This window comes from Pyrgilauda ruficollis, unplaced genomic scaffold (assembly GCF_017590135.1).
Source record: "Pyrgilauda ruficollis isolate IOZ18807 unplaced genomic scaffold, ASM1759013v1 scaffold18, whole genome shotgun sequence".
NCBI classification, from domain to species: domain Eukaryota; kingdom Metazoa; phylum Chordata; class Aves; order Passeriformes; family Passeridae; genus Pyrgilauda; species Pyrgilauda ruficollis.
In genome coordinates this window covers 10,518,276-10,806,633 of record NW_024516984.1, presented here as the reverse complement: position 1 = coordinate 10,806,633, position 288,358 = coordinate 10,518,276, and the positions used below count along the sequence as shown (strand labels likewise).

At 37.7% G+C, this 288,358-nt stretch overlaps 2 protein-coding genes across 3 annotated transcripts in view; one reads left to right on the top strand and one right to left on the bottom strand.

The window, feature by feature from the left end:
- Positions 1 to 23,240, bottom strand: part of CPA6 (carboxypeptidase A6) — a 57,711-nt gene extending 34,471 nt beyond the window's left edge. Inside the window, exon 1 of the mRNA XM_041464396.1 lies at positions 23,137 to 23,240. Within this exon, the coding sequence (XP_041320330.1) occupies positions 23,137 to 23,240 (104 nt within the window). The remainder of the gene's footprint in view (positions 1 to 23,136) is intronic.
- A 65,517-nt stretch (positions 23,241 to 88,757) lies between these two features.
- Positions 88,758 to 260,421, top strand: PREX2 (phosphatidylinositol-3,4,5-trisphosphate dependent Rac exchange factor 2). 2 transcript variants are annotated; one of them, XM_041464435.1, is made up of 41 exons: positions 88,758 to 88,896; positions 88,986 to 89,189; positions 132,612 to 132,683; positions 132,759 to 132,881; positions 134,776 to 134,880; positions 137,574 to 137,675; positions 139,383 to 139,544; positions 146,666 to 146,799; positions 148,915 to 149,018; positions 155,972 to 156,121; positions 158,723 to 158,867; positions 160,520 to 160,620; positions 164,165 to 164,268; positions 165,618 to 165,667; positions 166,214 to 166,289; positions 167,022 to 167,094; positions 168,243 to 168,385; positions 168,537 to 168,629; positions 169,928 to 170,076; positions 174,568 to 174,653; positions 176,931 to 177,067; positions 179,421 to 179,538; positions 180,365 to 180,549; positions 181,425 to 181,586; positions 185,318 to 185,540; positions 185,886 to 186,093; positions 191,051 to 191,230; positions 193,966 to 194,060; positions 196,001 to 196,083; positions 196,422 to 196,512; positions 197,765 to 197,893; positions 202,798 to 202,839; positions 205,549 to 205,766; positions 208,406 to 208,508; positions 210,043 to 210,186; positions 214,187 to 214,301; positions 227,351 to 227,417; positions 229,391 to 229,581; positions 241,258 to 241,360; positions 252,126 to 252,193; positions 255,048 to 260,421. In XM_041464435.1, the coding sequence occupies exons 2-41, from the start codon at positions 89,049 to 89,051 to the stop codon at positions 255,091 to 255,093; spliced, it is 4,821 nt and encodes a 1,606-aa protein (XP_041320369.1). In that variant the 5' UTR covers positions 88,758 to 88,896; positions 88,986 to 89,048; the 3' UTR covers positions 255,094 to 260,421. The 2 variants fall into 2 exon arrangements, with proteins under 2 accessions (XP_041320369.1, XP_041320368.1); XM_041464434.1 differs by having other exon boundaries at positions 88,775 to 88,896; positions 88,991 to 89,189.
- Positions 260,422 to 288,358: the final 27,937 nt, after the last annotated feature.

Here is a 288,358-nt window from a genome sequence, read left to right as displayed (position 1 = left end):
AAAATTCACCTGGTATCTTGAGGCTACAGGAAAAGCAATATGCTTTAGAGCATGCATGCAAACCTAAATATTCTCATCTCCTTTGCAGAACACTCTTATTTGCACATATTTTCTTGTCTTTCAAGCAGCGGGTTGCCTTTAAAAGGTATTGGGATGTTTAAAGCCTCTGGAAAATGAGCAGATCCCAGGCAAGATTTTTCAGCAATTTCAGAGTTGGGACCAGGAGACCAATTACTCAGCACCTGCCACTCAAGTGTGACCCTGAGTACCTGTTCTCAGGGACAGTGGTGGCTCCCCAGATGCACAGTGATTGCTCTTTCCCAGCATCTCACTGGAGGCATCAGCATCCTGACTTACTTTCTATGAGGAAAAAACTGTATGTCAGAGCACACAGGCAGGTCTCTTTTTCCAAAGCATTTAAACACATTATTGCTTTATTTAACAAAGAAAGTGTTAAAGATTATTAATTCTAACATACATAAAAAGTACATAAAAAGTAGTCTTTTTAAACTGCCTGTTCTTTTTCCAACCTCACTTGTCCCATTAAAGTCCCTGTGGTTCAATTTTTTGTTAGGAAAGCCAGGTTTCTTTGTAGGCAGTTTCTCTTTAAACTGAGGTGTTAAAGACAGCTCAAATAAATCTATCAGCTCTTACCTGGACACCTTCCAAAGTATAGCAACCCTGAACTCATTACTCATGTCTCTAAGTTTTGGTCAGTACAGTGATGGAAAGTCAGCACAAAGCAAAAGGACAAATATTTTAAATCGATTTGGGTGCTTAACTAATAGGATTCAAAATTTCTTCCAAAGTTAAAATTATGCAAATAATTTTCCAAGAATACAAACAATTTGTTAGCATAATCTTACATATCACAAATGGTGTACAGAAAACTCTTTTGCTCTGCCAAGACAGAAAACAGAATAGTTCAGTTTTCTTCCAGCTTGTTCCATGTCCATGGAAAGGAAGCCTGGGAAGAAAAGAGTCTCACTGCTTTTCCCCACAAACACTCTCATAAAATCCTATGGTTCTGTTTTTTCAATTCATGTCACTGAAATAAATCCTCAGCTTCTTTAGACCATGGGGTTTAGGCTGGCCTTTGTAATTGAAGTCATTATCTTGGGCAGTAGCCTCCAGTTGTCCCTCACTACCTTTTCATAAGCAGATGTTTAATTTCTCCTTCCATTTAGCCTGAAAGGAAGATGCTTAGTGCTCTCATCAGGTCTGCAATTATATATCAGTCGAAAGAGATGACTGATGTTTGTCATGAAAATAACTGGAATAATTTATATTTAGTATCTGGAGAAAATAGTTTATGATTTATCTGTGTCATTCCCCATGAAGACAGTGATTTTGTTATATGTTTTATTACCTAGCAATTCCAGTTTTTATTCCTACTGAGTTGTGTCCAGCAATACATGTGCTAAAGCTGGCCTTGTCCTTAACATCACCATAAATGGATTTCTTTGAGAAATGCTGTCAACTGTAAAGTTCAGAATATAATTATTGTTATGATGCTGTCAGTTGAAATAGCTTGGCATTTCTGAGTCTCCTGCAAAAGGGAATGTGCAGTCAATAATGAAAGCAGGGGCGCTCTTTGTTTATGGGCTCTTTCAGGAAACATGGGTTTCCCATTTATATCCACATACTCATGTGCATAGATGCATAAAACCCCTAAGAAGTCATGAAAGTCATTAGATAAGTTTTCAGTTATAAATCCAATTGTAGAAGGCAGAGAGTAGAAGTAGAAATTGCTTTAGTCTTGCTGGTATCATCAGAGGTCTGACTACCTGAGTTTTTATCACATGGGAAACAGTCACTTACATGTATGCACACAAACACCCCTTGCACACACATGTACAGTGTGCAACAGAATTTTAGATTTCTGTTGGTACATCTGAAAAGAAAGAAGCATGCAAGAATAACTTTTGTTCTCTCTGACACTGCTGCATAATTACAGCAGTGCTGTGGTGTACCTGGAAAGTGCAGAACTCCACTCGAATGTCTTCACCCTTGCAAATGTTTTCAGGACAAGAATTGATTTCAGCCTCACTTGCTCTTGCCAATTAAGGAACTTAATTGACAGTTCTGATTGCCAATCAGCTTCAGCTACACTTTATGTGCTGCAAAATGGTCCAGTGGCAATCCAGTGTGGAATTCCCTGTGCTTTCTAAAAGGACTTACAAGGCAGGCCCAGTGCAAAGTAATTTAGGTTTCTGATTGAGTGCACTAGACATTTTACTGGCTCTAACTTTTCAGTATTTATTTGCTTTTCAGTGAGGCTGGTAAGAGTAATTGTGCCAATAAATCTGGAATGATTCATGGGATTGCAACAACCATAACACTGGCAGGAACAGAACATGAACAATGCACAGATTGAAGTTTTGAGTTTTGCAAATCTTTGTGGAACTATAATGAAGTAATGGTCTTCCCACTCTATTTACACTGGTATAATTTTACACAGGGCTCTACATTGAAAAGAACCTGTAGGCTATTCCTCAAGAGAGTCACTGAGATAAAACTCATACCCAATTATATAGTAACTGAATATCTGTTCTTACAAGTACAGGTGCCACTGGACTAAGTATATTTGAAAGATGTGAAAAAGTCTTTAACAGACTCATTAAAAAAATGGCCAAACCCTTCTTTTGTTTATTGTTAAGCTATTTAGAGCTTGGTTCAAATTGCAGTTGTTGCTGCACTGCATGAGAAATGGAATAGTAAGCCCTGGATTTGATTCTGCTTCCACTGGGTGTGTGCTGGTGACTTTGTTGAGCCCAGGCTGAGGCTTCCTCAGAGGAAGCAGATTCCTTCCATCTCAGAAAGCCCACCCTCTCTGTGAGGTGTACACAGTGAGGTGAAAGTATTGTGAGAACAATACTTTCACTACCTGGACTATTCTGTTCTATCTTGTATTTTCCCACTAATGTTTTTCTGCAACAACATTTTCCTTCTGGGCCAGGCAAGTGGTTTCCAAATATGTATTTTGATATATTGATGAATACTCTCTGTTGTCACCTGATGTTCCTTGTGTATCTGAAATATTCTAACATCTGATTGGAACCCTAACCATGATCTAGGGTAAAATCTAGACTGAAAACTAAAGTATCTAAAGCATCGTTTGCTGTAGGTGCAAAAGTAAGATGCAGGCAGTCCTGACTGCTGAGCTAGTTCTTTCCTTCTGCAAATAAGAATAGCTCCACTTGGGCTGACAGGCTTTCTTACTGCATTTTCAAACAGGCTTTTGTCCTCTGAAGCCTTTTAAAGCATTTTCCTATGGAGGTGTAAACTATCAGATTTATAGCCAAGTGATTCTTTTCCTCTATGAGACATTTTTTCTGATTCCCTGAACTGCAATGCCAGGATCAATTCAGGGATTACAATGGATAAGCAGCTGCTGTACAGGCTAGAAAACAAACAAAAGGGAATGGAGTTCTGGCTTCAAGGCCTGCTAGGCTGGCTCCTCCCAAAGTTGAAGAAGTGCCTGGCTGTGCCCAGGAATTTCTTTTATAAAAACTACTGAAGAATGAGTGGTCTAACTCTATTATGCCAGGAATGTTCACAGAGCAGTTGCCTCTTTGCTACCTATACAAACAGTCCTGATCCCAGTCAGGCGTTATGTGATAAAAAGTGCTTGTAGACCACTGATGGAGTAGAAGTTATCAGTCAAGGCTCAAATGAAGTGCTACTTCAAAAATAATGCTTACAAAGGAAAATTCCAGGGCAGATAAACAGAATCTGCTGCATCTGAGGACCCAAGAAAATCCCCGTTTCTTTGCAAAGCACTTGGGAATGTGACATTTGTTTCTGTCAGTCAGGTCCAACAGAATTAAAACCATGAAATGGCTCATAAATCTGCAACAGGCTACTCAAATTGTCTTCTGGACAAGAAAGAGCAGGAGAAAATAGGCAGTCATTGGAGAGGTGTACAAAGCAGAGGGACAGCAAATGGACAAGAGGAGTCCTGGGGGACAGAGAATGGGCAGTAATATTCATGTTACTGTGGTACTATCATCATAAGTGTTTCTCTTTCATTTGTTGATTACTGTAATAATTTGGAAATTATTCAAGTGGAACAGTGAACCTACAAAAAGATATTTCTGGTATTAAACACTAAGTCAGGATTAAAGATTTCTGCCATATATATATATATATATATACATATATATATACACATATATATATATATAAAGAGAAATTATTTATAACAGTGAAGACCTCAACAGGAAGTGCAAAATTCAAGACTGGCACCTGTGATGGCATTACAGCAGCAGCCAATCTAAAAGCTGGACAGCAATCTATAGCTAGGAAAAGAAATAATTCTCTGAGTTTGCCCTTGACTTGTCAAAGTATTTGCTGCATTTTAGTCCATCACAACCCTATGAAAACATTCCTCAGCACTGCTATGCTATATACTTGTCATACATGTATAGGATACTTGCATACTATACATCTTTTATGAAAGTCAAGCAGGAGCTCCAGCATCATTTATCCCTGTCATACTCACTGTCCCATCTACCCCAGTGGGCTTTGTCACAAGGTCTGTGTCAAATGTGTCTAAGGATGTGGGGTGGTGCTGCTGGTAGGAAGCCTAATTACCAGGGTCTTATTTTATTTCCCCACAGAGACTGAAAGAAGTGATGTAGAAACATGCTGGAGACAAGAGATACTGCTGAACACATACAGATGGCAGCTGCCAGCTGCTACTACCTCTGTCACTCAGTGAAAACCAGAAACTGCCATCTCCTGCCTCAAAAGAGAGCATGACTCTCTGTTCCCCACCTGCTCATTTCTTCTGACCTCAGACATCTATTGCCCTGAGAAACAACTGCATACCCAGCAGTGCATGATGCACAAGAGTTTCCTGAGAACTTGTTCTGGAGAGATGTAGTCCTACAGGGAGGGGCTGGTGGGAACTCTGCTCAGGGAACACAGGGAGCTCTGCTCAGCCTGGCTGAGACAAGAGTGGTCCAGGCCAGAGCTCCCTCCTGCTGCTTTGAGCTGGAATGCAGCTGATCTGACTCATTATATTTAGGCTTCTATATTTATTCTTTACTGTAGCTGAGTTTATTGATTAAATACATGCACGTTCAGACAATTTTACAGAACTCACAGCAGAAAATTTTTTATCCGTACAGCTGGCTATTTTTACTGGCAGTGCAGATCTACATGCTATGTTCACCCCTCTGTTCACCCCACCAGGGACAAAAAGCAATATTCTGTCACCTCAAAGTTAACAGAACCAGCCTATGAAGGAATCAATTTATAATAATGATTAATAACAAGTACTGTGGGCAATGGAGCTACAGACCAAAACTAATTTGTGGAAATTACTCAGCAAGTGATTATGACTAATGTGATTTGCCACTGGGCAATTCATGAACAAAAGTAAAATGTGTGGAATGAAACGTTCATTATCCATTATTCACTCAGTAGAGGCAATGGCATTCATATGGTAGCAGAGCCTGTGCAATTCGAGTAGAATTCAGGGCCAAGCATTATATGGACTCTTTTTTTTTTTTTTTTTTTCCCTTAAAAAGGGGGGGCAAATATCCCTCCTGAGGAGCTCCAGATGCTAGGTTTCAGATGTTCTTAGGGACTACACCTTCTGTAAAAATGAATTAACCTTACAGCTCAGGTATTGGTAGAAGAGCGACCATGTTTGACATCAAGAGGTTTCCATGTGGACTAAAAACCCTCAGTAGTCCTTCAAATTCTTATATGAATTTTGTGGGTAATGTTTTAGCTCAACTGTCACTGTCCAAGTTAATCACTGGGATACATTCTAAGATACTTCAAATACATCAAGACATATAGCCAGTTCCCAGATGATCCCTCAAGGATGTCTCAGTGTAGGTTTCTGTGAATGCACGTTCAGGAAAGTATTCCTTTGGTGTCTGGTGCTTTTCCCAAAAGGGATGGACCTTGCTGACCTCCATGGCATTAGCTTCAGCAAGGCAAAAGGCAGAACTCTCACCACTTCCTTCCCCACTGCCCTGGTGTTAGAGCAGACTGTAAATGACAAAATCTACTCAGGAAGAATCAGTAGTAAAGACAATAATTAAGAAGCTGGCAGATAAAACAAAATGAGTGAAATGACATACTGCTGTTCTTTCCAATGCCGGTTTATTTTCTTCTTGATTCTTTTCCCTTTGTCCAAATGAGAAGACAATAAGAAGGGGTATCTTTGTATTTGCTTTATTCTCTGCCTGAGACCAAAATACATTGCCCTTGCAATAGGATCATCAGGATCATTTTTTCAAGTTTCTTTCTGATAAAATCCTTTAGAAGGATAGGGTCATTTGATCTGAACTGAAAGGAGTTTTTCTTATAATTCTTTGGATTATGAGATGTACGCCAGAAGAAAAGGCTAAGTCACTCTGCCTTACAAGTGTACATTTAAAGGCAGAAGGAAATGGTTGGATTGAGCACAGAACACCACAAGTCTATAGTAAACCTCCCTCCACCAGACACAGCGAGGAGGAAGCCTGGGACAGGAGGGATTATGTTCCCTTTGCCTTATTACCACAGATGGTCTGTTCTGTGCAAGGAAATCCTGCAACAGGCATACAATCCGTTTGTGCAGAATCTATTCTGTGCTTGCACTGTCCTGGGAATTTATTCAAAATATTTTTGTTGTGCATGGATCACACCAGGGATAAACTGGGCTCCCCAACTCACTTTTGCACCACAGTTCCTGTTTGACTAATGGGGACTAATCCTGACATTCCTAGAGAGTGTAACTTTTGACCCTCTGAAATATACCTCATCTCTAATAGACTGACTTTCCAGGGTAGAGAAACATGTCTGAAACCCAAGTGCATGTATTCTTCTCAATTCAACAACAAAAGTGATATAAGTTTTATTTTTACTGACTTTTCTTGTTCTTATAATACTGACAGTGGTAGAGAATACTATCAGGACATATAACTCAGGCTGAAAACTGAATTTTGCACAATACTGAATAAAATAACAAAACTGTAATGTCTTAAAAGGATTCTGGTTCCATCTTTATTTCCCCCTTGAGGAACAGAATATGTGAGTAATGTAACAGGTTGGTATTAATTTACTGTTCAAAACAAAATAGATTCAAAGGAGATGTGTCTTTAAAGTAGTTCTGGTTTTCTGACTCAAAAATGAAAAAAATCAAAGTGCAGTCTTTGTAGTTATAGCAATTCATACATCTCTGTTGACACTCCTGCTCATATTTCTGTTATCAAAGTGCAGTCTAGCACTGCACTTTGTTATATGCACTATTTATAGCAATTATTATGCACTAGTTATTACTATTATTATGCACTAGTTATAGCAATTCATACATCTCTGTTGACACTCCTGCTCATATTTCTGTTGTTTGTCAGGCATGTTGTGTTAAGATGGCAACAGGACTGGGGTTTGTTTGCAGCTTATTTTGCACTACTGAGGGTTTTGGGGTTTTTTGGTGCACTGTCTTCCATTTTCTCCAGAGCATATAATCAACATTGTGCTTAAAGGCTCATATTTAAAAAACAGAACATAAATCCACTGTCCATTGAATTTCAACTCTGGAAGTCTGGGGATGAGAGAAGGACAGGGGAGAATTGACATGGAGACTTAAAAATGGGACAACTCCAAATGCATGGTTCTCCAGTGGGGCTGGCTGAGGACTTGCAGGCAGAACTGACTTCTGCTGTTATTGTAAGAACTGGGCATTTCTGAGGAGTGTCATTATTGATCCACTTCTTCATGAGGGAATAACTTGAGGTTATTTTGCAGGGTGGAAATGTGACAAATTAATGTTAAACATATCTATTATTTGTTATCCACTCGGGTGTCTCTTCCACCCCCTGCAGATGGGCGGTGAAGCAGCTGCAGATGGAAGAGCCCTAAGACCTGACACGCAGCCAAACCCAGCCTGTGTTCGTGAAACTGGGTGTCACTACACTCTCTCTTTTTTGAGTCATCCTTTCAACCTCCTCAACTTAGTTTCTCATCAGAATCAATCATTTTCTAATTAACTAGTCAGATTCTGCTGAAGTTTGCCAAAATTTTATTATCCTGCTCTCAGAGTTACAGTATGCAATTATTTATTCAAGTTTCTACTGCTCCCACTTTGATTTGAAGGAATCTCTTTCTGGGAGCCTAAGGGAGCTCTGTAATGAGAAACAGTAACAGGAAGGTGAGTAACCCCTTTGTTTCACAGGCTTTACAATATGAGGAGTAAGGAAAAAACCACATGTGCTCCCTCTTTATGTTCCAACATCCAGGGGGGAGAAATTAATGCAAAAACCAGCTCCCACATGTATTGCTCAGGTTTATGGTTAGGGGTTTTTTTTCCTAACTGGGAACAAAGCAAGTATCCCTTTTGAGGTGTTACAGTAACATTCACAGGTGAAGGTCAGGTCTTTAATAAACAGTGCAGAAACAAATATGAGACAATATTCTTTAGGAGAGTTGGGCATTACAGTGCAAAGTGTGGTAATCCATAGCATCATGGCACTGCCTCTGTTGAACATTGAAATTTTTCATGAAACATGTGCACAGGCTGAACCTCTTCACAATGGGGGTTACAAAGTACAGCATCTTGAACGGGGAACTAACCAAACACAGTATTAAGAAATGCAGATGTGATAAAGACAGCCTCAGCTTTCCTACTTAAAGCTAGTAAGGCGTCAACATCTTGACTGCTGGAGTATTCATAGCAGTATGTCTTCTCCTGAGCTAAGGTACCTAAGGTAGCTCAGTCCTCTTTCTTTAAAAAACACTAGCAAGAAAACTTCATCATAATTGAAAGATGGAAAGGTGTAAGAGCTCTTCTAACACCTTAGTTTTGTTTTATTTGGTATGCAGACAGAGACTTGATTTACTTGTATCTCAGATGTTGACTATTGGACTAGAAAATTATATGCACCTCCATTTGTTCCTGACTGAGAACACAATCATTTACGTAAGGTTTCAACAACAGAGGCAGAATTACATCACAGACTGCCTCATAGTTTGCTGGAGTTGAAGGCAGTGAGCAGCCCAAAGCTTTTGCACATGTTCCAAATGCTGTGGCACTCAACATAGTGATCAAGTTGTTACTTCCCTGATTCTGCTCAGGTTAGGTTGTTTTGGTGACTATTAATGAAGCTCATCCCTTTCCCACAGTACCTGAGGGCAGTGCATGTGCATGGTACAGTCCATTTTCCAGGACTATAGGCCTGGCTTACAGGTAGTCCCCATGCTCTGGGACAGTGGGCCAGACTGCTTGGAAATGCTGCCTCTGCCTTTGTAAGCTGTGCCAGCAAAGCAGCAGTGCTGCAGAGTGCTCCTGTGCTGCACTGCTGCAGTGGCACTGCTCATTTTCATTTATATCTGCAGGGAAAGGCCAGGGAAGAAAGATTTTGACTCCCTGTCCTAGACACTCTATCATCTGCCTCTAGAAAATTATTCTGCCAGAGATATTCTTAAACTGAAGGCTTTTTCATATTCCTCTGTGTGTTCACAACTTGATTTAACTCAGTGTTTTAAATAACAATTGAGCAGATAATGAAACAACTGTGTATACTAGCAAGAAGTGGAACAACAAAGAAAGCAAATTTACAAGTATGGCACTTGTTTCACTTTAAGGAAGTGTTGTTAAATTTGTCAGGCATGATGAATCTAATACCTATGCTATTCTATTGGTAAATCAGGAATTCAATGGGCAAAGATTTCTTTCCAGATAATAAAATAATTTGAAGTGACAAACGAAAGGCAAGTCAGTGAAGCCACTACACTCTTCAAAAAGGTTCAGAAAAAGAAGATGAAAATAATCAAACTCACCTTAAGCCTGTTGAATGCAGCCCTCAGGATCTGTGTTTCCCTCTCGCTCTCAGGAACAACTCGTATGACTTTATCACTGCCAATAACAGAAAATTGAAATGGCACTTTAAGGCTCCTTGTGGCAGTACAAAGGGACAGTAATTAGTAATTAGGTTCAGATAGCTATTCCTATTGTGCTCTTTTTCAGCACCTGCAAAATGTTGGGTTAGCTGGAGCTCTGCTTCTAAACTTGCTGCTGGATTATGTACTTCCATAGAAATTATTTGCTCTTTACAGATCAGTGTCAGCTTGACCTTCCATTTCTATGTTTTGTTCATTCCTTCTAGGTTAAACCATTCAGGCTGACATCTTCCATACTGAACATCTACCTCAGAATAAAAAAGATATGTTTTTTCCAAAATGATTGATCTGTTTCTGAGGATGATATTAAGTAAAATACATTATTTTTTCATGTTTAAACCTTTAATGGACTTTGAAAAGTTCATTGTTCTCATGCATTCAAGAGAGGAGTTGACTTGAGAAAAGAGGTGATCTTCATATTGGGGCATGTCTTTTGCTTTATCCATTAAAACTTGCACAAATTTTGTGAAGTAAATAGCTGCTCATACATGCTCAGAAGGTTCTAGATAATGGTGGCTGATTTTATTCACTTTCTTTAACAGAAACTGAAATAGAGTAAGTTTATTGCTGAAATTTGTTGCTGTAAGGAGCACAAGAACTGATTGCCAGAGAAGCTTTGGATGCCTCATCCCTGGAAGTATTTTAGGCCACGCTGGATGAGGCTCTGAACAACCTGCTCAGGTGAAAGCTGTCCCTGCCCACGGCAGGGGAGCTGGAACTAGATGACCTTTAAGGTTCCTTCCAACTCAAGCCATTCTATGATTTATGATCTCAATGGATAATTTTGCAAACAGGAAACAAGAAACTGAATGACCCTTCAATGACCATAATCTGTCATGACCTATGGGATGCTGGAGACCACAGAAAATAGAGGGGATGATCATATAACTAAAATATCAGCCATACACGAGAAGGATGAAATAACTTTAAGTTGCCAATGTGAATTCTGGCATTTTCCTACATTTTAAGTTTTTAATTTGTACTGTTGATAATCAGTACTTCTCTTCCAAGAGACCTTGGCAGTCATGCATACCTTTATTTCTACAGTTCCATCCACTAGCCAGAAGGCCTTTTAAACAATTTCTTTATCTACAGTTTCTATATTATCTGGGAATTTTAAACCTTAGAATTTCCCTTGACATTTAGAAGTTTGACCCTTAAATATCTTGTGAATTCTCCTCCTTTGCTGAAGGTTCTGAGTCTGGTGAGAAGGTATTTGGCCAACTAGAAACAGCACTGCTGAGTGTGCCCTTCCTGGCTCACTGTTCTAGGAAGGATCCCTGCTGCTGTTCTCAGGCACTAGGTCTTGCCTTTGATGAACTGCAGCTACAGCTCTGGTAGGACTCCCCTTTGCTGCAAGAATCTTTGATGCCTACATAGGTAAGCATTAAATACTGCCAGTTCAGAAGAAAGCACTGCTAATAAATTCTGAATTCTGAAGTGGCTTACCTGTTTCTGGAAATAATTTTTCCTTACTCTCTATTCTTTTCTAGTCTTTTCTCTACAGTTAACATTTGCTCCCCTTGGTTAGCCACTGATCCTTCTTTCTGTCTCAGCTCTGCAGTTTTGGTTCTCTTCCCTGCTGACAGGTCCCAAGCCTTCCAACTCCTACGTGGCATTAAAGTTTTTGGACCAGTTAGATTCCAGGCTACTTCTGCAATAAGACTGATGTACTCACAGGTGTAGACCTTAGTCCATTTGCCTTGCTTGCTGTTGACCTTACTGGACAAATGGCTCACGCCTAAGAAAAAAAGATTTCTGAAAGCTCTCTTTTTATAATTTGGCAGCCCAAAAAAATTAGGAGAAATTACTGTGCTTTCAAGCCAAGTTTAACCTCCTGTTTTGGAGCTTTCACAGAGAGAAATAAATCTCTTAAGAGTATTATAACTTCTGCATCTTTTAAAGGAAAATAGATGCTTTTAGTTTATCATACATACAACAGTAATATTATTTTCCATTACTCACTTCTTTCTAAGTACTAAATTGCTGTTAAGAAGAAAATAATGAAAAAGTAATAAAGAAGTAAAGATTGCCCAGGAAGTTGATGTAGCTAATAAAGATCCATCAGACATTTCTGGAAGGATTGGTACAACCAACATATAAAAACCAGATTTTAATGAAGTAAGTAGCTAAGCATGTGTTACACAGCTGTAATGGAATTTTGAAGGAGCGGATATCACTTAGGTATGGTCTTGAATTCATACTGTAAACTGTCTTTGATTAGCTCAGCAACTCTGTCGTTTCCAATGTGATGAAAAACCTGCCCTAGAGAGGAAAGCATTGGTGCTGTGACAGATTGATCACTTGACACATTGTTGGGAAATGCTTCAAGCTGTGGCTGGGTCTGCTGCTGGAGAACTCATATAGCAAGCAGTTTAGCATGGTAATTTCAGTATTTTATTAAAAGATGGATAAACCATTATGGCAAAGCCCTTTCAATTTTTGTGCATGCAAGATGTGGGAATACACTGGATTCCTGAGAACTATCTGCTAACACCCAATTCTGTAGGCTGGCTAGTCAGTGCATAATCATTATGCATTCTTCAACAAAGCACAGATAGGAAATCTAGCTTTACTTCAGATATCTACTGTCCTAAGGTAATTTTTTAGCTTTATAGTTTTTCTGGTTACATTTCACATTAAAGAAATCCAATTATTACCTTAAATGCTATACAATACCCACTGAATTTAGGGTAAAAATTCAGTAACATACCCACTATTTAAAAGCCAACAAAATCTATCAGATCATTTACTAATGTGGTTCCCCCAAATACTCAGGGCCATCCCCAGTGAGGTCTGCTGCCATCCTTTGTGTTGAGCTGTTGAGGAGAAAGAAACAAGTAATTATATATATATATATATATATATATACATACATATATATATATATATATATCTATCTCTAGGGAAAGTTTTGCTGCCTGCAGACATATGTCAGCAGTCTGCTGATTTATGCAGGTAAGGTTATTTTTCTAACCATGATGCCTCTAAATCTTTTTTTTTTAACCCTATTTAAAAAAAATTCTAAACAAACAGCAAGATGAGATATATTTTGTATAAATTAGTGTAGAAATTTATATCCACCATGACAAACTTTCAATTTACCCCTAGCAATTAGGCTAATGGAATTTAAAGCTAGGACTTAGTGAGATCTTTTGAATTTTGTGTAAACACAAAATTGTGTTGAAAGCCTTTGCCAAGAACACAACACAAGCTTTAGTAAATGAACTGACTGAATGAGTGTGGTGAGCAGAGTAGAAGCCAGACTGCTGATGTCCCCAGGGACAGCCTTATGTCTGAGTAAAATGGGTGACCAGCTGTTGGCCAGCACTGACATGCAATGACTTCTTTCTTTCCCTTCATCACCCCCTTATATTTTTCAGGAAGAGCATGAGAAATGACACAGCTGCTTTGGAAACGCGGAATATGCTACGTGGCCCCGGGAAGGGCGATACTTCCTGATGCCAATGGGGATTAAAACCTCTTGGTTTATTTCTTTGGCTTTTTCATTTACTTTTTTCCCATTTACTTCATAGTTTTACTCATCTATGAACAGACCAGATGGATCCAAAGAAACTATTCTGCAGCACATCTACGACTTTACTGATGGAATTAGCAGTTCTCTCTCAGGAAACTTTCCTGATGAAGTCACATGGCATGAACTGCATTTATGTAAATTCCTAATTTCCTTCAGGAAAATCCTTTTTATTGTTTTATTCTCCTGACTAATGTGAACCTTAATCAGATCTCTGCTCTCCCATGGAATTTAATAAAAGTATGTTTACAAAGGCTTTACAGGTATTTTAAACACAGTTTAAGTGATATGCTATAAATCAAATACCTATAGAAAAAATAGGAAAGAAAATAAATCCCAATTTACAGGCATCCATTCCTAATAGTAGAGGAGGGATTACAGTTCTTGAGAACAAGCTGCCATAGTTGCTGCACTTTAGAGGTTCATCAAGGCTGAATGACACATCTGAAAAGATCTACGGTATGAAAGCCTCTTGTCAACTCCCAATGTGCCATCCGATATCATTTGTGATTAAAGATCAATTGCTTCATTCCCTTTTCTCCACTAAATTCTGATAGTCAAAAGGTTAAGAAATAATAAAACATTAATGTTTTTCTCTCTCTTTATTACTGGGATGAAGAGTTTTAACTGTGATTCAATACTGCTGCAAAATCAAGATAGACAAATAAGGCTGGGCTTCTTCCTGAGACCTGGTGGGTACATCTGGGAAGGGAACTTTACAAAACTTCCTGAGCCCTTCATTATGGCTTTCTGTATTACAGCAGATGCTGATCCAAACAGAAGAGAACACCATTTGTATTGTCTAGATAGCAATGTCTATATTTTCTGCCTTTTGGCTATTAAGGCAGGAAAACTGAGACCACTCCTAGTATAAGAAAGAGCTAGCTAATTTATAATTTTGAATGAAAAATAGGTGCTTGGGTAATGTAGGCAGAAATGCTGAGGAGGCAAAGTATGTTATTGAGTTATATTTATCAGCATAGCACAGATGAGTTCTTGGGAAGCTCAACTTACATGCTAATTCCCAAGCATGGAATATCTGAGTTTCATAGATGTTTTTCAGGTGCAAAAAGGGTTTCTTTACCCAGCAAGAAACTTTACAGACTAAAGCAATGCTATATTACTAGCAGCCTTCCTCTGCACAGCTTCATTTCAGAGACATATGGTAGGGGAATGTTAGTATCTGTAAAAATTTCAGTTTTCATTCCAACTAAGTAACAAAGCTTTTCCAATAAAAGCTGGCCTCTCATGTCTCATAAACACTGGCTATAGGGCCACCTAGCTCAAACACAAGAAGTGGGAACCAATTGCTTCAGTGCATGTCTCTGTCTCAAAAAATAAAAATTAACTGTGTGTGGTAATGAAAGCTGTCTTGCTTTCATCAAGTATCATCCACACATGTGCAAAAGAAAAGAGAAAAAGGGCAGTGATTCGGGGCAGAAAAGAAAATAAGAAGTAACAAAACCAATAAACACTTAAACAAACAGACCAAATTAAGCAACCAGATGACAAGGAAATATTGTGCTAACTTTGCAGGATTAAGATCCAGGGGGGAGGCTGCAGTAATCTGCTTAAATGAAACAGCATGTATATTCATTCATATTAATTTCCTAAGAAACATACTGTAATAACATATTTGCATGAAACAGCTGATGATTGTTTAACTTGGATACAGTCCTTCCAAAGACGTATTATTTGAACTACTGCTACTTTTAAAGAAAGGATCATCATCATTCTGGTAACATGTTATTGAAAGGAGCTTCTGCTATAACCCCATCTACTTCTTTACTGCCATGGCTTATGACAATAAAGTGAGTTGCTCTGTGCTTTGTAAGGAAGAAAGGAGTAGATGATGGTGCATAGGCCTGACAGGACTAGAAAGTTTATCTGTCCATCTGGGTGCTCCTCTGCCCAAAGAGGAAAGCTTCCCCTTTTCATCCTGCAGAGGCATGTTGAACTTGTGTGGTGGGGCCAGACAAGCTTGATTTAATGTCCTGATTAGACTGTAGCAAACAATTGCTCCCCAACCAGTGTCCTGAACAGATCTGATTACATCAGCTGCGTACATTTTTTCCTGTTCTTCATCCTCCCTTTCACCACACTTCTACCTTGCTTTCGCTGCCTCCTCTCAAATAAACAACCCATCCCTAATTACTTTTCCCCAACTGGTCCCAGATTTGCTGCATTGGTACCCAAATCTGGCATTTCTAGGTAATCTCAGTTTCATGTGGTATCACTGATAGGGTTACCCAGGTATTGTTGCCCAAAAAACATCCCCACTACTCCCTTTCAATTACCTGTGAAATTCAACCTTTTCTCAAGTATTTCCTTTACCTTCTGCAAGACCCAGCTGTACTTGACAGTGCTCTGTGAATCTTTTGTCAGCTTTTCAGATTGTCATATTCAGCAATTTCTCATGTCATGTCCCATCATTTAGCCATGTCTTGATCACTTAGCTTAAGCTCAGGCCAGAATCCAATCCTTGGCCTGCACATTCCTGCAGCTGCCATCATTCTGAAGTCCACACAGAAGCTCACTGGCTTTTCTGAGCTTCAGAGTTGCTTCAGTTCACTCTAAGCCCTGTGTACATTTTGAGACAACTGCAGGACTATTTCCAAATTAAGTATCTCAGGACTCTGTGCAGCAGATTTGCTGTTGGCCTCAGTGAAAGAAAGAACACCAAATCTGTCAGAAGGTTGTTAACAGAATTTAGATACCAAGAGCAGAAGGGTGAAGGGGGAAAGGTTCAGTGGTAGAGGACTGCATTAAACTTTTTCTACCCAGACTTCCTTTGAGACCTTGAAGAAACAACCACAGGTCACTTCCAGTGAGGTTCAGTGCCAGCTTGGCAGAAAGCTCCTTACGCTGAGCGCCATATGATTTGTATCCACTCACGTGTAAAAACCACAGACTCTGTATTTGGTTAGAGACATTTGATGGTGGATTGGTTTGACTGCAGCAAGATTCTGCACCCGCTCTGTCGTGGTGGATGTGCTTGAAGCACAGGTACCTGCCAAAGCCTGGCACCCAGCCTGGCTCTGGGGCCAGGCACACCCCTGCCTGCAAAGCCCGATGGACAGGCTGGGCTGCAGAGCTGTGCTCAGCTGGCAGTGCAGGCATGGTTCAGCTCCCCACCCCTATAAACAGGGATGATCTCATCCTTGAAACTTGTGAGAGTATGGAGACACAAATAAACTCATGGCTTTTAAGCTTCCTGTTGGCCATGGTAAAGGGAGCAAGGCAGGGACCATAGGTGGAAAGCACCATATACTGCTTTCACAGAACAAAATTCTACAACTCTTCCTAGGTATTGAAACATTCTGCATTTACTCCATAGCCTTCAATGATGTTGAAAAAAACCTTTTCTTTTTCAAATAATATAATATTTTCCATGTCTCAGATTTTTACGGTGTATTGATATTTGTAGAATAACAGCAAAGTGTTCAAACAAGAGGTGCCCATGATCTCTTGCTTTGGAGACAGCTGTGGAATTTTAAAATATGCTCAAAGGTTGGAAATAACCCCCACTTTTGGTTGTTCAGGCAAGCTACATACCTGGGAAATATAAAGTATATTTTCAATGAAAGCCGTCTTCTACAGTTGTTAATGAAAATTTTAAACTGTGATATTCTGATAAAATTGCCTACGTTCAGTATGCACTACCATGAACAAAGCACATTCAAATTGGTATTTTTTAAAATGTGCTTATATTAAAAATCCCATATACCCAGAAGAAAGTAAAATAGCTATTTTTGTGATACTAATAAATAGCTTACTACATACCTGTGCAAGTTTTAAACCCTTCCTTTTGAATGTCTGAAGTTCATAGAAAATCCTTAATTTATAGAACATAAACTATCTGGACTCCACTTTTTATAAGTTATGGTTTGACTTGACCTTTACTTGCCACTGCAGTCAAATATCTGCACATTTCCAACTGTGTGAAAACCACCGAATGGGGCATGTAATTTATCTGCCTTGATGACTTCTTTTCAAGGATCAGATAATATTTCTATCTTTGAAAAACAGAGAAGAAGAAATCTTACTTTTATTTTCATAAGTCACGTTCTTCATTTAAATTTGTGTTTATTTCAAATTTATTTTTTTTCTCTCATCCAATTTAAACAGAATGTCTACAGGTGGCCCAGAAAAAAAAAAAAAAAAAAAAAAAAGGTTGGGTTTTTTTTTTTTTTTTTTGTTTGTTTTCGCAGCAAAGAGGAAGCTCTTATGACCAGCAGGTCTTTTCTAATTGTACGCTGTTCCTCTCATTACATATGATGTTTGTAATGCTCATTACATGTAATGCTGTTCCTCTCATACATATAATGCTTGCAATACATTCAATCCAAAATGATTTCCATCTTTGGAGAGATAATTTAATAGAGTAAGAGAAGAATTTTGGTTGATGAGATATCTGGAGATCATTTCATCAGATGTCCCTGTAGCTCTTCTCTGCACCTGTTCCTTGTTTTCTGCTTCTGAACATGGGCCAAAAGCACTGTGTAAGCTCTCTTACTCCTTTGAAAATTCTCATACAAACTCAACTTTATGGTCCTAACACACTGAAAATCACAGTCATCCTATGGCTGAACACTACATTGCTGGCTTTTTTCTCCTTGATCCAACCAAAGGATTTGCAGTAATAAGGAGAAATTCCTGTATGTATGATCTTAAACTTGAACTATTGCATTTCACCCTAGTTCTTTTAATCCAGCCATTAAGTCCATCAAGTCTTGAATCTTTCTTGAATAACTGGAAATAAAGAAAAACTCTGTCTTTTTGGTAGGTAATGATCATTTAAAGCATAGAGAAGGAGGGTTAAGGGCATGTAGCAATTCCTGCTGCTGAATAGGACCAAATTTGGAAGGATTAGGCAATCTCTTGAGTTCAATTTAAAACCTTGATCCTCAAGCCCTCACAACTGTACTAAGTCTTTCAGCAATAGGAGGAGGAAGCCTTAACTCATTACTGTACTTGGCCTGAAACACAAATAACTTGTAAGCATGTGTTTGTAAGTGTATAAAAAAAAGATCAGAGGAATTGCCTCATACATATTTTAAAAAGTAAATGTCAAGATGGTGAGCTTAGATTTAATTTAGGGCTTATCATTAGTGTTTTCTATGCATTTATTCATTTATGCAAGTTACAGCAAGAAAGATGAAAATATTTATGGAGTAAAAAATGTTATGGTGTGAAATACTGCTGCATGAGACATATTTAGCATGCTAAGTTTCCCCAAACTATTCTATCATAATTTCTTGCCTAGTCCGCTTCCACATAATGATTATATATTTTAATTCATGGAAAGTACACTTTTACTGTCACTGTTCAAATAAAGGACAATGCCTCTCCACAATTTTGCAAAAAAGACAAGATCTGTAGGTTTTAAAGCTGGGGAATATAGCAAATTTACTGAAAAAAGTGAGGAAAATCCTGTAAGGAAATTCTCTTTTTGCTGGTGTTACTGCAATAGGCTGGCATAATTCCATGGATTTCCATGGAGTCTTGCTAGGTTAAGAAAGAGAAAAAGCAGACTTTTTTTTTCTTTTCATTACAGGAAAAGTAGCTATTTCTGTGTGTCAGATAAGCATTATAGAGATCTGGGTGCTGAACTATTCATCAATTTAAGATGCTGTTTTGGAGAAGAAATTGTAAATCTGCAAGCACTAAGCCCAGAAACCTTTACACATGGTACTACCTGCTAAATACTGCCACAACTCTGAGTCTCACAGGGAGCTCTCTTATTTCCCCTCCCAGGAACATGAGCAAGGTGACAGTGCTGACTTGAGATTCAATATCTTGTGTCCAGGTAGAGGGTCTCTGAGGACAGCAATGAGGAGAGTCCCTCAGCCAAGGGACACCTTGCACACCTAGACTGAGGTCAAATGGTATTTGCAAATTTCTTTTCAAATAGGAGATCTTCCCAGGAGAAATGATACTGCAGGAAAGGAACAGATTAAATATAAATAAAGCAGAGATGTATGCTAGAGTCTTTGAATTAATGGTTGGTTTCCATGACCCCTGGTACCTTGTGTCATTTTTGTTTTCTACCATCTGCCTTGAATAAGGAGACCAGTGAGACAAACTGAGCAGTAGGTCTGCAAAGGTACAGCTGCACCTGGGAGTATTTCTCAGTTTGAGGCACAACCTGGATGTATCTTGGCTTCCAGCTGAATCCTGTGTGACTCTACTGCCCTGTGTTCAACCACCTTTGCCTGAGAAAGGATGCAAGGTGCACACTGCTGAGCAGTGTCTGGGTGTGCCCTGGAAGCAGCCTGCACTGTTGGGTAGCACATATTAACAAATGTACTTTCTTTTAGCACGGTCAGGTGTTGTACAGTAGCTTGTTTTGAAAAAATTTGAAGTGTTTTAGGATGCTTTGTTATGCAATGGGTTTTCTTTAAGTCAACTTTCAAAAAATCTTTTGGAATAAATCTGAAAATAAAACTGTTTAATTACATTTTCAGTGAACATGGGAACCAAATGTGTGAAGCAGAAGGAGAGAAAAGTAATTTCCATGAAAAATTTTTATTTCACTTTAAAGAATTATGCACTGAAAAGTGCTGTTACAATTCTACACCACATATACTTCAAATTGCAATGTATTTACTGACCCATCTTTCCTTACAGATATCAATCCAATTTCCTGTTAGGTATAAACACATTAAGTGTGCATGTGCCTGCAATAAGGAGTTTTATTTTACTAAGTATAACAGAATTTTAATGTTCACTTCTTTATGATTTTCAGATAAAGGTCAATTGTGGTTTTTTTTTTTTTTTTTTTTTTTTTTAAATATCAGAGTTCAAAACAACCCTTTGGGACTAGATGTAGTACTACAGCAAGAAAGCTGATGATGACTCACAGACTGTTCCCTCCTAAGGAGCACTTTTCCATGGTGATGAATTTATAGACAAGGTTTAGAAACCTTCCGTGGTGGGGCAATTTTAGCACACAAAAAAGAAAACACTTAACCAGCTGCTCCAAGCAGCTTTATGGATGCTATTTATAATCTTTTTGCTTATAGATACATTTAAGCTGTTTTCAGGCTCTGCAACTTTTTTTTTTCTTTTTTTTTTTGAGCCTTTCTGCTTGGAAAACAAAGGTTACATCCATTTGTTTCTTATACCATACAAGTTCCTTGATAATCTGCCCAAAGGGAGGAACCAGCCCCTCTGGAGAGCCCATGCTGCCAGTTTGGGTGTGTGCTCCCAGCCCTCCCTGGCACTGCTCACAGACCAGCAGCTCTTCAGATGATTGCTTGCAGCACTTCTATCAATATTTTGTCAAAAGCATAGATAAGATAGATAAGAATAAAGACAGAAAATATATGTGGAGCCACATCTAGGACCTGCATGTGAATATACAAGCCACCTTACACGTCAGTAAAATTAAAAGTACACTAATAGCCTGCAGGATCTGAATATGGGGAGGCATTTGTATATATCAGGAAACTGAAAAAAAAACAGCCAAAAAGACTTTGATGTGATCACCATAATGATCTTCTTCATTACTGATTTTAAAGGCTGGGAACATAAGCACAATGGGTATGTAGAAGTGATTTTGCTTTGATAATCTGCACCTTGAACACATTGAATTTTGTTCAGTTATTTTTCAGGGAAGTGACAAAGTGAAGGGGTTGTTGTTGGGGTTTTATTTCCCCATTATTTTAAAAGTGAAGTGGCTTTATATATTATCAGGGTCCTCTCAGATACACCCATGGTCAGCTGTGTTTAGGAGCTGGGGTGTAAAAGCCAATCAAACTCACTTTGAGACATGGGGCTCTCTTTATAAAGGCTGTGCAAGACTCCCAATGCCTTTGCATTTGTCTAGCTCATCAGGATATTACATTTCATCCTTCTAGCCATAGCCATATGGATATTTATGGCCATAGCCATAGATTTAGGTTCCAACCTGGCACAAGGTTTCTCAGGAGCCAATTAAGGACAACCTTAATCCCCAATCACAGTTCTTGCAGTCACTCAGCTACACATCTTGATAAAAAAATGTCAGGATGCTACATTTAAACATGTTTATACTCAATGGCAAGTTCGCAGTCTCACTTAACAGCAAGGCATGGATGGGAAGGAAGAGTATAACACATCCACATGTACAAACAAGATAGCTGTGCATAATTTGATGGATCTGAATCTTTGAACTTAGTCGTGATATATGCATATATGCACAATGCATGTATGCAACCTGACACTCCTTTGACCTGGATTTTCTAAAACAAATTCTTTACCTCTTGTTCTTCAAACCAGTCCTAAGTATCTTACACAAAAGATACTTACACTGTATTAGAGTATCTTACACAAAACTGACCTGCTATCCTATCACTGAAAAATGATACCTATAGCGCTGAAGAAAACAAAAGCACACCAAATGCAGAATACTATTTGAAAAACAAAACCAAACTGAAGGCTTGGAGAGGGATATAAATATTTTAGTGGCAATGAAATTATTTATTCTCTGAAGACAGCTCCTGTAACACAGCTGCACCAGCCATTAAGGCAATTATATTTTCCCATTTTTATAAGCTGCTTGAGAAATAATTTTTTTCCACTAGATTAAAGCTGTGTCAGTTCTCTACAGAATCACTTCTGACTTCAGGGATTCTGGAGAGACATGTTGAGTAAATCTGAAAGTGCAAGCTTGTGATTTACTTCTTTATTGTGGAAATAGTTATTTTTGTGGGACAACTTGGAATTATACAGAAACTTCTGTGCCTCTTAGTTTGCTAATACCTCACAGCATGCCACAGTAAGAATTCTCTAAGCAAAAAAAGTGGAAATTCTGCTTTTGGTTAAGGAAATAATGTTCAGTTTAACTGCACCTATTGAGCTTGTCACAATTTCAAACCAGTTGAAAAGGAGGCCAATTCCACAGGTCTTCCCTGAGCAGTGCTGCAACCCTCCCACACCTTCTACCAGGGTGCTGTGAATAGACAGAATGATTTTTGTGTTATGGCAGTCTGAAGACACATGGGAGACGGTGTTTGTGGGAATGCAAGAAAACATTGCCCTTTCAACCAACATGAGTTCATCAATAGACCAGGCATGAAACCAAACTGTGATCTGCTGAGAGGGAGCACTTTGTAAAAATGACGACCACGTGTGTCTTGGCAAAGCGCATCATTCTCAGAACCCAGGACATTCCTCTGAATGCCCTGGATGATTCGAGACCCTTGCAAGGGGTTCAGAGACCTTGGCATGGAGTCAAAAACACCTATGCCTTCGATTTTAACCCATGATAAAAATTACCAACTTTGTGTGAAGATTTACAAGCCACAGGAGTTTGAGTAGAATGATAGCTAATTTGTCACAGGGTGAAAAAGTAGAATTCTGGGGGTTTTAGAATGGGGGTTCAAGAGGCAAGATGGAGGAATCTGGGCATGTCCTGTCCTCCTTCTTCTTGTCCTCCATCTTCTGCTGTGATGGTGACACTTGATTGGTTTAGAGTAGAGACAGACTAACACAGGTGATAGGTACTGTAAATAAAGTACACATAGTTCTTAGTATAAAATGTTAACACCACCCCAAGGGTGGACAGTGTGCCGCAACCCGACCTGCTGGACAGATCTCAGCTGGTCAGGGAAAGAATTTAATGGATAAGGAAAAATAAACCACCTTGAAAAGCAGAACTGACAAATCTCGACTTCTTTGCTTGCGGGGCTGGGAGAAAAAAGACTTTCTACTACCTCGGGGTAATCACAGCAACAGATACCAGAGACGTTGTGAGCAGCCTAGGTCTTCTAGCAGGTGCTTGCATCCCGTGTGGTACAGGCACAGGTCTGTTCCACATCGTGCCAGGCCACCTGACCTGACACAGCCCACAGTGAGAGATGGGCATCTCAAGACTATTCAGACTGATAAAGACATGAAATCACCTTCTGGAAACCCTCTCTTCATCATCTATACAGTGAAATATTTCTGTAAGGACCAATGCAGTATAGAGCACAATGTAGTTCAGCTGTTTTACATTCTCTCTATATATACCATATATTCTACTTTATATTGTATTCCATTTTATATTCTATTATTTATATTTTATATTAATACTTTATATATATATTTAGGCTCTCTGTTTTCTTGCCTTTTTCCTCTTTTTTTCCTCCCAAACTTGCTGTTCTCTGATTCCACAGCTGTGACTGCTTTGAGCGGTTTATTTTGAGCTTTGCACTTTGCACACTAACCTAACCACTCTGCACATTCTGATGCTTCCTTGAACCAACTGAGAATGACTTTTATTCCTGTTTCTCATTAGCAGAAGATAAATGTATATTTTTAAAATAAGGGTGACAAATAAGGATTAACAGGCAATGAATAAATTAACAGGTCTTGGAGAGGTTATTTATGTAACTAAAGAGAGGTAAAATACTTCACCAAGGAATAAATGCTGTCTATAAATTATAGCTGTGTTGAGAGGCTGATATTTTACTTCAAGGCACTCTCTGTTTACGACTGGAAGGAGAAAGATTTATATTAAATATTTAAATAATAAACTATTCTTTAAAATACCTTTCAAAAGGATTTGGCATTCTTCTCTTCTTTTTTTTTTTTTTTTTTTTTTTTTTTTTTTTTTGTTGGTGTTAATACACTTTGTTTTATTCAAGTCAACGGAGTTGCACCTGCATGCATAAACTGATCATGAATTTTCTTATCTGCTGACATTTGTGCTCTGCAGATGTTGGGGCAAAATGTTCATTGCAGGATGTTTATTACCCAGAAATCCAAAGATCATTATTGGTATCTGTTTAAAATATACCTACCTTGCACAGGCATATGGACAAATAAATCTTTCTGCAGTACAATCCTCACAGCAACATTTTCAATCCTCCTGGCTTTCTTTTTCTTTTTTTTTTTTTTTGGTCTATTTAAAAATACCCTGAGTGTAGGGTGAGTTTGTGTAATACCCAACGAAGCTACCAATATCAAAGTTCTCCCCATTGTACCAGAAGGCTTGCTGAGTTGGAGCACTTTGCAATAAAATTCTACACCTGAAACACAGCTGCACAATGACAAAAATGTGGACAAGCAAGAAATGATGTGACATTCTGAAAACTTTCCCTTTCTGCATGGAGAGAAAAGTAAAACGTTTCTGGTCAGAACTAGATGATCCTTAATGTCCCTTCCAATGCAAACCACCCAATGGTAAATCCAACAGAAAGAGTCAGTAGCCCAAATTAGCATGGGGATAACTCAGGCAGCATGTGAAATCTCCTGTCTGGGCTTAATGGCAGAGTGAAGGGAGTTTACTGCATCACTTAAACACCCTTAATACAGTATATTTTAAGGATTCTTGTTTTGTTTTCATTGTTCTGTTTTATTTTGAAACTTCTTTTCCTCTGTAGCAGAAAGGGTTTCTAGACTTGGAATCAACCACACTAATGTGGTCTGCATGAAAAGAGTTATGGTCTTCTGACTTCTCATAAAAGAGGTGTAGCAAGATAAGTGATGGTTAGCAATTATTAGGTTATACTCTGAATGTTGGAATAATCCAGATTTGTAGTCCATTCCTAGCAGATTCATTTTTCTGTGCTTTACAGGTAATTACATATTTTATTTAGTCTGTTAATACAGGCATAAATTGCTTGTAGTGAGCACTATAATTAAGGCTGCTCAGGTTTGCTGGAGAAGAAACAAGGTCACTTTCAGATCTTAACATTCATATTTAGCTAATCTATTACAGTTAGCATTTTGATTTTGTGAAAATGGTGGAAGTTAAGCTAGTCTTGTCTAAATCTTTGCCAGCTGTACAGTAAAATAAATTACATGTTAAATCATCTCCTTTTAATAAGTTTTTAAAGAAGCAGCAAAGATGGTGTTAATACATCTTACTAATATTGTAATTAGACACAATGTAAATATAAAAAAATAGTAATGAAATATTTTTTTAGTAGTTGATTTCCAAACTTTTTAATACTACTCAACAGGACATGCATCCAAGCAGCAGATTAAAATATTCACACCAAAATGATATCAAGTAGAAGCTTGGGTAAGGCAGTTCCAGCCCAACAAGGAACCACTGAACAATGTTAAAGAAAAAGGAGAAAATCAGTGCATTTTTTGCTTGTTTTTGTAAACAGAAAACTCTGAGGTGGCATTTTAGCTTAAGGAGTACAGTCTTGAACAGTGAGAAACACATAGTACAAGTGAGTATTAAATGAACAACTGCATTACAGAGTTAGCAAAGTGTGCAGTGGTGCTGTATGAAGGGCTGCACTGCAGGAGCCTCAGGTATCTGCAGTAATCCCACTTGCCCTGACCAGAGACAGTTTCAGGCCTCCAGCAACTATTTTTGTCATGATGCCTAGAGCAAGACAATTCCCTTTGCCTTTACTTCATGCCTCAAGCACTTTAAATTCCTTAAATACCTCTTGATGTGCTTCCAGAAAACGTATGCAATATAAAATTGCTTTGAGATTGTCTGAATGCTAGTATGGGTCAAAAGGTGGTTATCTTTATCAAAAGCATCTTTATCAGAGCATTTCTATTTTGGAACAGTGTTCTCACCCAGAGTGAGCTGGACATTCCTGTGGTAGGTGACAGCCAGCTGAATACTTGGCTGGACAGTGTCACCTGCACAAGGAAGAGCAGTGTGCTGCTGAAACATTTTAAATTGTGCTCACTGATTCTGTTCACCTTTTTTCAGTAAACCAAAAATCCAGGGTGGTGTGGAGAATAACACAGTGTGGTGTGGAAGGGGATGTTTCCCCCTCTGCCCTTGAGCAAGGAGCTGTGACAGCTGTGCTCAGTTTACTACATGGGAAGCTGCCACGGACAGACAAGCAGGTGCCTCCTCTTAAATCTTCAGCCCAGTCTCAGAAACCTCTCCAGGGCTGCTGAGACTTGCCCTGCATTTCTTAAACCCACTCGTTGTAATATGACTCCATTTATAGTAATTTCATCAGTGAAAGCCTGGTATTAACCACTCTTGTTATTGGAGAATTTGTATTTCTTGTTATTGACGTCTTGGTTTCCATAAAGGAGGGGTTCAAAAGACACCTTTGCAAATGAATTAAAGCAAGAAATCGATACTGAGAGCTCCTGCTTTTCTGTTTTTGTGTTGGGTGTGGTGTAATTACTTCATTTTTAGGCAACACAAATCTGATTACAATGTGAAAGCATTCTTCTGAAAAAGGAGCCAATGGCTGAGTAAAACTTTTAAAAATGTACAAAGAAAGGAATCATGGATTGCTCTGGATGGAGCTGCACCCTGTTATACCCACAAATTACAAAAACAAGACATCACAAATACAGCAGTTCCATATTCTGTTCCAAGATGTCTCAGAGGTCTCAGTATCTTTATCAATGATAAGTGATGGAGATTAGGAAGAAACCTTTGCTGTAGACATGCTGTTTAACAGCTGCAGTATTTCAGACACCTTATTCTTTAGGTGCTAGTGGTGGGAGAGGGATAGAAGCCACATAAAGCTTTTAATTCAGATCAGAAGTGCACTTCTGAAGTGAACCTGAGAGTCCCTTCTCACACACATGTGGTTCTCACTGTGACACAGCCTCTGGTTTTGTGGCACACATTGGACCGGTCTGAGGGTGCCTGAACTTGATTGAACATAAACTGAGGGATGCTCTTGGGGTACATGCAATGCACCCCAAACACAGATCAGCTTTTAGTCTGTGGGATGAGATCAGCCCGACCAAAGTAAAACCCAGCCAGATCCATGGAATGTAGAGAAGGTCTGGTCCTCAGCACCAGGTGGTCCAGTCTGATCAGAATGTTTGCGCAGCACTACCTGCTCACACAGCACCTGGAAGGGTGGTTATTTTGACTCAAAATGCCAAGACTTATAAGGAGGCCTCTGCTTAGATTTAAATTTAACTAAAAGTACATTAAATTTACCAAAGATAGGGTAACTCCTGAAGGGCCATTTTTTCTGCAGAAGACCATGTGTTTGAGAGGGTGGATGTATATCCTCCGCCACTGCTTGTGGAAAACATTTTTCCCCACTCAAATCCTTGTCACTAACACATGAGCTACAAGTCTGTCTTCCGGAGAGAGAAATTTCACCCTCAAACGTTTGCCATGATTGACATAAATTCTAATTTGTCAATAACGTCTCACGAAATTTATTTATTCCCAGAGAAGTAGCAAAACAAAAAGCTAATCTATCTTCCAGAAAAAAATTATTAAAATATATTTCAAATATCTCGTCTGCCTTTTATTTTTTGCATCAGCAGAAGCATGAAAAATGCTTCACAGAAATTTCTATTCTGTCAAAGGCCAATTTCATCCAAAAACACACAGAGTAACTTTTGTTTTTACCAGCTCTACTTGACACATGTTTTCTGCCTACAAGGGCACTATGTTACACAAGCATTGATATCTGAATGCTATCAAAGTCAGTACACACTTAAATGTGTAAAATAATCTTTCTCAGCTCCACATTTGGCTCTTATGTGAAATATTACAGTTTTAAGCAAGTGTCAGTGATACCAAAGCATTCTTCTTCAAAACCTCTCTATAAAATATTTTAATGATTCATTTATACATGTACATATCTTTCTAAAGGTCTTTTGCAAACCCATAAATCCCCTGTTCTTACAGATTTTAGAATCTCATGCCATTAACCTAGCTTTTAAAATTAAGTGATGTAAAAGTTTAACTACTAATTCTGATCTTTCTAGCTTCTTTTGTCTCTTCAGTATTCATGTTTAGCTATTTTAGAGTAACATATAAATGTCAGCCTTAAATTAAGAAACATTCTGTCTGAGCCAATAGTGATGCATTTTACTAAGTGATTTGATAGATTTTAGGGGCTCATTTTCCTGCTCTGAGGTTTGCATTTCACATTTATTTTGAAGGTCAATTGCCAAGAGAATGAACTGTGTAACGAAGAAACTATCAGATAAAGTTAACAGATGCCTAATTCCCTGGGTAGATGAGTATTTTGGGTGCTATTTGCCTACAGGAAGCCTGTTAATCTGCTAGAGTTTGATACAGCTGCCACAGCAGTAAGTGGCATCCTGGTGCACGGTTGTCAATGTTGTCTCTGTTGCCACTGTTGTAAATGACCAGACTATCACACATGACCAGATAAATACAGTATAATACAGAAATACACCAGATCCATGGCTGGTTTAGGGAGCAGAGCAGGGTGGCTGCTAGCTTGCAATTTGCTATCACTTTGGATGTGAAAGTGAAGAGATTCCTGATTCTGTAATTCTCCTTAATGCTCACACTTAATGAGTGACACCTAAAACTCACCTTTGGGAATCTTCTGAAGAGCAGAGTAGCTGCTGAATTCCCTTGTCACATTACTATTCACAGTGGAAAACAGGGAAGAAGCAGAACTCTTTTATTTTTGTTCCCTGATACCAATATCATAAGTGAAACTATTTTATTAAATTTCGAATTAGTTCAACAGCATACTTGGTAATACCACACTACAATGGCTTTTTCTATTAGATAACGAAAGATTGATAATCCATTCTGTGGCCCACTGCTGGTCTGAGGTTTGATGACAGTAACAATTTATAAATAAACACTAGATTGGAAGAGAAGTGGGAACACCATTATCACAGGAACAGGGAGTGCAACGAAGACGGAGGCAGTGAGAGGAAAGGCTGCTTAGAAGACATTTGTATGAAAACACTCAGCACAACACACTGGTGCAGTCAGTGGCACCTGTGACAAGTAGCACATGCAGTCAGTGAGGGGTGACATCCGTGAGCCTCTGTTTTCCCAGTCACTGCTGACTTTGATAGTTCATTTTGTGCAGATTCTAAGAGAAGTTTAAGAAATTATGGATACCAGAAACAAAAACATTAGTCTATTCACCTGCTGGCTTTGAGTATATAGATTCACAATGGAAACTTATTTTCCATAATATTTCTGATATTTTTTGTTACATCGTCTTTGCAGAAAAAAAAAAAGGTAATTCTTAAGATTGGCATGAATATAACTGACTCCATAGTTTCGGAAGTATTTTATATATAGACTGAAGAGTCAGATGTAGGAGCAAGTGTACCAGGATGCTGTAACTGGAAATGAAGTAGACAAAGAGTGAACTATTTAAATTCCTCTACCTCCTATATCACCTAATTTGGAAACTACAGATTTCAAGCAATTTTATGTTTTATTAGGACTCAACATCCAGAAGATAATCAAGGCTCTTTTTTCCCTAACAGCAGATTCCATCTACCTCTAAAAGCAGTAAGGTCCTTCTCTGCAGAACACATTAAATCAAGATATACACAAATGGGCCCATTTGCAATCTGTGATGACATACCCAGTTGATTCTAGATTCATGTTCGTTATTGACAAATACAGTTTACAGCTGATTTCCTCCAGATTTTTGGTAATAGAGCCTTAGTTTAGAAAGCAATTGAGAAGTTTCTGACCAGTCAATGGACACATCAAGAGTCTTGTACAGATGGAAATCTTTTAATCGCTGTTTTTGAATGTCTTTGAGTGTAGAACAGTTGGTGATGCAGGATCACAATTCTTGTAGTACCGTATATTTGTTCCAGTCCTGATCAGAAATGCATGTTTAGAGGCTTAGAAGAGCAAGGCCATAAGCCCTAAGCACGAGGATTGAGTGTGAACTTTCCTGCATGGAGACCATCTGAAGGGAGAGAAGGGAGGGGAATAAACCTAAATATTAAATGTTAAAGCTGCTGCAACCAGGAACACATGGCAGTGCAGACATCCCATTGTCAGATAAAGCACGTGGCAAACTCAAAGGCCCAATTTAAAGCTGGCAATATCAAGTCTGTTTAGGCTGCCAAAGAACCAGATGTGTCATGCCTGGAAGACTCTCTTTCCTTCACTGACTTTGGTTAAGGGTCCTGTGATTGATATCCCAAAAGTACACTATAAAACATTTACAATTTAGGTATTGTGATCACCAACATACTTAAATTGGTTTTTTTTTTCTTTTTTTTTTTTTTTTAAACAAAAGGTTGAAGTTACTTGCCAATTTAAAACACAGAAAAAGTGGCCCCTAAATAGTTTATCTTACTATTTCTAGTGCTTTGGACTTAGCTGGGCTCAAAATCTGCTACCAATATGACTTAACTTATGGAGAAATGTTTGTAAAATGGAGTACAGAGTGTCTTATTTCCTTATTTCATTTAATGAACTCAGTTTACAGCTAAATAATACAAATATTTGTGTAGAAATGTGGAGTGAGGTTGGAAAATTCTCATCACAACATGAATTAAGATGAATTAACACGCATTATGGTTTCATTCACTTTGGAGAATTTAGTAACTTCTAGAGAAAACATTTTGTTTACTATCATCTGTTCAACACATGAATTTTCTTAGCCAATACTACCCAGAATTTCCTGAATTAAGGTCTGTGTTTTTCCCCAGAAATTCAGTAGGTAAATAACAAAATCAGAAAATCAAATGACAGTGTTATTTATTTTATCTAAAAGGACAACAAAGCTATAAGCTTGAAGGAAAAGTATGACTTTAAAAACATTCTTTAAGCAGAGAAATAAGGCAGTAGGGTTTGGGAATCCCTTATGCTACCAAGAAAAGACACAAAATCTACTTCTGGGGAGCTCTGCTAAATAGAAAAGCCAGAGCTGTTATTAGATGGTAAGGTTTTTACCACCACAGAGATAAAAACAGCTTAATGCTCTGAACTGAAACTTGTGAAAATTTCACCTATTTGCCCAGTAATCACCTCTTCCACAAATTAAGGAGCATTCATGTTTGTCTGGATTCTGATTTTGTTGTTGTAATTCCATCAAAACCTCCCTGCAGTACCTTGGCTGCTCTCCCAAAACTCCTGACTGGCACAGAAGTGACTCTGTGTTGTCAAAATTCAAGGTGTGGCTACAACTGAGTCATGGCTCGGAACAGTCACTGAACAGTCACTGAATGTGGCAGGATGATTTTGGCTCTTCCACTGGAAGATGGCAGGGTGGGGAAGGGGTTGCTAGGAAAGCCTCAGGGCACTGACAGCACACAGCAAGTTCCACTAGTGCCCCTCTCCATGCTGGAGATCTGTGGTAATAAGCAGATGTTTTATGCATTGTTAAAACAACTTGCAATTGATTTCTTGAGACATGCTATCACATTTGTTTATTACTTGATTGTTAAAAAGCATTGCCACACTGATTATTTGTTTAACATCAGTCTGGAACCTAATTTGCTAAACTACAACAAATGCAGAGATCTCCTTTAAATATTGTGCCTTTGTCACTGAGATACCAAACTTGCCCTTTGAGGTTTACGTCATTCATTTTGTTTAGAGAATTCACTGCTCTGCTCTCAGAATAAACCACTCCGTGCTGCAGAAGTTGGATTTATGAAACATGTTGTAAACATGTTCTGCCTAAGAGCAGGCAGGCAGCAAATGCCTAGGGCATTCTGTAATTGTCCTGGGAACACAGTTTCTAAATCATGTCAGATTTATTACTGTCATTTTCATCACATACCTGATACAGTAAATGTTTCTTAAGGTTTTATAGCTTTTATCTGAAAAAGACAGATTGTTTAGTCTACCTGACTGCATGACATCATTCTGTTCATACTTTCTGTATGAAAGACAGTTACCTTTGTGTGTGTTGCTTTGACTCACCAGGTTTGGAGGTATCATGGATAATTATGCACGTATTTTTGTGAAGGTATAAAAATATACTTGTAACTTTTAGTGAAAATGGACATTGCTATCACCTTCATCCAGGATGTGTTACACATGACGAGGGTAGATCATGTCTTCTGAGCTGTTGTTTATGACCTCTTGCTTACTACTCTTTTTTGATCTCTATTTCCAGCTCCCACACAGAGAAAACTACTAAACCCAAGGAAAGACACCAACAAAATCCAGAGAGATCCAGCAGAACAGGATACCAAGTTCAGAGGGTGTCAGTGGAGACTGGTGCTCAGGTATCAGTTATTTCTCAGCATGGCTCACGTCTACTCAACATATTACAAAACAGAGCTTTGTCTGTTGATACTTGATGAAAATTTCCTAAGTATGATTTAAGATCTCTCTTGATGAAATAACTCACAAAAATTAATGAAATGCTGAAGAGAGCTGCTAGCTCCTTAAACAAATCATCCCATCAGAATTTCTTCCCTTCTGTCCAACTGAAACCAAATCCCTAAATTGGAAACATTTGTAATAGCAAAAAATTGTTGAGCTTATTTTCACCTGATAAGATTGCTATTTATCAAACTGTCTGGGCCCACTGTCCAAAAGACCTGTTTCAGAACTGAAAGTGCTATTGCCTAATTACACTGCAGCCACAGAACAGCAAATATCAGGAATTATGTGCTGAGCCAGCAGGTAGTAAAATGCCTCAATCCCTACCCAGAATGGTTCTGCAGGATGTTTATGAGGAGAGATGAGGAGAATGAGGTACAAGAGAGGTGAGAACTGAGAGGCAGGTATCAGGAAAAGGAGCAGGTTTTTACACAGCAGGCTGCAATCTCAGCTCAGCACCTGCACAGGCAGCAAAAGGAAAGGTTCTTTGAAAAAGACAGCTGAGAAACTAAGTACACAGGGCTTCTGGGAGAGAACTGTTTGATGCCAAATGCTATTTCCATCAGGGAGCTGCTGCTTGCCAAGATACGTCCCCCAAGCAGTATTTTCACTAAAAAATCTCCTGCTGCTGCTGTAGCACCCAGTGTTTTTATGAGACAGAGCTTCTGTGTGCTTACTCCCATCTAAAGGTGAAATGCTGAGCTAGGGAAGGTTGGTTGGTCTATTTGATTTTGCTGAGTTTTTAGCAGGTAATTAGGATTTGTCTCAATTTGGCTGAAATGGTCTCAAAGAGTGAGATGAAATCTCAGATGAAAAAAATATGTGTTGTTTTATGTTATCTTGAATGCATGAATTATGAAACCTGTGATCAGTATTGAACTTCTGCTTTGCTCTACATTTTCTCCTAGAAAAGGACAGCTGCTTTGATGGGATTTATCAAAAATACAAACAGAAGGGTTTTTTTTTGAAATTAGCAGCAACAGTACATATCCATTAAACACTAAATACAGAATCCAGATGGAGAGTTGTGTTTATTTTTTATTTTATTTTTTTAAATCCAGCTAATATCACATTCTCTGCTTTTATATGCTTTCAATTTAAATTTTATTTTTTACACTGTACACTGGGATAAATTCACAGGGTGAATTCATTTCCATTTGCAATTATTGCAGTCTATAAAGCTGCAATGGGCAAAATATTTGCATTTTGAGCTACACTTGATACGCTATGTCAATTGATACCACACAAATGCAGAGCTTTAAAATCCCCTTAATTGTTGGCTTCATATTTCTGCAGCTTCTTTCTTATTATACTTTTTCTGTGACCATCTATCATTACATCAAGTTTCAAGGAAAATGGAGTTGGCATGCTCCATGGCTAAGAACAAGCTGCCAAACACTTCTATTATGCAAGAAGCAGCACAATACATGAGGTGGTACTTTGTGTTTATGGTGGAATTTTGGTTTTTTCTGTCTCAATTGAAAAACATATCTCTTTGTTGTGCTTCCATTTTTGCTTTTGTGAAATAGAGAGGAGTGACCTAAGCCACACATCAGGATAATGTGTGTCCAAAACAGCAGAGGCCTCTTTGGCTGCCAAGCTCAACCAAGAGGCAACATTTCCTTCAGTTAATCCTTAACACAACATAAGACAGCTCTTACTTCTCTCTTCATAAACTGTAATTTAAAACTCTCCCTCCCTAGTTTCACATGAGTAATGATTAATCTTAAAACAACAAAATCCCACACGCAACGGGGACACAAGTTTTGAATGCAGTGAAGTGTGTGATGTTCCTGTTTTATGAGCAAGACGTCACTGCTAAAAGCAAGCATCTGTGTGTTCCTCACAGACAACAGATTCCAGTCTTGTTCTGAGATTACTTCATTGTATGGCATCTGGTGTTTTACAGCCATGCATTTTAGAAATAAATACTCTCTCTGCAATTTTATAACTTTAGAAATATTACCTTAAATTCACCCATTTATTTAGTCTTGTAAGAAGCAAAGTTCTTTATACAACAACTAATTTAAAATTGCTCTTTTGTTTGCTTGAAATTTGTGCTATTTTGTTTTCTCCTGAAAAAAGTAATATTTTCCAGTGAGCCAGAGGGACTTTTTTGCTACATCCACCCTAATAGTTAATTTTTCCATTGGGTGCTGTAAAACTGGTCTTCCCAGTAAGATCCCTGCATTTCCCTTCTGCATAGTCTTTTTTGTTTGTTCAAACTATTTTATACTTCAGCAGAATTGTTATTTTGCATTTTTATTGGCCAGCTATTAGCTACTCCATTAAGACTGCATTTCATTAGCTCTAACAAGATAACTGAAACCTGGCAGGTGCATTACTTGTGGCACAAGTACATTTAAAATGTTCATCTCTTCCCTCAGCTAATGTCACTTCACAGTAAATACACCAGAATATTAGGAATCTCTTTCCTCAGTTTTCACAGACCTGTCTCCTTCAACCACACAGGAGAAGGCTTTTCCTCTCCTTCATGTTTTTTTCCTGATATAACTGCGCAGGCTGCAGTGGCGTGTCTTGCTGCAGGCTCTGTGACCAAATGCCTTCTTATTCAAAGACCACCCCGAGTGCAGTTGTCACACATAAAAGCTCACATGTATTTTTTCAGTAGAGATAATGGTCGCTGGATTAAAGGCAAACAATGCAGAAAGATCAGATTTCACAGAGGAAAGTGTTCATCTGTCATTCTCTGCTATTCTGTACCCTAAACTGTTTCATGGCACTGTCTCGCTGTCCGCAAATTGTTAGAACTGATCTCATGTGACAAAGTGAAATCTGTGGGTTTTGCCCTCACTCTTACAGTTTCGTTCAGCAGAAGCGAAAAATCAGGTTTGCCTGGTCCATGGAGCCCTTCACTTACCATTCCTCAGTGGACCTTTCATGGGATTTGGAGAGGCTGCCCCTCTTAAAAGAGAGAAATAAGGGCTTAACTCATCCTGAGCACTAGTCTGTACTGGCTCCTTAACATGGAGGACAATGACTTTACCCCACTTTTCCATAATCACCCACAGGCTTAAAAGAACCAATTTTTAATGGTTCTATACAGTTTTCTCATGTTTGTGGGTGATAGATGCTAATCATTACAAGTTGTCCTGCACCTTGGTCAGGCAGGGGCATCCTGTGCTGACTACCAGACTCTTGAGGTGCCTTTTTGTCCATGATTCATCATATAGTAAGAAAATCACTAGTTATCTTATGAAAAAGGGGTGATAGGTCCAATGAAAAGTGATGAACATAGGAAAAATAACACACTGGTGGGTAGCATGCCACCCACTGGCTAAGAACTAAGAATAGAGGGAGTGGATGCTAGCAGGGGCACTGGTGGTCCTGTTGTCTCCAGGTCTGACACCTCTTAACTTGCTTCTGGACTGCAAAAGCACCTGAACTCACTGGACACCTGCTTTCTAATTTGATAGTGATTTTTTTGGCACATAAGGCTAGATGTGGGAAACAACATATGCTGGAGACAGGAGAAAAGGGTGAAGACCCTGAGTGCTCCTTCACCCATTTTGAGCCTGAAATACCCATATTTCTGTCTCTGTGTTGGCCCAGAATCACCTGGCAAGAGTAGATCAGCAACTCTGTCATGTCTGTCTGACAGAGACTGATAAAAATCTTCACTGAGAGGGTTGTCAAGCATTGGAACAGGCTGATTGAATCACCAGTCTCAGCCATTCCTGGGGGTCTTTAAAAGACATATGGATGTGATGCTTAGGAACATGGTTCAGTAGTGGACTCTGCTGTGTCAGGTCACCAGCTGGACTCAGTGATCTTCAGAGTCTTTTATAAACTAAACAGTTCTATGGTTCTGTGATTCTATGACCAGATGATGTCCCTTTGCCTGGGGCCTCTGAGAGTTAAGATACACCAAATGTGCTCAGACACTGCACAGCCATGGCAAGCAGACAGAGCTCCTCCCAAGACCTGGTCTGGACACAGGAGCTCTCTGTTCCTGTATTTCCCACTCCTTGTAGCTGCTTCAGAGGGAGAACCACTCTCTCCAGGACAACTTAAGTGTTGAACAGAAAAAACCCTTCCAGTAGTAGATCAAAACCTGCATAATTAAATATTTCACTGCAGTTTATATCCTAGGCTAGGCCTCGGAAAATACATCAGGAATTATTTTTATGCTGCTGGATAGTGAATACAAAAGATTTTATCCTTTTACATTTATTTATCTTTTATAAAAGATTTATACACAAATGCTTTGATTTCCTCTAAAGCTTTTTTTTGGCCATATAAAAACATGACTACATGTTTGGCTTTCAAAACTAAGAGAACTGCTTCTGGTAAAATCAAAATAAAAAGAACCTCAGCTGAACAAACTGAAGGTGAAACGATTTGATTTTTCACACAGAAAAGCAAATTACTTAGATTTTATGTTCTATTAATGATCTCCATTTACATTTTTTTCCATTGTTGCTACCACAGGCAGATGGATCAGGGATCCAGCCTGCTGATAAGGGAGCAGGATAAGGACACGCTGTGCTGTCTTTGTGCTTCTGGGTATGTTTACACTGTGTGTTACTGGCAAGGACACAAGCTCATTCTGCAGAGAGATCCGAGTTACCAGCCCAGGCTTGGCATTGTGCTTGCACAGTGACTCCTGCTATTGGGTGTAAATTTTGGGCACAGTGTGTTTTTGGCTGCCTGGGCTGTACAGTTCAAGTATTATTTCCCTGAAAGGTGAAAAAGGTACAAGGTTTATTTCCCTGAAAATATGCAACTGTGCTGTGACAAAAAAGACAGAGCTATTAATAAAATGTACTTAATTAATGTCTTCCCTGCTTTCTTGCCATGTAATAGCTATTGTTTGCCTAACACCAACCTATTTAATGAATAGAGGCTATTTTTTCTGTAGCCACATCATGCCAGTCTTGTTCATTATGTAAAGAGGGACTTACAGCTTCTTCAGACATTAAGCATAATAAAATCCCTTTGCTTAAAAACCCCACAGGATGATGGTTAGTACCAAGGTTAAATTTTTCTTTGGTTTTGCAATTTCAGGGAAGTACTTATTTGAAAATAAGCATCATACTATTCTCTCTTTGAGTCTGAAATACTCATTTGCGATTGTTTCATTGACATAGGTCTGGAGAGGAATCTGGCAGTCAGGACTGATCAAGATGCCAAATTCTGCTGAGGAGAACCCACAGTGTGCTCCTTGGAATACACACCTGGAATGAACTGTTTTCAGACAACTTCTCCCAGTGCACAGGGAGACTAACAGACTTGAGGTGCACAGGCAGGTACCAAAACTCCAGCCACTCCTTCCCCTTCCCTGCGCTGCAGAGGCTCTGCAGCAGCCAAATCACAACCTGATAAGCTGTCAATTAGTCCCAGGGGGAAAAGCAATGAAGAAGTAGGGTTTTCCCCGCTCTGTGCTCCTGGAATTGTCTTGCTGTAGGCAGAGATGTGCCAGACCCTGAGCAGAGGCTGCACATGTGGATGAGCAGAAGCAGAACTGACTGCCGTGGCAGCACGTGCCCGCTAGTGTGGCCACAGCAGGGTTTGGCTGTATGACTGCACTGCAGCCTCAGAGTGCATCTGGTGGCAATCTTGGTAGGAGTACAGTGGAATAAATCAAAGGGTTTTTCATTAGGCCTGCTAAAGTAATTTAGAATTGTTTGGGTTGGAAGGAAACTTTAAAAGCCATCTACTTCAATGTCCCCAGAGGGACATCTTTCACTAGTTCAGGTTGCCCAGAGAGGTGGTAGATGATCCATCCCTGGAATCCTTCAAGATCAGGTTAGATGGAGTTCTGGGCAACCAGAGCTGTTCCTGTACGTTGTTCCAGTGTTTCAGTGTTCTCATTGTAGAAGATTTCTTTCATTTATCTCGTCTAAATCAACCCTGTTTTAGTTTAAAACCATTACTCATTGTCCTATTGCTACAGGCCCTGCTAAAAAGTTTGTCCCCATCTTTCTTATAAGCTCCCTCCAAGTACTGAGAGGTGGCACTGGGGTCTCCCTGGAGTCTTCTCTTCTCCAGGCTGAACAACCCCAGCTCTCACAGCCTTTCCTCACAGGAGAGGTGCTCCAGTCCTCTGGCCATTTTCGTGACCCTCCTCTGGACTTGTTCCAACAGGTCCATGTCCTTCTTATTTTGGGGCCCCCAGAGCTGGATGCACTGGAGCACTCCAGGTGGGGTCTCATGAGTCTGGAGTAGATGGGCAGAATCACCTCCCCTGACCTGCTGGCCATACTTCTGTTGGTGCAGCCCAGGATATGACTGGCTTTCTGGGCTGTGCATGTCCAGAGATTATTCTTCATCTCATCTAAAAAGACCTTATTTCTTTATCTCTGAGTCAACCATGAGGTGTTGCTAACTGCATCATGAGTATTCTGAAGATATTTGAAATACAGCATGATATAAGAAACAGTAATTTTTTCTTACAATAATTTTACCAAAATAACCCCCCTACAAACTCATTTTCAAGGTCCTGCTGTGGTAGACTCCCCTGTATCACAGCCTTACCTGACCTGCAGAACATAAAGGAAACAAAAACTGTTTTGATTTGGAAGGATACATCTGTTCTTTCCATGGCTGTATTTAAGCAACCTAGAACATCTCTTTGGAAAATGCTGTTCTGTGTATTGTTTTGTGTGGTAACTTTTTAAATAAATACACTTTAAGTCCCATTGTTCCTCAGAGGAAGAGGAGGCTTAGCAGAGCATTGTTCCCCACAGCATTCAGCCTGCACAGGCAGACACAGAAGCAAAGAGTTCATACTCCCTGTCCACTGCTGGATTCCAGTTCCCATCCCATCCTCCTAATCAGGCAAGTTGAAGGTACAAAATAATTTTTAAAAACTGAATTTATTGTCCCCATCCATTTGTTGGTCTGAGTATATTTCAGAGTACTTTGGCTTACCTACCCTCAAGTGACTTCCACAAAATGCACTTTTGGAGTTTTCTTTGCAATTATTTTCCTGAAAATCACTGTCTGTTTAAGGTCTGATTCTGATCTGATACACTGAGGTGCAAATTAGCAGCACCCTTGAAATTCATGCACGTTTTGCTGTAATACCAACATCAAATCAGAACCATGATTTTTTATCCATATGTAGAGTCATGTGAACAAAGCCTTTAAATCAGAATCAGAATCAGAATTAAATTAAAAAAAAAATAGAATTAGGCTTAATTGTCTCCAGAATTCTTCTGATTGTGGATTTGTTCTTGCAAATCTGAGACCAGGAAAAATGTGGGTGTTTTACCCACAGTAGAGTTTTCAGAGAGAGGTCTAATGTATAACTGTAATTATTGGTTCTCATTTTCCACCTAAACCTGCTCATGGTAAACAGGAAGGAGAGCATGGGTTTCACTTGTTTTTTGCATGAAAAACAATACTGACAACATAAATATGTAAGTTATGTGGGCAGGGGGCAGTAAAAATGCTGCTTCTTTTAAAGTATTTTCTATTTTTATTTTATATTGAGAAAAATTCTTTTAATCTTCTGCCTGAGAGCAAAACAAATCATATTGCCTGAGCAGTAAAAATACTGACTCTAGGTCACACTGCTATTTTCAGTTTTTAGTGCTATATCCATGCTCACAGCAGGTTTTGCTTGCAGAACTGAAGAGATGCCCAATATATGATCAATATAACTGCTTATTTCTTGACTTTTGCATGAACTTCATGCACACAGTGCCCTCTTAAATACTATGTTCTACCACAGAAGAGTGAGTACAGTTTCTGTTGTGCGTTCAGAAGTAAAATTAAGGAGGAAACATAAGTGAAGAGCCATTCTGCAAAACAGATGACAGAGTTTACCTCCAGGAGATAGTGAGAGATGATTGATGGTGTCCATTCACCTTCAGCTGGATACAACAATAAATGTTTCCTACAGCATTTTGACCATGTAAGGCTATTTCAGATGTGTGGATGACATTTTTACAGATACTAGAATTTCAGGAGATGAGACTTTGGGATCCTATTTATTGTGCAGTGTGGGATACAGTCTTATGCAGTGCATGAAGCTAAGGGTTCCCTATAAAATATCAGCAGTGTATTCAAGAAAAGCAGATTTTTAATCTCCCCTTTTCAAATTCACTCCTTTCAGAACTGTGAGTTTCCTTTTGGACTAAAAAGGTTCCAGTGTCTTTTATGTGAATTGCTCACATATTTTATATTCCTTTTTTCTTTAATAAAAAAAATCAAAAATCAAATAAAAAAAGTAATTTTTATAGTGTCTGTTCCTTGTTAAGTGCTTGCTAAGTCCTGTAAAAATGTTCAGATTTGAGAACTTCATTTTAAGGAGCCTGTGACTGTGAACTCACAGGAACAGCAAGCGAGTATAGTGTAGAAGTGGGAGCTTTGGAGTTCACTGCAACTATTACCAGAAGCTCTGGGAAAAGCTGTATTTCTTTTCCTTCTTAGTTTCATGAGACAGTGAAGCTGGTGTATTGAAAGTGGATGTTTCAGACTGAGTGTCTAGGCAGATTTTATATGTGAATTCCTTATTTTTAAAAATATCTTTTTCTAAGTACCTCTTAGATGCATCCCAGTTGTTTTTGGTTTTTTTCAGAACATAATTGTTGGATGCAACCCTGGACATAAATTTTCTTTAATAATAGACTACATTCCCATTTGTAACGTACACACTTCTAAAAATGAGGAAAGTGTAAGTGTTTACCGGAATTTCTTTTACACTTCCAAAAGAATCATTCTTACTGAAAGGCCATAGGTTGCATATAAGTTAGGAAACCTAGGACAGGTTCAAAGCTCCTAAGTATGGGCAAAAGCTTTGCTCATGTCTTGATATTTAATATCTTGCCTTACTTTCCATGCTTTTGTTTCCCCATCTTCTCCAGCTGCAGAGGTCAGAAGCCACAGCACCAGGCAATGGTGTCCCAGTTTGGATAAGTATGGGAACCAGGCTCACATGGTGACATGAACCTGTGTATCAGTTTAGACACAGCCATAATAAATTGGGAACCTCCTTGCCTGGCATGCACTTCAGCTAGGTAATGAGGATGTGTGTACTGTTCCAATTATTTTGAAAAAGAAATTAAAAGAGGGAAAGAAAGAGCAACTGAAACACTTCATATTTTTCACTTATAATGAAGAGAGCAGAAAAACTTTAAAAGGTAAATTTATCATGCTTGGATATAAAGGAGAAAAATAATAAAAAATTTATTTTTTCCTATAGGACTACTTAAATATTATTGTGATAATATACAGGGGGAATATCAGGTAATGAGAAAGTACGAAATTAGAGCTGAGGTGCTGGGACAAGAATAGATAAGTGATCCCAAAGCTGTTGTGGATTTCAATGATCTGTGCTGGTTTTAGGAATCAGCGGTGTTTGACTACAGAATTATTGGCTATTTTAAAAAAAGGATACTTAAATTATTTTTGCTGGAGAGCTCATGGCTTTTCACCTCTTAGGAGCTCCCTGACACCATCCAGAGAAGCACTAAGTTTGGTTTTCATCTGAATGAATATAATTACCTTCCCTCTCATGCTGTTGGTGTGCTTTCCAAATGCTTTTTTTGCCAGTTGTGTTCATGACATTTAACTTCTACTTGGGGGTGGGGAGGGAGAGCTGAGCAGCAGGGAGAAAGAACTTTTTTTAAATAGTAGAGCTTTCAGTCCCTGATTAAAACATTTGGAAAAAATCTGCAGTGGGAATAGCACAGGAGGAGTTCCTTTCCATTTCTCAATTCCCTCAGCAACTCATTTTTGTCACACTCCCATGTGTTTTTTCCATGAGACAGAACAATTGCCAGCCATTGTGTGTAAGGTACTGTGGGATCAGAGGTACTTAGTTATGGTATGCAGGGGTATTAATGGGCATTAAAATACCTGAAATTTGCTGAATGCTCTCAGATTTGATATCTGTCCTTATCTACATGAACAGTTGGTTTATGCGATTTTCTGGATGTCATGTCCCAGTAGCTACAGCACATTATATCTTGAATTACAGAACATTTCTTTACTGTTCTCTGTTTCCTTGCTATCCACCTCCACATGACTCCCAGGTTAGTTTATGTGGTTGTTACACGGTAAAAATGTACCACAGCCTTCATCTGACCAAGAGAAATTATAATTACCTGCAGTACTGCAACCCACTTGAAGAATAACATTTTGGAGGAGTTATCATCTTGGTCCAATATTTAGAAAGACTCAAATATTGCAACAAAAACCTTAGAGAAAAACTGGACAAGTTATTTCAGCCTTTGCCTGCACTTGGTCATTTGCAAGTGAGAGAAGAGGTGAGATGAGGAACACTTCTGAAAAGGCTTTGGAAGATCAAAAAGTGGGGGAGAAATCTGAGGCAACATGCTGAGCCACCATGTATGGGTGGAGGCAGATGAAGCAAAAAGATCATAGTAGTGATTTTTAAAGAACAAATGAGAGAGATATTTTCTATTCTAAGAAATCTTGACCTGCTAATGGGAAGCCATCTCCTTCTTCATACGATTCCCAAGAGTAGGAAGATTGTTGCACTTGGTAAAAAACCCTCACAAACCCCCATCTGCCCCAGTGCCTTCTTCTGTAAACTATCAAAAGGTTCCTACAAAATTCATTTTATGTCTCCCTCTTCCTGTAACTGGGAGAAACCGTGAATAACTGATCTCTGTCTACTAGGCCCATGTGACTCAAAGTTTATAGACATCTCTTAGAGCCTAAATTGTTTCTACTTGAGACCAAAGAGTTCTAGTTTATTTGGTTATTTCAGGAACTTAAACCATTCCCATCTATTTGGATATCCTTGTTGTTCCTGTGTGAACTTCTGGTAATTGCCTCCAGAAAAATCCCCTTGAATATTCCACATGTACTGTGTCCAAACCCTGATGTGTGTGTTTGTCTCCCATTTATCCACTTCCCCTGGAACCTTTGGACAGAACATACAAATGCAGGAAGGAAAAAAGTATATGTGAGTATAGTTTTGAATTTGCTGTAGGGTGGCTGATTAGCAGTGTCTCCTAGAGAGCTCCTCTTGAGTTCCTTCAGGCTGAACTCCTGCTTATTGTGTGAGGCAGAAGGCAAATACAATTGTCCCTCAGTCTTTCCAAGAGCTCTGAGTGCTTCTTCCTCTTTGCTGAGACTCCCCAAATACTTGCTGACTTCCCAAAGGCATCTAGATCACATTTACTTAAAGATGTGCCCATATGGCATAGCTGGCCTGCTTGACACAGTTTGGAGAAACATGCACTTCCAGTTAGTTCCTTGTCTTGGGTCTGAGTCCTCAACTAAAGAGTTACAATTACGTGTGCCTCCAAGTGCTGACCTAAGTTTATGAGAAACATTTCCATTCCTTTTTTTTTTTTTTTCTTTTTTCCTCTCATTCTTTTGCCCTAATTATACTAATGCCTTTTCCCTTTATGGTACAGCTTCTGACACAATAGAAATTACTAGGATTCGCAGATGGTTCTTGGCACAAAAATAAGTCAGTTTGTTGGGACACCCCTTTTCATGGTGAACATTAGCAAACCATTCACCTCCTAATTGGCTTTCTCAAAAAACCCTACCAAATTTTTTTCCCATTGAGTGACAGTCAGGTTCAGTAGTAATGGCAATACTTCCTCAACTGATTCTAATCAATGGCACAAGAGAAGAATTTAAATTATCCTGCTGAGGACACTGTGATGATGACAGATGGACAAGATATATTTGTAATTCTGGAGAAACCTCCATGCCATTTCAAATTAACTTTCCATCATCTTTTATTGACACAAATAATGCCAGGATAGTAGAAATGGAAAATATTAGTAGAGGGGGGAAAATATTAGTAGAGTAGGAAAAATATTAGCTTGTTTTTCCAGTTTGTGTTACACATGTGGTACACATTCTGGTTTCTGTTTCAAATATTGACCACATTTTCAGCAAGGCTTGTAAACGTATCTTGGCCCCCTACTACAATTGCCTGTTGACTAAGAGTTCTTATAATTAACTCTAGCTTTTTTTTTTTTGCCTTTTTTTTTTTTTTTTCAGGCTGTGATTTTCTTGTCCAACTTTTGGAAGCCGATGAGAATTCTCTTTTTTTTGGACTAGAGTCTACGCAAAAGCTTCTAAAACAGAGATCAACAAAGGAGAATTTAAATGGGTCTTTCAGATGTCACCTTGGGAGTATGAAATTATGGAACAAGAAAATTATTCTTAAAATTTTGAACAAAATTGTTGAGTTACATTAATGAGCAGAGGTACAATATTTGAATTTTTTATGCATGTTATTCTATTTGAACCAACTTGATTATAGTTAATGATGTCACTTAAACCTAGAGGATAGTAAAATGTGTATTTTGACATTTAGTCAAAAGTAGTAGATTACTTATGTGATAAATATTCAGAAAAATTTAAGCACCAGCCCTGACAATGTGTTATTCATCTCCATGTCATCTGGAAGCAAACTGAATGCTATCTTGAATTTAAATTCAAGACCATGGAGACCATGCCTGTGCTATGGGCTCCAGACAGAGAGAACAGAGCTGTTGCACAAAACTTACAGCGGGACCCTGGCTTTAAATAACAGTTCAGTTTTCTGTCCTGCTGCTTTTTGGCACTGTCAGGAGCATTCCTGACTGTGGTGGCCTGTTTGATTTCGCAGTGCAGACAGATACTGGAACGTGAGGAACTGAACAGAGATGGCAAAACAGCTGTCAAGTGTTTAACTATTTTCTATCACTAATAGTGACTCAGGGGTGAACGGCTTCATATCACATTACCAAATCCTTGAAGCTTAGGGAATGTTTTTTTAAACTTCATTTAGAAGGGGAATTCCTATGCCTGGCTTGGCTACTCCAATAAAATTTTGTATTGTATATTGACACATGCCACTGGCTTCTAATGCTAATATTTGAATGCCTTTTCATTTGCATCATAAACTTATTATGTTAAATACTTACTAAAAACAAAGTCTTTAAAGTGGGCAAAGAACATACACTTTGCAGGCAAGTTCACTATTTACTGCTACTTAGTTCAATCTTTCCCTTTCTAACACAAATTTGAACTGCCGTTGGAACAAAAAAGAAAAGTCTAGTTTGAAATGCACGTGAAAGTTTTAGTCTCCACTTGCTTACAGTAGAGTTCCCTTATTGCTTGAACTTCTTATACATTCTCTGAGTGCACACTGTTCAACTTTTTAGAAACAATTTTAGGCTCCCGTATAATTGTATCCTAAAGGAAATACAGATCTTCATTCATTTCAGAGCACGCTGGAACCTCAAAACCCTGTATTTCCCCCCTGTATAATCACCATTCCCTTTTCCACACGGACACAAACTTTTTTCCTTTTCCCCCAGCGTAGCATCCTTCCTTTGGCTAGCAGAGACTCGCAGCACCTTTTTCAAGAACTACACGCTACAACCGCCAGCAAACAAGCCCACGGCCAGCTCGGCGGCGGGAGGGGCGCCCGGACCCGCAGCCTCCGGCCAGCGGAGCGGAGGCAGCGCGGCCGCGGTGCTGCGCGGAGCGGACTTACCCGGCGTAGCGGCCGCGGTGGCCGCGGAGCGGTAGCGCAGCCTGGAGGCAGAGCAGACAAAGGGGCAGGAGACCGCGGAGCGGCATCGTGCGGGGCCGCGCAGTCACCGCCGGCACCGGCACCCCCGGCACCGGCACCCCCGGCACCGGCACCCCCGGCACCGGCACCGCCGCCGCGCCCGCCCCAGGTGCGGCTGGTGCCACGCACACAAAGCCGGGGCCGGAGCCGGGAGGAGCGGGGCGCTCGGAGGTGTCGCTGGTCGCCAGCGGCGAGGGCAGAGAGCCGGGGGAGGACGCCCGTCGGCCGCCGCCCCGCCGCGCCTGGGCACGGGGATGGGGATGGGGATGGGGACGGGACTGGGCGGGGAGGCGCCCGCCCGCCCGCCGGGGAGGGCCGGGGGTGCGGGGGGAGCCGGGCGCCGGCAAGGGCAGGGCGGTGGCGAGCAGCCCCGCGGGCACGGAGGCTCCGTCGGGGCCGGCGGGACGGGGATGCGGCGGGATGGGCTGCGGCTGCAGGTGCGGCCGGGCGGCCGGACAAGGGCCGCTTAACGCGCAGTCAGCGGCATCGGGGGATTATCGATGAGGTTTCCCCGGCTGGGCAAGGGCTGAGGTTGATGAGAGTGCAGGGACACACTTCCATGAAACAAAGAGTCCATTAGGAGCCATAAAGGTGGGAGAAGGTGGGATTTCAGTTTATTGCTGTGGTCAAAATCTTGTGTCTGAGTAGAGAGAATGGAAGAGACACTGATAAAAATAGAATTAATTAAAAGCCAAGCATGTTTTTAAAACTGGACTTTTGCTGTCTCTGCCACACTGGTGAGGATGAAAGATCCAAGTAAAGATAAGCCATTGGAGCACTGAGAATAACAAGGAATATGGGGAGAATTTTACTGCAAATAATTGTGGTTTTTAGAAAATACATGGAGTACCTATTAAAGAAAGTATGGGTAAAAATATAATACCAATATGGAATAAATTGATAGCCCCATTGATACCTTTATGTTGAATTTACTAAAAAGGAGCAAAAAGTGTTTCAAACACAACTGATTCTCAGCCTCTCTGACAGCAAAATGAACATGTGGGCTGTAGACAAATAAAACCAGCTGACATTTGAACGTGTGAGAACGACTCTAAATCCCTGTTAATGTTTCAGAAACACAGGGAGCCTTTTGAAAAAGGACTCTATTAAACCACACACACTTTGTACTCTCTGGCTGAAAGGCAAACAAGCATTTTCCTTTGTCTCTTTTTCATACTGGCAGCAAATCTGACAGTAGTTGTGTGATAGAGTCTGGAGGTGGAAAAGACTTTGTCCAAGGCAGGATTATTCTCTTCAGTCTAGTTGTTGGTGTTCTCTCTCTTGAGCTTCCCATCCCCCCACAACATGCCCCACTTAAAATCTCAAATTTATTTCTGGTGAGAATATGCAGAGGTGAATGTGTGTGTGTGCTTACATGCTGTACATCTCTTGTTGAAAACACTTTCCATTAACTACAGGCAAGCCCCCAAATCTGTTCTGTGAATCTTCAGTCTTATAATAAATGCAACTTCAACTTTACAAACATCTATTTAATAAAAAGCTCTGCTCTCTGTTCAGAACTGACTTCAAAGGTAGATTTGAGCAACTGACTTTTGGAGGGCATGAGTGTGATATTAAAGCAAAGCCACTGCTTTATTGCACATTTGTTTTTCTTACTGTGTATCTTTGCTACACCTGAAGTGCATCGGTAATACACTAATTTATTTAAATGTTTAAAAAATGTAGTTTGGCTATTATTCTAAAGTATTTGTTTTCCAGATGAAAACCTGACTCTGTTTGAGTTAGTGAGAATTTTACTTTTGGCATCTGATTGTAGAATAGTTTGGCTATTATTCTAAAAAACTTTGCTTTCAAGAGGAAAACTTGGCTCCATTTGTATTAGAGAGAATGTAATTATGGGCTTCTGTGGTTCTAGTTTCAGTCTTAAATCCTGCCTTCCTGCATCATTCCCTGAAAGTAAAATGCAAGCAGGTATGAGATGGAAAGGGAATTCAAGCACCAAAACCAAACCGTGAAGGGAAGTAACACAATGGGAGAGAAAGACTCAAAAATAGTTGTAGCTACCTTTGTTAATAAGTACTACTTCTGGCAGTTTAAAATACATTTAAAATATCATTTTAAAGTACAGCTTTAGAGCTGTGGAGAAGCTGGAGGTAGAAATAGCTCAAAAATATTGAAAAGGACTTTAAGGGAGGTAGGGATAGTGAGGTGGATACAGGTACATTGGTGTCTCTTTGATCCATCAGTTTAAATTGCACTGTGTTACAGGGCATACTGGAGGGAGGGCTGGAATTCTGTCATGCTGGCAACTAGGGAAAGATTAAAACACTGTAGTCAAGTTACACATGGTAAGTCTACTTTCCTGACAAAATGGGGCTATCAAACTTGCACCCAGCTAAGCAAAGGATTTGAGACAAAAAAAAAAAAAAAATCAGTTTCTTCTCCTTCCCTTCTTGAAAGAGAAATTTCCAACATCAAGGGCAGCTTGGTAGTGATAACAGCTTTGGATGGAACAGAGGAGAGCAGACTGAGATATGCATGGTTTCCCTCTTAATGAATCAAGTTGTGGGATTTATCACAGCGTCCTACACTTTACCAGGAACACAGGCTGCTGAAACAGAGGCAATTCTACACAGTGTGGAAACAAGAAAGCTTCATTTAAAGTGAGTGGGCAGGCAGCCTACATTGGGTAGGTTGGTACCTAGACTTTAGAACATGCCCCTTATTGGGAAGAACAGAAAAAGGGCATTAGCTTCTTAGAAGCATATTTTATACCTTTGAGTTGTCCCAGCTCTCAGCTTCATTAGAAGGTTGCATTGGCTTAAATAGACAAACCTTGCTGCATATTTGTTAGAGACATAACAGTTCAGAAAGAGGAGTTTAAAAGAGCTTTACATTTTCTAGTGTAAATCATACTCATTAATGAGAAACTAGACTAAGCATATTCATGCTGGCATTTTCTCTGTAATAACTCATTAAAAAATATTGAAGTTGATTGAGTGCAATGTCCTTTTCAAGATCTGGTCTCCATTTCTTTTAACTCCCACAGAGAACTTGTCAGACAAGGGACAGTGAAAGTGGCCCTGCTGATTATGTTCTAGGTTTGTGATTTAGAAGACTGAACATGATATAATCCATGCATGAGTGCCATGGCTGGTTAGCCTTAACCAACCACTCTGTGTAGCCTGGAGTGTTACAGTAGCAACAGAGAGCTGATAACCTGGGAATTTCCCACTCCTAGGGGCTGGTTATTCAGGTTGTGCTGGGCTTTGCACTATGAGAGACAGGCTGCTTGGTACCTGAGACAGTTTTGTTGCAATGAACTGGTGCTTGACATTACCTTGGAGGGTATTCAGATGTAATTTTTCTTACTAAAATGAAGTACAAGTATTTTTAGAAGGGATGGACTTGCAATGAAGAATCTTGACATTCAGTCTTCAACTTTCTTGGGGATGCTGCACGACCATAACTGAAAAATTTTATTTGAATTTGTGTCAATGGAACTGAACTTTAATAAAATGGTTAAATTAAGTGAAAGAATGGAACAATTGCACTTAGAGAATTTCTCTCTTCTGCTATTATTCTGTTATTCTGCAGGAGGACAGGAATACAGGTTAAATATTCTTTTTTGTTTTGTAGAGTCAAGGGATATTTAAATATGGGTTTGCTTTAGAAGCAGCTTAAGGAAAATAGATGTATAATAGACAATTCATCAACAGGTCAACCCTCCATAGAAGCCTTTAGGAACCATACTGATAAATAACATCAGAGCACAGTATTGCAAACCTGGTAAGTCCATTTCTTAGTAAAGTTTTAGTCTTGGAAAGACTGCTATACATTTTTTTTCATAGTTTTCTTTATATGTGTAGAATTCTTAGAGCTAACCATAAGAGAAAAAAATCTTTAAAGGCTCTGCAGCAGGCACCCTTGTGAGGAAAAACTTGTTTTGTCTTGAGATTCTGCCTTAAGACACATGTGGCAAGAAGGTTTCAAACTTTTTGGCCAAGTGTTCTGAAAAAAATAAGCATTGCTCATGACAAATAAGCAGTGTATATAACTGGATAAACAAATTCCAGTGTCTAGACTTTATCTCAGATGTCTCTACCCCTGCTAACACACATAAAGAAGCAATATAAAAATATTTCCTATATTGAACTTACAGGATTTTTATTTGAGTGAAAATACAGCCTTTTATTAGGCAAGAGATTCCACTATCTTTTCTGTTCTGATGAAAATTTCATGCTGGGGAAATATGAGAATGGCAATTTAAAAATTTCTTGTGCCTCCTACACAAATCATGTGTATTTACTTTCTGTACAAATGATTTGTGTGTAGTAACACATTGCACATTTCTCCACCCTTCTCTCAACTTCTGTACTTTACAGTAATGAAGACCTCAGCCTTCCTCTGACTTCATGTAACCAGTATTTTGGAGTGGTTTTGCAGGTGGGCATGCTAAGGTATAGGGAGACTGGATAATTTGTCCCAAGAGTAAGAGCAAGTCTTTAGCAACTCTAAGTCTAGCATATGGATTTCATGACTATAACCACTCAAACATATGGAATTTGTGAATTTGTGTTTGATTGTACTTCTAATTTAAAAGGCAAACATTTTAGTTCCCAGAGTCCCAAACTCGTCTTAGTGTACTTGGGCTTAAACACAATCTCACTTCTTTTGCTCCAAGGATAGGTGACGTATTCCCAAGGAAAGATTTTATGTCATAAAATCATAGAATCATAGAATCATTGAGGTTGCAAAAGACCATTGAGGTTGGAAAAAAATCAACAAGTCCAACCATCAACTGAGCACTTCCAACTCCATTGTAGGTTCAATATCTAGTTTTAAAATACAAATTATTTGCAATAATTGGAGACCCAGTAATTAGTTTTTACAATGCTGAGAAGAAAGAAAAATGATAACAATATTTATTTTGAAACACTGCTAGAAATCTTCCAAATCATCACTGCTCTAGAGCAGCTACAGCTCACAAGAGATGGCAGGTGCTCAATATTTATTTCTAACAATTGGCATTTGCCATATATACACGTGTGAAAATATTGAGAAGGAAAGGGTACTTCTGAAAGAGTACATTCAGTACAATGGTGTTTTGTGTGACTTCCCAGACAAGTCCTGGCTGCAGACATTCTGCAGTGAACTATTATTATATCTTCTGGGAGGAAAGGGAACATTACGTAGAGTATCGTACTGGAGGTAGGTGAAGCAGAAACTACGGAGTTGTTAATTTATCTGTCAGCTGCACTGGCATGAAAAGTATCTTTCCTCCTCCTCTCTTTCTCACCCTTAACATTGCCTCATAATTATCAGGTCATTTTGCCATCTGTGCCTGGAATGATATTTTGATTGTCCTCCTTCAAATTTGGATGCCTCAATAGCTTGAAACGATATAATTAGGTAGTATGTACTTCAGAGCTTTATGCAACTTGAATGCTGAAAAATGCTGAAAAGACTGGAAAATATGAATGGTGAAAAATACTAGCATTACAGAATTCTGTCAGTCCCAAAACATTAAAAAGCCAAGGAATAAAATCTAGGTCTGGTGAAATATGCCAGAAGAGGAAAACAAGGGGAACTTCAAAAGCATATTTAATGAAAACGTATTTGTGATTAACACCTCACTTGAGTTTTACAGCCACTGAGTTATTTTGACCAATATTATACCAACTTAACATGAGTTGACTTTACAAAATTTTGATTCAGGAAAGAACTTAATGAGGAGAGTTTCATAATTTTGTCATTTCATCATTTGATGGAAGTTGTGGGATCCATATATTTTCACTGAAAGGTCAGCTCTTGTAATGTTCTGTTGGGGGGAGTCCTTCCTTTAAATGTGATCCTTTAAACAAACTTGTTTCAACATTTTAAAGAGCAACCTGTAAAACTCTTTGTGAAGAGGAAATATGGAAAATAGTCTGTTTAAAGAAAGAAAAAATTGCTGAAGATGGCCATTAATGTTTTCAACCAGGGCACACCAAACATTGTTTTCACCTTATATCCATTTTGGTAATGCCATTTCACAGAGAATGACAGCACAGGAAGGACACACAATACAGTTAAAGAACATTTTAGATCACAGTTTAGCTTTCCCTCTTTGTCATTGGTAGGCAGAGTTATCTGAATGACATGTCTAAGCTAGTCCTTAAAGTAGATGATCTGAATGCAGAATCTCTTTTTCCTTTTAGAACAAGTACCTAGTGTTTTACAACTCAGGTTGTGAAGACTCATAGTCTTCACTCATTGCTCTCTTAAATGTGGTGATTTCAGGCATGACAGCAGTGGCTGAGACAAAGATATGCAATTTTGTTTTGCTTTATTTTTCCTTGGACTGATTAGAATTTCCTTCACAAGCTAATGATACACCCCACTCACCCCTGCCAGTGTCAAAATGTCCTCATGTCTTGATGGGCTGTTCCACTGTTGGAGAAAAAAAAAAACCCCAACCTGGAAGCAATATATTAGGAAGAAAAAAAGTGGTTTCAGCTGCTGTGTTACTGTCCAAAGAGGTTAGCACATGAAAACAGAGCAGGAGCAGACAAGCAGAAAATACCTTTACCCCTTAGGAGCCTGTTAAACTGTTTTTCTTCCCTGAGTCGTCAGTCAGCAGATGTCAACTTGTTAACCAAGTGATGACTTTCTCTGTTGTTTCTTAACACTATTAAAAGTGTTTCACATATCATCCTGAAATCTCTGTGTCACTGTAGAAGGGGGATAATCCTTTGTGGTAACATTTAGCTCAGGTATATGTGCAGCTAAAGTATAGTAGGTAAGTTCTCCAGGTAAAAAAACCTCAATTCAGATTCATTATCAGCTCAATTATTCTATTACTAATTATTAATTATCTTGCTAAACTCTAAATGTTTGTTTGTTTTTCCAGGCTAGATAGCGTCCTGCTTTCCTGCCCACAACTTCTGCCTGACATACCAGACAAGCAATAAACATTTTTGAATTTGGGCTCCATAGAGTGAAAATTTTCCTTATTCTAAGACACCAAAAAAGAGCTTTGGGATCTTTTCCCTGGAAATTAATTACAATTTTCTGCCCTCTATTAATGCAAAACTTAGTAGTGAAGATCCATATCAACTGTCAAGTATACTTTTTCTAAGTAACATCTTCATTAACATGGAAGTATTTTGGTGTAATACCATTGTGCATTCTGTCATGCTGTTATCACTGGATATAAACAAGTGACTGCATCTGAGAATATTGTTGTTTCAAAGAAAATATAAAATTAATCTGCATATACTTTGGTCAAATTTTGTCAAATTGGTTGATATATCTGATAGAATTAGACTCCCCATGTACCATGGAAACTGTTTCCATAGCAAAAATTCTCTTAGCTCAGAGACTGTTCTCCTGGATTAAATCCAAGGATTTAAATTGACAATCCAGAGCTTTCTGTAGCAGCTAGAAAGGTCAATACTATGAGGAAACTGCCATGCAGCTCTCTGAAGGTTGTACCATCCCACCACTGGAATATATCCTTCCCCTCAAGAGCAAGAGAAGTGCCACGATGTTTCCTTTCATTTCACACATCTTTGATGTCCCAAATGCCAACAGGTGTTTAAAGGCAGTGGCATATTCTGCCACTGTTCTCAGCGACCTGCCAGAAAGGCAGATAATTGATGTCAAAATAGAGTCTTCCTCTGTAATACCTCAAAAAACCCTATTACTCTTCCATAGAGAAACTACTTTTGGCCCATCTAGTGAGGGTAGAGAGAGTAAAAAGCATAAATCAACAAGGTCTTTCACAATAGACACACCATTACCTGTTTGAAAGCTGACTAAAAAAGAATCTGCAGTCTTGAATATTTGTGGATCAGTATATTAATAAAGCACAGGAAGCACATTGATTGGAATTTGTTAAGGGTCAAATGAAAAATATATGTTATTTCCTAAATACCTCTCTGATAAAAGAAAATAAAAACTGTATTGAATTGAATAACCTTTGAGAATAATTTATTTTATGGCCTGAAGACATAATTCAATGATTTCTATTTCCCAGGAAATAGGACAGTACTGCCTAAAACTTCGTCCTGGTTCAGTAGTGAAATAGGTGCAGTGATTAAAAAGAAAAAAGCAATATGTAACAAGAAAAAAAGACAATTATATACCAGTGGATACATATATTATACATTTCATAAATTCTGAGTTGTAAGAGGATTTAAAACTATCAGGAAGAAATCCATGACTGGCAAGCCTAAGAACAAAAGGATTTAAATACATTGAGTGCAATGTAAATCCTAGCTGTGGCAAAGAGGCGCTGTTTGATGGTTGAATTATTAATAATAATGCAGAATTAGTGTAAGTGTTCAATAGCAAAATCTGTTCTGTATTTGTAAGAAGCAACATTATAATCTAATACCGCAAGAGAATTGGGAATCATTTGAGCAGTGATCAAGGAGGACCATGATAATGTCTAATAAGGGATAAAGAAAATACTAATCATCATTGCCAAAGAAGATGTATCCTGAACTTTCATGATTTGAGGTAAATAATGGATCTCTGCAAAGTTTACGGAAAAGTCAAATATGGTTCCATATTAAGTATTACAAAGGCAGAGTAGCTGATCCAGGTCTGACAAGTCCTAGGGAAGACAGAGGAGTAGTTTACACAGGGTGCAATTAGAAAAAAAAAATCTGAGAATTGGAGTGGAAGTAAATAGAATGGATGTCGGTATGGATAGTGAAAAACAGTACATCAAAAGATTTAAATCAAGTATATTTGACACTTGTTCACAAGCATAAGCTACCTCGCTGGGAGCTGGGTTGATTGCCATGTAGGTCAGGTATATTCCAGCTTTTTAGAAGTACAATACACAATTTCATATTGCTCAATGTTCTGAACAGTTGAATCAAGAATATCAAGAATAGTTGTATGCAATATCACTAAAGTGTAAACTCACAGGTTAAGAGACTACCAGGTGGACAAAGGAAATTGGGGTTATTAGGAAATTGAAATTAATGGGAATCATATAAGCAAGGCTCCACAGATATATGTAATAAGTCTGATCTACTAAACTGAATCAGCGCAAAAAAGCACAGGAACAATCAATTAAAGATAATCATTTGGGTAGATAAAGTTCAATATGATATCTGTAAATGGATAATTTATAACATCTAGGACAAGTGTCCTCTATTTGCTAGGATCCATAATAAATGTGAAAGGAACCATCAGCTGAGGTGATTTAGTAGAAGATTGGGATTAGTCCTGCTCCCATTACCAGAGGCTGCTTGAGCTCCCAATCACAGAATCAGGAGCTGAAATCACCTACTCCCAACCACTCTGGCCATAAGCAGGGACACCTCCCACTACACCAAGTTCAAGGCCTTATCCAGCCTGCCTTTGAAGACCACCAGGATTTTGTTATCCAACAGCTTCCTGGGCAATCTGTTCTAGTGTAACCACACTCACAGTAAAAAATTGCTTCCTAATGTCTAACCTAAATTTCCTGTCTTTCAATTTACACTCATTGTTCCTTGTCCTATCATCACAGCTCCTGATGAAGAGTCCCTCTCTGGCTTCCTTGTAGGCTCCCTTCAGACACTGGAAGCTTGTGATGTAAAATATTTTTTTAAAAAAATCAATACATAAAGTATATAAAATATTAGTATGAAAGAAAAATTACTAGGTGACAAATGATGCCAAAATATTTTTTCCAACCATGTTGTTGGAAGGCAGTGACTAGAACCTGAGGCCAAGAATCTGAAGGATTTTGACTGGACCTTGCTGCTAGCCCATTGATGATCCTGCACAAATAACATCATCTTCCTCAGCCTAAGTTTCTCTGTTAGAAAAGAGATATGATCATAATCACCATTTTCAAAGGGCACTTAATGAATACTGAAAAGTGCCAGCTCATCTTACTGGCTCTGCATTATCTTAACACAGCTCTCTCTGTGTGATGGATGCAGCTGGGAACTGCTCTGATATATAATTCTGATAAAGAAACAGACCAACAGAACACTTGATGAATGTAAAAGTGAAATTCCACCAGCTTCTAAACACACCTGGAAGAACTTCACTAGGGTTATAAATTTGTAGAATCAGTTCCACCAATTTTTTAACCCTCTGTGAACTCCATTTAATTACTGAGCTTACACATGTGTGTTTGAACAGTCATTCTCTGAGAAACATTTTAGCTTTAAAAACTTAAAAATCTGTTCTGCTTTATTTCAGATTCCTCTCTATATCTCTCAATTTGATTTGATCACCTGATAAACAAATATCAGGCATTTGGTTTTTAAACTGATTTATTAAGAAGCCTGTTTTTGACCCACAGAAGCTATTTACTTCAATTGCCTGCCATCTAGTGTCAGAAATAAACGTTTGCACTTCCAACAGCCGATGCGAGCTCTGACAGCTTTAAATTGTACATTGCAAAAACTGTATAATATCCTGAGTAATTTTTTTGTCAGTGCTTAGCATGTTAGCATGATAAAAATCCATGTATGTTTATATATATATATATATATATATGCATATATGAATTAAAATATTTTCTCTATTTATTGACTCCGAAGCATGCACCAAACCCATGCTTCACTCTTTGAGATCTGTTTGGCATTGAAAGTAGGTGCATTGAAAGTTTGTGCCTGAGCAAAGCATAGTTTAAGAAAACCTCTATGGTCAATAAAGAAAATATGCATATTTTGGTGTATATTTTGGGGATTAATCTGAAATATATTAACCAGTGTTCAGTAAAAATAAACTTTGCTAGCTTCTTCACTGTCTTGGTGTGTCCTGAGAGATTCTGTTGTTGCAGCAGCCTGGGTGAAGGTTTTGAAAGGTTTCCACATCAGCTCCTAGCAGACTGGCTTCCTCAGTGAAGGACTGGCTTGCCAGAGAGAGAGGGAGGCAGGCAGGAAACTCCTGAGGCACTTCAGCGTGGCCAGTGTTTCCTTCAGTTTGAAGTGCATCCTGTTAGAATTTCCCACCCCTCAGTGTATTCGTTCACTCTAATTGTCCATTAGTTCTCAGGTCCTCTAGTTATCTATGACTACATCTCTTTTTCCTCACTCTTTGCAGTGAGTGAATCCTTTGCAGATTCCTTTCAGGTTCCTCTCTCTTTTATCCTAGCTGGCTTTTCCAATTGCCTCCTGAACTCTCAACCTCAGGTGATTACATTCCATTCAACATAGCAATTTCCAATGTCTCAGTGATAAATGGCAATTCAGCTGTCTTACTCCTTTTCTTGGAGAGGAGGGGGTTTGTTGTTCAGTTTAAGGCTCCATCCAAACCCATTAATATCTGTGCAAGGAAGTTATTAACTGGGAGTGTGTGGGGGAGTGTTCAACATGAGATTGTAATGGAAAACGATGTGGAGATAATAATATAGGAATGTTTTCCACTCTTTTCCTTCCCTAGACTTCTTTATTTTAACATTTGTTGATACAGTTGCCACTGTGATGGGTATTCCTCATGTCTGGGACCATTTGTGCAAGTAAAGCACTAAGTACAGTAAAGTAAGATGGAACACCGATGAATTGTATAAGGATTTATAATTTTAATTGTATAAAAGTTTACAGGTTATATTAAGAAAATTGTTGGGAAAAAAGTAATCCATGGAGCTGTCTGAATTATCCCTACTATATTTGTATGCAAAATTACTGTCTTGCTATCATCTTTTCAAACCCAGTGTTTTCAAAACCCCTTATTCCCACTGCCAGCCCTACAGGTTTGAGCCAGAGTGTGACTATTACCTGAAACAGTTGATTTAAATTACTGGTAATATGTCTATGCAGCACTAAAACTCTATGGTATGATCATTGCAGTTGCACCTGTTATAACATGTCCATATCTCTCAGTAAGGAAACTGATTAATGACATGTAGTTTAGCAGCAAAAAATTGATGTCCAGATAAGAGCACACAGAGAATACTCAACTAGATTATTTTCCCTTCTCTTAAGAGTATTGGATTTCAGGAGGTTCCTAATCTAACCTTCTGCTCAAAGGAGGCATATATACGATGTGAGACCAGGGCTTTATCCAGTTGTATCTTGAAAATCTCTAAGAACAGATTCTGTGCTTCCTCTCTGGGCAACCTCTTCCACTGTCACTGTCCCGACAGTGAGAAAGATAACTTGTGTGTGTGTGAACCTGTGTCCATCTATTTGTTGTTTCTTGTGTTCCCACCATGCACTGCTGTATTAGCCTGTCTGTCTTTTCAGTAATCTCCTCATAGTTACTGGCAGGGGATTATTCACTCTCCTGCAAATCTGTCCTCAAGGCTGAAGGTCCAGATTTCTCAGTCTCTTCTCATAGGAATGTTCCAGCCCTTCAGCATTGTGCTGGCCCTTTGCTGGATGTGTACTGGTTTAATTATTGCATTTTCTGTATCAGGGCCCTAAAACTGGACACAGTATTCAAGATAGCAAGTGCCAAGGGGAATAATGACTGCTCTCAATCTACTACTACATGCCTGTTAGCATAGTCCAGGATGCTCCTTCCTTGGGTACTTACTAAACTTTGGATTGACAATCCTTTCAAGTTTGTTGCCTGTTTCACTCTTATCTCAGTTCAGAGAGTCCGAGATAAAACATGAAATATTGAAGAATATATTTTAATTCTGGGGTGAGGTGATCTGGCATAGTGGTGAGACAAACTCCCATAAAGTTTCGACAGACTCTCATTGACACGGCATTATCACACTGACAAGCTCCTCTAACCCTAGATATTTGGAAAATAATATTTAATTTACTTCCCTTAAAATTTTATCTACCTTTGAACTTTGCAGGTTTATGTATACAAAGAGATATATATCTATATTAAGACTAGGTTGTAACACTTATGCCAGTCAGTAGGACTCCTGTGATGAGTAAGCACATGTCAGTGTGCTTTGGTGTCAAGGAGGCTTTGTGGGAAGGAAATTAGAGAATAATAGAGTCACGAATCTTCCCAACACTTGTGATGGAAGGACCATGTAACAAGCAAAGATCACCCACAAATTATTCCTTCCCCTTCAGCAAGAGGAAATTGGAAGAAGTTTGTGTCTAGACTGAGCCACAGAGTTTTTCCAGACTGCAGTTGGACAATGTATTTCACGTCCATCTCATTTCTCAAGCCTGTCTGGACTGACTAGGAGCAGCACTGAAGAAAAAACCATGATCACTGCTGAGTAATATTTCTAGCCTGTGACTTCTTAAACCACTCTTTGTTTTCCACTTCTCACAGGGATTTTCTTTGAACTGAGATGCAAAATGGATAAATGTTTGTGTTCAAACTAAACTTCAAAATCACAAAGTCCATTGAAAATGGAGGTAGGATGAGCTCTCCATTAGTACATTCCCTCAATCTGGCAGTGGGCAGACTGATACCTTTTGCATCTTCTGCCCAACTTGTGCACTTGAACTAAAACTCGCAGAGCCCATTAGTCATGTAAATAATCTCTGGCATTCAGAAACAGCATATGCCTCTTGATTCCATGGAAAAGGCATAGTGAGCTTCTGACAAGGCACCACAGAATCTCTGGCTATTTTCCAAGCATATACAGTTAAATCTATTTCCCTAAAATTAAAATTATGGCAAATGAGAGTACTTAGCACCTCAATTAGCCTGGGTATAAATAAGTCCCTGGTTAATTTTAAGAAGACTGGTTTCAGTTCTATATATGTATACATGCAATTTATTTGTGACATTCACATTTGAGCACAGGAGAAATAAGTTAGTAAAAAGTTTTTCTGGAACTGCAATAATTGTCACTGGCAACTATTTTTTATTCAAGAGTATTTAGAACTCCTGTGACACTTAAAGGGAAATCCTCAAAACCAAAAGAAACAAAATATCAAAATTGCTTTAGAGATCACATTGTCAGCTGCTGTTGGAACCTAAGAAAATGTGCTGAGGAGGGAGTAAAATCATGCTGCTTTTACATCTCACTCATATCTCTGAAACTAATTTTTTATCTTCTTAAAAAGCTTTGCCAAAGAATGGTTGCATTAATCCCAAATCTCTGGCTTATCTTTTTATGGGAAATATAATTTACTACAACTAAACAGGTCATTTGGGTTACTTGAGTAAGACTTCTACAGGAATTGTGGACCTTGAAATTCTAGTTTAAGAAATACCAGTGATATTTGGACAGGACTTACCAGACGCTTTGTAGATGGCGTAGCGTTTCTCAGAATCACTTTAGTCTGTATAATTGGTTGGGGTTTTTTTCTGAAGAAATGGCAATAACACTGAAGTTAAGGGGTTGTTGAGAAATGTAATAGCAGAGAAAGTAGAAATGATAGAGATTTTTCAGGGGTCACTAATGTGTTGACTTCTTTGTAATCTTATCTTTGATGGAAAGTGATGGAGCAGGTTTCAGCTTTGAACATGATGAAAAGTCACTTTGCTAAGCTGTTTAATCAGTTCGAGGGATCTTAAAAAGAGAACAAGGTGACCAACAGGCAGATGTTATCACATCCTGAAAGCTTGTCAGAAAGAAAAAAATTAGCAATCAATGTATTAAGAGATCTTAGGAATCCACTTATTGCCTGAATACTAGTAGGAACCCAAATGAGAAAAATTTGTCAAAGGTGTGCCATTTGCTTTGCATTCTGGTACAGCTGTGAAGAACACTGCAATGGTATTAGAGATTCTAAGCACCATGGAAATATTTTAAGGCAATCCCATGAATGCAGGTATTCTTGCAAGTACCTCTGCTATTATCATAAAATCACTCAGACCACATCTAAAAATTCTTACATTCCACAGAGAACTAATACATGAGGTATACCAGTGTACATTGCTTACTTTTCAATAATGGCTATTTTGATTCTCTGTCACATCAAATTCCTTCATGAGAAGTGTTTAAGGTACCTTAGGAGGTGAGTGCATGGTTTGGAGCTTAAGGATTTGCTAGCATGCCATTTAGGCTTGTATGGGTCAGCTCCTGTGGATGCTATGTGTGGGATCAGGAATGATTAACCAGATTACTGTAAATGTTTCCATCCAGTTTTGTCACTTATGCATCAGGAGTGCCTGTGTTTCAAAATCAGCATATTTGTTTTGTGTTCTTTAAGCTGCTTAATTTCTTTACCTATAGGCACTTGCAGTAGAAAAATACAATTTAATAATATTTAAAAAATACTGTAAGGTTTGGGAAATGTGTCTTGGGTATTTACCACAATGAAAACATTATGAATAATATATGCACCCAATCATAAAATGGCCACTGAGAGGTTTAAAGAGCACATTTCACTTTAGTAGGGTAAAACATTTTATTAAAAGGTTTTTATAGACCATACAGCTTCTTTACCATCGTGATATCAAACTGATAATTTCTAAATTATTTTCCTCCTCAAAACATATAGGAATTTCCATTCTATGACCATGAATAAGTCCAAGAATATAAATTTTACTGGTAGTATTTTGTTATACTACTTGAGTCAAAATATGGTAATGACTAAGCTATTGCAGCTTAACAGGAGGTTCATTGTGGCTGTGACAGAGTGGAACAGTACAAACCCGTAAGCTGCTACAAAGCAAAGGTAACTGGGAATGAGTTCTGCAACAAGGGATCCCATAACTGTGGGGTTAGGTCTGTGGGATGCAAATAGGCAGTGCTTTTCCTTCCTCCTTTCCTTTGTTCCCCACTAGACTTAAATGTATCTAGTTATATACCTCATATGCCCAGAACCAGACATCGGACCTTTTATTTTTTTTAATATGTTAATATTGTAAAAATAGGTGTTACCTGTTTCTCCAGGTCTTGTTGTGATATTTCTCTGCAGGTGTGTTGAGCTATCAGGCTGAAAAGGCAGCTGTTGTCAGGTAGGCCTGGCAAAATCACCAAGTCATAGAGGAAGTCACAGAGACATCATACACTGAGGTACATCCAATAAAAAACAACAACTTTCTTTACAAGTCTCTGCTGTAAGCAATTTGACACTGTTCTTCATTGAGAGTCAAATGCATAACTAAGGAATATTTTTGATCAGTCAAAAATAAAGTAAAAAAACAAACAAAAATATCCCACAAGTTCCTGTTATTCTTCTTACTGTACATAGTGCCACATAAAGGGTCTTTTACATCCTGTTAACTTCAGCCTCACAAAACATATAACCCTGGGCTTCCTGTGGGACTTTTCTAGATGAGGATGTAAGGTGACTCAAGTTGGTTTAAGTTTCTATGCCTCAGAAAACTTTTCTTTCAGCTTGGAAAGTATAGTCTTCACAGGATAATTTTAGGTTTTAGGCAATCCAACCCTTTGGATTTCTTACTGCAGTTTGCAAAGTTTTGATTACATTATGAGCTTACCTACTGATTGTCTTGCTAGGAATAGGTTCCCAAGCTGTCTTTAAAAATATGCTAATACATATGCAAATAACCATCATTATGACATAAAAATCAGTTAATCATACATTCCAGGCTGGATAGATAGCAACCAACAATTGCCATCTATGTGCTCTGTGTGAAATGTGGTGGTGATCTTGGTTCAACTGGCCTAAACCAAGGTCTGAGCAGAGCTGCCAGCACTGTGAACCTTTTCCACCAGGGAAACTTCTGTCTAAACTGGGTTTGAATGAAGCTCACTGCTGGAAGAGGTCACTGGAGGCCAGGGCTGATGGATCTTGATAAGATATTGCTGGGAGGTTGGTGTCAGTTCTGCTCAAGCTGAACACTTTTGTGATTTTACAAAAGAATACAGTCACACCAGGGCTGTCATTCACACACTTCTGTGTAGCTCTAACTTGACTAAAGATGAAGAGAGAGGAAAAAAATTAAAACAGATCTCTGACAGAGTGTCAATGCTCTTGTTTCATAACCATATGGCAACAAGGTGACTTGTCACAAGGGAGGCTTCTGGCAATGCAGCTGAATCATTGACCTTGTAGACCTAAGTGCCTGGAGTGTACAGTAAAAGGTGGGGTATGTATTGAAGCACAGTGATCTTTGTAACAAATATTTATTTGTTTTGGGTAAAGTCCTATTTTTAATTCACACTGTGTGCTGAGTCACTGGTATCTCTGGGTTGTGTAGGATCTAAACCCCCACAGAATATGTGAAAAATGTACATCATGCTGGTTTTTAATTTGAATTTCCTTATCTCACTAGGTTTTACTTGTGCACCCTGCTCAAAATGTTAAAAGAATATAAATATTTGTAATCACAATTTTTTCTTTTCTCAACTGAAGCTGAACTACAAAGCTAAATTTTTACATAGTCTTTTTGCCATCCTCTGCCCCTAATTTTGCCAAGATTTAGAAATGAATTATCAACACTAGGAAGAAACTTAAAGTATTAGCTGTCTTACAGTCAGCTACCTCAATCATTCTGTGATTTTGTGATACACATCTGTGGCAGCTCTTTCTTGCAGTAGTCCTTGTGGGATGCAGACCAGCATGACTGAATTCAGTTTGGATGAATACCTTGCAGCATGGCTGGGCAAATCTGGGGATGAAGGCTGCTTCACAGCTAAGCTGTAGCAGCAGGCAGGGAGACATGGGGCTCTCTTGGGCCAAGAGACAATGGAGGTGTTGGTCTGGGACTGGGGAGGCCTGGTTCCTGCCGCTTCTCTTCCCCGCTGGACTCCAAAGAAACAGAGAGAGACATGGATGTACTGGAGAGAGTACAGAGAAGGGCCACAAAGAGGATGAAGGGACTGCAGCATCTCTCCTGTGAGGACAGGCTAGGAGAGCTGGGACTGTTTAGCTTGGAGAAGAGAAGGCTCAGGGAAAAACTGTTCAAATATTAAAATACCTGAAGGGAAGTTGCAATGAGGACAGAACCCAGAAGCCAGCAGTGCCCAGTGCCACAGCCAGAGGCAATGGGCACAAACCGAAACACAAGGAACACTTTCTGAGCACCAGGAAACACCTTTTCACTGTGATGCGGACCAAGGGTTGGCAAGGCTGCCCAGGGAGGTTGTGGGTCTTCATCCTTGGACATATTCAAAAGCTTCCTGGACATGTCCTGGACATGACCTGATGCTGCTTGAGCAGGGAGGCTGGACATGATGCCCTCCAGGGGTCCTTCCAAACTCGACCATCCTGTGATTCTGTGAACCTGTCAGCAGATGACTTAGGCGGTTTACCTGGCTTTCAAAAGCCATCAGTATGATATAATAATTCAACAGTGCTGCTAAATAACCTTCCAGTTAACATTGCAGAGCAAACAGAACTACCTATTACATGAAACAGGATCAGCAATGCAGAGACCCTCAGTGAATATGTTCATCTCATTTCTCTTTTACGTTTCTTTTTCTTTTCACATTAAATAACTCAGTGACTGTTTTCCATATTTTGGTTGTCACTTTGCAAATTGCTTGGAGCTCTCATCTGTACAAAGCACTCAAGATTTTTGTCACAGCCTGCTTTTCCCAAAACTCCTGGGAACACCACATGCTATTCTGATTAGTATTCCACCACTTTTGTGAAATATCCCCTTTGAATACCTTTCACTTCCCAGATTATCTTTTATAGGTACTGATTTACTGGCACTCATGAAGTTATTTTTGCCCTGCCATATTTTCACCTCGGTGGGACTTAAGAGTTTCAAAAGGATGAAAAAGCCACATTCCAGATACAGTGCTTGGTTGGCACTCCCTCCTTCCCATCCTTGGCCACCTACTTCAAAAACCAAATTGCTAGAATTTCAGCAAAGTAAGATTACATTTTTTTTAAATGTAGGCAAACAAAATTCAACCAATTCTGACTACACAGCTGAAGTATTAAAAAAAAAAAAAAATGTTCCCATCTTTCTCTTGTCCCTCATTGCCAGATTTCAAGCTGACATGATACTTAGCCTGGAAACAAAATCTAAGGGCAAACTACTGGTACTTGGCACAACTATAAATAATTAAACTCAATATTTTAGGTGAAAAGTGGTAAACTTGATGATAAGTACTGTTAGTGTCATCTACCATAGGAACAAAGCAATGCACCACCAAAGAAAATTGAATAAGGCAAATCTTGTTTTCTGTTACTGCCATGGAAATCACTGGAATCCACAAGTCTCTAAGGCTCTTTATGGACCCTTTCTTCTCCTGAATCCTGTTTTTGCTCTGATTTTACTACTGCAAGAGAGATCAAACAAAACCACCAGTATTCTTGAGCCTGGGTCCTCTTGTATTAATAGAATAGTAGAGAACAGGCACAAACCAGAATATCACATCAATGCACGAATAAGAGTCTCAAAGGGAAATAGAAGAACACTTCCCTTTCTAAAGCTGACCTACTCAATTTGATTGGATGAACAGAGAGGGAAAACTTTCCTGTGCTCATTCTGTAATGTTCCCAGTTGGCTCTAAAAGGTGCCCAGATAAAAGAACTGAACACTCAAATAGACTTCTATTGAATTTAAAATTCCCTGAAGTGCATTTCTCTTCTATCCATTCTAAAATCTATAGCTATTTACTTCTAGCTGCTTTAGAAAGTGAGCTGCAGTATCTGATGCTGATAAAAGGTAAAAAAAAAAGTTATTGTAAATTAAAAATACTAAAATCTGGCAGCTTGTTCCATAAGGAATTGCATTGCATAGACATGCAAAATTTGTCATCCTATCCATCTGTTCCCCAACATGTATTTAAAAACGGGCGATACCACAAAAGCTAAATCCTGAATGAAGCAAGGGAAAAGCACTGCATATTCTGGTTCCTGGGAGTCAGAAGAAATGAGCACAGACTCAGCTGGGTAGCAGAAGGGCTGTGGTGGAGACTTTTCCATGCTGTTGGCATGGAGAAATCTATATCCTTGATCTGCCCCTACATGCCAGCAATTAATTCAGATTGTGAGCTGAATCTTCAGTTTCACTACAGGATTGAATTCAGAACTGTGTTTTTCCTCATTATGTCTGGAGGTGGTAACGCATTGTAACAGTTCATCTCCAATATTTTATTTCCTGTCAAAGACACCTTGATTTGAGTGATAACAGAGTTGACAACACAGAATAAAATCCTAGATTATCAGGATTTGATTATCCTGTCAAATGTCCATCTGCTTTTTGTGAAAGCATTCTGAAATGCACATTTTTTTTGGATACAGAGGAAATAAAGTAAAATTTACCCAGTTCTGAAGTCTTAATTTAAAATAGGTTGGAAACAACGGATATATTATGTTCCCTGATCAGTGGCAGAGCTTGTTTCATCACTCCGTAGTAAACCATGCTAATTGAAGGCTTCTGATCTTTTTCCTCTCAAAATTAGTTGAAATCAATTAATTGGGGAAGGAGGTGGAAGGGAATGTGGGTTTTTGGACTGGGTTGAATGAGGTTATTGACACAGACTTTTAGCTATACACTGTAGAGACCAAAGCACCCTTCCTGTGGCATGCCTTTGAATCAATTCAGTTTTGCCATCAAAAAAATGCAGCAGACTATCCCACATTCAGAGATAAATTATATACCCAGCTTTGAAAACTAAAAAAATATCCAGGAATTTGTGAATTTCAGGAGCAGAGAATTGCAGAGAAACTCATATTTTCACACAGAACAAACAGCACTGTTGATGCTCAAAGGATTTTTTTGAGAATACTTGCAGATCTGTCTTGCTCAATGTGCCAGCTGTATTGAAGTGTCTCTCTTTTCTGCAGCTTGCATAAAATGTTCCTTCTGGTAGTCAAAATCTGGGTGTTTTACCAGTCTTGACCTGAAAATATGTGTGTCAAAAATTTACATGAGTTCTAAACTATTTACATTACTTGTAAAGGCTTATTAAAAGTGTTGTAGACTTTGGCTTCATGTTAAAGCACTTGGCTTGATTCTGAAGCAGCTTAAGGCTTTCATTAATTAAAGTGTTTTTCAATTATATTTGCTACAAAAAGAAAATTATGCAGTTAAAACTATCAAATTCCAATCTATAAGTTATTTTCATATAAAAACCATAAATAGTTTTTTTTTAAAGCCATGGAGAGCTGTAATTTGAATGCAAAGTGTTTTGTTAATATATTTATTCCCTAATTAGATATCAGTTCTGTAAATGCTTATGCATATTTCTGGGTGTGAATTCCTGAGGATCCACTTCTGTGACCAAAGTCAGGCACGTGCAGAGGCTTTACAGGGCTTGGGAAAACAATCCCATGGCTATCTGAATATTCTTAGGCTGATTCTTTTTTTTGGGTTTCTACTCTGATGAATCCACGAGAGGGCAGTGCACAGCAAGAGTAACGCAGATGCATTTTACTGCAGCTTTCTGAAAAACAGCACCCAAATCGTCAGATTAAGGAGGTTAGTCCCCAGCATCATTCACTTTTGGTGTTTAAAAAAATAATTTGTATTGAATTCAGAAAAAAATTATTATATTTACTGCAAATTTAGGTGAACTTTGTCTTCTGATGTTGAAATCCATAGTTATATTTGTTTCCTATTTTCACAAGTACAAGTTCTGTATAATTATTGAAATTTGAATCAAACCGGATTTAGAAAGTAATCATGATACTAAAGGTGCTGTGGCCATAATGACATAAACCTCAAATAAATACAGTGAATTAAAACCTTTGAAAATTAGTGATAATAAATTATCAAAACAAACCCAACACCTGCTTCAAGACTTAAGATAGAATTAGGCAACTACTGATAAGTGCCTACAGTACCAGCAGTTTTGTACTTGGGTAACAGCATTTTTGACACAGATTGTCTCATACTATTAAAAAAACCCCCCATGAATAGAAAGATCATTGCAGTAACTGGAACAACTGAACTATTTAAATCTGATTATAATTTCTCATTTAGACCCAAAGGCTTGCTGTGCTATATTTCTGATTGCAGCATTTCATTAATTAGTGATTAGATCACCTGTGCTTGTGACAATAGTACACTGGCTGTGCAATGAGGTGGTGATGAAAAGGATGCACCTGATGTAGGATAAAAATTCAACATATCTTTCTGATTGAATTATTTTAACTCTGCATATTAATTGAAATTTTTTCTCTCCTAATAAAAGTTGATGTGCTGAATATTACTTAGCTAGTGAACTAATAAAACTAAGGATTTAAGCCAAAGTGGCAAGTGGTCACTTAAGCATTTCACAGATGCAGTAGGTATTTTTGTGTGATCCTGTCACATTTCTTTCCCATGGTAGAAGATGTCACACCTCATTTGTCACACGTTAGGCTTGAAGTCTACCTTCATTTAGAAGTAGAAGAATGTGGAAACATTTCTACAGATGCCTACCAGAGGTTCCTAAAATTAGTCTTTGCAACAACATCAGGCTAATCCCTGACCATCACTGACCATGGTGTGCCCTGTGCAGTGGCCAGGTTGACCTGAATGCCACAGTAGGCACGATGACTGCATGGCCTGACCCATGCAGAGCAAGCAGAAATGTGGCCTCGTTGTTTATATGTGCATTGTTTATTGCTCTGCATAGAGGTGAGCAGTGTTTATTTTCTGTGTCTACTTCTGGTGCACCACAATTTGAACATTAGTACAGAAAGCAGTGACTGTAGAGGCAGGATACCAAATTCACGCTCTCCAGGAATCAGATACAGGGAGCTCTGGGTGCAGGGCTTTAGCCTTATTTTCAGAGTTTGATTATGCTGTCTGAAGGTATAACTGATCCTTGAATTTGAGCTCTGCTCAGTCCTGAGAGCAGCAGTAATAAAAATTCTACATGCCACTGCTTGCAGATAAATATCTCTGTTTCTTTCACTTCCTGCAGGGATGTGGGTTTGTGTCCCACTGAGCTTGCTTGCATCCTCTTCCACTCCAGGACCCAGCCAACTGCATGTAAATAAACACCAAATAAATACACAAATAAACTCCAAAGCACACACAGACAGGTACAGACACACCTACTCACACTCACTCATATTCCCTTGCTCTGCTTTGTCTTGCACATAGAAGGGAAGAAGGATGGGTGCTCAGACAGGGGGCTGTGAGCACGTGAAGTGTGCTGCATGCAAGCCACTGCTTCTTCATGGCTGGGATGAACAGAGGTGAATGCAGGTAGAACTGAGTGGTAGAAATAAGGAGCATGTTCTCCTTGAGAAAGGAGCAAATGAAGAGATTAAAAATTAGCAAAAAGTCACAGGAACTGTAAGCATTTAGTGCAACTGAACAAGTATGTGGGGGTAAAATTAGCTGGGTGCTTGTGCAATTAGATTAACTTAATGCTAATTTCTGCATGAGGTATTTAATGGCACATAGTTACGGGAAAGAAGAAGTGATGGTGGAAGTAGAATTTTTGGTAGTTGTATGTGAGCTTCATAAGGAGCCCTGTGCTCTCTCTGCAATAGGACAGCAGTTGTGAGAGTGGGAGCTTTCAGGATGGGTATGTAAATCTTCTGGGGCGAAATGTCAACGCCTTTCAGTGTCCCTCTGTGAAAAATACAGCGTTAGTTCCAGGGGAAACAGGCTGAAGGGTGTGTGTAGTGATCCTGACCAGAAGACCATATTATATCATCAGTGATCCACAGAAGCCAGCCTGACCCGGGCTGCACATGCAGATTGCCTTCAGGCTGGTGCTGTGCTGCCTTCGTCCCGTGGCTTCAGGACAGACTCAGCCCACTCCCTGTGAAAAAAGAGCCTCAGGCAACTCCCACCACGTACCAGAGATTACACCACCTGTGTGGCCTTGCCTTTATCTAAAGGCACAGCGAGAAGTTCTCATGTGAACATCCTTTCTGTTTGATAGTAGAAATGATGAATGGAGTTGTTTTCTTCCAATAAAATCCCATAATAGCCCAGGTTACCAAAATTCTGTGGATATTGTCTACAGGATGCACTACATGTGCATCAGGGAATAATTCAGTGCTGAACATTCAGAGTTGCCAGCAGCAAACAGGACATAAAATTACCTTTATTTTCCTCTCATTATAGTGTTATCTCTAATAAGTAGAATTTTAAATGATACCTTACAGAGTCCAAGTGCTTTCTTACTGGGATCGTAACAGACCAGCAACTCTTTGCTCAAAACAAGGTGTGAGAAAGGCAGTACATTACCTGTGTTTTCTGAATTATATCCTTGACCTCCCTAAAATGAGTGCCAAAATTTATTGAGAAAGGCATGATTGGACTCTTTGACAACTCTTTGGAACTCTTATTACAGAATGATTGCTCCACAATGCTAAGTTCATTTTTTTCCTTTTTTTTCCCCCCCCCCCAAATAGGTGATAAATCTGAAGGCATTAATGTTACAGCTTGTAGACATCATGAGCAGGGAAGGAAGTGTTTAGCTCCAGCTTGCCCTTTTAGTCGTGAGAGGACTGCATAGGGCTTGAGGTCACCATAAAACCATATAAATCCTGTGAACTATTCCTGTAATTTATCCTTTGAAATGATCTCCTTTAGTAAGAACAAAATTCTCTGAAGTTTTTGACACAATTAATTGAAATTGTGAAAAAATAAATGACCATATAAAAAAAAAAAAAAAAAAAAAAGAATTTTTGCTTTGATTTTTGGACCAAAAAGATAACAGTAAGTTGTAGCTGAGAATTTGACTTCTATAACTTCTTTGAAGGTTTCTATATTAGTAATTCTTGGTAATTTAATATTTTCCTGATGTTCCAAGACTACACTTTTAATTCATTTTAATCTGTGTATGAATAATTGAGCAGTAGCTTTTATATAGTGTTAGTCCAGTAGAACTACGGAATGTTCCCAAGCCATTTACATGAAAGATGAACAGTTCTGCCAACAGAAGATGATTAATCAAAAGAAACTGTAAATTATGTATGACACTTACTTCTTTTCCTTTTTCCTCATTAGCTGTTCAAGTGATATTAAATAAGTTGCATTAAATATGGAGAAATAAGTTAATATAAGAAGTCCTTATGAAAATCAGATAAAAATAGAAGTGATAGGATATTGTATTGTTTGAGACATGTACTTTAATCTACAGGCTGTTGGTAGAAATCATTATCCTAATCATTATTGGCAATATAAGTAGAATGGATGGAACATCTTCCAAAAAAACCAAAAACTTTTCAAAGTCATTCCTATTTGAAATGAGTCAAGAAATTAGTATCTGGGGGTGAATGTGTTGAGGTGACAGTTTTATTTTTATTATGGTTTCTGTATATGGAAAAGATACATTGAGCAAGAGAAAAGAACAGAAAAATAACAAGAAGAAGCCAAGACCAATCCTGTGTTTGTACAGTTGGGAGCAAGAACTGGAAAGGAGTAAGACCAAAGCCTCACGATGCCATACTCTTAATAACTGTTTCATTCATGACTACCAAGGCTAAAATGAAGCAATGATTGAAAAAAAAGATAATACATTTGATTAGATTCACTACTGTGACTGGAAAAAGTGAAAAATCTCTACAGCAACTATGTGGGAAAAGCTGGTTTTGCTTTCTGAACAGAGCCTTTTCAACTACAGAGATACGTGTGTGTGCCTTTCTGGGCATCAGGATTTTTTGCTGTTGCTGTGTCTGAAAGGGAATAGTGTTGTAAAGCTGCATCACAAATCAATCTCTGCCTGTTCTATTGTGATTTGTGGTATAAATTTGAACTCCTTTCAGCTGAGCTAAGAGATGTTGCTCAAAGTAGCATGGAAGCCATCAATGGAAGCTCCATGTAAGGAGCTCCATGTAAGGAGCTCATGTGACACAGTATTATATAATTACAGGTGCGTGTAATGGCTATAAATGTAAATGGCTATATAGTTGCTGAGTGTAGTAGTGCTGCTAGGAGCCCAGTCTGGAGTTTTATGACTTAGTGGATAAGATCTAATTATTTTGTTGGTATAATGGGTAAATGATAGGTATGGGATGAATGAAATCTTGCCTCTTAATCATCGAATCATAGAATGGCTTGTGTTGGAAAAGATCTTTGGGATCATGTAGTTACAACTCCCTACCCTTCCAATGCCCAATCCAGTCTGTCCTCAAACACTTCCAGGGAATGGGCATCCATGGCTTCTCTGGGCAACCTGTTCCAGTGCCTCATCACCCTCACAGTGAACAACTTCTCTCTAATATCTAATCTAAACTTGCCCTCTTTAGCTTAGGACCATTCCCCTTGTCCTATCACTACATGCCCTCGTGAAAACTCCTTCTTTAGATCTCTTGTAGGCTTCCTTTGGGTACAGATGTGAAGGTAAAAGAGTCCTTGATTTGGCTATCAAAGAACTTTTCCATATACACTGTGTTCCCTGCATTCTCCTTTTACTGTTAATGGCTAGCAATCCAGTACATGGGAAAAAACACTACTTGGCCAGATATAAATCTTCATTGTTTCTTAATTTTCCAGGGGATAATTTCAGAATACTAAGAAAGAGTTCAAAGGGGAAAAAAAAACCAGCTTGGGATCCAACAGCCAGTAGAATGCCAGCCTTTTCCAAGAAATGTTGATTTTATTATTCTTGTAAACAATCTTAGGAGAGAGTAGATTAAATTAAAAGTGTATTACAATTAACTGTTCTTTATGTTCTTTCTCTTTTCTTGGTGCCTTTGAAATAATTAAAGGTACATGTTGAAAAGGATGATTAAAACTTATTAAATATAGTGAGCACCTACAATTAAAACCTAGTTTTTTAATAGGTTGTTTGGCTTTCTCTGTTTTCAGTAGTTTCTTTCCCTTGGGGTTTTCTCCTTTTTCCTCATGTGTTATTCTACCAAAAGATTACTGTTAGAAATCATACATTTATAAGACTTATATCACTAGTTTTTCTTATTTGAAATGTTAATCAGGAAGACCCAAACCTGACAAATGAAAAGCTTATAAGATGTAGGGTAATCAAAAGTACTGGGGAATGATACAATTTTCTCCTTTATTAATGATGGAAAATTGAATACTTGCCAGCCCTCTACTCCCAATTTTTTTAGACTTTTCACGTGAGAAATATTATCTTGACTTTTTTCCTAGGACTACCCTCCAGTTTTGATGCTGAGCATGTCATTAGATGGCAAGGAATGTCCCTTTGCCCAGACAGTGTCCTCTCCCAGCATCTTGCCCACCCCCAGCCTGCTTGCTTGTGGTCAGAGAGAGGAACAGAGAAAGCCTTGACCCTGTGCAAGTGCTGCTCAGCAATAGCTAAAACGTTGGTTTGTTAATTAGCTCCACTGCCAGCCTGATCCTGCACACCCTGTAGAATCTGAAAGCAGCCACTGCAGCTCCCATGTACTTTCATGCTTAATAAGGGCGCTATGGCCTAGTTATTTAAAAAGAAAATAAATTAGAGAAAAGGATGTGATCTCAGATTTAATTTTGCATTTATGCTGAAAACATGACTGCTGTATGTAAGGAAGAGTATGGACTTAAAAGCTTAATTCAATATCACAGATAAAAATCCATATTCTCTGGTGAATATGCAAATGACATTTCTGCAGTTTTAATTTCTTATCTGCATGTCTGTTCTTATTTGCTTTTCAACTCTTGCTGTTATTAATTTGCATCTGTACACAACTCAGAGATTGCTTTTTTTATTAAGAAAATAATTTCAAAAAAAGCTTATTGTTTTTTAGGTATTTAAAATATTTTAGTCATTAGTTTGGAAATATAACCAAAACAAACACATTTTTAAAATAGATGGTTCCTTTCCCAGACTTGACAGCACTGGAAGCCTACAAATACACTGCATGTGTCTGTTCCTCTACTGGGAAATCAAATGACGTTAAAATACATTTTTGAAGAGCTGTGATGATTGATATCTAAAATGTGGGTTAATTTCCTACACATGTAAATCAGTCTGGAAGCTATGAAAAATGTGATCAAAGAGCATCTGATACATAACTAATGACCAGAGAGGGGCACCATCACCACTTCACTTGTTTTAATACTTTAGAGGCTCTTAAATGTTGTTCTGTCCTAATTACAGTTGCTACAACAATATTGCAAGATTGGCAGTGGATCGACTACATTTAAGACATATTTTCCAGTGGCATATCAATGATCTCTTGTTCCTCCAGTTGTGTCCTACAAAATGACTCAACTTGTTCTGTGATTTACTCAAATGTTCCTCATGAACATTTTTGATAGTTCTCATGTATTTTTAGGTTTGTGAACGATGGTGGTGATCATTACAATTTCTGCTTCAAAGCTACTTTTTTATCACTCTCTAGTGCCATTAGAAGCCCTCAGCTTCTGACTTTTTTTCCAGTTTTTTTTTTTTTTTTTGCATTCATGGGAGTCATATTCAAATCTTTCAATATGCATGAAAATAATTGCACTATCAGAAGTGCTGCTTGCCAGTTAGCTGATAAATTACCAGGGCAAACAAATAAAAGAAAAGGATGTTTAGTAGCAGAACTGTACCCAGTTAGAGAGATAATTCTTCTGCTATTCATTGTAGGAAAATCACTGTGAGAGTGACTGAACACTGGCACAGGTTCTCCAAGGGGCTTGTGGTATCACCATCTTTGCAGATATTCAAAAGCCATCTGGGTATGGTCTTGGAAAACCAGCTTTAGGAGGCCCTGTGTGAGTGGGCATCTTGGATCAGATGACCTCTGGAGTTCTCTTCCCACTTCAGCCATTCTGTGATTCTGTGAAACAAAATATATTTGCCTCCACAATCAACCCAAATCCAAACCAAACAAACAGCTCCATCAAATTTAAAATTAACACATTCAGAAAAACTCTGTGAAAATATAGATAACACTTTTATAATGCTACTGTATAGACCAATTTATTTAATTTTGAATTACACAATACAATTTAATGTTGGAGTTGAATTTAACTTCTCCCCTAGAAATATCCAGGATATGTCAATGTGAACTACATAGGTAAAATTCATGGCCAAATCTCTGGAACCCTAAGATGGCTGCAAAAATTAATTTTACTAATGCCTAAAACCTCCCGAATTATTAATTCTAATAAATACTCTTCAGTAATTCTCACACAGGTTATATATTTTCATGTTTTGTCCTGAAGGCGATGACTGTAAACACTTAGATAAATGCTTAGATTTTAACTCAGGTGATGATAATAATGCATTCAAGGATAAACTTAATACTTCATGTATTTAGGAACGTATTTACACATATGGTGACGGGTGGATGAATGATATGTGAAGGGTCAGACATGGCTGGTCAGTGCCATGGCAATGGGACCATGCAAAGGTCAGGCTGAGCCATCAATTCATGGTTGAGCCTGGCTTTGGGCAGCCCATGGCCAGGCAGAGCAGGGCTGGGGGAAGAGACCAGTCCTCCTGCTGCACAGCTGGAGCAGGTGAGGGGAGCCCTGGGGGATGACCTGGGCTCCTGGCCCAATGGGCAGCATGGAGCAAGCCCTGAGGAGTCACAGCATGGTGGCTAAGGCTGGTAAGGGACCTGAGAAAATGTATGTCTCTGTAGTCACTCTTGACATGCCACCTCTACATGCCTTAATACTCTTAACCAGAGATTTCTGTCTGTGAGGTTTTAAAGACTGAAATGGCAAAGTGGGGTTTGTCGCCATTTTGAGTTGGTGCAATGGCAATCCCATGGAATCACAGAATGGCTGAGGTGGTAAGGGACTTCTGGATGGCCCTGAGTCCAGAGTGTCCTCCTGGACAGGAAAACCCAGAGCCAGCTGTCCAGGACCCTGTACAGGCATCTGAACCCTGGCAGAAGATTCTAGAAAGAAAATGGGATGGATTTTTGTCTTGCCTCAGGTATCCTGAGCTCACTGAAGGAACCAGCTGGGGTGTTTTCAAGCAGTTAGACAGCACTTTGTGTTTCAGGCATTTTCTTGTTTCAGTCACTCTTATGTAGTCTCTAATCGATTTCTATCAGATTACTGATTCCCTGCTGCATACAGGATGGACTTTTTTTTTTTATGTGAAATAAGTTAGATCTCACATATATTTTTGTTCTTTAGATCCTCAACACAGCTGTTCTTCTGCACATGCAACTCCAGGGGAAAGCACCAGACATTGCACTTTATTCTAAAGGCTGATGATTTCTTTAACGGTAAAGTTGCTTCATAAAATTTGCTTTCTTTGGTTGCTTTAGATTGGGGAATTGTTCAGTTAGGTGACATACTGTTTAATCACACAGCAGATGTCCTGTTTTTAGTTTTTCAGGTACAGTGCCAATACCTGAGCAGAGGTAGGACCTGTAGGTTTTGGCTTGCATAAGTGCAGCTGTTTTCAAGACTAAATTCTGGGTTAAAATCAGAACAGGTATATTTAGCATTTGGTAGTTTGTAGATGTCTTACAGGTTCTGCTTTCTTTTGTGGGAAGCTGAGAAAACAGGGAGGATGACAACAGTGAAGGAGCTATAATCTGTAGGAATAGCCCTGCCCCAGCTCTATGGAGCTAAATCCAGGACAGGCCACACACAACAGCTAATAGGGCAGCACTGGGGTGAAAGAAGACAGAGATAAGAAAACAACCTTTACCCCCTTGAGCAACAACCTGAGACTAAATTCCAGATGTAAGGATTCAAGACACAAACACTTCTGACTAGAGAGACTGGGATACCTGGGTAGTGTTTGATACTGGGGGCACTGCTGATGCCATAGATTTGTGGTGGGTTCATTACTGTTGGGATGCTGGGGCAGTTTGGGTGCAGATGAAGGGAAGTTTTGAGGATCTGTAAGAAACAGTGTGGTTTGAGACTCCTGTGTCTCTGGGGGCAGCTGCTGGATGTATGCATGCAGGGAGAAATGTCAAGGGCAGGCTTGTGCAGTGGTAGGCTATGGCTGTGCAGAGTCAAGGGCTATTATGAGCAGACTCCAGTAGGAGAATTAATTGCCATAAACATTTAATTACTGATTTGGGTATAGAGAAAGAAGACAAGTATTAAAAGACTTGGGTAAAACACCTTTCTTTCCCTTTTCTGAGGCCTAAGTTCACTCCAGATACCATTTATTCCACCTTCCTTGTCTTCACTCCTCTTATTGTCACTGAAGGTTGCTCCCAATCCCTTTTGTGAGGTGGTGGGTTGTTGTCATATTATTGCAAAAGTTCCATACTGTTGTCTCCTTATCACAAAAGTTTCATACCTTCTTGGTGTTTTCTCATGGGCAGCCCCTCAGAGCACTGACTCTTTCTTTCTCACAAGGTAGCCAACTAACTCCAGTTCCCTCTCAATTAGCCAACCCACTCTTTTATAGCATTCTTCTTCTCATTGGTCACAGCTGTGGCCTGTTAAAGTCAGGCCTGTTCCTAATCTTTGGTAATTGGCCCAGCTGCAACTCCTTAGGGGTGAGATTACTTTCTGCACTATCTTTATTTTCTTATATTCTATCTCCCCACAGTGGGTGGCAGAGATAGTTTGGATTAGTGTGTAGCAGTTTCCTTCTGCTGCTCTTTACTTCTTTTCTTTTGCTGCTGCCTCTTACATTTTTCCACTGCTCTGTGCTGGTGATATCCATGGGACTATGGCATATTGTTGGCTCATCTCAATGTTGTCCTTCAGAACCTCCAGGTGCTTCTTTGCAAAACTATTTTATATCTTGCTGGCGGCCACTGCTTGCTGATGCTTCCATGGTGCAGGACTTCACATTCTCTCTTGTGGGAACTTCATGGGTTCTTTTTTTGTTGAGGTGCCTCTGATTAGCAGCACAATGGTTTTTACATATCTTCTACTCCTCATGGTTTTATATCTTGTGAAAATTTGATGAGAATGCAGTCTATCCCACAATCCAGATTATCAATGAAGTGGATGAACAGTATTAGATCCAGTACCAGCTCCCATATATATCCCTATAAACTCGCCTCCACCCAGACTTTGTGCCATCAGAACCCCATGAGCCTGGCAGTCCAAAGAACCACAGAATAGGACTGATATGGGAAAGGACCTCTGGAGGTCATGTGTTCCACTCCCCTCAAGGAGGCTCAAGTAAGGCCACCAAGATCCAGTTGCCCAGGACCATGTTCAGATGACTCTTGAATATCTCTAAGGATGGATATCTCTCTGGGTGAGGTGCGCCAGTGCTAGGTCGAGCTCAAAGTGAAAAAGTGTTTTCTGATGTTCAGAAGCAGCCTCCTGTGTTTCAGTTTGTGCCCATTGCCTCTGGTCCTGGCACTGGGTGCCACTGGAAAAAAGTCAGCTCTCTCTGCATTAGAATAAAATTATCTAGGTTGAAAGAGACCTTTAAGGTCATAAAGTCCAACCACCAACCCAGCACTACCACTGTAACTCTTACACCACTAAACCATCACCCAGATTCAGACAGCTCTTGAACATATCCAGGAATGGTGGCTCCACCACCTCTGGGCAACCTATTCCAATGCCTGACTACCTGAAGAGTGAAAAAAAAATGAATTTCTTATATCTCATCTGTATCTCTGCTGTCCTAGGTTAAGGCTGTTTCCTCTGGTCCTCTCACTGCAGGCACAGTAGAAAGGACCAGCCCCTACCTCACCAAAACCTCGGGGCTTTGTCAAGAGTGATGAACCTGAATCTCCTCTTCTCGAGACTATACAAACCCAGGTCCCTCAGATGTTCCTCATAAGACATTTTCTAGTCCTTTCACAAGCCCCGCTGCCCTTTGCTGAACATGCTGTAACACCTTTACTACCTCTGAAGAGTGAAAAAAAAATGAATTTCTTATATCTCATCTGTATCTCTGCTGTCCTAGGTTAAGGCTGTTTCCTCTGGTCCTCTCACTGCAGGCACAGTAGAAAGGACCAGCCCCTACCTCACCAAAACCTCGGGGCTTTGTCAAGAGTGATGAACCTGAATCTCCTCTTCTCGAGACTATACAAACCCAGGTCCCTCAGATGTTCCTCATAAGACATTTTCTACTCCTTTCACAAGCCTTGCTGCCCTTTGCCGAACATGCTGTAACACCTTTACTACCTCCCTTCTAGTGTATGTGTATGGATAAGATCCAACCCTTTCCCAATCCAGAACCCTCTCTTCCCCAGGCAACAGAGCCCCAGTCTAGGCTAAACTGACCCAGATATATATAGTAATGATACCAGATCAAGTTCCTGTATTATGAAATGTGTCATGTTTTATCAAAGAATGACACAATAAAAAGGATATTTTCTACCAAAAGGAATGCATGCCTTGGGATTTGGAGTTGTACTCCAGAAGTAGCTCAATTTCTTCATTCAGGCAATATGATCATCCAAGGCTTAGTACTCTAAATCTTACTGCAATAATTCCTTTCATTTGCTTGATAAACCTCAGTTCACCAGTCCTTGCCGGAAGTCCAAATCCTGTATCTGGCATTATTTATGGAATTTATTCCATCAATTTAATTTATTTCACCAGGCATTTATTTGTGGAATGAAGTACCAGGGCTGTAACATCACAGGGAAGCCAAACTGCACTAGCAAGTGGTGTGCAAATCTGTGATAACTCACTGGGACAGCAGGTCTTACAGCTGTGTTATCTATTACCTCCTTTGTAATGTAAAAATAAAATCTTTTTTATTGCAGTAATTTGAAAACCAATGGAAAAGATAATCATTGAGGCAACATTATTACTGTAACTGAATAAGTTCTGTTGTCTGAGAAGGGAAAGCCTATCAGAGATTACAAATTACACAGATTAGCATAGGTGTTACTGTTTAGTCTCCTACGGTGAAATTCCTGCCAGTGTAGGATTGCTGCCCTTTACTGATAATTCTGGTTTACAACAGCAGCAAATTTTGTCTCTTTTCAGTAGGAGGTACTTTGTGGAAACACTGCCAGGTATTTTTGACATTATGTGTGCAAGGGAGTGTGAGTTATGAAGGCCCATGAAAACATAAAAGCTGCCAGAAAAAAAAAAAAAAGCAAAAAATAAAAAAAAAAAGCAAAAAAAAAGCTTCTATTGATTATGGGGTTAGTGGGTTAGTGGTAGTCAAGTGTGTAAATAGAGCTAATAGTGGTAGGTACCCAGAGGTGCATGTAGTGAAATGGCTTAATGGTGCTTGCACAACAAATTAGTGGCAAACTCCAGATTCAGTTATTGGGTTACTGTTTTTTGGCCATGTGTCTTCATCATGTGTAGTGAAACATGTTTTAAATTGTGATTTTGTATTGTTGACAGAACATGTTTGTGTGCTTTTTAGCTGCACAAATGTTTCTGCAGTTCCTTCCAGTGGTCATGGAGCACCTGTGCAGGAAACTCTCTAGAGTCCAAACAATGTCATAGCAGCTAAGTGGGAATTCTTACTGTGGAAAATAAAAATGCTACTTCCACAGGAAATTCCTAATCACCTATTCCCACAGCTGCCATAATGCACTTATTGCTACATGGCCTTTATATATGGCCATAAATGGTTGCTGATCCACACCTAACTTGTACTCAAATTACTGATTTTTCAGCACTCATAAATCAGTGTGCTGTCACTGGCAGACACATTTATATCCTGCATCTAGCAAGCTTTTGTCTTAGAGCAGCATTATAGTGCTGCTGAATATAAACTGTTCTATTAGGCGTAGAGTGATGCTTAACTTAGGTAATAATGAAGAAGAGACTAATATTGAGACACTGCTTGGCTTCTTCTCAGGTTTCATTGCTTCTTGGCAGAACAAAAGTGTTTCAAAATCAGCATAGTTGGCAAGTCGTGCATTCCATTCATAAGGAGAAGTTACTCAGTGGTGGATGTCGTACCAGGCTGAGTCTAAGAACAACAGTGCAGCAGGTTGAGGGAAGTAATTCTTCCCCTGTGTCCAGCACTTCAGAGACTGCTGCTGGAGCACAATACCCAGTTTTGGGCTCCTCAATACCAGACAGACATTGAAATGTTGGAATGAGTCTGGCAGAGGCCAGTAGGAAGCTCATAGGGTACAAGAAGTGGCTGAGAGAACCAGATAGGTTTGTTCAACCTGTAGAAGAACAGGCAGAGGTGGTGCTGCTCTCTGTGACTCTCTAAATTATGGAGAAATTAAGCCAGAATATTCTCAGAGTAATACAGTGGAAAGATGATGGGCAGCAGACACAAGTAAGAATATGGAAAATGTTGATGGTTCATGGGGAAAAAAACCCATAGGACAGGTCAAACTCTGGAATAGGTTTCCCAGAGTAGTAGATACTACAAACTCAACTGTATAGCTTTCTCTCATTATACTTGCTTTGAGCAGGATGTTTAATCTAGGAGTGCTACAGGTCCTTGTCATCTATATGATTTTTTGGATGTGTAACATTGTAACATTGTAATAATTCTTCACTTTCTTACAGACTCCACTATAGGGGTCAGGAAAAAGTATTTTACAACTACAGATAAACCCACACTGATTGGACAAATCCTGTCTGATTGACTTGTCTGGATTCAGAATTATTATCTGGTCCCACAGTGCAGGGAAAGGAGACATAGCCTCCAAATCTAGATTTACCTAGGCAAAGTATTTTTGAAACACTTGCATCAGTAGTTGTACATGTGAAATAAAGGAACTCTCTCACAGTCTCAAAGGGCTGCAGTCAGCTTGCCCCAAAATTGGGGAATAATGTTGCCTTGAACAGTTTCTACCTGAAGTGCAAGGACTTCTGCTTTGACAGTCCTTCTTCCATTACAAACAGCAATTAGCTAGTAGCAAAAATAGCAGTGTATTGTTTTAGTCACAACCTTACCACTTAACATCATAGGCCTTTTTCCTTACAGGAAAGGTAAGATAATAAACATGTACCAGGTCCCACTTGTATTGATTAATGCCTGAATGGTAGTCACTTGGATCATACCACAAAGATAAGGTTATTTTTTAAATTGATATATCAAAGTGGTTGTGTTATGGAAACCAAATCCTGGAAGTTAGAGGAGCTGAATGAATAAGATCGTCTTTTTTTAAAAAAAACCCTTCCACATCCTTGTTCAATCAGTGTTGCCTGAAAGAAATTTGTACTGCTTTTGTACTGCTAGAGTTGACATTTCATAGTTCACTTGGGACAAAATACGTGAATATATTAATAAAGTCATATATGTTATCATGATAGGTAAAAGTGAAAGGGAAGGTTAACAAAAGACTCAGAGCAAATGATCATATTTTATTAATAGTATTCTACAAACACTTAGTATTAATGTGTAATTATTGTACAGTTGACAAACTAAGTATATTTATGAAGGAATCTGTGTGGTTTTGTTTAGTTCATAGATTTTTTAGCAGTGATTTTTTATTTTCTTTTTAATATTTTCATTAATTTTTCTACCTTTCTGGGGAAGAATAGTACATTAAAACATGCAGTAAAATGTCTTTTTCTCATACAGTGCTAAAATAGATGGGCGATAGTTCAAGTAGGGTTATGCTTTTAGTCCATATTTCATCTGAGTCTTTAATGGTCAGTGAAGCTAATGGAGTTATGGTGATTTATGTCAGCTGATGATCTAACCCAGTATCGTGTTGTTTTGTGGTTGAAGCACATGGCTTGGTCTGCAGAGCCTTGTCTTGTTCCTTGTTTGGACAAATGAACAAAGAACATCCAAACATACAAATCATAGTTTGTCTGTGAACTATCTCACTATAAAATAATAAGTTGCCACTGTGGTAAACCTACCATTCAGATTTTTTGTTGTTGTTGTTAAATTCTGCTTTTAAAAACAGAAGGCTTTGGTTCTTCATATAAAAATCTAGCAAATGAATACTGGAACACTCTGCTGTACTTGGCCTTCTTCTCTGGGAATGTCCACTCTTACTCTGCTTTTCTGCTGATAAGCTCTAAGTTTTTAAAGCCTTCATTTTGGCAGAGGCTTCATCTTCTGACAGCAGCAATTCTACCTAGGGAAGAAAAAAACTAGATTTCTCTGTAGTAGTTATCATTCTTTCAGCTCTTTAATAATGAAAATGCATCAACCATAATAAAATCCAAATTAATTTTTCAGCTTAAAGATGTCTTTTCTTGATTGATAGGTTCTTGCTAGAGCCCTTAGTTTGGAATAGTTTCAAAATATTTCTTTCTCTGGTCTTGTACTCTGAAGGGTTGGAGATGCAAAATATCTGCTTTGGGTATCATCAGCATTAAATCTCTGGAGTGTAATAGCAGTTTGTTCTGTACTTTCAACTTTAACCAATGAACTCTGTATCTCAGCTGTTTTTTATTATCTGTGGAAGTTGCTGCATGGCAAAAGGAACTTGGAGAAAAGAGGAGCTTAACTGTCACGTACCTTATAGCACATCATAACCTGAACACTGTATTTACTCTGTGTTTGCCAGAGACAGAGAGACAGTGCAAGTATTGGTTACTTGAAAGAAAATGGAAATTTTGAGACCAATCAAATGCTTTTTTTTTGTGCTGGTATTGCCAGTGTGACTTGTTTTCTGCCTATGTGTGTGTCTGGACATCTGCTTTATGTTACCTCTCCTTGCCTGCTCCCCACTCTCTCTCTCCAACAAATATTTGGGAGCATAAAAATAATTTCTGACAATGTAAGAATTGAGATGAGCTGGTTTTTTGGGGGTTGAGCTTTAAGTTAATTGATGTTTGAGGATCCTGTATCACTCAATCCAGCAATTACAGCAAAATACAAATTTTAAAACGCAATTAGAAGCCTTGTTTAGTTTAAGATTAATTTAAGATTTTCAGCAAATACGGACAGTATCTTACAATGCACATGCCGTGACTAGAGAGATTACTGATCTCTTCAAAAAAAGATGAAAAAAAAATCCCTAAGTCATTGTCCAAGAGTAAGAATATTAAAATACTTGAGGGAAACCCCCCCTTTTTGAAAATCAGAACAAAGATTTTTGTTAAGTAAAATATTTAATGCATTAACCTTTGAATAACAATAGTAAGTCTTTGTGCTCTGAGGAACAGAAGTTCCTTACTAAGATGTGATAAAAATACCTCCATCAAAGGTATCAAAGGTATTTCAAGCTGAAAAGAGCCTTCAAGTGGGTCTAGACATAATGTACTTGCTAAAATATAATGGATGCCTGTGAATGTCAGATACAGATCTGTCTTATAGCTTGTACCAGCTGAAGAATGTAGTGTTCTTTCCACCTTCAAAGTCCTTCAAAATGGTTGCACACATCTATATAACAGTTCAACAACTAGTGTTGGAATGTTATTGATGATTTACTGCTTTGTGATTAAATATAAGCAAACAAATGTTCTAAGCTCTTTAGAGAACTTTCTGTTCATCGGCTAACATTATTTCTGAAAGCTAGTTTCTTCTTATTATAAGATTGTTTTTATTTTTACCCTAAAGTAAACTGAATGGAAATTTATTACACTTTTCTTTGTATCATACTTTGTTTATTTCTCTCTTAGCTGAAAGCCAAAGAAGTGTTACTGAGTTATTTTTCTGTCATTGTTTCCACATAAATCCCTGTTGCTCAATCTCTTTTTGGTTGCTCTGCAGAGATCCCATGTGCTGATCAAAAAATTTAATTGATCAGCTGTGGTTTCTTTCCCATGCAGAATCCATAGTGATATAAAGATGGACAGCAGCATAAAAGACCTTGTATTTCTTACCAAGATAGGTTTTTTTGGACATTATTTGTATAAATGGTATTCCTCTTATTTCAGCTTGCGCGGTTTGTAATGAATTTTATTTCAGCTTCCTGCCAGATTTAAAAAGGTTGCTAAAAAGCTAATGTGAAGAAGCTGTAATCATATGTCCTCAAATTGAGATGAAGTAATTGTCTGCAGCTGTTCTTTCTGCTCTTCTGCTTAGACATTACACAAGGTGAGGTTTTAGTTTAAATAGTTCCATCAGGGTACCTAAGTTTGGGTTGAACCTTGTGGAGACTGTTTTTATTTTTTAGTGGTTTCAGGTAAGGGAAATTTCTTCCTGAACTGATTAAGAGTTTCTTGTGCAAATCTTGCCATGCATTTACACATAGTCTTTTAATACCAATTTAAAGTCAAAAGATGCCTGAACTATTCTGCTCCCGTTTTGGGGTTCTGTGTGTGTGCTGGCTCATGCCAGATAACCTTCTGAAGAAAAACCATCTGCAGTGATCACTTGTCATTCTAGGACTTGGGTGGCTTTTCTGCAGGATTTTTAAGGGTACAATTTATCCCCACAGGGAAAATCAAATACATTCATTTAAGGAATTAAGCAAAATCACCCTTAAGCAAATCACTCTTTTTATTAAGAGCTATAATGTCTATACATAATTTTATCTTTATTTTTTGATAAATCAGGTTTGGATCACGCATCAGTTGTTCTTTCCATGCTAAGTAAAGGTGAATGTTAAGATTTTGTTTGCTATGTTTGCTGAGTCCCTTGTGCTGATGGGAATAAAATTATTAAAAGCCTTGTGGATAGAGACACACTATCATAAGAAGTTCCTGGAAAAGCTTTGTGGTGAAGTCTTGTGCAATCATACTTGGGAAAGCAATGTTGTAGCAGCTTGGGGTAAAAGAGTCTGGTTTTGGGAAGGAGATCAACTTGTATTCAGAATACCTGCAGAAAGCTTTTGGTTATATGGGCTCACTCGTTATATTGGTGATTATTTTACAGTGAAGATTATAACTTACTATGCTTGGGACCATTTAAATGTCTTTGTGGTTAAAGTACCTCCATCTTTCTTCCAAAATGCCATAAAGAAAGATTATAGAACTGATTATTTTGGTTCATTCTGTACATATAATCACTTCTCTTTAAAACCTATGGTTGAAAAGTTGGTTTGGTGTAAATTCTGTGGTGAATGAACAAACAGTTATGTGTCAAAAGTGAACTTTGCAGTTTATTTACTCTCCAACACTTCATGACATTTTACAGCTAGTCCCATATATTAACAATGGCACAGTATGGTACTAGACCCACCTGTAAAGAAACTGTTTTTATTCTGGTGAACTTTCTTAGTCTTTGTTTTTTTTTTTTTTTGCATAGGCTTCTTAGTAATTCTGAAGGAGTTTTTGTTTGTATTTTTTTTTTCTAGTATAAAAATTTGTTTCAGCTCTCTCTGAAAGGAAGACAATTTTAAGTTCCCAGCTGGACTTGAGGAATCCTTTACAGTGCTTTAATACAAGAAAATGTGTCCTGCAGAACACTTGACTACATTCTTGTGTGATACTGGAGCTGTCTTGCATCGATATCCATCATTCAGTGGCAACACAGAAACAAATCCATGGGGTTTTCCCACAGAGACCATAAGAGCCATGGCAGATCATTGGAGTTTAATTGCTTTCATCTGTCATGCATAAGATATTTAATAAGGAATCTTGGTCCAGATCATTGGATAGGACCACAAAGATGACTAAGGAAATGGAGGATCGCACATACATGGAGAGGCTGAGAGGGATGGGACCATTCAGCCTGGAAGGGAGAAGGTTCATGGGCAATCTTATCCTAGTTTCTAAATGCTTGATGGGAGGGAGTAACAAAGAGGGAGTCAGATTTTTCTCAGTAGTGCCAGCTGGCTGGGTGAGAAGCAATGGGTACACATTAAAAACCATGACATTCTGATTGAACACAAGACTTTTTATTTTATTTTTTTAGAATACTGGTCAAACACTAGCATATGTTTCCCATAGAAACTGTGGAGTTGCATCTGTGGAGTTACTCAAAACCTGGCTGGACAACCCATCCTGTTGCCCTGGGCACTCTGCTGCAGGAGGGCTGGACTAGATCTGAGGAGGTCACATCCATCCTCAGCTATGTGTATAGGTCACACGTGTTGTCATATTTTTTCCAACAGGATTCCAAGTAGAAATCCAACTTGAGCCTCAAATACCCTTGGACCAAAATAGTTCTTCTTGCATTCCAGAGTTATAACATTCCATGGGAACAGTATGATTTTTTCAGTTTCTCCAAATCCATGTCTTTCCACATAGGGAGCAAGGATCACTGTCCCCATGTGCTAGCATACTCAAGACCCAGTTTTACATAGCACTATCTGTCTAAAATACAGAAACAAGTTATGTACTAGTTAAGTTTCCTGGTACATCACAGTGTAAAATCAGCTGTTCAGTTGCTTAAAATATCTTGTTCGGGCTAAATTTTTTAAATCCTTTGTCTCTATATTCTACCTTTCTTCTATTACATCCTTTTTATACTCAGTTTTGGTGTAGTGAAGACTACAATTGGAGCAATTTAGCTTTTTCCTGAAACTAGGGGAAAAGAGTAATTTGCCCCATGTCTTTATTACTTCAAGTGGGTTGTCAGGAAAATTGGCTGAGCCTTTAGGCACGTATGTTTTCCATAGATTGTGTCTGGTACCTAGAGTGACTTTTCCTATCACTGCACATCTGCTGTGGGTTTTGCTGGGTTCAGTGGCTTTAGATGAGTTCATAAAAGTTACTTGTGTGTTGTCCCTAATGCTTTTGCTGGCCCAGATAGCTGGAGCTGCTTGCTTCAATGAAGGAGCACTGTGTGAGGGCAGCAGCAGGGTAAACTAGGACAAGAATTGCTTTGGCTCTAATGTCTCCTGGCAGTGAGATACAAACATGTAAAAGGAAGGGATTCTTTATTTTTACTTCTACAGATGATGGGAAAGAAAGATTAAGCTGCTGCTTCTGCTTCTTTTAGCTGTCACCTTGGTCTGTGCGTGTGCATGGGGATTGTGACAACCAATGGCACACAGCTGAAGGCAGGAGCACAGGGTCTGAAACCAAAAAATGTAGAAATGTTATCTCTGCTTTCCTAAAAGAAAGAGAGGGTGCTTTTTGATGGGAAATTTAACAAGTTTGAGGCATTGGCCTACGACTGAGGGTGCGGTGCCCCTGAAGAAGGGCACCCACATGCATTTAGGAGTGCAAAACAATAGCGTGTTCTGCTCCAGTGGCTTTGGATCTTTCTTCCTGATTATCACTTGAGAACTCCATCATGGGGTTTGGTGGGTGATTAGAAGAAGTCTTCTTGATGCTAATGCAAGCAATTGTGAAATCTCCTCCACAGGATCAGGGCAGATGCCACCGAGCCTCAGGACTTTGGGAACAGCGTCTCACTGATGAAGCCCAGCAGGAGGGTGAAAAACTTTTGAGCTAATCATCAGACATGTTATCTACTTTAAACAGGTTTTCTAAAGAAAGAGGCTTCAGTGAGCTGTGTTTGGCTTTTCAACACATCAGTCCATTAGAACCATGAGGTATTAAAAAATGTGAAATTTTGATTTTCATGAAAATCAGTATCTGGTCTTGAAATGGACCAGCCCCGTACTGAGGAAGGAGCTATGTTGAGGTCAGCAGACAAGTTCCAGGCTTATCTGCACATGCATAAATGGCTGAGCAGGATACATATGGCAGAGTTTGTCTGAGCAACTGCTGCTCCTTGCCTTGGCTTTATGCACAGGAGCTGTTTGTGTTTGGGAAGGGGAGGATGCAAGGAAGTAGGTCACATTCAAAGAAATAGGCTTTTTTTTTGTTTTTTTCTTTGCTCTTTGGGAAACACTTGTGGGAAGTGTATCCTCTGTTTCACAAGAAATGTCTGAGGCAGGCAGCTTGATGATGCCTAGTTATCAGAACACAAATGTCTTTGCTTTGTCTCTCCCACTAAAGGACTCCTCTCACTGCCTCAACTTGTTCTGCAGCTGAGAGTTTTACTCTCAGGTTTTCATTTTAGTCTGTCCCTTTAGGATGTTGAAGGCTTAGAAAGAGTTGATATGGAATATATAAGTATGAAGACCTGTATTTTCTTTCCAGTCACAAACTGAAGAGCTACTTGGAATACTTTAAAATGCCTACTGAATGATTTTTTTATCCTTTTAATGTGTCATGCAAATCTGATATGCAGATAGGAAAACTGTATAACCTGGAGAGTTTATAGCACTTTGTTTCAGTAAACCAACAAATCAGCCAACCTAAACCACCTCATTATCCTCAAAGAACTTCTCTGTAGCTGCTCAGCACATGCTCAGCTGTGTATGCTTGTTCGGGAGAATATCACAGCCCGTATTTATAATACACATTGTAATATACATCTCGTGGGAAGGTGTGGAAGGGGAAGTTGAAATGGCTCTTTGCTGATGATAAAATCAAAACAAAAACAACTGCCGATTCCCTCGCCAGCCAGCTTGCTGGGACATTTTTATAATTCTTTTACTCTGTTGTTGGAGGACTCCAATTAGCCTCAAACTGGAGATCGCAGCCTGTGTGTGAAACAGGCAGCTGCTGGCACGCAATGCTCCCTGAAGTTGTTTCCTTTCCTTTTTCCTGAGATTTAGCGAAGGGGGGGAAGGGGTTGGAGTCACATGGATACAAAGCTTTTGATTAATGTCCAAGTCTCTGCTGCTGCGGAGGCTTTCCAACCTCTCAGCTAGCAGGGCGAGCTGGGAACCAGTGACCGCTCGTTTCCTCCAGGCTGTGTCCCCTTCCTGACGGGAAAGGAGCGCTCTCTGGGGTGGCTCGTCGCCTGCGGACCTCGGGCCGCCGCGGAGCGGGGTGAGCGGGGCTGCGGCGCGGCCGGGGACCGGCCGGAGCCCGGCCCCGCTGTGTAACTTGGCGGGGTCTTTTGTTGTCCTTGTCCGCAGCGCAGCGCCGGGGCGCTCGGGGGAAGGCGCCGGGCTGGGAGCACCGATCCTCCTCGCCGCACCATGACAGAAGAAAGCAAGGGGGAAGGCAAGGGGGAAAGCGGGAAGGACTTGGAGAAGCAGCTTCGCTTACGCGTGTGCGTCCTCAACGAGCTGCTCAAGACGGAGCGGGACTACGTGGGCACGCTGGAGTTCCTGGTGTCGGTGAGCGGCGACGCTGGGGGCCCGGGCAGGCGGCGGGACGCCCGGCCGGGAAGGGGTTTACCCCGAGCTTTTGCGGAAAAGGGAGGGAGTGTAACAGGTTTTCAGATAGCACGACCCCTCTTCGGCTTTCCTCCCTCCCGCCCTCGCCCTCCCCAATCCCCCGGCCGCGCTTTGGCGCTGATGGTCTCGCGTCTCCGCGCGTGGGGGTGATGGGTTTGGGTTCCCCCAGACCTAACGGGTGAGGGGCTTGCGTTCATTTTAGTGTATTCCACTACTTGCGACAGTCCTGGAAACCCAGCGGTGCAGGGGGGAGGGAGCAGGACAGAGGGGGTGTTGGTGTGCAGCAGCAGCAGCAGCTGCTTGGCATTAAAGCCACATGTGGCATTCACTCCCGTCTTGTGATAGAGGGTCAGCTGGGAAGGCAGTGCGTTCTGCTGAGCTGTGGTGTGACAGCTTGAGCTTCCTTCTACATTTGACTGTCACTGTTGGTAGGATTGTTGGTGCCTGGTAATACCCTAGTCAGGAGTTCTCACTCTCTCAAAAGGCAGGAGTTCCCACTCTCTCAAAAAGCCAAAGGAACAAATTATTGCAGAACAGATGCGGCCAGTGTTTCATTTGTGTCTGATCTTGGTAACATCACTTTAGGGCTCTGATGTGATAAATATGTCCAAATCAGCTGCTTCAGATTGCAAAAGTATTCACGGTAGCCCCATCATACATTTCTCTCCTCCTGTCCCATTGAAGAGGGGAAATCCTTCCAACTGCAAACTTCCTGCTTTGCTGCCTTGAGAATTGTGGACTTTCTGCTTATTACCATGAAAGAGGAAATTCTTAAGTTGGCTGTGACAGGGAGAATAAAAGCACAGACATTGGAGTGAAATAAGATCTACAGAGTAGCTTATTTTCTCCATATGTTTATCCTCAGCAGCACCATGAAAAATGGTAAATGGTCCAATGTGTTGGGTTGGGTTTTTTTTAAGTTTAGGATGTATGTTTGAAAAAGAGGCTGTGCGATTATTTTACTTGCTTCCATTTAATGATCAGGTTTTACCTACTTTTAAAAAAAACTGTTCTAGGGCCATGTTCTTCCATATTTTTCCTTAATCCACAAATTTGGTGTACGCCAGAGTCTTGGATTTCAGCAAATTTGAGAGTTTGTAATATCTTTAATTTTGAATTCTAAGGTTTTAGACATAAGATATTTTGGTTCAAGCAGTAAGTGCTCAAATTCTCCCAAGGATCGGAATCTGTAAGTGTTTCAAGTTCTATCCAGACACTGAATTCAGTAATAAGCCTTTTTGCAGGTTGGATCAAGATGATCTAAATAAATCATTTGGAGAAAGGGAGAAGGGTTGGTGTTAAATACTTGGTTCTACATCAACTTTTCAGATTCATTAACGATTGTGGACAGGGTTCAAGTGACTGTTCAGAGACATAAATCCTTCACAGAGAAATGTCACCTGTTCTAATTGTACCTCAGTTTTGTCTGAGGAAACAACTTCTGAGCTTTCCTTTGGTCTGCCTGCTGGGACTGCTGTTGAGATCAGCTGTGGTGGTGGATTTATGAGGGCCACTGGACTAGGGCCAGTATGGAGACCATGACATTGATTTTACGTAAGCCATCAAAACCATCATTGCCTGAGGGGTTTATGTTCCAGTCCAAGTTAACAGTTGGGTTTCCAGGTCATCTCAGTGTCGTCAGTGGCGCTCGTTGTGGTGGAAACCACATTTCCTTTATGACTGAGATGCTGAAGCCAGTTATAATCTCCCTGAGAATTTGCTCAGAGTACCTGCAGTTTTCACTGTAGTTAATAGGAAATAGGGTGTTCACTTAGATAAATGAAAAAAAACCCTGTGCATGGCTAGAGAATGAAGAGGTTATAAGGAGGAAGTGACTTGCTGGTCTGTGTCAACATGGGAAATGCTTTGCTGGTTTCCCTACACTGGAAACATACCTACTGTATGCTAGATTTATTTAGGTTCTTTTGTTTATGTTGTAAATAAAGAGTATTGCTCAGAACAGATTTCTGGTTTGTTATTTAAAGTCTTTATTTCCCCTCCTACTCTGTGCTGGCTCATCCTCCACTTATCAGTGGAGTGTAGTGAGAAGTTGCTTGGTTTGTATGTTCTGTCAAAAGTCTGTAACACTGTAAGGTGCATAGCAGAAGATTTGATATACTTGTAACTTTATTAGATAGAAGTAGCTGAGTGGTCATTCCCATGTGAATTCATTCACCTTTTCTTTTTTGTTTTATGCTGTGTAGATGTAGTATATTATTTTACATCTGCATTCATCACAAAACAAATCTGAGTGAAAAGGTCTGGTTGTGTTAATATTATTCTTTTATATCTCCTGAATCTTCCAGTAATAAACTGCAGTAGTGTTGAGATTTCAGTGATACACAGCAATAACAATTTCGGGCCAATTGCAGTGAGATGTGTAAACATATGTGAGGTGGATAAACTTACATCACCCAGTAGTTGCAGCAGTGTTGGAGAGAAGAGGCATGCACAGAAAACTATGAATAAATGCTTATACTTTTCCTTCAGATGTTTCATTATAACATTTAGAGTGTCATTGCAATACCAGAGTTTTTGTTCCTTCTAGCATTCCTTAAAAGTAACATGTGATGGAAGAATTTACTTAAGACACTGAAACACCTTTTAAAATTACATCTGTAGACGAGGGTTTTTATTTTTACTAAGCTACAGTATTAAGTTTCTGTTATGAATAATTGGTACTTTATTGGCTAAATGAGCAATTGGACTTTTTCTGCTTCTGGGTGTTCTTGCTGGTGATCATACCACTTTCCTGTGGCAAAATCTTTGCTTTCTAATGAAAGAGAAGCTTTACTTCTCTTCCATTGGAAAACAATAGAGGAAAATCTTTATTTCTTATCAAAATGCACTTTCTGGAGGGGATGGAAAGCAACACTTGGTAAATATTTGCACCGTCTAAAATAATTCCATGTCATCCAACTGTGTGACTGAATAATTACTAATTACCTTGGGTATTTATGGTAAAGATGCTTTAAAAAAAATTGTAACATTATCAATATCCTTAATATAATTACCTTATCTCCTTCATTCTGTAGCAAATGACCAAAAGTCTGTATTTACTGTGATCTGTGTAAACATAAGGGAAATTTCCTTTGTTGCCCTTTAAGCACAATTAGCCTGGAGAAAAGGAGACTGAGGGAAAGCTTTATCACTCTTTACAAGTACCTGAAAGGAAGCTGTAGTGAGGTAAGAATCAGTCTTTTTTTCCCAGCTGACAAGTGCCAGGACAAGAGGAAATGGCCCCAGGCTACGCTAGGGGAGGTGTGGATTGGATATTAGGGAAAATTGATTCACTGGATGGGTGTTCAGGCATTGGAATAGGCTGCCCAGGGAAGTGGTGGAATCGCCATCTCTGGAGGTGTTCAGAAAACGTGCAGATGTGGCACCTGGAGACGTGGTTTAGTGGAGAACATGGCAGTGCTGGGTTACTGGTTGAACCTGATGATCTTGGGGGTCTTTTCCAACCTTAATGATTCTATTCTATGACTAGCTAACTACAGCAAAACTGCACAAACTTTTCTGAGATTCATTGGTCTGTGATTTTATGCTGGGGAACATACGATTTTTAAGGAGAATTAAAAAAAAAAAGTTTTGTTTTTTTTTTTGGTTTTTTTTTTTTTTTTTGTAATTTCCTGAATGTTTTCATGAGGGGTTTCATTTACTGTGTAATCAGGGTACTCACTTGAATCCTCAGCATAGCAGTAGTAAAGAGACCTCTAAAACTGTGGGTGGAAGTTGATGAGACATTAAAAAGACATACTATTAAAAAGTATTTAATAGTAAAGTGTTGCTAAATAGTGGCTAGTTTAATTTGTCACCTTATTACCTGATATAGGGCTTAGGTTTTATGTTTGTGATTTACACTAATTGACTGGTCGCTAAACATAAACCAGGCCATAAAGAATTTTAGTATGCATGTACATATATGCGTATACATATATAAAATGTAATGTATATTTTTTGGAAAGGAACTTTATTTTGGAATAGAAATTGGAAATGTAATCGATCTGCTACACTTGGTACTTCAGGGGATATCCATGGAAGTAGAGTTTAATTTCCTATGGCAGAGGTTGTTTCTCTGGCACAGTTTTGTGTTCTGACAAATTTGACGTTGATGGGAATAGAAGCAGATGTTGGTACTCCTGTAAGCCTTCCCCACGGCCTCAGCTGGGGTGGCTAGTTAGATCTTGAAGCAGCTGGGGGAAAAAAAACAAAGCTAGTTTATTATGTAGACTATAGTATGGCTTACAGAGTCTCTCAGTGAATATATATGTTTCTGCCAGTTCGCTCTCAAGTATCAGCTTGATTTTATTACATCCTACTGTACTGTCTTCTGCTTGCACTAAAGTGAAAAAATGGTTAGTTTTCTTTAAATGTGCCCTGTTAAGGGAAGCTGAATCCTTGTTTTTCAATTGGTATAAAGAGATATTGTTTATAAGGTTTATAGTGCAGCTTTTTCAGTGTATGTGACTCCTCAGCTTCTGTTTTCCCTTGCTGAATATTCCCTGTCTCTTGGCTCAGTACATATTTCTCTGATTATTGAGCAGACTAATTATTTGGAGAAGTGATTACAGTAATTGAGGCTTCAGGTAACCTTTATAGTCAAATTCAGTGTTACTAACCCTGGCTAGCAACAGAGGCTTTATGTACCACATGAAAACTCCTCGAATAGTTATGCTATATAAGAAAGCTAGATGTTGGACTTTCCACAAAAAAAGAACAACTTGTAAATGATCTTCTATGGCTGTGGTTTGATACAAAAACAGTGTGTCTGTGTGTGTTGTTTTTGCGTGCATGTGTGTATATATCATAGAATACCTTAAATTGGAAGGGTCCCATAAGGATCATCTAGTCCCACTCACTGAATATGTTACATGTATATCTCAATTACAGTGATGATTAGTGGCTTCATAGTGCTTTTCATAATTGCATTTATATTTTATAAGAGGGATTTAAATGAATGGAAGGGGAAGGGTTTTAGCTGGCTGCATTTTTTGATAAGGTTATGTGATTTCCTTTCTCTTCAGGAAAAGAAAAACAACATTCTATGGCTCCTTCATCATAAAAAGTCAAAAGGAAGTGCAAACACAATTACCATAGAAAGTCAATATCTTTTCCATTCACTTCCAATTTCTGTTTTTAACTTGCTGAAGTGTTAACAAAAATGTGAGTGTGGCATTCTATTTTTATTTGACTTTGCTTGTCTGTATCCATGGCAGCACCTGTGGTCCCTATCAGAGTAAGGGCAACTGCTTAAAAGCTGTTTATTTCTTTGTAACACCTGCCCCAAGGTTGAACACTCTACTTTATGGAGTGGATTAGCAAGAAGGATTTTTTTCATATGAGTGTCTTTACTAGGCAAGCGCAGAATTCATGCAATGTAGGACAATGGCAAAAAGCAGAGTTATTTCCAATGAATTTTCAAGTACATATCTTATCTTGTTTGGAATTGGAGGGATTTGTGCTAGACAATGACAAATGTTTGATACTTGTCAATGTATTTCCTCTTACAGCTCTCGGATGCACTTAGATTGTATTGTGAAAAACTCTTCTTTGGGAAGAAAGGTGGTTTGTTGAGCTGTTCAGTGAAAAGTTTAGAATTCTGAAAGGAGAAATCTTTGTTCCATAGGATTTAAGAAACTTATCTGTTCTTAAGACTTATTGTAGTGTAAGACTTAATCTTTTGTAGACTATAATATGCTTAGAAGTGTTGTACAACTTCATGATTTATCTGTATTTATAAATAATATTTGCAGTGTTCCAGTTGTTTCTTTGCTCTGCCTTACAGCTCAGTCCTAACTCTCCTGAGACATGTATTTCCCAAATTTGTAGTGTGAGTTGCTAATTTAGAAGAGGCTACTTGGAGGGCACCATCCATCAAAACATCCAGGTTTAAGTTATTCCGTGCAGCCTAATGCTGTTGAATAGTGTGTTGTTTGCAGTGATTTCAAATATTGATGGAGACATATTTTTAAACCCCCTTTTGTAGTAATTTTTGTCACCATTTTGTGAACACCAGGCTTTAAAACTAGGTATCCCAGGGTTGGTTTGTATTTATTTTGTAAGGTTAGCATGAAGAACAATTTTGTCAATTAGACAAAGTTAAAGTCATTGTAACACTATTACAACATGTGAGAAATTGAAAAGTTCGTTACATTGGAAACCAAAAGGAACTGTCCTTTGGCCAAATTAAATCCAAGCTGGCTGTAGTTGACCTGAGATACTGGCTGGAATGATTTGCTAATCTGTAGAAGTCTCTAACCATATATCTCTAAGTAAAATATATGTCCCTGTTTGGAAAGGAATTGGATTACCCATGAATGAAATATAGGTTTGAGCAAGGTAATGAATTTTATTTAAGACTTTACCTTTTTATACAAGTGTCTTGAAGAACTTCTTGTACTCACATACTCATGTATAACCTTTTTCATAAATGTTGTCTAACTGTTTTTGCTGTAGGACTCAACTGCCTGTGTATTGATTCAGTTTTCTGTTTGGGATTGAGCAGGATTATTGCTGTCATTGGTGACTGTGTGGATTGGTGTGGGATTGGCTCCTCAGGCGGAATGCGAGAACGAAGATAGTGGAGTCACCTCTTCTGGAGGTGTTCAAGAGGCATCTGAATCTGGTGCTGGGTGATGTGTTTTAGAGGTAGAGTCCTGTGCCTGGGATGGAATGACCCTGCTCACCTGCACAGGCTGGGGGCTAGAAAGCAGCTTTACAGAGGTTACTCTGGGAGTACTTCTGGGCAGGAACTGGAATATGAGTCAGCACTGCACCCTTGCAGTTCAGAAAAGAATAAGCATCCTGGGGCTGTTCTAGCAAGGATGTTGCCAGCATGTGAAGGGAGGTGATTCTTTACCCTCTGCTCTACATCTTTGAGGCTTCTAGAGTCAAATTTTTTGTCTCCCTAATGGAAGAAATAACTTTAACTACTAAATAATTTTGCACAAGTCTGGTGCTGGGGCTGACCAGCAAGGTGAGGAAGGGCCAGGAGCATATTGCTGCAAAGAGGCTGAGAGAGCAAGGTTTCTTTGGCCTTGAGAAGGCTTGGTGCAGTTTTTATTGTCTAGAACTCCCCGATGGATAGATGTGGGCAAGATGCAGCCACATTCCTCTCAGAGGTGCACAGTGAAAGAAGGAGAGGCCATGGAAGATGGGAGCTCTAGTGCGGTGTGAAGGGAAAAAATATAGCTTACAATAAAACTGGTCAAAAACAGGTATAAGTTGTTCAGAAGCTTTTAAAAAATTTTGCTTAATGGTCATCTAGGCAAGACTGGACTACCTGTTCTAGCTGACACTGCTCTGTTCAAGCAATTGGGCTAGGTGACCTCCTTTCCAACCTCCATGACTCATCAGTTTGCAATTTATTGCTATGACAGAAAAAAAGGCTGACTGCCTTGAAGTTTCAGCCAGTTTCAGGAGAACAGAATTTTCAGGGTTGCATCTCTACTTTATTTCCTTTATACTCTGAAATTGCAGTGCAAATTGCCAGGCTGTACTGTTCAGCAAGCAATTATTCAAAATTTAAGAGAAAACTCAAGTACCTGGTTTTTGGTTTTTAAAAAAAATTCAACTGTATTATTTTTGCTCAGGAAACAGATAATCTGGCACTTCTGTACTATTTTCTATTCAGAGATGTCTCAGTGGATTGCTTTCATTAATAAATGAAACCTGTGTAGTTCTACAAATGGGGAACTTAGACCTTGAGTTTTGGGTCCCTGTGGAAGTTTGTGCCAGAACCAGAAATACAATCTGATGTCTTGATTCCCAGTTCACCACTCTGACAGCAAAGCAACCCTTTCCCTTCATATATAATTGATGCTAAAAGAATGGTTGTCTACTTAAAATGTCTGAGAAGCTGCAAGGATAAGTGTTCAAAGCCAGCTTCATTTTGTGCAAGCTTGGTTGCTGCTGGGAGTGTCTTGTAGGCTGCTCACAGTTGAATTTATCCTGTTGTAGGGACAGAACTGAGGACTTAGGGGTTGACACTTATTTTACGTCCCATGAGACCTCCAGATTGTCCTTTGTGCTTTTGGCAATCTGGCTGTCAAGTCATCTGGCATCCCTGATGAGCTTTCAAGATCAAGGCTGAGGAAGAAGGGAAATATGTAGGAGAAACAGATAGAACTGAAGTGAGTCCTGGAAAAAACAGTAATACATTGTGGTAAGGTGGCTTTCTTTATTTGAGTGTAATTTGTATGATGCAGGCCCCTTGACAAATTGATGATATCTTGATGAGTGAAGCAGAATAAATAATCTAATCCTTGACCTTCCTAAGGAAGTTTTATATGAATTCTCATTTCAAAATGACATTTGTCTGTGGCTGCTGATACTTGTGCCTGAATTTTAAATACATTCTATGTATTGGCGTGTTTACTTTCTAAATATATTTTTGCCTATTATAATAACTAGAGCAAGTGACCAGTATCAATTAAGATGATGGTGAATTTACATTAAAATCATATTTCATAATTTGACCTCTGAAATATTTTTTTTATTTTCTAAGGCTATTTAAAAGGAGTCATTCCTAGAGTGAGGTTGAGTGTGTTCCTACCTGTTGACTTAACAATCCCAGTCTCTTTATGTCTAAATCAAATACGTTCTGACAGAGTGATTGATGTCTGGGATGCTATGAATTTGTGCAACAAGGCTGGAAAACCTCTTAATTTTATTGCTTAGTATGTGCTAAGTTGCACCATATCCTTAAATTCTTTGTGTAAGGTACCTGGGTTCCTAGAAGAAGTAGCATGCAACTGCATGCTTGGAGACAACGTCCTCTGACTCTGTAGTGTGAGTGTGGTCTTTGCTTTGAGAGTCACAGAGGCATTTGAGACTTAAACAGATGTAGCAGCACCTGAAACTCTGCAGCATATAAGCACCACTTTCATTAAAAAGATAGAGCCTGACAAAGTAGAGGGAAGAACAAGCAGCACACACCTGTAGAGTTAGTGTTGTGTCACTTGTAAAATGTTTGTGGCTGATTAGTTTGTATTTATCTTTTTGTTGTCTGGGAGGGAGAGAGTTATTTTGCGGAAGCCGTAGGAAGCAGGAAGGCAATAAATAAGTCCTGATTCAAAGAACGCCTTTGTAAAAGTGGCCACCCTACATTTATGATGAGAGCTGCTTCCTTCCTTCTAGTGTCTGTTGGTTTTTGTTCATGGAAGGTATGATAAAATGCTACTTAAAAATGAACTTGCAGAATATGATAAAGGCCTAAAATGAAGGCTGGGAGGAACCTGGGAATTGCTGTGACAGATTTAAGAAAAGGTCTATCCCACTGGCATGATTCTGGCCAGGACAGGGTTAATTTTTGCAGAGACAGGAGGGGGCATGGCTAGGACATGGAGATTATTCTGTACCATCCCAAATCATCAGTGGGAGAGGGGAAAAGGGAATCTCTTGGGTGTAACGGGATCCATTCTGCTCAGGGTAGCCTGGTAGAGGCAGTGGTCAGGTACTGCTGTTTCCATCTGAATCATTCACCTCTTTCTTGTGCCCTCTGCCATTAGTAATGTTGCTGTTACTGTTGATTTTTTTATCTCATTGCTGTTTCCATTAAATTGTTCTTATGTCAACCTGTGATCTTTACCTTTTAGGCCACAAATTTTCCGCTCCAGCCCACCACCCAAGGGGAGCGGGGAGCAGGGGCTGTGCGTCAGTGATGTATGGTTTCAGTGGGAGCACTAAACTGGGGAATACCATTGCTAAACTACAACACACAGCAGTTTTTTTTTTTTTTCTTTTTTTTAGTAATAAGTAGTAGCATTACTTAGGGAGTCTGTGCTTCATGACTGGGGGCTGTCTCTCCTGAAGAGTGGAGGTGTAGTACCTTGTTGCAAACTAAGTGATTTCTGAGTTTGATTACTTTATTTTTGTATTTGTGTATGTTTTTGGGCATCTGTAACTTCTGAATGTGTGTCCCATAAAAGAATTCCTTTAAGGCATCTTAAATATCCTGTCTAAAAAGTGTGTTAAGTACTTTTATCACTATTATTCTTGTTGGAAATCGAATTATTCTTTTTATGAAACCCCTTTCATATTTTCAATTGTCTTTCAGATTCATTTGTGATGAGTTCTTCTGGTGTCAGTATCCTTGATCTTCTGCCTAGTTCGTTCTAAGTCTTTTGCAGTTTTCAGAGGGCAAAAACTAACATCCCCAAATGTGTATAATAGATGTTTGAGGTACTGAATTATGACTTTTCTTGTCATAATTCAGTACCTCATACTTGTCATAATAACATCTTTCTTGGCTGAAAGGTGTTAGAATTCTGTTTATCCTTCTGCAATGTGTAGTTAGCATCTTACTTAGGCCCTTTTTTTACGTCTTTACTTACCTTTATATATCAAAACTGGTATTTTTAGAGATTGGGCAAGGTTCTTGAAGTATGACTTGCAGCTGCCATTTGCTTTTTCTTACAATTCTGTTTTGCTGTGTGAATGGGGAAAAGATCTAGAAAGAGGTCTCAGTGAAGGATTAAGTAACCCATCAGGAATAAATAGGAACAGTAAGAGTTATGAGATTACATTTCTGTGCTCTGGAAATAGGAAGTAGAAAATATAAAGGAAAAATACACTAGATAGGTTGAAAAGGAGGCGGAAAGGGTTACTAAAATTAGTTCTAAAAATGAAAACTTGCACAAAAATCCCCTTTCAAACATGGCAAGTACGTAATGAGGCTTCCTCATATTGTAGTATGTGTGTTACTAAGGCAGGCATTGCTGGCTTTTGCAGTGTCAAATTAGATGCTGCTCATGGTCCCAGAAGTTAACTGTGTTATTGGATGTTTGCTCGAGTGTGGAGCAGTGCAAGTGCAGTGTTTCTTAGATATCTTTGAATACAGTCAGCTTGAGGTGTGAAAATACCATTATCTTTGAATTTGATTATTGTGTGCTAATTTGCTTTTATGATAAAATATGAAATTTCAATAATTATCAAGAGATAACTGAGATTTTTCTTTATATATCAAAACTGGTATTTTTAGAGATTGGGCAAGATTCTTGAAGTATGACTTGCAGCTGCCATTTGCTTTTTCTTACAATTCTGTTTTGCTGTGTGAATGGGGAAAAGATCTAGAAAGAGGTCTCAGTGAAGGATTAAGGAATCAGGAATAAATAGGAACAGTAAGAGTTATGAGATTACATTTCTGTGCTCTGGAAATAGGAAGTAGAAAATATAAAGGAAAAATACACTAGATAGGTTGAAAAGGAGGCGGAAAGGGTTACTAAAATTAGTTCTAAAAATGAAAACTTGCACAAAAATCCCCTTTCAAACATGGCAAGTACGTAATGAGGCTTCCTCATATTGTAGTATGTGTGTTACTAAGGCAGGCATTGCTGGCTTTTGCAGTGTCAAATTAGATGCTGCTCATGGTCCCAGAAGTTAACTGTGTTATTGGATGTTTGCTCGAGTGTGGAGCAGTGCAAGTGCAGTGTTTCTTAGATATCTTTGAATACAGTCAGCTTGAGGTGTGAAAATACCATTATCTTTGAATTTGGTTATTGTGTGCTAATTTGCTTTTATGATAAAATATGAAATTTCAATAATTATCAAGAGATAACTGAGATTTTTTTTTTATTGGTGAGAGCAGCATGTGAGCTGTCTTTAGTTATTCTCTTTTATCAGTGAAAGAGACCTCCAGGTTTTCAGAAGGACGTGACTGATTGAACATTTCAAAAGTGCTAAGTTGCAGATTGCTCCATAATGTTGGAAATATTTTTGGCTGAGTTGAGATCTTTCTGTGGCTTAGAGTTACAGTGGAGACATATTAAGTACAAGGATTGTATCTGTTGTTTTCTCTAAGTGGAAAGGTTCGTTTTCTATTCAGATGTTGGTTCTGTAGTTCAGTTACACAGAACAACACATAAACATCATTAATAATAATACTGAAAATAATTAATGGAAATTACAGAATTATTGGTTGTGGACCGCATCTGAATATCTTGTAATATACCTGGAAGGATTCCTTATGTGGGTAGGGGCAGAAGAGTAAAGAGCTGATAGTAATAACTTTTCATTTACTTAAGGGTTCATTTATCTCTTTGACACTGCATGAGATCCTGTTTATTAAGAATAATGCCTGGAAGTTGGCAGTTATATTCTGTATGAGTGTGTTAATTTCTTCCCATATGCTATGAGGTTGTCCTCACAGGAAATAAAGGGACTTTTTCCCATGTTTAGTTGCACTGAACTGTTACGATAGTCAGACCGGACAGAAACAATGGGAAGGAAAGTTTCCTGTTTTCTGCAGATATTGAAGTGTCTTCGACCCTTACCAAGGAAGATTCTCATTCCCACTATGGCTGCACAGAGAACTGATTGTCATTACTGTGTGAAGATGCTGTCATCTCTCTTGAAACACAGTGCTTCACTCTTAAATGTTTTAACGCAATTTACCGTCCATTCTATCCATCTCAATTACATCTCAGTATTTGCACTTAGAAATAGCAAACTGACAGCAGGGAATGCTTCAAGTTGCCTCTTTGTAAACACTCAGATATATTATGCTGTGTTTAGAATAGTTTTAGATAGGTGATGAAATATAGCTTGGGCCTGTCTGATGTCCTCAAAAGGAAAGCAGAGCAGAATGCAAATTTAGTAGACTTGGAAGCTTTTCGTAATAGTAAGGATTTGAACTGCAAAAAGGAAACGTGCTTTGTTTTTTGTCTGCTGTGCCAGGACAAAATTAGGGAAGGCTGATAAATCAGCGTCTCGACAAATGCTCTGATGAAATTTTCATGTGAAGCTGAGGATGAATTATGCTGATACTGCTACAGTATAAGCTGTGGTTTTCCATAGGTAGGGAAAGACAACCCTCCAAAAGACTGGCCCTCCAAAAATACTGTGAAAATCTTTTTAGTTAATATTCAGCCTGTAAGTTCCAAAGAGATTGCATGTCTTTAAATTTCACATACTTGTGTCATAGAACATTCCCATGAGTTGTGAGAGATCACCATCAGCCATGATTAAAGATTATTTTAATTGGAATATATGAAGATAAATTTGAACAGGAGCTGTACTGCTGGTAGAATTACTTCATAACATCATTCAGTAAACCAACTTCTTCCAAGTTAAAAATGTTTTTTTTTAGAAAGTAAAATTGGACTTTATAGTTACAGTAGTTTATCATCTGTTATACTATCAATTTTTAAGTAATTAAGTTGACAAGTTAAAACTCAGTCTCATTAAGTTCTTAACTTTGATTTAGTAATGTGCTTTTCAACACACCATCCAGGAAAACATAGGTTTTCCAAATTAATTTGCAGAGTACTTCTTCACTGAGAAATATTTTTGATTCGTTCACACACTTTTTTGAGTCTGAGTCAAAATTTTTAGGTGAATTGGTTAACAAAGATTCTTTTGTTTCTCTGTCAAGTTGATTTGGTATACAAATGCCACTTTAAAATGGTTATCAATGCAGTATTACATAAAATACTCAGTTGTCCTGATATTTAAATAGATTTTATGTAGATTGCTGTACAGTATTTGCGAGCAAGTGATGCTGACAGTTGCTGTATCATGAAGGATAAAAAAATGAAGAAACAACTGAAGTTTATTTGGGCATCCTGTGAGAAATGTGTACTGGAAATGCACTGGATTAATTAGTTTTCATCTCTCTTACAGCAGCATCCAGCACAGAAAGTAACAATTTTTGCAGTTGTAGATTTTGCTAATAAAAAAGCTTGGTGTTTGGACCAAATGAGGTATTCTTACTACAGTAAGAAAAAATAAAATATTAAAATATGACCACCATGACAACCATTATGCATTTGCATACTGCATATTTTGTAATGAAAAATTCCTCATATTTACTTGCCAAGCACAATTTGGCTTTTGACTGCAAGAACTGTTAGATGTAAAACAGGGCTTTGGCAAAATGTTATTTTGTGTCTAAAATGTTTGTTCTTTGTATGCTGTTGTCTTTCTTAATGTACCATGGCAGTAAAGGCTGTAATGGCTATTCCAGTCCTTTTCCTGTTGTTTTCCAACCACCAGACAGCTCTGGGATAATACAATGCTCTGACTTTCCCATTTATTTCTAAAACTTTTAATTTCACTTTTTATTAAAAAATTAAAATTAAAAAACCCTTTTAATTAATTTTTAATAAGAGTAAATGTTTCTCATATTCTGACTAGTGATAACAAATAAAACATTTACTACAGTTATGCCACAGATTTCCAAAAGGAATTTACCAGTATATCACAGCAATTCTTGTTGCTGGCACTTTACTCTTCCATTTCTGCAAATTTATTTACTTGGTTTTGTCTTGCAGGAGATGGTGAATGGTTATTGATAGATAAGTGGACTTGAGATAGGTGCAACATTCATTGTCAGTGGGGCAGTGCACTATTGACACTACAGATGGGAAACAAATATTGGCATATTAAATATCCTTATTGTAGTATGAAGTCTTGTACAGTGAAAGATTTGAGATTTTTTTTCTGGTTAATGAGAAACGTACATGAACTGCAGATTTTCCACATGCAACCAAATTCTGCTTGTAAGGTTTGAGGAGAAAATGAAGCATCTTAAAATAATATTTTTGGCCTTTTGAAAGCTTCTGCTACTACAATAAATCTCAATATTTTAAGGGATTATTGTTTTCACAAATTCTCCCATTTAGGAAAAGTGGCTACATCAGGTGCTATCAAATACTGCCTTTCTATGTAAAGGCTTATCCCATCACTTTATAAATTAGTTTCTGCTTCAGCAGATTGTCATATACAGATCTATCTAGCCCTCTGTTCCTAGTGTATCTTTAATTCTGATTTACATGCATGCACCAAATATGACATGGATTTAAAGACATGATGAGTCATGAACAGACCTAAGATGGTTAACATAAATTACGAGGTAGCCTGATTCTGTGCCTGGGTTAAGAAAAGCACCTGAGGAACAAGACTGCTGGTTACATTTCAGATTCTCCTCAGATCTCCAGTGCTTCTGGTGCAGAGTGGAAACAGTTCAGCTGCCAGCGCTCTGCTACCCTCCCCTATTCACATGGGGACAGGAATTAGGCAAGGCACTTTGTTGCATGCACTTTGACTTCATACCTTTTTTACTGCTTTTAATAACTGCTACTCAGGACTTTGCCACCTGCCATTGGAGAATTAGATACTGCTGCTCCTGCCCAACAGAGGCTTTGATTTTTTTTTTTAATTAAAAAGTCTTTGTCTGGTTTTTCCCTTAATGAGAGAGAATGTCTTCAGTGATAAGTACTTTGATAAATGAAGAATGAAATTACATTTAGATTGTTCCAAATTTTCTGTAAGCAAACTTTTACAGAGCAGACTTCTAAACTTGTATGCTCATTCTTATGTATGTCCACTTAAATGGAAATTTTGGGAAAACAAACTTTCCTTAGATTTTAGGGTGAGGTAGGAAATGGGCTGCTGATGACATTCTAGTACCAGTTTTCAGGTTTGTTTTAGAGGCAAATAAACTGTGCTAAATATGAATAATAATATATTATGGCTGTGCAATATATATATAAGAAAGTGGTTGGGGGTCGGTCCTAACCTGAGGCATTTACTAGAGATGCCTGTGTCAGGAGTTGTTTATCTAGCTGGTAAATGGATGAAGACAAACGTGGGTTGGAGGCTTTGTGTCTTTCCTTTTTTTTGCTCAATTACTGAATTAAGTTAAATACCCTTCCTAAAAGCTGACTAATAGATTTGTCTCTTGTTTCTTTATTGGTGTTATCATAGAATGGTTTGGATTGGAAGGAGTATTAAAAATCATCTGTCTCCAACCTCCCTGCCATGAGCAGGGAACCTTTCACTAGATCAGGTTGCTCAAAGCCTCATTTAGTGTGCCTTCAACGAGTGGAATCCACAACCTCTCTGGGCAACCTGTTCCAGTGTGAAGTTTGTTAGATCTTCTCAAACCCAGTCTCCTACAGTGAGTAGTTCTTCACTCTCCCTGTTCCTGCTTTCGCCTTTTGCAGCTTGGGTAATGTGGCTGGGATATTTGCTGGTGAAGACAGGTAAAAACTGGCATTGAGGGCCTCAGCCTTCTCCACGTCCTGGTAACCAGATTACCAGTATCCTTCCTGAGTGGACCCACATTTTCCCTAGTCTTCTGTTGCTGATGTACCTAAGGAAGCTCATTTTGTTACCTTTGATGTCCTTGGTCAGATTTACTTCTGCCACTACTTTAACTTGCCTAACCATCTCCCTGGCTGTTTGGATAATTTCTCTGTATTCTTCTTGGGCTACCTTTCCCTGCTCCCACCCTTCTAAAGGTACCTGTTGTGTTTAAGTTTGTCCAAGGGCTACTTGTTCATCCATGCAGGCCTCCTGGCATTCTTTCCTGATTTTCTGTTACTTCAGAAGATTTCCATCGGATTTATCTATAAATTTTCCACTTTATATTTGCATTGAAAACTGTTCCTTATGCTGTGAAGAATTCCTTTATTCCTATTCAGTTTTTTTTTTACTTTCAGTCTCTTCTGTCTGCTTCTAGTATGAATAAAAGATGACAGCTTTTGTCACCTCTCTTTGGTAACCAAAAAATGAATTAATTAAGTGACCATGAATAAAATACTTGTTTCCAGAAGCGTACTTAATGTTTGTGTTTGTAAAGGCTTTTACTGGAGCTACTGTATATGCTCAAAAAAGCAAAAAGAAGTTAACATTATCCTGGAACTCTAGTGTCATAATGGAAGTGCTTTGTCTTAGTTTAAATAAATATTTACTTTGAATGTCCAAATTTACATTAGCTAAGAAGACTCAATGTGTATTGTAGATTGTGTATTCTGATAATAGTGCTGGATAACACATAATGGATAAGCATTAACAAAATGCCAGAGTTATTCTGAGATTTGACTGTTGTTTATGGTGTGCTCAGACTTCCATTATTTGGAACAACTGGAACTCAATCCATACTGTTCCTGTCAGAGGTGCCACTTGCTGTGAGGTGGGTATTCTGACAGCTGGCATCTGGAGTCATTGTTGAATCAAAGACGGAGGGAGCAGAGACAGACACTGAGGAATGCTACAAAAACTCCTAGCCCTGCCAATAACAAATTGCAAAATAGGAGACTTGAGTGTCTAGAATTTTATTTTCTTGCCCCAAGTGTTTAAAAAGTTATGGGTAACAAAATTTGAGTGTGTGCTTACGAAAGCTAGAGGCTTTCTATGGGTGTCCTGGATTTGGTTAGGGAAATAGCTGGAGGGGTAAATTTAATCGTCTCTTAGTGACATGTCTGAACCTCTAGCTGGTTCTTTCTAACATAGCTTGGCCTGCCATAGTGCAAGAAAACATGATGTAAAGGGCTGCTCCACCATTCAGTTGAGCAGTGGTATGAAAAAGTAGCCAGCAGCATTGGTGGGGGGGAAAGAGGAGCAGACTTTGAGGACCTGGAGGAGGTAATTGATTTTTGAAACAGATGAAGGAGAGATCTGGTGAATTTTAAGATATTGCAGGGAAAACACAACAATGTGATAGGAGAAAGCACAGTGCTTCAGGTGTTTACAATATTTAAAATATAAACTGGTGCCTTTCAGAGATGTGCTCTCTGTTAGTAAGAGGTACCTAGATAGTGTTTCATTGATTTAATTTATAGAAATCCCACTCATTTGATCTCATGGTGTAACATTTAAAGTTTTTAAGGCTAAAAGTGATTTTTAAAGTTCTATACTTTAATAACTTTATAATATTTTGAAAACATGATAATGCTGATTGTGTGCAGCACAGCGGCTGTTAACACTGTTCTGCATGTATTTAAGCACTTAGCACAAATGAAATGCTTATCTTTACTATTTTATGGCCAAGTCTGTAAAGCACAGTACATTTGCTTTTAACAAACAGATGCAATACAAGAGCAGAGTTTTCTGTGTGTTTTGGTCAGGAAACTGACCCCTTCACATTTTGTAGAATTTCATTAAACATGAGGGAGAGGCAAAGTGGAGGATGCAGTGGGGTTATTTTCCGAATGTCAGAGAGCAGGCTTTTACTCCTGTGTGTGAATCCAGTCAGCTCAACCGAGTGAAAAGCTCGGCAGTGCTCAGTGGAGGCTAATTAGAAGCCTCCACCATCACTGCCCACAGAATCTGTTTGCACTCAGTATTCTTGGCACCCTGCACACCGCTGCACTGATTTCACTCTTCATCTGCCACCTTGCTACAGCGGCTGTGCCTGTTCCAGTCCAGAGCCACCGGCTTGAGCAGGATTTTCCAAGCAGTTGCATCTCTGATAGCTTGCACCCTTTCAGTACCAAACCTTAAAATTGGATTGGGAAAGAATTTGACTCTTTTCGCATACAATGAGTATGTTCATAAATGCAGGATCAGGGGAAAAGGGTATAATAGCATAAATCAACAGAATTATGAGCTGGGAGTGGGTGATAGCAGTGGAAATGTTGAGCAAGTGAGAACAGGCAAAAAAAGCCAAATAATTGTAAGCAGAAATCAGTAGATAAAAACACTTGAGTGCACTCTGCATAAAAAACTTGCACTGAAATTCTGGGTTTCTAGGTCTTCTTGTTTGTTCCTGGTTATTTAGAAATAGTCATGAAATACTAGGAAAGTGAAATTCCTTGCTCTGGTAAACTCCAAGATTTACTTAATCTATTACTATTACCAGCTGGTCTTCTGAAGCACTAGAGACTTCTGCTTGAAAGTAAAGGCTGATGACTTATGCAGAGGTGAGTATCAATTTACATGTCAGAATGTATGTTTTTCAGCTTAAGCACAATTACTGGAGTTGTACGTCACTGCTCGTGTTAGTGCAGCTCTGTTGGACAGAGAAGAGCAGGGGAAGATCAGTCTTCATTGCAGTGCCAGGGACTGGTATCTGTTGAACCTCTGTTACTCCTCTTGGGTGATTTCATTGTCATCATATGTACAGCTTTTTTTTTTTTCACTTTAGAGTATCTCCCAGTGTTGTAGATAACGGTATAATTTGTGCAGCAGTGTTAGGGGATCAGGGACAACATGGCCAGTCCCTGTACTTTCAGTTAACCAATACACTAATCCTCACTCTGCTTCCTTCCATGGTTGTCCGTGCTTGACCAGCCCTGTTTTTTTGCAGCAGCCAGGGAATATGTTTTACTGATGATCTGTCACATGACCTGGAATGGGGATGATCACACTAGAAGTCCATTGCTTTTCCAGTGTATCATCACTCAGCTTTTGGCAAAGCACTTCACACTTCATCTGTACTTTTGCTGTGTAATGCATCTTTGACTATGAGACAAAGAGATGCCATGTGTGTTGGGTGGAGACAGATGAGGAGGGAAGCTGCTTCTGGAGTCCTACTGGTCCCCTGCTTGGGAAAGGTTCCTTGTATGAAGTAGAGATCAGTAACCTTCCTCCTGCTCAAAATCGGAAGCTTCCTTCACAGTTTAGGAGTGAACTGTTCAGGTCCTCATTTAGCTGTAGGTTACTTGAGATGCCCTATGGTATATTTTGTTTAATAAAATGGGATAATGGGATGCTTTTAAAAGTAGTGCAGCAAAAGAGAAATGTTCATTAATGAAAAATGTAAAAGCCCAGGGATTTAATTATATTTACAGTTTGAATGGAAACATACCTGGGTAAATTCTTTGGGTAGACAAAGAACAGTTCTGGAGTCAGAAAACATGGATATTATATAGAGAGGTTTCTGAAAACTGAAGTGATAAGCTCGAATTATGTGCTAAGCACCTTAGTATATTAATATTTTAAATGAAAGAAAACCATTAATATAGTATTCCACAGAAAAAAAGGCATTTTGCATTTCTACTGTTTTAAATACATACTTAAAACTGTTTTGAGGGGTGCATTATCGAAGTTAATCTAAGCACTATTTGAACATAGTTAAAGACTGTAGAAGACAACTAAACTAATACACATCTGAAACAGTCACTGTGATTGTTCTTTGAAATTTTTAATAGCATGTATTTCAAGTCTGACTCAGCTCTGAAGTTAATTAAATGAATTACTTAATAGCAGTAATAGTTAATATGTAAAATTTAGTGTGTTATGAACTTTTTTATAAGTAGGGCATGCATTACTATTTTTGAAGAAAATGTAAAATTTTATTTACCTAATAGATTTTGTATTGTTTTATATGTCCTGAAAACTCACTGGATGTAGTACTTTAATCAAAAACATATGGTAGTCCTTATGAGTGAATAGAAGAATGGGGATTTTGCTCCTAGAGGGCTAGAGTAATTGTATGGGATTTTGCTGTTAGACTAATTGTATGGTAATAAAGTCATGGGTTTGTTTTTTCTTCTTGATCAGTATGTCCTGACACAAACCCAAAGTCAAACCTTTAAGGCCAGTGGGCTGCAGAGCCTCTGGGGTCAGCAATAACTTAGGAAAAGTATGCAGGGAGGTCAGAGATCAGTTTAGGGGCCCTTTTATCAAGGGAATGAGCACGGGGGGCTCCCTCACCATTGGCTCACGAGTTGATTTAGAAACCAGGAGTGAAAGCAGCAGGATGGAAGGCGCAGCTGAGATGTCTCAAGCAGTGCACTGATGGCACTGAATGCCTTTCTGGGTCATGGTGGTTTCAGCAGGGAAGGGCTGGTTCCCCAGTCCCCCCAGCAAAGGAAGGGCGAAGGCCCCAGCTGGGGGCGAGGAGGAGCAGGGCATGTGGCTCACTCCGCTTCATTCACAAGCACAAGGATGGCAGAGGGCCCAGACTTTTCACAGAAGTCCTGCACAGCAGCTTTCAGTCTAAATTCATGCCGCTGATTAGATGCAAAGTTTCTTTTCATTCATAGCAGCCAATTCGTTCCAGCGAGCAGAGAAACATAACATAAAGTATAGAAAACACAGCCAGCGGTTGCCAATTTCTAGGCAGACTAAAACCTTTTTGCTGTAGCTGAAGTATGCTTATCATGTAGATTTCCCTCATCACGACTGGTTTTCAAGGCTAAACACAATGGCAGAGTGGGCTCTAGTAAGCATTTGGTATGCTTTGAAACTTTGCTGCCTAGCTAATTAATGTGATTTCAGTTTGGAGTATGGGCTGTGTGGCTGTTGTTTCTGTAAAGAAAAAATTATGCAAGGTTTAGAATAAAGCTGTAATGATCGGCGTGACTGTAATCAGCCTTTTGTCAAAGTTTTTTTAACGTTGAAAACTATCCATACCTGTTTTCACATGTAACATTTTTGTGTCCATCTCTAATTAGAACTGTGAAATTTTTAATTTGTGGGCAGGCTGTTTTCCCCCACTCCAAATTATGTTAATTACTGAAAATTTAATTGGAAGACAACTGTTTCCAGTAAGGGAAGAGCTCTGTGGGTAGTTGAAAATATTACAAAAGTCCTTCCCACTTACTAGCTGTTAATGCTCTAAAGATGGAAGTAGTCTGTATGGCTTAGAAAATGAATTTGCTTACTAGCTCTTTATATATGTGAGCAAATAATCCTCTTGTGTACTGTCATTGCCTTGCTGGTTTGAATAGGTTTTGTAGAGGTGGGAAAGTGAGCAGATTCTTTTCTCTGCTTTACTCAGATGTTTAAGTAACAGTCTCTCTTGAAATGCTGCTTTTCTCTAATATTGTGGCTTGTTGATGTATACAGTCAAATGCTGGGTTAATTTAGGTCTCAGTCACTTTGTAAAATAAAATTACAGCCACAAAAGATTCATTTTTGTCTTCTGAGCTTGACATCCCACTGGCTGGTAGGTAAAGGGTCCCAAAACTTCTTCCAAACTGCAGTCAGAAACATTCAAGGGATGACACAGTTATGGGTTCAGTGCATGAGAAAAAATTAAGTATTTCAAGGAATTAAAGATGATGAGTTAGAAGAAAAGATCTTAGTGATCTAAATTCATAGGATGAGCTAAGTACTGTCGTGCCCAATCGTTACTAGGTCTGACCAGAATAAAAGGGTGTTTGTTTATTATTGCTGTCTGAGGACATTCTTCTTCCCCTCTGTTGCACTAAGCTGTCTGCAGTTTCTTGTGATGCTTAAAAATGGAAACAAGCCTTCATAATTAAAATATTTGTGTAGCTGTTTGTTTAGTCCTTGAATATACTCAACTGTACTAAAGCACAATTGGGAGGCGGTATTTAAATTATTTGCAACCAATAGAAAAGATACTTAGGAAAAAGGACCCCCAAAAGTGTATGAAAACAGAGCAGTGCTTACGACAGTGCCCTGAGCGATGATGATTAGAATATTATTTTTTGTGGTTTTTCAAGTGGTAAGAAGTGTTCTCATTGTTAGTGGAACCTAATTAAAAATAATTATGCTTTGGCATTTTCCTTTCTGATACAATTTGGGCTGTAGTGGTTCTCCATTCTCTCCTTTAAAGTTCAGGAGGGTATTTTTGGAGTTTAGGAGGGGGTTTTTTTGTTAGGTTTGTTGTTTTTTTATTTTCCCCAGATGTGATGTATTAAAGTTGTCTCAAACATGTTAATATATTTGAAATGCAATGTGTTGCACCTCACCTGCCATAAGTCATGAATTGAAAGTCAGAGGTTTTTGGAACCATATGCATTAATTTATGAAGCTCAGTGTGATAGTAAAATTACTTGAATTTTTTATTCCCACAAAATCCAATGGCATTTACAGAATTTCACCATTGATTTTCATTTTCAAAAAATTAGGCTCTGTATATCCAGAATTGGTTAGGGATCTTTTTTCCATTTCTTCATGGCACTTGAAAAATTATTTATTTTCTTTGTTTCATTGCTATATGATTTGATAGATATAAATATAAAAGAAAAATTCTGATGCAACATTTTTTTTTCCTCTTGATGCTTTAAAAAGTTGTAATTTCTTGCAGTGCTACATGGATTACCTATAGGTTTGGGAACAAAGTTTTATATTTTCATCTTTTTGAAATTTTTCAACCTCTTAAACTCTTTTTCACTGTACCACCCAAGAATTTGAGAGAATATATTGCTTATTCTTGATAATGGCACGATTTCGTTAAAGGACTACTTTAATTCCCCAGACTTAGTTTCATTGCTTTTGAATGAAGCTTTGGGTTTTTTAAGATGGTCCAGAAAGTCTGAAGACTAGGTCTTTAAAATTCAGTGTGATTTAGAGATAAGACCTGTATGTGTCAGACATTGCCTACAGACAGACTTTCAGGTGTATGTGTCTTATCCAAAGAAAGCTGTTGTCAGATGTCTCCAGCATAGAATTCCTGTGCTCTACAGGTAATGAGGAATGCTGTCTGTTCCTGATCATCATGGTGCTTCACAAGCACCAGGCCTTAGAGGGCTGGGATACAGTTCTTGCTACAGTAAATGAAGGAAGTCCAAATTTATGCTTAATGTCTTTAATTTGGTCCACAGGCAGATTATTAGCATTTGTAAGTATGTATTTCCTCTCCTAATATTTCTGCAATTTCTCTTAATTTTTTTGTCTAAAAGCACTCCTAAATATATTTCTCAGTGGGTAAATTCCTCCACACAGTTCTTTGGGTGATTTGCTCACTGATAGAACCCGTTTCTAGGCACGCAATACATTTCTAACTCTGAAATATCTGGTTTGTATGTGCTTACTAATTACTAATTTACTGTAGGTATCGCAGATGATGGTGACCTTAGGATTTAAGGTATTTACATAATAGATATTGATAAAAATGCTCTTTGAACAAATGTGCTACAAATTCCCTTGGTTATGAGGCAGTAATAATTTATAATGGTTTTTCTTCTTTAGCTTGCAAGGGAGCGTAAAAATTATTTTTTATAAGGCAAGTAATGGCAACTTCTCTTACTGATATTATCAACAAGCAACAGTAAAGCAGTAATACACCTTCAACTCCTTCATTTGCTTAACAAAAAAAATTATATACAGATATATACATATATATATATATATATGCATATGTTTGTGTGTGTGTGTATATATATATATATATATATATATGTGTGTGTGTGTGTATTTATCTCTTGGCAGCACTTTCTTTCTGTGTCAGCCTGTGAGTTCTGCAAAGGAGAACTTTGTGAGATAATACCATCTAGGAAGAGATCCTATTATTATGAGAAGGAAGTAGGAAGTATTAGTACTTGAGAGTATGTTAATAAATGGTATAAAAAATCAAAGATAGGCACTGGCTCTGCTGGCCTTGAGAAAACAAAGCCACAGCTTCAGACATGAGAGATCATCTGTGCTGAGGGATCATCTATTGAAGGGATTGGTGTATGTGGGTCCCAAATCTTCTGTGAAGCAGATTGAGGGAATTCTCAAATACTGGCTCTTTATAGGACAGATGAGCATTGTAGTCATCGTTTGTCATTGCTCTTAGAAATACAGCTCTGTACTGGTTAAGAACGTCATAGAAAGCAAGTTCTTACTTTTGAAGAAATCTCATTTCATCCATACTGGCATTTTAAAAGTGAAATAAAAAAAAAAGTGAAGTGATTTTTAATCACTTTGAAAAGGGATTAAATCACTTTTAAAAGTGAAGTGATTGTTATATAGATTGTGTGTCTGAACTGATGACTGGCTCCCTGGATGTGATCATAGACCTGCTGTGAGTGGTGATTACTTAGTGATATCTTAATTTCTAAAGCAAAAGACTTCATATAAAATTCACTTCAAAACCTCACAGAAGTGGTTGTGAGAAATGTGTGATACTTCACCTATTGTATATTTCATGCAGTTTAAAGGAAAAAAAAATTGCAATTGGTAAGAAGTAGACTGGCAAGTTCTGCAGTTCAGACTTGCTACAAATTTTGTAAAAGAAAATGCATAGAAATAACTTAATCCTGATGATGCAAGAATTAACTGATTTCCAAAATGGGCTTTTTCCTGCACAGAATGCAGGAACACTGAAACATAAGTGTAAAAAGAAGGTTTTCAATTTGTGTGCTTCTGAAAAACTTGGACACTAATGCAAATTCAATTCTGCATGGGTTTTAAAACACTTTGCTAAAAATTATTCGTATAGGATGCTAAGAGTGCTTTCAAGTTTCTAGCCCCAGGTAAATTGTGGAAATTATGATGATTTCTTCCATTTACATACTAAGTGATAATAGTAACAGTTGTCATATGGTTTTTGCTTTTTCATCTTTCCTGCTGGAGGGGAAAACCTTGTGTAGTTGATGTTTCTTTCAGGAAGGCTATGTTTTTGGGGTTTTTTTCTCCCTTTTTTGTTTGTTTATTTTGTTTTGTTGTTTTGTTGGAATACTCTTTTTGCTTTGTTTTTTTAAGGCTTAACAAAATGAAAGAATGGGTTCCGCACTTGAGACGGAAGGTAGCAGAGACAGCAATGTGCCCTATTTCCTGCAAGAAAATCAGGAACTCTTCTTGTACAACCATTGACTATGCACTAACTTTTTTTTTTTGTTTGTTTGTTATGTTCTGCTTTTTTTAAAAAAAAATAGGAATTTATAAGATCATTACTTGCAGAGAACTGTGTGGAGCTAGGGAGCAGAAATGCCCCATGTAGCCATTGCACTGAAGTTTAACAATCTGTTACATCATCAATGTAATATCTGTGTGATTTTTTGAAATTCTATGGAGAAGGTGAATACATGGGATTTTTCCAGTTTATTTTGCTGCAGATCTGTGTCTGTGTTCTGTACAACCTGGAATTATTAGGCACCTAGGGCTTCATACCAGTGTATATTTACATTTATGTGGGTCTGTTGCAGGAATATGGGCCTTAATAAGTATTCCAGATGAACATAAGTCCACATAAGTGGATGTGATGATTTTGTGGCTTTAGTCCTCTCAGTTTTGGTTTTCCTTCATGGACAGTTAAGACTTTTAATTGAATCATTGCAGTCTCACTTTTATTTGCAAAGAAAGCCAGCTGATTTTACATATACAGTTGTGCTGTTTTCGCAGGTGTGTTGCAGCACTCCCTTTTCACTTCTAGCTTCTACAGATACAATATGTTGAAAAAGTTACTGAATGTTGTAAATAAGTTGTGGAAGCTCATTTTGTTATTACTAATGTGTTTCCATAGGTCTAGATGAGGGGCATAATGGCTGGTCTCCAGTTATTCTGAAGCTGATGGTTTTTGCCCTTGTATTGCCAATAAATCTAAAAAAGCAAACCCCAAACCAAACAAAAACCACTCCCCCCTCTTCCCCAGCAATCAAAAAAAAGGAGGGTCAAGCAGAAACCAGGAAAATCACCATCTAAGGTTTATCCCTGTGGGGCTTTGCACGTGCTTCTAAAAGCATGGCTCATTAACCTTGAATAATTTAAGGATATTTTTGTTTGATTTTTTTCTCCCTATGACTTGGTATTTTACTTTTAAGATGTAACCTGGATAATCTTTAAAGTTTAATCTAGAACTCTACATTGTTTTCAAACTGCAAACGTAATTGACTAATGCGTAAAAGGGGATAGAAATACTAATTCCCTGACACTGAATCACAAACATTGGGTGTGCTCTAGCGTGTCCTTGACATTGTTTCAGCCAGGATTGTTAGCTACCAGCCTCTTGCTTTTGAGGTCTCTGACCTAAAGCCTCTTTAAGAGGAGTGTTCTTGTTCTTTTAATATGGAAAAAAGGGGTTGGGTTCCTGCTTGCATCAGCACATCCTTATTGTTCTGGCTGCTTTCTCCAGGTCTTTCCTTTTTTTTTTTTCTTTTTAACCCTGTGAGTGAAATTGAATGAAATGTTTGTCAGGGTCTTGTTTTCATAGTGTGTAGAAGAAAGTGTTGGACCTTGAAAGCTTGTACAGTCTAATGTGTTTTGATTGGGGCGGGGGGGGGGAAGGTAGGAACATGCTAGTTAGATTAATATACTCTACTGACGGTTACTCTATTTCCAGAATACTACATTAAATTATGTGGAAAATGCAGTGCTTTGTGCATCCCAAATATTTAATTAACCAGCAATTTTATGGGCTTTGGAGACTCAAATCTGGTATCTTTAGCATACAGTACTATGGATAAGGAAAAAGAGTAAAATATTGATGCTGGATTTTGCTTTGCAAACTTGGCTGACAGTTCACATTTGAAGAATATATTTCAGTAAGAGATTCTATCCTTTCTAGAAGTGAATGACCAGTACACCAAATTAACAAAGCAGCTTGATCATGAAGTTCAAACCCATTAAGAACCCAGTCAGGTCCTTGGAACCATGTAAAGAAACTTCAAAAATTGTCATAGCCATCTAAACCAAATTCCAAAAAAGCATTACTGTTCAGTTCATTTGTGACAGTGTCAATATTCTAACAAAATCTAGCACTGACACTTTACTTTTTGTCTCCTATAGTGTGGTGTAACATCATACAGATAACGTACTTTAAATGGCTAGCATGACATTTATTGAAAATATCTGGCTGAATTCAGTTATTTTCACCCGAGGTTCATCTGATAGCATGAGATCTACAGGAGTAGGACAGAACCATGCAGATGGAATATCTGATTTGTTAGGAAGGCCAAACAAGGGCACAAACCTGTTCGATACAACTGCGACAGTACTAGAAAATCAAAAACCTGGAACAAAATATCCTCCTAATTATGCATCAGTTAAATCATAGCCTGACTAGTTTTACCTATAGAGGCTCCTCATTTGAAACAGTGCATTTTAATCCATATAATCTGACAATCTAGCATCCATGTAGGTTAGATTTAGCCAGTGAGAAAATATTCCACTTTGCAAATTTTGGTATTTTGGGTTTTGTAATAGAGGGTATAGTACTAATGTCCCATCCATAGCCCTTTTTTCCTGCCTCCTTGTACTATTTACTTCTTTGGAAGACTTATTTAAACTAATTGATGAAGTCTTAATATGTTGTATAAGTGAATTCTAAAATAAGTGCTTAATGGTTATTATTTCTTAAACGTAAATATCTGACTAGGTAGGAAGTCTGCTCTGGGCTTCTGAAGTCTTTGTTGTTGTTACCCAGGTATTTGTCTTTCTTGGAAGTTCCAGGTTACTTTAAAATTGCTAGAAGTCCTGTTGTTATTTTGTACTTAAAGAGTGTTGATTTTATTTAGCATGGTAGTGGATCTGATAACAGTCAATGTAGTTGACTCTTTATCAGCTCCTCTGAGTGTGCACACTGCTGACAGAGCCCTTTACAGTGGTCATCCTCTATGCATACACACAGTGAAAAGTCAGCTTTAGCAACATCTGATTTGATTTATTCATAAAGTGGTCAATAAACAGAATTGTTACAGGATAAACATTGAAAAGACCCTTATCAGTTTGCAAAGTCAATTTTTTGCCAAAAATCAGTGACCAGGCATGCAGTTCCTTGCTGAGAGCAGGACTTGCTTCATGGAAGTAAGGCAAAAGCAGACATGTAGGTCCTCCTGCCTATCAGAGTTGTTGCAGCCCTTGCTCCAAACAGACACAAACAGTGAAGCTGCGGATGTTTTCCTGTGGTCAGAAATTAATCCACTGGCGTTCATGGGGATTGAAAAGCACATACATAGTCTAAACATAGGAGCTGGAAGGATTGTGTCTACTTGGCTTGTCTCTAGTGCTCAGGAATCTCAAAAACTAGACACATCAGACCTTTGGGCAGATTTTACAGCCCTGGAAATTTTGAGACCGAATAACCTGAAGGAACTGCTGATAAGTTTTCTTCCGGAGATCGCAGGACCTTTCACATGAACATTGAACCCACTGGTTCAGTACTGCAGGTCAAGCTCATTCAGACTTCATTAATTTAGCAGAATTACAAAATTCTGCTGCCTAATCTAAAAAAGTTTTAAATAGCCCATAGCTCAGCGAGCTCACAGACTATGAATTATCATGATCAGCCTTATGTAATGACTTCCCACTGAATACAGAAGAGATTTTGGACCTTAGGAGGCCAAATCTGCCAGTCCTGTACTATATTGTATGATCCCATGGAAAAACAGTAGTCTGGTTTGTTCCTAAAAAGGAGGCTGTGGGACACAAGATGGCAACTTTAAGAGTTAGATCTGGATCATGGAATTCTCACTCTTTCAGACATAAGAGCAAAACTTTGCCTCAGTTCCTACTTTAACAAGGAAATGAACTGAACAGGGCAAATGCAATAAGCAATCAGGTCTTTTATTTTTCTCCTTTGCTGTGAGGGGAAGGAAGGCACACATTTCGTTCCAATGAATGCTGAACACTTCAGGAAGAAGAGAGATTTGTTTTATTATTTGTTCTCATATAATTCCCTGATATGGTAGTCTGGGGTGACCATGTAAGAATCTGATTGTGAAGGAGCAGGAGTCATGTCTATTGACAACTTTGCTTGTTTCTTTGTTTGAGAAATTTCCAGATCTTTGCATGCTGGTTAAATGAAGAAATGTCAAGTAGCTTTGGGATAGCTGCCAGACTGACAACACTGCATTGAGACTTGTGCAAGGTACATTCAGAAACCCTTCTGGCTTCACAGTATGCTGTAATCCAGAATTTCTCTGGCGGAATTTTTCATGTGCAGAAGAAATTTGACAAAAAGAGACACTGTGCAATTATAATATACTTATCCATTTGCTGAAAGGGAGCATGTTACGAAATCTTTTCAAATTCATGTTGGTTTGGAAAGTGAAAATAAAAATACAGATTATTGTAGGGTATTTAGAGAATGACTTAGTCCTGCTTCCTTGAACATAGTTTTTTGCACAAGTAGGTATTTGTATAAAACCATGCCATTCACTTTTACCCATTTACATATAGGCTATGTGACAGATGGGGTGTGTATTTCCAGTTGACTTCTCAGTCTGATCTTGTTGCTGATCTGATCCTTTTCATGCTTTAGCTTATGAAAAAGGCCCATGGCTAAGACCCCTTTCTGTTTGAAAGTGCACCAAAACTTGATAATACAACATGACCAGGAAATGGCTTTGGCAATTGAATGCTCGAAATACTTCTTGCACTGACCTCACAAAGTGTGTTGATCTATTGAGCTCCTAAGGCATAGCTCAGCCAAGAGCAGCTCTGTCTTCACTGGGGATTTGCCTTCGGTTTGGTCCACCTTTTCTGCACATAGAGACTTCTAAAAAATTTTAATTTTTTTATTATTTTCTGTCAGGCTTATTTATTTGAGCATGATCTGGTTGCTCTAAATGTTGCCTGCTTCTGTGCACTTAGTCTTGTCTAGAAGGACACAGTAGTGTTGGGGCCTCCACCCACCTTTGTTCCTTAGGTGAACTTTGATTTTTAAAAATAGACAGGAAATTGTGCTCTTTTCCTTTGGTTTATTTCTTTGAATGACAGTGAAAAAGAAGTGTCCTTGCTGTCTGAAAGGATAGTTGAAAAACAATATCTGGATGTCAGCCATCCTTTCGGAAAATGAGACGAGCTTTACGGTGCTTCCAGAAGGGATGCTGTGACCTGTGTTCCTCCTTAGGACTTCTTTCATCTGGAAGTTTCCACCCTCAGGTGGGACAGTTCTGTGCTCTAAGGCCTTGTCATAATGTTGTTAACACTGAGTGAAGGCATCTCTAGAAGGCTGTTCTGTTGCAGTGGTTTTTGTATTTCTGTTTTATATGGATACCTGTCCACTCAGGAATCGAAAGGGTTCAGTGCAATATTTGCATGTTGTCAAACTTCTGTTCACTCATATTAGTCCTGGATGCTGAGTTTCATTACACAGAGAGTAAAATGTGGTGTGTGCTTACTGTGCTTTGTAGATAATGGAAGAGACTGCAAGGGAGGAAAGGAAATGTTCCCTAATACAAAATTAGTTATTATCTTACGCTAATGTTTGAACTCATATTGTTCAGCTGATTTATCAAATACAAAAGGGAGCACAATTTTCTTTGATGACGATTGTATTTCAAAAGTTGTTGCTTTGAAGTGATCATCGAGAGAGGGCTTATAAAATCATGGGTAAGATTTAAGTTTTTCTATTGTTTTGTGTGATAGATATAACCCCACTATTCCAGACCCAGAACAGATTTTTAAAAGCAACACTTAAGTTACAGTAAAATATCAATTATGTAGTGAGCAGTATCTCATGTTAGTCATCAATGAGTTATTCTTGTCATAGAAATGATAGTGGCAATATTAGTGCTGACACTGTATCTTGGATTTGTGCTCTTCTGCACATTTGCTGATGGCAATTCTGGTGAAGTAGAGTATTAATGGAAAGGAAATTCCATAAAAATGATGCTAAAAATAGGATTAAAATATATCATAACATCCGACAAATGGTTGTCTTCTTGTAAACATTAAATCTTTTTGTTTGTTGGACCCACAGTGATTTTCTCTTTAAATGAAAATGTATCAAACTAACATCCTGTTACCTAAATGTTTGCACTGGCTTGGGTCGGTAAATGCCCAGTATGTTTAGGATACTTTTTGACATATGTTTTTGTTTCCCCTCTTTAGCCAAATGAGGGGATAGTTTTGCTCTTTCCCTCAGGTTTGAGGGAAGGTAGGGAGCTCTTTCTGCCCTGTAACACAAAATATAGGGGCTGGGTAAATGTTTGGAGCATAGGCAGTGAGGTTCCAGTGCTTTCGCCTGATTTGGAGGACATGAGTGGAAGGAACAGGAACATGGTATCCAAACAAAACAAGCCAAATTATAGTCAGCAAACAGGATGATAAACTTCCTGGAAGCTTTTAGTTTATTGCTTAAGTTGATGTAATGATAAGTTCAGTTTGTGCATTTTTTCAAGCTCTTCTTTTTAACAAGAGCAACAAATTCAAGAGTACATACTTCTGCTTCACCATTTAGTTGCTGGAATTTATTTTCTGACAAACATAGCTGTTTGTTTTAGTTGAATATTTTATTCTTTTAGTTAGTTGCAGTCTGTAGCAAACTTGAGAAGTCAAGACTAGAACTTAGTTCCATAATTCAGTCAAAGATATTTTAAGGATGTGGGCTGCTGCTGCTATGTAATTGGCCATACTATTTTAGGACAGAAGGTTAAGGTCAAATCTCTTGTGAATGATGGTTTTGTTTATCTATAGAGATAGCATCCATTGTGTAAATTATTGCACTGCAATCTTCACAGTAGAAGAGGCTAGAAAAATATTTTGAAATGTAACTCTATTTTTCCTAAAAAAAAAAAAAAACCTGTGGAAAGTTTCTAACTGTGGATTCGGCAACCTCACTCTTTTCTTATCCCAGTTTCTTTCACATGCTGGTGGAAAAAAATCAAAGTTTAGCAATTAGTAATTTTTAACAGGCAGTTTGGAAAAAATGAGATAAAGCCTGAAAGACCAAGCAAGCTGCTTTTCTTTCATTTTCTTCTGACAGAATTAGTTAGTGTAGTGTCTGCTTCATTTGTATGTGTGAAGTTACTCGTCTGGGCTTGCACTTCATAATTTAAAGTGAACCCATCTTCCTGCAATTTTTTCTTCCTTAATTTTTGATATAAATTTGAAAACTGAACGCCTGGAATAGTGTTAGTAGAGAGCATCTAGCCCTGACCTCACCGCTTGCTTGCTCCCTCTCATTCCTACATGCAGGATGTAAGTGAAGAAGGAAGATGAAGGTGTTTCTGTAAGGATGATGTAGAGACTGAAGAAGACTTTCAAACTTGATGTTGGGTCTCTTCTTAAAGCTACTCCATAGCTGTGGATCTGCTCCTGGAGCCATTTTACCTTCATTCCCAAGCCATCTCTACCAATACATTCAGGTAGTCCCACAGCCTGGATGAGTTGTGCCATCCATAAGCTGTGGCACCCATAACCTGCTCCTTAAAAGGGATAAGTCAGGCTTCCTAGTGGAGAAGCAGCACCTTGTAGTCCAGAAATGAGACTGTGATCAGAGTAGCTTTTATTATTGCCCAACAGATGAGCTTCTGCATGGCTCACTGTCTGCAAGTGCAGTGCCTTTGGCTGGCCCCTGTATGGCAAATTATAGTAGTCTATTATGGAAACAAGGAAAACCTGCAGAGGCGTCATTTCCTCATCCAGAGGAAGCATGGACTGCAGGATCCAGAACTATTGAAGATGCTGGAAAACAATATTTGATACTTATTTATGGTTTCTTGATTTCCTGGTCCCACTAACACCATTGTTCCCTTGTGTTGTTCTTAGAAAACTGGTATCTGGAGCTTTGAATGGTTTAGACAATTCTTTTTTTTTTTTTTTACTTTGGAGAATGGGAACTGAAAGGATGTTGCTCACAACAAATTAATGCGTGAAGTAAAAAATTCAAATAAAAAAATGTTCCATTTCCTTATGTAACCTTATGTAGAAAGACTTAGTGAGACTTGAGTCTGTGGAATCAACGTGGGTGTTTTGGTAAGCAGCAGTGTGTCCTGGTATGAGTAGTATTCAGTGCTGTCAAACTCTGGTTGAGTATTTACAGATGGCATCTGCCACCAGCATGCTCTGTTTGTGCTTGTCTGCAGTTATGGTGCAAGTGGTCTGGTGAGGAGGGTGGCTTGCATGATGCTGTGACTGCTGAATATTCTCCTTTTAATTTAAATAGTGGCACTTCAGACTGTCCCCATGGAATGACTGGGCATGACAGTCTCCTTGTACTATTTTCACAGCTTCAATATCTAAAAAAAAAAAAAATCCCCACTTCTCTCTGCTTCAACCAGAGGATTATGTAAAGCTTTTGATTAAAGCCTAAAAGAATGATGGAACTTATTTCAGGAAAAATGAATAATAAACTGTCATCTTAGGTCCCCAACATTCAAAGAAAAATTTCATTAAGAAGGCAAAGCAAATGATACTGCAATCAGGTTTTGTCTTCTGTTTCCCCTATAAAAATGAATGAAAAGGGCAAAACCAGCCATGCAGTCTGTGTTCCTGAGGAGCACATGCTTCCCAGACAGGGCAGTGTGTTGTGCAATTATGCTGGGAACTCATCAAAGCCAAAGACAGGCCATAAACCTACATGAGACAAAAAAAGGGCCTGTGCTTGAATAGCAAAAGGAGAAAAGAAAGGACCAGTGAGAGAAGTATAGCCTGTGAATGAGTGAGGGGTTTCTCCCTAGCATGCATGTAGAATCCTGGTCCATATTTCTTGAAATTAGGAATTTATTTGACAGTAAGACAGTCCAGCTAATGTGGACAAATTCAAATGTTCACCATCTATTCTGGATGTTAAGATGCTCCATTTAGTTTTCTAAAGTCATGTACTCAGTGATCATTGTATATTTCAAGATGTGGAACCTCTTTGATGGATGTAAATGGTGATTAGCATGTAAATATCCTGTGGTATAATTAATGTGCAGCAGATGGACAGATGTGTGGATATTTGCTTTATGTATAGCATGAAGTAAAAAGAGCTATTTTTCTTTATCATCTACTCTTTCTAATAGTTATCAAAACAGTAAAGAAATAAAATATGAACTGTTCTTTGAATTTGCACAGTTGAAGTATCCCCTGAATCAAATACAGTCTAAAAATATTATTAATCATTGCTTTTTCATGGAAATTGGTTCAAAACAATATTCATGAGACCAGCTCAGGGTAGAGAATAGAGACATATAACAATCTTTTGTTTGTATCAAGCTGTGTGTAAAATAATTAAAATTTTTATATTATTGTATTCTTTTTGGAATGGAGTTAAGACAACTAACATTGGCATCTAATTTTTCAGAAACTAATAGTTTTCTCCTCTACTTATTTTATTATTTGTATAATATATGAAAGTTCTGGTTCAAATTGAAAAACGTTAACTACTTATACTGCAGTGTTAATTAAATGATGGTTGCATGAATTGAGACGTCATTGCATGTGAGTCTGTGCACATGTGGACCTGTTTAAATGGCAAGCAATAGGAATTATCCAAGACATGTTTCGTTATGTAGGCAAGCGTTCTGATTGTTACTGATTGGGAAAGAACATAAATGGGATGTTTCAGCTTTTTTTCTGTGATCAGGAGGGCGCACTTTCTAGAAGTTCTGTGCTCACTATAGCTTCCCTGCAGGCTTTGCGAAGAATTGAAACTGGGGAAGAAAACTGCTGTTTCATATTCTTCCTTCCTTCGTGTTTTTCTTGGCACGTGTTTGCAAATGCAAATGGCAGCCAGAACTGGCAATGAGCAGTGTTTGAGAGTACATTTTATTTATACAACTCTGAAAATAAAAATTTAAGCTCTCTCAAGCATTCTAATTCCTAATTAGCATCTAGCCATATTAAACATTAAATAACTTCATAATTAAGGACTGTGCATTCCAATATTAGAAAAAAAGTGTTGTGTTGAAAATTGCGCCTGTAAAAAAGGGTTGGTGGGCTTTCATTATGATTGCGTGTCAGTATTTTCAAGTTTCCTCAGTTTATATGTAAAAATGTTTATTTGTTTTTTCGTAAGCTGCATTAATTCTGAAGGACCAGATAATTTGTTTTCATTGGTGCTGAGTCAACTTTCCTCCATTACTCATATACAATATGAATTAATACTTAAATTTAAATTCTGGAAGTGGAGATGTAATATGTTATTTCAGGTTTCCTTCTCATAATAAGTGATAAAGATCATGGCTTTCTTAATTCTGGTGGATATTTTTGAGTCAGAAAGGACTCACACTGGTCTTCAAACATGTTAGTGGACTTTAGCAGGATATAGGAGATGTACAGAGGATGACATTGTAATATTTTTGAAAGGTGAAACTATTATTTCTTAAATTGAACCAGAAAATCTAAATAACTCTTTTGGAGGGGTCATTTTTTGACAAATGTGTTTCTCGTCTTGTCCTCTCATGTATTTCTCATCTTTTACGCTTCCTGAAATTACTCGTGTGTTTAAAGAATTAAAATTTGTTATGTAGAATTGAAGAGTTGTCTCAGAAATATTCTAGAAATGTTGAATTCTTCATAATTGGTCTTCTCCTCTTAAAAAAAAAAATCAGGAATATCCTAATTTTCTGAGTAAAAAGTGCATAAAAATTCAAGATTTTTTTCCCCTAATTGAACAGAGAAAGATATTCTTGCATAAAAGAAGCAGAAACTGTAGTATGAAGTATAAAGGCTTCAAACATACGAATTCTTTTCTAATTATGATTGCAATATAATGGGAACATACTGTTACTTCCAGATGTACACTTGTTCTTAGGTTTCCTAGATTTTTGTTTTGGTTTGCTAGTAGTGCACACAGCTGAATTCACTGAGCTTTCCTAACAAGAACCTAGTGTTCTATAAATTCAGGAAACAGCTGACTTTTGTGAGAGGTAAGCTGTAGTGGTAGACGTCATTTCTTTTACATTTCAACTTGAGTGATACAAGACCAGTTATGTCTGGTTAGCAGTACATTATTCACTTCATGACACTTCCCCATTCCCACAGGGAATTCCACATAGTACATAGTATTTTTTTCATCAAAAAAATCTTCAAAATGTAATTAAGAGGAATCTTGGCATGCTGGAAGCATTTTGTTTATTGATATGGATGCCTCTTGTTTGGTCAGTTTGTTGCAATCCCAACAGACTGTTCAGAAATGCACGGGGGTCAGGTCAATCTCTTTTTTTTTGCCTTCCAGAACCTCTCTTGGTGATTGAAATGTAACCTGTTTGTATTTTTAGTGGGATAAAGGCTTGGTTAGCAGCAGCCCATGTTACATAAAACTGCCTTCTGCTTATCTTGCAGGTGGGGGTACATCACGTATGCCAGTATATGGCCTTTTACTAGAGCTCTGGTTAAGCTGTATTTTAATTAAGCAAAAATTTAGGTGGTCTTCTAGAAGTTTGCTGTATGTGGCATCAGATCACAGGAGCATGTATGAGCCAGCCAGACCTCCAGCCTTTGATTTGGTGAGATTTGGAATGATCTCAACTGCAAGTGTGCAAGTACCTCCATCATTACTCATCAACCAAACTTCTGTTGACAGCAAGAGCACAGCTAGTCCTCAGAAGAACAGGTTCCCAAAATGAGGGTAATAGATATCCTTATTTTAGTGGCAGGATTCTTGACATCTGGGAAGAAAAGGAATAGATGTCTTCTGAAGTGGGCCAGGAAAAGGTGGTACTAAATCTTTTTGAGAATGGCTTCAGTGCAAGGAAGAGGGTGGAGACATCGGACATCCTGCCTGGCTGTGTGGAACTGGACTTCAGCTATAAATCTCTTGCTTTCATCTGCAATGGAGCTGAAAGGAAGGAAGGGATCAAAAGTGAAAGCTCAGGTGATTTTAGAGGTGGGGAACATGAGTTTAGGGGGCACTTCCTCGTCAAAGAAGGGAACTGACTTAAAAATCTCACAGTGCATGAAAGAAAGAACAGTATGTCCAGTAAGGAGTTGAAAAATATCGTCATGACCTCCAAATGCAGAAAAGGTGATTGAAGGTTGAAGAAGGATGAGGAAAAGTTTTTTTTTTGCTCCACTCTTAGAAATTTTATGATATGATAGAGAGAAAAAAAAGATACATGATGGAGAATGGGTTGATGATCCCAAAATGTGTCAACATATTAATAATGTATGAGAATATTATGAAGATACATATTTTTTCAAAGCATTAATGTCTTTATCTGTGCGTGTACTTATGAATTCATGTTTACTTTAAGTCAGGGATGCTTTTTCAGACAGACTGATGCCTCTTAGGATCAGATGAATGGAGAAGTGGATTGTTGGGTAGGTTGTGAAAAGAAATTATTGCTAGAGCAGACAACATTGCAGATGTTGCCCATCTATTCCCTCTGTGCTTACAGGCACTGGAATATGATGCCAGCTTTGAAAGTAGCTCTAGGTACAGCAGGGAGAAAGAATGTATCTGACCTTGGCTGATGCTCTCGCTGCTGGTTGTGATTCATCCAGTCCTGCAGGCAAGATGGGAGAAACAGGTGGTGCCTCAGCTGGTGAATCACTGGAGAGAGAAGAAGAGTCTTTTGTTCAGTAGCAGAAGCCAGCCTGAGCAGCTACTGCCACTGCTGCTGGCACAGGTTAATGGGAAGGGGAGGGTAGGAACACAGTGTTTGCCACAGCTGCTACTGCTGCTGGAGTCTTCTCTATTGATTTTTGTGTTTTTCCTCCTTGTGGCGAAATCAAACAAAAGTGCTTCAACAAAACTGGCTTGGTGTTCTTCTGGGACTTGGAATCTGATGTGCATTAATTATAGTGTGCAAAACTGCTGTGCTAAATGCTACCTCAATGCCTGTGAACTGAGTTAGCCAGAACAGACTAGTCAGCTATGACAGAGAGCAGTTTTCTTCCCAAGTACAGATCTTCATGTTCTCTCTAGGATCATTTGGAATACTGTGAAAGGATCAAAATATTTTCCACCATCCAGATGCCTACAGTTACATTAAGAATGTAAAGAGAGAACATAGAATCTACAGGTATTTAATAGTTGTATTTCTAAATTTGTGAAGATGAGGTTATTATCATAGACACAGAAAGGTTGTATAAAAATATGAGCATTTCTTTATAGTGGCCCCCTTTACAGGATTTTGTCTTTGTGCAAAATAAAATTGTATTCAATTTTAATGTCCATAACAGCTAGCTAGCTTTATTCAGAAGGCTTTATGATAGGTTGGGCACTTCACTTCAACTGGTTTTCCTAAATTACCTTATAAAAAATTACCTTATTAAAAATACATATTTTTTGCAGTTCACCTTGGTTTTGTTTGTGGCAGTGTAGATTTAAGGGTAGAAACACTGTTAAAAGAATTCAGAGGGGAAAAAATAAGTAACTATTTATTTTTTTTTCGGATAAAACCCAATATTTATTTATAGGCTTAATCCCAAGTAGGATTATTACTTTCAGAAAGATAGTTACCTATCTTGTGTGATCCATGAGCTCTGACATAATTTCTGCACTTTTTATCTGTAAAGAAGGCAAAAACTCTTTGTGCCCTGGGAGTCTTCTGCAGGCAGACTTCTTTGTTTTCCCTGATTTCATTCCAGATGTCAGAGAAGTCATTTGTGCTGTTGGCAGCTCCTTGTGCTATCTGTAGCAGTGGTAGTTTTTTTTTGTTTTGTTATGTTTTGTTTTTTCAACAAAACACAGAGCAACTATCAAGAAAAAAATCCCACCAAACAACAAACAATGCAACTCTTATTTTGATAAGACCAGAAGTCAAAATCCCCATAACAGGAACCCAGTGTGTGTTCTCTGTAAAAAAATGCTGCCTCACAAAATGGCAGCTGATCAGCAGACAGGCAAAACCATTAGTTTTTATTTGTCATAATGAACAAATTCTTTTATAATTAGTTGAATTTGGATTTTCAGTGTTTTATGATTTAATTTTCATGCCCATTGCTTCCTGTATTGTGTTACTGCAATGCCAGGCAAAGGGTAAAATAATCAGACCAGGGAATAGTGCAGAAAGTATGTAACAGTTTGCAGGTAAGATGAACCAAGTGTGTAATTAGCTTTGTAGCTATTATTAGCATGGAATCATCTCCAAATTATTCTTTGCCACCTTTCTCAAAGTTGAGGGGAGTTACTCTTCTCTACACCACCATGGTACAGGGACCCTGAGTCACAGCCAAAAATAGGGCCATTTTTATGTTCCCAATAGGACCTGAATGGAGTCAGGGAACTTTAGCACTAAACTGTTATCTTATATATTTCCTATGTAGTTGCTCCCCTATTCCAAAGGACTTAGTTGGACCCCCATGTTTTCATCTTCAAGTTTGTGAGACTTACAAAGATCATAAAACTTCTTACCATGTGACTCTCCATATTTAGAATTTTGTTAGCATTTTAGGGTATTTCTTCTCCAAAGCAGATATGTGCTGATCATGCAGATGCCATTTTGTGTTGATGAAGTTTCTGGGAGGATGCTTTAGAAATTTAGGTTTGTAATTTGAGTGCCAAGCTTTGTGGAGCCAGGAGTTATGGCTCTCTGAGTGACTCAAGAATATTCCTAGAGTGACACAGTTTTCCATAAACAGTTCTAAAAACTGACAAACAAAAGTGGGTGTTGTTTTCTTAATGTGGGTAACAAACATCCTCATTTATGTTTGCTTTTCATCTGGTCTTTGAAATTGAAACTGCTCTTTATGGTACCCAGACAAGCTTCTGCTCTGAAAAGTTGTGTGGAGATGTCTTAAAAGAGAAATCGCCAATAGTCTGGCTGGCAGAGAGTGCCAGGAATTGCTGTTCCCTTTGCTACAGGGTTGAATCCCTATACTATAGCAAGGTGGATAGAATGCTGGTGGCACAAAGTGAAAATCTAGAGAATTATATTCTGTTTTAGATCATGTGTCTTTGCTGTTGAGAAAATTAAGAACTAAGGGAATCTCTGCTTGAAAAGCTTTGAGAAAGTTGAGGATCCCTGTCTATGTGACATTGCTCTGGGATCCTGGAGTGCACAGTCATTTGTTATTCTCTGTGTTCGATGTAGTGCTATGATTTTCTGACATGTATGTTTGATGAAATTGTATTAGGTTCAAACTGGTTTTTCACTTTGGTGATTTTTGTTGGTTTTTTTGCTTTTTTGTAAGTGTGGAAATCATGTACGACCATTGATTCCTTCAGTTGTTTGGTCAGTCCAGGAGCAGGATCTGTTTTATTGTTTCCTTGCCATTTGTAATTGCTTTGCTCTTTCATTTAATGTGGTGCTCAGTAATGAGTGTGGACTTGGAGTCTCATGCTTTAAGTACTGTAGTAAGTTTTAGAAGGAACTCAGTGCTATTTCAGAGAAGTTCCTGACTTCTTGATTTGGTTTTTTTATTTTTTGGTTTTTTATGTGTCCATTTCTTTAGTGAATTGTAAATTGGCTGAGGTGTCCATTCTACTTTTATATTTTCGGAGATGTGTTTTTTCTATGGTTGATTAAAGCTTACGTGGTATAATTTGAAAAGGTTATATAATTATTTCTTTCCATTAACTGACAGCTCCTGAGTAGTTTCTGTCCATCCTTATATATTTTCCTTTTAAAGTCTGTAATTTCTGTGCTGGGGTCCTCCTTACAGTTGTATCTGAAAATTGCCTGCTTTTTCTCTGCTTACTAATTTTTGCAGAAATGCTTATGGTTGTCCTCAGTTGATGCCTAAATAGTTCTGGAGATTTTATGAGCAATCAGCCCTCTCTGAGACCTGTGTGTTTATGTGAGTTCAGAGACATTAGTCTTTTCATAGTTGCAGTGCTGGATTGAGGTTATTTTAAATTTTAAAAAAAGGAATTACTTCTCCATCCTCTTGCCTGATGATGGCTGTCCATTCTCCCTGGCAAAGTACTAGTGCAGAGGGGTTATGTATGTGGAGTCTGTGGTGTCTCTGTGCTCCAGGAAGGGAGTTGATAAGGGGATTTATGTCCTGGAAACCTGGGTTTCATCAGTTCTTTGCATTATTCACTCCACAATGGGTGAACTCCACAAGGGATCAGTTTTGGAGGTAGACACATCCATCCCTACCTGTGCTCCCCTCAATTCTCTTAACACTACTCTTGTAGAAAATGTGAATTATTCAAATTATTTCACAATATGTGCAGTTTGTAGAACTTCAGGTAAGTGCCTGAAAAATTCAAATTCTCACATGCATTGCTTTTTGAGACACAGCACAATGATTTTTTTCAGGAAGCAAATGTGCACTGATAGGAAAAACAATGGAGTGCTGAGCAACCTGGTCTAGTGGAAAGTGTCCCTGCCCACAGCAGGGGGATTGGGACTAGGTGGTTTTTAAGGTCCCTTCCAACCCCTAGGCCATTCTATGATTCCATGATACTGTGAACAGGTGGCAAATCTCAGGGCAAAAACTGGCCTCATGACTACACTACCCCTGCAGAATGAGCACAGCAGAGTATTACAGGGGCTTCCAAGAAGCTGCAGGAAGGGACCGAAGTTGTCCCAGGCCTCCCTACCTTATTTAGTGATTTGTGTCTGGGCTCTGCAAAAGTTTGGATTTTCCTGGATTTATTTTCTGATAACCTCTGCAGATGTGATGTCTGGGACAGTGCTGCTTGGACAACTGTTTATTACAGCTGATATATTCTCTTCTTGACCTCATGACTCCCATCTAGTGTCTTGAATCACTTGGGAATAACTAATGCCTCAGCACTCAGTTCCTTCTTAGTTTCACTATCAGCCAACTTAATGTTCACCTTCCTTCAGAGTTACAGGAAATGAAGATCTTCTTAGATAACATAAGTGCAGATGAGCAGTATGTTTGGTCTATGGGGAAATAATGTGAACAGAGAGAAATTACAGATGGTAAAAATAGATGTGAGTTTCAGAGGTAGTTCTTATAATTCTTTTTTCCACTTTGATTCTAAAGCATATTTAATGGTTTTGCATGGTTTAGTGAAAACTTCCAAAATTTAACTAAGAGTCATGCAGGCTTTCACCCTTTGCGGGATTGGTTGTAGAGATAATGCACGCAGCAAATTTGCCATAACCACTGGGGCTCTTCTTAGCAAGGAATGATGTAAATGGCTGTCGTCCACCATCAGTTAACTGCTGCAAATGAGTTAATGGCATTTTTTTAGCACCAGTAAAACATTAAAAAGAAAGCACAAATAGTCAGGAAAAAGACGGGTTTAATGAACTAGAAAATCTACATCGTTGTACAGAGCGATAGGAAACATACAGTGTGCTGGCAGTATTCCAGACTTAATTCAGTTTATGTCCTGGATAACTAGATTTGACTCTTGAGTAATAAAAATGTGTAATGCCAGTTACATAGTCCTCTTCAGCAGAGAAAGGAGCATTGCTTGGGAATGAAAATGTTTAAGTCCCAACAGAGGGCAAAAAGGGCTGCTGTGACTGCTACACAGGGGTTATTTATTGCCTCTTTTATGGAATTTGCACCACGCCAGAATTTAGATGAGCTCATGTACAGTGTACAATGCACAGTGACTCGGAGCTAAATGGTTATGAAAGACGTGACATTTGTGCACTCATGGTGCCAGGTTTTAATGACGGAAGAATATGCATGTCTGTGTGAAGAATTATCAATGTAAGATTTTAGTCTACAGTTTGTAGATACTTTTTAGGACATACCAATATCTTTGTAATGAAATGAATTAATAAAAATTAATTCTGCTCTTTGTACATGAGATATTTGCTTACTGTACACGTCTTCTTTTTGTGTCCAGTTCTTGAATATAAAATAAAAGAAAACATACAATTTTGGTATTTCATTGATGGTATTACTAACTTCTCATTTGACCTCTGGGGATTAGGTTCTTGGGGAAGGAAGAAGGAAGAGTTTTCAGTAATCAAAACCAGGTGCAGCTGACTATTGTTTAAGCCAATTTACTTTACAATAAGTTTGATTATTAATATGTCTGAAATCTGACTTTTGGTTGCTATGGTAAAAGTTACATGACATAATAGTATCTTCTGATTAGTTTAATTTGGAAATTAGCATCTTATTTTGGCTTGCCTTGTGCTCAATTTGTAAAGTAATAGATGAGATTTTCAAAATTAATACATTTTTCTCTTGCTTGATTCTAATATGAGCGCAGGATGGAAGTGGTACTTCAGAGAATGTTCAGTTTCTCAGCTTCATTAATATTTTACTCTTTTTAACACTGTGTAGATAGGTCTTTCTATCATGTTAGAATAACTGAACTACTAAATGATTTATAAATAAAGAGCTTGTTTTAGATTCTTAATAATATTCTGATGTGGCTCTATATCCAGTTTGGGAAACAAATTAAAGCATAACATGCCAGAAGTTGTTCAAGTCTTCCTGAAATAACTTTTTCCTTATTTGTCTTGTTTCATGCAGGCTTTTCTTCACCGAATGATCCAATGTGCTGCAGCCAAAGTGGATAAAAATGTCACAGAAGAAACAGTTAAGGTTAGTCTCGTAATTGCATTTTTTCTTCTGTTTTGTATCTGATGTTTCACTTATGTATGTTTTATTCTTTTGCAGATGTTGTTTTCAAATATTGAAGATATTCTTGCAGTTCACAAAAACTTCCTGTCCCTTGTGGAGGATTGTTTACAGCCAGAACCTAATGCACAGCATGAAGTTGGAACCTGCTTTCTGAATTATGTATGCTGTCTTTTATTTCAGCCTTTTTTTCACGTGTTTCTTTAATTTCTTGCCTTTATTAATTACTATCATGATGATAAGTGTGCACAGTCATGAAGCCTAAATATGACTTGATTGTGTAATGAAAAGTATTTTGAAGTTCATCTCTTGGTCACTGTCACGTCCAAAAAGAAAAAAAAAAAAAAAGAGATGGGAGGACAGTGAAGAAAGAACATATTAAATGACACTAATGGTGTTTCATCATTTTTATATTCACCAGATCAGCTCAGGCTGACAAACTGAGTCCTGCAACTTGGGTGAAGCTGTTCCTTTGTGTTAGATGGAGGTACAAGGTTGCATGCAGCAAGAGTAGTACTATCTTTTTATTCCGGCTTTGTGCTATGCAAAAATGTGAATATTTAGTAAAGAATTGTATATACCGGATCAAATACCTCCATGGTTCTGGATTGTGAAGATATTTTATTTCTAACAACTGCAGTGCCTCTACAAACAAGTGTGTTTGTATGTCCTGTAGTAATTGGTTTCTAGGAGTATTATTTTTCCTGTTGGAGCAAAACAAGGATGTTACTGTTACAGAGCTTTGCAAAATGAAGACAAATTGGTTTGCTTTCAGTTGTAGACCTAACAAAAAGTCCAGGTTTCATTGTTATCTCTGCTTAGAGTTCCATTTGTTTAAGTCTTTAATTATTCATTGTGACAGGAGAAACCTATTAATGGTTAGTGGAAACAATTCACAGAAGTTGAGTAACATCAGTTTTTAACTTTGCAGAAAAATGGATCATATTTGAAAACAAATGTTAGCAGACAAATTGGATAATAATGTCAACAAATTAGCCACTCATTTTGCATTTTCTTCATGTATGTTTTTATCCTTTGTGTTTGTGGTAATTCTAGCTTGAAATATTTCAGTGAAACCCTAAGAAGAAGTTCATCAAAGACAAATGTAAGGTCTTTTATCTGGGGGAACATAATCAAGGAGTAAAGCACAGGCTGGGATCTACCTAGCTGGGGCTCGGCTCTGTGGAAAGGAACCTCAGTGTCCTGGTGGACCACCATCGCAGTATATCTCAATATGAGTGAACAGCGTGCTGCTGTGACAAAAAAAATAAAGCCAAGAGCATGCTGGGTTGCAACAGTTACCAGCAGAGCATCACCAGCAGAGATAAAGAAATCATTATCATTGGCTGCTCAGTGCTTGTTAGGCCACAGCTGGAATTCTGTGGTTGGTTGTGGTCCCCACTGTACGAAGGAGATGTGGACAGTCTGGACAGGTTTAAGAGAAGAGCCACAAGGATGATCATGGGAAGTGTTCCATGTGGCTGACTGAGAGAACTGACTTGAGAAAAGAAGGCTTAAATGAGACTTTATCACTATGTTCCAGAATTTAAAAGGTGGCTACAAAGATGGTGACTCCCATTTCACAGAATCACGTGGATAATAGGAGGGGTAATGAGTACAAGTTTCTCCCAGTGAAATTCCAGTTGGACACCAGAGAAAAATTTTTCACAGTGAGAACAATCAGCCATTGGAATAATCTCCCCAGGGAAGTGGTGGATTCATCAACACTGGACACATTTAAGATTCCACTGGACAGGATTCTGGGCCATCTTGTCTAGACCATGCTCTTGCCAAGAAAGGTTGGACCAGATGATCCTTGACATCCCTTTCAACCTTGTTTTCTATGAATCTGTGTTTGAAATTCCCAACTGGTGCTTCCAGACTGTTCATAATTTGAGGCTGGACCTCAAATAATAAATGTATGAAGAAGAGCTGACTTTCTAGAATGAAGGCCATATTAGCTATGCAGCTTTGCAAATGGTTCATTCCATGTTTTATTAATTAAAAAAAATCAAAATGACAAGTGAAAAAACAATGTCTCTTCTTGTTTCTGCAGAAAGAGAAATTCCGTATCTATGATGAGTACTGTAGTAACCACGAGAAGGCACAGAAAGTTCTTCTTGACCTGAACAAAATAAGAACAGTGCGGACATTTCTTTTGGTAAATAAACTTTGAACTGGTGCTCTATCTTCATATTTTTTTTAGATTTTTTTCCACCTCCACCATGTAACAAGTGCAAGCACACCTGCAAGTGGTTAGCAGACAATTTTAGGTGGGGGTGGTGTTTCCAGAGGAAGAGGGTGGTTAAATCATATTTTCACTGCTGTGCTTGGATCTGTGGATAATACAGAACTAGGCAGTGTGCCTTGAACGTACTGGCCAGGAGACAAGGGTGTGAATCTCTGTAAAGGAAAAAGAATAGGATGAAATAGATGAGGAGGGATAGGGAAAGGAATTATAGAAAGGAGCTGGAGAACTCAGTGCGACTTCTGAAGGGAGGTCCATATTCTGGTACTGTAGCCAGCGCTGTTGCAGACAGAAAAGTCTTTTGTTATGGATCACAGAGTAGCCATTCTAATCTTAGATGCTGACTTAATCCAAGGTGAAAGAAACAGCTCCACAAAGAGTCTTTCACTTTATAAGACAAGTAAGGAGTGGTTTGAAAATGTTAAGTGTGATAGTCCTTGTAGTTTTTCAACAGCAAAACCAATTTCCATGTAAATACTGAGTTTGCTAATAGGGGATTTTAGTTGTTAAAAGCAGGATTCAGTTTGGAATGATTTTTGTGTTTCCTCCATGGTGTCCTGTGGTAAAAAGGTCAGCTTTGAAATGAGTAGTCTACTATATTGGAACTGAAATACCTGAGCAAGTGTCCCTGGATATGCTATCAAATTTTGGAGTGATCAGATTTGATCATTGTGTTTTGGGACTGGAGAACAAATGACCAGCAAAGCATCACAGATGTGTTTGAGAAAAAAAGATTCTGCCAATGTTGAGAGTATCACAAGTCTTCAGTTAATTTTATTAATTATTTTTAGCATGCAGTAGGGTTCCACTACTGCTGTTGACAAAGTTCTTGGTGAAATCCTGTTGCATCACACTGATGCTTTGAAAGATACCAGATCTGACTCCCCAGCTGCACTTACTTACAGCCAAGTTAATGAGCAGTGTGGGAATTTCCTTATTGTGGGAGATGCTATGTGACATGAGGCACCATCTGCCTTTTTGCTAAGAACCTCTTACACAGAAATGGTTATTCACAGTTAAAAACTGTTTCAAAGTTGTCCTATTTTTCCTCAGTGGTTGGCACAGTATATTTCACTTTGTCCCAGACTGGGGAGCGTCACACACGTGGTTCTTGTATTGGGAGCAGCATGGCCAGACTCAAGAAGAAAGGGTGAATGCTGACTACAGAGGCAAAAAGCAAAATACTCTGGAGAAAGATGGCAAAGAGCTTGTTTTGTGACAAAGGAAGCCAAGTGTGCCATTGTGGCAGTTCACGATGTCAGTTTTAGGTGCTCCAGGGCATATGCAGAGGACTTTCTCATCTGGTTTGGGTTCCTCATAGATTTAGGGCATGATTTGAAGGCACAGTCAAAGCCTTCTGGGCACACCAAAGGGGTCAGGTCATTAGAGTTGTGATTATCTATAAATCACTGGGAGCAAAACCAGAACTTTTGAGGCTTTGAGTATAGAGGCAGTTGTTGTAATAACTACAGTCTGCATTGACATTATCTTACTTGGTCTTTATCAGTAAAGCTTTTATGTTTGGAAGTGAAATCCTTTAGGCTAAAGCATCCTTTAGGGTAAGACAGAAGCTGGTTAAGCATGACTACAAAGCAGAGACTCCAGAGTAGGTGTACAGATCCTTTAGCAGCACTGGTTGTAGGATAGGTGTGTTGGGTGGCCACCCAGTTGTGCAGCCTCTGTTCCATCAACAGTGTGTCTGCATCCAGATCTGTGGCCTGTGTCGACATCTCATCTGGCTTAAGCTGCTTTTGTTTAGTGTCCTCAGTTTAGACAACTTGTTCTTTGAAGCTGAGATTATCTCATGCCCTTGCATCACAATTCTTTCTGATCTCTCCATAAAATAATTGTCATCATTACTTTAGGTCTTTATGTACTTAGACTTTAATTCCAGCAATTTCAAATATTTGCTGTGATGTACTTTGTGTGTTTTCTTATCCCCAAAAGCCCTTATTCTTTTCTCTCTCTCAGCTGCTTTTACTGCATGCTTCCACCCAATCTTTAGGTTACTCTCTGCTTCCATAATCAGATGTCTTGTTGAAACTTTTTAATAGCCTTTGGCACACAACTTCAGGATATTTTATTCATTGCACATCAAATTTAAATATAGAATCATGAAAATAGAACATGGTTTTTTTGAGGTGTGTATTAGGATGGCCACGTTCAAACATTCAAACCATCTTTGATGCTACTTAATACTGCAAACACTTTTTAGAAACAGCAACGGCTGTAGTGGTCACCCTGAAATGTTTTTATTTTTGTTTGTTGAAGTCTGAAAGCATATTTTGAGCATTTTATTTACTATTTTTTAATTTCAAACTGTAAGAAAAAGTCCTCTTCATCAGACTGGATGAAGAAGGTACTAAGGCAAGAGGCCTGCATTCTGCCTTTTTGACTTCCTTGTCATGTGTGATAGCCTGTGCATGTGTTCAAGCCTTTAGTTTTGACACTATTGCAAACCTCCCTCCTTTTTTATATATATATACCTTTATTTACACAGTTTGTGCATACTTTAGCCAAACACTGCTATATACCTATGCCCTTGTCTTTATTTCTGAAATTTTCTTGGGATTTTTCAATAATTTGTGAACCTGTTCCCACTCCAGAACTGCATGCTCCTTGGAGGACGGAAGAACACAGATGTACCCCTGGAGGGATATCTAGTGACACCAATACAGAGAATATGCAAGTATCCCCTTCTTTTGAAGGTACTCACAAGATTTTTATTGAGGACTTTATACTTCCTGTATAAAACTGGTTGCTAAGCATGTTTCTGAACCCCAGGAACGATCTTTCTATGCAGTGAATTATCTTTTTATTAAGAGATTAGATCCAGCCTTGCTCCCATTAAAGCTGGTGGCCAGTTTTCTGACATCAGTATTAAAAGAACTGAGGAGCTTGGCTGGATTGAGATGATTAGCTCTGTTCTGCTTGTTCTGCTTGTTCTGCTTGTATTTGTAAGGTTGCCTCTCCATTGTTGGGCAGAAGTGAGCCACTTGGGAGAGTTTAATGAGACTAATTTCAGCTGGATTCAATCGTGCCCTTGCTTAAAATGCTTGGGATAACAGAGTTTATTGGTGGTGTACTTTGATGATACTAATTTACCATCAAAAAACTGAAAATGAAAAAAATGAATGGATTTTTTTCACAAGAAAAACTTGTAACAGTAAGGTGCTGTAAATGGTTGCATGTACAATTATATGTTTATTGTTATCATATTGTGACAGCTTAAATAAATGAAAAATGTTAATGTGGTGCTAAACATTAGATATTCAAACATCTGGATTTGTAATTTTCCCTGTTAGGAAATAAAACACAAGAAAGTAAGTATTTTAAGCAAATCATTGCCTAAGAAATTAAGATCTTGTATTGCTTATTGTCCCAAACTCTGAGATGAAGACCAGAGCAGATTCTACTCTAAAAGCTACCTGAAAAATGACTGTTGGACAGTATTTTTCACAATGCATGTGTGAGTGTTGATCTGCAAAGTTGCCAGTTGTGAGGCATATGACATAAAAAATCTAGTAAGAAACAGGTTAGAATAAAAAAGATTTTAAAACAGATTAAAAATATAATCATTACAGTGAGGTGTGAGTCATCCAAGATAGCTGTGGCTTTACAGTTCCCTTGGTCTATTTTGAAATTATTTTTCTGTTCTATTTTTGAAAGGCATACAGATAAAACAGGGAAAAATGACTAATGAATTACTCTAGAGCAATGAAATGAATATATTAAGAAAATTTAAATACAGGGTGTGGTGGCAGCAGGGTTAGGGCTTTGCTGAAGGCTGTTCTGTCAGCCCAGCTGTAAATGGGGAGTTGGGAGTTTGAGACGGGAAATCTCAAACAAATGCTGGTGACTGCACTTTTGTTTACCAGCATGGCTGCCAGTAGGTCTGAAATCAGTGAGTCCCCTAAGCTATTGTTCACTGCTTTGCTGCACTGCATGAGGTTAAACAATAGTGTGGAGCTTAAGGAATGTGTTTTCTGCCCTGAGTTGCAGGAAAGGCAGGTGTTAGTTTTGACATGAGCAAACTACTGGTTTTTTTTAAGCAGAATTGTTATCCTTGCTCTTGATCAGTTGTATCCTGCAGAATATAAAAAAACAAACCCAAACCCCAAAGCTCAACATGAAGAACCATTGTTGGAGAATAAAGTAGCTGAAATGAAAACTTCTTCCTAAATCATGATGATATTTATTGTTAATGATGAGTTGCTCTTGAGTAGTGTCCTACTAGTACCATTTCAGAAGGGTTGCTACTTTTCTGCTTAGTAAAAGAGAAGACTGGCTACTTTCTTTTTGTATGCTGGTTTGGTCCTGTAATGGACCTTTAGAGATCAAAGACTGCTTTCTTGCTTTCTTTCTTTTATTTTATTTTTTTCCTTTCCCCCCCACCTTTTTCTATGTCTAAATAGGAGTTACTGAAGCGGACTCCAAGGAAGCACAGTGACTATGCAGCCCTAATGGAAGCTCTCCAGGCCATGAAAGCTGTCTGTTCCAACATAAATGAGGCCAAGAGACAAATGGAAAAATTAGAATTTTTGGAGGAATGGCAGTCTCATGTTGAAGGATGGGAGGTACTGTCATTACTGTCATAAAATTTGTTGCTTTCTATGTTGAGGAGGGAGTAACAGTTTTCCACAAGTATGTGTTGCACTGTTTTTGTGATCCTGAGGTTCTGTCAAGTCCACAGTTCTGTGAAGTCACAGCTTTTGAGATCTACTCTGTAAATTAAGTTGTCTATGACTGAGCAGTGCTATATGAAATAGCAGACTTCAAGGAAGGATAGTTATTTAGCATTGGTATTAACATGTAGCTGTGCACACAGACACATTTATAAATCCTAATGTAACTGCTGATTTTATTTTACTGCTGTCTCTGCTGGCCTAGCAGCACTTTGTCTGGTTGAAAAATATTTTGTTTATCATTTATTATTGTTTAAACATTGAGCCTATGAGTTTTTGTCAGCTTGTTGGTAGTCTCTTAATATTGGGTGAGCTAAATTAATTTAAACATATTCAATGGAATCTGTGTGAAATTTGTAGAACTTTTTAATGGTTTGCAAATGGAAGAACTTCAGTGCTCCAACTGAGTTTCGTGAAGTAACCACAGATCTGGTTCTGAGTTACAATTTTAAGTAGTAACCAGAAGAGCCACCCTTTCCTTAAGAAAACAACAAGATGAAGTAGTTGTAGCACCAAAATCTTCCTTTTGAACTGTTCTGAGCACTATAATTAGTTCATACGGAAAGACAGGTGCAGATAAGAGTGTATCTTTAAATTCCCTTGGGTGTTTTGTATTGACATGTCTGAGCTGACTGCACTGGAGTGGAAGGCAACACAAATGAAGTTTCAATGAAAGAAATATAAAGCAAACAGTGGAACCATATTCAAAACTGACTTAAAAAAGCAAAAAGACATAGGCTTTTTACGAGGCAGATTTCGACATGGAAGTAGTCCTTTGCTTTTTTGAATACTTTGCTCAAATATGCTACTTCTCTTCCTGAGAAAGCTGCTTAAGAACTGGAGGAAGAGGTTTTATCTCTTTAAGCTTTGTGTATCGCTTGCAGACTGGGAGATGTAGCAAGAAAAATGTGTTTGTTGTATGTTATTCTGGTACTGAAGGACTTTGGTCTATATAGTGGAAATTTCCTCTGTGTATGGTGCATAGGAAAGGAAGGGTTAGGGATGCAGATGGGATACTGTAGCAAAGAAAACCTCAAGTCAGACCTGTCTGAGCTTTAACTGAGAGAGTTCTCCACGAAGTCTGACAAATAACAATTAGAACACTGAGTAGAATCGACAATTTTTAAGTAGATATTTGTAGTAGTAGGTAAAAAAGCAGAAATAAGAAGTAGTTTCTACATGGCTCTGTTCCCTCCCTACACCTTCTGATTTTATTGTACCTGCTGTTTCTTGAACTTTGCTGTGCCTAAGGATGTGCTCTGGTTCTGCAGTAGTGGATTTAGCTTTCCCCTGTCATCCAGAAGGATTCAGCAGAACCAGCCTTGTCTGAAAGGAGCAGAGATCTCAACAAAGATCCCCCCCCAAATACTACTCATGACACCACATAATTATTTCCTGTATGTCCCATGTGAAATCTCCTGATCAGTGGACTTTTGCAAAACCTTTGCCTTGTTGTTAATTGAGTAGTGTAGGAAGATTTGCTTCATTCTAAATGTAGATTAAGCGACTAATTGTACTTTAATAAAAATTCTTCATGTTTATTCAATGCATTGTGTGACTTGAAATGTTTCACTTCAGGTATTTTTTTCCTTGTGTAGAGGCATTTTCAAGAACTGCTTTTCCATTTCTGGCAAATCATCTCATGCTGGAGTTCAGTGCTGAAATGTTTTGGTACAGGATGGTCACTAAAATTCGCTGTGCATTATAAGAAGGAATTTTAGCAAGTAGAAAAGTGATATAATTGCTGGTCCATATTCAGACAAAACTTTCTGCACTTATTTGTAACCCTCTATCTGACATAAAATAATTCAAAACAAATGCCATTGTGTTGTTTGTAGGATTTTGAAAAAGAGAGGACTAATATAAAGTAAAATTCTAAATATTTGAATTGAGAGGAGGTATAGTTGCCATCACTTAACAGCTCCTTCTTTTGACTAGGTGAAAATGTGTTTCTTCTTGTTATTAGCTTGAGGTTGCTGTCATCAGCAGTAACTTGTGAAGCTAAGTGTATCTGAACATTTAAATGTTTATGTGATAACCTCATGATAGGAGCAATAGCAAGTTAAGTGCTAAATACTCTATGGCAAAAAATTTTGCTAAATAATCTTTATCATCTATCACGACTTTATTCCTTCTATTATTTTTAACTTTTCAATTAATTTTTTTACTGCACTACAGTGATTAAAATTCTTCTACTTGCTTCCAATGTCTGAGTCATAGATATTTGTCAAATCCTTCTTAATGAACACACTCAAGTATAAAGTTACAGCATTATTAAATCAATGCATTATTAGTCATATAAGTTGGTTAAGAAGTCACTGTTCTCAAACTTCTATCCCTGAACAGGGAATCCACTTTCCTGCATTAAGTTTCTTCTGAATTCTAGGTAAAACATCTGGTAGGAAATATGGTTGCTTTTGGAAATGTGCTAATGAGCAATGGTAACAATAAAGAGAGAATGGTAACAATATGGACATAAGCATTTGAAACAGACTTATTCTCCCTGTGCTCAGAATATATTCTCTACTCTGTAACAAAGTAATTTCCTACCAACCTTGGTGGGTTGTTTTTTTTTGTTTTTTGTTTTATTTTTATGTTAGATTTCAGTTTAGGGTTTCACCTGTGCTTGAACTCTGAAAGGGTGTTGTTGCCTTAAAATAGGATGTTTCCAGTAGAGTTATATGGTGTTTATTGTATTTTAGCTAATTGGGTTTGATATCATATGGCAACCACAGGGTGCACAATCTGGCAAAATTGCCTTGATCCTAAGATGTGCATATTTATTAGACATAGTATAAGGTTAGTCCTTGAAATGGTAAGAATTCCAGAGCATCTATATGAGCTAACAGTATTTTGAAGGATTCCCAACAACAACTACAAAAAAAAAAGTTCCTGAATGCAGTATTTGAGAGTGGATTTAATTAAATAAACATCTGGTTTTCTGCAATGCTGAAAATAAAGAAGCAAACTTGTTGGAGATTTCCTTCCAGAAGGAAATGCTTAGCGCATTGCTTGGCCCCAACTAGAAGGAAAGGGAAAAAAATAAAAACTATTTTTAGAATCTGATCAAAGCATGACTTGAATTCCTATACTTAAGTGTCATAAAATGAAGCTTGTGTTTATTATGATAAAAATACAGATTCATGGAAAAAATGGAACATCTGTTTCAAGAAAGATGATTTTGAATATAATGACTTTCTCACTTAATTTCCTAAGTGGTTTAATTTATTGGCCTGAATTCAGAACTTGTGTAGGTGGCTGTCTCAGATGGAGAATGGCTCAGCAGCTCCAGGAGTCTGTCAGTAAAATTTGCGTGGATGTTTCAGTGAGAGAAGAAAAAATAAAATTGTTGCATTTGTTGTAAGCTGGAAGCTGAACAACCCAATATGAGTCATAGGCCAACTTAGTGACAGTGGCATGGGGTATTCTGTTCCTTTCCATTCCAAATATTACTTGTTGATGTGATTCCATACCATCAAGTAATATCTTACCCAAGATATAATCTCTCCTTCCAGTGAGTTTTTTTTTTTTTTTTCATATGGTCATGGTAGCCCACATTTCAGATCTCTCACCTGAGCTGTTTCCTTAGTTGGAATCATAGGTGTCTGACTGACAGCCAAAGGTTCTCAGAAGCCATTTACACCTAAATAGCCAGCAGGCTCCAAGATTTGATGGGCTTTTAATTTCCATACCAGCTATCCTCAAAGGGCACAGAGTGTTTGGTTGGGGTGCTACCCACAGAAGAGGATTGCTGTACAGTCTTTAGTGACCCAGTAGGACAGATGGAGGCAAAAGTAGTCTAGATTCACAGTATAGGGTTGCAGGTTGTTTTTTCCCCCAACTGAATTATTTATGTGATTTGTTCCAAGATGATTAAAATAGGTTTATTTTTGCAATACATGGCATTTTGGAATTGACTGATTCAAAAAACACTGGTTTCACTGAAAATAGCCCATGATTTCTACTTGCAGCTACTTTAAATATACAGAAGCATGAATAGCATAGTAGTAGTGATTTTACATTTAGGTTGAGCAACTCTGTCATCTCCTTTTACAAGCATTGAGTTTAAATGTCCGTGAAAACTTTGAAATAGCAAGTTGCTTTTCAAGTTCAGGTTGCTCATATTGGAAATTCCTGTGGTAGTTTGAGTGTGAACGCTTAATGAAAACACATTTGTATCAGAAGGTTTTGTAAATACATGTTCCAAAAATATTGTAGGTAGTGTAGTTCAGTTTTAGCTGTGCAGCAGAAAGTCTCACCTGCTTCTGGGATGAGGGTGACCCCTCATATGTTACTGCAGCCTTGACCCTTCCCCCATGAGAGGGACAGCTTGGAGCTGGATAACTGAATTGTCCTACTGGGCTGGGTATCAGCTGTAGCTCGGTGCTCCTGGTGAGAACCCATGGGAGGGTTAAGGTGTAGCTCCATCCTTCAGGAAAACTTGTTATGGTTGTCAGCCATTTGAATTGCGTGGTAGGTATGGCAGTGCTTGTGTGTGTTCTCTGCTTCATCCTTCCTCAGGCATGTTTTTCATCTCTAAGGGATGTGGTGGAGAGCCATACTCAGCCCAGATGTAGAAACAGCAGTGCTTTCGTACAATGTGCCCTTCCATTTTTCTCCATTTCAGCTCCATGCCCACCTAAAGTCTAGAAACAGGCAAGTCCTAAGTATTACACAGGCAGGGGAGTGACAGGGGATTTTTTTGCACTTGCACTGTTATGTAGGACAACAAGATGTGACTTCTGATCCTGTTTTATTATTCCCTTGGACTTCAGCAAATAAAACAGCCCTAACAAAATTCACTGACTTGCAACCACACCAGCATGGGTTGTGTTCTTGTCAGAAGGTATCTGAGAAGTGACTTTAACACTGTTCAGTCTTTGGATGAAATGTCTCAGAGGGAAAAAAGTACCTCTAGAACCTTGTTTTCATCACCTAGCAGTACATTTTACAAAGGGAACAAAATCAGGAGGATAACAAAGGGTAGTAATGTAGGACAGACAACCATCACTACCATACTGTCACATTAAACTTGAATCATGAATGAGGTGATTTTAAATAAGTCAGGTAGCCTGAATTATATATACTTAAAATATGTATTAAATGTGTTGTTTTGTGACAAGATGCTGGCACAGCAGTAGATCTTGTCAGGACTGTTGGGAAAAGGTTGTGTTTTTCTATACTGAAAATGAAATTCTTCAATAAGAAAAGACAAATTTTTTCATAAAATCCTTTCTATGAAAAGAATTCCATCCTTTTTTAGAAAGCTGAAACTTCTTGTGCAATTCTGAAGCCTTAAGCTGATATTTTTTGGCTTCCTTACAAAAAACTACAATTTTTCTGCCAAGTTGAAGTTTTGTGTAAAAACAAACCAAGACTCTTTAGAAAGTATCCAACCTTTTAAAATGCAAATTGTTAGTAAGTACTATTCCAGCAAATTTGAAACACAGAATAAGATATTGTTTACCCTTTAATACACAAAACCAATGAAATGGAATGGAAAAAAGTGACCTGTTTTTCTGTAATTATAGTCAACAAGCATTACACACAGCCCTAATTTATGCCTAATTTATATCACTAAGTGTGCTTTTAAAATGTTTCAGTGTTTGATTTTGAATAAAACTGTAAAATTAGCATGCTGGTACTGATGCTGTCTTAGGAAGGGAAATATGCTGTAGTGGCTATAGGTGACATTCATTGTTGGCTTGTTTGATCCTGAATGGAAGCAGTAGTGGTTAGTTAATACAGATCCTGAAGTGGCTTTGCTTAGAGACCTGGATTGTGTTCCAGTGTGATGGTTGTGCAATCTCACTTATCTCTGTAAACAGACTGCATTCTCCTTAGGACAGTCTGAGCTATTGCTCAACAGTCACAGCTGTGACATACAAAGGATGGACAGTAGGATGAAGAACTGTGAGAGCAGAATATGTGATCGCTTCTTGGCTCTTAATTGAATCCATTTTTCTTTGGACTACTGTGGTTAGATCAAGAAGAGGAAGTAACTGCAGCTCTCACATGCCTAAACCATTCAGAACATGTGTAGATGACAGGAGAGTCCTGGCTTATTGCAGGTTTTCCAAGCTGGCTTTGACTCCCTCAAGTCAGGAAACTCTTCAAACCCGGGGTGTGTGCTTGATGCAGCCAGCACAATAGATAATAAAATTATCAATAGACTTGCATGTCTGAGTGGACATGGACGTGGACAGCAGCTCTGTCCCACAGGAGTGTGATTTTTCAGGCTAGCAAAATGCACCTCTGAATTCAAGGTAGGGCTTCCTTGAGAGGTAAATTTCTCTTTACAAGACGTAGAAGTGCCATGAATTTTTCATATATTTTTTTACAATATTTTCCTTTGTTAAAGTTGCTTCTCTTTCATTAAATTTTATGAAAATGCCTGATGGCCTTTTCACATGATTAATCTGTCTTGAAGCAAAAATGAGGCATGGGAAGTTTGATCCAAAACATCTAAACCTTACCAGAATTCCGATGTCTTTGGAGTAGGTTAGGAGGAAGTATACTAGACAGTCCTAGCTGTACATGCCACTCTTAGATTTGCCCAAGTTTTATATCTTGGTGGTTTTTAATTTTTGTTTCTGTGCTTAGCCTAATCTAGTGTAGAATTATCTACCTTTAGTGATGTTCAGGTCCCAGGTTGCTTCAGCTTCCAGTTACATCATGGCATAGATTATGTCTTGTAATGCCCCATTTTCAGACATTTCTGAATAAAGTTACTGAGGATAGGAGGTATTGGATAAAGTTGGCCTGATTTTCTGGTGAGGTCTTTGCACAAAAGTAATATAATTTGGAAACTTTTTGTGATTAAACTGTATCTATTCACAAAGCTAGTGCTAAACATCGTGACAGATTATTACATAATTACAATGCAATAAATTATCATGACTTCTTTCTAGAGAATTGTTATGCTTGTGAGTTTGTAAAAGAAACTTTTCCTTAGTTGATGCAAAGTACTTAAGTTCTTACTAAAAGAGTAATCTCTTTCCACTCAATTTTAGGGGTCCAACATCACAGACACGTGTACAGAAATGCTGCGAAGTGGACTACTACTGAAAATTTCAGCAGGAAATATCCAAGAGAGGATATTTTTTCTTTTTGATAATCTTCTGGTCTACTGCAAAAAAAAGCACAGGTAAGTTATTACTTTCAAAAAGAATGTGTTTTTCTCACAGTAGAGCTAATCATGAGTATGCTATTTCATAAGAACAACAGCATCAAAGTTGGCATTTTTAGAAGAAACTTATCAACGAAAGAGAATTATTTAATTCAAGCAATTGGAAAAAAATGATATGGGTGCAGAATCCTAGTGGTGAAGTGTGGAGAAAAAGAATCTGTCTTGTCAGCCTTTCACGGCAGGTTATATGTGGTGGCCTCACTCTCTTCTAGGAAGTGTAAACAGTCTGAATTTTTAGTTCAAACAGATGAGTGTTGTAGCTTGTGCAATAAAATTAGTCTACAGATTCAAGAGTTTCATGCCTTATATTTGTAATCAGGGAAAACATCTAGAAAGCTGCTGCTTGCTGCATTCCAAAGAGCAATTCCCTTAGTTCAGCAACAAGCTTCTGTAGATAATGTTGTGAGGAATAAGGGTTCTCCTATGTGCATATATCCCTCTTGATGCTCAAATTTGTCTCTTTAATCCAGAAGTTGTTTTAGAGTGGCCACTAAAGACATATTTAGATAGATAGGGTAGATATCTGGGAAGATATTGGTACATCTTCTTTTAAAAATTTCTGATATTTGTTGTAGTTTATTGTCCAGCAATTACAAGTAAGTTGCTGGTTGCATAGTATCTTTTCAGCTGTCCTCCACTAAGTTGCATATTTTTGTAGCCATATTCTCAATAAAATGCACTATTGGATGAAAATCTCAAAATGCATGAAAGGTTTTGGTCTGTGGTTTCTTTAGTTTCAAACAATCATGTCCTTGGCTGATACCATGGTGGCATCTGCAGATATAGGAGTAACTCAATTTAGAATATAATTTCAAAGTTTAAGATGATTAATTAAGATGATTTAATTTATTATTTCCAGCAAGATACTTTAAATATTGATTGGCAAGTATGTAAAGAGAGAAATTGTATTTTGGTAATTTTACAAAAATTGCCTTGCATTTATGGTATGAGATATTTTATTGTAATTTTTAACCATCCTTTTGTGGCAGAGTTGTGTAAACATGGCATGCCATATTTGGGTTTACAGTTTTAAAACTCAGTTGAGCTATTTGATTTACTCATTCTGGAAAGGGGAAACAGGTAGTACTGAAACTTTATGCTTTATGCTGGGTTTGCTTTCTTTGTATTTTTTAATGTGTTACTCAATTTTTGAATGATAAATTTATGGGGTAGTAGAATTATTCGTAAGAGAGTAGTGAAGTAGTTATTGAGAGGCAGGTAATTTTCTGGAAATTAGTCCCTCTTTGGAGTGGATGAAGGTCAAAATTCAGGAGATCCTTATTTCTTAGGAACTGACCTTTGTTTGAGATACAGTATTAATTATAATCATAGGCAAATATGGATAGACTAATCCCTGGCTTATCTGAGGTGTGAAAAGCTGTCTAGAACTGGGGTTCTCCAAAGGCATTGGCTTCACTGGGAACAGTTACAGCAATGCAAGGTGCTTTGGAACATATTGCAGTAAAACTGCCACGAACTTCAGCAATCTTTAATTGCAAACTTGGTTAACCCTTACGTTAGGAAGGAAAGATGTTGTCTTCATTCTTCCCTACATAAATCCCACTTATGATGCTAACATACGTAGGTCAGGATTTCTATCCAAAGATAGAAATCTTTGGACTCTCATTTCAGACAGAAATCTTTTGGATTCTCTCAATTAAATCTGCTCATTTAATTTTTTTCAGTCACACTATCCCCATGCTGAATTTCTAGACTAACAGGAAGACCACATCAGTTAGGAGGAAAGGCTCTCTTTTTTGTCTTGGATGGCATATAGATATAGACATGTAGACAACAGCATATAGATACTAAAGTGTTGGAGCAGAGCCTTTACAGAATGGGACTTCCCTGATGAGCTCTCATTCAGTCAGGAATTTGCAGCTGACTCTTACCAGCCATAACATCTTTGCATTTCCTTCAGCAGCGCCCCATTCAGCAGCGGTTTCCACAGTCCAGTTGCACAGGTACTAAGGTGTTGTGATCCTTACAGTGGTCTCCAAATGCTGCATGTACAGGTAGCAGTGTAGAAACATGGAAGAAGGGAGTGGATGACCTCATCTGCTCTTTTTTCAGGAGATTGAAGAACAGCAAAGCATCTACAGATGGCCACCGCTACCTTTTCCGGGGCAGAATAAACACGGAAGTGATGGAAGTGGAGAATGTAGATGATGGAACAGGTGAGTATATTTGTGTGGCTCATTTAAAGAGCCATCTTTTGAGGTGTTGAAATCAAATGCAGCTCCATGATTTCTTTGAGACTGGAGAATGGTCCTTGTATTTAGGAAGAAAGAGGAAGATGCTACTTTAAAAGCACTATCTATTAATATCAAAATTCTGCTTCTGTGACATATCCTTGCTTTCATCCATTGCTAGCTGGGCAGCCATAGACGACTATATTAGGCTTACATGAACAGAGTAATAAAATAAGGTGACATTTATTGCTCAACTGAAATTACATGTTTAACCTCACTTTATGGCATTCCAGCACTCTTAAAAGGACTTACCCTTAGGTGCATGGTATATTTATAACAGCAAGTGGAGAACCAGCCTCTATTGGGATGAAACAATGTAAATGCTTAAATTGTAACATAAGGAAGGTTTTTAAAAATGTCTTTAGGGATATAAGCCATAAGATTACTTGAAATTTTTTTGACATACAACAGTAAAGTGAAAACCCAAGGTATTCTTAGACATGTCAATTTTTGTTTTAGAAACTTGAGTTTAACCTTTGAGCTTAAAAATAATTACCTTTTCTTTTGCAATTAAAAAATATTTTGGGCTTTTTTAATGTAAAGCTAGAAAAAAAAGTGGTATGTGAAACTTGCAGTGGCATTGCAAATATGTAAGTCTGGAGGGAATTTCTGTGAATTATATATTGCTTTTCCTGATATTTTAAAATAGTGTTAGATTTGTCCTCTACTATGGATTCCAAGCATTTCTCAGTGTAATTTTGTTCTAAAATTGAGCATTAATAACAATAAATTTACTTCTAAGTAAGCTTCATAGGAATTGAGTATTTCTTTAAAATAATTATTTTTTTTTCTGTTCTCAAGTTTCTTGTGTTCAGAATAGTTTGCTCACTTCTTGTTTTACAGAGTAGACAGTAGAACTCACTGGGAGAAAAAATTGACTATTGTTCTTATTGCAACAAAATAGTTTATTGGAAGGCTCTTTCCTCCATCTCGTATTTTAAAGTCTTTCAACCTTTTTTAATGTGTTGTGTGTTTATTTTATTATTTCTTATTTTATAATTTTTTTTCCTTTGGATTTTGTTTTTTGATCAGTTTGCTTATGTCTTTTGTCATTCACATTCAATTTTATAAAGAATTTACATTAATAAATGCTCGGAATTCATGACTAAAGTGTCTAGAGCTGAAATTTTACCAGTGCCAGAATAATTACTGCAGTGCTGCAACGTGGGATGTCTGCTACTAATCCCAGGATTGTTTGGCTTTTCTGAGAGCATTATTTTTCAGTCTTTTCATTTGTGTTCAAGAAGACCAGAGCAGAGTGTTTTGTGCAGTACTGGTGCCTAACCCATTATATTTTATACTGTATTAATGTCTGAGAGTAGGACTGATAATTACTTTCTTTTCTGTGATGAGTTTTATCTTACCATTTGTACAATTTGTTATATATTCAGAATTCACATCTTGTTCCCCAAAGCTCTTACAATGCTTCTTGACTTGGTTCCATGAGCAATGTTGCCACTGAACCATTTAAGCTATTAATGAAAATGGTGAAAAATGCTGAACATAAGGTAGAGCACTGTGGTGTCACACTTGATTCATTGTCTTTGCTTACCAGACAGATTTTTGTAAGAACTCCTTGACATCTGTTTTGGGTTATGTCCTTCACCAGGCCCACTGATTTAGTTGGTGATTTCAAACTATCTATGTGTACAATGCAGTGAATTTCTTCAAGCCTCTTTGAGCTAAATATATTTTATTCAATATTCTTCACCCTGCCATTCCCCTTTTCCAGCCTGTATCACTGCCCAATGTTTAGCTTTATTTGTATAAAATCTCAGTGGTTTGTTTATGCAAAAAAGAGAGTTGATTATTTCAGTCTTTCCTGTCATGTACTGACTTCCTTTCATTTCTTTTTGTTCATCTTCCTAAATGTGCTTTAGAAATACAAGGCAGTTTCCCTGTTTGCATCATATCACTTTCTAAGACAGCATCTCTTTGCTTCTAAGTGTTAACATTACAGTGTCCAGAGGATTATACCCACCATCTTCTTCCTGATGAATATTCCAAGAATTCTGTAACTATTCATCTTTAACTGACTCCTCCCTACATGCTGTTCTGCATTTAGTGTTGGCTTTAGGAAATGTTTCTTTGATCCTCTGTCTGTCCTACCTTTCTTCATTTACTTGTTCTAGCTATTCAATCCTTGCTCTTTTTCACACTGTTCATTTTCCTTCCTGCCTGTTTGTTTTCTTCCTCAATGAATCTTCAATTATAATGTGGCTAAGTGCAAATAGTCTTCCTCTATGCAGACACCAGTTGTCTAATTTCCTTCAGCCCCAAGAAATTTTGCTACTGTCCCTATTTCCTATAGCTTTGTACCCAGTCCTGGTGGGTTCATGCTTCCTTCCCCCTTGCTCTCTGAGCCCTATCAGATCTAGTCACTTTTATATACACATTATTTCCAGGATCCATACTCCTTTCCACACTTATGTGACATCATTAACGGTTTAGTTAGTCTGATTTCTAACTTACAAGAGTTGGTGGATGCTCAGTCCCTGGAAGCATTTGAAGTCAGGTTGAGTGGAGCTCTGAGCAGCCTGATCTAGCTGAAAATGTTCCTGCTTATTGCAGGTTATTTCCTGGGGTCCTTCCAACCCAAATCATGCTATTATTTTTTTTTACCTACATTTTTTCCTTATCACCACATTTTCTGCTTTTCCCATTTCAGTTTATCCAATATCCTAAGATTTATTTTTCCTTGTAATTGCTGCTATTTCATCCCTCCTTTCTGTGGTTCTCTTTGGAATGTGGAAATTTCTGTGTTAATTCCCTGGCCTGTGACATATTTCTGCCTTTTTCTTGTCACCCTCTCCTTTTTTTTTATTTAACTCTACCTGCTCTTTTCCTTCCTTGTGAGACTTCTGTATTCCCTCTCTTCACACAGATATTTTTTCTTTCACTCAGTCATAATGTCCTTCTTTAACCTTTGTCTGTCCTGCTTTCTTTACTGTTCTCATTTGTTACACCCAGATGTCTTGTTTCTCATCGCTGTAGTCATCCATGTTTGAGCTGTAGCCCGGTACTGTTCTGCTGTTTTCTTTTCATCTCATTGCATTCCCAAGAGGAGTAATACGGTTGTCCCAGTGTCACTCCCATTAGCTTTGCATGTGCTTTTTTTTGTATTGTATTATTTTATTCTCTTTAATCTTTTATTACCTATCACTTTCTGTAATTCCTAATTTACAGTGGAAGCTTTGGGTGCAGAGTGCTTGTATTTAATCATATCTGTGCAAGACTCCTTGTCATGCACTCACTTCAGATGGATCTCTTTAAAGACATTGAAGACTATTCAGTCTAGATGATACTTCCACAGTTCCTTACTGCACATTTTGGGATCCCCTGCTCACTTTATATAAGGAAACATGGAGCTCCAGGGAGCAGGGCAACTGAGAGTGTTTGCTCCCAGCATTGATAGATGTAGGAACGTAATCTTTGTTGTTTGTGAGTAGAAGCATAGAAATAGCAAAACAGATCCCCAGTGTGGCTTATTATCATGCTAATGACATGCCTACAGAAATTAACAAAGCTTTTTCTGAAAAGCAATTTTTCTTTGATGAAATTAGGCCTTGGCTGAGTAGTACAGTTGGTGTCAGCTTTCTTTTTTTTTTTGTTTCAGCACCATGAAGCACTCTGTTTTTTCTTGATTGCACTGATTAAAGTGGAATGCATATTACTTATCAGGGCCAACTATATATGATCTTAAAATAATGTGGCTACACAAGTATTAGAAATGTGGTTTTATGGTAATCATATTCTTTTTTCTGTACCAGTTCCTAAAATTCACTTTTAAGAGAAAAATACATTTCTAAAGGCATTCATCAGCCATTAAATGAATGGTATTTAGTTTATGAAAAAAAACACTTGAGACTTAGGAAATACCAGATTTATGTTTGCTTCTAGTATAGTAGTTCTGTCCTCTCTAGTTTTGAACTGAGGCATGATATAGAAAAAATGTGACACGATAAAAGTAGCTGGAAACTGCATCAAAAAATACACATGGAGGGTGGCAGTTGATATTGTGCAGAAATTATTTCCTTGGCATTTCTGAGCATTGATGCTCCTAAGAACCTCTAAGAAATGTAAAAGTACTTCAGTACAGAGACTGCTGTTTATTTTTTTTAAGGGAAGAAGAAAATTCTTTTGTATATGGCTGCAACAAATTGCTTCTTATTCATCACTCAAAGATAGGAGTCTCGAATTTTGGACAATATATTGCAGTTCAAATTACAAGCTTTAATGTATTACCAAGTCACATTAGAAGATGATGTCATCTTTCATCACCTTTCCTAGGGAAGTTGTCCGTTTAATGATTTGTTGATCCTGCTCATTCAGACTTTGCATGGGGCAAACGGCAGGCTCGTGCTCTTCTTCCTTCTGTAACCATTATGTCAGGTTTTGAAATTCTTTGTTTAGCCTGGCTGCCAGCTGTGATTGCATTGATGTGAAGAGTGTGCAGATGTGCAGAGCATCTGGGCAGTCAGGACACACGCACCTCCTGGCTGGCCGGCAGCTCTTGACCAGATTTTGCCCCATAGCCAGGTCAGAGAAGGTAGGAGTTCATATGGGATGACAGTGTAATGCTGAACTGCTCTTGACTATGGATATTGGGTGTACTGGAAAGAAAAAATTGCTCATGGAAGCCTTGGAGAATTGTAGGAATTGCTTCCCTTCATGAGGAGTGTGAAGAGCAAGGGAGAAAGCAGACGTGTTGCAGTTGGAGGCAGTGGCTGAAGTCCAAGTGGGCATCACAGCAGCGTGTTACTATAGCAAAGCTGGACAACAGCTACATGGACAACAGTTCCATGTTTTCATCCACCTGAGCTCAGAGCTGTCTTGTATACATTAGGCAGTCATAATACCTAGCTTGGTGATTGGGCCTTTCCCAGAGTTCTGTGAGTTTGTGGTGGAGTGAGGTGAGTGTGTTCAAACAGCTAGAGTACTCCTGGCCCTTACAGTTACAAATCCTAAGATCCAAGGAAACTGCATATTTAAAAGTCATCTCTCTATTGAGAGATTCAAGTGTCTGGACACACCTTTTTTTTTTTTTTCTGAATTAAGCTACTAAGTTTACACCAAATTTTTGTCCAAAGTAGGGCAATCTGAATCCATTTGTGAGTCTGAGCCCTCATTTTTGATTTTGTTTTTGTCCACAGTTTTTAACAGCTATGGTTCAGTGAACCAGTAATCATTTCCCTACACAACATGTCTTGTGATGATAGACATATAGTAACAAAGACCACAAGAAAATTATGACCCTGTATTTTTAGATGTATTCACCTCCAACTTAATAAATAAACAAAGGAATCTTAACTTCCTCCAGTAGTGTTTCTGTCTGAGACTTATTCCTTGTCCATGACTTTTGGGTCTGATTTTCTAAGAGTACATGAATAATATGACGGGTAATTTTCAAGAAACAATGTTTTTAAAGAAACAAAGGATACTATGCGTAGGCTATGCAAATAAAAATACGATAAATAGCTGAGTGGCATAAACATGATGTTGGGAAAATAACTTCATTTTCCCCCTGTCATAGACTTGCTTGCACTTTTTTGACGTGCTTTGAGTACTAGAAAGTTTTGTTGGTTTAGAAATTAGCCCTCAGTCTCATGATTTTCTAGTAGTTCCTGACATTTCTCAGCCCAGTACACAAAGCTTGGCTGCTTTCCATCTAATTAAAATGCAAAGTTATTGAAAGGATACTAGCACGTCTGCTGAGATTTATGATAAATCTTAGCAAGCATTTCAGCAAGGGTTTCAGTTTCAGAAAATCTCATCTCATCATAAAAATAGGGCTGAAAAAGTATTTACTAAATGAAAAGCTGTGTAGTTATTGAACTAGTTCAGGGTTGGCCTTAGGACTTTTTTGCCACTTAATGAAAGTTTGTGGTGAGAAAATATTGACCTTTGATTTTTCTTAATGTTTTGTATTGTAGTTGCTTGCTCTACTTTTTTAGTCTGTGAGTTTGTTCTATGAAAAAAAGATCATTTCTTATCATAAGGCATTTATCCCTCACAATTTTTTCCCCAGGAAATGCATGTAATCCTAGTGAAGGATAGTTAGGGGATTAGTTTGGAATTTTTGAATGAGATGTATGGATGAGCATGGTAAAATCAATTGCTATTGAGGTAAATATAGAGTAATAAATAGTAAATAATTTGATTTCTATAGCATTGATATTTTTACATGTTACGTGTCAGGAGTTCTAGTTATCTAAGAACATCAGCAACCCCTACCTCTCGTAATGTGCCCATCAAACATGAGGCTGTTATGAACATATTTCAGGAATTTTGCATTTAGTTTTAGATCAGAAATATTTTTATTATATTCCAGTTTGTTTAAAATAGTTAATGTAGCTATTTGCTTATTCAGGTAACCCGTAAAGATTCACCAAATATCTGTGCTTTGATTACTTGTGACATTGAAATTGTATTTCCCCCCCTGTATATTTAGTCCTTTTTTACACTTAATAGTAAATCAAATCAGTCACCATAGCAACTCAGTATTTTAAGGGGGAAAAGAACATTGCTGCTTGTTTAAGGAATTATTTATTTCAGTTTAACACAAAAGTACTCCAAAGTATCATTATCTTTTCTTTTAATAGGACTCTGCCTGTTTTAGTGTCAACTTTATACCTTCTTCCATATGCTAGGCAAATCTCTGTTACACTTTACAAAGGACACTGTTTACTAAAATTAAAACTACTGTTTATTTAGTTATAACATAGTTCACAGTGGCACAGATAACTTTCAATTTATTTTTATTCTTCTGTATTTTCTGGGCTTTTATGTGTGGTGATAAGTTTTTAGTAATTGTGGCAACTATTGCTATTGCTTTTTTTAAGAGTTGGTGCTCTTTAAGCAATTTTATCTATTCCCAGCTGACTACCACAGCAGTGGCCACACTGTTATTAATGGCTGGAAGATCCACAACACAGCAAAGAATAAATGGTTTGTATGCATGGCAAAAACCCCTGAAGAGAAGCAAGAATGGCTGGAAGCTATTTTGAAAGAGCGAGAGAGAAGAAAAGGTAGGTCAATAAACTTCCTTGTGTTGCTCTGCCAGAAAGCCATGCTGTATTTTTATCTTGAGACATAAAGCAAAACCAGCTGGTAGGCAAACTTGTCATGTCAGGTTCAGCTGAAGATATAAGAATACCAGTCTGGGAAAAATGAATCAAACTAGTACTGGGAAGGGCATAATGTCGTGAATCATATATGCTGGTATTGAGAAATGGGGAGATGATTTAATCTGTGATTTTACAGCTTATCCTCAACCAGTATAAATTGTCATAAACTCATTGAGGCCTGTGTATTATCATGGTTTGTGGTATCTGAGGGTCTATCCTAAATGCCTTGTGGGATTTGTATGCACTGATTTCCTTTGTGACTGGCCATTGGAATCACTGAAATGAGGAGGCTTTTTGTGTTGGATCTTAATGTTGATGATCCAAACTGAAATGGTACACAACACATTAACAACTCCATCTTGGATGTATTGCCTCCTACCCAAGAAAGTAATCACCATTTCCAATCACCTTTGGAAAACTACTTCCTTTCTGAGTAACTGAATTAAGGTGGAAGAATACTTGGATGAAATATAATCCTGATCTCAAATGTGACCACAAATAACTTCACATGTTCAAGGTGAACCCAGCACCAAGTAGATGCAGGGAAAGATGATGCATCATCATTTTCTGGAGCTCATTTCATTTGAAAGCCCAAATATCCTAATTAGTAATGCTGTTTGGAGCCTTGATGTTGAAAGAAAATATGACCTTGTATTTAGATCTGTGATTCTTTTCCTGATTTTTGTAGATTTTCCATTGCCTAGTGCAGTAACTGTTGGTTTGTGCCTCTGTTGTAGATGGACACTAACAATATTTTCTTTGGTCTTTTAAACTTGGATGTTCTAGAATCTGTTGTAGGATCAGAGTTTCAAGTAGGGTGTCTCAGCACTGGCTTATCAGTAGTGTTATCAGGAATTCGTAGCAGAAAAACGAAAAAGATACTTTAGAGGTCTAAACTGTCAACACTTTTAAAATATGAAAAATGTTTAAAAAATTGAAAAGCAGTGTGGTAGACATAGTGCCAAATGCAAAAACCCCAGGTTTGTCTGCTTCTTTATAGGACCTTGCATGGAACTGACTAAAACATATTCAATAAATCTTACTTCTCTGTTAAGTTTCATGTCTTACTTAGGCTCTTGATGCTTTTCACAAGAAATACAAAGAGTAAGTAGTAGTATTTTATGTTGATGAATTATTACTATTTCATACTAATCAGCTGAGCAGCTGGTAATAGAAATGAGTTGGAGCTAAACTTTGGCAAGCTGGAGGTCTGAGGTAGCCATCCCAAAGCCAGTGCACGTCTTAGGATTTTAGCATCTTATGATTTGTGGAAGCTTTCAGGTCCTGATGTTCTCAGTGGGTTTGCCACCAAGGAGAAAACCATGAAACCAGGAGGAGATGAGACACACATATATTCAGATTTTAACACAGAATTGTCAAAAACCAAATGAGTTGGAAGACTCCGAGATTCAATGGACGTTTCAACCTCTACTTTTACTTGGAATCCATGTAGCAGAAGCTGAATAAAAAGGAGCTGAACCAAAAGGAGCCGAATGAATACTCTGAATTAAGTGATTTAGCAGAGTTTTCAGCTTTTGTAATAAAATTGTAAACTAGGACCACTTTGTGGATTGCTAGAGGAAATCAAAATGTATTGGAAACTTCCTGCAGAAATTTTCTGTCAATTTGGTGGCTTTCCTGTAAACCCCTGAGGCATTCAGCAAGTTAGAAATTTATTTCAAAGGTGGTCATCTTTGGTTGATGATGCTGTGATGACATTACTTGAAATGTCAATACAAATAACAGCATCAACATCCTATAAGCTCCAGAAGTAGTATATTAGTTAACTTTTCTTTTCCCTGGGGTACTCCAAGTTTTATTTGTTTGTGTGACATCACTTCTATTTGGTTTCTGGATGATGAGAGGCAATCCTTGTTCTGTTCCCAGTACCACTGTTAGCTTCTCATGACAGACACGTTTCTTCAGGCTGTATTTTCAGAACTAAAGAAGTACCAGACCCTTACTCAGATGGAATATCATAGAATGACTTGGTTTGAAGGGGGCCATAAAGATCTTCTAGTTCCAGCTCCCCTCTAAGCCTGAATGCTTTTGTGGAAAATGGGTGAACTATTTATTTGAAGCTAGCATATGTATGCCTGATAACTTGTTACTACTATTAACTGGAAATTTGAAAAAATATTCTTTTCAGTAAAGATCTTTTTATTATCACATGGTAAGTGCAAAACCAAAACCCCTTATTTTACACTTGTGAAGACATGACTACTCTCTTGAAAATGTTCATATACTGGTGTCAGTTATTACTACAAATAAATGGTGATGTAGATAGACTAACAAATTAACTTCTCTGTGAGAAAAATATCTTTTGGTTATGCTTTATGAAGATCAGATGTTCATGGTTTAACTTGATCATTAGAAAATAATGAAAACCAGTTCTTTAACTTTTTTTCTATGTAAAATATCAGTATTGCTTTTCCATTTCAGGGAAGATACTGAAATATAATGGCAATGTTGCTTCATAAAATGTTAATGTATTTTTGGCAGGTTTAAAATTGGGCATGGAACAGGACACTTGGGTGATGATCTCTGAGCAAGGAGAAAGATTGTACAAAATGATGTGCAAACAAGGGAATCTCATCAAAGACAGGAAGAGGAAATTAACCACTTTCCCCAAATGCTTTCTTGGAAGGTATTATATGCCTTTGGTAGAATGAAGTCTTACCATCTAAACCCACATTTTAAATCTTCTGTGGGATTCTGTAGAAACCACACTTAATTTGTAATGTCTGTTAGGACTATTTGCATCACAGAATTTAACCAGAATGTAAAATGGTCTGCCTGAAATTTATGAATGTGTTCTTGTTTTGCAAAGTAGTTCTATTAAAGAGATAAGACTGCAAAGGGCATGATGAAAATATGGAAATGCATCAAGTGAGTTAGTTTCTCTCAAGAAATAATTCCCAACTTTTTAAATGCATTTTCTTTCTGGAATGACTAGTTTGGAGTGTAAAAATATGAAAATATGGAAATGCATCAAGTGAATTAGTTTCTCTCAAGAAATAATTCCCAACTTTTTTAATGCACTTTGTCTCTGGAATGAGTAGTTTGGAGTGTAAAATTTTATTTATTCCACCTAAGTAATCTTTGTCTCTTAAAACAACTTCTGTCCTCCTCTTGCTTATAGGTCAGGAACAGAGTTAGTAAATAAGGTTTACAGGTTTAAATTATCAGGAGGATCTTTATAATGCCTTATTATGCCTATGGCTTGAGAAGACTGAAAGAGAAATAGATGCCCTAAAAATGCATGTATTAAAAAAATCATTTGGGAGACAGAAGGGTTATCACTTATTTCATTTGGCCATAAGATAAGTATGAAAACTTATGACCATAAGTGTGAAAAGCATTTTTGTAAAATAGAGTGTTTTGCACAAAAAGTTGTTGAGTAGATACCACTGGGTTCAAGAGGGGAAATAAAAGTTGGGAGATTCTCATGCACTGTCAGAAGTGGCACAGCTGAAGAGAAGTGAAATCAGGATTAAGATTAATGATTCAGTTATAGTAGGATCATTTTTCCTCAGGGAAGTTGTTGGATGCAGGTGAAGAACACACTCATGCTGAGGAGCCTCTTAAATCTACCATCAAGCGGCTTCTTTCCAGTGCTATCTTTGGAGTGAACTGTTTTGAAGAATGCTTTTGCTGGTCCCAGGGTCACCAGTTAAAATCCATGAATGTGAAGGTTGCACTGCCTCGTTGCACTTTTCTTTTGATTTGTAACAAGCACATCTAATGTCCTGTAGATCCACTGTAGATCCAATGTCTCTGAACTGCATCAGCTTTGCTTTGGTAGAAGCCAGGCATTTTCTGCACATTAATATATACTTGGTATATATGCTCTGGATGTCAATATGTTTGACATACCTTGGAAGTAACAAGCCTACTGTTCTGTCGTATTGTTGTTATGTTCTGCCCTCATGGCATACCTGCCCTGGGCAGGTGCAGTAGGAATGCTTGGGATTGCCCTGTATTGGTCTGTCTGATGAAATGCAGCTAATTGAGGATATCCCAGAAAACATGATAAATCTTTACTATGTGCTAGGTTAACTTCATGCACGGAAAACTTCTGAGCAGAAAAGACATCTCATGGAAACTATATATGTTTATGTCAAAATAATAGAAAAGCTGCAAAGAGTGAGTTTTTTTAAAGGTGATACAACTTTTTGAGGATCATTGGGCTAAAGGATCATTTACAAGACTAGTAAGAAACACTGGTAATTTGTGAGGTACATGCAGTAAATCTGGTGGTATGAGATACAAAGTTTGTTTTCTGTATATGTTTTTCAGTGAATTTGTGTCCTGGCTGTTGGAAATTGGAGAGATACACAAGTCTGAAGAAGGTGTTCATCTTGGCCAAGCTTTACTAGAGAATGGCATTATTCACCATGGTAAATAGAGTTAGTTTTAACTTACTTGTTTTCAAGATAATTGTTGTAACTAGAATGGACTTAATTTTGTTTGACTAAAAGATGGTCTTGTTAATACAAGACAGCTTGTGGAATCTGCATTATATTCTTCCAGGGGCCTCAAGGGGCCATTGTCCATGTCCATAGCAGATTTACTGGGAAAGGCTCCACTGATTTAATCAGATTTCCTCTGTGCTGTTGGGATCACAACACTGGGAAAAAGAACCTAGAGAAACATTGCTGTTCTTTTGTAAGCAAAAAGAAATTCTGGGGAAACACAGAATAGTACACTGCTTGTAAGGGTTCTAACCTTTATTAAGGCCAGGCATTTTAGAGAAGGTGTTCAACTAAGAATTTTGCATGACAGTGAGTCATAGCTGGATGTAAGTAAACTGGAGGAACTTCTGGTTTTGAAACTATGTTTTACAGAATCACATATTATAGGTGCAGTCACTCAAAACAAAGCTGTCAAGACAGTTACCATGCTATCATAGATCCAGGGTGTAAATTTAGATGGAATCTTTGATAATATACATTTTAATACTTCTGTACTCCAGCCAGCAACTAATTTAATACTTAATTTAAGTTCTTTGCAATGATTTTAGTGTCCTTGACTGGAAAGAAAGTGGGAGAAACATAGTGCCACTGAGCTGTGTTTTAAACATACGCAGAGTAGGAGGAAAAATATTAGGGTTATTAATCAGTAGTCATGTAGTCGTCATTTCTTTAATGTCAGTCTACGTGATTTTCCTCCACCATCATTCAAATGTCAGATGCTATTATGTTTACTACACACACTGAACTGTTTTCAATAGAATGATTCTGTTGCCAGAGATTCTTCTCCTGATCTTGTAATTTATATCCTAAATACACCCATAGATTTTCTCAATGCAAAGTTAAATGAATATTGTGTAACTTCATGAGATAAAAGGGTAATTATATTAGAGCACAGAAATGTGAGCCAGACATGCTACTTTGAATAGTGAATCCAGCTGTAGTTCACTGAAAATAGCATTCCTAAAATAAAGTTGAATGAACCATCTGTTTTCACAGAGGGAGCAAGGGAGGAAGAACATTTGGCTGTTATTTACATTGCAAATATTGTAGAGGCCTTTGTTGAGAGCTTGCATATTCAGTAGCTGGCCATTATTGTCACTGTGCTGGAGTTCATTCTAGCAATGACAGAGCCATGTTGTGATAGACATTGTTGTACTTCCTCATGTGTGAACTCTAGCAAGCAAGCAGAAAAAGTTACAGTTTTTTTCCTTTTTTTCCCCCTCCACTTTTATATAAGGGGAAAAATCTGTTTGTATGCTGCTATTTTAAATATACCTTGTGGAATTCTCTGATATCTGAAATGACTGATACCATTCAGTGGAGTGAGGTACTAAGTACACTTGCTGCAGCTGATTAGAGATGGAAACCTTTTTTCAATGGATTAAGGACCTTTGTAGTTACAAAAATAAACCGAATATCACATAGTTTTAAAATGAATAGGTATTTATGTGGCTGTGCAGTTTCTTGGACTGATGTAATGATCTGATTTTAAATTACCTTGGCAAAAAAATGAAAATAAAAGAGCAGTTTAAACCTTAGCGTAAGCCATATAAATACCTTTCCCAGCATAAATATGGGTACAGTGTTGGAAATGACACATAAAACAACTTGGCCTTCCTTATTTTAGTGGTAATGCAGCTTTTTGTGAGCCTAAGTTTTTGAAACCCAGCACGTCCCAGCTCTGTGGAGCTACTCCCTTAGTTCCTGGCGCACTATGGTAAGTTGGGACAGCGTGGTACTTGTGTTCCTCAGAGGGCATAGCCTGCTCTGTCTGTCACATGCATGCAAGAAAGGAGAGGTGCTTTGTCATCCTGGTTCCCTCCCAGCCCATCCCTGTATGAATGAGGAATAACTTGGCTTTAGGCAAAACTGTCTTGATGGTGTTTTTTTATTTTCGGACCTTGCTGGGCTTTTTTTACTTTTTATTTGTTAATCTATTGGATTACATTATTTTTCTTCAACAGTAGGAATATTTTTTAATTATAGAGCTAGAAGACACCTTTTTTCTTAGTTAAATGGTCACAATCCATTAAAATTTACGTAGTTACTTATGTTAGGCATTATATGTGGAAATTTTGTAGTCTGTATCTCATGTATTTAGAGGCAATGATAGAACTTAGGAATTATTTTGAATAACTATCAGTTCAAAACAATTGGAATAGTGTCCTGGGCTTTACTATTAGTAGATATATCAAATGCAGGTAGAGATATTATTTTGCTCTTGCACATGACACTGGTGAAAACAGTTAATATATGAAGTTGAGTTTTTATGTCTGTGTATCAGATGATGTGTGGAAATACTGAGGAGCTTGAAGGGGCATGAAAAACTACATAGATGAAAGGCATCTCACTATACAAAGTTTGTGATGCTTAACTAAATTTTTGGAAGAGAATTATGTATGATTGCATAATCATTTGCTATGGGAAGGCATGTACAGAATTACCTAACTCTCCCAGGTGTGTTACTCTGATAAATGAAGACATTACAGCACCTTCCTTTGTCAGTTGATGACATGGAAATTGACTTTCAAAATTAAAGCATACAACTGCAAGTAAAAGTGTAATTAAGAAAGTAGTTATCTTAGGATGGTGATAATGCCTAAGCCTGTCCTCCACCATCAAATGGATCAGCTGTTTTTCAGAAAGATTTGCAGTTTCCAGGAGAACCTTTGTATCCTATGTTATGACTTGTTTTGACAAAACACTGGAAGTTGTTTGATTTGTTGCTGGAATCTTGTGAAACTCTGGAAGTCCACCTTTTAAGATCCTTTTCCCCAAGTCCTTGAGGAAATAGATTATCAACATCTTCATAATAATTGCCAGTCTCTTGCACTTAGGATGTTTAGGTGACTGTATATAGATGGAGACATTCATCTCTTCTTTGTTCCCACTGTAAGACTGGTTAAATGTGTTGTGGAGTGTCTGTATATTTACTGAATCATCTGAGATTGGCCTCATCAAGAATGAGAACAGAAAATATGTCTCTTCTTACACTTTTCCCACTGTAAGACTGGTCAAATGTGTTGTGAAGTGTCTGTATATTTACTGAATCATCTTAGATTGGCCTCATCAAGAATGAGAACAGAAAATAATGTGGAAAATAATATGAATAGTTGCAAAATAAGTCTTATTTGGCTATTTGCTTGATAAGCTCTGCAAAAGCACTGAAGACTAAAAGGATTTGAGTGCCTAATTTTTCATGCTGTCCCCTGCCTGTCTTCCTTATTCTTTGCCCTGTGACTTCAAACTGTTTGTTTTCTTCTGTGCTAAAATGTTGTAAGAAATATTGTCACCAGTGGCTTAAAGGAGCTTAGGGCAGATGATCTAACCGAGCTTCCTGGCCTCCCTGTTTGAAATCTACCCATTGCTGTGCTTAGGGCTCTTACTAGAAGAAATGATCCTTCTCTCTCTCTCCTTGGTTTCTTCAGAAAGTCATCTAACAATGCCTTTATTTTTTCTTTTAATTTAGTTACAGATAAGCACCAATTCAAACCGGAACACATGCTGTACAGATTCCGATATGATGATGGAACATACTATCCCAGAAATGAGATGCAGGATGTGATCTCCAAGGTACAGAATAAAATAGTTGCTATTATGGGGAAGAACACATCAGAAACTGAGATTCTGCTTGAAAAGTAATGTAAAATTTGCTGGGAGAAACAACATCCCCTCACAGTTACCACTCTATATTTATGTGAATCAAATTCAGTTTTCCATTTGTAAGCTTTTGGTTAATTTGTACATATTTTAAATACAAAATGACAATTTGCTATTATGTAGTTATAGTTGCTATTCAGTGGTTTCATATGCAGAATGCATTGCTTGTGTAATTGCTGGGTAATCTTGAAGCTGAGGTTCAGTCTATTGTATTTTTTAGTCCCTTCTCATAGATATGAAGATATATGTAGGAAACTGCTTTCAAATTTCTCTAAAATCTCGGTGGCCTTTACTTGTGTCCTTTACTTATTGTGACAATAGTAAATCTATTGTCACATAGATGTTTAGACATAATAGGTTATACCACCTATCTGTGTTTCTGACAACAATGAAAAGAGTGATCAAAGTTTCCTTTAAACTCATTGGTATTCAAATTTGTCATGATTTGGAGTCAGTAGAAAGTGTCTGCATTTGGGTATTACACTGCAGTATAATTTAATTTTTGCTGCAGTATAATTTGATTTTTGCTCCACTTGTTAATATAAAGTGCACCTAAAGTAATCTACAATACTGAGCTCCCAGGCAGAGCAAAGTAGGATGGAATCTAATTTGACACAACTTTTAGTCATTATACCTGCATATTGTAAACATAATTGCTTTTTTATAGTTTCCTAAGTAATGCTAATGTGTTTTTCTTTTTTAGAATACAATTTTCTGATGGTAGTTTCTTAAACTACTGCAGATGTATAATTTATTTGATTTTAATAGAAAACATCTCTAATCTTTGAAGCTTTTTGCATTTTTAAAATTGATTAGTTATAATTCTAATTTGTAAGCAAAGTATTGATGCATATAATGAAATGCAGTGGTTTTTACTTTAATTCCACAGTTGTGTGTAGAATAGCAACCACTGTTCAGGACAGCCTTAATGCATGAAAACGTTGATTTATTTTTTGTGTGTTTTTATTTCTAAGTATTTCGAAACTTCAGAATTTCTTAATGCTCCCTTAAAGCTAACCTGTTTTGCATGTGTCTCAGTAAGCTTAGGTTGGATTGGAAATGTTTTCGTTCTCATAATTTATTCAGCAGTGTTGTTATCGGCAAACTTTGTTTTGGCACGTGAAAATACATAGAAATTTGAACATATCTTTTCACTGTGTGAAGGAAATCCATTGACAGCATTCAGACTTCCTTACTATGTCCCTGCCTCTTGTCTGTGATGTGAATGTGTGTTTAACTCACCACCTCTTTCTCTTTAACAGGGTGTGCGACTGTACTGTCGCCTTCACAGTCTCTTTACTCCAGTAATTAGGTGAGTCCAATTGGGAAATCCTGAGGGAGTCATTTGGAAGAAGTACATGATCTGAAGATACTGTGTTTGAATGTAGGAACCTAACCCATCCTTTCAAGATTGTTCTTTTGAGAGTAATCAGATAAGATTGAAATGCTGTCAGGACAAAAAGCATAACTGAACCACTAAATGGCTGCTAACTCTGTTCAATATAACCTTTTAAATGGACTTCTAGAGCCTCCTAGGTCCTGATGGATATGCTTTTATGCTTGCTGTATATACTAGTGCACTCCTTTACTAATACACCATTACCTCATTTGAATAGTCCCAGAACAACTCACCTGCTTTTATACTGCAGTGACAATATCACCCAAATAAGTTGTGATCAGCCTCCTCCTCTCTGTCTACAAGAAAGACTTAATTTGCTATTTTCTCCTCCTGAGAAAACTTCTCAATCATTATTAAGTGCTCAATTCATGCTTGCACTAACTTGCTTATAAACTACAAGTATTTTTCTTCTGAGCTTTTGCTTGATTTTGAAAAATTGTTTTGTGTTATTTTGAACAGGGATAAAGACTATCACTTGAGAACCTACAAATCTGTGGTTATGGCTAACAAATTCATAGATTGGTTGATTGCCCAGGCAAGTAGATACATTTGGATTTATGTATGTTTTGCATTTAAATTCTGATTTGAAAGCTAGTGGTATATCAAGAACAACATACAAACACTTTGTGTAGTGTAATCCTCTTAAACCAGTAAAGTAACAGAAATCAGCTGTCATCAGCTATGCTTTTCATCCCTCTTCTGCTTATCTTCCTGATCTGAAATTGAATTGAAATGTTTTGATGACACTTAGCTTTGTGATTCAGCATATACACTGTCCATGACTTAAAATGAAATGAAATGAGAAACTCTAAATTACTAACTAGATGAGCAAAAGTCAGTAGCAATTTGCTGCCATCAATTCTGTTTCATTTTAAATGAACGAGAGAAAAAAACACATGGTATCCTGTTCAATCTGTCAACATGCACTAGTTCCATAAAATAAAAGTTTAAAACTTTGATGCTTATAGGTTCTATTATGCTCAATTTTTAGGGAGAATGCAGCCTTACTGAAGTCTTTTCCTATTTATTTGTAATTATAGAGTGTTATAGCATATAAAGGTCCCTTCCAACTCAAACTGCTCTCTAATTCTATGGTAAACATGTATGTACTGGTGTGTATATATATGCTAGAAATGTATACATAAAGGTGGTGGTGGCAAATGTAATCTACAGTAATTGCCATCCCTGTGGGATTATGCCATTTTGCACAGTTTCCATTTTGCTGATATTTTAAAATAGATTTTAAAAATGTACTGTGTTTTAACAGGGGGATTGCCGGACAAGGGAGGAAGCTATGATATTTGGTGTAGCTCTTTGTGATAATGGGTTTATGCACCATGGTAAGTAAATACATTCTGTACAAGCTATGCTTACTTTCTGTTTAATGTTATCTGCACAGCTGGATGGAAATGCAGGAGCTGATAAAGATATTACAGAACAGATGGAAAGTTCTTCTGTTGTATCACTAAAGAGATTGATGCTACAGTCTTCAAGAAAAAAAAGTAGCTATTGTATACTCTGAAAATTATATCCAATTTTATAGCAATTGCTGAGGAATTAATCCACTAAAGGATTTAGTGGGCGCAGTTTTATTAGTCACTTTGTAAGAAATGTCTTCAGAAAGTAATGCATGTTGGCACTGATGAGACAATAAAAAATAATGTAACAAAGAAATGTGAGATTTTGGAGGGAATTAATAAGGTATGAAGGAGCATGACTTCAAAAAAGTGGTGACAACGGGAGAAAGCGGCTTGGAGAAAAATGAGAAAATCATAAAGATAGCAAAGAACAAAGAAGGGAGAGGAGACCAGAGGTATGTGCAGCACCAAAATTAAGGTGAACGAGGGCCCATTTAATACCATCAGAGGGAAGATTTCAGTGAAAGGATTGAAGCAGTAGGTCATTTACTGAAATGAAAAGAGGAAGAAATATTTTTTATCAGTTTGTTTAGACAAGGAGTTGAGAACATTCTCTCTGGTATTGTTTATTCTTTTTCCTTTGAGTTTTGAACACACAAGCTGCATCCATTGGCTGTTCTGCTTGCTTCCACATCCCCAGCAAACCTGTTTCTAATTCTAAACCCAGCATGCTTCACTATCTGGAGAATGCCAGAACTTGGTGGTGAGCATCTTCAGCAGCTGTCCAGAAGAACTTTTCAGAATAATGTTTTGAATTCCCTTTTAGGAAGAAACCTTGTGCTTAGTATTTTCAATAAAACTATTTCAGGCTAATACGTCTTTCTCAGCTTGGTGGAACCCAGATGTTGTAGTTGAAAAAATGAGCTTAGTGATACCTATCTCTTGGTAATGAATCCAAATAACAATTGTTGTTGATATTAAAAGATTTCCCTAGATTCACACACAGAAAAATATTTTGCTAGCATTCAATATGTGTATGCATGTTCAGTATTTAATGGCTCATGAAAGACATGATATTGAAAAGTTCAAAAGAAAATAAAGATTAATGTGTCTGGGTTTCTGTCATACAGTGTTAGAGAAAAGTGAATTTAAAGATGAACCACTGCTGTTCCGGTTTTATGCGGATGAAGAAATGGAAGGATCAAATATGAAGCACAGACTCATGAAACATGATCTGAAAGTAGTGGAAAATGTCATAGCCAAGTCATTACTGGTGAGTGAAACACTATCACTTTGTGCTTTGATGAATAAACAAATTGGTCATAATGACAATGTATTAGAACAATTTATTGTTACTGAATGAAGACAAACTTCAGTTTTTATTAATGCCTTTCTGAACAACATTTAAAATTTTTTTTTTACAGATCAAATCTAATGAAGGAACCTATGGTTTTGGTTTAGAAGATAAAAATAAGGTGCCAATTATTAAAGTGGTGGAGAAAGGATCCAATGCTGAGGTATGGAATATTATAAATTATCTTTCCTGTTTTATTTGCTTGACCACAGATGTATGTTTTGTACATCATGTAGGAAAGTCTATAGTAGTAGAAGGTGACAGTGAACACTTACCAAGAAAGCTGTGCCTATGAATCTTTTCCTTTTCCCCCTTCTTTTTTTTTTGGTTGATTGTGTTGTTGTTTTTGATTTGGTTTTTTGTTTGTTTTCTTTTTAGTTTTTGTTTCATTTAAAATACTGTTTTGACCATTATTTTGACACGTATTTTCTGCTCAGCTAAATTGTCATGTTGATTGATGATATAAAGGTTGTGATTTTATTTTTATGCATTTTATAATATTCCAGTGATGACATTAATCATAACTGAAATAAACATTATTGGTAGAATATGAAATGGGTATAGTGCTAGTCTGTGAGTTGCAGTTGACATATTTCATAGTAAAGGATATATCAAGCTTTTGATAAAATCTGGAATTTGAGACTCTGAATGAATAAATTACAGCCTTCCTGTTTGGTAGCATTGCTTTAGATTCTGTTTGGATTAATTAATATTCTACTGAGCAGCATGGGAGTCCCTGTATATATAAAGATAAAGTGTGATGCTCTTTCATGAGAGAACAACTTGGACTTAGATTTCAAGGCTTTCTAAATCACATGGTGGAGTACAAATTTAAATTATAAATAGACAGAATAAATGAATAATATAATTCAGCCACAGAGCTAAATGAGGTGATTTCTAGCAGTCAGGTTCTGCCATATTCTCAGGTGGCACTAGGGCTTTGCCCATACCCTGAGCCACTCTTTGTACTCCTGTAGTTCTGTTGCAATGGTACTTTTCCTGTTAGACCAAAGTTTAAAAACTCTTTGTTATGGAACTCAGCAAGTATTCACTTACTAAAATATTAATTGAGTCTTTATTTATGAAAAGAAACTTTAGTTCCTTTGGAAAATGGTGGATGAAAAATTAAGTACAGTCATAAAATAAATGGCTCAATCAAAGCTGTTGTGTTAATTGCTAAAAAATGAACTGGTATTGTGATACTGTCACAAACTCTTGATTAATACTAGGTCTTGTATTTAGCTCTCTTCAGAATGAGTGCTTACCCTTCACATGAATTTAACCAGTTTTACAAACATTTTGTGGTGTAAATCCCCTATGCATGGTATGTGAAGGAGTCATAAAGACTGTAAAGAAAATGTGAATGTCATTTTTTCTATTGGGGTTGCATGCCAGCAGAAGAAAACATAATGTTAGTGGTTATAAAAAGCAAACATGTACACAACTGTTGTTATTTCCTAGATGGCAGGCTTGGAAGTTGGGAAGAAAATCTTTGCCATTAATGGTGACCTGGTTTTTCTGCGACCCTTCAGTGAAGTGGATTGCTTCCTGAAAGCCTGTTTAAACAGCAGAAAGCCCCTGCGGGTTCTTGTGAGCACCAAACCTCGAGAGTAAGTTATCATTCTTTTGGGAAATTTTACAAACAACAATTGAAGTGGATTTTCAGACCAGTGGTACTTTGGAGAGCACTACTGTAAAGGGTTTTTCAATGCTGTATCTGATCTGAATTTGCAAAGTCAGTCAATTTGATTTGCCTTGATTTTGTTTTATCCTATTTGTGAGTCAGCAAAAGAATCACAAGTGCTTTAGATCTTCAGCTCTGCCAGTGTAAATACATGCAGGTAATTTAAATGAAATTTCATTGACTGTATGGTCAGTTTTGATCACTTATCTCTCGCTGTGTGTATTAAACAAATTCCTGTGTCTGGGGATTAGTTGCTGGTTTGTCATTGTCAGATTCTGTGGTCTCATGGGCCCCTTCAGCTTGTGTAAACAGCAGGAGGAAATAAACATCATCTTAAACATCATAAATCCTCATCTTTATCAAACAGATGCATTTCTTTACACAGGTTTGCCCATTCCTACCTAAACACAAGTTTTGTTATGTAAAAGGGCCTAACAGGTGGGTTCAGTAAATATGTAAATGAGCATAAGTGTATTAGTCAGGTTAATGCAGTTTTTGCTAGGTTATATATAATAAAGAAGAAGACTACTAAGAAAAACTTGTCAGAAGTAAATTTTTATTCAAAATTTGCGTCATAAAGAGGTGCCATTCTCTGTTACCACACAGCATACAGTGTGCCTTACTCAGAAATGGCTCTGGTTAAGTGGCAGATGGAAGATATATTTCTCCTCTTAGTAAGCAAAGGTGTCTTGAGAAGTCAAATGGCACCCAGAACAGGAAAAAGAGCTAAGAAAAATAAATAAGGCATAAAGATGCTTATCTGGACTGATACTGCAACACCTGTTCCCACCCCCAAACAAAAATAACAATTAAAAAATCCCCAGACCACCGAATTGTAGAAAACATAACAGGCATATCTTGGCCTTTCTTTAATGCAAATCTTGGTTTAATTTCTGACTCAACTTGTGGGTGAATTTTAAGGTTGAGAGAGATGGTCTAGTGAATGTGGAGTTCACAGAAGTCAAATTTGTTTCTCAGTGTTCACTGCTTTTTGTCAGCAGCTGCTGCTAGCACAACTGAAGTTCACAGAAGACAGTTCTCTCCTGAATTCTTAGCCTAAACTGCCAGTGATGGTCTTTCATAGTTATTTTCATGTTCTTAAAGCAGTTTCAGAATGCAATCAAATAGATGGTATCAATAGTTAATATATGAGTACATTTAAAAAGAAATAAATTTCAGTGAAGTTTAGATCTCACCTCTGATGATGATCATCTCCAAATGTACATTATATACAATGTATACTATTAAAAAAAAGTGCGAGAAATGATGCAATTCTCTTATTCAAAACTGCCTGTAAATCAAGTTTACTACAGTCCAAATGCATTTTAAAATCACTTTTCAGTATCAATTTGAATTTGTTTGCTTTTGCAATGGGAAATGGAGCTTGGGGCAAAGATCTCTGAAATAATAACAGAGCTGACTCTGGATGGAAAGGCTGTAAAGTTAAATCAGTGCACTGTTATGCATGACCTAACTAGATCTGATAAGGGCTAATGCAGCTGTGTTGCTTTTTGTAGACCCTGAGCTGATATCACGAGGATATGCTAGTTTACTTTGGGTGAGTTCAGGGCTTAATTTGAAGGAGTAGATGTGAATTTTGATTGTCAGAGTCATGGTTTTGTTGGTAGGTTTAATTACTCTTATTCTTAGACCAAGCAGGAGCGCAGCACAATGTGCTTACAAGTCATACCAACAGCAGTGGATGATTCTTACTTTACAAAACTCAGTAGCTACTTTCTGTAGCTGCTCAGAAAAACTGCAATGAAACATTATTTCGAGAAAACTCAGCAAGGAGAGGCACAGGCTGCTGGGGGTGCCTGATGCCTCTTTGCGAGGCTGAGGACTGCAAAGAGTTATTTTGCAGAAAGTGTGCTGTGTTTGAGGAGCTGTGCTGCAGGTGGAGCTACAGGAAGAAGTCAACTGGCTGTGCAGTGTGTGAGTGAACGAGCAAAAGAGAGATCAATTATTTTCAGCAATGCTACAGTCTCAGACTCCCCGGAGTCTTGAACCTCCATTGTGGTGAAGAACAGAAGGACTCGGAGCCCTGCAGGGTAATTAGGGTAATTAGTCAAAGGACTGTTAGCCAGGGGTCTGATAAAGATGAAGGCTGGAGGTGCATCACAGCACGTACCAGCAAGAAGGTTCCTCTTCCTCTGAATTTGACAAGTAGGACTGGTACCTTTTACAACAGGTCTGGGGCTCTGGACCTAGAAGGCCAAACAACTGATGAGGTGGGGCAAGATCCTTCTGGGATGGTGGGGCCTCCTGAAATGACACCACCTGCACCCTGCATCAAGACCTCCTCTGCTAACAGGAAAAGAAGGATAGTTGTGATAGGAGACTCCCTTCCAAGGGGAGTGGAGGGGCTGATATGCAGACCTGACCCAACTCACAGGGAAGTCCGCTGTCTCCTAGGGCTCGGATAAAGGATATTACTGGAAAACAATCCAGTCTAGTAAGGCCCTCTGATTACTCTCTGCTAATGATTGTTCAAACTGGCAGTGATGAAATAAAACAGGGAAGTCTGAAGGCAATCAAAAAAGACTACAGTGCCCTGAGACGATTGGTAGAGGGATCAGGTATGGTAGTTGATTTTGTTGATTTTTCCAGTAACAAGGAATAATATCAATAGGATTAGGCAGATCCATTAGGTCAATACATGGCTCCAAAGTTGGTGTCAGCAGAAAAATTTTGGGTTTGTTTGACTACAGGATGATCTACTCAACACCTTGTCTACTAACACCTGACGGGAGTCATTATTTCAGAGTGAAAATGTCTTTGCAGTTGTTGGTCACTATTTAAACATCACCTCCTAAGGGCACAGGAGCAGGCAGCTCCCAAACTGAGAAGTCAAGCAGGTGAGGCAGAAGGCCAGCTTGGTTGAACAGGAATATTCTCTGGAAATAAAGCTAAAAAGGAAAGTGTATGCCCAATGGAAGCAAGGCCAAGGGATCTGGGAAGAGTGCAGAGATGCTGCTCACTACTGCTGGGAGAGAATTCATGTGGCCAAAGGTCAACTGAAGTTGAAGCTGGCCAGAAATGTGGGGGACAATAAAGAGTTTTTCAAGTATATTAATGGCAATAGGTCATATAAAAATAATATTGACCTGTTACAGGATGGTCACCTCACAGAAGAGGACAGTGGCAATGCAGAGGTGTTTAATTTATTCTTCATCTCCATCTTTGACATGGGTGGTGGTCCAAAGGGGGTCTCAGTGCCCTGAGCTGGAGGACTATGACTGTGAGAATGAACTACACCTAGCCAACCCTGAAATTGTGAGAGATCTGGTGCTTCAGTTGGAACTCTACAAATCTATGGGGCCTGATGAGGGTTGTCCAAGAATCCTCAAAGGGCTAGCTGATGTCATTGTAAAGCCTCTCTTGATGATTTTTGAGTTGTCTTGGGAATCTGAAGAGGTCCTAGCTGACTGGAAGCTGGCAAACATCCCAATTTTCAAGAAGGAAAAGAAAGAGGACCTGAGAAACTACAGGCCTGTCAGTCTCACTGCTGTGTCTGGTAAAGTTATGGAGAAGATTATTCTGGGAGGTATTGAAAAACACCTGAGAGACAGCACAGGCATTGGTCACAGTCAGCATGGCTTCATGAGAGGAAAGTCCTGCTTATCAAACAAAATTGCCTTTTATGACAGGATACCTCACTGCAGTCTGCAATTTCCTTGGGAGCTGAAAAGGAGGGGTAAACACTGATCTTTTCTCTCTGGTGACCAGTGACAGGACCCGAGGGAAAGGCCTGTAATTCTGTCAGGGGAGTTCATGTTGGATATTATAAAAATGTTCTTCACCCAGAGGGTGTGTTGGGCACTGGATCAGCTCCCCAGAGAAGTGGTCACAGCCCCAGCCTGACAGAGTTCAAGAAGTGCTTGGACAGTGCTCTCAGGCACATGGTGTGACTCTTGGGGGTCTGTGCAAGGCCGGGAGTTGGGGGTCCCTTGTGGGTCCCTTCTAACTCAGCGCATTCTGTGATTCTGTTAAAATGTAATATGTATCTGAGTTCTGCAGTTTTCTGCCGCTTTTCTGATCAGACCTGCTGTGATCTCTGGTCCCCAGGTTCTGTCCTCTTGGCTGGGAGAGACTGCCCTTCCCAGGGCTTTCAGTGTTGCTGTGCTACGGCAGCTTACCTAAAGATCAGTCTGTTTGGGAGGAATTTTAAAGCAATGGTGGTGTTTTGATTTTAATCAGCATATTGATTTTCCCTGTGAAATAGATTGTTTGTGCTGTTTCAGCTTGCTCTTATTTCTGATGTTGGTGGTGCACAGTATTTGGAATATGAATACTGCAAAATCTGAAAACTGATTTGAATAAAAGTGTGGAGTTTTACAGCCTTGTAACCTACATGCTGGTGAATAACAAAACGCTACCTTTTGCTACATTCATGTTAAATCTTTGTTTGTGTCAGGACAGTGAAGATTCCTGACTCTGCAGATGGACTTGGATTCCAAATCCGGGGTTTTGGCCCATCTGTTGTCCATGCTGTTGGGAGAGGTAAGCCATAAGAGCTGTGGTAAATATTTGTTTAATATCTAAATGATTTGGTTGAGATGAGTCAAAATTCAGTCCAGTAATCCATCTTAAATTTTTGTTTTTCCCAAAGTAATAAATAATATTAAATAAACTCAATTATAATTGTTTTATGTACTTATACTCTGTAAGCTCGGATACATCTTCCAACTGGTTTTTTTAAGTGTAGTTATACCAATGTAGGAAAGTTAAGTTAAAGCTGTGCATTCTTTACAGAATAAGGAGTAGGTGAAGGATGCAATACAACTGCATGTTGGGAACCTGTGTGTTAATTTGTTCGGTGGCTGTGTGGTTCTGCAATGTTCTGAAAACATTTTACAAAGAAATGTGCTTTTTACAAATCTTTTCAAGAGTGTTAGTAGCTTTGTCTTAGTAATTGCAGATGGTTCACATAAATATTCTTTTGGGATGTGATTTTCAGATGCTTGCTGTCCTAACTCACTGTTTTTGAGCAGTGCACTTGTACTAAAATAAGTTGAAGCATTATTTCTTGCTGCCTCATGTTGCTTATGGTAGAGCAAACTAATGTATTTTCAGTTATTGTGGGACAGTTGTGTCTCGTTCCCCCCTCCTGCTTTTGTAACTGAGGCATGAAAAGTGAACTGATATGCAAAACTGATCTGCAAAAGCCAGATTTGAACAGAGTTTGATGACATTTTTTCTAGGCTGTGGTGCCAGAAATTAGATTTTCAAAAGAAGGACTAATAAACTACAGACTTAGTAGCTGATGTGTTAATTACTTCTGCACCTGGATCTCAATTCAACTGCCTATCATTATTCATTAGGCACATACTTTATTCTGATTAGCCTCAACAATATGCAAGTGCTTGCTTGTGTGATTTGCTAAACCTGGAAGATTTTAAGCGTGTGCTTAAATACTTTGCTGAATTGGGACCTTGGGGTTTTCTGAAGAGTGATTTGTTGTTTTTGTTGTTTGGTGGTTTTTTTTGAGATAGATATTAAATAAGATCTATTTATATGTTTATTTTTAAGTCATTTTGGGGGGAGGAGAGATTGTGATAGCTGGTAATTGTGTAATTTCCAATGACTTTCTTTTATATTAGATTTTAAACGCAGCTTTAATCTAATAGTGATAATTCCTAAAATGAGGGAAGCTCATGTATATTCTGCAAGTTATTTCCTAGTCAGATGTGCTCAACTGGCAAGTCATGAAGTCGAGACAAGCTTTCTATTTGTCAGCCCTGCAAATTCAGTCTAGCCTGTTCTTTCACAGCCCCTAGCTTCTGCAACCCAGTCTGGCAGTCTCTAGGCAGTAGATTTTTACTTCCTTGGCACCTCTGTGGCAGTATCAAGAGACATTTGGAGGCGAATGTTCAGGTAGCTGGAGCTAAGGTTGTACTCCAGCAGGCTGTTTTTCAGGAGTGAGTTTGAATCACACTGAAAAGACCTGGAGACAACTGCTCTTTTTGTAGTGCCTATTCAGTCACTAGATTTTCCCAATGTGGTTATTCAGTTGTGAAAATAAGTCACTGAACCAAATATTTTATGTAGCTTAAAGAGAATGTTTTGTTTTGGTGTCATGTTGTGTGTGTCCACCTGTCCCACCCTCTGTAATTTAATTTCAAATATTCTACTTAATTATCTTTGAGATTTTGATTAAAAGCTCTAAGGCCCTCTGCTATAATTATATAATTATAAATGTTGGTAAGGAAGATGAAAAAAGAGCAACATCTTTGGAAATGTCTTTGGAATTTATATATTTCACTTAACGATTAACATGCTACTCTAATATGCTCTTATACTTTATGTATTGCCAGAAAACTTCTGTTTTGTATGTAAAATTGAAACACCTGAATTAAACTTCTGTTTTGTATGTAAAATTGAAACACCTGAATTAAACAAAAGGCTCATAAGCTTGGGTCATAGAAAAGTAGGTTAAGTTGTAACTAGTGACTTTCAAGCTAGAGCCATTTTATCCTTTTAAAGTCCTTTTTTTTTGAGGTGAATTTTCCACATTTTCATATTGCTAGTCAATGTTTGTTGTTTTGTAAAGCAGCCTTTAGGAAATTGTCTGGTCTCTTTTATGGAAACATCTGCTGGCAAACTCCATTTTCTTGGCATCCAGCTGGTCTACAGAAGTACTCTGTGGTCAAGGGAAGTATGTAAGGATCAGTCAGACCAGGTTCTGATTTTTAAAAAAAAGAGGTTTTTTGGACTGTAAGCTTGAAAGGAGAAGTTTAGAAAAAGAAGTTTGCTAACAGTGTGGGTTTTTATGAATAGGAACAGTGGCAGCTGCAGCAGGTCTCCACCCTGGCCAGTGCATAATCAAAGTGAATGGAATTAATGTCAGCAAAGAGACTCATGCAAGTGTTATTGCTCATGTCACAGCCTGCAGGAAGTACAGGCGGCCAATGCAGGTATGTCTCATTTGGTGCCCTTGCACATTTTCTTCTAGATTTCTATTTTTGTCAAAGTAAACAGTGTGGTGTTAATCTCTATGCACAAGTCTACTGTGTTTGAGTGGGGTGAGAGGAAAGAAGTGGTGAATAAAACTGAAGGAAAGCCAATTGAAGTGTAAAAGCTGAAGATTGCTCAGTGGTGATGTTCAAAATCTGCTTAGTTGCTGCACTGAAATAAATATCATAGATAATTTTTAAATGGTGTTTTAAAAGGGCTATTTCAAGCATTTCTGCAGTCCTATGCAGAAAGAATTTTGAGGTATATTCTCATCTTGATGGAGAGGGAATCACACACCTTTCTGCCTGCTCAGCAGCAGGAGAATGAAATTCATAAAACTGATCTTCCAGAATTTTGTTACACTTCAGTACACAGAGAGCAGAGTGCATATATTCCACCCATAGAAGAATTCCCATTGCATTCCGGTCTTGAGAATAAGTATATATTAAAGGACTCAAAATTTCCTTTTTTTAAATGCATGCAAATTTTGTTATATTTGTTGTGTTATTTAAGGAGAAAATCTCAGGCTTCCAAGACACAAATTTAGGAAGAAAACCAAACCAAGCTGGATTCTATAATGTGATTTTCCAATTGTCTGCAATTTTTTCGTAAACTGTGAACCAATATTATTAATTAACTTCACAAATTCTTCAAGTACGTGTTTACTGAGGAGAAAAATCTAATTAAAACTAAGAGTTGAATCCTTCTCCCACACCTACCGCAGAGTTATAAGAATTATATAGTTATAACTGGGTCACATAAATACAGTTTTTGTGAAAATGTTCTTGGGATGTTTGTGTTTAAATGATAATACAGAATTGAAATAGTTACGTGGCATTTCGAGGTCAAACTGCCCTATTCTTTAAAGGAAGGTGCACTCTATTAAAGAGAAAATGTCCTGTTCACTGGTAGCAAAGCTGGCTAGAATAAAAGATACATTAAATTCATTATAGCAGTTTTGTTCTCGCTGTGTAAAACTGTAGACTTCCTGTGGATATTAGTGACATCCAAAGACAGTTGATTAATGTTGACTGGTGTGAATGCCTTGACATTAAAAAATTACTTTGGGTTTTTTAATCGACTTGTATAATAACTTGAATTTTTTTCCTATACATAGTATTTATTTCAGTTTTAAAAAGTAGCTGATCATAATTCAGCAAATCACAGGTAACTGAAGTTCCTTAGACAGGCAAGAAAATAAAAACTTCATTTAGGATGCAGTATTACCAAAAACTATGGGAAAATTGTCTAGACTGAAGTAAATGGTAGTATTCCCTCTGGTAAAAAGACAACTAAAATTTAATTTCCTATTCAGAAATTTGGTGGGGTATTTTGTTATTATTTGGAAAATGACTGGATTTCTCCTATTTTGTAAGTACAGTGCACACAGCCTATCACTTAATTACCCAGAATATTGCAGTCTCTCCTGTGGTTCCCAGTTGCATAATTGAAAGGGAATCTTTTTTTGTTTCTTGCATCTTTTACTTCTCAGGGTAAAAAGTCTTCCTAATCTCCTGCAGCATGAAGCTTCCGTTTAGATTCCTTTGGTCAATAACTGTGCAGTTCCTGTTGGACAATGTTTATCTTCCTTCTGTCTTGTCTGAATAAAGAAAATTGAGACCAGATTTTACTTCTTGGAATTACAATTCCTTTGCAGTGATACTAATCATGATGTGACAGACTTATGCTTAGTTGGTTCTCCTGTAATGATTTTGAAGGACATTGCTCCAAGTCATATTGCATTAGATTGGTTGTTAACTTTTGGAAAAGGGACTTCCAAGTTAAGTAGTGAGTATTTCCTATTAGAGATTGGCATTGCAATATATAATAATAAAATAAAATATAATAATGAAAACATTTATTACTACACTAGTAATATATTTGTAGTCAAGGCAAATATAAGTAATGAAGGCTGTAGTATAGGTTCCTTATGCCAGTGGCAGATGGTGATGGATTAGCTGGGCATTCTCTGTCTTGGTTGATACTCCATAACTTTTGCTACCAGGTTTGTGGATGCACAGCAGATTTAGCAAAGCAAAAATTGTTTTTTCACCATGATTTCTTGGAGAAAAGTATTTTTCAATCTGCAATTTGATTTGAGCTATCTTAAATTTTTTTTGGCAGAGACATAAAAATTATGGATGTCATGCTGTCACAGACTTCATACTGTCTCATGACAATATATGCTGTAATAAAAAATAACTTGCCAAAATTCTCTGGATTTTTTTTAACTTATGCCTTAAAAGTAGTGAAATAGTTGCTATCAGTTGCATTTGCAAAGCTTTTTCTACCTATTTTTTGTTGTTTTTCTAGCAAGATTCTATACAGTGGGTTTACAACAGCATTGAAAGTGCACAGGAAGATCTTCAGAAAGCAAACACCAAACCCTCTGGAGATGATGGAGGTGATGCCTTTGACTGCAAAGTGGAAGGTATGTGATGTTTGCTTGATCTTGTTGCTGAGAATGCTGTTATAATACAAGGAAAATTTAGGCAGTGGGTTTATTTGCAGAGAGAAAATTTTGAGCAGATCCTAAGATATGATTTACATAAGGATTTGTTTTCTTATGTATTTTAAGCATACAAATTTAACATGCTATTCTTTAAAAGCTACTATCTTTCTCATTTAAAGAAAATATTTCCACTAACACTTTGGGGAAAATCTGTTTATTTTCATTTGTAAGAAGCATAAACCTAGGCATTAGCTGATTTATTTTTACCACTAGTAATCATTTATGGCAAACTAGATACATTAGTCATTACTGCATGGGAAATAAAAAAAACTGCTATCTTTCAGATTATTTTCAGACAATTAACATTTAGATAAAACTGCATTCATCTGCAACTTGTAATTAAAGAGACAGTTAATATGTGAACTGTGTATTCATAAATGCAGTTATTGTAGTTTCATTTCTGAATGTTGACAGTTTTCATAGTGATATTCTTCTACTTTATTTAGAAATTCACAGTTTTCCCTTTTTTGAGTCCTTCCTAATGTCTCTGGATTATAAATGGAATTAGTTCCCTTAAATAACAGTTTGTAAAGAAAGAGTGCTGCCTGTTTTGCAGTCCAGTATTTTAACATCTACAAATCTACTGGTGTTCTGATTTTTATATTTTTCAGCCAGGTTTTTTAATAAATGTTTTTAAATAGAATGATCAGAACATACCCCTTTCTAGAATGTTTGCCTGTGTCGTTTATAGTTCTTTTAATGGCCAGGGCTTGTGAACTGATTTGTGTTACTTTACTTATTCTAGAGGTAATTGACAAATTTAACACTATGGCAATAATTGATGGGAAGAAAGATCATGTGAGTCTGACTGTTGACAATGTTCATCTGGAGTATGGAGTGGTTTATGAGTATGATAGCACAGCTGGAATAAAGTGCCATGTCTTAGAAAAAATGATTGAACCAAAGGGATTTTTCAGTTTGACTGCAAAGGTATGAAGCATTTTTTGTATGTTAATGCTTGTTGTGGTTAATACCAGTGGAGAAACTTGTGGGTTTTTCTACTCTTATGATTATATGTCTTTCACTTGATACCTTATAATTGGTCACCTTTATCTCTCTGATGTTTTCGGGAATAATTGTGCACTCAGGAGGCAAAAAGAGTTATGTTATCACTATAAATTGAGCCTTTAAATCTAAAAAAATGTTAAAAGAGCTTAGGAGTCTTCCATTCCTCCTGCCCCTCTCCCTTATTTCTTAATTATCAAATAAAACTTGAAAGAAATACCAAGATCTACTGAAATATCTATAAAGGCTATATACTCCCCTCATCTCCTCAACATGCCTTTTAATTAGTTTTCTCTCACCATTATAGCTTCAGTCTTTGCTGGGCAGTACAGCTTATACTGTGCCCTATTTCCTAGCCTTTTTATGCAGAATATACAAGAGGATAGCACTCAGTTTTCTTTTATGCTTTTTCAGTGTGTTAGTATTGTGCCAAACCGAAGGTTTTCTAGAAGTAATGAATGAATTAATTCAGCAGCTCTGCATAATATGTGCTGATCAAGTAAATACAGCAGATAATGTATTTCAGAGGAGCCATAGTGGTTGCATTAGTAGGAAATTAGTAGTAAATCCATTATCAGACAATGTCATGAGAAGCCAAGCAAAAATACTTATGGGTATAATTTAGCAGGGAATAGATTTGAGAAAACCCCTTTGCGTTCCAAGCTTCATTAATTGTTGTTGTGCACCATTTTCTGTAATGTTAGCAGGCTTTTCAGCTTTAGTTATAAGAGATGATCAATAAGGGGAAATTTTAGTCAACTTAATTTCATAATATACTTTTCTTGTTTTTATTATCTTAGATTCTTGAAGCACTGGCAAAAAGCGATGAACATTTTGTGCAGAATTGCAACAGCCTCAATTCCTTAAATGACGTGATCCCCACTGAACTTCAAAGTAAATTCAGTGTCATTTGCAGTGAGAAAATTGAGCATATCTACAGAAGAATCTCTAGCTATAAAAAGGTATGACCTGCATGTCCTAAGCTTGATTATATTTGTCTTTTAAGGAAGAAACAGGGGAATGTGGTACAGTTTGGATAGCTCTTCAGAGTCTCTACGGCAGTGACAAAATGTGGCTGAAAGTTTAGCTATTTTGAAGCATGAATGCCTAAATGGAGTGATTGCATCAATTGTTTTCAAGCCATTCTCTTTCTTATCCCTTTTTTAGACTTTGGGTAGTTTGTATTCTTTCTTGTTTGCTGTGTTCAGTCGTAGAGACAATCAACTGCATATTTCCGCAAAAGGGCCGTCATTCTTGTAAATGCCTTAAACCAATACTCTAGTGAATTTGCAGATGTTAACCAAAAATGTAGCAATAACAACAGAATTAGTTTTTTTTTCTTTCCAGTGCAAGTCAAATACCAAATTTTAACCCTTTTATTCAACTTTTAGACCCTAACACATCTGTTAATAGTAGCATCTCTGTAATTTATTAGCTTCACTTGGTTTAATAAAACATAATAGCATGGAAAAGTGGAGAAGGCACTGACTTTCATATGCTTGAGATCTTAATTAATGATATGTGTATAAATGAATAAATAGCCCAGACTCTGACCTCTAGTTGCTGTTGGTGCATTTCTCTATAGTTGTTTAACCAAGCAGGGAATAAATGAATTAACCATTTGCCATTTTGTTAATGCAAACTCATTTTCTCATCCAGACCCCTAGTTCCTCTCTCATGGAACCTAATTGTGGGGAGGTGAATTACTTTGAAGTAGGCTCAAAATGTCTGCAAAACGTGGGTCTGCCCTGTCTTACCTCATTTGGGGATCTGAGTTGTGATGTTTAGAAACTGGTCTGTTCTGAGGGTTTATACATAAAAATTTGAAAAGAAAAAAAAAAAAGGAAAAGGAAAGTGAATACAGAAGTTTCACACATTTGCAGAAGCTGCATTTAAAAGACTGGATAATGATTTTTCAGTTTTCAAAGGAAAGTAGGGAGAACTGTTAGGAATACCTGTAGCTCAGTAGTCAGTAGGACGAAGGCCAAAAAGCGGCTTGTCAGACTTCTCCAGGTACTCTCTAAAATGAAATGGAATAAACTGAGTTGTGCAAATGGAGACATCAAAAGAATCCTGATCTTGCTTCAGCAAAAATCTGACCTCTCCAGTGTTTGCCTGAATTACAAACCTCCATGTTTCCAATTTGGTTAAAATTCAAAATATCATTTAAAAAAAACCAAAGCTAATTAGTTTTCATATTAACTGTTACAGTTCAAGTAACATGCAGGTGATTTATATGTTTTCTGTAGCTGAAAAATTTGACTGTGATATATAGCCTCTATAGAGGAGGCCAAGACAGTAAATCAAATTTTGTTGTGCTTGCTGGATGTGAAACAAACAGCCTCTGGGAAGTTTTCATAGTTCTTACACTGTCTAGAAGCAGATATTCCTGATACAGACTGCACTTTAAATCTCATCTGCTCAAAAATCAGTAGTTTCACAGTTATAGCTTTTAATGACAATTAGTAATGCAGTGGATTTCAGGAATAGATGTGTCATTTTCTTGGCAAGGTAAAGGTAACCATAGTTACAGGAGACTTTCGGAGTGCCTGAGCCCAGCTTGGCTCCTGGTTTTACTGTGAAAGTTCGAATTCTATAAATAAAAATCTTGTGGATTTCTGCAGTTCCTACTATTATTATTGTCAGAACATTTTGCTCCTAATAGACCTCAATTCCAGTGCCATGAGTCCCAGATGTTTCTCAACACATATATGAAAAGAATTTTGGTCCTGACTTATGACCTGATTAAATCATAGCCAGCATTTGGTCTCTCTGGAGCAGGATGTGTGGGAGATTGAGATGTGAAATATGTACTGCTTGCAGAAACATTTTCATCATTGAATGTCCTTAGTAGCCTTCTTAACAATTTGTACATTCTTCAGCCTTTGAACAACTCCATAATTGGATTTCTTGTAACCCTCCAGATCTTGTTGTGATCTAAAGATTTAAATGTAATTATCCCAACAAGTGTTCGTCAGGCTGAAGTAATATGAACAAATTAAACAGAAATTCAAGTCCAAGTACAGAAACATCTTACTTTGCAGAAGGGATATGTCTTAATTCAGCTGAAGCATTAGTAAAAGTTGACTGATTTGAATTTTAACTGACACTTATTAGTGAAGAAACTTTGCAAGTTAACTGAAAATATTCTTATATGTGAGCTGGGGTTCATAGCTGAAGTAGGTCTGTGTAATACTTTGACTGGAGAGATATCGTGGTCAAAACACTGATTACATCTTTCCAGAAAAAAATCTTCCCTGACAACAAACTACACTGAAAATGACACATATTAACAAAAATCCTGCTTGTGACTGACAAATAAATCTCTGTTCCAGCTGAAGAGCTTGATCAGATGACTTGATTCTGACGTAGATGTAGTTGTTGAGTGTCCAGTTCCCTCCTCACCATTTTGGGTTGGCATCTTCTCATCTTAAAAACCAAATAACTCTAAGCCTATTTAAGACACTGCACAAAATTTAGGATGTTAGAGTCAAGGAGATGTGGCTAAGCACTGCGTTAGAATTAGACCATAAAAAACATTCTTCATTGCTGAACTGATATATAGGGGGAGAAGAGATGTTGGGCTAAGAAAATCTGCAAAATGGGGTTTTTGCAGTTTTTATGTACTAGTGCTCGTCAGCTTCTAATGTCACTCAAAAAGGAAGAATGGTTGAGGTTGGAATGTACCTCTGCAGGTCTTGTCCAGCCAACCCTGCTTAATCAGGGCCACCTAGAGATGATTGCCCAGGACCATCTTTGAGGAGGGAGATTTGACCTCTCTGAGCAACTTGTGCCCGTGCTCAATCACCCTCACAGTGCAAAAGTGTTTCCTGACATTCAGAGGAACCTCCTGTGTTTAAGTTTGAGCCCATTGCCTGTGGTACTGGCACTGTAAAGACCCTGGCTTTGTCCTCTTTGCCCCATTCCTTCAGGCATTCATATACATTGATGTGTTTTCCCCTGAGCTTTGTCTTCTCCAGGTTGGAGGGTCCCAGCTCTCTCAGCCTTTCCTCACAGGAGAGATGCTCCAGTTCCTGAATCATCTCAGAGGGCTCACCTCCACTGGGCTACCTCCAATATGCTAGTGTCTATTTCTGTGAAGCCCAGTGGACCCAGGACTCGAGGGGGGGCCTCACTGGTGCTGAGGAGAAGAACAGGATCACTTCCCTCCAACCCCTGCAATGCTTCTCCTAATGCAGGAGGATAAGATATAATTAAAGAGGACTTCCTCCTTCCCGATCAAGAAATCCAGAATTCATGCTTTCTGATTTTGTCTTCATTATAGCTTCAGACAAAAATTTCATGGATTTTTAGAAAATACTGGCTTGAAAACATCTGCAGATGTTTATAAATGTTATGAGCAGTACAGCAGTTTCAGACTTGCTCCCCAGAAAGACAATTAATTTTTATTATGTTTAATGGGAAATAAATTCTATCTCTCTGTTACAAAGGTATTTGTACATCTTAAAACATAATTTGCTTCAAAAAACAACCCCTTTAAAATGTAAAATGAAAAATATTTTTCTTTCCCTTTTAGAGAAAAATGGAAATTATGGAGTCAAGACACCTTAAGTCAAGGATGACTGAAATATTTTAAGCTTTTATTTTCTAGTTAGGTATACAAGAATTGTTAGCTATGTGCGGACACAAGAAGAGCTCATAATCAAAATTTGGTTTTCTTTCTTACTTCTAGTTTTCAAGAGTATTAAAAAACAGAGCTTGGCCTACCTTCAAACAAGCTAAGTCAAAGATTTCACCACTTCACAGCAGTGATTTCTGTCCAACCAATTGCCATATCAATGTGATGGAAGTGTCTTACCCTAAGACCTCAACTTCCCTTGGTAGTGCCTTTGGTGTACAGTTAGACAGCAGAAAACATTCTTCCCATGAGAAGGAGAATAAAAACTCTGATCAAGGTAAGTTAATTGAGCTTGAAAGAGCTACGTCCAGTGCTTCTGCTATAGAGACTTAAAAGGTAATCAGTTTAGGTTTATAGCCCAAATACTAAAATTGAGGACAAGTCTTTCTGAAATCACCCTTTTGATTTTTAGTTTTATTTTACAGCATAATAATGGGTAGTCAAAATTTCACAATAACTTTATCCTAAATAGCTTGACTTTGAAATGCAAATAAAAAGCAAAATTAAATAAGTACATGAATTTTAAACAGAAAAATATTTCAGTGTCTGTTAGTTATTTTACTAACTTCAAAATGTATGTTGAAAAAAAGATAATGATGAAATTCCTCTGAATTATTCCCAGGTAAACTGAATCCCATGATTTATGTCCAACATACCATTACTACTATGGCTGCCCCTTCAGGACAGTCTCTTGGCCAGCAAGAGGGCCATGGTCTGAGGTACCTCTTAAAAGAAGAAGACTTAGAAACACAAGATGTCTATCAAAAATTGTTATTCAAATTACAAGCTGCACTGAAAGAGGTGGAAACATGTGTCTGCCAAATAGATGAGTAAGTAAATGTTACCATTTGGACTTGCCTTTAATTTTTCCATAGAAGATAATGATAAATCTGGGCAATGCTTCTATGTAGCACAGGATTCAATGCTGACTTCTGACAGAATCAAAGTAAAGTAAGAAATTTAAGTGCAGGAAGTGTTGTATTTTGATCTTTTTCACAGCATGCCTGACTTTTTTCCCCACAGTTTGTAGGTTTTTTCCAGTTTGTAGATTTTCTTTATAACGTGGCAAAGTTAATTAATTTGAAGTGAGGAAAATATGAGGCATACCATGTCACCTACAATGTCACTAAGAATGGAAACAAAGGGGAATAAAAATGGCCTTTATTGAACTCTTCAGGTATTGCCACAGATGAATTTTTGGGTAAGACATTACTCACCTACAGGGAGAGCATTAATTTGTTAGAAATTTTTCAAAACCAAATTGACCTTAAGGAAGAGCTGTGGATTGAGGGAGAGCCACCCTTGAGTGATTAGGACATTTGGCTTGAATGTGGGAAACTCAGAGGCTCATCACAGTTAGTCCTAATTCAGGACAAGGATTTATAACTTGCTTTTTCTTTAGCAAAGTAAGTGAGTTGACTCCTGGGCTGTTTACTTGGGATAAGGATGAAGAAGTATAAGAAATATTTAAGTTTTGAAAGATTCCATATGTAATGCAAATGTCGGAAATTGATTTTGAAAACAAAACCAGCAAAATATTTTGAGCTTAAAATACAATCTGTCATGATCTCCAGTTTAGATAAGTGGTGTATCATTGTTTCTCATGTTATCTTGAAGACTGCGGTGTGATTTGTCTTTTCATGTGTACTGAAGATGGGATTTTTTTTTTTTTACTGTTCTCATAGTATTCTCATTGTAACAGTTATGTAAGTAATTGTAATTATTATAAGTAATTGTAATGTATCACATACTGCAATGGGAATGAAAGCAAGAGTTGACTCAGTATTTTTAAGAAAATGTTGTTTCCTGTGCCTTTACATAGTTCTGCTAATTATCATGCTGAAGATGAAGTAAATTAAATAAATTAATGATATTGTCAGTGCTTGGTTGCACTTAGAAATTACTATCTGTAAAGCCTGTGTTGTCTCTCCTCCTCATGGAAGTCAGAATATTATATATGGAATTTTAGTCAATACTTCAGGAAATTCAGTTGCCAGTATGCCACACCTTTCCTTTCCACTCCCTTGAGGTTGTGATGCAAAAGCACAGGAAATTCTGAGCCTTTCTTTTGTATAAATGTATATATAAATACACACACTCAGAGAAAAATTGTACACAGATACAAGGGTTCACTTTTTTCATTCCTGAATTTTCTGTAACTGACCTTGTAGCTGATCTTGTATAAGGTACACAGATGTATTTAGCAAATTTTACCTTTGGCTGATAGGAGGACTGAGACTTTGACTTTTCATGCTTTATTCCTCATGGACATTGAGTGGGCTGCCAGTGAGTAATTACTGTAGAGGAAAGCAGTTCTAAAGAGGAAACAGGATAGCCAAGAGACCTACTTAAAAGTGCTGAACAGGGAAGAGTGAGCAGTTCTGAGGTACATGGTATATTAGAATACAGTTACAGATGCTAATTAACTCTTGAGATTTAGGACTGAAGAAACAAAAGATAGAGTGACACAATAGATAATCCAACAGCCATGCTTTAATTAGAAATTTTCATACTTAAATAGCTGAGAGGAAATGCTTGATTTTGTGCTTTTTATAAAGACAATAGAATTTATTTTTTCTGTTGTGGCATAGTAACAATAAAATTGATGTCTTTTTTTATTGAGTTGATTATTATCCTAAACAATCCTCATTATTTTAATATTCCCAGGATGAATAATATGAACATGGTATCTATCACCATTTTTGATTTCTATTGATATTGTGTGACAGAAAAATTGGACTACTGAATGACTGTCTGGTATTCTTTATACTTACTGCTGGAAAACTTGCTCATGCATGTTACTAGAGGTCTCTGCTCTAGTACTGACCTCTGTGTTTCAGCTCACAAAATCTTGGGGCAGTATTATCTGCTCAACCTCTGCTGTCTGTTACTGAATTGAAAAATGAGTGTTTCATCTGAAAAGCAGGTCTGTGAGAGCCTGTGGATTATGGCAAGGGAGCATTTAAGAGAAGATTTTGTAGTCCTAATTATTGTCTGCATAGGAGTTAGGAGACGATTTGCTGATGAGTTTTAGTTGGATAAGTGATGTAGTACTGACAGAGAGAGAGAGAAATACACACAGAATATGTATCCCCTTTCCACAGCCTCTCCAGGCTCCACTGTGCTCACATTCAAATAGTTTAATGGTATCCCAATAGTACCCCATGTTGCTGCTAGGTGTTACACAGAAAAAAGTCCTTTTTCGAATTGTTTTCTATATGGTGACTCTGCTGGGGTCTTGGTTCTCATGCACTGTTGTTTTTTATGCTCTCCTACTATCCCAGCTCTTTTTTGGAAAGCTGTCTTTCAGGAGCATACAAGAGGCTTGAGCATTTTTTAAGCCTGTGTGGAGTGAGGAAAAGGCAGAGAAGGTTTTTTGTTACTGCCATTTTTAATTCTTTGACTAACCATAGCAGGTTTTGTTGGTCAGGGTTATGTTGACTTGGGTTGCACATAGGACTAATTTCCACTGATGAGGATTTTTTTTAAGATTTAAATTTCTTTGTTTCATTGAAATGTTCTTCATAGAGACTCTCTAGCTGTTAGTTACTATTCACGCATGCGTTTCTCCTTTGAGGGCTGGATATCTAAGGTAATTTTGTTTGGAGTAGGCCCATCTCTGAAGAAAATGTATTGTGCATGTGTTGTGTTTAAGAAGAAAAACAGGAGTATGTTAAAGCATGATTATTGGAGAGGGAATGTATCCAAATTTTTATTTTAAACTCCCTGGACTGAATTTTTAAGAGCACATCAGTGACTTCAGTAACTACTTTCTCCAGAACTTGGTAATCCAAAGTTCCATCTTTCGTTCGTGGTTCAGCAAAAAAAATTTCCTTAGAAAAAGAAATGGAAAAGCCCCCTTAGGAAAAGATCCAGCTACCTTAATCAGTCTTTTACTGAGCTCTTGGCAGCAGTGACTAAAAGTCACATAAAAGAAGGGGATATAATAGTCTGTCTGTGTCTTGACAAATAATTACTCCGGGGAAGATACTTTCAGGAGCTGAAATTGCAGTTCATTATACTTGTTTCTTAATCGTGATTATTTTCTTGCAACAACAAAATCCCCAAGAAGTTACTAAAATGAACTTTTATTTTTAAGTGGATGAGAGTGGGAACATAAGAACAAGCGAAAGTATAGATTTATCTTTGTTGATTATTTTCTTCCAAACAAAATTATTTTCTCCAACAAAATCCCCAAGAAGTTACTAGAATGAACTTTTATTTTTAAGTGTATGAGAGTGGGAACATAAGAACAAGCGAAAGTATAGATTTATCTTTGTCCTTATCTCATCTTTCAGCAGGCAGAACTAGATGGTCTTTTTGGAATGGATCTTTTGGTTTAAGAGCAGTGTTAAAAAGTTGTGCCATGAATTTGTCTAATCTTTTTTTGAACCCCTTAGATATTTCTTACTAAGAAAGTAAGTTTCACAGGTATAAAGAACTATTTTCCAAGGGTTTCTGCTTCCATAACAGATTTATTTTAGGACAAGTTCAAAAATGCATGTGCTGGAGCATGAGATTGACACTGAACACTGATGTAAAATATGGGTCCCATCTCTCTTCCCGTACTCACGGAATTATGCTTGCCAATGACTGGAAAGAACGGAATTGTGAATTCTTCCTGATATGAAGTGTTAAGGCATAATGTAGCCCAAAAGATATCAGTCTAGTGGAGGGGTGACTTTAAATTCTAGTGAAATTATACCTTTAGTATAATTTTTCTGTATTCTAGTTGCAGTTCAGATCAGTATCTTTAACTCTATGTGGGATAAAATCTGTCTATTCCCATCAGTAGCAAGAATTTAATGTAAGAAGATCTAACCTACTTTTGAGTCCTACCATGTACTTGGTAGAAAGTTTGCCAGTTGACCATTCTGACAGCTCCTTCAATAAAACCCTGCTACTATTTCTAAGCAATTCAAGGGGGAAAAAAGTTTAGCTCGGTGTCCTCTGATTTCAGGTAGTTAGCAAGTAGTTTCTGCAAGAAAAATGCTGCTTTTGAAATCCAAATATTAATTTGAAAGTGCAATTTTAATGGAGTGTTTGAGCAATAGGAATTAAAGGACAATTGCCCATTGTTGCTGTTCTGATCTTGAAAGTCAATTAGAGCATCTCAGTATGAATTAATCATCCAAGAATATGTATTTTTCACTGCCAGTATTTCTGCATGTTCTAAAAGTAGCAATCTGCACTGTTCTCTCTTCTTGGCTGGATGTCACTTTTGTGCTCATCACAGACACTTGTATATTAATCATCAGTTTTACTAGTGATGATGGCTTAGACACTTTGAATGTCACGAAGTACACAGAGATGTTAATAAAGATCATTAAAATGCCCTAGTAGAATGCTTTGTGGTGCACACTGGCATGTCTTGTACAGTAGTAATTGTGAAAATACATGCTTTTCACAGACATACAGTTACTTCCATTTGTTTTCTTGATTTGTGCTAGGAAGTGGAGGATTCATATTTAAAAATAGTTATGTTAATATGCAGTTTGACCCCAAGTGTCCAAGAATGTGCTGTATTTCTTCTCCAGCTGGAATCATTGGTTTCATACACTAATAAGTATTTGGTAAGGTTAATGGGTTTCACTGTTAGACTTTCTTAAAAACAGAATGTGTCACTTTCACTTCCTACCCTTGTTTCAAATACATATTGACTGAATTAAGATATTCCCTTCACATATTACAGAATAATAATTGGAGGATGGTGATGAGAAATGTTATCCTGTTGCTAGCTCACTTTTGAAAAACATGAATTTGCCTTTATTTTTGTGTGTTTCACAGCCTTCTTTCTTCAATAACATATTCTCCCAAATCAGAACGTAAAACACCTGAACCTTTAATACCAGCAGACAGTGATAATGAAAAGGGTGAAAGGAATGGGAAGAAAGTCTGTTTCAGTGTAACAGGTGATGAACAAGAGGATTCTGGTCATGATACCATCAGTAACAGGGATTCTTACAGGTAACTTTATTAATAATATTTTTGTTTTTCAACTGAATCAAATATGGAAGCTTGTAAAGTATGAAGTGGTTGTGAAGAATATTAGAATATGATTCTGACATTACTGATGGAGGAGTAACTAGCCTCAGAATGTGTAAAACAAAGTCTTACGAGTACAGATTAGTTATTATATCTTGGTTGCCCAAATCTGGATAGGCTATCACAACCAAAGATGTAAAACTTTACTTTAGATTACCTGTCTTACAAAAACTAGAAATAACTGGTTATTACGTCTCCAACAACAAACCAAATATCTACCATGGAAAGCAAGGTGATAGAGCCACCATTCTTCCTGGTCTAAAGAAAAATATACTGTTTATCAACATATATTTCTCACTTTGTTTCACTCTAAATACTGTAACATCAACTCACCTCTAGAATTTGATATGCATACTGTGAATGAGAATACGAATAATTTTGAAAAGGAAGGAGTAATTATAGCAAGTATAGCTCTTATATAGATGGTATTATCTTGCTTAGAGAAATTGACTAATGATATAAAAATGAAATTAAAATTTTAGCTGCAAGTAAAATGAGGGTTCATTATTTGTTCAGTATCATTATCATGCTCAGAAATTAGAATCTCTGTAGGTTTATCATTCTTATACAGAACTCTGTGTTGCTGAGATCTCTTTCCTAAGCTGTATTTGATTATTGCAGCCTGGTAGATACGAACTCTTCATCAGAGTGGAAAGAGAACAACACAGATGTAAACACAGAGATAGTTTGCACAGATTAAGTTCATTTTGTGCTTACCGTGGTGAACATACAGGCAAAGTTCTTGGTTCAGCAGAAGCGCATTTAAAGTGTCCTGCATGTTCATGGTGTGTCAAACTGACTGCTCATGAGCTGCTCCAGTGATGTGTGCTTGCTCCTGTTGAGAGGTTTCCCAGCTGACACAGGATTTGTATGTGGAGAAAGAAGGTGTGACCCAGGATATGAGCATCCCTTTGTTCAAAGCATTTTCTTTTTTCTGATTCCAGTCCCTTATAGTCCATTCTGGCTGTGTAGGAATAATAAAACCTAGGGTTCTGTATGCAGAATAATCATAAAATTTGTGCATTAAGGACAAGTGTTGGAGTGAGATTAGAATGTTTTTTTCTTTGCTTAAATAATTGTATTAGTCGATACTTGAAATCTCCAGCTCTCATAATGCCACAGTGGTTATTACTGGAACTGTTTGGCTAATGTCAGCCATTATAATGCTCTCATTTTGTGTAGGGTCTCCTTCTAAACCTTACAAAACAGCACAAAAATCATGCAGAATGATACAGCAAACGCATCTAATCTGTTTCTCATTTTCTTGTGTTTTATTTTCTCATGCTTTGCACAACCCAGTTTTAATTAACCTTCATCTCCCCTTTGGAGACTTTAATAAGTGAATAGAGTTAGTTAGAAAACATTTCTTAATATCCAGCCAGAAATTTTTAATACTCCTTGGGACTGTTCACCCACTATTAGGAACATGTTGTTACTGATGTCTTTTCATCTGCTTAATGGTTATGATTGTAATTACATCATATTGCTTCATTTAGAAGTTTAACTCATTCACTTACCTCGTTGACTACAGGTCCAAAACACGTACATTAGCCAGGAAATGTAAGTCACTCTCCCTAAATTAGTGAAAAGTCACTTCTGTATCTACACAAATAAAGAAAACAAATAAGGAGCACATGTATAACTGCAGTGTTATTTTTATAATGGATATGTTAATCTTGGTGAATGGGTACACCCAAATCATAAAACAAGACCCATATCATTATGTATAAACCTCCCGTAGGTGCACTTTTACATTATCTTACATTCACTTAGGTTTTTAAGACTCCCTCTGCTGGATAATTACTTAAGCATTTCCTGCATTGAAACTAAATCATTTTTATATGGCTACACAGCTCTGAAGACTTTGAATTCAAATATATCTTCATAGGATTTTTAGTACAAAAGTCTATATTTTACTCTGGTTTTGCTGCAGGAGTAGGTGTATCTCCTTGTATTTTCTGTACAGAACAAATTGTTTTTGAGAGAAAAGAGCAGAAAAAAATTGCAAATTTAAATCCCAAAATCTTCCTATTAGACCAATGTGGGTGAGATTTCATATGCATAGAAGTTTTGACTGAAGATGTTAATGTCTATGCATCTCTAAAAAAAGGAACAGCTGGAAGAGATGGGATCATGAACTGTTTTGGCTGACAAGGAAAACAGTTTGTAATTTCAGTTTTGGTGCTATTCAAACGAATCAAATCTCTTGTAAACCCACAGTGGGACTCTGTTATACAAGTTGTAAAGACTCAATGTTTGTATTAGCTATGGACCAGGAGAAAATGTGAAGTAACTAAAACATTTGAGTTTTTTGAGTTGAGCACAGATACAAAAACTACCACTCATGCAAGAAAAGTTGGTTGTTTTGCATTCAGAGCCTGTATTACTATTCTGCAAGTACTTGTTCACAGGTAAGGGGAAGGGAGATAATTGAAGCATCTATTTTGGGAATCCGGTCTTCTGAGTCTTACCAGGACTGCAAATTAAATGAAAGTCTAAGCACAGGGATCTTTATTGTGTATAAAGAATTTGACAGACCATCTCATCATTATATTTAGGAGGGGAAAAGGGAAAGAATTTCCATAAAAATTTTTTACAGAGCCTGTGTTAAAGGACATGGCTTTATTTATTTTTTTGTTTTGTGTTTTATTTTCAAGTGACTGCAACAGCAATAGGAACTCCATTGCCTCTTTCACCAGCATTTGTAGCAGTCAATGCAGTTCTTATTTTCACAGTGATGAAATGGATTCAGGTATGTTTAGAAAAGTCATCTATGAATCTGTCTTCTTTTCCTGTTATTCAATTTTATTAATTTCATTTACCTGGCAGTTTTATTGTTTTTATTTTAAAAATTGCATCCTCCTTAGTAATAGAAGTTCATAATTTTGCTTCTGCCTAGCTAGTGCTGCACTTGGGAATCCTTTTGTAAAAGAGAGCCAACATTCCATTATCTCTGTGCATAGAATGTATTAGAGCTCCTGGAGTCAGTGCTTTTCATGTCTTTAATGTCTTGACAGTGCATTGTGTTGCACAGAGTCAGGAGCATTTTAGGTGAGTGTGGAATGCTCTCCTAGCCAGTGTCAGCACCTAGGCAGCTGGATATGGCTTTGTGTGTTTATAGGAAGGAATGTGAGACCACATAGAAGCACATTCTTGTTTATGCCACAACAAATTGGATGTAAGTAATTGCAGCTGCTAATAGGAATGGGATGGAATTTAACTGCATGGAGAAGGAGGTCATATACTCAGGGACTAATAATAAAAAAAATATTTGCTCTAAGCTGGGAGTTGATCATTTGGGAATGATGTTGGAAAAGAAAAAAACTGGGCATATTATGAATATGACCCACCAGTGAGGCCTGGCCGTAACTTTTATTGTTCATTGTACCAGGAGATATCTTTTCAGTTGGAACAGGAAAGTATTAAGACATTATGCAAGGTATCTAAGATACCTTGTGAATTATGCAGAGTAATGTGAATAAGACAGAATTTCATTCCCATTTTCATTTGCAGAGTAAAGGATGAAGGACATAATGAATTCTTAATAAAAGAGGAGACCCAGGGTCCGTATCTTCAGCTTAAGATAAGAATGATCTGATGTACTCTTGTGCAGGATCAAGCTGAAGTACCAGCTGAGGTGCCTAAAAGAACATGTGTTTGTTAGCCAGGCACAGATGTGGTGCTTTAGATGACAAATACTGCTGCTCAGGGAAACTCACACTCTCTGCTGGCTTAATTGTCAGCTGGTTCCAAAGCTAACCTGGTTAACTCCAGATCAGGAGTTTTGGGCACTTTGCTCTCTTGCAGCTAAAATCATGTGAAGAGGTATAATGGTTGTAAGGACTAAAGGAGCTAAAAAAAATCAAGGACAGAAAAGCATCATTAAAGTGTTTCACTGACACAAGAAAAATGAGTCTAGATTAACCTTGAATAAATTTGGATCGTAAATGATCAAGTGGCTACTTCTTGTCTGTAACCAACATCAAGGAGTAAAACCAGTTTTAAACTCAGTTATTCAACATTTTTTGAAAGATTTGAAGGTATATTGCCTGTTGTCTGAAAGAGCAAGTGACAGAGCAATGACCTAAAAGAGTCCTTCTCCTCTGCACTTTCTTAGGAAATGATGTGGTATGTGCTGCTAAAAGCTTCATGTCAAATAATTTGGGTGCTGTATTTTTGCTGAATTACTAAAATCTTAGAACCATTCAGTTAATTCACAGTCCTAATGTTCTTACTATCTGTAGAGCCCTTATAAAAACTTCACACTGAATGCATTTCAGTGACTTTGTGGTCTGCTGTGTTGGATTCACAATACTTGGCTCTTTACTCTGGAGTTCTAGTTCCAGTATGTTCTCTAGAAGAGAAGAATGGCGAGTTCTGGTCACAGAACTGTTGAGGTTTCAAGGGATGATCTTTTAGGATGATCTGGTCTAGTCTCCCCCTCAAGCAGGCTCATCTAGAGCAGGTCTTCCAGAACCATGACCAGTTGGGTTTTGAATGTGGTCCTTTCTTTAAGAGCTATTTCTGTATTATCGAGTAACTAATAAGTGCAAAATATGTAGGGAGAACAGTCACTATAGTCCTGACAGTGTTAGCATCAGTCTGTGTGCAAAGCAGATTATCTAAGCTGCAAAGGTTTTGGAAAACATGTTGAAGCTTCTAAACAGTTTCTCGTTTTAAAATATTTTTCAGGTGATGAGCTTCCCATAAGTGTTCGAATCTCCCATGATAAACAGGACAAGCTCCATAGCTGCTTGGAGCATCTCTTTGGTCAAGTATGAGATTATTTTTCTTGGCTTTGATACTGATGTCTGTGCTTGAACTAAGATGTCTTTAGAAAATACTTCTTCTTTTTAATTTTGCTTCCCACTGTTTACTGAGATGGTATGTATTTACTCATTTTCCCTCAGTTTTCTGTAAATAGTCCAAAACTGCAAATTAAACAGGCCCTTAAATTTAGCCTGATGTTCTCCAGTTTGTTACTTTAAGTAGAGCCATTAGGTAAGAAAAAATCCAAAGTTGCTTGTCAATAGTCCACATTTCGTACACAAAGAATTTCTAATTGTTGCTGTAAAATAAATACATCTTTCTCACAGAACCTTGATCCCAACAGGTTGATTCAATCGTCAATCTTTTGAAAGGACCAGCTGTGATGAGGGCGTTTGAGCAGACAAAGTACTTTACACCAGGTCGAGGTCTCCAAGGTAACATTTATTTCTAGCTATGAGAATGAACAGGCAGCTTGAAGGGTCCATGGCCATGCCTGTCCACTCATTGAGCTGCTGTTAAAGGACTGATTTTGCTTAATCTTGGTATATTCTGCAATAACTGATTGTTGAAGTTCATTTTTAATAGATATTAATTCTAAGTTGAAAACTGACTCCTTATATTTTATTGCATAATGTAGGAAAAAAATTCAAATTCAACTGAATTTTAGACTCGGAACTGACTTGTATTGCTGAGTTTTTTGAAGCAAGAAGCAGTGTTGTTATCTATATTGCAAGTGTTTTTAATACATTTTTGTCGCAACTACTGAAGCCATTCCTGATCTGTTTTATTACTAATGCCATATTTTTATTATTTTTGTAGCTCTATTATGTTTGAAGTTGATTTACAAATAATTTGAGATTTATAGTCACAGCAATATTTATGCCAAATATATACTTATGTAAATATTACTGATTGCTTAAAAAGATATATCTTGTGTGTAAATTCAGACACTCTACTACCACTTGTATGATTGCTTAAGTCTATGTATGGTTGCTTAAGTCAAGGTATAAGTAAGCATCTGTTGGTGGTGGTAAGTCATGAAAAAATAGAAAGGATTTCTTTCACTGAGTTTAGACTGAGTTTAGAAAAAAAATAAAAGTTCAATGGGAAAATGAATGTTTCATTAATATCAGTAGTGAGGTGTATTGACCCTGCACATGTCTTTCAGTAAAAACTGGTTTTAGGTGGCCAGAGGGTGTTTTTTACCCCAGTTATGAGGTTTTACGAATTCATGAAAGAGCACATAACTTCCTTTTTTCTTTGTTTTTCTTTTTTTTTTTTTTTTTTTTTTTTGGGGTTTTTTTTTTTTTTTGGTGGTTTTCTTTTGTTAGATTGGGGTTTTGGTTTTTTTGGGGGTTTTTTTTAAAGTAAGTAATTTTGGTTTAAATTTAATTTTCTGATTGAAACAATTTTGCCTCTAAAAGTTTGAGGGTCCCACTTACTATGCACCTTGTTATGAACCTGCTTCAGAAAGAATCACGTTTGGGGATGCTGCTCACTCTCTCCTTAGACTTCAGCAGGGAGCTTAGATGACTGTTAGATCTGTCACCGTAGCTTTAACGTTAAGTTAAATAGGTTCAAGGCCAACTCCTTGAGCAGTGAAAGCATTTAGGAAAAAAAATAAAGTCTTACTGTGACTTTCTCAGGAGGCTTAAGCAGAAAAATACTATTTTTGTCCTTGCTTAGAGTTTCAACAAGAAATGGAACCAAAGCTCAGCTGTCCAAAGAGGCTACGACTCCACATCAAGCAAGACCCTTGGAACCTCCCCAGCAGCGTCCGGGGCCTTGCCCAGAATATCAGAAAATTTGTTGAAGGTTAGTAAGAGCAACCTGACCATAAATAAGCACTTCATTAACGATGCAGAGGGAAGGGAAGGGGAGAGGTACAGCTGCTTCCTGCTGCTTCTAGTCAAGATTGGTGGAACACAGTGTAGTCTATAGATAGGTTGTACTCTCAATAACAAGGTTAGTAGAGTTTATCTCAGCTGTCTTGTACTTACCCTGTTGGCTTTAGATGCTGAAGAGAAAATAGTTTTCTGACAAGTGAAAATAAAGGAACCATATATTGGATGTGGTATTTTTCTGCTTTTCAGTTGCTAGGTTTTTCAGTGTGCTAGGTTTTTCAATCCAGTCGGCTTGCCTGATTTGTCACAGAACTTCATGAGACTGATAGTTTAATTTCAATAAAAGCCTCATTTTAGTCTATTTTTTTCCCACTGTCTTAACTGGAGAGATAAAGTCTCTGCTGCTTTTGTCCTGTACCTTGGTCTTCTCTGTGTTTTTCTGGAGTTCTTATCTCTCCGTCTGCTATAAAGCCATAGTTTTCATTTAATCCATCCCAGCTGATGGATGGACTCCTCCTCTGCCTCCCTTCCACCACTGTATACAAGTTACAAGTACTCTGCTCCTCTTCACCACCAGTGAAGAGGAGGTTTTAGGCTTTCTCCCCTCTCTTCATAAGAAAGTAACTGGCCTTTTCCCTCCAGAATCTCTTGCCTTTAATTCCTGTTTTATTTCCTGTGCTGCTTGATAAAGAAACAGAAATAAAGAGTTAAGATTATTTTTATAAAAATGCCTATGCTAGGATTCTGTGTGGGAACAAAAACTTAAGACTAGCTTTAAATTATTTGTGTGTGTTTAGCTTCTTCTGTTTGTGGGCTAGTTGCTGCAGTGTCCCTTAAAGAAACTGTTAAATATCAGACCAATGGGAAAGAACTTTGTGATAAGTTTTATTATTATAAACTTTCAAAAACCAACCAGCCAAACCAAACAAACTCTTCCCTCTCTGACTTGGCATTTCTGATTTGAGATACATCATATTTTCAGACCCTGGGTTAGAAAATGATAAAAACAACCACAGAAACGTCTCTCTTTTGAAGTCAATCACAGTGGGTTGACTATCCAATACTAAGAATACTCCTTTTAGCTGAATGGTGGCTGTCACTGAATGAAAAATTGAGAAATAGTTTTGAATCCTTTTTGTTTTTCTAGAGGTCCTTCTTCAGCTTAAACCAAATTATTTGCAAGTATTAATCAGGGTTTCTTTCAAAGTCGAGGAGGAATGGAAATGTGTTGTGAACAGTCCTTGCTTGGCCCCTTTCAGAAGCTGAGCTTACCAGGCTATTTTCACAGAACTTGTTTGCCCATGAATAGAATTATTAGACCTAACCCATTTTAACAATGGTCATATACCCTCAATATTGAGCTGAGATTATTCATAATCTTGTGGGAGAGTTCATCAAAGTCCAAATTACTTGCTGCCTCTTTGTAATATAAAAGTTATTTTTTTACTGTACTCAGCTCAGTACTGAGAAACAACTAGCAGCTAGATTTTCTGAAATCGGATGAACAAGAAGTGGAGTTAATAATGTTTTTAAACAGCTCCATTTTCCCTTTGTATCTTGATTTCTTGATTTCTGCCTTCCTGTCTTGCCATCATACACTGTGTTCTCAGCTGGTCTGGATACCTAGGAGAACCACCAGTACTGCCCTGAGTTATTTATGGCTGAAAACCTAACACATGGCACAGAGAGTCATCTCCCCATTTCCTCTCTTACTCACTTGATTTAGAAAAAAAACCAAAAGGTGCCACCTAATATGACTGTTTAGATGGCTTATGAGAACAAGTTGAACAATGTCTTGGGATTTTAGAAGAGTCTTCCTGTTTGTTTTTGAGTAAAAGACAATATTTCAGTAATTGAGGAAAGCAGATACATTTTTCTCTTCCAAGAGGAAGTAGTCAAAGGAGACCACAACTTCACTCACTGTGGGCAAAAAAATTTTAATTAAAACTTCCAGTTGTTATAAACATACTTAACCATTATTGCTAAAGTAAGGATGAATACAATAAATTCATCTCCTTATTGAAAACTGACTAATTTTTCTTTTTATAAAAGTATCACAGGATATTTTTGTTTTTTGTTCATTGTTCTGTTGCATTGCAGAATCTGTTAGATTAGATTGATTAGTGCATTGTTGCAGGAGACATGGGAGCCTCACAAAGATGAAATGTTTTAAGTACTAAATACTAAGATTCCTTTTATTTACTTGGTTTAATAAATATGATGAAATGGGAAAACTCTGAATGCCTTGAGGATGAGTGCTCTGGTCTGTCAGTTTTCTGTTTATTAGTGTTAGAACTGGGAGAACTATTAAAAAAATCCATGAAAGTTTGCACAGATTGGGGAAAAAAAAAAAAAAAAGAAAACAGAAAAAAACCGACCAAACCTTCCTTAACAGTAAAATTAAAATATAGTTGGACATTGCTTTGTCTCATTTCATTTGCCTTATTATATCATTAGAGAAGGAAAAAATTTCAATGGTTACAGTAAAAGACCAGCCTAGAAAGCTAATCTAGTTGCTAGCATTGACGAGTTCTCTGAAGTGATATGCAGGTTCTAGGAGGATTGATCTGGTGCTAAGTAACTAAAGAAAAGTATGAAGTTATTTCTTGGATTGACTGGGCCTAATAAATTTTTAAACCAATAAAGCTAAAGAGAAGGTGTTGGCACAGGCAGATCTTTGAAGGTGAAGTACTTGATTTTCATGGAGAGGGCAGTAATCAGGGCAGGAATTGGACAGCCACCAAATACAGGAAGAATAATGTAGGCACTTGATTCTGAATCTGTGTGAGATATGTAACACAACAACTGGAAAGCACAGGAGGAAAAGGCTGGAGTAGAAACCAGGAAAATGAACAAGATGGATGGATAGAAAGGGACTCAACAACAGAAGGGTGTAAACAAAATAAAGAGAAGGAAACATTTTTGTAGTTGCTTTTTCCCACAGAAAAAATAGGTGAGATTTTTGATCAAAAGGAGAGGTGTTCTGGAGCAAGCCAGATTTCTAGTCAGCTAGTCATGTAACTACATGAGAAAGTGCAGTTGTTTTTCTAGCACTGTAATTTTAAGTTTAAACAGGAAATATGATGCAATTGAGAAAGTTCTCATCTACTTTAAATTAGGAGTGAGGTTTGATGGAGCCTTTCGGTTATTGAAGATATAAAAAATGTATTTCAATTTAAATAATAAACCATGCAGTGCAAAATCTGGCTTTTTGAAATATTTTAAGGTGTGAAAAACAAAATAAAACTAAAATCTAGCCTTTCCTGGCAAAGATCTGAATAGCAGAATAACGTGGGTTTTTTTTTTTAATAAAGTACAAAAGAATATTTAAAAAGAAAAGAAACTGAAGACATCTTGCATTACAAATCAGAATCTAAGAGGAACTGCTAGGGAGTTATTCTTTTCCATACAACATGTAGCAAGAAGGAGTGAGAGCTTTCATAGCATTTGGTATTTGTTGAAAAGCAAATTATTGACATCCAAGGTTCACTTCTAACCCCAGGTAAGTAGACAAATAATCTAAAAATACTGTTTTGCCTGTGGGAATATTTTGAAGCACAGAAGACTTATAGCAGTGATAAAAGAGAGTTGCAGTGTCCTGTGATTTCCCCATAAGCAGGAAATCGTTATTTATAGATACCTCAAATTCTTTTGAATTTAGAGATCCAACAAATCTTATCTAAAACAAGCTGCAAGTAATAGCCCAGATGCATCTAAGTTATTCAGATAAAAGCTGTATTTCCCTACACTCTCTTTTCAGTTACTAAGTTATAGTTGGACTCCAGGTTATTCATCTCTGTTAGGGGTTGTGTTTTCTTTTTCAAAAGACAGAAGGCTAAGGCAATCACCTAGAACCAGGACTTCTCAGGAATAATGAGTAATTTTTAATGTTTGTATTTGAGATACTGTGGTAGTAACAGTGTAGGGGGAAAGAAATTACAAAATTATATTATTGTACATATAGCCAGTTTCAGCCCTGCTTGTGCACTGAACAGGGCTTTGAACAGGACTGCAGAGAAACTTGTGTGAAGGAAGGTTTGGAAAGATGTGAAAGCATGTGAAGTACTGTTGTGTTCGTCCAAGTAGTACCTGTAGGACAACTGATGTGCTGCAAGTTTGGCACTCTCTAGGGTTATGGCAGATTTTAACCTTCCTGTATCTTGCAGCACTGGTTAACATATTTAAATTTGTGCTCTGGTGCATAAAGTGCACTTCCTTCAGCCTGCCTGCAGCCTTTGAAAAGCAGGCCCCTTCAAGGAAAACATAAAAGGTGGGGGGGGAAGTGTAAACCCACATTTTTGCCTGCGTAAATTAAGATTTTTTTTTTTTAATTTCTACTTTTTTACTTCATAGATTGTTAAGTGAAAAAACATTTTTGAAGCAAAATAAAATCCTGAAGGCTGGAAGTAAAGTGAAAATGCTGTGGTATTTTTCCTAAAGGCTTTGGTATACATTAAAATAGGGATAATTTGAGATTTTTTGGTATGAACAAAAGAGTACAAGAGAAGGAGAAGAAAGAATTAGGATAATGTGAGAATCAGTGAAAACTAGTCTTGTTTTTCAAAGTTTTGGGACTGGAATTCCTCAGTTATGGACTTGGTCTGGCCAGCTGCTACACATGTGCTCTGAGATAGCAGCTGCCTTTTCATGTGTCTTTCTCAGTGACAGTGATTTTAATTGTTATCAGTTTTTATCAAGCCATATGTACAACTAAGTGAAGTGGAGACTCATTACTGTTTTGTAGGTATCAATCAGCATTGCCTAGAAAGAAGCTGGAGTTAAGCTGGTATGAAATGAGAAACTGTAGATGCAATATTATGTTAATGAAAACACTTTTAACCATTACCTCAAAGTATTTTCTTATTTTTCTTTAAGAGGTGAAGGCACGAATACTCTTGGCACTTCTAGAATATACAGGTAATTTTGCTTGTTTTGGGAGGGAGGGAAGAGAATGTGGATGGTTTGAGATAATTTTTGCTTTTGAATAGAAAATACTGTGTTTACATTAAGGGGGAAAATCTCAGATATGATAAAACCTGATAACCAGCAACTTCATCCCACTGTTTAGAATAAGGATTCCTGAAGAACACAGTTTCAGATATTTTTAACAAACACTGCACATTCTTTTTTTTTTTTTTTTTTTCTTTGAATGCAAAATACCTTATCTGGTCATTTACTTTAGATCTTGGCAGATAAAGTAAGTACTGAACACTCAGCTTTTGCATAGTGTCTCAGCTGTCTTCTTTGGGCGTTTTCTTATTTGCTGTTTTTCTTTTCATTCCCATCTGTTTCCAGATTTATATTGCTATTTTAACCCGTGCCTTTCTTTTTATGTATTTTTAGAGAACATTTAAGCTCCTCCTTTCTCGAAGGACTCTGATTATTCTCTGTATTAATTCTACTATCATGCTGTAGAGCTTAAAATACACAAAATAGGGATGTATGTTTGCAAAATTAATGTCACTGGATTGGTATTTAAAAAATAATATCTATGTCACAAGTTTCCCTACAGTTTGTAGATGCCTACATGTTCAAGTAGGCAGTCCAATTTAACTGTAAAAGCTCATTATTTTGACCATCTTACAGCACTGAATGAATGCATGATTTAATTATTTTTGTTTTGACACACAAGAACAATTTTATAAAAGGGATTATAACCTTTCTTTGTTGTCAGATTTCTTCAAAATATTAGAAAAATTTTTAGTAATTCCTCAATTATCCTAAAATAAGAAGTCAGTTGAGAAAATGTCCTAGACTTGATTTTTTTAGTTTTCCCTATTTATGTTGTTTTATAAGTTGGTAAACTATCTAGTTTATTTAATATAAAAATATTTTTGTAAAAGGACCCCAAAGTGCTCTTGTATTCAGTATCTGCTGTTCAAGTAGCATTAAATGAGATTCAGAAATGTGTTTGAGACACAGGAGAGCTGCTTCAGGAGTAGGAAATACAGAGGAAGCCAGCAACTGTTAGAAAGAAAGAGATAAAATTCAGCAAAGTGAGGAAACAATGTGTGTTGGGCTCAAATCCTGAGCACTGTTGGAACTTTGGAAAGTTTTTTGACTGTGGAGAAGCCAGTGGGATTTTTGAAGCTGGTGATGAAAAGCTGGTGATTTTGAAAGATGAACATTCTCTCTGTTCTGGATTTGCACAATTTGAAAGAGACAGAGAGGTTGCTTTGAACAATCAAAAAAACAAAAAAAAAATCCCCAAAAAAACAAAAAACCCAACAGCACTTGAGAGAAACAGAGAGGTTGCTTGGAACAATCAAAAAAACTCAACAAAAAACCCAACAGCAACAAAAACCATTGAGTCATAGTGCATAAACAGTAGTGATTTGTCCATTTATGTAAAATATTCCCAAGGTTCTGAGAAACTGTCAAATAGAATAGAAATGATATCAAAAGAGTGTTCACTATTATCAATAGCTGAGGAAAAGACTGAAGAAGATCTCAGAGGAAACTAGACAGAATGAGGTTACTTTGAGAAATATTTGGAGTCCAAAAAGCACATTTCTTAAATTTGGTAGTAACTTTGTGACTACTGAATAATTTCTGCTGATTAACCAGTCATCAGAATTCTTGTCAGCTCCATAGAAAAGTTGGAAAAAGACCTAAGCCTCCTAGAGACAGAGCAATCTAGTAGCAAAGACAAATATTTCAGGCTTTGGAAAGACCTCTGTATCACCTGATCTCCCTCTCCTGCTCTGAGAAAGATTAAGTCTACCTGAACCATCGTGATTGATGTTTGCCTAACAGCTTATAATGATAAAATTACTTGAAGACCTTCAGAAAAGAGGATGAGAAAGAAGAGCTGAATATTTATCATCACAGTTTTGTTCTTTATTGGAAATATGTTTCCCTTTTTAATTCTTTTGACCTTTAGCTAATCTAATACCTATGCCCTTCAGAATAAATTGGTAGGTTAGCTAGTCCCTAATTCAAATCACCTGCTAATGTTCCATAGCTATCTACCTACAGACCTTTTCTGGACTTTGTTGGCACCATAAATCTCTGCTGTTTCCTGGATATGTGATGCTGCTCTGTACTTATTTTATACATTCACATTCATATAAATTTGATTTGGATAGATTGTGTTCTGGTAAGAATACTGTGCTTTCCAGCAGACAGCCTTCATCTGCCCTCCCCAGCTGGAAGCTGTGGAATAGGCCAGATGATGCAGTCATGTTAAGAGCTTCTGACTGTCCTTGCTTTCTGGTGGAAAGTAAACATTTGTAGGCCCAGCTTGCTCTCACATTGCAGCAAAGAGATCTGACTTGCCTCCGTTGTTCTCCATTGTACATGTTCTATGTACATTAAAAGTACATAGAATTTATGGCATGTACATTAAAATCTAGGAGAGAAACGTATATTGTTTATAAAGAAATACTTTAAATTCCAGATTTTAAATACACTCATGCAATTTTAGAATCATAACATAATATTTTAATGAGGAAAATGGCAAATTGGGTCGTGGAGTACTATTAACTAGAGATAACATTAGGCTGTAAACTTGTAAATTGCTTGACATAAAAATGATGTATTTTATAGATAAGGAATTCAAGCCTAGTTTCTTTGCTGTTAACTAATCTCCTGTTTAATTTTGCTTTTGGCTTTTACACCTCTCAGATAGCGAGATACAGCTGAGGCGAGACATGGTCTTCTGTCAGAGCCTGGTGGCCACAGTCTGTGCCTTTTCAGAGCAGCTGATGGTGGCCTTAAATCAGATGTTTGACAACAACAAAGAGTATGAAATGGAGACCCTGGAGGCCAGCAGAAGGTGGTTGGAACAGATAGCCAGTGCAGGTCTTCTCCTTCATTTCCAGTCCCTGCTCTCTCCAAACCTGGTAAGACTCCTCTTGTCTCATGCTTGGTCAGAGTCCCTTTTCCTTCCCTGAACCAGGGACATGGTTAAGTAGTCTCAGACGTAAATCTGATTTTCTATATCCTTTTTGCTAATCTTGGTACTTAGCTGCTATTTGGAAAAGTTACAATTCTGATATTACAGATTTGGGATCTGATACAGATAATTACAGTTTGGTTATGGTATGGGAAATAAGTTTTCCACAAAGACAGCATTCTGTTTGCTTTGAGTTAGCAGATAGTGAGATTACCCTTGACTCCCCACTGCTGTTGTAGCTGTTCCCTGGGATTGAATGTAGTGTAGGTGATAAGCAGAGCTTCATTTTGCAATTAGCAACAATACAAGGTAAATAAAATACCTGGTTTAGGTAATTTTATTACCCTTTTCCCTAAAAAACAATAGGTGTATAGTAGTTGAAGGAGTAAACGTGCTGGCCTGTTTTGCTCCTGTCATATGGAAAATCCTTGTAGCCTGTCAGAGTAATTGGAAATCAACTGTTTCTTCACAAGGCTTGGCAAACAGCCATGGCTTAAAAAACAATTAAAAATGGGACATGGCTTTGTACTCCCTTAATCCTCAGTTATCCAAAGTGCTTCTTTAGCTATTTAAGATGCTTCTCACACTAGACTGGTTCCTGCTAGCCAGAGGAGCTGTGAAACAGTCTGCTTAGCCTTTTCCATGACAGTTTGGTCTACCTCTGGAGTTGCTCCTTAAGAATCAAACTCCATATAAATAACAGATGATGTTCTTAGTATCAAAGATGTTCTTTCCTCTCCTTGTCTGTCTTGGCAGCAAATTGCTGACAAATTGACATAAGAAACCTTAGAAGCAGAAGAAACCAATACAAATAAAGGTATTTCCAAATCACAGTCATAAAGTCTCAGTCTATATATTGGAAAGCCAGTGTGACCAAGTACCTCACAGGCAGCTCTGGTACATGGGTTTGCATGGGTGTGTGCAGCTTTCAAACAGATATAATCAGGGCCTCAGAGAAACAGGGGAACTCTTAATCCACATGAGGAACATGTGAAGAAAGCACTGTCTGGGAAGCTTGGACTCATGTCTTCAGTCCTGGATGCTTTTTGACAATGTGAGGCACTAACAGGTGGTGCAATACTTAAGAGTTCAAGAGTAAATTCCACTGGTGTCTTGTGCTTTGTTGTTGTGTTAGCACAAAACAGCTGTAGTCTTTACAGCTCTGAATAATGATATTTTTTTTCACTGCAGATTGCGGTGATTTCCTTTCTAGTGAAAATGTGTGCTACTCAACTATTTTCACATAATCAGATATCTGCAATATGCATTGTCCAATTGAAAATAAAGTTCAGTCTTTTCTGCCTCACGATTCTTAACCAAGGGAATTGTATTTAAAGGCAGCTTTTTCAATACCTTCTCTGCACTATTTGGCTTACAAATTATCTGTGTTATTTTAAACAAGGGGTTATTTTAAACAAGGGTATTTGAAGGAAATTACACTCATTATGGCCAGAGTTCAGTAAAGAATGAGCAGTTGTGCAAGAGTTTCCCACGCTGCTCTATTCTACTATTCTGCTGACAAAATCACTCTGTCCATAGGCTTCATAAATTGAACCAGAAGACAAGGTATTTCTAGCAGATTTGCTTTTTCATAAGTACAAGGGGGAAAGCTATTTCACTATATAGATCAGGGAAAATAATGGGGTTTTTTTCTTCTGTTCTATCATGCTGTAAACTATAATTTATTGTCAATTTAGGGACAGCTATTTATTATTCTTTGCCATCCTACTGTTTCAGTTTTAGAGGGGGGGAAACACATTATTCAGATTTCCTTTTGGCTCTTGCTAATCTAAAGAGCCAGGGGAGGGCTGTATAAGGAATAGAATTACTTTAAGTGATTATTGATTTAAGCTGTAATTGGTCTGCATAGTTAACTCAAGATAAACATAATTGTAGATTACTATTTTCCTTTTTAAAGGTTCAGTTAAGTGTCTTGAGTAATCCTGGATCTCTTTAACTATCTCTTTAGCTCAGGGGTACACAGAGTGAACTATAGGTGCAAATCAAAATATTGGCACATCTATGTACTTGATTTGTGCCTAGAGTTTTGTAGGTGAAGTGCAAGTCATCCTGAGTCGTGAATTTTCTGAGCTTCTGGGTCAATTATTGGTGCTTAGAGTGGGCACAATAAACTCTTATATGTTGTTCGTAAGTGAAATCCTGAAGTTATGGAAATTTTAAAAGAAAATTGCTAAAAAAAATGTAGTTTTCACATTTCCCTTCTATTGCTTTACGAGATGGACCTGGTGGCAGGACAAGGTGCTAAAATCTGGTGTCTTACAGAATAATGACAGAATGACTTGATTAAAAGACATGAGAAATAATGGTGGCTGTAAATTACCTATTAATTTACTGTATGATGTGATAAATTAATTTTAATAATCCTGAACTAGTAATGAAAGGGAAAATGCCAATAGAAACAAAGTGATTTACCTCATCTAGGTGTTAAATAGGTAATACACTGCAGCAGTGAAATGTTGTGCAACAGTCTGTAGTTAATTTTATGTCTTGCTCTCTTATATTATTTCTGGTAGGGAAAACATCTGGCTGAGATGACCTTTCCAATTTTTATTTTGCCTTTTTTAGGCTGATGAACAAGCTATGCTAGAAGACACATTGGTTGCATTGTTTGACTTGGAAAAAGTTACTTTCTACTTCAGACAATCGGAGCCAGAACCACTAGTTGCAAGTGAGTAATTAATATTTGGGTTTTACTGGTTTTGTAACATTTTTTGTTCCTAGAACATCACCACTGACAGGGAATCTTAGACAACTTGGAATTATGGAGAATAAGTAGATGTATAGGTCTCCTGATATTCCTAGATGTACTGAAATACTGCTGTCATCGGTGACACTGCAGAATCATTTTCTGGCAACGTCAGTAACCCCGGGGGAAAAATTGTTTGCTTAGCTGAATTTTGGGAGTATGAACATTGGGAGTATATGACTGCATCAGGAAAGTCCCTGGAAGACCGAGCTGTTGTTGAAGAAACGTGTAAAAATAACTTGAAGGTCTTGGTAGGGAAATGCAACTGATATAAGACAAAGAAGCATAAACCACATTTCATTTTGTTGTGTGAAAAATAAATGGCTTTTTGAGGAGTTTCTTGAGAGGACAGGACAGGCACTATTAGGATCACTTTAAATTTGGCAAGAACCTTTCTCTGAGACCTGCTGCTGCAGATGATCAGGGTCCTAAACCCTTCCTCACAAAACTTGCCCAACTCAGCAGGAAAGGACTGTCTTTGCAGTCTGCTGTTCATACACTTTGCTCATTTTCAGCCATTCCTTTATTAATGTATGTTCAGCCAGTAAATATTGTCCTGCAGTGAACTTTTTTTAGTGAGCAAAAAGGCCTCATTTTTTTCCTGTCTCATAAGTCCCCTGGGAAGGGAGGAAAGCATGTCTGCTTCACATCAAGCCCTTCTGAAACAATTCCTTTGCTGGATTAAGACCACACTGGAGAGAACTTCTGCAGTAACCAAAACCAGAAGACACAAAGCTACTCCACAAAACTGCCTCTGCCTGGGAGAATTCAGTAGCACAGGGCTGAGAGTCAGGTAGGATTTAGCCTGTTTAAGACCACATTAATTTTGGTTTGATTCAAGTACGGCCCCTGCTCAGAGTGTTTTCAAAAGAAGCCCTGCTAAACCCAGTAACAACATGGAAATGCGGTTCCAGGAGGGCCTCCTAATGTGGAGTTAATGCTGTCGTGAACTGTTCGTCTTGCAGGGTCTTTCAACTGAGGTGTCTGTACTAATAAACAGGAATGCCATGTGCTCAAGGATTGCAATGAATTCTGTGTTTTCTTTTGGTTTAAATGCTGCCACCACAGTCACAGTGACTATGTTTACAGTAGCCCAAGAACTGGCAAAATTTTACTTTTTTCAGTTATGATTCTGCATAATCAATAAGAGAAAATAAGTATTTTCTTGTTACCATAAGTAGTGAAAATGTTGCTTGGAATCTTTAGCGTTTAGGTACAATGTGGTTTATGCTCACAGTAAAAAAACTCTAAGTAATAATAATAATGCAAGTCACTATGTTTGTTACTGTTTCCAACTTGGAGACTTATCTATGGAAACAATCTATAATGAAAAATACTGAATGTTGTGTCTGCAGTGATTTTTTTAATCTAACTGCATGAATTTTGTGTGCAGCAGTTTCTGGAAAAGAATGTGTCATTGCTTACAACCGAATTGTAAAACTGACTGTATTTTTAGATGTACCAATCACATACCAAGCAGAAGGAAGCCGGCAAACTCTGAAGGTTTACTTCTACCTTGATGGTTACCACTTTGAACAGCTTCCGCAAAGGCTGAAGAATGGAGGAGGATTTAAAATCCACCCAGTGCTTTTTTCACAAGGTAACTTGAGGTTAAATTCACCCTGCCCTGCTTTCTTCACATAATAGTTAACTCTCTTTAAACTCCACTTATTTACTCTGATTCGAGTCCTCTGTAGTCATAAGGGTACAATGCTTATATTTAGATGTTGTTTAATGTGAGCATTTTTTGAGGACTTTGAATTAAAATGTAAATTGAAGAAATTCTGATGTCTGTAATAAAAAATAGAGGCATGGTTATAAATTTCTAAGTTTATGCCAGTTACATGATTCCAACCACAAAGAGTGAATCTTCATTTATCAATATTGTTTTGTTCTTTTTAGCCATTAATGGACAATAGTCAGACCATGAAACTTGCCCTTAAAAGTGTTTTGCTTTTCAAATGCTTTCGTAATCTTTTCCCATTACTTCGTATTTGAGGACTAAGCTGTTATCCCCCTGAGAGTTCTGTCTCCTGAAAATGTTATGAAGAGTTAAATAGCATTCTCAGGCTTATGTAGTTATTGCTCTGCAAACATTACAAAGTGAGGAATGGTGGCACTGGCGCTCAGACTGTTCATAAATTCCAGGCAGCCTGCATTAGCTGCAGTGTCATTACAGTCATCAGGAGCGTGAAGTTTGCTCCACAGAAATGGTGAATGTGAGCTGCTGATTGCCTTGAGCCGCCTTTGATTTCACAGGGAGCTGAAAATACTCCACACCTTGTGAAAAGCTTCCAGGGTCTGTGTGGAATAGGCAGAAGTCAGGCATACAAATGAAGTTTTAGAGGGGAGCTTGGTCTCTGATGGACAAGGAAGATGTAAAAGAAAATAGTGCACAGAAACATAAATAAATAGCTGAGCTTTTAGTATAAAGTTAAAACACACAATTTTTAAAAAAAATGAGATCCCGGGAGTTAGATTTTTAAACAAAATAATGCAGACTTCAGTGGTTTTCTTTTGAATAGATTGATTAAAGTCATAGGGAGAAATGAGAACACTGAGCAGGAGGCAAATTTCAGTAGAGCAGACAAAAAAGCACTTCAGAGAGAACAGAAAATACCTTGGTTCAGCTGAATTCCTGGAAATACTGGTTTTTTTAGACTGGGGAGGGGATTCAGTGTGCTACGGGATTTATTTAGCAAAATTTTTTCCGCTCCTATTTCCAACAGGAGAAGAAAATTGATTCTTAGGATAAGCATCTCTGTAGTCGGCTAAAATAAAAGGATAAGGATCCATTCAAGTGTTTACATCTGCGTAATATTTTTCAGTAGAATGGAAAGTTTCTTCTTTCTTTATCATATCAAATTTATTTAATTTTCAACCATCATTCTCTAAAATAGTCCATTGGATTCCAAGAATAAGTAGTCCTGGATAAGTCTTTAAATCCTAGTGTAAAAATCATTATTTTGAGGGTTTTTTACCTCATTAATGAGTGGATTGGGATTCTGTTTTTCACTTCTTTCCTATGAGGTTTGGCTGACCTGCCATCAGACTAACTCAGTAGATTCCCATCTGTAACTGAAATTTATTACCTACTAATGTAGAAATCTTATTTAAGTTTCTTTGTGAAGTGAATTTTTTTTCCCCCAATCTAAACATAGGTAAGTTGTTTCCTGCCTAAAATACAGTGGTTGATGGTATTTTCAAATGGAACATTTAGAAAATCATGTTTTTGGGATACTTTGTCAAAGGCACAGGTCAGTGCACTTTGGACTGTTTCTCTCTGTGTTTCTCTGTTCTCACTGTCATAGCTCCATGCCTAAAATTGCAAGTCAATATATTTACATGATTAGCACTATAATATTTTTTGAAGTTTTTTTGTTGTTTACCCAGTCTGTATTATCTATCTCTCCATTTGTAAAAAACAGTTTTGTTCATCCACATACCCAAGTGTGTGCACATTCACAAGGATCCTGGTATGCAGGACTGAGGCTGGGGCTGTTGAGATACTGCTATTGGCATTTAGATTGCTCTATTTCCTACATTAGACTTAAGATCTCCACAGTAAATTTAAAGACATTATTTTAAATGAAAATCCTGTTTATTTAAAATTGTTACATAGTGTCTTAGTTATGTGTAGCTTTAAATTTATTTTTTTTTTAGTTCTTCACAGAGTGTTAGAATAATTCAGATTGGGAGGGACCTCAGGAGACCTCTGTTCCAACCTCCCACTCATAAGAGCAACAGCTGTGGCATGAAACCGGGGGGTTGGATGTCTAACAAGGAGGATTTTGCAAGCACTCAGGGACAGAAACTGTACAACCTCTTGGGAAGCCTGTTACTCTACTTGACTGCCCTAGTTGAAAAAGTTTCTTCTCTCTGTGGAATTTCCAGCTTGTACCGTTGTGAAGAGCCTGGCCCTTTATGTGGCCCTGCACTTGGGTGCAGTCCACTGCTTGTCCCTGTTTGGCATCAGCTGCAAACTTGTCTTACTTCCTCCATGTCAGTGATAAAGACACATTCAACAGAGACACCTGTGATGCTCTGCTTCTAGTGGGCCCCTGGGCAGGCCATGTCCCATTAGCTACTACCCATTGATTCCACCCATTCTTCCAGTTTGCTTTCCCAATTCTGTGCCTTCAGAACATAATATCCTATCTTGGATTGAAGAATACCATAGAAGACCTTTTTGTAAGGAAAGTTTCCTTGCAAAAGAACTTTCTAATAGTAGAAAGATTGAACCCTTGAGAGAGGGCAGAGATGAAGCACGCAGCATGGGAGTCCCTGCCTGCATCTGTGAGCGTGGCCCTGCAGAGGCAGAACTCTGTGCTCCTGCCAGTCCTCACAGATGACTGAGTTTCCCGGTTGGGTGATCTAATTGAATAAAACCAACTTCATGCCAGTAAAATAAGCAGTAAGGATTATCAATTCTGTTTGTGTTAACATGCTGTTATAAATGGAGTGCAGTGGATATTTTTGTTTGAGCTGTCTGGTGTGACTTAGAACCAAAGAAGAATCAAGTCTGACTGTTGAAACTTAATATTTTTTTGCACAGAAGTAGAATTACAAACTGTGAAAGCACAGAAGGGGAGTGCAATTTGCATGTTCTTTCACAATGAATGAATTATTTATTAACTGGTCATATTAAGCAATACAAGCAGAATTAATATTCTGTGTGCAGCTGAAGCTGTAAGGCAGCAGCATGTTTCCATGAAAACTCTGCTTATGGCTTGCATTTTCTGATGGGGTGATGAGTTCTTAGAATGTGTTTGGATTTCTAAAGTAGCAATGTAATGGTAAAGCCTTTAACGCTTCTCCACAAAAAAAACAATCGTGTTTCACCAAGAGTTGGAGTTTATGTTTTAATGTGGTTGACCTCTTAAAATGAAGATCTTAATATTTTCAGTCCAAATTTTCATGAGAATCCTTTCATTAAAGTTTCTGTTTAGCTCCTGAGTTCTTGTAGCAATATTCATCCTTGGTTTGGTGAAATGAATGCAGCAAAGTTGGACACAGACAAGTATTTGACTTCACTTATATTGAAAAGGAACTTCTAGGCCATTTTCAGAGATCCAGCAAAATTTGCGTTACTTGATCTAAAAGAAAGTTTTCACATTATCAGTGGGTACAGCTAGAGGAACCTCTAGTTAAGGAGCTTCACATTTCTGAGGTGCTCCACATCTCCCAAAATCGGGCTTCATGAGAAGTTATTAGGTCTCCCTCTGTGAAAGTTACATTGGTCCTTTATTTCCTCTACCCCAGCTCATGCTATTGTTTTCTTCTAGGATATATCAGAATTAAACCTCACATTTGCATTCAAAAGGCAGGAATACTTTAATTAGAGCAAAGGAACTCAAATTAGTGCTCTCCTTTATATTTTCCACAGGGCAAGAAATATAATTTTTCTTGTAAATGAAATTTTTAAGAGAGATCTGTATGAATTTGATGACATATGGAAACAGCTCAGCAATTCACAGTAGGGTCACAGCCTCAGGGTTAAAAAGTACTTCACTTGTGTGTGAACAAAACTATAAAGAAGGCAATTATTAAATATTTAATACTGATCTCTCTCTTTTCCACTCTCCTTTCTCTTCTCACAGCATTGGAGAGCATGGAAGGATACTATTACAGAGACAGTGTCTCAGTGGAAGAATTTCAAGCTCAGATTAATGCTGCCTCACTGGAAAAAGTCAAGCAGTATAACCAGAAGCTACGGTGGGTAAATAAACCAGCATTCCTGGAATTAGCTTACAGAGTTCTGTTTTTCAACTCAGTTTCTGTGACACAGCTTTAAAATGAAATGTGTTGTATGGTGGTTGGCTTTGGCTTCATGACCGAGTAAGATCCAAGATTCATGATTCTGACTTTTTTGGTTTCTGCACTGTTAAATTACTTTTACAAAAATTGCTTTCTCCTGAAAGTTTTAGCTGTAATTGCCTCCAGGTTGCTGTAATAATGCATATAGAAAAGGCAAGGCCTACTTGATCACAAGTGTAGTATCAGAATTGCCACACATTATGATGTGATTTTATAGATATCTGATTTTGATATGTAATTACTACAGAATACGACTTGAAAAATAATGTTCTTTTCTTGCTCTTTCTCCCCACATCCCACCATACTAGTGGGAATACAGACATATTTGGATACCTGCATCAGCAATGGCTATGGATTACAGAGTACATACTTGCCAGTATATGTAGAAATTATGCAGCTGCGTATTTTGGTACATATTTTATTAAGGAGTTGCACATAAAGACAGAATTTCTATTACACAAAATAATCTGTTAGCTATGAAGTAAGGAAAATGGGTACATAGATGACTCTTGTGTCTCACTGTGTCTGTGCAATACACCTGTTTGAATATTCTTACTTGCCATGAGCTGAAGAGTGCAAAGGACTGTGGTAAAACCACATCTGTTCACTTCTAAAATTCTTGAATTGGATGGAAATGTCATTTCACCAGGACGACTAGGCAGTTTATAAAAGCAGCAGAGAACAGGAGTTAAAAAAAGCTCAAGGACAATGAAGAAGGGGGGAAGATGATAAATGAGGATCTCTTTGCAATTCCTTTACCTGTTGGTTCTCTCTGGAAGGTTTTCTTCACGGATCTTGCAAAATTATTGATCTTATTTGTTATTAAAGCAGTGGGATTTCTAGATTCTGTTTTAATCTAAGTACTGGTATAGCAAAAGTTATTTTAAAGCAAATTACATTCAGTAAGTATGGTATATTTGATTTTTTTTTTTTCTGTGTGACATCTCTGTCTGCATTTGTATGTCAGTGACAAATGTATTCATTTAGTCTGTTTTCCATCTTCTTGTATTTGTACTTCCTATTTGGGAAAAAAAGTGCCTCCTGAGTGTTTATGTGACAAGGTTTATGTTATAAATCAGATTTACAGAGAACTTTGGTCATGCCAGTATTTGGCCTAGATGAAATCAGCTAGTTTTGGAAAGAGATTCTATCAGTTAAAGGAAAGACTTTTTGTGTTGGATTTTTTTCTATGAATAGGACCAATTTAACCTCCCATGAAAATCTTTAAAATAAATTTTTCCTGATTCTATGCTAGTTGTGTTCCTTGACCTTGCTTACCTCATGAGTTAGGTCCTCCATTCATGCTGTAGCCATAACGAGCTACATTCCTCTTTACAGTGTTGTCACTCACAGCTCTAAGGAGTTGCTAAGCTTCAAGGCCTAGTTTTATAAGAAGTTACCATGAAAAACTTACCATTAACAAAAATTACCATGGGTATCTCTGCCCAGTTCAGAAGAACAGGAAAAGAATTTATGTTTTTTTTTCAGCTCCCTAATGTCTGACTAGAACATTCAGTAATTGATTTGTTTGCTTTCTGGTGAACTCTACCCATTTCTTAAGTGCAGCACAAACAGCTTCAGGAAATAACTGACAAAATGTGAAGAGGAAAAACAGAAAAGCAGATGCTTCATTCTTGTTCTGCTCTTTGCTAGCCTGTGTAGGTGTTTGGCCAGGAGAATCTAATGAAGTAACTACAGCAGCAAAAGATATTAACATTTGGGTAATTGCTCTAAAGAAAAACAAAAAACTGAAACTAAATATTCCCTGGAAGAATACTCAAGTGCAATACTACTTCACCTGGAAGAAATCCTCCATGCAGCACCTCTTAATCATTAATAAAATAAGTCATCTGAGGTACAATCCATAAGCTATTCTTTCTCCATAGAAAAAGAATGTGCTGCTTGCTTGTTCAGTGACCATCTGATGATCATTTAATAATCTCTCCATCACTACAGCAGCCAAAAGCAAGTGAGAGCAATGGCAATGGAAAAGGTACTGGGAGAAGAGCATGGGAACTAGTGGGAAAGAATGAAATGTTTGGCAGTGACACTGCAGCCAAGGCATCCATTGATGAGAATTCAGGAAACAATTTCAATTTCTCTTATTCCTGATGCATTGAGTAAATAATGTTCCAATAATATTGTGAAATAAATGAGACCCCTGGGTTATGTGTGGTCCCAGCTGCAAACAGAGATGTTGGCCTAGCTTGGTATGCACCCAAGCAGGAGAGTAAATTAAAAAATGAGTAGCATCTTTGCTCAGCTACCTCTTAATTTCTTGTTGTAAAGCCTTCTTAAAGTTTTAGTACATAGAATATTTTTGGGTGATGGATTTCGTACTGATGTGTCCTTTAAATGGATTAATATACAGGTTATTTATTTGAATGAATCAAAAGATATATTAGGGAATTTTTAGTGGATTTCAGGAAGAATAGCCATTAAGTCAAGAAGCTGAACCTTTGCTTTTATTGCAGAGGTCATTCATAACTCTGGAACTCTGACCAGCTTTTCCAGAGTACCAGAACTCATGCAATAAATCCAGGTGCAAAATTGTCCTCCTTGACACTGATTTGAGAATCATAAGAGCTTCTGTCTTTCATGGTTCTTGCTTTGGGGCTTTTGCAAATACTACCTCAACTATGAAATAATCATTGATAAGATCATCATTTTTATGAGATTGCATGAAAGAATAAGAATTGCAGTAAGAATTTCATGCTTATGTGGAATGGAGGAAATGTCCCTTCATCTTTTGTAATGGAATTAACCCTAGCTATTGGAATATTACTAGTAAAATAAGGGAACTTCTGTTCTAAGACAAGCTCAAGTTGAGTTCTACAATTCCTGAGGCAGCATCCTCTATGCCAGCAGTGTGTAGGAAGTGCTTTATTGAAATAAAAAATGTTATTTAAAGAAAATCAACAAAACAACCAATACCTAGTTTATGAGATTTCAACCTGCTTAGAAATTTACAGCATCTAACCCACAATTATTCTTATCATGTTGGATTTTTTTTCAAATTGCTCTTACATTTACAGTTCACCAATCCTATTTCTGTGACACTTATAAGGAAAATAAAGTTATGTTCAAATTCTCTTTGAGAACTGAGCTGGTGCTAGTAGTTTCCAGCAATGTAAATTGAACCTGATGAAATTGTTTGGTAATCAGGAACATTCAGTACATCCAAGTGAAAGTAATTAGGTCAGCAGAGATTTTCAAAATTTTTATTACTATGTGTTTGATAGCTCAGCAGTTGTCTTCTAATTTAGCAGCAGACTAAAAAGAACCTGTGTATCTGACCACTGTGGAGGTCACTATTAAGTGGGACCTTTCTGTATTCTCTTTCCTCCTTCCACTTGTCCCCATCTTCCTCCTTTGGTACTCCTTGACTTTCAAACAGGCTTTTTTCATCCTGAATCAATCCTTTTGCTGTTACAGATACCAGACATTATTTTGCTTCAACAGTGCAGGACACAATGGTGTTCAAATCCATAACTACTACAAATGCTGGTAGGAATAACAAAATCTCACAAATACACTGTGTTTACTCGGACTGCTTGGCTGATTTAAATATTGTCTTGCAAGTCTTGAGTCATGTAATTGTAAAAACATGAGTGTAAACTTAAAGCAGTAATGCTTCAAAATTACAATTTAAGCATTATTTGTTTAAAGTACATTCTGTCCTTTGAAGGTCTATTTCCTGCAGTAAGGTTCAGTATGCTAGCTCTTACTGCATTGAGTAGAAATAAATCTTATTGTCTGTGCTGTGATGGTCAGATTGGTTGTGATGCAAGCCTGTTGGAAGCTGGGGCAGTCCCTGACAGACAGTTTAGCTGCATGGCCATAGCTCAGCCAGTCTTTGGACTGAACAATGACCTCCAAGTAAAACATTGAGTTGGATATGAGAACAGTTTTTATCCTTAGAGAAATAGGTTTTAGGGTTAGCTTCCTGCAAAAGGTAATCCATTTTTGAAAGTGGACTTTCAGTGTCAGAGTGAAAACTTCTGTAATGTTTATCCAAGTTATCATAGGTTTGGACTTGCTGGCCCAGGATGGGAATTTGAGTGTGCATTAGGGAAAAAAAAGCTTGCTCTTTCAGTCTTGCTATCACTGTATTTGACATTTTATCAGATGAACCTTTTTTTTTTTTTTTTTTTTGCTGGTGGTGATGTTTTTTTTAGGTTATTTGTAGTGTGAATTCTCATCCTGGGTAAAAGGTGTCCCTCCTGTGACATTCTGTTAAAATGCAGTTTTCTGCAGGTGCTTCTGGTTAGCTGCTTAATCAGAAAAAGTCCAAGCACATCTGTGCTATAGGAGGTTTTTTCCTGGATATGTCTGTGCACATAGGGGATGTATCACAAAGGCAGAGAGGATGTTCAGGGCACAGGTCATTCAGCAGGGTGCAGGGCTGTGGCTGTACCAAGCCTGCTTCCAGCTTCTGTGTCTCTGCAGTGTGCTTCGCTTTCATCGCTGACTGCAAGAGCAAACTGCGGTGGTCTGTAGGTGCTGAGAACTGCACATCAATACACGTGCTTGGATTCCAAAACTGTCTATGCAGATAATTTTTAGTTAATAAGAAATCAGAGAAATTAATGACTTCTAGATAGATGGATGTTTTTAATGCTTCTTCAGAAATGTATGTTCGCATTTAGATATTCAAACCTCTTAAAAATTTGTTTTCTGATGTTATGGTGGCTAGGATTGGGAACGTACAGGGGAAATGAGAAAAATAATAGACGAAGGCGAGGTCAGGAGAGTTCTGCTTTTCCATTAATTTTCTCTTATGCTCAGCATGGCACTTTCTTGTGACACCCCTGATTATATGATGACCCAGTTCTTTACTCCAAAGATAGGATCATGCTGTGGGAAAGACAGCTGAGGGCTGCTGTACATCCCCACCACTGGTGTGGGTGTTAATTACCGCTGTATAGTAATTAACTCGCCTGTGCATCAATAGAGAAAGAAAGTCTGGAAAAAATGTTCCTTCCTTCCTGCCTACCATTCTGTGTGATTTGGAACTATTCTTTGAAGTCAGCTGTGTCCAGGCTTGTTGGCAGCTACTTCTGTAGTCTGTTGTACAGCTATAATAGAAGAAAAATTAAAGCAAGTAGTAAAGGGGAAAAAAGTGGATTTTGTTTGTTCTTGGTTTTTTGTTGGGTTTTTCTCCCTATGTTGCTGCTTTCTTGGATATCATTTTGGGAGGTAAATGCAAGTCTGTTATGCTAAGGAAGCAATTATAATCAGTGAATCTAACGACAAATGATTTAGCTAACTACCCTCATTACATTGAACATCTGATTACACTGAATGTAATATTTGTCACTTTAAAGAGTTTCATTTACGATGTAACTTCAAACAATTTTTCTGTCTGAAGCCTCCTGTATTTATTTTATGTCATAAGTAATCCTCCACAGAGCAATGGCAAATTTAATTGAATTCTTTATTCAGGGATGTTACAATTCAGGACATTTTCGTGTTGTTGGGGTTTCTTGTTTCTTTTGATTTTCAGAAAGATAAGAAAAGGAAACCATTTCTGCCACTAGAATATCTGCAAACATGGAACAAAATCTGAGGAATGTATTTTTTTTATTTATACACACACATATACACGCACAACAGTCTCTCAAGCTGCAGGCTTCTTGGCAGGACGATGTTTTCTGTATCCTGTATAATTTAGTCAAGGCAGAAAATAGATGTGATGGCACTCATGGCTTCAGGCTGAACTAAAATTCTCTAATAGTTGCTTTGCTAAAAATGAGTTAAAATGACATAAAGGATGTATCCACTTAAAGGTAGTTCATTACTATGAAAGAAAGAACTTGTTTGTCTCTGAAACAAAATTATGAAGCCTCAAGGCAATACCTGCATTATCAAAAAGGCTAGATCGTATATCAATTCCTGTAGTAAATACATTAAAATCCACCTTAAGGCTGACAGACTCCTTGCCCCCACTGTTTCCAGTGGAAAGCTTTTCCAAAGCAAATGCTCAAGTGGTCAAGAATCTTATCTTGCTTGTCCTTGTGCTACTCTAGTCCTGTGGTGGGTCTTTCTTTCATGTCTGTTCAGCTCCGTGAGTGACACGTTAATGAGCAACTAACAGTTTCTGTCATTGCCAACAAATTTAGAAGAGTGATGTGAGGAGACTTACAGGTTTTAGAGAGTGATCCTGTGATAGTATTTTCTATTAGTTACAGTGAGATATTTCTAAATTACATAGAAAAACTGCTTCCTGGTATTCAAGACTACCTATTTGATACACAGCTTTGTGTTCAAAATAGCAGCAGTAAAGCTGGACTGCAACACTACATAGAAAAATTTATCATGTATTTCCTATGACTGTAAACATTGGAAATCTAATGACTCTTTGATTTTTAAGATGTGGTTCCAAATGTCCAGAAATTTGTGATGTAACTCTCTCTAAATGCAGAGTCTTTAATTGTAAATTAAGCATTCACTCTGAAGGATATAACAAAGAAATAATAGCTAAGTTTTTCTCCTGATGAACTTAGTGAGAAGTACTTTAGATAGAACAGAAATTAAGATTCGTTGCATCTAAGTGAAGCAAGACCAGAGAGAATAGAGAGATCCTGGGAAAAGTAAATGAAATTTGTCTAGCTAGTCTAAAAGATATTGCCAGATGGCTTGAATTTAGCTTTGGGATTTTTTTTTTCCTTTTTCCATGCTGTGCTCATTCTGTGAATGCAAATTAATTGTTTCTTTAGACTTTTGACAGAATAGGATCAGTATTTATTATCAGTAGTGTTCTGTAATTGAAAGTTATGAGTCTTGATAGATTATATGTACTGACTCTTTGCTCAGTGAGGTGGGCATCAGGTTCATTCTGCTTTCCTTAACTGCTGCAAGCACAGAGAATGTGTATCTGCAGTGGTCAGAGATGGAGCCTTTTCTTTCTCTCCTGGTCACTGATAGGAATCCAGCCCAAGCATGCAGTAGTCGAAACCCATGCCACATGGTGAATATTTGGCATGTTGTCTCTTTAAACAGTGTATTCCATTTCTGCAATATCCAGAGCTAAAAAGCTTTGTCTGAAAGAGAAATGTGGAAGCAATTACTTAGCATTATTTGGTTCAGTGTGGATTTGGCTGTTTTGACAGGGATGGGAGAAGCAGGAGGGCACCTGTAACTGCTTTGTGGTCAAAGAACTTACCTTTCTCATCAAAATAGAATGGTTTCAAGTGCCCTTGGATGTAGGTAGAGACATTGGAGACTAAATTCTGGAAAACAGGTGAAAAGTGGGCAGTGTTACATAGAGCAAACTGGACCTTATTTCCCATTTTTTTGTCATCCATAATTTTCTGTCTTCACATTTCTATGCTCACATTTATGTAATCCCCTGCTCTTGTGTTTACAAAGGTTTAAGAGTAGGTCTGTGAAAGGCCTGCTTCGATAGCAGGACTGTTGCTTTGCAAGCATCCTCCTCTGTTTCTACCTCCGATACTTGTGCTCATTCTAGTGCCAGTTGCTCAACATACCTTACTCATAGGCTGAAGATAGTTTAAATTGGTGGGAGACAAGTAGTTTAGCCAAATGATGCAGTCTTGTGAGAAAATGAGGAGCATTATGAAGATTCCTGCCCTTAGTTTAAGAGTCCAGTTTCTTGGGAATTTAGTTTTCAAGAGCTGAGAGTTTGTGTCCCTGCTATACTCCCAGTCTAGTCCACTAAAGCAGATGGTTGCTAAGGAAGTCCTTAAGTTTCATTTCTTGAAATTTTCTTAATACCCCACCCCACTTGTAAGTATTTAAATGCATTATTAAACCTGATTATTTTTTCTCTTCTCTGTGTATTTTTCTTGCCTCACCGTACAGTCACATCCCCCTCACCAAAGCCTGCATTGTTTCCCGCAGTTGAGGGAAATAATAGTTGTCCTGTTCCCAGCCAGGATAGGGTTAATTTCTGCAGTAGCCAGGAGGGACATGGCTAGCACCTGGAGATTGTTCTGTACCACCTTACATCGTTGCTAGGGGCAGGAAAAGGGAGTTTCTTCCAAGGAGAAGAGGTTCCTTCTGGTGGAGTAATTGTGGTGCTGGTCCTGAGCCATAGGGAGCATGGGGTGGCATAGCTGTGGTTGGATTGTGGGCTCCACAGAGACCACTTTTATGTGGGAATCACTCTCTCTTTTGTACTCTTTTGTCATTAATATTGTTGCTCTTACTGTTTGTTTTCTTGCGCCGTTGCTGTTTCTAGTAAATTGTTCCTATCTCAACCTGTGTTCTTTGCCTTTTGTGACTCCAGCTCTCCTCTCCAGCCCCCTGCCGGGAAGGGGGAATGAATAATGGTGCATGCCTTGGAGTGGTTTCAGAGGGAAGACTAAATTGGAGAATGCCAGTCCTAAACCATGACATCAGCAGGGACTGACAAAAGCTGGTTTGCCACTTTGTGATGGGAATCATATGCCAGGAATCATAGAATTATTTAGGTCTGGAAAAGACCTTTACGATTGAGGCCAACTGTTAACCTGGCACTGCCAAGTCCACCCCTAAACCATGTCCTTGAGTGCCATATCTACACAACTTTTGAATGCCTCCTGGGAGACTGACTCAACCATGTCCCTGGGCAATCTGTCCCAGCACTTGACAAGCCTTTCAGTGAACAAATTTTTTTTCCTAATAACCAATCTATTCCTCCCATGGCACAAATTGAGGCCATTTCCTCTTGTTCTATCACTTGCTGTGTGGGAGAAGAGGCCAACCCCCACCTCATTACAAGAAGAACAATAAGGTTTCCCCGAGCCTCCTTTTCTTCAGACTAAACAACCCCAGCTCCCTCAGTTGGTCCTTGTAAGACTTGTGCTCCAGGCTTTTCTCCATCTTCATTGCCCTTCTCTGGACACAGTCCAGCAGCTCAAGGTCTTCCTTGTAGTCACTGCCCCAAAACTGAACACAGGATCGGAGGTGTGGCCTCACCAGTGACGCTACGGGGGTGTTAAGACCTTACCAAGGGGTAGGGCTTACTGAGTTTCTTGCTCATTAAATACAAATTACATGTGATTAGAGCCACATGGTGCTAAAGTTTTCTGTTCTGCGCTTCAGTTTTCACAATAGTTGTGAGAGGTCAAAATATTACTGTATATGCTCTTTGACAATTTAAAATCATGGTACTGTCATGAAGCTTTTCAGTTGTTAAAATTAAAACTTTCTGTAACTACTAAGGATGCTGGTGATGCTGTACATAGGATTGTATTGCTGACAGATGCTAGGAAACATGGTTTAAAATTGCTGAGTCTTAACATGGGTTGAGAAGGTAATTGTACTTGGTAATTTATCTTTATACTTGGATATTGAGATTTGCCATTTGGTGGGAAGAATACATGAAATAATTTGCTATAACAGAAAATGGACACATTCACTACTGAAAAAATTGTATTTTTACATATATATTAAATGTATATAAATGTATTTACAAATTTATATGCATTAATATATATACACATATATATACAGTAAGCATGTTATGAACACTCTCAGCTGTGTAGTTAAAAACTAGATGGCAGAATATAGAATTGTTATTAAAGAAATACAAAAGTATGTGTGCATAAGGATGAAAAAATACAGAGATACTGTTTATCTGTGTCATAAATATGTGCTTTTTAATTTGACTGAAGAAAATAATTAGGGACTCCCACACTTCACTACTCCACACCTCTATTCTGATGTGTCCTTTCTCAGTTTGCTGACTCTGCTTTTCTAGATGGTCTTGACTATCTTGTGACTGAAGGACAAAAAATCTAGTAGAATTGAGATCCATTTCCATGCTTCTGTTGAGGACAGTAGGAACTAATTTATATGTTTGCCATGCGGGCTGTGGAAATAAAATCCTAAATTCTTCTGTGCTGTAACATCAAAGCAAAACCATTCTAGAGCAGAACCATCAACTTCGTGGTATTTAATGCCATAACCCAATTACCTCCCCCATTACCTCTCCCTTTCCAATTATTCTTTACTATCCTTGTATTTAAAAAAAAAAAAAGATTCGCAATACGTAGGATAACACTGTGGGCTTACTGGTACAAGAAATTGAGAATAAGACTAAACACTTGCATTTGCTTGAATTATCTTTCTGTTCCAAGTTACTCAGGAATGTGTGTCTCTGCAGGTCTGAAACCTTCTTAGGGTTCTGTTTGCAAAATTTCAGTTTTCAGGACTTTATACATGTCTTTGTGAGTTTTGGAGGGTACCCTGTAAAATGCTTCACTAAAAACATCAGTACTTCTGCATTTCCTTTGTACTCAGGTTCTGGGAAGACATCTTGGGAAAGCCTTTATCTTGTGAGAGATTTTACTTTTTGAACCCGAAGATGTTTGTTACCTTATCCTGGTGTTAGTTTTCCCTGAGATACTTGTCCCTGTTATTTGACATTGCTGCGTAGGGGATACCTTACAAAAGTCCAACACAGCAATAATCCTCAGTAGATTTATTGTGTATTGGATTATCTACCTTTTCTTTTTTTAAAGGAAGGCTTTTCTGCTGGATCTTAGAGAAATTGCAAGGCTTTAAAAGCTAAACTAACATCACATTTGGAGACAAAGAACTATGATTTCATTCTGGTTCATTTCAAATGGATTAGAAAATATTGTCCAAATTGGGCACCATGCCAAGATTGCCATTAACTTTTCCCATAAAATATGATTAAGGACCTTAACAAGCATTTAGTAATTAAGCGAAGTGCTTTGGAAATTTATATGCTGTCCACAGGTTGTCATGTTCTGTAAAATACTGAAGACAGTTTTTATGAAAAGCAATAAAAATAAAGCACTTGAGAAACATCTGGGAGTGTTATCTGATGGGGAAGGAATAGTTTCACTTGTAACAGGATATTTTTATATTTAAAATGAATGTTGTGTATAGTTGATTTTTTATTTGGGTTTTTTTAGGTTAGTGAATAATTGCCTGAATTAATGGAGTAATTCCTATAACCATATATTCCATTCCAGTGTCCATGTTATTTCATTTTATACCCCGAGTTAATTATTTTCCATGCACTCCATTAATTAGTGTACTGTTCTATATTTGGTTTCTGGTTTCATTTAAAGCAGATGAATTTGCTGGAATAACAGTCCAAAGAGATGGGATTGCTGAACAGTCTCTGAATGAAGCAGATTTTCCTATTCTATGGCAGTAAAAAGCAGTATAGGCTTTCAGACTGATAATGTTCAGGGGAGAACAGCATGAAGCTTTGTTTTGTCGTTCTGCTAACACAGAAAAAAGGTTGGTCTGCTGCTGCTGAGGTAGCTTTTATGTGCTGTGGCCACTCAAAGTGATTTATGAGTAATTTTCTCCACAAACCTCTTTTCCTTTCAATAGTGTCCAGCTTCCTTTGACACAGAGTGCATTGTGGATCATGCAACAGGTTTAATGGAAGAACAGAACTAGATTATCTTTGCTGTGCTTTCTGAGGGAATTAGTTCAAACCTGAAATTTGGGAGAACTTGTTTTTCAAAACTACAAATAATGTATGGATTGGACAAGTAAAGGATGGATTGGATGGATTGTATGGATTTTTTCATCAACTCAATTATTCCAGACTATTTAATAGTAACAGGTATTCAGATCTGCAGTCTGCACCCCAGCCCAGCAAGTGTACAACAATGTAACTTCTCTCCTAGATGAAATAATAAAATAAGAGGGGGAGCAATTTTTAGCCTTGTGTACTACATGAATCAGTGCTTTAATGACTGGAGGATCCAGATGATCCTCTTGTTTGAGAGCTAGGATGCAAGAAGATAATTTTTTTTTAATTTTTTTTTTTTTTCATTTTATAAAGCAACTGAAATTTGGCTGTCAATCTCCTTAGTTCCAGCCTGGGTTGTGGCTCACTTGTGACCTTTAGTCAGGTCTGTGCCTTGAGCACACACAGTGGAGATAGATCACAGTGATACCTTGAGGTTGTTACTGGAAAATCTCTTTTTTTCCCCTATGTGTTCCACAGTTCAGTTGGGTTTCTCATGTTCTGTTTCATTTAAATGTTGCCCAGTTTCTGCGTTAGTAGATGCTGCCTGGTTCTCACTGGTAGGCAGGGAGGTCTACCAAATATTTCTATTTTCAGCTGCCACAGGAGATTTTTGGAGCTTTACTACCAGCAGAATGAGTTTTGTGATCAAAGAAACATGGAATGGTTTGGGTTAGACAACCTTTGAAGATCATCTGGTCCAACTTGACTGCTGTGGCAGTGACAGACTTACTTAAGTGTTGCTACAGAGGCAGTAAAACCTGTGATCTTATCACAAAGATAAGTGTGATATTTACCTGTGAGATGCTTAATGATCACTCATCTGTGGTGAGCAATTAAGGTGCTTATAAGTTGGAAAGTTAAAACAAAAATTCCTCTAGGGTTCTTGAATTGAAGAAGACATGTATAATGCATATTTGTCCCCTGTAGGATTTCTGCTTTTTTGTTTCTTTTTATATTATGAACATGTAAATGTTTCCTCTGTCAGTACTGTGTTTCATGCTGGGGATTCTGCTTTTACGTTACTGCACTTATATACAGCAAATATAAAAAAAGCTTGTAGAATGAAAAGCTCAGGGACTGTTTCTGTGCCAGTTTTCCCAAAGTCACTCTTAAAATCCATACAGTTGCCACAGACCTTTTTTTCCATGGATAGCTTTGTTGAAAGCCACTTCCAGATCCTGTTTTTTTTTCTGATAACTGAATGTTAAAATTTTCCACTGTACTGTCAAAGGGCAGAGGGACAGGTTTTTTTGTCTCCAGAACAAAAAAAATGTTCTTTATTTTATTACTTTTTATTTAATTACTTTAAAAGAAGGACTGATAATGCATGTTGATTATTGTATTACTCCTTCACCCTCTTACCATAACCTGAAAAAAACCTCCAACCTTAGGATGGTGTCTAAGAATAGTCCCTTGTACAAATTTTGTTCAGGACTCGAAACAATTAGTTTTTGCCTTACTTGTCTGTTTGTTCTTTCAGGGCGTTCTACCTGGACAAGTCAAACTTGCCTCCAAATTCAACATCTAAAGCAGCTTACATAGATAAGGTAAATAAAAATGTTAAGTTCCTAATTAAACTCTGCATGTTACACACTGTGTTACTGAGACTTATTCCACCAAAAATTGAATTGTTTAAAGCTGGGGGAGAGGGTCAGGGGAAGGAGGAGCTCTCTTGCAGCTTTTTGTCCCACCTGTGTTTTTTGGGGTAGGTGGTACCATGTGGTTCTGTATTAAAAGGTGTGGCAGAAGAGTTTCTGTGTTTGAGAAGAGGAATCATTACCTTCCTTTTTCACTGTGCTTTCAGAGCAATGCTACTGCCCTAGGAGCACGTGGGGTATGATGGGGAAGGACAGGTGCAGGCAGAAATTCTCTTATGAAAGCTGGAAGTGCTTTTCCAAATACTCCTTCAGCATCCTGCTCAGAAGAATTTCTTCTGAATCTTCTTATTTAGGCTTTCTTCAAATGCTTTCATCTGTCTTTAAACCTCTGTGGCTGAGAGATCCCAGGGGCTATAAAAATTCATTTAATGCTCTCTTCTCTTGTTGAAGAGTTAATTCATGTATTGCACCCCAGTAGGGGGAATAAAGAAATTCCTGGGGTCTTGCCTATGAAAGTGATTTATCTACTATGGCTTGAGAAATAACAGTGCTCATCAGCTGAACCCTATGACAGACTAAAATTTTATGTCAGTATCAGCCCTGGTTTTAACAGACTGGTGGTTCCTGTTTCTTGGATCCATGCAGGATTGCACACGGGGGAAGAAGGACATTTGCCGCTCCTTCCCTCGGGAGTCAGCAGCTTGCCTAGCAGTCACAGGTGCAGCAGGGGATGTTTAGCTGTGAGGGAAGTGTTTGTTGCCCCTAAACCTGTTCCCTATCTATTTCAGCAAAAAATTCAAGGGCAAGAGAAAAGCATCTCATAATCCATATCTGACCTGGGGATGCTAGGTTAAGTTAATGCATTTATTTTGCAACTGGAGCAAGCCAAGAGTTGAATGCATGATCCAGTTTTGGCTGTACCTTTCACTCCATTGTCTATAGCATTAGTAGATGACACAAGCTAAAATCAATTTAGACAGATGCAAATTAATCCAGTAGGACCTAAACCAAGTTAAATCTGCTGGCACCTGGGTTAAAATATGCTATTTTTTATAGCTGATTTTCTTGACAACTGTGCTTTACAGTGAAGTAACTGTCATAGGGCCAAGTGAGGCTGCCATTTCTCTAACTAGTTAAAACTGTCTTTAGGGAATTTCATCTGTCTTTCAATAGGTTAATTCTTTGAGTAGCATGGGAATTTGTTGGAATCTTTAAGTGTTTCTGGAATAAAGAGAAGTGGGAATTTGGAATTAGATGGTCTGAAAATTTGTATTGTGAACATCTCATTTACACAAAGCACCATGAGATACAGGTTTTCGTTGCTAGATCACTTTTGAAGGCTTCTCTTCCGACACAAGCTTTTCACTTGAAAGCTGCCTTCTTTACTTCATTCTTAGTACAGTAATGCTGGGATTATTTTAAGTCTTACTACAAAGTTAACTGTTATTGCTTTGTAGTATGTTTTTGTCACATCTGTTAATTTTTATTTTTTGCTGTTGTTAGTCAGGATTAGGAACTAGACATTTGATAAATAAAGGACAGTGTTGTCATAAAGGCAAGCTGATTTTCTCAGCAAGTCAATTAACAAGTCTTGGTATCTTCCTGTATGTGCGTACAGTTGTATTTTACTTCCTTATGGCTTCCATTCTTTTCCCAGGCCATTAATGGATACAGTTCTCATGGGAAGTGAAAAACTCTTCCATAGGCAAGAACTAGGAAGGAAACAGTGATGGGGAGAACTGAAAAGCTTTAGAAAGTTGTCATGTATCAGAAGACTCCGTGTTTGGTATTTATTTCATGGAATTTGGCTTTCTCAGCCAGACCTGGTGTCCTACCTGCATCTCTGATGACCTACTCTGTTAGAGTATTTTGTGTGCTCTCAGGAGCAAATATTCAGCTGTCTCTCTGTTCCTCCCTTGCAGCTGATGAGGCCTCTCAACTGCCTGGATGAGCTGTACCGGCTCATAGGGTCGTTTATCCGCTCCAAGCGCACGGCCGCCTGCGCGTACACCGCGTGCAGCGCTTCCGGCGTAGGATTGCTCTCGGTGTCGTCTGAGCTCTGCAGCAGGCTGGGAGCTTGTCACATCATTATGTGCAACAGCGGAGTTCACCGGTAGGACAATTGGCTTTTCCCTCCTTTTTTTTGCAGTCGGTCACTCTGTCATTGCAGGTTGGAGACTGCTGCTCTTTTTAGAGATGGATCTTGCACTAAATATCTAATATCTTACATGGAACAGCAAGTGCACTTGAAAGATTTCTGGAAATTCTAGAACTGTGTTTGCAGTGATTGACAGAAATGGACAGTACAACTTTTTTGGGTTTGTGCCGTTGTAATGAGATTGTTCCCCATTCGATTCAGTAAAAGGCAGAAATCTTAATTGCTAAAGTAGGGAGAGGAATGTTACCTAGATGAATAATACATATGATATTGAGCTCTTAATACAGGCAAGAAATGCTGAAATTTTTATTTACTTTGTATGGTATGGGGAATAATAGTAGAGCTTGATTCAAGGAAACAAGATGATTGATTCAAGGAAATAAGACATGCATTTCTGCAGGTACACCTTATGATAACGAGAGGTTCAGCCTGAAGGATGGTTGATGTGTTTAATACAATACCAAAAAATAGGACCTATAGTCAACTGAACTTCATCATCAACCCTAAGAGATTTTTAATAGACAAATATATATATGACAATAGTATCACCACAGTGCTCTCTAGTACTTAATCATATTTTTCACAGGCAGCAATATATTTATGCTCCAGCTAGGCAGATTACAGTTTTTTGGGACAGTATACCAAAAAAGCAAAGACTAAAATTGGAGAGGGGAAAGAACCTCAACAAACAAAAGAATTAACATAATAAATAATCTGATACTAAAAATATGTTCTTTTCATAAGAATTCCAAACTGTAGATCAGGGGTAGCAGTGTGTTAAAAATGCTGCTTAGTTTCTGATCTGTGCAAGTCCTTGTTTTAGCAGACTTGGTTACCAATACCTTGTGTTAGAATGAGCAATACTTTCTCCTCATTTTAAGTAAAATCCTTTCTTCCAAAGAGTTTTGAGGAGGGGAGAAGAAAAGAGGCAATTGCAACATAAGCAAGGCAGATTATCAGGCATGAAAAAAAAAAGGAAGAGCTCCATATACAGCCAAAAAATTGAGTTGTATAAAGACAGTGTTTGCCATTTGAGAGTTGGCAACAGAGTATTTGTATTATTCTCTGTCAGTGATACAAGTGTACATAACATACTGTATACTGCACTTAATTTTAGGGAATAGCAGGAAAAAGCTTTGTTATGTAACACTAGTCACTATATCAGATGAAGATGCAAATGCCATGGAGCATGGGCTGTCATGACACTGTTGTTTCAGAAGACCATGAGGCTGTACAGCTTTTCTCTTTGTCTTGCTTTCAGTTTCCTGTCTTATTTGATCAGAAAAGGCATCTGGCATAATTCCGACGGGTTTTTTTAAGCTGAAAAAGACTGCCTCTGGGTTTGATCACCATTTCATGAATTTGTCAGTACATTTGTGCCAAAATTTCTGATAGTTTAAGACTAAAGTCAGAACTGCCCAAATAAACTATTACCCTGTGTGTGTGGGTCACAAATTATTCAGAATAATTTGGTGACTGAATAAGATAAGATGTGCTTAAATCTGAACATGAGCTGTTCTGAGATGAAAATTAATTCATCATCAAATTTCTGCTCAAAACTAGGGCTAATTCAAAGGTAAAAACTCCTAAAATGTCTATAGAAGTGCATTTTAAAACCACAAAAAATTAGAAAACCAACATATTGGTTCTAAAGACTATATTATGAGCATGGGAATGGGATTTAAAAGTGTTATGTGTGGGTTTCTGTCTAGATGTTAAAGGATTCATCATGATCTATTTACATAAAGTAAAGGTGCAAGATGCTTTTCTCTAAAGCATGACTAGTTCTACTTTACAGTGAGTCCATTTGAGTTTTGGTACGAGATATGCTACTTCATTTGTGCATGAATACTGCCTTTGTGGCTACCATCTGTTCAGAGAAAGAAACAACTCTTGGCATTATCAGAGATATTTCAAGATAGGCCCTCCAGGAAAAATGAATGGGCTAGTTGAGAATTTGTATAGGTACTCAGGGGTTTGTACCTGGAAATTCAGGAGAAAACTCATACATTTAGAGACAAGAACGGATTAATTCACTCTTCTAAGGGAAATAAATCCCTTTGAGTGGTTGAAGCTAAGATAGCTTTTTAATAACAGTTTCCTGAAATTACTGTTGCAGATGCAAACTGGATAGATGAAGAATTTTTTCCTTAGCATTTGGAGTCATATAAAGTCACTTCATGTACTGTTTTCTCTTTCTGGTCTCCCTAGGACATATCTCTACAGTCCAGTACTAAGTGGGCTTTGGTTTTTTGACATTCTGAAATTGCCTTTGCCCAGATAGAAACCTTACTTTGTTTCCAGCTGGTAGGTTAGCTCAGGGAATTTTGTGCCCAGCATTTCTAGTGCTAAATTCTGCAGTGTTTTTGTGGACCTACTCTCCTTGCTGGTCTCAGAGTGAAACAGTCTGCAAGAGTCTTGCAGCAGCACGAAATCCTGTGAGGAGGACACAAGTGGAAAGAGTAAGATGCTGGATGTGATCAAGTCCCGTAGACAGAGGATTTTGCTTTATGCGTGCAATCTTGAAGGCTAAATTCTTCTGTTTGTTGGAGGAGTATTTAATCAGAGCAGATAATGTTGCAAAATAGTGCTCCTTAGCTTGTTAGCTAGTTCCTTAGAGTTCAAGCTACTGATTTTCAGTTAGAGGGGATATTTATCTCTGGTTGTATTCAGCAGTGTATCTGGCTTTCAGTGCTCTTAGAAACTAAATACTGTAAAGTCCATGGTTGTGATCAGTTGCAGAACTTCACATTTTGTAGGCCCAGGCCAATGACTCATGACTGTTTTTTAACTTTAGGCCACAGATACTAAATGAGTTGAAAACTGATATTGTCTACAGATGCTACTAGATAAACAGATGGGGGAAAGATGTGACTTTTTCTTGCAGATTAAATTTTGAAAATCAGCTCATTTGTCAGTCTTGCCAGCTTAAAAATGAAGCTCAACTTGGAGCAAGGCTCTCCCATACTTTCTTTTCAAAACCCCTCATTTTAACTCAGTTTCTATGATTGGTCTTTAAGGGAGTGAATGTCTGAGAGTCTCTGGAAGAGTACAGGGTGCTCTACTCATCAGCATCTTTCTTTTGTTCATGGGGAGTGGGAGCTGAGCAAGACATTAATCTGTCAAAGTTTAAATACATTTAATATAATTTAAAATAGAATTTAAAATATATACATATATATACACACCTTCCTTCACTCAGTTTATTCATCTCTTAGTGAACTGATTGTGTTCTCTGAATTTAGGTGTCACGGGTTGACAAGGGGGCAGGGGGAGGTTCTGCCACTACTCCTACTAACCAGAAGCAAGTCCCAGATAGCTTGTGAGGGAGGCACTGGGTGACAGTCCAATGCAGAAGAGGCCAAGAACTATGAAACAGCAGCTTTGTCTGCTTTGACAGTGATTGCTGATCTCTGGATCAGCAGTGTCTTGGTTTCTGACTTCTCTGTGATCCATATTAAATTGCTTTTTACGCTGCACTAGGCTAAAACAGCTTGACAGAGTTCATACTTTCATCCCTATATCCAAGATAATGCTGGGGATTTTGAATTGCTGGTGATTGCTTTTCTTTGATTTTTATTATGACAATATGTTTACCAATTTACATTAAAGCCTGCAATCCTATATCTATTTCAGACAGCAGTTCTTTCCAAATACATTTTGAGCACCAGAAAACCAAGGATGGGGGAAAATAAGTCCCTTTAACCTTCACTGTCCTAAGTGATGTGTGAGTGCCACAAACCTTTCCTTGGATTATCATAAGCGAACATGGCTTATTGATCAACAAGAGGAACAGAGCTCTGAATTAGTTTAAGAAATCAATAGTTTACATTTTTATTTTACCTTTTTTATCTTTCATAATTGTATTTCTGCCTGCCAGCCAGCTGTCACCCTGTAAACAACGTTCTGCTTTCTTTGCTTGTGTTCGTTGTGTTTGAAGTTGCTATCAGTCTGTACAAATGCAGGTGATGAAAGGCACTTTTAAATTTTATTAAATCATGATTCTAGCTCCTGCTTGAGGGAGAAGAGCAAGACTGCACTGCACAGACATGTCCTAGCCTCTTTCTGTGCCAAAATGAAATTAGGTGCAGCAGCTGCAGAAGTCTGTTCAGGGACCATAGGCCTTACAGGCTCAAAGGAATAATTTAAAGCATCCAAATGAAACAAATCCCAAGTTTATTTAAATTTTTGCATTTCCTGGAGGATCAAGGGAAAAATCTTCTATAATCTTGATGAAACCCAGAAAAATCACAGTCTTATTTTCTTTTCTGAATTTTAATTTCCCCTGCAGAAATTCTCTCCTTAGTGTTACCATCCTTCAAGCAGTGGGGTTCTGGCTGGCAGACACTTGGCTGAAGAATGAGGCAGATTTTGCCAAGCGTTGATTATGCTGTCTCCTGTAGCTGGCAGTGGTCCTGCAATCCAGCTAAAATTGCTTCTCATCTTCCACATTGCAAAGCAGAGTAGCACCATAAGCTGTCCATCATGGCCAGCTGCCTTTCTGTGAATCAAATGAAACAAGGTGAAAAATAGGTACTCCGAATTTGTATTTTTGACATTCTATCATAAGAATTCTTCTTTTTAGATTCAGAAATTTTCCTCTAAGAATTTAATTCTGAGCTCAACAAGTGCATGCTACAAAGAAAATCCTTGGAGTTTTGCAGCTGTATTTAGGCTATAAACTCCCCAGTAAGAAAGCTTTCAGGGATCGATGGGACTACTTTGAGGAGACAGGTTAGCACAGACTGCAAAACTAATCCATACCCTTCTCCAGCCATCTGGTCTCAGCTGGGCTTTTATTTGTGCTACCTTCCCATTTAGACAAGATTCTCTTCTATTTTTAAATGGTAGTTCTGTTATGTCTGTCTACAATTAGTGTATTTTTATGATACCATACCCACTGCAGCATAAACAAACTTCTCTTTGTGTAAAATAATTATTTAGGATAATAGAGTATTATTTAGGATAGTAGAGCAGGATAATTTAGGATTTAGAATAATAAGGTATTACATTATGTGCTGGTTACTACCTAAAACCAACTAAATAATTTTGAAATAAGTGAGAATTGGTCTTAAAATAAAATAAGCAAGACATTTAGTACAAATAGTGCTATACTGTTCCTACAGCAGTAATTGTCTTATTTTGCTCTATATTTGTCTTTCATAGGCAATCTGGTACATTTTTGCTTTGTCACCTCTACTGTATCTAATACATACACTGGATGGATTATAGTCTTCCCGTTCTCTTGCATGTTTTAAATTCTGAGACGCTACTTCATTTAAAACGCAATCTGAAAAGGCAAAGAAGTGCATTAAATGCAGTGGGACAGAAAAGATGGATCTAAGTTGTTACTAGTATGGATTTCAAGGTGTGCTTTTTTTCTATTTGGTCTTCTTTTAGCATTGTGGATGTTTAGTAGCAGGGTTGACACACAATGCTATTACTGTGCTCTGTAGCATCATCCCTTCATGCTTCATCTCCTGCATGATTGCCTTATCTGCAGTTCAGGTCTTTGAAACTGGTGTTTTTCATGCAAAATCTTCTACTTTACAATCAAAATAAAATAGGACCGCTTGAACAATCTGAAATTTAAAAAGTAACCAGATCTGCTTTAATATTTGGCATAAAGAGAGGTAAGTGAATAGCCTGAATTATTACAACACAAGAAGTAAATTGCAATTTTTTACCAGATTTACTTGCCTCCTTAGAGAGGAAGAAGCCTTTAATGGAAAGACTTTCTGCACAGAATGAGAGATAATGGCCAAGGCTGAGGTTTCAGATGCCTTTAGATTGTGTTTGTTTATTTTTGCAAGTGTAATGGAAAATGAGTGAATAAAAGGCATAGAATAGCCCAAAATTTTGGAAATGCTGTTCTCTCATCAAGCAAAGAATATTTAATAGTGAAATTGCTTCCTTGCAACATTTCCAGCTGACTAGAGGTGCTAAGATCTTACAGGAAAAATGATTGTGAGAAGATGATCCCTGCAGTTTCTTAACACTGACAGATGATGTGCAGTGAAAAGAAGTGCCATTTTTTTTCTTTGTAATTTTTCTTTGAAAGTCTCTCTGTTTTAAAGAGGTAGATACTTACATTTATTTATGGAAATAGATTGGATGACGATAATCTTCAAATCTACAGAAAAAAAAATTAACATTACTTCCTTGGTGTTTCATCCATTCATTATTAAAAATTATTAATAATTGGTGTTATTTGAACCAAATAACCCTGATAAAAATATGTTTTTAACCCACAAAAAAATGCATTTACCAAGGGTAGATTTGATGTATAGATACTAATAGATACTTACTAATAGATACTAATAGATATTTGACTAATAGATTTTTACCTCCCAGGAATGAGTCTCTGGCTTGGTAAGTTCATGCCATCTGCTTCAGTAAGAAATCTATTGGTAGTTTGTGTCTGAAAATATCTGGTAGAGCTGGGTTTGATTATCCTGTCGTAGGATGGTGGAGGTGTACCTGATAAGGGATTTGGGATATCTTTATTCTGAGGTTTGCACAACTGTGTAACCACAGTGGTGACTTTTGTGAATGAAACCTCTGCATGCTGATGTTTAATGGATGAGAGGCAGAAAATCCCTTTAGCAAGGGCTGCACATGGCCATTCTGTGTGGTGATGGTGTGTGTTCCACAGACAGTTACTTTTTGAAGTGTTGTTTTTGATTCAGAGTGGAATTAATACACTTAATGTGCATAATAATGGTTTTCTATATGTTAGACTGGCCTTCAGTGGACAGGTTCCATCCAGCAGTGCTTTTATAGTGGCCTTTGCACACTGGCAACATCTCAGCTTCACAAAGATTCATAAAGGGACTAAAACTAAGTCCTGAACTCCAGCAGAGTTTACTGTAATTGTGAAATACAGTATTGTGGTTTAGGGGTATGAGTTTCATACTCATTTTCTCTCTAATACTTAATGGCTGGCCAGGTTGACCTCTGTTGAATGGCTGTTTAGGCCTGCCTATACTTTGTACACCCATTTTTTTATAGTCCTGAACAACATTTGTCTTCCTTTTTAGTTTTATTGTGTTTATTTTCTTCTTCAGATTGTTCATCAGAATCAATGCAGATTACCCAGCCATCAATATTAATTATAGACAAATTATTAATTATAGACAAATGCCCCAAAAAATGTTTACCCCAAATTGATTTACTTTAACACTTAAGTTTTTAATTACTTCATGCACTGATGTAAATAATATTCCTTCTATACATATTAATTTAAATGACAGCAGAAAAAAAAAGATTACTTGTAGTGTAGTTGATGTAAAAAGTGGTCAAACGTCGGAATGATTAGCTTATGATGTACAGGAAGAAAAGTAATTAATAATAATGGCATTAAATTACATGTTGAGTATGAGTAGAAGCTTTAGTGTTTAATTAGACCTAAGTATACATGCACCCTTTTCATATTTTTTTCCTATTCACATAGGAAAATAATATAACATAATTCATTTTGACATCTCTGACTGTGGTAAATACTAAACCAATTTGTTTTACCTCATCTTTTCTACTCAGGGCATTTTTCTAAGGGACATTTTGCTGCATTTTTGAATGTAGAATGGCTGAAAGCATAATTGAAACCTGAGAATGAATTGGATGATTTAGATCCTTTTTACTCTGTTAACCCAGATATGCACTTCGCTGCATGGTACCTCTGTAGGTAGTGAACACAAACTCAAAATTATTTTTCCTTTCGAGTGACATTAGACAGGCTGTTGTGAAATAACCAATTTCTCAGAAAATTTCAGTCTGTATTTGTATTTTACAACTCCATTTTTCAGGGTTGATGTGCATCTGTCCAGCCGATTTGCAGCCCTTTAGTGAAAATAACATCCAGTCAGAAACAAATGGACTATTGGTGATAGAAAATAATTTAGTCTTGCTTTTTTCAGGCAGGTTCAGAATGGTTTGATCCAGAAGTTGTTTTAAAGTATGTATTTAATCTTCACATCAATACTGTCATGACTGATGGGAGACTGGGGATAGCAGGCAGGAGCTGGGAGCAGCTGCAGCCCCTTCTGTTTCTTGGAAACCAAATGGAAGAAATGAGGAATTCTCAGCCCTGTTGTCCTGGGAAATCCAAATGTCTCTGCCTTGCTGTTGTAATCTGTCAAGGCAGGGAATTTGTCATTCTAACTGACATAAATTCTGAGATGATGAATTTGGGTCTTTTGTTTTTCTCACATTAAAAAAAAAAGGGGTAAGAGGAAAAGAGAGGGAGTCAGAACAGATTTGATCTGTTTACACTGTTAAATCTATGAATTTGAGCTTTATGCTTCCCATAACAGAATGTTAGGAGGGTTTTTCCCCAAATATTTTCCTTGTTTGGCTTGCTTGGCTGATTGCATCCAAATGACCAGATACTTTTCAGAGATCAGAACTGCTTCCAGATTGCTTTGTAAACTTTGATACCATCTGTTTATCAGCTCTCGAAATGCTGGAGAAAAGTGGATTATTACTGCACATATTTGCTGACAGTCCTTGATATTGAACTTTGCTCAGGCCACCAGAAGAACTTTACAAGATGGAGAATAACCAGATTTCATATTGTTTAATAAAATGTTAGAAGCTACATTGGTTTTTTGCATTTGCTTAATCTCTGCATGCTTGGCAGCTCTGTTGCTGAGGTACTTCCAGATATGACTTTTCCATTTTACCATCTAATGTTCTATGTGTGCATTTTTTCTTTCACAGCAGGTGTCTAGGGCAGTTTGAGTTGTAAAAAGGGATATGTACTAATTAAAAAAAACTTTGAAGAACTGGGGGAAAGCACCAGTATGTAGATAAATGAGTCACTTCAGCATAGTCTCATGGAAGGTTAATATGATCAGTTTTGTCAGAAGATGCCATCTCACTGATCTGGTGTTCAACTAAAATGACACTATTTGAGTGTTGCTGTTTTTTTAATTTAGAAAGTAGTAACCTTCTTTCTTAATCACAGGACAAAAGTCATAAACTATAGTTTATATTTAACTCTGCCATTCATCAGACCTTTTATGTGCCACAGGAGAAAGAAAAAACCTGATGATATTAAATTACACCTCTAATGAAACAGTATATTCAAATGTAATCATGTCTCTGATGCTATTTTAACAATTTTTAACATCTGTTAATGAATAAGATTTTTTTTAAAGAGAAAATGGATGTATCTAACCAGCATTACTCTAGGATTTCGTCTCAAACGTAAAATGTTCTGTTGTTCTATAATAATCATAACTGCTGTCGTCGTGAGTGTCTTTGCTACTAATTTCATAGGACATGTTAAAAAGGCTATCCTTAGAATGGCTATTCTTACTTGCTGTGAAGAGAGATCTTCAATTTTAGCATATGTGTTTCAGAACTGTACTGTAGTTGTTGCTTAACTCCATAGCAGCCTCTAAAAGAAATCTTTATTTTGCTGTTTTGCTCTCTCTCTGCTTTTCCCACTCTGGTTATGTCTTTATCTACACACTTGGCAGCCTTATTTCTGAATCACAGTTGGGATTGCCCAAATGTAGAGGCCTCGTAATGTCCATGATCATCAGCCATTTCATCAGGTTTGGATAGGGAGCAGCTTGGCAGCCTTTTTTCAATCACAAAATTGCACTTAATTCTTCAATATGACCTTCTTTTAGAAGGTTTTTTTGTTAGTTTTGATTCATGCATGCAGAATATAATTTTTTTATTCTTCCAGGAAGATGGGATTTCTGGGAAACTTGGCTGGGGAACGACTTGCTTGAGAGCTGTACTTTGAGCCCATTAATACATATTATACCTACTGAGAAACTTTTTGCCCTTTTTGTTTGGTTTAGATTATACCTGTCAATGTACATTTCAGATACTTCTGCTTTTTTTCCACTGTGAATAGAACAAAGCCTCCTTTGCAATCTGGTCTTGAAGGTTGGATGTTTAAATTTTGGTGCTGGCAAATATTATGAACATGTATTTTGTGCAATATTTCACTTTTCAAAGACAAGATGAAAACAGTGTTTAGAATTTCTAATCTAACATTTAGCTATCTTGCACCTTAATCAAACACATAACAGAAAAGATCAATACACTTTTGCCTCAAGTTAACTCTTGAGGCCAGTGTATACAAGAAACTGGGGAATGAAAATTATCTCATTACTAAGGAATATCACTTCGCTTATAAATCTTTTATGAAAGACCATTAATAAAGCTACAGATCAAATTTAGTATCCTCTATGCTCACTTCTGTGAAACTTCTTGCAGTCCAGAAATTAGCTTAAGCAGTTTTAAAATATGTCATTTTGGGTTTGGGTTTTTTTCAGTAAGAAAATAAGTACAGACACATTTTTTCCTCCTACAGATCTTCTGCTCAGCAAGATAAGTGTTTGATTGAAACATATTGTCTGTTCTGTGTGCATATTATAAACTATGCAGAACACTTTGGTCAGGATTTTGCCAAAAGGGTGCTGAAAATTATATATTAATAATGTGTCTTAGTTTTATTATTTGAACTTGAAAATTACAGCTTTTGTCAGGTTCTGCTGAGGTAGAATAATTTTGTGTACAACCCATCTTTCTGGTTCAAGAGATTTGATTACTGCAGTACTTTGGTCGTGAAGAGAAAAATCATTGAGCAGTTTACTGGTGCAGAGTAGAGCCACTCTCGCCTCTTGGGTTACAGCAACCCTCAAACATGTTCTTTCTAAAAGCACCTGCTTCTGCTCAGGTGTTTTGTCTTTATCCATGAGTTTTCTGCAACTGTGGTCTTGGTTGCATGAGAAACCAACCATTTTTTCATGTCCTCATAACAATGAAAATCAGATGGCACGTTCAAAATTACTTTCCCTACTACTTCTTTCCTGGTGTGCTGGCAGGTTGTCTGTCCTACTGCTCTGAAACTTTTCTGGTTGCTCTGATACAACAGTGACAGCCTTTCTGTTAGATGAAGAACCACAATCAGTTTTTGGCCTCAGGTGGTTTTTTGAGAAAGATTGGCAAAGCAGCACAGGACAGTTCATTTGAAGGAATGCAGTTTTCATGGTGGTTTTTTTTTTGGTGTTTTTTTTTTTTTTGTTGTTTTTTGTTTTTGTTTTTTTTTTTTTGAAAGGGGTAAATGTCTCTTAATTTTGCACTGCACTTATGTGCCAAGACAATAATCAAGTTAAATTAATTGTAAAAGATTGGGATCCTGGTACAAAGCCTTGGTCTGCTTTAAGAGTGGAGGGTGAGGTAGAACATGCAGAAACCACCTGAAAAGGGATTTATACAATTGCAAAAAATATTTTTCTTGGGTTGTTACTCTCCAAGTTGTGCACTTGCCAAGCCATTGTTTTTAGTGTGGGTTTTTGTGTGTTTGTTTTTTTTTTGTTTTTTTTTTTTTTTGTGTTTTCTGGGGAGTTGGGTTTTGTTTGTTTGGGTTTTTTTTCCTCAAGAACAAAACGAAACAAATACATTAGATTGTAAGTCAGCAAGAACATTTGTTACACTCCAAATCTTAGAAACATTATACTGTTCAGGCTAATGCCCGCATGGGTGAGGGAGGTACAGGAGGCACGTTTACCATGCAATCTTTTTGTATATTTTTTTTTAAAGGGGATTGATTTAAAAACAGATATTTTGAGGAGATCTCAGATAGCTGATCTCTTTTCCCCATTGCAGCTGCACTCTGAGCGTCACCCTGGAGCAGGCCATCACGCTGGCCCGGAGCCACGGGCTGCCCCCTCGCTACATCATGCAGGCCACCGACGTCATGCGCAAACAGGTGAGGTGCTGGCTGCGCGGGAGCGTAGGGACACGGCTGGTGGCAACTGGGAGTGGGGAGTGGGCTACAGCTGTGAAAAGCAGGTGAACAGCATTGAAAGGAATGAGACTGGAGTGCCCGGGTGCACTGACCAGTCACCAAAGGGAACAGGTGCAGTGCATGAACAATCAGGGGTGTAAAAGGTTGGGCTAAAGCACAAGAAGGGCAGATGCTTGCAGCCTGCTGATGTGATGTTATGTTATTCTGTATGGGCAGACACCTGAAGCCTTCTGATGCGGTACAATGTTACTCTGTATGGGTTGAAGCTTTCTCAAGTTGTATGTGGATACTCTGTGTGTTGTGGCTGTCTCAGCTGCCATGTATGCTGTGACAGGGGAGACCTGCGTGCTTATCAAACAGGAATGACTCAACCAAGCATTTTTTAGCCTCCATCCTAATGTTGCGCAGTGTCTATCTCAGTCCTCTTAGTTTCATGCTTTGTTGTTTGTGTTTTGGCCTTTTTTTTTTTTTAAATTTTCTTCCCTTATTGTTGAAGGTGGGTTTTTTTTTTACTTTTTAATACAGAAACAGGCCATCTTTAAGCAGATGTTTGCTTTCTCTTACGATTTTATGAAGTGATTTTTGCATAGTAACTGCCTTGGTGTCACCTTACATCAGAGTCTGTTGAGTAAGACAACTTTTATCTTAATATATATGATTGATAAAAACAACTTAAGATTATTAACTATTGCCAGTAAAAAGTGACTCATGCGCTGAATTAAGGGGAAGTGTAGAAGAAAAGGAGAGAAAAAAAATACCATTGTTTTTAGCTTTCCAGGCAAGATTCCTGAGGACAATGTCCTTATTACAAAACAGTGTTTTTCACTCTTTGGTTATCATAGGATATTAGGATTTAGAGGCTGTTGTGGATAGATAAACACCTCAACATGAACTCTTGGTGTGAAGGTATGCCAAAAATACTACATTAAAAAGTAATATAAACTGAAAATGGGGGGTACACTCTACTGTATTAACACAACATTTTCTAGAGTATCTTGTTATCAGAAAATACTTCCAAAAGGATGTATCTTGGAAGGAATTCAGGGGAGGAACATGAATGGTCCAGAGATTGTTAGACAAGACTTATAAACTGAAGATTAAAGAGCTCAACCTGTTCAGTTGATGAAAGAGAGGTTGAGGGGGGACTTAATCACTCTGCATGCATATGGAACATATATCCCAGCCTGTGGTAGCTTTCAACCTTACAAAAAAATCAGAAGCAAAATACAGGATGCACTCAGTCTTGAAGGGAAAAAACCCCATAATTAAATATTGTAACAATTAATCACAGATAAGACAAGGTTCATAATTTCTGGGTTCTAGATGGCACCTAATTTATTATGTTCATTAACTTTGCTACATATTTTATGCAGCAATCACAGTTATAAAGATTATTAAAAATCTGTACTTCTATCTTGCTATAGACAAAAATATGTTTATGCTAGGTGTGACCTTTGGTCTGTTAAAGGAATTTTGTGGATAGTTTCAAACAACAGATTTGCATCAGTTGTATGTAAGTCCTGTTGCTGAGCATGGGTACATCAGAGTATTTAGTCACTCCTTTTTGTATTGGGCTTTCACTTACTTTGGTACATAAATTAAATTTCTGTAGTGAATAATCATCCTCAAGGTTCTTGAAGGTACATCTGCTCAGGAATTACAGCTTTAACTTGACTTGAAAAGAAGACTACTGCTTTATATGTCTGCTCCTGAAGATTTAAACAAAAGGCAGATCTGCATATTTTGCAATCAAAAATATGGTTGTAGGGGTTTGCATAAATCTACTTGTAGGATGTATTCTGTCAAATTGTACATTTTCAAAATACAGATCTAGGCCATTTAAAAAATGCTGATTCATTTTTGCATCTTCTGCATTTATTTAATGAAAATGAGCTACAAAATGAAGAAACTGACATGGTTTTGTGCAGCTGTAGATGTACTTGCTCAAATACAGATATGAAAAAAGGCCTTTTGATGAGAATACATTCTTTGAAGTGAAACAGCAGGTGATCAATAGCTGTTAAAGATACCAATACCTCAATACCACACACAGATACTGTGAAAATTTGTGCTAGTATATCTAGACTTTTTTCACACATGCTTTCTCTTGCAGGAAACGACTATGGCATTTAATAGAGTAATAATCTTTTGTTGTAATTTTCAATCAGTCTTGGAGTTCTGTAATAGAAATATAACCCTCCATTAAATTCTAAATGTTTTGGAGTAATTTCAACAACACACTATGGTATTTTCTAGAAACCTGTTCAGATTTAATGTTTAAATTATCTGTAGGATTTAACTATCAGGATCATAATGCAGGCCATAAAACTTGGAAGAAAAAGGAATAAAAAGGCTTCTTGGGGCTTAATGCAGAGCATTTAAGAGCAATACATGTGCCTTTTCCACATAAATAAAAACAATTGTTATCCCATTTGCACAGAAAAATTTTGTGGCATAAAGATATTAGCCACAGGGTGGTGCAAGTCAAAGGACATCTATTCCATCTGTTACTCAGCAGCACTAACTCCTGTAACTACCAGGTTTCCACTAGAGGAAATTACTCAAAGCTGATGTGTTTTCCAACTTGGTGCACCAGTACTGAATAACCAGAGACACCTGATTGAATGGATAACCTCACGAATGATTTTATTTTTTAATTGAAGGAGGTCACGATCATGTTGAATGAGACTAATAATAGCTCCAACTGTACTGTTGGAACAATGTTCAAAGTAATTGTCTTGTCAGTTATATATAATAAGATAACAAGCACCTGGTCTGTGAGAACTAAAGGAAAGAGACAAACTTGTGAGAGTGGGTATGAACTTGGGTCTGTGGAATGGCTTTACTTAAGCAGTTTTGATTTATTTATGAAATAGAGAAAAAATTGCCAAAACATCCCAACTACCTTCTGGTAAATTTTTAAACTTATGTATATACTCATGTAAACAACTGCACACACAAAATACTATGCAAAGCATCCTGACAGCAGTGTGACTTCAGGATGCAGCAGAGTGAACAGGACAGAAGCCTAGGAAAGGAGCTGCAAAGAGGGCAGAGAGCTCTGAGAAAAAAAAGTAACTAAAAGACTGATGAACAGAAAAGGCCAGAAGAGAATTTATGTTGTCTTTCAAGTGACTAATCATGTTTTTGTGCCTTTTTAAAAGTATAATAACACTATATTTTGAGCCCACCGGGGAGGGACTATATTAGTCCTGTTGTTTGCAAATAGAGATGGACTGGTGGGATATGTGGTGGTTGGAGGCTGCTTGGGGCAGAATGATCATGAAATTATAGAATTCTCAATATTTGATGAAGTCAGGAGGAACAACAATGAGACTTTTATGTTGGACTTCTGGATGGCAGACTTTGGCCTATTTAGGAGACTTATTTAGAGAGTTCCTTGGGAAGAAGCCCTTAAAAACAAAGGAGTCCAGGAAAGGTGGGTGAGCTTCAAAACAGAGATCTTGAGGGCACAGGAACAGACTGTCCCTGTGTGCTGAAAAGTGAGTCAGTGAGGCAAATATCCAGTGTGGATGGGCAATAAGGTTTTGAAGGAACTCAGGAATAAAAAGAGGAAGTATCATCTTTGGAAGGAGGGTCAGGTCTCTCAGGAAGTATTTAAGTGGGTTGCTAGGGTATGTAGAAAAAAAATTAGAGAGGTCAAAGGTCAGTTCAAACTTAGCTTGGTAACTTTAACAATGAGACTTTTATGTTGGACTTCTGGATGGCAGACTTTGGCCTATTTAGGAGACTTGTTTAGAGAGTTCCTTGGGAAGAAGCCCTTAAAAACAAAGGAGTCCAGGAAAGGTGGGTGAGCTTCAAAATAGAGATCTTGAGGGCACAGGAACAGACTGTCCCTGTGTGCTGAAAAGTGAGTCAGTGAGGCAAATATCCAGTGTGGATGGGCAATAAGGTTTTGAAGGAACTCAGGAATAAAAAGAGGAAGTATCATCTTTGGAAGGAGGGTCAGGTCTCTCAGGAAGTATTTAAGTGGGTTGCTAGGGTATGTAGAAAAAAAATTAGAGAGGTCAAAGGTCAGTTCAAACTTAGCTTGGTAACTTTAGTAAAGGGTAATAAAAAATGTTTTTGCAAATATATTAACAGCAAAAGGAAGGGTGAGACAAACCCTTGTTCTCTACTGGATGTGGAAGGGAACTCAGTAACTGCAAATGAGAAGGCAAAAGTGCTTACTGCCTTCTTTGCTTCAGTCTTTAGTGGGAAGACCGCTAGTTCTCAGGACAAGCCTGTTGGTAGATGGTGTCAGGGAGCAGAATGGTCCCCCTTTTATCCAGGAGGAGGCAGTTAGAGAACTGCTGAGCTGCTTGGATATTCATAAAGCTTTGGAACCTGATGGGATCCATCCCACGGTGATGAGGGAGCTGGCAGATGAGTCTGTGAAGCTGCTCTCCCGGTTGCTAGGGTGTGTAGAAAAAAAAATTAGAGAGGTCAAAGCTCAGTTCAAACTTAGCTTGGTAACTTTAGTAAAGGGTAATAAAAGATGTTTTTGCAAATATATTAACAGCAAAAGGAAGGGTGAGACAAACCCTTGTTCTCTACTGGATGTGGAAGGGAACTCAGTAACTGCAAATGAGAAGGCAAAAGTGCTTAATGCCTTCTTTGCTTCAGTCTTTAGTGGGAAGACCGCTAGTTCTCAGGACAAGCCTGTTGGTAGATGGTGTCAGGGAGCAGAATGGTCCCCCTTTTATCCAGGAGGAGGCAGTTAGAGAACTGCTGAGCTGCTTGGATATTCATAAAGCTTTGGAACCTGATGGGATCCATCCCACGGTGATGAGGGAGCTGGCAGATGAGTCTGTGAAGCTGCTCTCCATCATTTACCAGCAGTCCTGGCTCACTGGTGAGGTTCCAGATGACTGGAAGCTGGCCACTGTGATGCCAATACACAAAAATGGTGGGAAGGAAGATCCTGGTAATTATAGGGCAGTTAGCCTGACCTCAGTACCTGGTAAGGTTATGGAGCAGTTTGTATCGAGTGTCATCACTCAGCACCTACAGGATGGCCAGGGTATCAGACCCAGAAAGCATGGATTTAGGAGGGGTAGGTCGTGTTTGACCAACCTGGTCTCCTTTTATGACCAGGTGACCCGCCTGGTGGATGCAGGAAAGGCTGTGGATGTTGTCTGTTTGGACCTCAGAAAGGCCCTTGCCACTGTTTCCCACAGCATACTCCTGGAAAAGCTGGCAGCCCACAGCTTGGGCAGGAGCACTCTTTGCTGGGTTAGGAACTGGCTGGATGGCCAGGCCCAGAGTGGTGGTGAACGGTGCTGCATCCAGCTGGGGCCAGTCACCAGTGGTGTCCTCAGGGGTCTGTGCTGGGGCCAGCTCTGTTCCATATTTTTATTGATGTCATTGATGAGGGCATTGAGTCTTTCATTGGTAAATTTGTAGGCAGCACTAAGCTGGGAGTGTGTGTCGATATGTTGGAAGGTAGCAGGGCTCTGCAGAGAGACTCGGAATGGTTGGATGGATGGGCAGAGTTCAATAAAATGATGTTTAATAAGTCCAACTTCTGAGTCCTGCATTTTGGCCACAATAATGTTATAGGCTGGGGATGGTGTGGCTGTACAGTACAGTGCCCACACAGCTGGGGGTTGACAGCTGAACATGAGCCAGCAGTGTGCCCTGGTGGCCAAGAAGGCCCATGGCATTCTGGCCTGCATCAGGAGCAGGGAGGTCATCCTTCCCCTGTACTTGGCACTGGTGAGGCCTCACCTTGCGTGCTGTGTCCAGTTCTGGCCCCTCAGTTTGGGAAGGACGTTGAGAGGCTTGAGCGCATCCAGAGAAGGGGAACAAGGCTGGGGAGGGGCTGGGAACACAAGTCCTGTGAGGAACGACTGAGGGAGCTGGGATTGTTTAGCCTGGAGAAAAGGGGAACTAGAGGTGACCTTATTGCTCTCTACAACTTTCTGAAATGTGGTTGTAGTCAGGTGGGGGTTGGTCTCTTCAGGCAGAACTGGCAGAACCAGAGGACACAGCCTTAAGCTGTGCCAAGGGAAATATAGGCTGGATATTAGGAAAAAGTTTTTTACAGAGAGTGATCAAATACTGGAAAGGTCTGCCCAGGGAGGTGGTGGAGTCTCTATCTCTGAATTTGTTTAAAAAAAGATTGGATGAGGCACTTGGTGCCATGGTTTAGTTGAGGAGTTGGGGCATGGGTTGGACTTGATGATCTTGAAGGTCTCTTACAACCTAGTGATTCTGTAAATAATTCTCTTAAGTGTTGTACTGATTTAGAGCTTTTTGAATGTTTTCTCTATGTGACTGCTTTTGCTACCCTTAAATTAGTGTGTAGCTTGAAAATAAACCTATAATTTTTAAACGTGGCAATGAGAATACTAGTTCATATAGAAGAGTCCAGATTGTTGGCGTCTCAGAACTGCCATCATCTTTCACCAGTGCTCTGGCAGTACTGGTGTGCAGAGGGTAGCAGTCTAGAGTCATGTAACCCAGCTCTCCCTTATGCCTTTTTGAGACAGTGTCAATTAGGAATAGAATTGGACATGTATAAATTAGCAGTATATTGAAATAGAAATGGTATAATGTTGCTCAGTGGTGACAAAAAGATGTCATGTAGCAAGCTGCTAGTAATTCCTGGGGGCTTTTCCTCAAAAGAAATAAGAATTTGGTGGTTTTAAGTAAGGTCTAATTTGTGTCCCAACTAAACAATAAATTACACAATTATATAAAGCTAGACTCCTTTTTAAATCAATGCATTTGATTTATTATGTGAGCAAGATACTAAAATTAGTTTGTCTAGTGAGTGATGCAAGTAAAAATAGGCTGGTTTTGTTCTCAGAGGTAGTCACAGCACTGACGTCCAGGATCAGCATGTGATTAATTTAGATAGTTTTTGCCAATGTATGTACATTCTGGCTCTCAGTACTGTTCATCATGTGCCAGTCTCAGCATGGTGAGGTTTCTTTATTATGATAAAATTTTAGAAAATGGCACTGAGAGAAGGCCAGAAGGTGCAGAAGGTGTGGACTCAACATGTCTTACTGTAACCAGCATCTATCCCTATGTCATTCCTGACAGATATTTGTTGTATCTGTTCTTAAGCCTCCAGTAGTGGGGACTCCTGCATGCTGCTTCTCATGTGGTTAACTCTTCTGGAGTTTTCTTAACCTTTCCATTATGATGCTTTACTTTGTGCCGCTTTTATGTGGCTTTTTTCTTCTATTTTTCCCCCTGCAATTCCCATGTTCTGTATACCAGTATACCATAAACTTAGCAACCAGATTTTCTTCCCTATTATAAGTAGACTTTTTCCAGAAATGGAGCATCTAGTATACTCTGGCCAACCTGTTACTGTGTTACCACCCTCATTATAAAATATTTCTTCCTTATGTCTATTCTGAATATACCTTTGTTTAGTTTAAAATCATTACCTGCTTTCCTATTGCTACAGCTCCTGCTAAAAAGTCTGTCCCAGATTTGATTATCTGATAAGCCATCACTTGTACAGATAGAAGAAATCAATTCATCTCGTCTGTCATTTTTCAGTTGAATTTTCTTAACTAATCATTCTTTCTATCCTCCACTGAACTATTTTCAATTCTTTTATTAAAGATGAGCAGTAAATCTGAAGAATTATAAATAATCTTGCAGGACTTTGTGATTGAGCAATAAAATAGTAGATGAAAATCAGCGTAGATTACTCTTAAGTGAAGGACACTAGGGAAAAAACAAACTCTAAGTTCACATTCAAAATAATTGACTGTGAGTTTGCCATTACATTTCATGTTCAAGTCCTCAGGATATGAGGAGAAAACATCAGCTCAATTTGCTGCAGTTAACAGTAAAGCAGAAGTTATAATGGTTTAGGAGGGATAGAGGACAAAGTAGAAATCATGATGTCATGACCCTGGATTTAGAACCATCTTATGTTCTTATCCCTTCCATAAATATATAGCATAATGGAAAAGATTCAGAGAAAGTCAGGAAAATACTGGCCAATTGCTGGGAAAGGTTTACAGACAGAAAGACAAAATTCTGTAGGACTGTTCAGCTTCATGAAGGGGGATGACAGACTTCTAAAGAACATGTGTCACAGGTAGGGACTGACCATTGTCCTCACCAGTGCAGAACTAAACAAATCAAATGAAACTTTGTCAGGTTTAAACCAAATTAAAACAACAGAAAGCTGGAGAGGGACTTTTTACAACTGCATGCAATAAAAGAGAAGGGGTAATGGCTTCAAAGTGACAGTGGGCTTAGATTGAGTCTTTATTTTATAATAAATTTTAGACATTAGATTTATAAAAAAGTCTTTACTGTGAGGGTGGTGAGGTACTGAAACATATTACCCAGAGTGAGTTTGCCATTACATTTCATGTTCAAGTCCTCAGGATATGAGGAGAAAACATCAGCTCAATTTGCTGCAGTTAACAGTAAAGCAGAAGTTATAATGGTTTAGGAGGGATAGAGGACAAAGTAGAAATCATGATGTCATGACCCTGGATTTAGAACCATCTTATGTTCTTATCCCTTCCATAAATATATAGCATAATGGAAAAGATTCAGAGAAAGTCAGGAAAATACTGGCCAATTGCTGGGAAAGGTTTACAGACAGAAAGACAAAATTCTGTAGGACTGTTCAGCTTCATGAAGGGGGATGACAGACTTCTAAAGAACATGTGTCACAGGTAGGGACTGACCATTGTCCTCACCAGTGCAGAACTAAACAAATCAAATGAAACTTTGTCAGGTTTAAACCAAATTAAAACAACAGAAAGCTGGAGAGGGACTTTTTACAACTGCATGCAATAAAAGAGAAGGGGTAATGGCTTCAAAGTGACAGTGGGCTTAGATTGAGTCTTTATTTTATAATAAATTTTAGACATTAGATTTATAAAAAAGTCTTTACTGTGAGGGTGGTGAGGTACTGAAACATATTACCCAGAGAAGCTGTAGATGCCCTATCCCTGAAAGTATATGGGGACAGGATGAATGGGACTTTGAGCATTCTGGTCTAGTACAAGGTGTCCTCACCTGTGGTGGGAGGTTGAGACTAGATGACCTCTTAAAATTTTAGCAACCCAACCATTCTCTGATTCTTGATGTAGCAAGTCAAGATTGTACCAAAGATGTAGATCTTTCACGAGGTTAGTGATGTGTATTTATTACTGAGTACAAGATGAGTTGGGAAAGAAGAGAATCACTAAAATTAATTAAACACACTTGTTGATGAAGAGAGGAAGTGTCGAATGACTAATGACTGGAGTCTAATTCTGGAGGAGTTTCTGGGGAAAAACATGTTTGTCATGGTCTATTATGTGCCTTTGCAATTGTTGGAGACAATCTTACTGAGACAGATGCAGCTGTAGTAAAATAATTTTATATTCTGCCTTAATTTTTATATGTATTCTAGTTATTTTTTCTATCTTTATCACCCTTTCTTTGCCTTAAAGAAATGTAAGGACACAGTATGTTTCTGTGGCACACGCTGATTTACATACAATCTGAGAGCCTGTCTGTGTGTAAACAGCTAGCCTTTTTCACATACTGTTTCAGCCCATGACAGTAAAACAAAACCATGTCAATTACCTGTGTACGTGATTTCAGTCAAATGAAAGGTCTAGTCTTACTCTATGACTGGAACCAATTATTATACCTATTTTACATCATGTGCACCTGGTACTGCAGCTCTGGTAGAAATACCAATTATTTTTGATGCTTCACATCAATTACACAGTAAGAATTCTGAGGTTATAAATTTTTATTATCTATTATTTTGTCCTGAATTTACATAGTTCAGGAGAAATAAATGGAGAGTCGGTGTATTTATTATTGATAGAACAAGGAGTTTCCATCTCCTTTAAAATTATAGAAAAACATAGTAAGCCTAACAGATATTTCTTTATTGTGACTACTTTACATCAATAAAACTGCAATTTAAGAGCTAGACCTCATCATTCAAAAAGAAATTTTACTAATTTTGTTGATATATGTAAGCTGGTATGTTTGCAGAAGAGGGTGTTTTTCACACAATAGTTCATGGTATATAAATATTGTGCATGTTTTATCCATTTCCTCCTTATTAGATGAGTCAGTGAGACAAAAGTACTTTCATTATTGATTTTATCAGTTGAGGTAGAGAGAGACCAACTTTTCTTTTTTCCCTGCTTTAAGTGGGGATTTTGGACTAATCAATCTCCGGAGGTTCCTGCCTGTTTGTTTTTGAGATTCTCTAATTAGAAAGGAAGATCAGGACCTGCATTTTTCTAATCCTTATTTAGTGCCTGACTTTAGGCCATTCTTTGTTAGTTTCATTTAGTATTTTCATAGAAAATTATCTGTATTATTTACTTGTGCAAAAGTTCATAGGAAACAAGTGACATGTCAGAAAAGAACTTTATCTATGACTTCTACACAGAATAGTGACAAAAATCAAACAAATTGAAATGAGATGTGTTTGGATTGTTTTAAACCTTAAATGTTTTTTTTTTTTTTTGTTTTTTTTTTTTTTTTATAATTATCTTTTAAATTAGCAAGACCTATATATGTGTATTTATTTGGTGACATGTGGCAAGATTTTTGTTTCTTTATTGCTTCAACTTATTCTCACCTTAGAAGATACTAGTTGTTTTGGGACATGAAGCCTATGTGTTAATTAATTATACTCAAGTTATGTTCATCTACAAAACTCAGAAAATTTCCTAATTTATTGTGGGATAAATGAAGTAAAATTGTTGTTCTTCTTCCACAGGGTGCGAGAGTACAAAACACAGCCAAGAATTTAGGAGTGAGGGATCGAACGCCACAGTCTGTGCCAAGGTAACTGATTCTGTGTCCTAGACCATGGTTTTGTCTACTTTGTGCCAAATTCAGTCCTAGCTGCTCAAAAGCTAACAGTAAAGATTGACTAGATTATGCTTTAGCTGGTAAGATTTGGCTCTTAATGAACATAAAATCAGTTGCACTCTTAGCCATACAATTTTACTTCAAGTGATTAGTTGCAGAAGTCTGGCCTATGTAACACTTCAAAACATGCCCATTTTTGAAAAATGAATCCTAGTTATGTTAACTTTGAAAACACTGGAGTAAATCCTTCATCACTTGTAATGTTTAGTAGTATATTTGGGTAAGTACTCTTAGTACTTATAGTACTAAGTATTTGGGTAAATACTCTTAACAAGATCAATAACCCCATTTTAATGAAATACTGTACTGCAGTAGCTCAGCAAAATCATGTTCTAGTTGCATTTGAGGATGATGTAGTCTTTCTTTGTCTCTTTCTGAAACATGCATTACAATGAAAAATAGGTTATTCTATATTTATCCAGCTTTTTAATGTTGTGATGGATTGCAGGTGCTGGAAATGTTTCTTTAAAAGCACAATACTTGCAAATAAAAACAACCAAACAATTCTTAATCTGATCTTAAAATGGTTTTAGTAGTGCAGAACTAATTTAAACTGGATTTTTGTGATTTAAGCATAATGTATTTGTTGACTAATGAGAATACATTGAATGAGCTAGACATATATGTAAAATACATAGCAGATCCACTGTGGTGTTTAAATTTCAGTAAGGAAAGAGGGAACTAGTAAAACTTGATAGAGATGACCATATGAATCTGATTAGCTTAGAGGCAGTCCAGGACCAAAGATCCCTGATCAGCTGTCTTGCCTTGTGGGAATCCATGGCAATAAAATAACATTTTGTTACATTAAAAGCAATTAAAACATTAGTGGGAGAAGACTTTTCATATTTTGAACAGTATAATTTGGGCTTTAAATGAACTCCTTAATGACATAATTCTGGGGAGAGACAAAGAATTCTTGCAACCCAAACTTTTCCCATCCCAACATGATAGAATGTTTATCTATGTGAAAAAGGAAAAATCTAAGTTCTCAAAAATTGAAACTTAGCAATACGATTTTTTAGCATTGCATCTGTGGAAAAAGACTGCCTCTTTCCAGCTGAAACTCCCACAATGTAGCACTGAAATGCTGAAGAAGAATGATGAGAACATAGAGTAGACACACGTACCTGGTACGCTTGCCAGTGAGCAGCAGTAACAATGTCAGGAATATCCCAGACCTCCGTGGTCAGGGCACAAGTCAAATTTGTCATCAGCAGGATGCTGTTGATGTATAGCTAAACAAAACTATGGCTTCTCATTTCTCTGCTTTGAAAACAGTTTTATATTTGGTTTCAATTAACATCACTTTACAGGGTTCTCTTGTTGTCTGCAACCACCGCTGTTTGTGTTTTCTCAGCTGATGTTTGTATCATCTCAAATAGTTGTTCCATACATATTGACCCAGAACAGGCTATTTCTGCTCTATAGCATCTTCAGCAACTTCAGATCCTTGGAGATTAATGCAGCCTTATCATTATTTTGCTTCACAGTTCCTTTATATCACATGCTCAGAAGACAATCTTAGTGATTACTGCCATAACCTGAAGAATACACTGATCTTAGTACTTGGAAATGAAGTTTTGTGCACTTTGCACCACAGAAATTAAATATTGCTAAAACATCATCAAGTATTAACCCCACTGCAATTACTCTAGATGAGATTCTGACTGTAATTTTATCTGTCTTCTGCCAGCTTTGAATATTACTGCTTTATTATGCCAGCAGAATCAAATAATTCAACACCTATTTTTCTCTGCATCCTTGTCTGTATAAAGATCAGACCTTATCCTCTCATCAGTATAAATATATTAGATATATGTTTATTGTCTTATATATAGCTCCTAACAGATGCTTTGGTGTCTGCACAATGTGACCTTAAATTATTGTGTTTCTGAATATATGCCATATGACTATGTGGAAGAGCCCAATGATCTTTAGAACACATTATGGTGGAGATTTCTCTTTGTTATTCCTCCAATGATACATTTTCCCAGAGGAATATGTGTAATCTCCAAATGAGATCATGTCTATGGCTGGTTCTAATTGCTGTGGTTTCAGGGGAGATAGTGTATGCTGGTCAGGAGTACAGAGCAAGGGCTGTGAGGTCAGAATGATCGCCTTTTATTTTCAATATTTCTGTTGTTAGGGTTTCAAACACCTGTTAATAACCAAGTCCTTTCAAAAGGGATTAATAGAAGTCCAAAAACCTTTATAAAAGCAGTGGCTATTTTGATCTGTACTGAGATAATAATTTGAACCAAATCTTACTGTTGTTGACGTCATCCATAAAGAAGCAGAGTGAGAGAGAATTTAAAATCTGCATGCTAATTTCACATGTCTGACACATGTCTTAGGTGCTTCAAACAGCAGCAGTTCTTCAGGGAAATATTTTTAGGGAGCTTTGACTGGGCCAAGACAAAACAGAATTGGAGGCAATTACATTCACCAAGCAGCTTTTCCAAATGAGAAATCCAGGGCAACAACTCCTAATAGGATTAATGAAGGCATCTTCAGTACAGAAATATAAACACATTTCAATACAGAAATTTTTCATCAAACTGCTTATAGATATGTGTTTTAATGATTCCCCTTTCAGTGTAAACAAAGATTTTATTAGTTTTACATTGATGGTATTGAACGAAATTCATACCTTTTGTTTTGCAGTGCAGAAAGATGTAGCTTTAGTTTGGGTTCCTTAAATTTACTCATTTTAATAATGACCGTTTTCAGAATAATAATTGCTTTGTTTGTTTGTCATTGTCAGATTATACAAACTGTGCCAGCCACCACCACCTGTTGGAGAAGAATGAGAAGATGTGCTCCAGAAAACAACCCAGTAATGGCCTTGATGATACTGGGATTATATGACAAAAATCCAACTGCACTATAGCACTATGTCCCTGCAGCTTTGATAAATAAGATGAAAAAAAATCTTTTACTCAGGACAAAGGAAAAAATACCATAAATATTACCTACTGGCATTGAAAGATGTCTTCCCAAAAGCATTTCTGAAGTCTGTGCACTCCAGCCTTACACTCATAGGACAGTATTCTTCCTTGGGAATTGAACACTGGAATCAGATTAATTTGATGTGTATTGTTCAGTCACATAATAGGTATAGCCAGCAGCTTGAGAAAAAAGTCTTGGTCAGAGGGGTTGTCTTCACTTGCACACTATGCACAATGTGATCTGTGGAAGCCTGGATAAACTAGGCTTGATAACGAGCATGCACTTCATCTGGGGCCCTTTGCACTTGAGAAAGCTTTTTTTTCCTGTCACCATCATAATTTCTTGGAATGTTAACTTCACTGTTTCAAGAGTATGATGTGAGGTTTAAAGATGGAACGTTCATTTCAGAATTGTGTTTAATGGCTGCAGGCAGCTGCTGTGGGTGTGTGTGTGTAATCAGTACACTCAGCCATGAAGGGCTCGTCACACTGCTTTGGGAGGAGGACCTACACGGCATTAGGAGTGCCTGATGGTGTGGCATATAAGCTAGAGTTCTGCTCTTTTGCAGCTGCCATTGTAATGAAGGAGAAGGAGGAGTCTGATCATCATCCACTGTTAGGCTGTGTTTCAGACTCCAGTAGATGTTTTACATTATTACATCTCTGCACTTCAGAGTTTTCCAGAGTTGTGTATTTTCTTCTATAACACTACACTAACAAATCTACATAAGGCAGAGATGAGTCAGTATTGTTAAACTGGAAATGACTGGTTGAAGTTCAAGCATAGTTTGGTGTTTTGATGTTTTATGCTACCATTTTCCACATTTTGTCAGAATTGTTTTGTGTAGCATCTCAGTTCTTTGGAGTGGTAATTGTTCAAGATTTATTTTGAAATTGTACTAACTATTTAGAGAGCCCAGGGAGGATTTATCTGCATTTGGCTGTTCTGTTGGCCAAAGAATTTTCATTTTCAAATGCCCCCAAATGAGGATTTATGTATGAGCACATTAAAACAAAAACTGTATTCTGAAATAGTTCTACTTGTAGCAGCAGCTATGTATTCCATTAGAGCAAGACACATACTGTCTGAATAAAATTTATTTTTTGTAAAACAGCGGCCTGTAGTTATGCTGTAGCAATCAAACCTCACAACATAATTTTTGCATATGATCTAAATATTTGTGAACCTATCAATGGACAATGAGATAAGTGAGAATTCAAAAGGAATTGTACTCTTGAAGAGAGTGGGGTTTTTTAGAGGATATTTAGGGAACTTGTTACTTCTCTCCAGAGGAGGAATTAGAGCTCCTACCTTTTTCAGTATTCTAAATGTTTATACACAGACCTTAACTTTGCTAAGAAAATAAATATTTTTATATATCCACAGATATACATGTCTGTGCATATATGTATGTTTCAACATGTATGTATTTATGTAGTCATATCAATAAAAAGAGAATGTTTGCCTTAAACTATGACAAAGGCATGCAGTAACACTCCAGTAGCAACTTCACCTTTGTGCTTTAAGGTTTACTTTCTTTCATAGTTACTGGAAGCTATTGAACCATGATCTTTTTGATTAAAATACTTAATACAAAAAAGCAAAATCAAAATTAAAAAAAAACCAAAAAACCAAAAAAATTACTTTTAAAGGCTTTTGTCTAGCATGACCTAATGCTTACACATAAGAAAGAGTTATGTTTTCTATAATTGCTGTTCTAGTCAGGATCTCATACTTTCAGATGTGTTTCATTCAGAGCAGCAGTATTGGCTATGGTAATTCCTGCTCCAGGCAAAAGCACCAGTGATTTCAGTTTCTGCTTGCTCAGACATCAGAATTACAGAGAAGCCATAAGCACCTCAAGCCAAGGGCGTGCTGCTGTCAGCCTGGCTCTGAGCTCACATCTTCCTGTGAGGTTTCCCCACATGAGGTTTGATTTACTATGAGGGAAGTCAGCTGTTGGCTGCATGGAGCTGCTGAGCCTGTATGCAATAAAATAACCTAGAGAACAAAATCTCTTGCATGTACATGCATTATTGTAAGCAGTAATTGCTTTTTTTTTTGTATAGCATTGAAAATGGTAGGAGTGTAAATGCTCTAAAATAGTCTCCCTGTATAATATGATAATTCCATATTTCATTTTGTTGTTGAAATCGTGGGATAATAGACATTTGTAAGGGACAAATAATTAAAAGCCAGTCACTGGACAAAATTTTTTAGCTGTTGTTTCATGAGTGTGCATCAGAAATCTTGACCTCTTACTTTGGTCATTTTATATCTAGCTTTTTGTCCTTTATTCTTTTTTTCCCCATCTAGAGACAGTTTCCAAAACCTATTAAGCATTATGAGCTTTATTAGTGACCCATACTGCAAAGTAAAGTGTCTATTTAGCCTGGTATCAAAGAAGCTGAGAAATTTAAGCCCTGGTTTTTTGGGATTACAGATGACACATAAAAATGTGATTCCACAGTAACACACAGAATCAATTAGGTTGGAAAAGATCTCTGGGATCCTTGACTCTAACCTACAGATCGAGTCCAGCCTATTTTCAGAGGAAATCGGGCATAAACGGCCCCCTTACTGTGTATTAAAAAGTGGGGACCTGATTTCTCAAAATGTTCTTCAATGGCTTGTATGAAACATTTTGTAGTATTCAGATTGCTTTTCTTGACCCTCTGCTTTGAGAGCACGCTGCACATTCTAACACCATTCTATTGACTTCTAATAACATTAAATGGACTTCCATTCTTAAAATATAAATTTACATATGCTCATTATTAAAGCTGTTTATCTTGTTTGGTATATGTATAGGACATATTTATTCCTTATACAAGATGCACTTGCAGAGTAAAAAAAATATCCATTCTCATCACAGTATGTTTATCCTCTTATAAATTTTTAAACTCACAGGTGACAAGAAAAGATGACCAAGAGTGATGATTTACAAGAATTGTATCACCTATAGCTTCTTAAATCTTTGCTTTGACAGAAATGGGTTACATAGCCTTTTTTTACAACAATGTGTTGTACTGGTTTAGGGAATGCATTCTGTATGTAATTTTTACTTTTTTCCCCAAGGAAAGTGTAATTCTTTTGGGAATAAATTCAAGGATCTAGAGTCATACATTACCAGATACTACCATGATTCAATGCTAGCCTGGGAAGGGAAGGTTACAGGCCCAGGAACAGCTGAGTTGCCATAGCATCCATGCTTGGAGAAAACGCAGATTTTAAGGAGAGCTGAGGATGCTTGGCCTATCTTGGTAACCATCATCATCTATTAATAATAGGATGTTAAACAGTCTTTAGTCTATGAAATGGCCATTGATCCACTCTAGTTCCCCAAATTAGTTATTTTTAATAGTCATTTTCCTTGTAGAATGTAAATGTAAATAAATATAAAAAATGTATATAGTCCAGTTTTTCAGTGTCAAACTTTGTGTTTAGAGATCCATTTTAAAGTAAATATTCCTGCTGTCAGGTGAAGCAACCAACCAAGTTCATGTCTACTGAGACAGCTGGAATCCTTAATGGCTTTTTGGGTAGAGTTCACTGGGTTTTAGCAAATGCATCAGGTTTTTTGGTTGGTTTGTATTTGTTTATTTTAATGGAGTCAGTAGTGGTCAGAACTCCTACTGGTTTAGAGCCAAGACAATTAAACTTCAGTCAACAAGGATCTACAGTAGTCATACCTAATTTCATTTGTTAGAGTCTTTTAATGGGAAAAAAATTAACCACTTTTATTGATCTGTTTTTAGCCAGAGCAATTCACAAGCAAACATGTTTTATTAATTGATTGTCAGATGTAGTGTGTGTGTGTATATATATATCTATATGTATGTATTTAAGACAATTGCCTGAATGTGGATATACACATCATGGTTAAGCATGATGCTCAAAAAAGGAAGGTGTCTTTCATTTCATCTAAATGAGAAAATCAGTAACTGTAGTATATATCTACATATTGTTCCATACTATTTACAGCTCCATCATGGATATGTCTTGCAGCATTTTACGCATATTTTGCGCCATTTGTGTTTAACAGTATGAAAAGATAATGCATTGCCTTATGTATTTTATCTCTGTACTTGATAAATGCAGGTAGTGCTTTTCTAATTGTACTCCAACAGTACTCTGGCATTGGTAAATTAGATGTGCAGTACACACCTGACTCAGGATATCTGGATTTTTCATCATTAGGTTTTGAAGTATAAAAAGATATTGAACTCATATTTTTGTATGCTGACAATTGTGTAGGGTTTTTTTATATACTGTATATATCAACCAAGTTTTCCTAAAGAAATTTTATTGTTATGAATGTTTCCCTTTTCCTGCTAGATGTGGGTATATGTTTTCTTGTTATGTATGTAAAAATGAATATACAGCATGCACAGTCATGCAGATGTTAACACCAGTGAGAAATTTCAGATTGTCCAGAGGCTAATCAAGTTGGTTTTTTTTTTAATGTTCTTCCCTAAAAAGATATATCTCCATACTAGAAATCTACTTTAGAAATAACTTATACTTCAGTTTGAAAGTCCAATAGAATGCTCAAAGTAGTTGGGACATTTCTGCAAGTTCTTAGATTTAAACTTCCATGGGAATATCCACAACATCTTCTGTGTGTGTATGTGTGTCCTATCTGCAGTACCATACACCAGATTCAAAAAACTAAGCAGCCTTATTAACTTCTTTACACTGTGTATATAGTGTATGTACTTGGTTATACTTGTGTTACACTTTAAAAAATGAACCTAATTTCTGCATTGACTATTGCACACATTTTTCAAATTAAGAATATATTTTGTAACATCTCATTAAGTACAAGGGACTATTTGAAATATTATGAGAAAGAGACTGCTTTGAAATATTATGTGTAAGTACAGCCATACACAGAATGTTTCAGTCAGCTTTTGTTTGAAAACAAACTAGCAGTTCTATGGGTAGTTGAGTTTGTTGGCAGTAACCTTTGGAATTAAAATCCTTGGAAGATGGATTTAAATTACTTTTTCCTTTATTTTGTAAAGTGCCTCTGTAGCATACTTTGAATCAGTTACTATATTGATTATGGGTAAAACTAACACTGTACTTTTAGATCTATGGTTTATTTTTTTAGTTACATAGTAAAGACTGGAATGGTAACAATGTATTACAAAATGTCAGCAATAAAACCATTCATAATACGGCCACTGCAAACCTCTTTATTTGTAAGCAAGAAGTTGGGAGGGAGGGGGTTGAGGGTCTTAAGCCTTTTCCGTGTGCCTGCCTAGGAATTCTGCTGCAGGAGAACAGCAATTAAATTTCTAGAAATAAATGTTTATAACAATAATATCTTCTGCAAACCCAGGTCCAACCTAGTCTCATTGCTGGTAATTGAAATATATCTTTATAACTATTGGAAAACTGAACCTGCATGAGCAGTAACCCATGGCTTTGGGCAGCTGTACTTTGTGAGGGCTGGAAGAGGCACAGGCATGGAAATTGCGTTTTGGCCCTCAGGAAGCTCAGGAATATTCACCATTTCTTCACTTCTTTGTCTGAGGACTTTCGGCTTACTGCTGTGCACAAGGGGTAATCTGACAAGCATAGTGTGGAGTGTTGTACTCCTTGTACTAAAAAAACACCAGTAAATGACACATCCTTTAGAGGGATCTTTTGGGATGCCAGGGGCTTGAGGAGTTGCACTTGCACTGTTTCTTTTGTAGAACTGAAAGCTGATGAACTATTAGACCTTGCAGAGCAGTTGTCTCTGTATTAAGTGAGTTCTGATTTCTACATTGTTGCAACCAATGGATGTTCAGGACTGAAAGGAACAGTGGAGACAGGACCAAAAGCAACTACAATTACTTAGAAAAATCCCTTTTGTTTTCCATCTTATGCAAGCAAGGAGGTGGATGTAAGTATTTCTGGATAACTAGACTTGCAAGATAGATTTTTTTTCTTCTATGTATTCACCTCTCTAATTTTGTGCAGGAAGGCAGCATGGCATGTTAAAGTGTTCAGCAGCAGAAGTGACCACAGGATTTCAAATACAGTCTGCTTTTCTACCATTACAAGTGAAGTTTCTTTTTTTTCAGTGCTCTGTGGTCTTGCTGCCATGAATACCTCAGAAATAAAGTCCAAAGAATTCTTTTCTTGATCAGTATATACACTGGAAGGAAATAGTGCTTTGAAAAAACTGCTGAGAAAGATAATCAATTACACCATGGTAGCACTTGGGTGTCCAGTAATTTTGCATCTTTCATGAGAAATTGTTGCTATCATCATGATTTGAAAGTCAAAAAGTCTGCAAAGGCACTTGATACACTTACATGTCATATGAGCATGGTGTGAGTTCATGATTCAAAAAAGGTAATATATCTTTGCCTCCCATCAAAATATGTGTCTGCTAAGCTTTGACAGTAAAGACACTTCCTTTTGAATGTTACTCATAAGCTCACTTTTAGTATGTATTTGATTGCTTTGGAAGCTTTTTTAATAGCTCATTATGTCATGCAGAAACAGGATAGATGAAGCTCATACTTGGCTTATACTAATGAAGTGGAATTGCTAACAGTTACTTCATTCTTGCTTGTAGAATCTTAATTGTCTGAAACTACTTTCCCAGATAGTACTTGATTCCCTGCCCCCCCCCCCCCCCCCCCCCACTTCCTTATTTCCATACTCATTTTGCTCTGTAGAGCTGCAAGGGTTCTGAGGACACTAAAATGCCCAAAACAGCCTCATCCCTGCACTCACCATGTATTCTGGGCAGCCCCTGTCAGCAGCTTCATATTCTGGGTGAACCTTGAAACCTGGGCTATGGGTAGCTTTGCCTGTAGTCCCACCTTCTGCTGTTTGTGATAGGACTTTCTGGATGGACACTGAACCTGGTTAAATATCTTGTCCTGTCTCATCATCCCTGAACTGTCAAGCAGAGCCTTTTGTTTTCCTGGTCCTTTCAGGGGGAGGCCACTGCACTGTGTTCACCCATAAGTCCCAGCTTGTCCTCCTTCAGGGAGTGGACCAGCTCTTGCTGCTTCCCAGGAGGAATATCCAGTGCTGGTACAGTTTTGTCCATGTGTAACATACTCCTGGCTTGTGTTGTCTTGAAGCAGACCTATGAGTTCGATTAAGGAGGTGGGAGGGGAAGGGGAAATGCCAATTTCCAGTCACAAGATAGATGGTAGGCTTCTTCCATTGATTTTCATCTTGGGACTAAGGGTAGCTTCCAAAAATGTCTATATCCCTAATTTGGCAAAAGGATTTGAAAATTGATCTCCAGAACGTAATCAGGATTGGAAAGGGGGGAAAAAGATACTGGGTACTTAGGAGGAGTGTAAGATAAGGCAAATGCTGAGCAGTATAAACACAGCAGTGAAATGTCCTGAAGATCTGGCTTTAGTTTTTCCAAGTATTTAACACAGTTGATGTTTTATAAACAACTGCATGCTTTATAGAAGACTCAATATAAATTGTTAGAATTTTACTTATATCTAGATTTTATTTTTAAGCTATAGGTTTTAGCTAGTTATTAATTATTTGGAGTTCTTTATCAGGGCAGGAGGGATTTTAGCATCTGGAATAAATAATTAGGATCTTTCCCTGTGAAGTATAACAGCCTCTAAAAGTAGGAGGAAATTGTACTGGATATATTCTGGGAGCATAATCAAATGAAAGGAACACCAATAGGTTTTGATTCTGCCTTCATTTAAATGAATAACCAAATTTTCATTGACTGCAGAGAATGAATCCATAATACCAGCACTATTATGCCAGACCCAGACTAGCTTGAATGGCTGTCAGCGTGTTTAGCTCACCTAATTAATGAAACTATTCATGTCTCAAGACAGAAAGCTTGACTGGAAATGAGAAGCAGACCACATGTAATCAATGAGGTTTTGTCATCAACCAGCCAAAGAGTAGGTCTAATCAAACCAATACAGGACATGACTGCAAGCAAATGAACATCAGCACTGTATTATCTACAGCCAGTGCATCATCACAAAACTTAATGACAAAGTATCACCCAGATTAAGAGGGAAATAATGTCTGGTGCTAATCAGTGCTACTTGCTCATATTGTAATACATTTCAAAATACATTTCAAAATTGAGTGGCAGCTGAATTCAAAGTCAAGACAAAGTGAAGCTTGATTGAATGCTTAGCAATATATTAGATGCTGTTCCAAAATAGGAAAATACATAAAGCTTTTATACATTTAAGAAGTTGAGTAGGTGTTTGGAATTTTGACAGCACACCCTGGAAAATTAGTAGCTTGGGAAACAGGGAAATAATTACAATCATGTGCCAATTTTAAAGGACATTTGTGGGCCTGATACAGACAGAACAGACAGGAAGCTTTCATTTCTGGACTACTTCCCATGACTTTGACAGAAGGCATTAATATTTGAAACTGTAGCATAGACTAAATTACATTATCTGGGTACTCACCACACAGCAGTCATGAGGAGAAAGAGAATTTAATTTAGTCTTAGGCCTTATATTTAAATAAACACAAATCCCCTACCTAATCATAATTCCTGTTTTTATATCTAATGTGAGAAACAATCAATGTCTCTCTACTTTCTTCAGTAACAAAACAAGACATTAAATGAGATTTTAAGAAATTTTCCTCCTTTTTTTTTTTTTTTTTTTTTTTTTTTTCATTTAATAAACTCATTTATTCAGCCAGGTGAGATGCCTTCCAGAGGAACAGTAAAACCTAATATTCCAGTCACGCTGATCATATGGGCTTATTGTGCCTTTAACACCTCTCTTGATGGCCAAAGTATGTTCGGAGCTCCCTGCATGAGCACTTTACTAAGTGGTGAGCAGTCAGGCAAGGAGAGCACTCTGAAGATGGAGGTGTGACTGAAATGCTTTCTGCTGAGACTGTGGTAAAAATGCATCCCACACACGTGAATGGTCTAAGTTCTATGATCTAAATGACCTTATACAAAAAAAACCCTCAGTTCAGTGCCATGAAAGTCTGAATATGAGTCTTCCTGATGGTCTTTCATATATCTGACTGCCAGAAGAACAGAAAACAGATATTCTGTACCAGCTAGAATACAAGTAGGACAACTGTCTGTATTGTGTTTTAGAATGAGAAGGGCAGAAAACCAGTGGAAATTCTACATTCTCCCTAGATATTCTCAACAATTATATTTGCCTTAGGCCACATTAGATCAAAAGAACTGGGGACATATCCCTCATGATAGTCGGGATTTCAGTAAATTTCAAAGCAGTTCAAAATTTTCTCCAAAGAAGTAGAAAATTTGATATAAAGTGAGGAATTCCTTCTACTGTTCTTCTACTGAGTTCTGTTTCCATGTTTCAAAATGCTAATAATCCCTGTGAACCTTCCTTACAACAGACTCAGTGGGGAGGACAAAGAATAAACCAGCATGGAAAATGGACTCTGCTCATGTTCAAAGGAAAGAAAATCACAGATGCTGAGGGCATTTCAAATGTGCTGAACCACAACCATTTTCTGTTTCATTCAGAATTGGTTTGAAGTGTGTCGTGGAGCAGGGCTGTCAGTGCAGTGTGGAAATACAAAGCTCTGACAGGTTTTTAAAACTGTGATACATGAAAGCAGGTCTGCTCTGAACACCATGGGGTGAAATGGAAGAAATCTGCTTCCCTTTCACCCTTCCTGTGAAATTTACTGTTTCCTCCCATACAGGACTGCTTAACTATGCTTCTGTGGGAAACGAGACTTTTTGTCAACCTAGATTTTAACAGTCTGTCTGCTGAAAAATAATTTGCTTCCTGCATCCTGCAGTGACAGCTATGTGGTGTTTCAGCTACTGCAGAATAGGATGCAGGTTTGGTAGGACAGACCAGAGGAGCTGTTGAGGTGGTTCTGTGTTGAGCTCCTGTTAGTCCAGTGCTGTATATCTGTATATATCCTGTATAGCTACAGCAGGAGAGATAAAAAATTGCTCCATTTCCAGAGCACAGCCAGGCCACTGGGGTGCAGTCTTGGGATAAGCACATTCACAGGAGTGTACGTTGTTTAGTCTGGACTATAAACTTCCAGTTGCCAGGCCAAAAACTCTTAAGATTTTTATATCCTCATTTGTATTAGATGTTATAAATGTATGCACTTGGGATCAGGCCTTCTTTGTTTCAGATTCCAGAAGCACTTAGATGAGAGTTAGACTGCAACCTATTTGCCTACCAGCCCACTAGGTGTACCTGGAGCAGAGCTACAGTCACTCAGGAGTTTGGTATTTTTTCAGTCAGAAGGGAGGCATCTGGAGATTTCAGAGAGACTCACAAGCCATTTTGAGCAACATTGACATTATGGTATAGGTACTGAAATTGTAGTTATCTAAAAGTAAAATCAGAAATTGTGTCATGTTTTCCAGAGGTGACTTGGGGCTGCGTTATCTGAGTATATACATATATATCCAATTGGTGTTCAGATATGGATCAAGACTTTGAACTTGGTTTCTGATGTGAATCCTGTCTTTTCCTCATTTAGGGGCTAAGTGTCCAGATATATCCATCACTCTGAGAACAAAGCTAATTCTCCTGTCCATTAGCAAACTCCAGTAATTTTACAGTGCACCTAAGTTCTTCCAGTTTATTGTAAGAAAAGTCTTAAATCCTTTTCTTGAGGCGTTTGTATTTGGTTACCTAATCATAAACACAAACACTTGTTAAAATTTCTGAAGCCTAATCCAAACTATTTCCATGATATTTAGCCATCAGAATGCTTTTTAAAATCCCACCAGGCTATCTGCATTTTTCTAAAGGAGTAGCTTTAAGAATCTCATCTAGATGACTAAAAAATGTAAGATAAATGAGGTAATATTCATAGTGTCATTAACTACCTTCAGAACAGAAGTGAAATACCAATTCTTCTAAACAAGCTTGATCTTTCACTTATTGATCTTTCACTTACATTTATTATGTATGCACATTTTTCATACTCACATGAAATTCCAGTATTTAACTCCATTCACTATGTATTTGTCTAATTTGGCTTGAGTCATTGTTGAGAGACCTTTCCCCTTAGCTGCCAATCGCAGCGTAAGGCAAGTTATATTTAAATGCTTACTGGCAAAATTGTCTGTTATTCAAAGATTCTGGTTTATATTCAGATCTTCCTCTTCTCTTTCTTTTAAAAATGTCCTTGAATATCTGAATGTCTCAGCTAAACATCTAATGACAGGCTCTCTGACCAGCTCCCACTCACTGTGAACTTTATTATTCATGCTGCATATGCACTACCAGACACATCAACTATCCAAAGAATTTAAAAATTGTGCATAATCTGGAAGATCAGAACTCAAACAGGTCAGTTATTTGTTGAAACATTAGAACAAATGCCCAACTAGTTTTCCTTGAGGATAATGAAATGCACCATAATAATCTGAAAGTATTTCTAGACAGTTGTCATATTTATGTTAGGTACCATATAATTCTTAGATCCATGGAAATATCACATATATTTTCCTTATCCTATTGCAGGGTTGTAACTAAGTTAGGAAAGGAGTATAGTTAATTACTTTAAAGGAATTAAGAAGCCTTTTCAGACCTAACATGCAATTAAGTATTTACTTAGGGTAAATCCCTAATTCATAGAATCTGTTCTGCTTCAACATCTGTAAAACATAAATAATACTTTTCATTTGACCTTTAAGGTTTTCTCTTTCCTCTACATAAAAGCATCCAAATGCAGCTTCCAAGCATCTCTATCCAAGTTTTTTACATGCCAATCAACAACTGAATTCCTGATATTTGCACCAGTAAACTTCTGTAGTCAACTGCCTGTCTGCCTCTTGCTGGCTTTGGGGCATACCCAAAACTATGCAAGTCTCAACTGCAATCTAGTAATCTATTTAACTTCTTTAAAAGCACAAAGTTGACATTCTCCTGTGTATTTCATTAGCAGGAGCTTTGTCAGAATACAAATGTCAGATCAGAGCTCACACACAATCTTGAGATTGAGGTAGTATAACCAGGTCATCCTCCAGAGAATTCAGCCCACATGTGTGTATTGATTTTACTATGAGTAAAGCACTATATACACTTCCATGAACACAGAAGAGGAAGATCTGTGTCCTTTGGACTTTCTGGAGAATCAATAACTTTTCAGAAGCACCAGCTGAGAGAGGGGCTGCAGTAATGAATCACTCAGTTTTTTTGGCAGAGGCTTCTAGGAACAGCTGAGCCCCAATTATTTTACCACATAACTACAGATTATTCCTATAATAAGGGCTTTCATGGACCAGACCTGCCAAGTCAGGCACTTGTCGATACTCTTCAGGCTACTAGGTTAGTATTTATTCTGAAGCTATCAAAGGAGAAGCTATGCAATTTGCTGAGTCTATAATTCTGCTGGTGATAATTAGCTCTGCTTTGCCCTAAATGTTCTAACAATTGGGTGAGGTGCAAAAAAAAAGAAAAAAAAATGTTCAGCAATATTTCTGTATTCTGTCTACATAGTAAGAGAAGTAAAGTTTTACATCAGTGTACTAATTATTTAGCATGGTCTCATTCTCTAAACATACAGAATCTTTTTTTTTTTTTCCTCAAGTACCTTGAAATTAAATGACTTAGGACTTGGCAAGGAAAATAAGAGCAGCTGAGGAAGAGGGGGAAGGACAGGTAAGTAAGGTATGATGAGTAAGGTCTTTAGACAGAGGCCATACTCAAATCTCAGATCCAATGGCAAAACCTCTTTTGGCTTCAGGTGCTTCTAAATGAGCCTCTGTTTGAATGAGAAGATGAGAGAAAGCTCTCAGTCTTACAAATGAAACTGCAAGAATTATCAGAATGGCAGTATAAAATATTTCCAAGTTCAGTTCCTGCATGTCATGGGGATTGGACCCTAAGCAAGTACACAGAGCATTGTATATTCAGGAAAAATTTGATTTGAATGGGGTTTGGATTGAATTCAGGGTGACTTTTTTCTCAATAAATTTCTTCAGATAATAGCTTTGTAGTCTTACTATGATTTGGGCTGAGAAAATTTTATGAACTGTAATTTTGTAACTCTGTGAACCCAGCCAAAACTTAGGTAGAAATTTCAACATGGTTGGATTACAAATGCAAAAGCAAGTGATGGAACAAAGAAATGTGAAGAACAGGAAGTTTTTTGTACTAAATAAAACTTCAATTCCAGTTCCAGTTATGTTTTCTTTCTGTTTTTTCCCCAGTAGGATTTGTATAACATCAAGTAACTTTACCTGCTGGAAACAAAATCCAACAACTCTTTTGTTTTCTGTGATAAACAAGATATTGAGGATCTCCTTTGAGACAAGGACTATTGACTACTGGAAAACTTGAATTACTAAATATCTGGGAATGAAATTATGAAGACTGGATATAGGACTTGCATTGTTCATTTGAAGTGCCTTCCTATATTTTTAGTGAAGCATTTAAAATATCAAGGGTCATCCCGTCTAGAAAAAACCATAAAGATACCTTTTCATTGTTGCACAGTATTTTCAAAATTCTCAGACATGTCTACTCCTACAGATTCTGCTCCCTGCATGAAGTTTCATGGCTCAAACATCAAGATTTAATTAAAATAAACAGATGAATAAAAATCTTCTTCTTACAGGTATTTTTTTTATTCAATGGTTGCAAAAGGAACTAATATGAATGGAAGCAGTTGAGCTGTCACATCTTGTTATCCCTAGAAGAATTTGCAGTGATCTATATTCAAGTAAGTTGTATTAGCTAAACTTCCTTGCTACCTATCTCAGAAAAAAACTCAGGGCTGGCATCTTAGAAGCTGTGAGCAGGTTGAAAAATCCTTGTAACTTGTCATTTGAGCAGACTTGCTAAGCATTTAAATAATGCTATAGGATGGAAACTGCATCAATTGTTTCAGTTTTTCAGACTCTATTCGGGAGTGACTCCTAGAGCTGAACACTGGCTAAAGAATACCAGAGCTTTGTTCTCTAGAAACAGCTACATGCACCTGAATTAGATTGGTGTAACTGCCTCTGGAAAGGAAAGAGCCTCAATAGATTAGGGAGTTTGCTATTCCAGTGATTCCAGAGGCAAACACACCACCCTTCTATGGATTTGCCTTTTCTGCAGTATAAGTGTTAGCAAAGCTATTTCTGCTTGGCTCTATTGAAGCAGCAGAGAAAGGGTTAGTTAGCTTGAGGAGTAGGTGTGCTTGGCTCTGACTCATTAATGTCTGAAGTAACTCCAGTTTTATTACACCTTGTTGAAATACTAGTCATGGCACTTATCCAGAATGTCAAGATGCTTGTTTTGGATGGAATTTATAACACAGAACTGAACCTGGATTTCAGCATGGTCCATGGCCTATTACTGGATGAGGGAGTACTTTGCATGGCTTTGCATATCTAAATGGAGAACTTGATCAAAAGCTGCTTATGCTTTGAGTGAAAAAGAGTAAGATTTAGGGCCCTGAATGCTTTTATTTCTGAAAACAGACCATATCAGCTGAGTTTGTGAGTCTGTACAGGGCTGTGTTTTAAAGACTCCAGAGTATTTTACCATAAGCTTTCATATTTAGGCCTGTAGCAAAAAAAGCTTCTTGAGGTAAGGCTTTTTGCAGCATGATGGCTATGAACATAAAACCAAGCTACAACTATATGTCTGCCAGGTTTTTCTGGTGAAATGAGTCACTGTCAACATCACATCTTGCATCTGTGTTCTGCTATGTATGAAGCCACAACACTTTGAATGCTCTCACTGTAAAGGCTTTTTTGCCAGACAGAAGGTAGGATTTTCTTTGGTACTCTAGCACTTTGTTAGCTTTGTCACATTGAGAAGGTGTTTTATATTTTGTATCTTAAAAAACCCTTCATTTTCTAGAAAATATACATAGTAATAGAAAAAAATAACGCTTATGCAGGTTTTTTTATGGGTGATACTCCTTTTTATGGGTGATACTCCTGGTGGAGCTCCTATATGAGCTCCATATACTCTAGAGATCTTACCAGATAGCAGCATATGCTCATTATGATCAAATTTTGAGGAGTACCGATAAAGAGAATTTCCACTGATTTCAACAATATCCCTACCAGCAGACAGTTCCATCTTGGTGAAAAACTGAACATGAAGGTATAAGGCATATTGTCTTACTGAGAGACCTCCAAATTCAATTGGTACAAGAAATAATGTAATTAAACAGTTTAAAGTGTAAAGAAGTGTAAAAGAAGAATAAACTCAAATAATAAAGTTTCCTATCAAGCAATCACAGAAATGTATCCTCTCCTCCAAAATCAGATTTTTCTAGACCAAGCCTCATGAGGTTGTTATTGTATTGATTTCTGTAAAGGACAGTTCTATAAAGAACAGCTCATTGTGGAAAATATTAGCCCTAAATTTTTTTTTCTATATATTACCAAACTGAGTCCAAAGCCTTTCATGAAGAAAGCTGCCACCAAATGTTGACATTCAAGGTCAACAATGGGACAGAATCAAAATAGGATGAAAGTTGTTTCTGCCAAACTTTAAAACAATTAAAGTACTTTTGTAATGTGTTTTGCTTTACTTGGGATTTTGTTTTAAAATATTTTTGCATTTTCAAACTTTGCCTGACTTCATATCATAGTTAGGTGATGGGAGTCAAGACATGTCTACAAACTGTAGAGAGAACAGCAGAGGAAGACAGGGCTGGAGCACATGACAGACAAGGTGAGGTTGAAGGATTGCCACTTACTCAGCCATGTGAGGAGGGGGTTGCAGAAGAAAAGCCAGATTCTTCAGATAAGTTTAGAGTTGAAACACAAGATGTGATGGGCACAAGATAAAATATGAGAAATGCAGTGTGATTAGTGTTACAGGAAAAACCATGCATCACCTTAACCCCTGCCACATTCTGCCTCAAACAGGCTGTAAAATCCTGGAGATTTTCAACACTCAGCTGGAAAACAACATGCAATTCGATCTAACTTTGAAGGCAGCATGGCTTTGGTGTCTCCTCTGACCTGTATTACTCTAGCTGCTGAATCAATTGCCACTAGATAAAGTCTTCAGCCATCCACATGTTCCTTCCAGTCACGCTGACCCCACACTGGTGGCGAGCTGATCAGTACAAGCTCTGGGCTGTGACTCCACAGGCCTCCTGCAGGTGCTAGATGTTGTGAGCCGCAGTCTCAAATATGTCTATCTCTGAAAACTCTTGCTAGGAGAGTTGCATCAGGAGTATTCAAGTGGCACTGCTCCTCTGGATTCAAACTTTGTGATGGGAAGCCTGCCTAGAATGGTGTCAAATGCTCAGTGGTTGGATACCTGGGTTTGAAAGACCAGCTGTTGCAGAAAGTTTCCTGTCTACATAGCAATGGCTATGCAATGGTGGAGACTCAGAAAGACAGATAGAATTCAAATGGAATGGATCCCTGAGCAGGAGGAGGAAGAGGGGAAGGAGCAGGCTAAAGTCAATTATGCACTTCAGCTGTCAGCTGTGGATACCTCTGGCTGTGCTGCTTCCCTGATGCTTCACAGGTGCCACAAGAGCAGCATCTGTGCAGGTGTGGAGGGATGCAAGGTAAGAGGTGTGCCAGCCACACTGCAGCTGCTTGGCAGAGTGGGTGAAGTCAGGCTGCTCAACAAAGATCTAGTCTTTAACTTGACCTTCCCATAAGTAGTTGGGCTCTCTGCCCTTTTGTGGATCTCAGAGATAATGGAGATACATATTTATGGTTCTTTCCATGCCAAGAACGTGAATACATGCCACTTATCCAATTATTACTATTGACTTCAAATGTGTGGTGAATGTCAGCAATTTCATTCCTGTCAGATGAAAGGAAAAAAAAAAGATTGAATATAATAGTTTCTGGATAAAACAGATGACAAATAAAGTAGAAAGGTGAATGCCATTTATGCCATTTTGAAACCAGTACCACATTTTCAGACCTTCTCAAATATTCCTGACATCTACATGGGAGCTGAGAGATTTCATTTTCTGTAGTAAATATACTTAGAAAAAGCATAACAAAGAGTAAAAGTAGAAGGAACAGGGCATTCCAGACTACTAACTATAGTCAACAACCATCAAATAGTTCCCTACAGTAGTTACTTGAACAATGAATATACAATGAATAGACTTTTTGACTAAGAAGTCAGAATATCATTACTATAATAAAAATTTCAATCCAAGAGCACACAAAAAAAAGAGCTGTAAGAAATCTTCTTAATTTTAGGCCTTCATGAGAGATGGAGAACACAATCCCAAACCAGAGCTTTAAAAGAAGATAACTTATGCATATAAATATAAAAAGTATTTGAGAACTTAGTTTTCTTTGCTGACAATAAAAATAGTTAACCTCAAGGGAATCCAGAGATGGAAATCTGGCTAATATATAGCCTCCTCATGAGGACTGGAAGACACTGCTTCCTCCCTTTTTGGAAGGGTCTTTGTACTCTATTATTAATTTTTCAATAGGTGACTGAGATACTGATGATAAAGTATACATGTTTTCATCCAAACAGTGTAGCAACCAGTGACAGCACAATGATTCAATGAAACTTACAGAGCCAGGAATAAGCATTGTTTTCTTAACTGTCTCAATATTCTAAAGAAAAATGTACTTTTCAAAAAAAAAGTTGGTTTACTCTAAGTACACTTTTCTGTTGAATCTCTTTTTCAACCAGCACCCAACCAGTTTCTTTTTTGTTTGCTTGTTTGTTGGACTTTTTAATGTGCAGTCTCTCACACTGCAAATCATAAGGAATATATTTCATATGTTACAGATATGGCTTAGTTTGCCTTTGGACCACAGAGTGGATTAAAGGATGTCTCAAAACCCTTTTTAGCCCAAATTTTCAAAGTTGTTATGACATTCTAGCATGAACCTGAGCTTGCCTTGACCCACAGCCTGATAAGGAAATACAGTCAATGTTAATATTGTATCATTTGGGGGTTTGCACACCTGCTGGCATCAATAGAAAAGAAAAGCTTGTTATTTACTTTGAATGTTCAAAGTTCTGTCTTGAAACTGACAGTATCCGGTCGTGTAGAACAAACATAAAGTTACTTCCAAAGCAACCATTACCACAAAAACGTTTTTTTTTAAGACTTGAGCATACTAATTTTGTTTTGTTTTAGTTTGTGTCAAAGTTATGCAAAATAGAAGTTAAGCGTGAAGATACAGTTTGTCTGCTACGTAAGAGTGGCATTATTGAAATCAATTAAACCATTTCTGTCTGCTCCAAAATGTTATTTCATCTTAAGCACTTTGTAACACAACTGTGTGTGCATTGCAGGAGTAAAAATTACTGTCTGCCATGCCTTTTGGGAAGATTCTTGCTGTCTTACCAATCAGGACTTTGCATAAATTGTGTAGTATATAAGATCAAAATACAGCCAAATGTAGAGTGGGGGAGGGGGGGGATATGGAAGGTTTACCTCGTGTGAAGGTTATAATTGAAAACAAAAGGAACTGGAAAGTTCCTACTCACATTCTGTTGTAAATATTAATAATAGTTGGCCTAGCCAGTGAAATACGGAGAATCTTCAAATTAACTGTGCTTTGGTGTTATTTTTTCAAGGCACTTACAATCAGACATGGAATCTTGTACTTTTTTATCCCCTCTTTTTTATTCCTCAGGTATCATAAATACAGCCATATATATAGACACACATGTACACACACATAAATGGATGTGTGTATGCACATATTTAAATATGTTCTTTTATTTTGCATTTGCCTTGGCTTTTTTACTTTTCCATGTGTCCTGTTTGTCTCTGTGGCCTGGTCTCACATTTCCTGAGATGCAGATCACTCAGCTCCTCACCACTCTGTGCTCACGAAGCTACAAGTTCTGTGAAGTTAAGCACATACATAAATACTTCCAAGGAACAAGGACTTGGCTGTCTCCAGGCACCTAAATGTAAACATCTGGATTTTCTATTTAATTTTGCAATTTCTATGACTTCTATTACAACAAGGCTAGCATAACTGCCTATGTGATCCTACTGACTCCCCTATTAGGTACTGGAAATACTATGCATTACATGTAATATGGATTGCCACCGAATTGTGGTAGGCAATTTCTGTCTCTGTGCCTTTGTATTTTGCCTTGTATCTAGGAGTTTCTAACCATTCTGAATTATGCAGTGAATCTTTTACTGACCAAAAAGTTTGTTCAATTTGTCATCACTTTTTAATTACTGAGTTTTCCTTCTCATTTGTAAATATGTTTAGGATGTTTTATACATTACATGATGTCAGTTTTTTTTTCAAAGTATCACTTGCTCTCCAGATGCAGAACTTGTTTGGCTTTGCTATTTAACACCCCCAACCAAAGAAAAATCTAATTGCTACTAAAAGCATTAGCTCTGATGAAATGTCATATATGTACATTTATATGTCTTTTAATAATATGTTTTCCTTGCATAAAGAACACTTGCCTTAAAAGATTCTAAAGATTTTAAAATTAACATGTACATTAGAGGAAATGCATACATGACCAATGAAACTGAAGGTAATAAGTAGTTACAAATTTTGTCCATGATATCTGTTGAAACCAAAGGAGAACTGAAACTATTTAGTAGATATTGTGCTAGAATTTTTAATCCCAACTGAAAGAAAAAGCTTTCTAAAATTTTTAAAAAAATTTTTAAAAATTGTTTTTTCACCTTTCCAGTTCTGATATTTATCAGTAATCTTCTACCAAATTTCATAAGCTAGTTATTGTTTTGCTATTAGATTTATATTGTCTTCTCTAACATATTCCTCAAATTCCTACCTTTATTCACCTTAGATAGCATCTTTGTCCACAGGAATTCTTGATATATGTGTGAGTAGTAATAATATTACTTAGACAAAACACTTCTAAGGAAGGAAGTTGAATTTGGTCTGGAGTTGAAATCCACTCTTCACCTCACAAAGACTTTGTGCAGCAATCTAGTACCTTCTAGGTCATTCAGCATTAAATCACATCAGATTAATTCTCAAACTGCAAATCACTAGTTCAATCTTCTGAAGCCCCTTTAAGGATTTTGGATGAGCAGCCAAACCTGGTGCAGCCTGATCTAAATTAGTTTGTATGAGCTGATGAGATCACAAAACAACAGGAACTATTGTTCATTTCTGCCACCACGTAAAAAATACAACGATCATACGAAGGAAAGCCATAAGGACTTGCTAATTACATTAAATAATTAAATATGAACATTTGCATGATACCATCTCAATAGTTAAAAGTAACAACATAAAGTACTCATTTATAGTAGAAAACTATGACAATAGCTGTTCACTGTGAATCTGAAAGTTATTGCTGACTGCCAGACAGAGGAAAGAAAAGAGGAAGACATAGGGCAGAGAAAGTTTTGGTTTTTTTTCTGTGGCAGTTACACCTGTGAAAGCCATACCCTTTCCTACCTCCTGGCTAGCTTCTGCCACGCTTAGTGGAATGAACATCTAAATGCCCTCATGCATAGACAAGAAGAGTTATTGTTAAAGGTGCTGATTGAAAACTCTTAGGTTTTAGATCTTTAATTGAAACTTTAAGGTGTTTTGCATATTTCTATTGGAAACATAAATGTGTGCTCCACTTGCAGAACTGGGCAACACAAGGCAAATCCAAGTAATCTGTATCTTTGCCAAGTCTACATAGTTGTTGTAGTTTTAGTAGTGGTTTACTCTACATTAACTTATAAAAAGGGATAAAACAGTGGGGTGAGTGGAAAGTTCACAACACCCTTTGTAATGCATTAAGCTGTACATTTTTGTTTTATAAGGAGAAACCTGTATACCAAAGACCTTTACTAGCCCTCAACATATTATAACCTACTGGAAGATTTCTACTTTGCCCACATGTTAGAAATTCCTAACTGAAAAAGGTAATGCCTTTTTCAAATGCTGGTAGAAAGTAACACTTCTATACAGAAAAGTCAGGCCTGGCAGTCTCATGGCCTAGTCTAACACAGAACAGGAAAACTGTTCTTTCTAGAATCCTGAAATTTGATATTTCTGAAAAACTGAAAGGCTCTTCAGCATTATCTAGAAGTGAAGTTCAGGTGAACATATGCAAAGTGCTGATAGAAAATATAGCACCACTACTTGTAACAAGTAGAAAATTTTTTTCAGCTGGATCACACCTTTGCAAGGTTTTATACATGTTTTAAATACGATTATGCTGTGGCTGTCACTTTGCCAAAGCGTTGGGTAGCATTTTAAGAATCTTTTGGGAGGCATATCAATATCAGACTGCAAATTTTAATTGCAGTTCATTGTACAGAATATATATGAAACCTATTTGATTTCTAGTCTGCCACTGGAGAATTTTTTATCTATATGTCCCAATTTCTCATTTTTATTTTGTCCAAACTGACATTACTTTTGTCATTAGGATAGATCAACCACTGAAATTTATATCTTCCCAAACCTCAGTTCCACTCCACTTATTAAAAGCATACTAGCTCTTCTTGCAGCGTGCATTTTGCACATATTTTATATCTGATTTTATTGTAATCACTCACTTCTTAATGTTCCCTTGGCTCGTAATCTTTCTGCTCTGCTTGGCATGCACCTTGGACTATATCCAAAATAGCCTCTGATCTTATTTTCCAGTAGCTCATATAAGAAAACACAACTGATCTTATCCCTCAGCTCATTGCCACTGTCGTATTCCACATAAATTTCACTAGTCATCCTATAATTTTTATTTCACTTGATCTACACATTTAATGGAAGCTCTGTAAGACTTATGAACTAATCCCTTTACAGGTCACTTTTATGTCCAAGCAATCTACAAGCGTTGCTTCTCCTGTCCTCAGTGATCAGTGCTAGTGGCAAACCTTATTCTCTAATTGTTGAGCTCTAAGAAAACAATGTTATTTTTTCATCTCTGAATCAGTTGGGACATCTTTTTGTCCATTGGGAACTCTATCCTCCAGTCCACCTGGACACTGAAGGCTGCATGTGTCCTCATACTCTTTACTTTCTGTGTGGGCATAGGGCAAGGCTAATTTACAGCATATAAAAAGAAAGGCTGTGTTTTAAACTGTACTCAAGCAGTTTCTTCATCTCATGTTCTCGTGTCAATTCATTCTGAAACTATATTCTGATTCCTTCCTTGCACGCCTGCTGAGCACTGCTGGCAGTACGGTTTTCTTTAATCCTCTGTGGGGCTCTTAACTCCATTATCACACTCTGTCACTTTATCCTGTGCCTTGGAGTCTGAGGGCAGAATTTCATATAAGAACATTATGTCTGAATCCACTGATTTTGATGTATATAAGCTTCTCTTTCAACAGTCTTGTAATTATATTATGTTCTCATAAAATAAACTACAATTACAGTCAATTTCCTGATTTAGCTACTACACAGACCAATTGCATTATATTTGTCTTTAAACATATTGTATACATTTGCATTTTTGATATGTTGTTTTTCAAGCTTCTCATATGTGAACTGAAATGAAATTACACTCTGTTTTGTACTTGTAAAGGAAAATGTCTTCTTTCCATTTCCTTCCTTTTCAATGCTCTGCTTTCTGTGAACATTTAAAACTACTTTATAAATACTTTAAGATATATTAAAAATGTTTTAAAAATAATTCCCAGTTGGCAGTTTCTCTCCTGTTCTCTTTAGGTATTATTCTCACAGGAGCTAGAATTTCAATGTCTTTCAGAAACTGGAACCAGATAATTTTGAAACATAATGTTGTGGTTTTTTGTTTGTTTGTTTTTCTGATATATTAAAAGAAAATCTGTAAAAGATGTCCATATGCTATCCAGTTTTTGACTGGAATGTACTTGTATAAAATGGGTGTTATAATGGAAAGGGGATTCATATTTGAAACAGTAGTTTATTCAGATGGCAAGAAACATTAACTAGAAGGTTAATACTTATTATTGTTAATTTACTTTTAAACTAATAAGAAAATCTTGTTTAAGATTTGGTTTTGTCATTGAACAGATTGTAACTTGTTAACTTGTGCTGGTGTATATAATATTGGAATCCCTGTTCAAATCCCCTGCAGTAGAAAACAACTCATCAATTTGGATCAGTCAGTCATAACTCTATGAAGAAATATATTTCTGCATAATGTCATTATGCTCATGCATAATGAAACAACTGGACATTAATTGTTAGGCTAAAAATAAGTAAACATTTTGTTGGGATGCTATGAAATAAATGATTTGGAGAAATGTCACAAAAATTAATATTCTAATAAATGAGGCAGAATATAAACTTTTCATTGTTGTAGACTATGGAACAGGTAAATGAGGACACAAAGAGGGAATAAGTGCAGTAACTGAGATTGAAACACTGTAATAAAGAATGCTGGGGAAAGGACAATTGAAGGATTTCAATCTCAATGCAACTTCAATACTAGTGCAGAAGTGAATGCAGCTTCATGACAGAGGAGGACGCTTGCAATACATTAATTCTTTCTACAGAGCTGCTATGGGACAAATAAGTATTTTTATGACTTAAGGACCTTGAGTAGAAAGGCAGAAATTGTGATTCCCTGAAACAAAACTTTTTTTAGTGGTGGAGACAGAAGACTGAGGAAATATCTCCTAATGTCATTGGAACAAAGTTGTACTGAAGCTCATTACATTCTTTATAATTTAATTTACTACAAATGTTTCAGCATAAAGCAGATGAGAAGGACATAACAAAGCCTAAAGTAACTAAAACTGAGATTCCTATCCTTGGAACATATGTTAGTATCTGAATTGAGAATATTTAGGATAGATCCTGGGATACAGAATTTTTTCAGTGGCAGAAATATATATGCCAAAGAATAAGGTAGAGGAGATAGTGGGGTATGTAAGAAGCCTTTACTCTGACTAGACAGAAAACTCAGTGGAAAGTAGGAAAAGAGAGCGACGCTGATTTCACTGTAGGAAAATGCTTTATCAGTGATCATCTGGATAATTTTGTATGATGTGCTTAGGTTCCAAAAACTAATAATCTTTATTTCTTTTTTACCCCCACATTCTTATAGAATTTGAAGAAGAATATCCTTACTAATAAACAATAAAGTAGATAATGCACTTATCTACTTGATAGAAAATGTACTCATCTATGCTGAGTAACCTGATAGTAGTCATAAATTCTAAATAGGAAGTGAACAGGAGAAAAGAAATAGGAAAAACATGAGTAAAATGGGTACTGCATTCCTGAATGGGCTTGTGGATGAAGTGTTTTGTAGAATGCTTACCACCACCTCCATCTCTGTATCAGTTCAGATAACTATCTGAATTGAATCTCCCAACCTTTTGAAGTGTTCCAAATACCACTTTCCTAAAGCTCAGTAATAGCTTTACCTTGTGTACATAGCTGCACCTTGTGTACAGGCTCACAATATGTTGATGATATTGACAACAGTGTTATCTTACATTTTCTCTGGTTTGAACAGAGTGCTCATTCATACTTTTCCCCTCCCTCCTCTCCTCAAGTGCAGCATATTGCTACTTAAAAAAATGCTGCACCAACAAATCTGGCAGAAACATAAATTTAAATATTCCATTCAAAGCTTCAGGTTTTCTGTTATTTTTACCGGTTATCTTTACTATGGACCCAATACTGATCCATAGTCTCTGTCTTGCAGGTGTGATTCCAAATCTCTTGGAATATTTTCCTCCCTTCCTAAGTGCAAGTAGGTAAATGTGCTGTTTACTTTGTCAATTTGGCTAAGCTGTCATCATAGCATAGTACAGCAAGCTTGGCAGATATCTTTTCCTAATGAACTATGATACCTGGTCTACAACCCTTTCCACATTCTCCAGTGAATTATTGTGCTACAATGCATGATTCTAGTACTTTTCTCACTCACTCTGTTTGTGGTAGTTATGCACTCACACAGTTACCTCCCTTAGTGGTTTCCCTATCAGTTAGTATTTATGCTTCTCTCCATGTTATTTTAGCTTCTGTGCCATCATTTAGATATTGTCCAAAAGTCATTATGTAAATTCACAATTGTGAGTATCCATTTCTTTTCAAAAAATCTCTCCTCTACAGAATTTGCTGAAAAGCCTTGAAAGCCAGAAAAATTGTGACAATTTTTTATGCTTATCTTTGATAATGTATTGAAGTCCCTAAATTACAGTTTTGTAAATCATGAACAAATGCTTACCTAATAATTAGAAAACAGTTCTTGCTGTAAAGAAAGCCACTATGCTAAATTTCTATAGCATATTATGGAAAACCCACATTAATTCTACACGGGTCAATTGGCATAAATATTTTAAACAAAACATTCAAGACTGACTTCACAAATCCAACCAGAATACAACTATGTAAACATTCATAAACAATTTATGTGAACACTCTGGTAAGAAGATTTAAAGCAGATCTACCAGTGATTACAAAAAAATTATAATCTTGAGTAACTCTTACAAAATACAATTAATAGTTAATTCCAGTATTGTTTATAAGCAATTAGTATCTCTATATGCGGTCTATATTTCCATGCTTTATTTCTTTTGAGGGAAAGTTGGTATCAATCCACTTATTATTTTTTATATACAGTCTGGAATTTAAGTTTCCTGATAAGAACATGATTCAAGCTAAAATATTTCTGTGAAATAGATAATACATTGCTCTATTTGCATGAAAAAAGTTTCCAGCAAAATAACTGTCTACATATTTTCATAAAAAAGCTTTGGCACATAGGTAGTCTCCAAATGAGCCTTTCAATTTTGCTGGAGATAATCCTTTATTTCCAAATTGTTTAGGACAATGAAGCTTATGAAATTTAAATTGCTTTATCAAGTGCTGGAAAATTAATCCTAGATTAAAAATACATTTTAAAATGTTATTAGGGTTGTCATGCTACTAATAACAAGCCAACCTTTTCCCTCTATTTTCAGACAGGAGACAAATTCAATTACAGTTTTGCTAATTGTCTGATGTATGTTCTTATTGTAATGCATATTATTTAAAATGTTTCAAGTTCATACTTGCTAGTGGAAGACAGCTGTATGGCTAAGATTTGGTGTATCAGGTGGAAAATACAACTGCTTATCAAGGCACCAGCCTATGAAGACCTCTGCACACATTAGGAAAATCAGTTGAAACTTTCTGAAAGCAGTTAGATGCAAAAATGTTAAACACCAATTACTTTCGCAGCAGAAATATAATTCTCTCTTTCCAATTAAGCAAATCAGTCATGATGAAGTAACCTTGTGTCCAGTATTTTCCATGAGAAACAACCCAAGGGGATGTGTCCCAAGCCAAGAATTTTTTCCACTTTAGAGAGAATCAGATGTGTGTGTGATGGTTGAAACACTGCCAAGGGCAAGTATTCAATGGCACATTCAGTCCAATGTCCTTGTCTTCCTCTTCAAGGACTGTAATGGGCATTGGCATTAATATTTCAAGGACTTCCTCTAATTTCACATCCCTCCAAGTATAAGCAGCAATCACCTAAGGAGATATTATTACTGAATAGTTGCTAAGCTTCCTTCTACAGGAAATTAAATGGGATCATTGCTAGCCTCCCTCTTACGAAAAAGCAATACATACACATCTCTTTGCCTGGATTTCTGTGTGAAGATAAGAATCTTTAGGTTAGTAAATTTTCCATTTTTAAGCTCTTGTCCCTGGATATTGTCTTCAAATCCAGCTCTCTTAAGCCTGGAAAATAATATACAGTGGCATTGCCAAGTCATATATTTTTTACCACTACTCCTTTTGTGTTGTTTTTTTTTTTTTCCTCTCTGACTCTACTTCCTGCAATCAAATGGCTGTAGCAGAATCTTTGCCTTCATTATTAAAAGAAAAAGTTACTAGAGATCACAGCTCTGTGTCAGGAGAGCGGGCAGGAGAGAAGGTGAGTTCAGAGGCCTTGAAACTGTTAAATTTAAAGGTTTAAAATTTATTTCAAGGTATCTCTTCCAGATTTTGGATTAGAAATGCTTCTTTTGTTTTTACGTGTTGGAAGATTACTGATATGCTGATTACTGATATTACTGATATGCTCATTTAACACAAACCTGTTGTTCATTCTTAGGCCTGTTCTAGTAATAAAAAACAGCCTCCTGAATGTTTTAGGGATTTCTGATGGGTAATAAGAATGCCTTACTGCTCTTAATTTGCAGAGAAGTCGAAGTTGTATAAACAACAGCAAACTCAACCATCTGAAAATCAGTTGTCCTAAACTTTCACTATCTAAATTGGTTTCTGCACTGTTCACTCACTATTCAGCAGCTTTAGTACCATTACCTGCTTTCAGTAGCTTCCCGAATGAGGGTCTTACAGGCATCTAAGGCTTGATAGCCCTCCTAGGCTAGTTAGCTGTGACTGATCTCCTCTGATGGCCCTACCTCCCTTACCTTGAAAACACCATCATCTATGTTTATCTCTAGCACCTGAAACACCTAAATTTGATGTATGTTTTTAGCTAATAAAACATGTTGAAATGCTTGGTGGTTCAGAGCCTACAAAACTTTACCACTGCAAGTAATTAGGATAGTTAGCAGTACAAACATTTATAATAATTATGCAGTGAGTGTACAAACATATTATAGGTTTAAAGATCCTAAGTAAACTTGCTGTCTGAATGCAAATGTAAAGGCTGCAGCATGAAGCAGCATTGCCAGCTGAGTCAGATACAGCACTTGTTCATGGCCATGGTTGAGATGTCCCTGCAAAGCAGTTTGTGATGCAGTAACCTATGTTAGAACAGTATGATTCTTTATTCCCCTCTAGTGGCTAGTCTGCATAGTATTAGTTACTAGTCGAGGGCTAGGACTAAACCAGACTCTTGGGACAGCAGGACATGCCAAAAGGTTTTGGTTCAGTCCCTGTTGCCATCCTCACTACCAGAATGCCGATTGTGCACAGAAAAATTGTCTGTGCTCTGGCAGTGATACAGAAGGAGGAGAAAGGAACCGTTTTTGAAGGGTTGAAATTTTATGTTCTTAGTCACTACCAAGGAATTAAATGAATAGTTTTATCACTCAGAAAGGAAGAAGAATGTAACTGTCAGTTTGTGTTGCAAGTCTTTTATTTAATTACTTTAGTCCCTGGGTGTCAGTGAGGCTGAATATGAACCTGGCCAAGCCATCTCCAGGAGGGTACTAAGAGTTCTGCTTTGCAGCTGAACTGCAAAGCAGAACTCTGAATAAAGCCTGTCTGCAGTCTTCCATGCTGCAAATAAGAGTAAATTCTCAGAGCATATTCATCATTGAAATATATTTAATATATGCAGCCAATTATATTACCAATATTTTCATAAGTACTGCTACTTCTACTTATGTTAATGTGTAGCCAAACAGAAAGAAAACAACCATAAAGGTGCTAAAAATGGATATAAGCTGCACTAAAGTCTTGAAAGAGTAGTGATTTCTATTAGTGGTTCAATTGCTAATATGATATGAGCTAGATTCTTCAAGTTGAGATGGATTTTTTTTTTTCTGAATAGGATGAGAACATTCCAGAACAAATCATTGGAAGCAGGAAAGTGAGCATGATACATGAAAACAAATTACAGAATACATCTGAAAATAAGAGGAGTCAAAGAGGTAGACACTCATCCTCCTTAAGCACACTGGGAGTTTATGAATCTTGGATTTTCCAGTGATTTGGTCTTGTCCTTATTGAGAGCCTGAGGATAATGCAAACTTTCAAGTTCCTAAGAGCTCCCACTCTGCTGAGAATAGGAAGAGGCTGTTCGTGATCAAGATCACAGTGTATAAAGGACAAAATATCCAAAACACGGTTTGAATTCTCTATGAGAATGAAGAGGCAAAGAAATTCTTGCTCTTTACAACAAGCTTGGGTCAAGTCCAGGTTTTGAAGTTGCATGGCTCCTATCTTGGTGTGAATAGAGAACTATACAAAGGATATTTGAGTTTCCTTGAACTCAAGCTTGTGGATATATTATCATTTACTGAGTACATTTAAAAAAAAAACCCCACCAGATAAAATTAAGCATACAAAATCAGTCCTCCAGTGATATTATTCCCAATTCTGTCACTTGATATGGGATAAAAGGTAAATTGGATATTTCAGCATAATATAGTAAGATGCTTCCATTTTTTTTGAGAACATGCTATTCGAGCACATCCATTTTTAGGGGAATACTAAATAAAAAGCAAGATGACAGCTTGCTAGGTCAGGAACTGCTAGACCTTCATTATTTTAAACAGCTTGGAGCACTGCAATATTTAGCCAGTGTGTGTGTGCATGTGTGCTTTTTCAGAAAATTTTACAACACGGGTTTGTAATGTTCCAAGGCTATGCTGTGGCAATAAAAAATAATGTCTTATTTACAAAGTGCAGGAACTCACGGATTTTATTCTCCTGGATGTAATTTCAGTTCCTTTTTTTTTTTAAGTACGAGGATACTTTAAGAAGTGCATTTAGTCAGCTGTTGACTAATGGCTCTTAGCTCTTCATGAAACAGACAATGACTCTGCATAGAATATCAAACTCAATAGAAACAACCACAGTAATGGAAGAAGAAATCTTTGTTGTAGAGTTATTACATGAATGGAAACACTGGCAAAACAGAAAGCTTTCTAAGGAAAACATCACCAGATTTTGATGAATACCACCTCTTTTGATGTGCCTCCTGCTTTTTCTCTTCTCTGTAATTGTTTTTGAAAGGTTTGTTAAGGAATTTCTGATGACTTTTGATAGCTGAAACATAAAGCACTTAATAGGAACCAGAAAGCCATTTAAAGGTTTGTAATAAATTCATATATTGCCATTATATTTCTCTCAGATTGTAATGTCTCTTTTGTACTCCAGATGCCATCTCAAAAAATAAACTTCGTACAGAGCATATGGATCAAATTTTAGCCAGAAGGGAAAAAAATTGTTGACTTGGCACTTGGTATTTGTGACCCACGGAGTACTTTTACAGCCAGCCAAGTCATCAGTTTCCTTTTCTGCTAGGCAGTGGCAGCTCTGACTCCTGAAGAACACCTTTGCATGTGAAGCCTGGGTAACTTAACTCTGGCAATGATGAATGGGTACTGCAACTGACTGTAACTTAGAAAATTCAGTGCTCAGCATTGGAACTGTAGCAAATCTGAAAAACTGAAAAATGGATGGCAGGACTGAAATGATGTAGAATACTATGGAATTATTTAATGGGTCCCTACTCTAGCAAAGTCCTTGAACTAAGTCAAACCAGAAAGGACCTATCAGAAAATGCACACTGTTCTCTTGAAGAAAAGATTGCAGGGTGAGAAACCCACCGACATAACGATGGTAAGAAGCAGGGATCTCAGATATCACAGACACAGGATAAGAACTGAATAGTGTGGTCACGAGCATCTTAAAATTAGCCCTGTTCTTTTGACTCTTTCTCCTTGTTTTTTGGGAATCTTGTTTTGTGAGAGGAATATATTTTTTTCTTGGGATGCTTTTCATTTTTTGGTGCCTGTGTGCAAATCCTTTCAGTCACTTCTGTTCTTGCAGTTCACTGCTGAGTGTTATGTAGATGTGCATGCTGTATACTGCTCCTGAAAGAAAAATATCCATGAAATGAAACCAGAACCATAGCAAAGCTCAATACAGAGACCATATTTTATTACTTAGCTTGTAAAGTAATTTACTGTTCAGTTGCTCATACAAAAAGGCTGCTGAAAGTAATAAAAAATTCAGGCATGCCTAAACCAGTAATTTAAATCAAAGATATTTTTTACTTTGTTATTAAGATGAAAGTTAATTTTAAAAGACTGTATTAATACCAGTTTTAAAAACGTAGAATATTGTAATTAAATTTCGAGAATGTTTTTCTCCTAACGACTAAGAGGACAGCAGGGACATATCCAGCTTTCTGTACTTATTTGCAAATCACATGTACTTACTTATTGCTAATTTGTGTAGCTTGTTGTAAACCTAGCAACAGTTTTTGTGCTTTCTTGGAAAAAAAGAGAAAAGACTGCTATCAGTAAAGCTCCTTTTCCTATTATACTGTCACTCAGCCTATGCTCTCTGCAGGAGACACCTGAACTCCCATATTTTAGCACTCAGAAAGCTTTTCCGTCAGGGAACTGCTGAATACCTTCAACTAGGTAACAGTATCATGAAGCTCTTGGTAAGGAACTGTCTGTGTTCATGTCTCTCTAAAGTACCTAATCCATATCAAAGGATAACCTGTCACTTAAGTCTCATGGGAGCTGTGGGAGTTACAAGACGTGCCTGTTTAGAAAGCTAATTCTACATTTGGCCTTGGAAGGTTTCCCAGCCACAGCAGGATTGCTACTGTGTCTCCCAAGCCAACTGGAAAATCTAGATTATATGTCTGGGTGATAATTAAGAGAAGGAAAAATGGTCTAGGGAAAAAGGAAGCAAGAATGACAACAGACATCAAGAAAATCTAGCATCCTTGATAGATATTCAAAAGTCATCTGGACATAGTGCTGGGTAATGAGCTGTGAGTCTGTTGTAGCAGGGGGCTTGGACCAGTCCCTTCCAATCTCAACCATTCTGTCATTCAGTGGGAGAAAAGAAGAAAGAAACCAAAACACAGAAATCCTCAAAACTCTGAGGTTTTAACAGTGAGATCTTGGCATCTAATTGTACAATATACAACCGTAGACAGTTATGCTATCTTTAAAACCTTCTTTAATAAATTCTCTTTTCTATTCATATTGCTGACAGTCTTGTTTCTTTTCTTCAGTCCTCTTCCTGGTCTACACAGAGCAGTGACACTTAGCAGGTCCTGATATGGCCATGTCCCTACAGGTCTGGAGGTGCTGCTACTTTGAGAAGTCAGGCTGTGTAGGGCTATAGAAACATATGCTCTCATTTTTGCATCATAGGAGGGGGCATAATTTTACAAAGTGGGAGACTTTTACTTATTGGAGCAGTCTGCGTTCTGGTGAGATTGATGAAATTTTACAAACATCCTGATCTGATGGGACTCATTAGAGCCACTGTAGAGAACCTGAATCACTGGCAATTACCCTTATGATTGTATGATCCTCATTAGGCTGATTAAACTAGCTTAGCACCATATTATGTAGGTGGCACCAGGCAATACTTTGCTGAAGAAGAAACACTAAAACTCTGAGTTGATATGAATTTTAGAAGACTACCCACTGAGAAGCCAAATAAAAAAAATGTGCCATTTTTAAATGACTACTATGGAAACAAACACTGCCTCAGTAAGGCTGGGATGAGCACATTCCAGCAAATCATTAAAGAATTCTACAGGCTACTGCTTACACTACAGGATGTGCTGCAAGCTCTTTGTAATACACTTACACTTGACCTCCTTCTAGGTAGAAGCTTGAGGTTTAGGTCAGTACGGAGGACTTTGAAGTCAAACAATAGTCAATGGCTATGAGAGCGGAACTCAGGATCTTTTGACTCCTGACAAAATTCATCCTTTTCTTTAGTGATTTCTGAATCAGGAGATGCTTGTACTCTTGCATCTGCAGAACACTGCTTGATTGGGAACAGGCAGCCTGATTCAGCAATTGTGCTGAATGTTCCCAATAGTCTTCAAAGCTGTTTTGTGTTTTTTAAGAAAATCCTTATTAAAAGAAAGGTATTTTTTTAACCAAACAGGTTAATGTTAGTACAGCAGAATCAGTTATTGCAGAAGAACAGAAGTGTCAAACCCCAAGAAGCATGTTTTTGCTTATTCTTCTCTAAAGAGGGAGAGAGGAAAAAAAAAGGTTATGATCCTGCTTCCAGAAATGCTGGGATACTAATTACTTGAAGACAGAATAAACACTGATTCTTTGATGTACCTATTAACTCACTACTCTCTGAAGCAAGCTGAATATTTCTCACTTGCTCCATCACGCCCTTGGCTGCTTGCTGGAACTCAACACAACCTGCGACCAGGATGCACCTGCATAGCTACTCCAATTATTCCATTAAAATGCTCACTGTACCTAATTGGGAATTTCATTGACATCATAAGAAAGGCAGCATTTTAAGATTTAAAGATAATTTAAACAGAAATTAAGGGAAAGCGCTGGCTGCAGTCCTTGGCGCTGGCAGCGACTCGTTTCACTCCTCCGCGACCTTCCCCCAGCCGAAGTTTTCGCGTGCCGCTCAGGTGCCGCACGCCGGGCGGCCCGCGGCGCTCACCCCCGCCCGGGGGACCAGAGCCAGCTGGGGGACCCGCAAAAACCGGCGGGCAGGGAGGGCTGCGGCTCCGCCGGGGGCAAGCCCGTCGCCGGGCGGGCAGGGGAGCGGCGGAGGCAGAGCAGCCCCCGCCTCCCGCCCGCTCTCCTCCCCCTTCCCCCGCTCCCGCCTTTTGT

What these genes read in the sequence shown, in the direction of transcription:
- PREX2 (XM_041464435.1), top strand. Translation starts at nt 89,049, where the DNA reads ATGACAGAAGAAAGCAAGGGGGAAGGCAAGGGGGAAAGCGGGAAGGAC. An exon ending in GTGAGCACCAAACCTCGAGA is followed by an intron (nt 170,077 to 174,567) that starts GTAAGTTATCAT and finishes TGTTTGTGTCAG; the next exon opens with GACAGTGAAGATTCCTGACT. An exon ending in GGCACTTCTAGAATATACAG is followed by an intron (nt 202,840 to 205,548) that starts GTAATTTTGCTT and finishes TACACCTCTCAG; the next exon opens with ATAGCGAGATACAGCTGAGG.